At 46.7% G+C, this 288,358-nt stretch overlaps 1 long non-coding RNA gene across 1 annotated transcript; it reads left to right on the plus strand.

Annotated features, from left to right (window-relative positions):
- The first annotated feature begins 29,918 nt into the window (after positions 1 to 29,918).
- LOC147710691 (uncharacterized) lies at positions 29,919 to 168,684 on the plus strand. The gene is made up of 2 exons (XR_015295647.1): positions 29,919 to 29,979; positions 167,655 to 168,684. It is a non-coding gene; the product is annotated as an uncharacterized LOC147710691 (long non-coding RNA).
- The last annotated feature ends 119,674 nt before the right edge of the window (positions 168,685 to 288,358 follow it).

Below are 288,358 nucleotides of genomic sequence, written 5' to 3' on the forward strand. Positions count from 1 at the left end.
CAACAAATCCCTCGGCTCCTCACAATCTGGCTTCCGAGCAAAACACAGCACTGAGACCGCCCTCATCGCAGCAACAGACGACATTCGAACTCTACTGGACAATGGAGACACAGTCGCCCTCATCCTCCTCGACCTCTCTGCAGCATTCGACACAGTCTGCCACAGCACCCTTTTACAACGCCTCAATAACATCGGAATCCAAGGAAAAGCACTTGAATGGATCACCTCGTTCCTCACCGGAAGAACCCAGAGAGTCCGCCTCCCACCATTCAAGTCCGACGCCACTAAAGTCATCTGTGGCGTACCACAAGGATCCTCACTCAGCCCCACCCTCTTCAACGTATACATGAGCCCCCTCGCGGCCATCGCCCGCCAACACAACCTCAACATCATCTCTTACGCGGATGACACTCAACTAATCCTTTCTCTCACCAATGACCCCAGCACCGCCAAAACTAACCTACACGAAGGAATGAAAGAAGTTGCCGAATGGATGAAACAAAGCCGTCTGAAACTGAACTCAGACAAAACAGAAGTCCTCATCTTAGGTACATCCCCCTCTGCATGGGACGACTCCTGGTGGCCGGAAGCCCTCGGAAAAGCACCCATCCCGACAGACCACGCACGGAACCTAGGCGTCATCCTGGATTCTTCACTCTCAATGAACAGACAAGTCAGCGCCGTATCCTCTTCCAGCTTCAACATTCTTCGCATGCTCAGAAAAACATTTCGCTGGATCCCCACCGAAACAAGGAAAACAGTCACCCATGCTCTGGTCACGAGCCGACTGGACTACGGAAACACCCTCTACGCAGGCACTACCGCTAAACTCCAGAAGAAACTCCAACGAATCCAAAACGCCTCAGCCAGGATCATATTAGACATCCCACGCAACGAACACATCTCTGGTCACCTTAAAGACCTCCACTGGCTACCCGTCAATAAGAGGATCACTTTCCGACTGCTAACCCACGCACACAAATCACTCTACGACATCGGACCAGAATGCCTCAACTCACGACTGTCCTTCTACACCCCCTCCCGCCAACTACGTTCTTCCAGCCAAGCCCTCGCCACTGTACCTCGCATCAACAAGACCACCATGGGAGCCAGATCCTTCTCATACCTGGCTGCTAAAACATGGAACTCACTCCCCGCTTACCTTCGCCTTACCCAGAACCACCTAGCATTCAGAAAGCAACTTAAAACGTGGATATTTGACAAATAATCCTCCTCCCCTTTCTAAGCGCCTTGAGACCCTCTGGGTATGTAGTGCGCTATATAAATTCTCTGACTTGACTTGACTTGACAAGGATCTGGGTTAAATCCGTCATTCTTTTGTTCACCACACCACCCCAGTTTAGACCCAGACATATGCAAATCAGTCTTGACCATGTTCCTTATGGGAACAGTCGAGCCCGAACTGCCAAGCCAAGTCCTCCTTGTACCTGAAACAAGCATCATGGGACCGGTTTCAGGTCATCACCCTTCATCAGCCAGGCTAGTTTGAAGGCCCGAAACTGGTCATAGGATGCTTGTTTCCAGTCCAGGGAGGGCCTGGCCTGGCAGTTCGGGCTGGACTGTTTCCATTGTGCGCAGGGTCAAGACTGATTTGGATATGGCTGGGTCCAAACTGGAATGGCATGGTGAGCAAAAAATCAATGGATTTAGCCCCAGATCTCTGTACTGGGGTGAATGTATGACAGTGTTCTGCATTCTGTCCATCAATTGTTCTTTTTGCACATATGTTGTGTCACCTTAGAAGAAAAAAAGCTCAATGGCTTCCCTGCATGTGCATGTGCAACAGAACTGCTCAAACAGACATATTCGAAGGATGCAGTGGATATACCGCGCCAGGACACTCTGGTAGTAACGGAGCGCGTTATAAAACAGCTAAAAATAAAAAAATAAAAAATAAATACTATAACGAGCTTCAAAAATCAATGGGTCTCGTATTTGTTGAAGTTGGAGTTATTGGCATTATAAATGCCAATGTTTTTTACCTACCTATGTTGCCTGGTGCAGTAGCATATGTGGCCAAAGGAGGTCCCATGGTACGTCTTTTGGCCACATATGGTGCTGCACCCTGCAAAGTTGGAGTTATTGGCATTATAAATATCAATGGTTTTTATCTACCCATGTTGGCCCCACATATGGGACTGCACCCTGCAACAAGAGTAGGCAAAAAACATTGCCATTTATAGTGCCAATAACTCCAACTCCAAAAAAATATGAGACCGCTTGCATTTGCAATGCTTGCTCATGGAGCCTGCATTCTCTGCCCAGCTACACCAGACTCCAGCCTTCCACTAACCTGGTTTACGATGAAGCCCTGGTCACTGGACAAGGACTCAGAAAATGGTGAGTTACTAAAACAGAGAAAGACAGGACATGTTGGTAGGGCTTGACATGATCTCAGCATGCGGATGTGAGCCTGTACATAGGCTCCATACTTAACCTGCCTATCCCAGTTGGCTGTTGTCAAAAATATCCTCTTCGTTTTTCTGCATTGTGAGGTTCCCCTTTAATACCCCATAGGGGTAGAGTTGCCTGGGTTTCAGCATTCCACTCTGCTTCTGCCCAGCAGGATCACAATCCAACATCCTTCCTTTACAACGTTTAGGAGATGTGTTAATGCAGGGAAACCTGAAATGTCAACACGCTTTGTTTTAAATTGGATTACGTATGATGCAGAGAAGGAGCGCTGTTGTACTAGTAAGACGTGAAGTCCTCAGCCAAGAGTGCAGAAGGTCAAGAGTTAGAACTTGTAATATTAGGTTTTGCTTGAAGCAGAGGAGACAGTGAGGCTTGCATGAGGGAGAGCATTGAATTAATCTATATTTGCCATCCGGAATGTTTAGGATTCCCCTGGTGTTTGCTAAACCTACCTGTCTGGGTGCTTCTAACTTGTGGCTTATGCCCTCACAGTGTTCCCTCCACCCCTACAGCCAAAATACCCTACTTAAAACTATACAATAAATAGATTTCTTTGATAGGGCCTATGACCTGGGATGAATGCCTACACCTAGGACTACATATTGATAATTGCGTGTGAGATTTTACCTAGAAGACTTCTTTAGCAGAAGTTTACCAGAAGGGTACAAGACAACGCCTTGTCGCACAGTATGACATGGGACAATACCGAATCTGGGGGCATATTATCAAGGAACGGCGTTAAAATTATCGCTGCTTTAGCGGCAGGAAATTGCTGCTAATGCGGCTATAATGAGCTTGATAATATGCCCTTGAGAATTCCAATAGAAGCTCACATTCTAGTGTCAACATGGGCTTCTATTGGAATTTTCTACGGCATATTATCAAGCCCATTATCACCGTTTTAGCGGCAATTTCCTGCCGCTAAAACAGCGATAATTGTAACGCCGTTCCTTCATAATATGCCCCCTGGTTTCCCAAGTTTTGAGTGTAAGTTGGAGTACCAGAGACAAAACTTACCAAGTTATGTGTTGGGGGTAACTGGGTGTGACCAATGTACTTTTAATATATATTTTCAAAGCACACTGTTGGCCTAAGGTTTCCTGGAACTGGTCCAACTGCTATTCTACAGATTAAGAAAAGGTAGGAAAAAGTTAAGTCTTGAGGAGAAAAGTCTTAACACAGCTCCAAAAGTTCAGATGACTTGAATAGAGCAGCTCACAAAAGACACATCTTCCAGAGGTTAACAACTTTGTAAAATAGGGAGCAACCCCTAAGACAAATATGGTAAGATCTGGTTGCTTCAGGGGAGTTAGACAGAAGGACTTCAGAAAGCACAATGGCGGCATAAACCAGAAACTAACCGACAAGGTAAACAGGTTTCTTTGCAAAAACTACCTCATGGAACAGAGAGACATAAAGGTCATCCTTTTATTTAGTAGTACAGCTTTTCCCTGTTTTTGAGAACATAACTACCTGTTGTACTTTTAACTTTCTTCAATAAAGCTTCTTGAATTTCATCCTATTTGCGTGGACCTCCTTACTACAGCAGGCTACGTAAGAAGATACAGAAATGTGTTGGTCTAAACTGGGCAACAACTGTGCAGCAAAAATCTGTATAGTCTCGAAACTGGACCTAGTAGATTTTGGAAGGTACAGGAGATTAGCATTCCTGTAGCCCGAGGTAGCCTATGGGGAGAATGTTGATCATACTGAGGTTTGGATGAATAATATTGGGGCCAGGATGCAAAATCAGAGGGATGGCACCTACTGTATTCAATTGGCTTCAACTTTTTGAATACCTTTTTCAACAGTACCAGAAGTAGTTTTGGCAGCTCTTGAGTTGCAGTTTGGTTTAGGTAATTCAGAGATGTTTTTGAAGAGTTTGGTATGATGCCTCAGAGATCGGTTGAAAGATAAGAGTAAGATCTCTTGGCTTTGTCGAGGACCATTTTATACTTTTTGCACTGTCTCTGAAGATGCTTTTTAACCTTAATGTGTCAGCTAACAATCTATCTTCCAGCGGCGATGATTCGGGAGCTTCTCGACAATCTTGTGCTCCTGCGAGCTTCTTTTATACAAGACACCCTTTATTACCTTTACACACTGCACTAAGGAGCTGGTAATTACAGTACTTTGAAGACAGGCTACAATGGGAATCGGAAAGGAGTGAGGAGGGAAGAGGAAAGTGGGCTGAGAGCTTGAAACCAAGATGACACAAGTAAAGGAATGAGAGGTTAGCTGTATTGGGACAGCCTGTGAGTATCTGTCCCCCAAGAGAGATGCCTGCCAGTTTTATGAGCCAATAGATCTATCTCTTCTTCCTAGAACTTCTCCCTGTCTAGGTTCTCTGTCTCTCTAAAACCCTCCCTCATTACAAACGACAGCTACAAGAGTTCACGAGAATGTGAGGTTTATAAAAAAAAAATAATGGCGAAAACGGAATGTGCTTACTTTGGGAGTCCTTTCTCACTCTTGGACCTAGAATGATTTGAAAACAATTTATGGACTAATTTTGACCATCTTGTGTGTGTTTTTTTAATGTACCACAATAATTTGATCCTATGTCAGGGACTAAGTCCATATTCCAAAGACCCCTTCATCCTTCTTATGTAAACTTAAATGCATTTTGTTCAGCAGCTCTGCCCCTCATATTTGTTTGTATGCGATTAGACGCGCAGTTTATTTTTGATTGGGTGACCAGTACGGTAGGAGCAAAATGAAATAAGAGCAGAACCCAAATGGCCAGTAGGGAGCGAGGGTCGGATGGATGGGGCAGAGACATGGGCCGGTCCTTCGTGAATGACCTTCATGGGAGTAGCTGCAATTTTTGCAGAAGGTGCAGTGGCGCTGCTGCCAATGGATGTGAGGGCCACACTACACCACAAGGAAGACTGCCTTAAGCAAGTAAAAGTATTTTGGGTGGGAGGGTTAATTTGCCTTGCTACATCAGTACCAATGCCACTTGCCTCATCACTTATGCCCTAGGCCCATGAAGAGACGGTGGGGTGTAATGGAGAGCGAACAGGGCCCAGGCAGGTCCTTGGTGAAGGTCACTGACTTGTGGGAAGAGAGGGTGGGGCATATGGGGCAGAGTGGTGGGTGGAGGTACAGGGCTTGGCAGGTCCTTTGTGAATGCAAGGGGCCTGTGGAGTGAGGATGGAGTGTATAGGAGAACGTGCAGGGACGCACCGGGCTTATGGGGAAAGAGGGTGGGTGGTTGAAGCAGAGAGGTGAATGGAGGGGCAGGTCCTTGCAGACGTCTTAGACCTGTGAAGTCAGGGTGTGGTGTATCTGGAAAAATGCACAGAGATGGATGGGTCCTCGGTGAATTCCCCGGGCATGTGGAGAGAGAGGTTGGCGGTGGAAAGGGCTGAGAGGGGTGTAGGTGTGGGGGCGGCAGGGAGGGAGGGGGCGACAAGCTCGTTCAGAATTTCCTCTCGTAGACGGAGGTACAAACCGGTGCCAGCGGCTCCGGAACTGATTACACAGGCATTCATTTTCTGGTCGTTAATAATTTGTGCAATAACGGATTGCATGTCTCGGTGAGTTAGCGGGAGTTATTGGCACCCTCGCCTCGCCGCTTCCTGGTGTGAGGCTGTGGCTGGCACATCAATTATCCCCTGCTCAGTGCTCCCGAGTCATCCCTCAGGCACCCACGGATGGGTGGGCGCGCCCACCGGAGGCTGGAGGCTGCGCTGTCAGGCGGGATGAGCCTGGAGAGAGGTGAGGGTTGTGGGTGGAGGAGGCAGGCGGGGGGGGGGGGGGGAGGGGGGGGGGGGGTCTCTGCTTGACTGCTGATCCCACCCAGCCCCTTAGGTGGGTTTCTGCCGAAGCTCACATTGAGCGAAGAGACACTTTCTTCGGGGGCACAACGTAGGCCCCTGCAGCCCCTCCTGTACAGGGGGCCCCGAACCCTTCAAGGGGCCCCATTCTGCCCAAGGCCAATGTATATCTGTGAAATATTGGTGATTCAGGGGTCCCTCATCACATTGTAGAGGGGGAGAGGCATCATTTTGTGTTACACCACTGGCTTTCAATCCACTCTTATTTCAAGATGGGCCTCAGAACTGCCTGTGGAGCTAGCTGCTCACCCTCGTATGATGCACACCTGCCAACTTGAAGAACAATCTCATAGTGTGAGGAGGGGGCGGGGCCTTGAAGGGGCGGGCCCGTGCTGAGCAGTACCTGGGAGGCACTTCTGAACCACCCCCTGCCTCAAGCCCCCCTCCCCCCCAAAAAAACATGCCTAGGCTCGTGCAGACGTCCTGGGGTGTTTTTGCACCCCTTAAAGGTCGTCAGCTTTTCAAAGCCTCGAAAACGAGCTGGAAAACCACTATTTACAGTGTTTTTTTAGCACTTTTTCCCTACCACCGTGTGATATCGACTCCTCACCGGTAGAACGTGTGATGGGAGCCGATATCGTGCGTCACACAGGGGCGCTGAGTGAGTTGCAGGTATGATGATGCAAGGCGGTGCCCCTAGAGACTACTCAAAAAGCCTCACACTCTCACCTGTTGTCTGTCTCCAAGTAGACAGCTGTCACTGCCTCACACGCTGACTTGATGCCCATATGTGTCCCTAGACACTGCCCATAGCTGCCCATTCTCTCATGTTGATTATTACAAAACAATGGTTCTCATGGATATAATTTAAAGCAATTTCCAATAAGAAGGCAGAATGACCTTATGCAATCAATGCATTAATTACTGAACATAAAGGGCCATCACACTTGTTCTTATGATACAACAGAAGTTTTATCCATAATTGATATTAAATAAAGTTTGTGTCTATGGGGCTCATTACGATGGTGGGCGAACATCAGTCTGCCCACCATCGCTGCAGAGCTGGGACCGGCTGCCGGTAAGGCGGCGGATCCGCTCAGTGTATTAGAATGTGCCTGCCATTTTGGCGGGCGCATCCATGCCCCTGATCATTGCGGACGGTGCTGCTTGATAGCGTGTATAAGGCATTTTGTATTATGTACAGTCACCTAGGAAGAAACACCATTTTCGCCACTGTGGCCGTTCCTGTAATAGACAAAGGCAGTGTGGTCCAAAAGCAAATAGACTTCGTCAACCTGTCCACCAGCGGCTCCACGTGGTACCACCAATGGTCTTCCATTGCGTGCCCCACCACGATACTAAGATATCGGAAGTAGGTGGTCTCCCATCTCAACCCCAATTGGGCTAGACTTGACTCCAGCACCACCTCCAATGCTTCTAGAGGAAACAGTAAGGACTTTTCCATGTTGTGACCCAGGCCTAACACCATCCAAAAGGTTTCAAGTCCCACCAATAGCAGCTTTACCAACTACGCCGGGTGCTGCAGGTAAAACAGCATGTCCACATATAGGGAAATCAGGTGCGTGGTGTGCCCAATCTCAATGCCGAAATCCCCAATGTCGGTCCAGAGTTTCTCTGCAAGCGGTTCCATCACCAGAGCGAAAAAGAGTGGTTGAGAGGACAGCCCTGTCTTGTGCCCTGCTGCACATTCCATCTGTCTCACACCACCTTCCGTCTACGCACCCTATGGCGCTATATACCCTATGGCACTAGGCACCATATAAAGGAGCCTCACCCATTTACAGAAGAAAGACCCAAATCCCATCCTCCGAAGTACAAGCTGCAAATAGTGCCATTCAACTGTGTCAAACGCCTTGGTTATGTCTACCGAGAGCGAAACCAACTCCCTATCACTTCCCTGGGCGGAGTGTATCACATGCGTAAGCCTCTACAAATTAAAAGCTGTGCTTTGTCCGGGCATAAAGCTGCATTGATCATCATGCAGCAGAGTTCCCATTGCCCCCCTCAATGTCTCTGCCAGTACCTTACATAATACTTTAGAATCTACATTAAGTATGGTGAGAGGTCTGTATGATGATGGATATTGTCACGCCTCCTCCAGGTTTTGGGACCATGCACCCCACTCCCTCCCTGAGGGTTGGCAACAGCGTTCCTCTCTCCCATGCCTCATGCTATACCTCGAGCATGGGCTCTGCCAGCTGCCCTGCCTATGCCTGGTAGAATTCCACCAAGAGGCCATCATCTCCCAGTGTTTTCTTTCTGTTCATATTGCCCATTGCTTCCCTAACCTCTGCCAGGGTAGTGCCCACCTCCAGTGCCTCTCACATCATAGGCAGCAGCACCGACAGGACCACTTTTCCCAAATACTCAGCCACCAGCACATCATCAGCTGCCGTCCTCCCTCTGTAAAGGGCAGATAGGTGGGACCCCAGGGTTTCACTGATGGACTGTTGGCCAACATTTCATCCCGTCGGCGCAGCACCACTATCGTGGACTTTTCCGCCTCCTAACTAAGCTGCCAGGCCAGCAGTTGTTTAATGAGTTTTATAGAGCGCTGGCTAGACCCGAAGGTATCAGAGCGCCTTACATGAGGTTCCACAAAATTACATCAGTTAACAGGTTACATAAGTTACTAGTAAAACATTTATAGAGCATAGGAAATGAGATAAATGGAGCATAGAAGGGTAAGGGGAAAGGGTGAAGGGGTAGGAGGGAGATACGACGGCGAGACAAAGGAATGTCTGCCCCAAGTCCGGCTGGGTAGGTGATGGCCTAGGAGGAAGTCCACAGCCCATCTCCTCTTTAGCTATTAGGTAGCTCCACCGGGCATTGGTCAAATAGCAAGGTCTCGGTTAAAAAACATTTAAAGAGCATAGGAAGACGAGATATAAAATGGAGCGTAGAAGGGTAGGGGGAAGGGTAAAAGGGTAGGGGGGAGATACGATGGAGAGATGAAGGAAAGTGTGCCCAAAGTCCGGCTGGGTAGGTGACGGCAGAGGGGGAAGTCCACAACCCATCTCCCCTTTAGCTAACAGGTAGCTCAACCGGGCATCGGTCACCTAGCTAGGTCTCAACGGTCGGTGGAAGATCCCATAATTTATGTCATGATGGGTGAGCCAGGTGGGGAGGATGGTGGGGGAGCACCCTAGCCTAGCTGGTGTAAGTTCAATGAGCCAGTCATGGAGTCTGGTGTGGGTGGAGGGACTTCTCTATTTGCTGCAGTCCGGTGGAGCGAGAAGGGGATGGGTGGAGGAATGGCTTCGAGAGTGAGGAATAGTAGGTAGGAGCCTAGTTGTTTAGTCCATTTGTGTGGTGGCCATGTCGAGGTCAGGCACCCGGGTATTTTGAGATCCCTCGACCGCTGCCTCCTGATGATTCTAGAGGACAGGGTACACTGCTTAGTAGTCTCTGCAGATTCAATTGGCCCTATCAACTTGTTGGAGCTATGTGATGTAAGGAGCCCTAGTGATTTGGAGATCGGGTGCCATTCCTCCCCTGGTGCAGATGTATCGCTGGATGAGAGGCCCCAGTGCCCACAGTCAAGTCAAGTCAAAGAATTTATAAAGCGCACTACATACCCAGAGGGTCTCAAGGCGCTAGGGGAGGGGAGGAGGATAACTTGTCGAATATCCACGTTTTAAGTTGCTTTCTGAATGCTAGGTGGTTCTGGGTAAGGCGAAGGTGAGTGGGGAGTGAGTTCCATGTTTTAGCAGCCAGGTATGAGAAGGATCTGCCTCCCATGGTGGTCTTGTTGATGCGAGGTACAGTGGCGAGGGCTTGGCTGGACGAGCGTAGTTGGCGGGAGGGGGTGTAGAAGGACAGTCGTGAGTTGAGGGATTCTGGTCCGATGTCGTAGAGTGATTTGTGTGCGTGGGTTAGCAGTCGGAAAGTGATCCTCTTATTGACGGGTAGCCAGTGGAGGTCTTTCAGGTGGCCAGAGATGTGTTCGTTGCGCGGGATGTCTAATATGATCCTGGCTGATGCGTTTTGGATTCGTTGTAGTTTCTTCTGGAGTTTAGCGGTAGTACCTGCGTAGAGGGTGTTTCCGTAGTCCAGTCGGCTCGTGACCAGAGCATGGGTGACTGTTTTTCTGGTTTCGGTGGGGATCCAGCGAAATGTTTTTTTGAGCATGCGGAGAATGTTGAAGCAGGATGAGGATACGGCGCTGACTTGTTTGTTCATTGAGAGTGAATAATCCAGGATAACGCCCAGGTTCCGTGCGTGGTCTGTCGGGATGGGTGCTTTTCCAAGGGCTTCCGGCCACCAAGAGTCCTCCCATGCAGATGGGGATGTGCCTAAGATGAGGACTTCTGTTTTATCTGAGTTCAGTTTTAGACGGCTGAGTTTCATCCATTCGGCAACTTCTTTCATTCCTTCGTGTAGGTTAGTTTTGGCGGTGCTGGGGTCATTGGTGAGAGAAAGGATCAGTTGAGTGTCATCCGCGTAGGAGATGATGTTGAGGTTGTGTTGGCGGGCGATGGCCGCGAGGGGGCTCATGTATACGTTGAAGAGGGTGGGACTGAGTGAAGATCCTTGTGGTACGCCACAGATGACTTCAGTGGCCTCGGACTTGAATGGTGGAAGGCGGACTCTCTGAGTTCTTCCGGTGAGGAACGAGGTGATCCATTCAAGTGCTTTTCCTTGTATTCCAATGTTTCTGAGGCGCTGTAGAAGGGTGCTATGACAGACTGTGTCAAAGGCTGCGGAGAGGTCGAGGAGGATGAGGGCGACTGTGTCTCCATTGTCCAGTAGAGTTCGAATGTCGTCTGTTGCTGCGATGAGGGCGGTCTCAGTGCTGTGTTTTGCTCGGAAGCCAGATTGAGAGGAGTCGAGGGATTTGTTGGCTTCGAGGAAAGCGGCGAGCTGGTTGTTGATAGCTTTCTCGATTACTTTGGCCGGGAATGGAAGGAGCGAAATGGGGCGGTAATTCTTGAGTTCGGTGGGGTCCGCTGTGGGTTTTTTCAGAAGGGCGGTGAGTTCAGCGTGTTTCCAGCTTTCCGGGAAGGTGGCGGAATTGAAGGAGCAGTTGATGACGTCTCGGAGGTGAGGTGCTATGACGGAGTCTGCTTTGTTGAAGATGTGGTGAGGACATGGGTCTGTGGGAGATCCTGAGTGGATGGAGTTCATCAGGCGGATAGTGTCCTCAGTGGAGATTGGGTTCCAGTCGTTAAGGGTGTTCAGGGGGGGAGAGTGTTCTTCATATGGATGGGTGGGTTGGTCTCCGGGTTGGTTGTCGAAGCTGTTGTGGATGTCAGCAATTTTGTTGTGGAAGAATGAGGCTAGGGAGTCGCAGAGGGCTTGAGAGGGGGTGATGTCGTTGGAATTGGCCGAGGGATTGGTAAATTCCTTGACGATGTTGAAAAGTTCCTTGCTGTTGTGGGCGTTGTTGTCAAGTCGATCCTTGAATGCTGTTTTCTTGGCTTTTCGGATTAGTTGGTGGTGTGTGCGGGTGGCGTTTTTGAAGGCATCCTTGGTGCTGGTGGTTGGGTCTTTTTTCCAGGCCTTTTCAAGGGAGCGGCAGAGTTTCTTGGACTTCTTAAGATCAGCGTTGAACCATGAGGCCTTCTTGCTGCCTGGTTTGCTTTGACGTTTTTTCAGTGGTGCTAAGGTGTCGGCGGTGTTGGATAACCATAGGGTGAAGTTGGCGGCGGCTTGGTCTGGGTTAGAAGAGTGGGCTGGGGTGTTTAGAAGGAGCGATGAGGAGATCTGGTCAATGGTGATTTTGTTCCAGTTTCTTTGCAGAGTTGGTTGGGGGTGGTTGTTGGGTTTTGGCTTGTTGTAGGTGAAGTGAACGCAGCTGTGGTCGGTCCAGAGGAGATTCGTAGTGTGGCTGAAGGAGACATGATTGCTGGAGGTGAAGATGGGGTCGAGTGTGTGACCTGCGATGTGGGTGGGGGGAGTGACCAGTTGTTTAAGTCCGAGGTTGGCGAGGTTGTCCAAGAGGGTGGTGGTGTTGCGGTCGTTGTTCTTTTCAAGGTGAAAGTTGAGGTCTCCCAGAAGGATGTAGTCTTTGGAGGGGAGCGCGTGTGGAGTGATGAAGTCCGTGATGTCTTCACTGAATTTTGCGCGGGGTCCTGCACGAGGCATGGCGTCCGCCACTGGCACCATGTTGAGGTCAGGCAATCTTTGAATTTACTGCCTCTCAGGTGGATGCAATGCTGTGCCGTCCGGGCGGTGAGGGGACACCATCCAGCAAGGGGTATCCGGTGCGGTGCCCTCCGCCTCTATCAGGTGACCGCCTCTCCCCCGCTGAGCCTCCGTTTTCCTTGACTGATCGTTTCGCGCTGTCAGGAAATGGCGACCGTTGCGCCTGCTGCCCAGTGCCTCAATCACCAGGTCACCACAAGCAAGGGTCCCAGCAGGCTTCGAGGCACGGCCCGTGTCCAGGAGCCGAGCCGTGCCGCCGGACCAGCGAAGTCCGCTCCACACCTCCGGTCCCGCACCGCCGGCAGCTACCGGCAGATCTCCGGCAGAAACAGCAGCCTCTCGTCTGACCCTCTATTGCTTGTCCGCCGGCGCTCCAAACTTCATCCCACTCATTTAATGTCCATAGGTTGGTGGTGTCGATAAATAGACTTAGTTTGACAACAGAGCCGTTATGGCTAACGTCCACACGGCCATCTTAGTTGGTGTCTGTCCAACTACCGTCCAACTACACCAGTTGGTTAATCTTGTCTCCATCTCGGTGCAGCCGTTGTCTGTATTCCCAATGCTCAAACCTGTCCAGCCTGTTCCATGTTTCCCAATACACTGTTGGAGTCCAACAACCAATCCCCCTTCCTTTGGGCCCCCGCACCCTCCCTCTGAGCAGTCATCAATTCATTCTCCAGGTCTCCTAGTTCTCTCTGCAAATGTCTACGGAGGCTGCATATCTTCCCAAGGCATTCCTCTCTGATAACCACTTTTAGTGCTTCACATTCATTGCCACTACTGTTCGTCGAGCCCCAGTTGCCCTCTAGATATTCATTGATCTTTTCCCAAGGGCCTGCCTAAACGGAGTATCAAGAAGTACGTACGTCCGGCTGTATGCGCGAATATCTCTGACAATTTCTGGCCCGCAGACCACTCCACTCCAGCAGCAGGGGTAAGTGGTCAGGTAAAAACCTGCCCAGATAGGTGATCATCTGCATGTCCACCCTCATGTTCACTGTATCTAGGGCTCAGTTCAGTCAGCTATGTGCTCCATGAGTGGCCGAGTAACAGGCGTACTCCATCCTCGTGGGATGCCGTTCCCGCCCCAAATCCTCACAGCCCAGATTATGCATGATTTCAGTCAATGTGCCAACCATCCCTGGTTTGGCCAACGCCCTGGGGGATCACCTGTCCTAGTTTGCATCCAAGACACAGTTGAAGTCTCCTACCCACAACAACCGCTCAACCATATTATCCATCACCAGTGACTGCATGTGCTGGAAGAAGTCTCTATCATCTAAATTGGGAGCATAAAAATCCACTCCATCCAACACCCCCGCACCAGGACATACCGACCTTGCATGTCTGCCTCAATGTAGATTGTGAGGAAGCAGGGCTTTAAGTGGGATGAAAAAACTGGGGGGTCTCTCAAAGGGCGTGGCCAATGTAATTAAGTGCGTGGCTTAAAACAAGTAAGCTAAAAAATCTGTGCCAAGCATAGTGTGCCGCCCGACTAGTATTTTGCTATTTCTGTCATTGCATCCAGATACATGATACAACAGGTAACATTATACCTACAACAAGTTAGGACTATTGGCTTTGTCAATGGTTGTTAGTTGCATAAGATAAATAGGCAGCAACTATGGCTTTAATAGAATATTGAAAAAGCTTCTACTTAAAGCCCTGGATACACCACAATAATGTTGCTGCTCCGGAGTTTCGAAAAGAGAAGGGAAATCCAGAGAGAAAATGACTCTCTTTACAGGATTTCCCTTGCCCTACAATGCTCACCTGGCCTGACGTCATGCCGTAACTTCGAAGTGAGCAGTGTGAGCACACGCACATGATGTGCCTGCTGTCACTGCAGTCCGGAAAAAAAAGGACTGCCGGTGCCAGGGCACAAAACAGAGCCCGATAGGGACTCGTTTCGAGGCCCCCTTTAAAAAAACTGCCGGTGCTCAGCACCGGTGAGACCCAGCCCACTTAAAACCCTGTGCGGAAGGGGACTCTGGGTGCCATCCAGACCATCACTCCACAGGCATAAGAGGAAAAGGTGGACATAATCAGCTAGCCCCTTAATCTTTTCTTCATTTTGTCTGCCTCAGTATCTGTGAGGTGCATATTCTATAGGTATGCAATGCTCACGCCGAGTAATCATAGATAGGAGTGCACCCTGTATCTCTTTAAATAACTGCCCAGGCCTCAGACATTCTATATAACTATCTTATAGGTCTGTACCATGCTAGCAAACATTACCCTACCCCATCCATATCTCTCTTTCTCATTTACCCAGGTGGGATCTTTCACTTTTAGACCTGTCTGCATCCTTGTAAGCGCGTTTCGGTCATTCCATAGCATGACATGTACAGTAACATTAACACAATCCCCCCTCACTTCCCCCCAAAATCTTATGAAAGCAATGAACAAACATGTCTAGATCACCCACCATTCTGAGCTGCGATGGCCCAGGTACCGCCTGTTTTCCCTCCACTGTGAATTAACTGGGTGGTATGCATGTAGTAAGAATTCAGTTCTTCATGAAGGACTCAGTTGAGGTACCCTCCCCCCCTCTGTAAACCCAACTAGCCGCAAGTTGTTGCTGTAGGAACAGCCCTCAGTATGCTCTGCTCAATCTTCAAGCATTTTTGTAGTAGCCGTTACTTTTCCTACTTGTTCCTTAAGGGTGACATTGTACCAGTCCAGCCCTGCAATCATTTGTTCTGTGACAGTTACATTCCTGCAGTCTGATAGCAAAAGGCCCACCTTGATAGCCAAAGTATCAGTCTTGCCCTCCAGTATGGTGCGGTACCCTTGAATTGCTTCCATCAATGCCGCTCTTGAGGGCTCCCCCTCCAACTCGGAAGTCTGGGGGGCCGTCTTGCACATGCTGAGCTGCCAAAGGCCCTACGGCAGCGCATACTGAGTGATTGTGTTGCTCTGCACGCCCCTGGGTGCCTTGTCTGTCTTCATTGTCTACTATGGCCCTCTGCCCTGTGCCGCACCCCTGTGCTCCTACATCAGTCTCTACAATATTCTTTGTGGCCACGCGCTTGTTTGCTGTTGTTCGGTTCTCCCTGTGGCGTCCCAGTTCATATACGTTTTCCTCACTTTAGGCCAATTTGCCTGCAGCTGTTCACCAGTCACCACACTCAGGTCGCATGCAGTTGTTCGTGTTCACCTCCCACTGCAGCAATCACGGTGCAACATAATCCCCCAGCTATCAAGGCATCCCTCTACTCTTCCAGCACCAGGGGGGTGGGGGGGTTGTGTCCAGTCACCTTCCTTGCACAGATCCATCTCTAGTGGTGTGTCGAGCTGGCAGGGCAGGGCCCCCACAGTTGTGTCCTACTGCCTTACATTAGGTGTGAGTCCTGCAGTGCAGGGCCTCACATGGTAGCACTGTTGAGGCCTGCTCTGCAGTCCCCTCTGTCTCCAGGAGTTAATATGGGGTGTGTAACTGCAGGCCCCGGGACCCTCTCAAGCACATGCCCTTTGTATGCAGGCTGAGTCTGGACCAAGTCCATTATCTGATCTACAAAGCCTCCTCCACGGGCCGGTCGCCCACATAGCTCTGTCTTTTTCTCCCCACAGGGGCCCGAGCACATGTGTCCGTCTTTTTTGATGGGCGGCTGATCCCCCAACAGTCAGCGCATTGGGGCCTGCCTTGCCTAGTGGTTGCGCAGCACCTGCCCGGGCCTGCATTGGCCGATATGCTCACCTCGCGGTTTGGCAAAGGGAGCTGGCGTGGTTCTCTGTCCAGTCATCTCTCCAATCAGGTGCGCACGATGGGGACATGGCCCAACAGCACCGTGCAGCCCTAGCACTCACGCAGTGTTGGCATCCCTGGCTCTACCACACACGGCTTCCCGGGTCGGATGAGGCCTAAGTTTCATCTTCAGCCCCCGCTTTGATGGAATCACATGACGGGGGCCTTCAGGATCGCTTCTGTGCCCCGCGGTCCTACTCTCAGGCTATAGTGCACTGTCCCACACAGTCCCAAACCGCCTCACACCTCTCCTACAGTGCTGGGGGACACCGTTCGCCCACGCGGCTCCATCGATATCTCCACAGTTCTGGCACCTCTGTAATGCCAGTATTCCAGGCCCTGCCGCACAAGGGTATTCAGAAAAAATATCAAAAATGTAATATCGACCTACGGAAATATTGAGTTGGAAATATAGAATTTAAGGTAAGTAATATCGATGTTAGAAATATATAGAAAGTGTTAATATTGATGTTAAAATTGTTAATAATATTGATTTTTAATTATTTTGATGTATTTTAGTATATATTTTAATTGTATATGTTATAGATTGTTTGTAGAAATATTGTTAATGTTTTTAAATATAGTCTTTGAATTTTTAGTACTTTTTAAAGGTGATGTAATAGTTTTTTGTCAGTCAGTCAAACTACTTTATTTCTGCCACCAGGGCCATAAACGTACAAGCACTATAAAAACATACAACTAATAATACAATCTTATAAAATCACCAGTAAAACAATTCCAAAAATAAAATATATACAGTGGTACAAACGTTATATAAAAGGGAATACATTGATTCATATTTAAATTAATAGATTATCTAAAAGATATAGACATATACCTAATTATTTTATAAGAGGAAATACTACTGTATCAAAGTGTTAGTGGGACAGCTAAAAAGTGTGAGATCGTAAAACATTTAGATAAAATCAAGTGACATGGCAACGTAAAGCTTTACTACGAAGCACCCACATTGTGCCTAGAAACGTAGAAATAGAAATAGTAGAACCTCTTTTTGGGTGCACACTCCCAGTAATCTACAATCCGGTGCAAGCCAAGTATGATGAGGTGATACGCAGCCTAGGCAGACAAACAATCTATGGGAAATACTGTCTTTTGTAAGATTACAGGTAGGACAACAAGTGTCTCTTTTACCAGCCCATCCAGAAGTAAACATCCCTAATGGTAGGGTGCCTATTACTATGCCAAACTGAAAGTATAGTTTCCTCTGTGGAGGAGCAGTCAAAAGATCCCAAAATAACTCAAACCCCCTTACAGACTTAATTCCTCAACCATCACATGTGTCCAATATTTCTTTTTCAGTACGGCCTTAGGTGGAAAAGCAGATGCAGCCGGATGGTCCCATAAGTCATCCAGCACTAGTGAGAACAGTTGTAACTTCAAATGCCTAAACATTTTAATGGGCAAGTTTAAGTGTGGCCCAAAAGTGTCTCCAGAAGAGATGGGGCCTGTTAGAATTGGGGGTCTCTGGTTGGCACAGGTAGGTACTTGTGACAAGCAGGGACCCTCTCCTCTAGTCAGGGCAAGGGAATTACTCTCTCCAAATAACCCCTGCTCACCCTCTAGGCAGCGTGGAGCGAGCAGTCAAGGCTTATTTCAGAGGCAATGTAAGTTAAGCAGTTGTGACCACATACAGTAACCTAGTGACAACACTACAAATGGACACCACACAGGTTTTACATAAAAAATAAGTATACTTTATATGGAGTTATCACAAGACCCATAAACGATAAAAAGAATCCACAGTACTATTAAGTTTCAAGAGTTCAGGTTTAAAAAGGCTTACTTCAAAATTCTGTGCGAGTCGGTAGCCTCGTCCGGCTACAGCGTTGCCGAAAAGAACACAGGGGGGCCGATTCCGATCCTGGAAAAACGCTGTACAAATCGTGGTATGGAGCGTTTTCCCCATACAACTCGTTATTGTAAGGAGGCCCCTACAACCTAGGAAGTACGATCCGTACAAATAGACGCACTCCATACAAATTGTAAAAAAAGACCATACAACTCGTATATACAAGCGATTCCGATTCGGATTGCTCTGTACGTGACGTTCCAATGTATTCCCAGCAGCAGTTTACAACCCGGCAAGTACGATTCGTACAAACGGCACTCCGTACTGCTCTTTTTTTACAAGAGCAAAAAAGTACCAGAAAAACCTTGTGCGCCCCGAAAACAGTAGGAGACAGACCCCCCCCCATGTACGCGTCGTACACCCCATGAATACAGGGGTACAGTACGTATGTATGGTGCATACGGATGACACGGAAAGTGGGGTACGGTGTGTACATACGCGATGAAGGGGTACTGGTCATGTACGCACCGTACAAGCACCGTACCCCAAAATCACGTATGTACGGTGCGTACATGCGTGATGTTGGGGTACGCACCATACACACGCCTCGCATGTGGAGGGACCCCTGTACGCCTCATACCCCTATACGACCCATACCCCGGTATGAGTCGTACCTCCCCAGAACGAGTCATACCAGGGTACGAGGCGTATAGGGGTTCGCTTCGTTGCCCGGTACGAGTCATTCCCCGTATACAGGCCCTTTTCCGTACAAATCGTATGCTGATAACCCGGTACGAATCGTACTTGACGGGTTGGACGGCCTTTTAACAAATTGTATGGTCTTTTTTACAAGTCCGTGTCGTAGAGCTTTTCCCGATCCGATTTGTAAGGATCGGGCCAATCTGTATGTATTTTTCGCGTACGAATCGTACTACACGGGTTGGAAGGGACTTGTACAATTTGTATGGAAAAAAATACAAATCCTATTTGTATGGAAAATAAAAATCCAGGATCAGAATCGGCCCCAGAGTCTAACAAATCCAGTGGACCGCGGCGGTCCGGGCCCACTCAAATGTCGACAGACTCAGTCACAGTACCTTTTCCTTGAGGCGGCCGGCACGGATGTGCGAGCCGGTTCCGGAGTTCGTTGCGGTGTAGAAAAAAAAGCGTTGCAGGTCTCAGTGTCCTTCCAGTCACGGTGCAGGCTATGGCTCGTTGACGGCGTCGGTGAGCTCAGAGCTTGCATTGTTCGAGGCGGACGTTGCTCGTTGCGTGCTTCCAGCTTTACGGTGCGGCGACCGAGCCGGAGTTCGGGAGCTGGCATCGATCAGTCCGGACCACGGTACAATTTGGACGGTGCGTCGCGAAGCGTGCGAGGCGGTGCCCAACTCCAGTGCGATCACAGGACTCGAAGTCAGCAGCAGTGGCGCATCGTTCAGACCAGTTCGAGTCGGTGTAGCGAGGCATTGCATGTTGCGGTGTCCTTCCAGTCGCGATGCAGGCTACGGCAGGCGCGGTGCGTCCATTGGGGCGTAGGGGCGTAGGGGCGTAGCCCCACTAAGCTCCATGGACCCACCGCATCATAACTAATATACAAATGATAACATTAAAATAATTGTGCTACCCGCCGGCCGGGAATCCGGGAGACACCCGACTTTTCCAGAGTGTGCAGGGGGGGGGGGGGGGATGGCTGGGCCTGCTGCAGCTGCGCAAGTGTATTTTTGGGCAGAAACTAGCCCGCGCATGCGCAGATTGTTTCCCCTGTGCAGTTCCCCTTAGAGAGAGGACCAGGGGGCGGGCCTCAGCCCCCGGGGTTAAACAGGGCGACTGGGCGAGCAGTCATGGTGCCCCCCCAGCCAATCCGATTGGCTGGTCAATACTAAAGCCCGGGTCCTGCAAGGAGTGCTGGACGCAGAATTAGTTGTTTCTTTAATCAATGGTCTAATCTGTAAGCAAATGCAATTTAATATATTGCTTTTGGTCACGTACATATGTCAAAGGTCGTCTGAGTAGAAATTTGACCAGTAGCGAATAGACAGTTATTTTGGACCTAGACGCACTTCCTTGGCACGGTTCTCCTTACCCTTTCAGACACACATTAACTCCGCAAGCTGAAATTACTTGAGATAGTTCAGTGTGTTAAAGCATCTGCTGCAGAAATGTGTGCGTCTATTCCAGGTCACCCGTTTATTTCACGGCACGAAGTTGTAAAAATGTATACATGACTTTGGTGTGAATATGTACCATCAAAACTGCAGGGCCACACCAAAGGGGAGAGGATGTGGTCTGACGGTTAGCGCGGCCAACTTTGGTGCTGTGAAACCAGGTTCGAGCCTCTTATCGAGCCATAAAAATGTATACATTACTTTGGGGTTAAATAAATAGATGTTTTAAAAAACAAATAAAAATGATGTTCCGACTAAGGTGTGAAATTGGTGTCGAATAAATACATGTTTTAAAAACAGTTAATATTAATCATGTATCATTGGTGCTGGAGTACAAGGTTCGAGACTGGTATTGAACACTGACAAGCTGTGTGCAAGTTATATGGTCATAAAAATACATGAATGATGGATGGATGCAGGGTGGGTGCATTAATGATTGTTGGGTGGATGGGTGGGTGGATGGGTGCATGGATGGATGCATGCATGATGGGTGGATGAATGCATGAAGGATGGATGCAGGATGGATGGGTGGATGCATGAATGAATGATGTATGGATGCAGGATGGGTGGGTGAATGGATGGGTGGATGCATGAATGATGTATGGATGGATGCATGCATGATGGGTGGATTCATGATGGATGGGTGGATACATGAATGAATGATGTATGGATGCAGGATGGGTGGGTGGGTGGATGGATGGATGGGTGGATGCATGAATGAATGATGTATGGATGCAGGATGGGTGGATGGATGGGTGGATGCATGAATGATGTATGGATGGATGCATGCATGATGGGTGGATGCATGATGGATGGGTGGATGCATGAATGAATGATGTATGGATGCAGGATGGGTGGGTGGATGGATGGATGGGTGGATGCATGAATGAATGATGTATGGATGCAGGATGGGTGGGTGGATGGGTGGGTGGATGCATGAATGATGTATGGATGGATGCATGCATGATGGGTGGATGCATGATGGATGGATGGGTGGATGCATGAATGAATGATGTATGGATGCAGGATGGGTGGGTGGATGGATGGGTGGATGCATGAATGAATGATGTATGGATGCAGGATGGATGGGTGGGTGGATGGATGGGTGGATGCATGAATGATGTATGGATGGATGCAAGGTGGTTCGGGCTCGCTCGCTGCGGTGCAATATGCAAATTAGTTTACGCCACACCACTTTCAAATGTCACCAGCCGCCCCTGGGCTACGGCCCATTGACGGCGTCGAGACGGAGTCGGTGAGTGCAGAGCTTGCGTTGTTCGAGGCAGACGTTGCTCAGTGCGGTGCTTACAGGATACCAGGCCGGTCGTGAGAGTCGCTCACAGCTCCCTGCCTCTGTAGCCACTGGGACAGCAGCAATTCCCAAAGGCTGCTGAAGTCCACTGATCCTGGGACTTCGGTCAGGGGGCAAGCTCTCTTCCAAGCCCTTGGAGATCTTTGCCCAAGTTGAAAGTAAAGGTAAAATCCACATAGTCCTTTCTCCTCTCTTTGGCAGTCAGGCAACCACTGCAGGCCAATCCCCCAAGCAGCACTTCAGCTTAAGAATAGTTTCTCCTCAGTTTCTTCAGGTTCCTTCTCCTCAGCAGAGGTTTCGTTTTGTCAGTTCCAGGAGTGATCTAATTTCTTGGGATCAGGGTCCCAATATTTATACCCCAAAATCCTTTGTTCTCTGAGGGGAGAGGGGCCTGTGCCTAGTCCACACCAGTTCTGAAGCACTCTGTTTATCAGACTTCTTCTTTCCCTTAACAGCGCAGGGCAGGCACATCAGATGCCCCACAGGAGGTGGAGCCAGCATTGTGGAAGGCAAGTACAGTCCTGGAGCACTTTGTTGACAGTCTTTCTTCTTTTCTTTCAGTGTGCAGGGCAGACACATCAGACGCACCACAGGGGGTGGAGCCGGCATTGTAGAGGGAAGGCCCAGCCCTATTCAGGTCCCAGGTGCAACTCCTCCCTCCCATCTAGATGTAGATCTCTCTATTCATCACCGGGCTACCCCAGCCTGACTCCTGGGATCACCCAGCCTTGTCACTCACAAAACCAGACGATGGAATACACAACCTAGCAGAGGCAGGCTTGAAAGGTTAGGCAAGCAAATACCTACTTTCTAAAGTATTTGCTAACACAGAATATTAAAATAAACTTCACTAAAAGATGTATTTTATCATTCTGAGTTCAGGCATACTAAACTCGAATTTCTACCATGTTCTCTGAGTCTGCTAGGATTATAAACATGTAATAATCTAGCAGCCCATTCTGGCCTATGGAGAACAGGTAGCCTTGCAATAGTGAAAAAAGAAAATGGCTGTAATTCATTTTTAGGACATGCCACACACCTCTGGGCTTGTTCTATCCTATACTTACAATGCACCCTGCCCTTGGGCCTACCATAGGGGTGACTAATTTGAAGACAAGGGAAGGTTTTAGGGACTGGCAAGTGGGTGCACTTGCCCAGTCAGCATGACAGTACCAGACTGCACGCAGGCTCTGCAATGACAGACCTTAGACACATTTTACAAGGCCGCTTCTGTGGGTGGCACAACCAGTGCTGCAAGTCCACTAGCAGCATTTGGATTTACTTGCCCTGGTCACACTCAGTGCACTGTACTATGGTCTGACAAGGAAACCAAACATCCCATCATGGAATCACCAATTAATACATTCATTTACAATAGGGAGAGCATATGCACTTTAGCACTGATCAGCAGTGGTAAAGTGCCCAGAGTCATAAAATAGCCAACAACAGGTCAGAAAAATATAGGAGGAAGGCAAAAAGTTCAGGGATGACCCTGCAAAAAGGCCCAAGTCCAACAGGGCCGTAAACTGATTTTTTGTCATTTTTAGTACTGTAGTGGGTTGTGTTGTTTATAGCGGTACAGGGTGGGAAGTACATTAATTATAATTAATCAATAATTAATTTTGAATTAATTTTCATTATTTAATTGATAATTATATATGTTAATTGTATAATTCATTTTTTTGTTTGTTTTAGGTACGAGTTGTGAGTTTTGTAGGGGTAAATGGTGGCGAGTATATACATTTTAATAAATTAACAATTCGTTTTTAATTCATAAATATTACTTAATTGATAATTATGTAAATTGTGAAGTAAATTTATATTTTTATTTTTGTATGGGTAAAGGGTGTGCAGGAAATTAATTATAGCATTTAATTATTGGTAATTTATAAAAAGTATTTAATTGATAATTATGTAAATTTTGTAATTAAGATATTGTTTGTGTTATATATTAGGTGTCAGTTATTTTATTTGTAGGGGTAAAGGGTGGGGAGTTAATTAAATATAATTAATGTGTAATTGGTTAATTATTATTAATTGTTTAATTGTTAATTAATTATGTATATTATGAAATTAACTTTTTTAAATATATATATATATTAGGCGTGGGTTGTTTACTTTTTAAGGATAAAAGGAGGAAAGGTAATTAAATATAATAAATTTACTATTAGGTAATTATTTTTCATATAATTGATAATTATGTAAATTGTGTAAATATTATAATGTAATAAGTATCTTTTAGGTGTGTGTTATGTATTTTGTATAGGTATAGGATAGGAATGTACGTAAGGAATAAAACATTAAAACATTTGTAAATAATTTAAAAAAATGCATTTTTATTTGTTATGTGTTAATTGAGGTTTTTATTTCAGAAAATATTGTATTTATTAGTTGTTAATTTTTTGGTAATATAGTTTGGCATTTTAATTATAATTAAAATATTTGTATTCATTTATAATATGTATTAAAAGGTATAATATGTATTAAAGATTGTAATAATTATGTAATTTGCTTGTTTTTTAAAATAAAATTATATATACTTTTTCTATTTTAAATATTTTAAACTTTTATTATTTAATATTCTTTTTAAAATGTTTACTTTTTTAAAAGTGAACTACTGTGTGTGTAATGTTGCATGGAAAGTATGCAGAGTGATGGTATGCGGAAAGAAAGTTTATTTCAAAGTTTTATATAGCGCGAACAAGATCTTCGCAGATATCAGAGCGCTTTACATAGAAGGGTACATGAGGGAACAAAGTCAAATAAGTAAATCAATAGATCACACAGTACAAATAATACAAATAGGTGACTGCAAAGCCAATCATGTGAGTAATAAGACAACTCATACAAATAAGTAAAGGGGTCAAGCATGTAATACAGATCGGTGCAGGGTGTTAATAGGGTTCGAGATAGTAGTTCAAGTGTATTTAGCCATGAGGATAGCTTTTACTTCTTTTTTAAAGAGTGTAGTGGAGGAGATAAGCCTGGTTTCGGGAGGGAGTGAGTTCCAAATCCTAGGCGCCATTCCTGAGAAGGAGCGCTTGTATGTTTTTTCCTTCCGGAATCTTCGAGGTTTCAGCAGAAGATTGTTTGTGCCTCTCGTGTTTCTGATTCCCCCAGAGATTGTCAATTTCTGAGCAAGGTAGCCGGGTGAGTTTAGGTGTACCGCCTGGTGTGTCATGCAGGCGATTTTCAGATGTATTCTGGCTTCAAAAGGCAGCCAATTCAGGGACTTCAAGTCAGGGGTAATGTGGGAGTGCTTTTTTGACCCAGTGATGAGTCTCGCTGCAGCATTTAGAGACGCTTTTAGTGGTGCGGTTGTAGTTAGTGGGAGTCCGCAGAGGGCGGTGCTGCCGTATTCAATTCGTGGGATGACTAGTGCTTGTACTGCAGTTTGGAAGTCTTTGGCTGGGAGGTAGGGTTTAAGTTTCCTCAGAGTATTGATCTGGAAGTTCGCTCCCTTTGTTGCCTTGCTGATATGTTGCTGCATGTTGAGATTGGTGTCGAGTGTTATGCCTAAAGATTTTGCTGAGTCCACGATGGTGGGTTGGACATTGAGTGCGGTTAGGAGTTTAAACCAATGTTGAGTGGTGGATATTTTCGCTGGAGGTGAGATCAGAAGGAACTCTGTTTTCAGGGCATTGAGTTTGAGGTGATTGTCGGCAAGCCAGGATTGGGTGCATCTGATCGTTGAGTTCAGGAGCAGGATGTCATTGGGTGATTGTAATTTGAGGTAAAGTTGGGTGTCATCGGCGTACATGTGGAAGTGTACATTGGATGCTTGTAGCAAGGTGGTGAGAGGTTCCATGACTAGGTTGAACAAAGTTGGGGATAGAGAGGATCCTTGGGGGACGCCTAGCGTTACAGGTATTGGCGAGGACATCAGGTTGTTGCTCTTGAATTTCTGCGACCTGTTGTGAAGAAAGGAAGTGAACCATTTGAGGACAGTTCCAGATAAGCCCATTCTTGTGTTTAGAAGTTCTAGTAGATTCTCATGTTTAACGGTGTCGAATGCTGAGGAGAGATCAAGAAGGATGAGGAGGCAGGTGTCGTTTTGGTCTAGCATTTGAAGTGCGTCGTCAATTATGTGAGTCATAGCAGTTTCTGTGCTGTGTCCTGCTCGGAAGCCTGACTGGTGAGGGTTGAGGAGATCGAATTGCTCAATGTGTTTAGTCAATTGTAGTTGTGTGCATTTTTCTAGCAGTTTGGCGAGAGTGGGGATATTGGTGATGGGACGGTAATTGTTGAGATCAGAGGGGTCGGCTGTTGGTTTCTTTAGTAGAGGTGTGACCTGACCAACTTTGAGGGAGTCAGGTATGCTTCCTTGTTGGAGAGAGCTGTTGATGATTTTAGTCCAGAGAGGAAGAAGCAAAGGGGTAAAGTCTTTTACTGCGAAGGCAGGGAGGGGGTCAGTGAGGTGATTGGATGGTTTCAGGGTGCTGAGTAATTTGCCAATTTCTTCTTCCGAGTATGTGCCAAAGGTTGACCATGTAGCATTGTTTTTTGGTTTAGCGGGTGCTAGGCATTGGGGTTTGGAGTAGAGGCTTGCGTCAATGTGGAGATCGCTTTTTATTTTGTCAGTTTTTTGGATAAAGAAAGCAGCGAAGTCTTCACAGGAGGGTGCCTCACGCCCAGTGTTGAGTGGTTGTGGTTGCTCCTTGGATTGTGACTTGATTAGCTCAAACAGTTTTCTCGGGCGGTTTTTTGCTTGGTCAAGTTGGAGGCTGAAGAAGTCCGATTTTGAGCGTTTTATTTTCCTGAAGTAGGCGTTTCTCTTTTTCTTCAGATCTTTTAGGTGCATTGCGGAGGGGGCTGATCTCCAGGTCCGTTCTGCCATTCGCATGTCTCTTCTATCTTCGTTGAGACTCCCGTCGTACCATGGTTTGGAGATTTTAGTAGAGACTCTTTTTAGCTGCATAGGTGCAGCCTCATTAATTATAGAGGTCATAGCGTTGAGATAGTGGTCAGTCAGACTTTGGACGTCCGTGGCGCCTGCAGGTGGGAGTAGGAGATTGCAACTGTTAGGTGGCAAAGAGCCTGGGTTGAGCTTTTTCGAGTCTCTTTTCCAGACTTTGGGCTTGGAGAGTTGCGCCGGGTTTACTTTGACTTTTTCGTTGATAAAGAATGTGATAATATGATGATCTGACCAGTCACAGGGTTGGATGGATTCGAGTTGGATAGAGTCCTCTTTGGAGATGATCAGGTCGATGGTAGAGCCTTTCTCGTGGGTCGGGCTGTTGCATATTTGGGTGAGGTTAAGGGCATCGAGGAAATTTTTAAGACTATTTACCACCGCGTCGTTGCGGTCATTCCAGTAGAGGTTGAAGTCACCAAGGTATATTTGGGTGAGCTGGCGACCGGAATTGGTTGAGATCATATCCATGATTTGTTGGGAAAAGGTGAGGTTGTCCCTGGGTGGGTGGTAAATGCTGTGAAGAGAGCATATCGGTTTGCCCTCACTAATAATGTCGAGGCAGATGTATTCCCAGGATGTTGGGGATGGTAGGGATGTGGAATTGACTTTCTGAACAGAGAGGTTGTTCCTGTAGATGCATGCGATTCCACCACCTATTTGGCCTGTTCTGTCGAGCCTGATAATGTGGTAGTTGATAGGAACCAGAATGTCCATTATGGGTGTCGAAGATTCAGTTAGCCACGTTTCAGTCAGGATGATTAGGTCAAGGTCCCGCGATAAGAGGAGCTCAGCAATGGCTGCTGAGTGTTTCGTGGCCGATTTGCAGTTGAGAAGAGTGCATTTGAGACGGGGTGTGTAGAGGGTGTTAGATGGTTCTAGCGAGAGAGGGACTTTTCTAAGGTTATTGGGGATGGAGAATCTGCTGTTTAGTGTGGGTGGTCTAAGGGGATTTGGGTGTATCGTGGGAATGTTGCGGTGTGGGGTGCTTGTGTGAGTTTGGGGGGCTGGGTCATAGGAGCGGAGAAGGGTGAGTGTGTCGAGGTCAGAAGAAGAGTTGTGGGTGCGGCGAGGGCGGTTGTTGCGATTAAGAGCTGGGATTGATGTCAGATTGGGGGATAGCTGAGTGCGAGAGTTAGTCGGAGGGGTGGGGGACAAGTTTGGCGGGGAGGTGTGGATTTGTGAGGGGTTGCAGGGGCGATGCGGGGGACGAGGGCAGTTGCTGCGCCTATGAGCAGGGATTGACGCCTGGTGTGGGGTGTTGATGAGGGTGGGGGTCCGCCGACGGAGTAGGAGACAAGTTGGGAGGGGGGGTGGAGGTGATTGGGCGGTGTATGGGGTGTGTGGAGAGTAGTTCATTGATGGCGTGAATGTCTTCTTTGATCTGAGTGAGGGTGGCCGTGATGTATTCCATCGTAGGGTAGGTGGTGGGGGTGGGAGTGGCAGTCAGGGGTGAATGGCTGACCAGGGAATTCGTGTGCAGGTGGGAGGGAGGGCTGGTGTTCGAGCAGGTCTGCGTTGTGTTGGTGTGCGGGATGGGGTTAGGGAGGCGAGAGGTTTTGGACGGGAGGGGTGTGGATGAGGTAGGGAGGAAGTTGGTGTTATGGGTGAGGGCATTGGTGGTAGGCGGGGGGGTCAAGGTGTAGGCTGGGAGACTGGTAGCCGTGGTGGGGGTGTAAGGAGGGTAATGGGGGCTGAGAGTAGGAGGGGAAGTGGGATTGGAGATGGTTCTGTTGAGGGGAGGGGGAGTTAAATTAGGAGAGGGGGTATGTTCTGCGAAGTTGGTTAGAGGGTAATGAGGACTGAGAATGGGGGGGGATAAAGGGGGGGAATTGTCGGAATGCGTGTTATTCTGGTGCTGGACTAAGTTAGGTGTGTTATGGGTGGGAACTGTGCTGTCAGCGGCGAGCGGGGTGTTAATGCCCGCTGTAGGTGTGATAGGAGTGTTGAGGGTATGTGTGGAGGTCCGCAAGTTGGTAGAAGGGGCGGGGGAAAGAGCGGTGTATGAGGGGGAGCGATCTGTGTCTGTGATGGAGTGCTGAGTTGGGATAGTGGGGTTGTGGGTAGGGGATGGGAGGTCAGGGGTGGTAGGTGTGTCCCTGATTGAAGAGTATGTAGCTGTGAGGTCATGGTTGGTGGGACTGGGGGAGATATGAGTGTTTGTCCGTGAATTGGAGAGGTGTTCTTTGAAGGTGGGGAACATGTTGTCTAGCAGTTCCAGGTTCCTGTCTGTGGATTGTGAAAGGACAATCCCGTTATTGTAAATAGTGGTGGTGGCTCTGCCTGGAAAGACTTGGGATGGTGTGATGGAGAGAGTTAGGCTGTGAGCGGATTTTCTAGTGGAGGAGACGGTGAGTAGGGTGAAGAACGCTTTTCTCCATTGAGCTCTGCGTGTGGTGTGGAAGATGATATCGGTGTTCAGGGATCCATTGACCGGTGAGAAGTAGGTGTCAGCAAAGGGCGTTTCTGAGTGTGACCTAAGGAAGTTGTGTTTAAAGCGTTTGGCGGCTTTTTTGGTGAGTGATGGTGGGTAGTTGATTTTGTATGTGTGTTTGCCGATGGGGTCCATGTTGCGTTGAAGGATTAGGTGGGTATGGGAGGATGCAGTAGTGCACTATAGTGGTACCAATGTGCAGAAAAACATGTGTGCAGAAAAACAGGTGGATACAGTAGGATACACAGTAATAGGTTATAAATTACCAAAGTGACACTAGTAATCAACCAGCATATCCAGGATATAAGAGTGAGCAGTAGGGCAAATACATACGGTAAATTGTAAGGTACAAGGTGTAAGAATAGGCATAATACTGATAATATATAAGGGTAGGGTACAATGGGAGAGTGCACTAATGCGCTATAGTTGATAATATTGATAGAATATAGAGGAAGGATCCAGATACAACAATTTACATGAGTCAAAACTCAAAAATCGAAGGTGACATTGGTTGTCAACCCAAATAGTGTGAGGTAGCAATCTGTGCATTTACAAATGTTCAAAATACAGGTAAAAGTGGCACTAGTGAGGAATCCTAATATATGAGGTAATAATCTGTGCTTACAGGTGTTCAAAATACCGATATAGGTATAGTACTGCAATGGTATGCAAACACTCTGTCATATTTAAGGTAGTAATCTGTGCAATACAAATGTTTAAAATAAAGCTAGAGTGTACTAATGCAATGATGGCAAACACTCTTTCATATATGAGGTAGCAGTCTGTGTAATACAAAAATTCAGAATAGGCTAGGAGAGCAATACTGCAATAATACAATAATAGGCGGACATTCTTTCATATATGAGGTAGTAATCTGCCCTAAACAAATGATAAAACTATATGTAAAAGTATAATAATACGGGCATAGGCCGGCATTCTGTTCTACTAGTCTAAAATACTATAATCCAATAAAAACTAGAAACTAGACTAAAATGGCCGCCAAATAGTTCAGATCAAGCCAGTAGTCCTCTGTTTGTTGCTGTGCAGGCTGGGAGAAAGAGAGAATAGTCCTCTGTTTGCTGCTATTACTCTGAGCACAGGGGAAGAGATTCCACTTTCTGTTTAAGCAAACAGAGCTCAAGGCTAGCTGGGAGGAAATCTTATCTCTGTGTGGGGGAGTTGAGCTGAGGGGCTACGTGGACGACAGAGGTATGGGGGGATTTATTGTTACAGTTTTATGGCCCCAGCCATTTTGTACAAAGGAGTTAGATTTTTCAAAGGAGTTAGATTTTTCAAAAGAGAGCCGGCGGGTGGGAGAAGTAAATACCTGAGTTTCTGTGTTTCAGTAAATATTGCCAGTAGAGTTTTACAGAAGCACTACATTAATCCATGATTGGCTTCCTTCCTCTTCGTAGATGTATGTGGCTGTATATACTTGATCTCACGTCAGAGCTCAGCCTGTATTATATTGAAAAGCATCCCATCCATTTGCCAGGAATCTACCGATGTCAATGAGGGCAGGCTTCGGTGTTCTGTCGCCCCTACAGCTCCTCGCTCGCTCTTCTTAAAAGAAAGGTTCTTTTTGAAGTTGAGCTGTGTTTAGCTCTCGCGGGTCCGCTTCGATAGCTTGTGACCCCCGCCGTGTTAGCCAGCAACCGGTGTCCAGCGTCCCTCCCGGCTCTCCAGACCGCTAGTATTTCTCTGCTGCGGTGTGTGGGGGAGAGGGGGGGGGTTGCGTCATCATGTCCCGGTGCTGCCTTTGCTGCCGTCGGGACCAAAGGGAATGAAAGGGGTCCGGTGCTCCTCCCGCTTTGGTCCTGGTGCCCGCTGCCCCGCTCCGATTCCTCTGCTGCGGCGGTAGGTGCAAGGGGGTGGGGGGAGGGGGGGCTCCGTTGTCGTCTTGCTCCAGCTGATCTCGGTGATCCTCCTGCCGATCCCGGTGCTGCGACCAGCGTCCTCTGCTGCAGTCGGGCGGGTGTTCCGTTGTTGTTGTCTCAGCCTCAGCCCCCTTCGGTCCCGGGGTGTCCGCTGAGATGCGACCCCCTGGCTCCCGATCTCAGCGTCTGCCTTCTGTTCGGGGGTGGGGGGGGAGGGTCCGGTGTGCGTTCTGTTCTGTCCTCGTTGTTGGCTGTGGAGGATATCGGGTGTCGATTACCACCGTCCCGAGCCTCACTCCGCCTAACGATGTCCCTTGGGTTCCTCTGCTGTGGTGCGGGCCGTTTCCAACGTTGTTCCGCGTCCCAAGGCTTTCGCAGCACTCCGTTCCTGCAGGGACTTCTCTGTTATGACGCTGGCGGGTCACAGCGGTGTCCAAAACATTACTTCTGTTACTCTTGTTCCTGGGGAGGTCGATGGCTGCTGCTAACAGGGATATACCCGGTTAAGGGATCCCAAGCACGGGGAGCTCCTTCGGGAGCTCCTACCAGGCGGCCATCTTGTTGCGGAATAATGGGTGTTTACCCTCCCCCGGTAAGTACATTGGTGGCACGGCGGCCCACATCTCCAGCAACATACTCATATTTTTTCACCACCCATTTGAAAAATGCACAGGTCTCTCTCATTGATGGCCAGCACCGACATACACTTTTAGACACACCTCCCGCCACAAGTTCTAGAATTGCGAACTTTAGAGCTGGGGAGCTACGTTCGAATCTCGGCATCAGCTCAACATCCTGTGATTCCAGGCAAATCGCTTTGTCTCCCCGTGTCTACCACAAATGAATGTGTTATTCTGTAATGTAAATTGTGCTCATGCCATGTTGTCGAGTTCGCGCTATATAATATTGCAAGGAAAAATAAAGTAGGGAAACTCGAGTTCACACACTACTGAACGCGCACTCTTAAGTGCATCAGCAGTGCACTATGAATCGGAGCGTTTCACAGGCCTGTCACAGATAAGAAATGCTATCAAAACAAAATCCTACAAAACAATATACTACTGGCCGGCAGCAATTCATACCCGGACAACCCGGACGGGCTGCTAGTATATATTTATATTGGATTACTTCCCTGAGAACTTACTACAGCCTGTGTCTTCTCTCAGGCGGTTATGATCAAGAGGTCACTGCTTCTGTTGAGCAGTCGAAATCTGTTGATATTTCAGTATATATGTGTTCAGCAATTCTTTTACACTTTCAACCCCTGAGTTGATCAGTTGCTGTTGGACTTCGCCATCTCTGCAGGGTTACCCTCAACCTTTCTGCCTTCACCCCTCCTGTTTTCAGAACCCGTTTTTGTTGGCTTTTAGGACTATGTGCACTTCACCACTGCTAACCAGTGCTAAAGTGCTTGTGCTGTCTTTAAATATGGTGAGATTGGCTTAGACCCAATTGGCACGTTTCATTTACTTGTTAGTCCCTAGTAAAGTTGTACTACATGTAACCAGGGCCTGTAAATTAAACACTACCGGTGAGCCTGCATCACTAATTTTGCCAGCCACTTAAGTAGCCCCTTACGTTATGTCTCAGGCTTGCCATTGCAGCTTGTGTGCAGTTTAAAACTGTCAATTAGACCAGGCAATGTGACCCTTTTGCATGACCTCAACCTCCCTTTTTAATACATATAAGCCACTCCTAAAGCAGGCCCTAACAGCAAGGAAGGGTCCATTGTATTTGAAAAGTAGAACATGTGTTTTTAAGTTTTACATGTCCTGGTAGTATACAAACTCCTAAATGTGTTTTTCAGTACGGTAAGGCGTACCTCTTCCATAGGGTTTTCTTTTCTTATTACATTTCATAAGGGCTAATATTTGATTGGAAGCCGGTAGAAATGTCATGTTTGGACACAAATAAATTCTGATTTAAAATCCTACTGAATGGTAAAGTCGGGTTTTACATTATAATTTTGAAAGTGCAACGTTTCCAAATTTGGCATTTTCCTACCCTACCCATTCTCAGGAGTGACCAGCTACCAGAGTCCGTTAATTATTCCCCAGTCAGATCCATGACAAGCGTCGCTGACTGGATGAAGAACAACTGCCTGCAGCTGAACACAGAAAACACTGAAGTATTGATCTTTGGCAACAGCAGCAACACATGGAATGACTCCTGGTGGCCATCAGACCTAGGACCCACACCCACTCCCTCCAACCATGCCAGAAACCTTGAAATCATAATTGACAACAAGCTCACCATGAAATCACAGGCCAACACCATCTCCTTCGCCTGCTTCCTCACTCTGTGCATGCTACGTAAGATCTTCCTAGTGGCTCCCCCTACACATGAGACGCACCGTGACACAGGCCGTCATCACCAGCCTTCTGGACTATGGCAACACCCTTACATAGGAATGTTGCACACCTCCTTTAGAGACTTCAGAACATACAGAATTCCGCAGACAGACTCATCCTTGTCCTGCCCCGATGAACCCACATCACACCCCACCTCAAGCAATTCCACTGGCTCCCTTTACAGTAGAGAAGCCAATTCAAGCTGCTGACCATGCACACAAGGCTCTACACAACCAAGGACCCACCTACATTAATCACAGCCTGAACTTCCACCAACCATTGAAAATACTACGCTTCACCTCCCTCTCACTTACTCATATTCCCTGCATCTACCGATGCAGAAGTGGAGGAAACTCCTTCTTCCACATCGCAGCAAAGACATGGAACAGCCTTCCCACACAACTCCAGGCCATCACCTCACTTCTGGATTTCTGAATGACCTTCAAGACCTGGCTGTTCAAATAAGCCTCCAGGACCTGCAAGCGCCTGGATACCCTACCAGGTGATAAGCTGCACTATATAAATACGGAATTATCGATTGACTTACATTTCAAAATGATGCCTTCAATACAATCACCAGTCTGCTGTCATTCTAGAACAGTTGGAGCCTGGTCATGGGAAGAAAGGGAAAGGAATGAACTTTCCAGAATCAAATGTGTGTGTGGACTAGAAGTTTCTCACACTTCCAAGATTGGCACCAGATAAAAATATTGGACCTTCTGGGCCACTCATCAGTATACTACTGAACAATGCTTAATCTGAAAAGAAGAAAAATGACGGTCCCTCGTCAGGAGGCCACTGCAGCGTTCAATACCTGCTGCCATGACATTACCAACACAACTACTAAGCCTGACACTCTTACAAGTGTGACAAATTAGACTATTCCAGGCCCCTAAAGCTATAAGAATGACTTGGGCGGCAGATATTAGTCATTTTTAAAGTATACTGAATTAATAAACAACTGGTGTTTTCCTCATATCTAAATTAGTTAACGCCACCATTTGGCAGACTGCCATAATGGCTTGTGTTGACAATTAAGTGCAGGTAGAGAGCACCCAAAACCACTGGCATAAATTAAGCATTTGCCTTTGTCCCTAGAGGACGGCCCTGCTGCTTGAGGCCTGGCTCGTTCTTCAGAGGACTGCATTGCTGCTACCAGGGAACTGCTGGTTAAGGTCTTCCCTTCTCTCTGAGAAGGAAGACTGGGTCTGCTCCCTTCATCCCAGGCTGACATGCATGAGTACAACGGTCAGTTGGCGGACCTTCTGTTCTGAGCTACAGGGACACAACAAGCTCCAGAGGCCTTCCTGCAACTGTCCAGCTGACCTGCTGCAACTGGTCCTGCCTGGACCTGTATTTGGCCCTGCCTGGGCCCACAACTGACCCTGCCGGCGCCCTGCTGGGTTCTTCTGGAGTGAGTTTGTGATCCCCAAAAGGTACCTACCCAAGTCCTGGAGCCTTAGCTGGCATCAGATGAGCTCTTCCTGTGAAATACTGCCATTTTCAACTTTGCGCACCAGAGTTTAAGAAGGTAACTTTTTCAGTCTGACTAAATTGGTCCCTGTATCTGGCATGCACACCATTGTGGCTGGCTTGAACTTGTGACTTTGTCCCATTCTAGTGCAACTAGAGTTCCACAGTTAGCACTTTCTACTCCTTCACACCATCGTGGGTGGCCTGAACTCGTGATTTTGTCCCGTTCTACCGCAGCCAGATACCAGTAAACGATTTGTGCTCCTTGGTGCGATTTTTGCTTAGACCTTTAAAATTGCATATCTCCCATTCTACTGACTGGATTCTTGTACATTTTGTTACATTCTATTTATTATATTTTACTCTGTTTTTCTGAACTAGCATGGAATATCTCTTGCGTTCTGTTGTCATTTTTTTACTGTTTGTGTGCTGCAGAAATACTTTACACATTGCCTCCAAGTTAAGCCTGACTGCGTTTGTGCCAGTCTATCAAAGGGTTAAGCACAAGTTATTTAGTTCACTTTAGGGGTTCCCCCTGACATGGAGTGTGGCTGCTGCTTGAGAAACGTTTTCACTCCCCTCAATCAAAAACCCAATTTCTCACAGTTGGCCTTTCTGAAGTGGTGGTCTAGGAGTAGCCTAGAAATCAACAGATTTGTTAGTCGGATTCTAGGGTCTGTCATAAGTACTGAATATAGCACTATTTCACAGGCAACAATGATGTTCTTTTATACAGTCTTTGCATCCTCAAATTGCAAGCGATCTCTTCTATATTCCATCATGATAATTTTCACATTGACTTAAAATTTCAAATTGTCACCTCTCCTTCCTCCTTTAAACAAACCTCTCCTTGCTTTCCATCCTCTGGATGCCTCTATCTGTGTGCAGTCTACTCTAAGTTATATGCATGTTTGCCTTAATCTCAATTATTGTATTTTTCCAAGTGCCGACATCTCCTCTCAAAGGGTCTCACTCCCCCACCCCTTGAAAGTTTCGCCTTGTTACCTATTAAAACCAAATCTTCACTGGTTCGTTCACAAAGCCAACCAATTATTTTCTTGAATTGACACCACCCCTCATTGATCACACTGAACCCCTATTAATTAAATCCACCCTAGACGCTGGAGTAAATGCATGGATCGGCCTCCCTGAGAGCACAAGACTAAGACCAATAACAACTAGATTAATTTTTAACATGAAGTTCTGGAGCTGAACACTGCCCGCATCCTCAGGTTTTGTAAGCGATATATCTGCGTTATATAAATGCATTTATAATACAAAGATATTTCATGGAGCATTACATCTCACACTTCACAATCCTCCGCATTCTCTGATGTAACCTAGTATTGAGCCTTGCCCACCGTTGGCTTTAAATTTAGACCAATCAGTTCCTCAATAATTGCATGCCCAGTTGCATGACCAAAGACAAGCTTTGATCCTCATGTGCCTAGCTATACCATTTAAAAGAGCTTAGAGTGTCTCGCTTCTCACATGGAAGGCAGTGCCACGAAACAGATGCCACATAATGTCTCAAACCCCACATGCGGTCTAACCATCTAACCATCCAGTGTCTCACACCCTGCATACCCAACTGCCCCACTGCCACCTGAGGAGCTTTCCGCACCTCGCATCTCTAGATGTTGCCACTAAAGCGCTTCAAAGACTCTCAGGAGTGGTCAGCGCTATCCAAAAACTACTACAATAAAATACAATAAAGACAGCTCACCTAACGAGCGAGCTCTATGCAGGCCCCAGTCGAATTTCAGATCCGTTATCCAGCTGCAGAAGATACCAAGAGCACTTCCTGTGGCCTCTTATGTAAAGCAGTATTTAGTTCTAACCCTTGCTTCCACTGTACTTCACCTATTGATATCTGTAGAATGACCCCTTCCTTCCTTCCTAGCCCTAGGCCTGCACTACATATATACAGTTCAGTTCAAAAGACTTTATTTCGATCACTTTATATAAAAAAAAGTACAACATAAAGATAAACACAAACACAATAAAAAAAATTGTAGGCATTTACAATATGCATCCATTATCCATTACAATAGCAGCACAATAAAATCAATCAAAGTTACATTTTTAAATGGACTGAGAGTTTATCAAGAAATAATTTAAAACCAGCTTAAAAATTCAGTGGATGTCTTGAATCGTATTAGCAGACAGTAGTCCACACAGAATAATTCAGTTTACACAATACAATTTTACGAGGCCCTTCAGTGGTGTAACAGCCTAGGTATTATTAAGGGAACACTTGGCACGCCTGATCCACATTGCCATTAAAAAAATGGCTGTACAGAAAACTATATTACGGGATGTAGCTGTCTGCATTATTCTGTATGCCTCTTTGTACTTTCTTAATCCCACATTTCTACAGAGTTGGGGCTATCCATTTGTTTAGAGACTGACTATACAAGGGGCAAAAAAAGAATACATGCTCGGTTGACTCTGATTGCCCTTGGCAACATGTACAGTTCTCATCGACCCTGTCTCCTACTTTACACCATTTTCTTTTGAAGGTTTTTACAGGTAGGCAGCCATACCTAAACTGTAGGTATAGTTTCCTTGCTAGAGGACGTACAGTTTCATCTATAGTACCCTCGAAGGATGGTGCCGGTTTAAGATCAATAAAAGCAGCCGAGAGCGATCCTTTGCAATTTATTACAAATTCGGTCTCCACAAAACCCCAGTAAAGCGCTTTAAGGCTAGTTTTACTAATCTGACATAGAGTTTCCGGTTGGTCCCAATAGGCACCTAGACTTAGCCTCTGTGACGTATTCTTGAGGGTACGTAGCCACATATATACACAAGGGCCAACTGGACCTGGTCTTCGGGGAGGGTCAGGGCTGTTGGAAGGAGCTCACACTTCAAACACTGCTATCCTCAGAGCCAGCATGAGGAGATGACTTAACAATTGTACATTTTAATAACCTCAGACAACCTCAATGGGATTAGAACAGACATGTTTAGTGGATTTGAGACTTTATAGTCTTTCTAAGTAGGATTGAGTGCAGTGACGACTAAAATGCATCATCTACAGATTAAACACATCGCTTTTTTCACAGTTATTTAAAAAAGACAACACTGCTTTTTTGTGGCAGGACAGGGTGCTTTTGAAATATTTATCACTGCAAGTCCACAATTGTACTCATGCCCTTTCTGACTAAAAGTATTGCTACCCAGCACGACGGTGCAATATATGCACGCTTGCAGCCGCGTGAATGCGGGCATGTCTCCAAACATGGAGCTTGCTGGGATAACCCATACGATGATGCGGTGTAAATAAATCATTATATGGAATGAACGTATTCAGTGACATGTTCTTAAGCAAGGGACGTACAAGAGCAGTGCCACCCTTTTCACAGTTTGATAGCAAGGAAAATAAATATCAAGTGTGCCACATCTGTTAAAACCACCCAATGTTAGGGTTTCCACCCACCAATACAGATTTATGGCTTACAAAGATCGGAAAAATACATAGGGGCATATTACCAAGGAGGTTTATCTCCGCTTTTTTGGCTTTAAAAGCCAAGAAAGCGGAGATAAAATTATCTCCCTATTACCTAGCTGTGACTAACACCAGTTGGCGACAGCTAGTAGGAGATAGCGACCATCTTGGGCCCCGCTTTGCATGTCAGTGATATTTATCACTAATGACATGCAAAGTGGGCGTGCCAAGATGTTAGCGACTGGAAACAGTTGCTAACATTGCTATCTCCTATTACCAACTTTTGGAGATATTCGCGATAATCGCGAATATCTCCAAAAGCTAACACCTGCCCTGAGCAGTTCTTAGCCATGTTATCCAATGGGAGGTGGATAACATGGCTAAGAGCATTAGCTCGGTAATGCATGAATATCGCTGACTTTTCAGCGATATTCATGCATTGCAGCCGATTTTTATCGCATTTGCGATAAACCTTGGTAATACCAAGGTTTATCTGCGATACAAATCGCCGCAGCTCAGCTGTAAATTTTCGTCTCTAACCAAGCAATAGCGATAATTATCGCTATTGCTTGGTAATATGCCCTATAGTTTTCAGTTTCCAAAGTACTGGAGTTGCTGTATGCATTCAAACAAATACTGGAGTATAATCAGTGATTCTGTTGTGATGCACTGATGTGGGCAAATAGTAAAATAATAACCAAGCAGATCACAAACCAAATGAAAACCTAAGCAGTTTGGATTTTTCAGACTGGACATTTTGACTGTAAGTGTTCTGGGAATTACGTTATTGGTATGTTTGCAGTCTGTTTCTGTTTGGTTTGATGATTTCTTATTACTAGAGTATCTGGCAGTGAAACACGTGCATAAATATTTGATTGCCACTGCAAAAGGAGGGGTATTTACTTCCAGAAGTAAATTAGCAGAAGCCTCACAGTGTGTAAACAGAATCCTTCCAACCCAGGCATCCTGGAGCAGCTTTGAAAAAATAGCAGAAAAAGAGGGTACCTTTGAATGATGTTGTGTTTGTTATCAACATTTGCATATCACAATTCCACCGTTGTATGGTCCCATAGTGCTTTCAAAATGTGGCATGTATGTACATACAAGTTTGATTTTTGCTGAATGCAACATTGTATAGGTTTTCCATACTAAGGAAGAGGACTTTAGGCTTTTGTCACCTGCTTACCTCAACCAAATATTCTTAAACTATCCCCAGTCTGGTCTATTCTCTAAAGACCTCTGCATTGCTCTTCAGCAGTTAACTTGTTGGCGTTGTCTTTTGCACTATACACTACACAATGGCTTCTTCATAGTACATGAACCAAAGACAGAGCTGGAGACTGAGTAGGGTCTACAATGTTATAGAAGGCAGGGAAAATGACATATAAAGCATGCCTGGTTGTCCTTTTGTGCCCTAAGTATCCATGCATATCAGACCTTGAGTATTTGTTTAGGGATATGTTGAGACTTTTTGTTAGTGCTATATTGCAATTAGTAGGGCTAGGCAAAATATTAAATTGGGGGAGTTTCGGCCACTCTATGTTACTCTTTAACGCTGAGTTCTGGCCAAATTCTGCCAATCACCATGTGACATAATTTTTCTCCTGATAGGTTCCAGAATGTGCGAGCTGCTGAGCGAGATTAGACGTCCCCGAGCTCGAGTTTTAAAAGCAGGGGGTCACCGGCTGTCACTCTCAGAGGTCTGTCGATCGAGTAAATTTGCTGCCACTCAAGTGGATTTTCTACTCAAGCAGGAGCAAAATCAACTTGAATTGCTGTGCTCTCTTGCACAACGCATGGTGCAGTTCGTGTTGATTTTCAGTGCTGCTCTCGCTACTGCCACTAAATTGCAGAGTGAGCTGCATATTTTCCACCCATAGGCAGAAGTCCGCAGAGTATCGCTGCGTTCTTGGTAACTTCGCAGAATTCTACGGAGTAAAACTCCACGAGTTCCACCCACCGCTAGCCACTTCACATTGCTGTCAGTTCAGTTGTATTACAGGTGCATTTATACAGTGCTTCATACCTCTCACAAGGCATTGATGTCAGTGTGTGGACAGGTAGCATGCAACTCCACGGGAATCTTATGTTTGGAAAACTGTGTGTTTGCGATGTGGCCTACATGGGTATGGTTTTGACGCCATGCATCAGGACCAGAGCTCAGCTCCTATTACATATTTTGCTGTGCCTTTTCATGGATTTGAGGTGAAAAGGAGTGAGAAATAGCACTCTTATACATTAGACACCAGTGTATGGATGGATACATGAATGCAGTATGGTCTATGTGGAAAGTGTTTTGATGTAGCTGTATGGTATCGATTACTTTAGACATTTCATAATCACTTGTACCTGCATATATTGGCGAAGAAGAAAATAATAAGGATAGATGCAATCCCTTATGCCAATAACTTCCATATTTGCATAGGTTTGTGTTTAAAGTTCAAATCACATAGAGTATGGACCTCATAAAGGTCCCAGAGATGAAAGGTGCTAATTTAGAGAGGGGGACACTTGCATCAACGTTGAAGCCCGTCCAAGCATGACAAAGAGCAATCCTTTTACAGCCAGTCATGCTGTCGGCCTTGCAATCGATCCAGTAGCAGCATGGAGAAATTAGCATTATACGGTGAGCCATTCTAAATGGGAAGGGAGGGCCACCATAAGTGCTGTTAGCTCAACCCTTCGGGTGGATGGCATTACCGAAACCAAAGAGCGAGGTCCAAAGGAGTGATTCTGCGGAAGGAATACATTTACGTTACCGAACAAGATGAGTGAGCCAGTAAATTTGGTAGATGAAAGGGGGTGAGGAGGAGGAAACGGCAGGGGAACTAGCCACAGCACTAACAGAGGGAAGACAGCTGTGACCTCCCCACTCAACCAGGAATCGTAGGCCCTTTATCTGGACATCTTTGCAGAACTCCATAGGAGGAAAAGTTAAGTAAAGCCAGGGTGCTGAGATTCAAGGGCAGAGCCAGTGGCGTAGCAAGGTGGGGGTTCGTACCTGTAGTTGTTGCGGGGCGGCGGCCGCAGGAATCACCAGCAGCCTTGTATTCTTAGCTCTACACCCCTAAACCTGTGTTCATAATCCTCTACCTTGAGGTGAGCACTCTTAGGCTTGCAGCCACAATCATGCACCATGCAGTGTTAACCCTGCGTCTAGAAACCTTAGCCTCTGTCCATAACCATGCACACTGTCACCGTTGTCCTTTGTCCTTAACCCTGTATCCTTAATCCTGGATTTGGTACCCATAACCCTTATTCCCGTGTCCATGACTCTAAGACCTTTCGCCATAACCATGCACCTTTAACCAACTCCTCATCATGTACCTATAACCCTGCATTCCCATTCCTATATTGTTATCTCTATACCATAACCAATAACCTTGTATTGTATTGTAATTGCATTTATATAGCGCTTACTACCCCTGACAAGGCGTCAAAGTGGTTTTTCCGAGAGTAGCACGCAACTCTGGAGCCCATAAAGGATTAGTGTTGAATTAGTATAGTGAAATATGATAGTAATTTAAGTGATGGATATGTTAGTCAGTTATTTAGATTCATAAGGATAGCGGTGGTATAGAAGAGCGAAAAAGGTTTGGATTTATATAGTGCCTGTTGGGGTGTTTAAGAGCTTTTATGGCGAGTAGTATGCTACTCCGGAAGCCATAAAGGTTTAGTGTTGAATTAGTACATTTAGCCATGTACTCATAACCCTGTATACTTAGTCATGTATCCTGTACCCATACCCATCAACCCTCTGTCCATAATCCGTCCAGCTCTGTAGCCATAAACACAGAGTACACAATCAATAACCATGTACTCTTTGCCCTGTTCTCTTGGCCTGAAACATGTACACATAACCCTGCCCTCATGACTGTGTACCCTTCTCGGCGAATCCTCTGCCCTGTATTGCTATCCCTCTAAACAGAACGCTTAGTGTTGGACAATTAGCCACATACTATTACCCATGTGTTCTTAATTGCATACACTGTAGCCATAACCCTGTGTCCATAGCCCTTTACGCTTCATTTCCATGCACCCTTGGCCTCGTAGCACTAGTCCTTTATGATGTGCTTATTACTCTGTCCATAACCAGGCCACCGTAGCTCTGCACCTAAAACCTGTACCTTTAACCCTGCACCTATAACCCTGTGCCCTTGTCTTTGTATTTTCTAACCTGTATTACTTTCTCTGTACCCATAATCCGGTACACCTAGCCCTGCACGCCAGCTTCTCACACCTCCGCCTGCATACTCTGCTAAGCGCTATCAGGTAGATGCAGCAAGCATTTTTGCGAGCGCAAACGGTGCAAATCGCAAAATTCGGCCGTTTGCGCCCGCAAAAATGGCATTTGAGATGCATCAAGGGTTCATGCACTCGCAATTTAAGAATTCGCAAATAATTGTGAGTTCTCAAATTGTGATTGCATTTAAGGAATCGCAATTTGCGATTCCTTAAATGCAATGCATGAACCATTCGAAGATTGTGAACTCGCAATCTGGGGCCGCTATTTACCGTGAAGTCAAACTACGTGGTAAATAGCAAAAACATAGAAATATGCACTTAAGTGCATTTTTCTAAGTTGTATGTTACACACACACATGTCCTTGGGACATGTGTGGGCGCAACACCAGTGAACATTACCATTTCAGGGGTGCAACAGGGTGTCCTTTGGACACCCTGGCACCCTTGAAATTGCTGCACTTTTGCGATTCGCTAATTGCAAATCGCAAATAAGGAATGACTCCCCATTCATTCCTATGGGCGTTTAGGCCCTTAGGAATGAATGGGAAAGCCATTCCTTATTAGCGAATCGCAAATAAGGAATCAGTAGAAATCGCAAATAATATTGCGATTCCTACATGCATCCTGTTTTGCGAGTCTTTAATAATGATTCCTTAAAATTCGCTATTAAGGACTCGCAAAACATAACTTTGATGCATCTGGGGGTTAGGCCCTTAGGAATGAATGGGAAAGCCATTCCTTATTTGCGATTAGCAATTAGCAAATCGCAAATAAGGAATCAGTAGAAATCGCAAATAATATTGCGATTCCTACATGCATCCCGTTTTGTGAGTCTTTAATAGCGATTCCTTAAAATTCGCAACTAAGCACTCGCAAAACATAACTTTGATGCATCTGGGGGTTAGTCCCAATAGAAGAGCACCGGTCTGGTCACTCACTAAGGACACAGAATGCTTCCCATATAAGATCACAACAACAGACCTTCCAAAACACACACACACACACCCGTGTGTGTGTGTGTGTGTGTCAGATGAAGTCGTCTCTCTTCACACCGTCACCGGTCGAGGCGCCAATATCACACGGTGCGCACACAATTAACTGGAACCCCCTGCAGAGAGCAGGTTTCGAGATAATTGTTTGGAGGCTCTGTGTAGTAAAATGGCCATTACAGGATGTGAGGCCTCACCAGGACATCAGCAGCAGCTTCAGAAGCGTTGTTCATTTACCCGATGAGGACGACAAGCATTGGCAAATTCAATAGGTCTGGCTTGTTTTAGCTTCATTTGTTAATATGTGACATGTTTGAGTGCAATAACAGAGAACTCTTCGAGAGGCTCCCAAATACCATTCTTGAAGCATGATGCCTGAAGGGCTGGATTTTAGTTTACATGTTTTAAGCCACGTCCCCAAATTACATAGGTTTTGCCTCTTGGAAAGTATTCCTAGTTATGCTTCTTTGGCCACACCCCTTTTAGAGCCCCCCCCTCCCTACTTTTTTCTTGCCACCTAAAGCACGACATGTGTGACTCCAGAAATCATTTGCCAGATGACTATTGGGAGGATCTCAAATCCTCCAATCAGTGGAGAGCTGTCCAAGACATATGGAGGTGCAGTGTACCTTGGAACTCTTAATGACTCCCCCAACAGCACAGGACAATGCATCGTCTGTGTGGCCCACAAGAGTCACAGAGGGGCAGTAAGTGCAAAAGATGCGGTTCACATTATTCCACACCATGGTAGAAATCCCGCTGAAGACAGGCAGCATTTTTCAGTGCTCCGGGATGCTAGTGCTCCTCAGATGATGTCAGAACTACCCAAAGCAATACGAAAAGTCCTAGGAGCTGACTTCTTTGGACCACTAAAATTCGGGAAAGGTTTGCTCATTGTCATGGATGAATGCATTGTATTTCCAGTAGTTGCAGAGATGGTATCCACTATGGTTGCCAATGCCCTCTCAGTGCTTAAGAGCAGGTGTGGCATGCTGGGAATCCCAGAGACTAGCAAGACCTTTACCACATCACCACTGTTTAGGGTCTAACAGGCACAATGGCACTGGTAGAAGTAAAATGAAATGGAGCGCCGATAAAAGAAGATGGAGAGGCATTGCAAAGTTTATTGTAGAGGGTACAGCCCAGCCCCCACAGTCAAAGAAATTAAGACATCTGTTTCGACAAGACACCCTTGAAAATCTCAGAAATCCAGGGCAGCATGTCCACTGCCACATCCCACCTTCGAGCCATCACTTGCATTACATCCCACTTAAAGAAATGTCACACGTCGTATCCGAGGTGTCAGGCCATCATCAGAGCCCACAAATGAATGTGGCATTCCTGATAATGTGAACTGCCGCAACGTCAAAAAGATGTCATCATCACTCAGAAGTTGTCTAGGGACCTGCAAGATTGACTGAACAAATGTGACTGTACATTTTTCAAAAAGGGCAAGATGTGAGACACTCATGCCAAGTGGCATCTGTTCATGGGAGCAACACGCATCCTGCAGCCAACCTCGACTCAATCAATCAAATGCCATTTATAAAGCGCCTGGTTACACCAACGGTGTGTCCCTGTGCTAGAATCAGACCTAGGACAAGGGAGACCAGGATTATGGGGTAAAAAATAAAGTACAGGAAGGACACTGAGTCTACTGCCACTGGCTTCCAATTGGTTGTAGCCAAAGACCGGGTGTGGGAGGAGGAAGTTTCACCCTCATAATGACACCAACCAGACAACATGATCAGAGCCTTGCTTGGGCTACAAGTAGGACATACTCTAAATAGCTGGTGGATAATACGAGGTTTACTGGAAAATCACAACTGCGTCCCTCAGTCCGTTGTTAACAGAGCAACGGATCCTTTGTTCCTCTCAAGGAGTGGGATGGATGGGTAGTGTGTTTGTTCGTTGATGTGGTGCGTGTGTTCTATTCTTTTTTTGCATGGATAAAGGGAGTCCTGGTTGACAGTAAAGGGATGGTGGACTTCCTTCCTGGCCAGGATGCTGAAGAGGGCAGGGTTACAGTGTGGGGTGGTTTTGTTTCTTGGGCCCAGAAAGGTGAGGCTAGAGATAACAAGTGCCAACTCTGTTGGGCCTTGGTAGGAGGGTGTACTCCACATCATCAAACTTTTTAAACTATTTTTCTTACTTTTTTGTTTTACCTTTGTTGATTCCTTACTGTTTGCAACGCCATCTTTAACACTTCTTTATGTTTTTCCTCCCACTCTTGCCATTTTTTATCTCTCAATTCTCCCCTTTGCTTTCAATATGCTGTAGACTGTAGCTTTACTCTCCTTTCTTTTTTTGCCTTTTCTCGTTTTGTTCCTTTTTACTTTCACGATGGGCCACTTCCCTTTCTGATTCTGTAGGAAGGAGTAGTGTGGGCCAGACCTCGGCATTAATGCGGGGCTGGGCAGCGGTCCACTCACTCAGCCTATCACTGCAAATTAGTCCTGCAGCTGCTTGGACTACCTTTGGCAGTAGGTAATCCGCTGACCAAGCCAAAGCTCCCCAGAAGATGATGGGGTGGTATAAGATGAAGTACAACATAGAAGAAGTATATCAACTAAATCCAATGTTATCTAGTCAGAATATTCACTTAAAAATAAATCATTTTTTAATTATCTTTAAAGTAATCAATGAATAATATTCATACAAGAGCCTCAGAATATAGTCTATATTCATACAAATATTCCAATTAAAAGACTCCAAAAGGAGTATGAGACAATGAGGGAAAACCAGGACCACTGTAATGGCCAATGCTGTCCAATGCAGTAATGCTAAAGTCTGGTCTCGAGTTTTGACTAATGTGCTGAAGAGCTTCTATAGACACCTCTTTTAGGGGCAGCTCCGCTCAGCTCTTTTCAAGTTAGCAATACAGGGCAGAGGATTCACCGAGAAGGGTACACAGTCATGAGTGCAGGGTTATGTGTACATGTTTCAGACCAAGAAAACAGGGTAAAGAGTACATTGTTTTGGATGGATGCTCTGTGTTTATGACTACAGGGCTAAAGAAGGAGTATGGGTAGAGGGGTGATGGTCATGGATACATGATACATGACTAAGGCTACAGGATTATGAGTACATAGCTAAATGTACTAATTCAACACTAAACCTTTATGGCTTCTGGAGTAGTTTGCTACTCGCCCAAAAAGCACTTTAACACCCCACCAGGGTAACAAACACTATATAACTGCAAACCGTTTCCCCTCTTCCATCCCTCCGCTATCCTTCTGAATCCAAATAACTGACTAACATATCCATCACTCAAATTACTTTCATTTTTCACTATACTAATTCAACACTTATCCTTTATGGGTTCCAGAGTTGCGTGCTACTCACTAAAAAAGCGCTTTGACGCCTCGTCGGGGGTAGTAAGCGCTATATAAATGCAATTACAATATATTACAAGGTTATTGGTTATGGGTATAGAGATTTCAAGGAGGTATTGAGATATGTTTCTGAGCCCCAATGTTGGCACAAGTAAGACTGCTAATATTGTTTTTTCACACCCGCAGCATCCTCCCCAAAGTGGAGCCTATGTGCCAGGATGCACCTCTGCAGCTCCAGGAGCCTTCTCAGATGATCACTAGTACCTGTTCATCCACAGTGACCTCAAGGTGCTGGATCCAGACAGGAAACTCACAGAGAAACAGGACCTCCCGGACAGGCTTCTGGGTCCTACAGTAGCACTGACTGGATGAGGGGGTGGAGGGGGGGGGGGGGGTTAGACCTTAGAAACATAGCAAGAAAAGGTATTTTTCTGGGTGGGAATTTTTTTTTACATCCTAGAAGCATAGCAAAAGAAGGCATTTTTGTCCTCTTCTTCCTGCATTATTTTTTTGAGGTTGCTGTTATGAGTGTTTGCTTCCCACCCTTATCTGAAAGTTGGTTGGCAGATATGGCGGAGTACCACTTCTTACAGCATACATCAGACTTTAACTGTGATGTGGACTGATAAAGGGACTCAGTGGGGCAATTTGGCAGTGGGCCAGATTCTCTGAAAGTACCTGAGACATTTGATATTTGGGTAGCGGGCATTCCCAATGGGAGTCATAGGAGATGCTGGCAAGCAGGGTGTGTGAGTTCAGATATATTCAAATCTTGTATGGCTGAACTGAAGTCTTTTTCATGGAAAAAAAGTTGTCACTTTAAGGAGCATGCTGAGTTGGTGCCCTTTGAACTACATCTATTTAGGATGTGCTTTCAGCCTTTGAGGATGATCTCATTGTGGATTCTGGCACAGTTGCCTAATTGTGGGGTGAAGCCATTAAGACTCCTCAAAGAGAACCATCACTGCACACACTCCTCTCCTGGCTGTCATCTGCAACTGGCATAAACTGTGGCTGCAGCAGGCTAGGTTTCAAGTACAGCTTACACTTTAGATCCAGGATTGTGGAGAAGCCATCTTTGAACCTGTGGCGTAATTTACCGATGTTGAGTTTAGGTAGCAGTGGTCTTGTCTGCATACTGACATCTAGAATAGTTGTTGGCCTGGTGCACCCCTTAGAGTTCCTTGCAGAGGTAATTTTTTTAAAAAACAGATTTTATTGATTTTACAACAAATATCAAAACCAGTGCATAGTATCTGTATAAGGAAATCACACTTGTGACACAAGAAATAAAATAGTTTACGGCTGGCAAGTCAATTGCCATCAGGGCCTTAGTATTCCCATCACCTTCCCCAGATCTTCCTGTACTTCTATGGGTAACTATGAACTTTATAAATGGGGTCTTCAGTCTTAATGCACCTGGTCCATCATGGTACGCCTTTCCTTAATAGTTGGTGGCATGAGGGATATCCAGCAGCGAGCAAAATCAAGCTTAGCCAAGACAATGCCAATGTCTACCAATGCACGCTCGCTCCTAGGCACCCCAACATCCTCCAGAATACCCAACAAGGCCACACAAGGGTAACACTAAACAGACCTCTCCAAAATCTCAGAAAGTGCTGTGAAAATGGAGGACCAGTATTTAGCAATGATGGGACAGGCCCTTACTGTATTGAAGAAGTCACCATCGTCTGTTGCACATCGGAGTGGGTAGGGGTAGGGATAGGGGTAGGGAGAGCGCCCATCCCCTAAAGCCATTTCAGGGTATAGGATGCAGTGTGGAGGAGTTTGAGTTGGATTAGGCGTAAACAGGAGGGGATGACCGGTTACCCTTGATGTCATCTTGGCATCCCTTCAGTCGCTATCATCAAGGGCATCAATCCAGTGTTGACACGTGGCACGTAAAGCTTCCAATGTTTAAAGAGGACTATATTCTGGCAGGCCCAGAAGCAGTGCGTGATATTCTGCCAGTGCATGATGGAGTTGCAGGTACCTGTAGAACTGGGTGTTATGGAGGCTGAATTCCTCCTTGAGATCCTGGAATTACTTCATATGGGAAACCCTCCAGACGTCCCCAAGGTGGCAGCTTATAATGCTTTGCCAGCAATTGAATACCTGCAATGTGGAGACCTGGGGTGTCCAACAGCCCAACCACAAGGGAGTCACCTGCGTCAATCGTTGGTCCCACCCAATCTGATGGACGGCCAATCACCAGCACAATAGAGTGGTCCTCATGGTCTCTGGCAAAGAATAGGAAGGTGAAGTTTATTTATTTATTTATTTATTTATTTATGGGTTTTTATAGCGCTTGAATCGACTCCAACTGGAGTATCTCTACGCTTTTGGGCCAGTTAGCATAAACAGAGGATGCGGTATTGGCTGGGACTAGATCTCATTTTTGAACAGAAGAGTTTTGAGTTGTTTCCTGAATTTCAGATGTTCAGAACACAATCTGAGAGTCAGAGGTAGTTTATTCCATAGTCTGGGTCCCACTACTGAGAGTGCCTTACCTCCGTGTCTAGCCTTCTTGACATGAGGCACTACCAGTAGATTACTGTTGCTGGATCTGAGAGATCTGGGGGAATATATGGAATGAATTACTTTTCCAGGTACGTGGGGCCTTGTCCATTTACGCTCTTATGTATCAGACAGCATATTTTGAATTTAGTCCTCTGTCGAATTGAGAGCCAGTGCAGTTTGTCAAGGAGGGGCTTAGATGCAGTTCTTGGGGGGGCATTGAGGACTAGGCGGGCCGCCGTGTTTTGTTTTACCTGGAGTCTGGCCAGCACTCCCTCATTGGCGGAGAGAAGCAGGCCATTGCAGTAGTCGATTCGACTTAAGACAAGGGCTTGGACTAAGGTTTTCCTGAAGGGGTCTGGCAGGAGGGGAAAGACTTTGCGTAACAGGCTGATGGTGTGGAAACATGAGCCTGTAACGTAGTTACTGTGTTGTTTCAGCGATAGTTCCTGGTCAAGTCGGATCCCCAGATTTTTCACGACCTGTTTAGGTTCTGAGACAGTTCCAAGGTCATGCGGCCACAAGTCTGGGGTCCATAGTATTTTTGCCTCCCCGAACAGCATAACCTCTGTCTTACTGATGTTGCACTGTAGGTAGTTACTGGACATCCATTGTGCTACTGCCTTCATGCCTGATAAGAAGGAGCTCTTTACTTCAGCGGAGAGAGCCTTAAAGGGGAAGAGGAGCTGCGTGTCATCAGCATATGACACGGGAATGAAGCCATATTTGCACATCACTCTTGCCAGGGGTGCCACATAGGTGTTAAATAGGGTTGGGCTCAGACAGGAGCCCTGTGGCACCCCTTTTGAAATCTCTACCTCCGCTGAACGATATGCACCCATGGTGACAGTCTGGGTGCGATCGGATAAAAAGCTCCTTAGCCAGGCAAGGGCTTTGTTCTTGATTCCCACGTTCGCCAACCGGTCAATCAGGATGGTATGTGACACGGTGTCGAACGCTGCCGACAGATCCAATAATACCAGGATCACTGAGTAGCCTTTGTCCTGGTACATGGGCAAGTCATCAGTAACAGACAGAAGGGTGGACTCTGTACTGTGTTTCGGCCTGAACCCAGATTGGGAGTAGTCCAGGCCGCCAGCAAGTTCGATATAGCTGGATAGGAGACAGTTGACGTGCTTTTCAGTCAGTTTTCCCAGAAAGGGTAGCAGGGAGATGGGCCTGAGATTGGCCAGTTCGGTGTGGAAGTGTTTTTCCTAATAGGCCTTACTAGGGCACGCTTCCATTCTCTGGGGACGGTGCCTGTGCTAAGTGACAGATTACTGAGTTTCTCAATCATCGGGCATAGTATTCTAAGTAGAGTGGGCATTAGTCTGGCTCGAATAGTGTCATCCAGGCTGCCGCTTTTGATCTGCGTTGTCAGTGCTGATGTCTCCTCGGGGTGAAAGGGGGGAAAATATCCAGGGTGTGTATGTTTTGCTTATATTCCGTATCGTGTTGGACAAGGGCTATGTCAGTGATCATGGCTTTATTGGTGTTGACTATTTTCTCATAGATGGTATCTATTTAATTGGTAAAAATAGAGATATTTTGTCGCAGAGCTGTTGTGATGCCAGCTCAGAGCTTTCACATGCTACAGGTTTAACAAAGGATTGTAATACTTGGTATAGGACCCTGGGGGTGTTCCCTGCGGCTGTGATTTGGGATGCAATATGGGTTTTTCGCGCAGTACGGATGGCTTTGTGGTAGGTGGAAAGTGAGTCCCAGTAGTGGTTCCTGTCAGTCGTCAGGCGAGAGGTTCTCCATTTCTTTTCTAGTTTCCTAGCTGCTTGTTTCAGTGCCCTGAGGTCATCAGAAAACCAGATTTCTTGCTTATTGGCTGGTCGGGTCTAAATTGTTTTAAGGGGGCTATGTAGTCTATGGCAGTCCTAGTTGCTATTTCGAATTTCTTGAGGGCACTTTCTATATTTTCAGAGGGGGTGAGGGAGGGTTCAGTAAATCTTTCTTTAAATGCGCTTTCATTGACTTTGTGCCATTGACACCGTTCGCTGGGAAGGGGAATAGGCACAGAGGGGGCAGGTTTGGAGTGAGGAGTGTAAAATTTGATGATAAAATTGTTGGTCCAGCTAACCTGGATAGGGGGTAGGCATGTGACTATAGGGGAATTAGATAGGATCAGATCTAGGGTGTGACCTGCCTGGTGTGTGGGTCCCGAGTTTCGTTGTATTAGTCCTAGTATGGATAGGTCATTTAGTACAGATTGTGCCTCCTTGCAGCCTTTCTGCTCGTTGTGTATATTAAAATCTCCTACTAGTACAAAATCCCTGTCATTGTTTACATAAGGGTCAAGGTTCTCTAGTAGTGTGTTGGAGAAGTTAGTGCAAGGTCCAGGTGAGCGATAGACCAGAGCTCCCATCCAGCTTTGTTTGGGAGAAAGAGCAGATTTGAAAATCAATAATTCGATTTCTGGGGTGCTCAGATCCGCTACTATGGAGCAGTTAATTTCCTGCCTATGTATGATCGCGATCCCTCCTCCTATTTTTGTGGGATGGTCCAGTCTTATTATTTTGTAGCCGGTCGGGATTGCTAGTGTAATGGAGGGGGTCAAATGGGGTTTGAGCCAGGTTTCAGTGAGAAAACATAAATCTGGTTTGTTAGAGGAAATTAGGTCCCATACCTCAGATGTGTGTTTGGGTAGCGACCTTATGTTGCAAAGAAGATTTTTCCTCCCAATGAGAGTGCTGGCGGTTTTATTAGTGACATTGGGGGTGGGTGTATGAACGGTGGAACACCCATTAGTGCAAACTTCCTGAATATGTATAGTGAACTGGGCACGACAGTGGCAGCAAGAAAAAGGACCCTCCACATAAGGGTTCTCTCCCGTAACACAATCGCGCATTTGTTTGACCCATAGATTTCGAAGTACCTGAGCGGAATAGGTTCTCCTGGAGGAAGGGGGGACTTCCAGGTTGAAAGTAGTAGCCCCCATTGCCCCTTGCCCCGTCCCTTGCCATATAAGTATTGCAGGATGCGCTGTTGACACAGAAGCAAGCTTTCCACGCAGAATGTAAGGGCATAGGAATCGAAATTTGCCTAGCTTATGTAACGGTAAGTTTCAATTCTATTAAGGACACGGAGGCGAGGATTATGCTATATCTTCCTTCGCTTTATTAACATAAAAACTCCACAGCAGCTTAGGGAAAATATTCAAACAGTGAAAGAAAATGCTTTAAGTCCCAAAGCATTTGAAGGAACGTTTTAACAGTTCAAAAACCACAACTCCCAAGAGTCTCTTGTGTATTACTAGTCCATAGTCCTTCCACCATGTCTATCATAGCTAGATAGTCAGTCCTCTCTTCCTCTTCCTCCTCTTTATTCGCGCAGATTACGCATTCGTCTCACTGATCCTGTTTAGCACCCTCGTTGCCTGCCAGAAAAGACAGCGTAAGCGAGGAGTCACAGGAGTTGAACAATATGACAGAGGAAAAACAAATCCTAGCAACATAACATAACTGCATAAAGGAAAACGCTTTACTTACTGCCATACGGGCGGGTAGAAACCACTGTGCGTTCTGGGTGGGATAATCCTCGCCTCCGTGTCCTTAATAGAATTGAAACTTACCGTTACATAAGCTAGGCAGATTTCGATTCTATGTCAGGACCGGAGGCTTCAGATTATGCTAGTTCAAAGCTTACTTACCACCAACTGGGCTAAATCCACCACAGGTTTAAAATAAAACCTCTTAAACGTGGAGTCCGAAGACCAATCTGCAGCTCGCATTAAATCCTCCAAGCGAGCACCCACAGCAAACGCCTTAGAGGCCATGGCCCCTCTGGCAGAGTGTGCTCCAAAAAGCTTCGTATCGATGCCTGCTTCTTGCATGACCCAACGCACCCACCTAGCAATAGTGGGGGAGGAGACAGCTTTGTGTGGCTTTCGCAAGGCAATCAACAATTGACGCTCGCCCGGGGGGCGCAATTCTAAGGTTAAATCCTCATATGCTTTTAGGCATTGCACAACACACAACTTAGGAGTGTCCAGAAAAGCTGGATATGAAATAGATCGCGACGCCGATTTTGTGCGGCGGCCCACAGTAAAAGTAACCCCATCCGGGGAAAAGATGCGCGCTGATATGTCCAGTGCGCGTACATCAGACACCCGCCTACAAGAAACCAAACACAACAGCATGGCCAACTTCGCTGAGAGCTCTTTTAGAGACAGGTAGTTGTTGGCCGGCCATGAAAGGAATAAATTCAAGACCAAATTGACGTCCCAAAGGACGGAATACCTGGGTTCTGGAGGCAACGCAAGACGAATAGCTCGCAGAAGCCGGCAAACAAAAGGATGTTCTCCCACCGGAGAATTATCAATCCTGTTATGACCCGCAGAAATCGCTGATCGAATCGCATTAATCGTTCTGTAGGCAAGGCCTTTGTCGGCTAATTCAGCCAGGAAATTCAGGACGGGAACGAGGCCCGCGACCAAGGGATCCAAATCCCTTCGAAGACACCAACGCATCCACTTAAGCCAAGCGGATCTGTAGCGCTTCTTCGTCTTATCGGCCCATGCTTTGGAGAGAAGGTTCTCAGCCGATCTCGAAAGGCCCGGGAGCGTCCAACGTCTCCTGAGAGCCTCCACGCCATGAGACGGAGCGAGCTCCGCAAGATGAGAGGATGCGGTTCCTGATCTGGATTCCTCAGGAGGAGAGGAAACAGGGGGAGTAGGATTGGAAAATCCCAAGAAAGTTCCAGAAGAACCGGAAACCTCACTTGAGACCTCCAAAGCGGTGTAATCAGCACCAGCTCCACTCCTTGGCGGCGTACCTGGGCCGCTGTCCGCACCACCATGGAGAACGGGGGGATTGCAAACGGTTTCTCCCGACTCCAATCCTGCAAGAAGGCGTCCGTGGCCTCTGCGAGAGGGTCCGTCCTCCAACTGAAAAATCGCGGAAGTTGGTGATCCAGACGGGACGCAAACAGATCCACCGAAAAGGGACCCCAAAGGCTTTGTAACCACTGGAAGACTTCCGGATCCAGTTTCCACTGACTGGCATCCCTGAGGTACCTGGAGTGCCAATCCGCTACCTGATTGGCCTGGCCTGGTAGGTACTCCGCTGTCACAGCAATGTGACGTGATAGGCAGTAATCCCAGAAGTCCTTCGCCAAATTCGCCAGAGCGCGAGAGCGAGGACCCCCTAAATGGTTCACATTACGAACCGCTGAAACATTGTCCATTTTGAGTAAAACACAGGCTTTGACTGAATCCTTGGTCCAGCAACGGACCACGAAGGAGCCCGCCAGGAGCTCCAAACAGTTGATATGCAACCGTTGTTCGTCTGAAGACCAGGCGCCGCCGGTGGAGAAATCCCCGCACCGAGCGCCCCAACCCGATCTGCTGGCATCGGATTCTATGACGAGATCTGGGACCGACCCGAAGATCGCCCGACCATTCCACGCCTCCATGTGAGACAGCCACCATGACATTTCCTCCTTTACCTCCTCCGTGAGAGGAACCAACTGATCGTAGCTCATCCCTCTCCGGAGGTGCTGGGCTTTGAGGCGTTGAAGGGCCCTGTAGTGTAGGGGCCCCGGAAAGATCGCTTGGATGGAGGATGACAGAAGTCCCACCACCCTGGCGACATGCCGCAAGGACGTACAGTCCTTTGTGACCGTCTGCCGTAGCAAATGTCTGATCTTCGCGATCTTCCGGGGTGGGAGACTCAGTACAGCTTCCACCGAGTCCACGACGAAACCCAGGAAGGTAAGTCTCTGAGTGGGGACCAAAACCGACTTGGAGCCGTTGATGACGAACCCCAGTCTCTGAAGGAGGTGTACGGCCTGTTGCAGCTGCCCAGCCAAAACCACCGGACACTGTCCCATGAGGAGGATGTCGTCCAAATAGACCAACATCCGCACCCCTAGGCCCCTGAGGTACTCCACTACCGGGTGCAACACCTTTGTGAAGCACCAGGGGGCCGATGAAAGGCCGAACGGTAGCGCCGTGAACTCGAACACTCTGTCTTTCCACAAGAACGGAAGGAAACGACGATGTGGCGGGTGGATAGGAACGACCAGATAAGCATCCTTGAGGTCTAGCCTCACCATCCAATCCCGCGGGAGGAGCACGTCTCGAAGGAGGTGGATACCCTCCATCTTGAAGTGTCGATAGATCAACCACCCGTTGAACTCCTTGAGGTTGATCACAGGTCTCTTGCCCCCATCCGTCTTGTCCACTAGGAAGACATTGCTGACGAACCCATTGGGGTGGCACGTTGATTGACGGATGGCCCCTTTACGAAGCAGCTCCGCGACCTCTCCGTCTATCAAAAGCGCGTCGGACTCTGAAAACACAATCGGTCGTGGAAAAACCTCCTGAATGGGCTGATCGTAGAACTCTATGTGAAACCCACGGACGGTTTGTAAAACCCAAGCGTCGGCAGTGAGCAACTCCCACTCCTCGTAAAAGGCTGCCAACCTCCCTCCTATTGGAACCTGATCCAAACAAAGTACACCCACCGGTGGTATTGCCGGGTCCGGAGTTCTTTCGGAAACCTCTGCCGCCCTCTGGTGGGGTAGAAACTATTGAAGTTCGCAGAGGTCTGGTACTGGCCTCTGCCGGAGCCTTGCCCTCTATTATTGGATGGTTGGCCACGGCCGGTCGCGCGGCCCCTGCCGCGACCGGCCCCTCCAGAGAAACGCTGGTGAAAAACACGTTTGATGCTGGACTGAGCTTTGTCCAGCGATGTAAAGGTGGACACAAACTTGCCCAGCTCTCTGATAAAAGGTTCGCCAAAGAGGCCCCCCTGGGCTACCGCGCCCGCCTCCGAAGAGGCCAGGTCCCCCAGCTTAGGGTCTAGCTTAATCAGCAACGATCGCCTGCGCTCGGCGGACAGGGCGCAATTGGCATTCCCCAGAAACACGATAACGCGTTGTGCCCAGTTTGACAGCACCTCCGGGGAAATGACCGTGCCATTCGCTTTCGCCTCCTCCGCCATGTCGAGGATTTTTGTGGCAGGCCCTACTGCATCCAGCAACTTATCCTGACAGGACCGCCAGGATCGGTCAATACCCTTGCGGGGATCTTTCATGAATTTGGCCAGGAAGGTGGCCATCTTAGCATCCAACTCGGGGGTCATAGCCACCTTCCCGTCCAAAGTAGGCCTCGGGCATTCCCTTCGCAAACAGCCTCTGGCTTCTTTCTCCAGCGGTTTGCGCAGTCGACCCGCAACGAACCTCGCCACAGTCTCTCCCGGTGTCCAAGCTGCGGACCGCGGATGGACAATCTCGTCCGGATCCAGCATGCCCGACTCATCCCGAGGGAGCTCTGCAACTGAGCCCGAGGGGCGCCAAAAGCGCACCGACTCTCCGTCATCGTCAGTGTCCGGTGAATCATACACCGGTGATGCGGGAGCCGTTCCAACGTCCCCTGCTGACTCAGGGTTCGTCAGAGGAGTAGGGGGCGCAGCAGTCGCCTTTGCCAAAAAAGCGTCGCGGAGACGCTCAAAGGCGCCTCTGTCTACCCCCTGCGTCCCTGAAGGGGTTCCCTCTCTGCAGGGTTTTTTCGGTGCCGGCGGCTTTTCGCCCGATGTTCCCGGGGGGTCAGTAGACGCCCCCAAATGCGCGGACGCTAACTTCGCACATTCCTCGACAATGCGTGCGGAGAGGCGGTCCTCCATGGGCCCCACCACCTCCGTCACACAGCGGTATATGGAACTATCCACCGCTTGGTAAAATTCATCATCCTGGAGGTAGGAATAGGGCTCTTCCTCATACTCCCCTTCTTGGGCCATCACAAGATACAGAAAAGTAAGGGAGCAATCCACTAGATAGAAGCCAAGGGAAAAAAAAAACAAATCCAGGAGCAACCTGGCACTATAGGCACCCAAGAGGGTGTTATATGAAAGGCAATTCGAATTTTGGGCAGACAAAACTGACTGCAATCACTTTGTGGGCCAACAGATGTGGCAGTTAGGGCTGCACCAAACCCCCAGCGCGCGGACTCTCCTCACCGGGACCGAGTCTTGCTACCCCTCAAGCGCGCTACGCCACACGAAGAACTGAGGTGCACAAAAAGGCGCCCGAAGGCGTTTACGCGGTCTATGCCGCAATACAGACCCCAGCGGGGCGTCGGAAGGCAGGAGTACTACTACTGACCCGGTAAACCGGGTGTCAGAGGGGCAAGCGAGGGCAGGCTCCGGCGCAGGTAGGCTCCTCAGCGCGGCTCCCGTAACTGTAGAGACGCGCTGAGGAGTCGGCGAGACGCGCGGGCGCCCCCTGGCTGCTTTATCAGTCACCGCACACAATCGGGGAAAGAAAAAGTAGCGTAGGAACGAACAGAGCGTTCCCGCGACCGGGGACTCTGCAATGAAGAAAACACAACAAAGCGACGAGCCCCCAACAAATCGTATGCACGATATACACAGTAAATCTCAAACGAAAAGGAAAAAACGTTAAAAGCACTTATCTGGCTGCGGGAGCAGCGAAGAAAGAGGAGGAAGAGGAAGAGAGGACTGGCTATCTAGCTATGATAGACATGGTGGAAGGACTATGGACTAGTAATACACAAGAGACTCTTGGGAGTTGTGGTTTTTGGACTGTTAAAACGTTCCTTCAAATGATTTGGGACTTAAAGCATTTTCTTTCACTGTTTGAATATTTTCCCTAAGCTGCTGTGGAGTTTTTATGTTAATAAAGCGAAGGAAGATATAGAATAATCTGAAGCCTCCGGTCCTGACATAGAATCTCCAAACATCCAACCATTGACCGTAAAAAGCTGTGCGGACCACTAGTATAGCTGAACGCTGGACCTCCCCAAGCAGCCATCGTAGGGCAATTGGACACAGTTTGAAAGGGATATCCCCAGAGTGTTATGCATCCATGGAAAGGTTAAAAATCAGTTGCAATAGGATGAAACTTGGAGGGACTGTACAGGTCACAGAGTTGGGGACAGATTAGGAGGTGCACATCTTCATGAGCTAGGATCAGGCATGCAAGTAGAATGTGAACCCTGTGAAGCCCATTCTTAAGAACAGGATGTTAATTAGGTTATATTGATTAAAGACTGCAGAGAGCTAAGCAGAAAGGGAAATATCAGTCACTATTGTATTGGGATCTGAATACAGTCTTATAACCTTGGAGAAGGATATAGCTCTTGATATTCCATAGACATCTTTGTCGGTGATCTTCTCTAGGGATGGTAGGTGTGTGATTTTTAGTCATTAGCCTGATATTTGGTATCCAAGTAAGTTTTTTTCAGGGTTGGGCTTTATTTGACAGGTTTTGTAGAGAGTTTGCATGTTTCCTTAGGTGAGGGAAATACTGAAGAAGTTGAAGAGCGGTTAGAGGGTGTTGACTTAGATGGCCTTCACCAATAATGCAGAGAGGAGGCTATTTTCCTATGATGTGGGTTTCAGAGCGAAGAGGAGTCCTAATAGATCATCAGTCAAGATGGGGTTGGAGAGTTTTTCCTTGTTCTGTCCTACCATGGCATTATTGGAGAAGAGATAGCCGGCCTAGTGTTGATTATCTTTTCTTTGAAGTAATTGGTGAAAGCATCACGTCTCCACCCATACGCCTCAGTGATTGAGGTAAGTATGGGCCAAACTATGTCTATGGGTGACTTTGGGATCACCTGTTAGACTTCTGAGGTCTCACGGCTGTGTCATCAGAGTTAGGAAGAGGTGCAGCTTACTCTGTCTGAAGAGGTTTTTCTCAGACAGGGGTCATCCACAGAAAAGATCCAATCACACTTGAGTTGACAACACAAGAGCGGCTCATCATCCCTATTGTAGGTGAAGGGCTTGGGATCTCATTAAGTCTGGCCTCAATAGCTCTTTAGGAGAACAGAAGGTCTAATTTTAGAAAATATCCTCAAAGGATCTAAAACCACATAAAGACACATGGAGAATGTGTCAGTTGCCACACACTGAAAAAATGTGATTTAAGGACTGTATGAACAGTCCTTGTAAAGCCCTTCTGTGTTGTTGTTTCACGGAGCGCTGTGCATACTAATTTAAAGGACGAGTTAAAAGGTTAGAAACTGTTTGTCATGGTAAACTATATAATAAACTGAAGTTGTTGTGCACTACTAGTAGTAGATGGGGATTAGGAGCTGCTTGTATTGGCTCATAGCTGGGACCGGCGAGTACCATCAGACGTTCCAGAGCCCAAATACCATGCTGCTGTGTACTGCAATGGGGCAACGATGGTGTCCCCATACTGTATCAGCCCACATATTAATTAACCATTTAGTCAGGAATACTCAAAGATGTGTACCATAGCTTGTTAATGAAGGAAACGTGCCAAAGGCTACTCTGAGCCTCTGAAAGAGCCCTTAATATTTTCAGGGCAGCAACCCTTCCTTTCCTTCAACGAGGGCACGGGTCTACAAGTCCAGCCCTGGCAGGTAGTAAGTAGTTCATGAAGCCTGTCAGATAACAGAACCTCCACGTTGATAGGGAAATTTTGCAAGCAACCACTTCATAAATTAATGTCTCCAAGGGGTGGCCCTAAACAAGGCTGGCATCAACTGCTTCACTACTCTAAAAATGCAATTTGCATTTCCACCCCTGAATTCTGGGGGGAAGCTTTTATAGATGTGATTTGTTTTCCTCAGATTTGGGGCCCTACTGTGCCTACGTTGATGGGCCCATCGTTTCTGCAATCCTTCTTTTTTAGGTCAAAATCAGCCCCGCTAATCGTTTGTTTAGGGCCAGTGGTTGCAAGGGATTCGCCGTCTATGTTTCGCATGGACATTCAACAACAGAGCTGATGGGCGCCCTGGACACTGGCCCCATCAGGGTGGTGGGGTGCATGACCCTGCCTCTCTCCGGCCCAGTTAGGACCCCCCAGGCCTACACAGGTGGTCCAGTATATCTAGATACTGCGCCTGATTAAACACACCCCTGTGCCTTGGGAAATGTGGGTGTTAAAGCAAAAAAAAAGGAGAGATCGGATATGTTTAAAATAAATCCTATTTTGGTTCATTAGACGTCTTCTTCAGATAATTGAGAAACATTTAACTGGAACATCCTTGGCAAAGCCAGTAGATCTGCCTCGCATTTTGATTCCTGACTAAAGCTGTAAAACAAATGTTTGCCCACAGTAAAATAAACATGCGTTTGTATACAATGTATCTATGAGGTACGAAATGTATCTTTTATTGATTCAGTGAACTTCTGAGAAATAAACGAGTTCCTTGTGCATTGCAATAAAGTGCTTTAGCCCTCTAAAGGAAAAGGGTTTTCAGACAATTGCAGGTTTTTTTTTTGTACAAACGTTCTAATGGTGTGCCTAGTAAGATGTAGGCACCTACCCTATATTGGTCTATTTATCAAAGAAAGTTACGAACTATACGTTGATTAAAATCAATATACAGTTTCAAAAGCAAATAGAAGCTAGTTAGAACATAGATGCCCAGTACTATATGGCTTAAAACTTCAGGTCCTTGTTTTCCCTCAGTATCCCCACTGCAAACAAGTACCTGCTCAAAGAGGACCCACTGTCGATTGATGTGGCACTCTTCAAGGCCCTTAAAGCTTTGTTATGGCATCTAAGGACTAGCCTGATACACAGGGGTCGGATCCACTTTGCTTTTGGAGTTAAATAAGCCTTGCAGAAGAAGAGCACAAGATCTATTGACCTCAGAGCCTCTTGAGACCGAACCTCCAGAATTATTGTTGTATGTGCCGGAACCATGGGAAAATAGTGTTCTAATCTAGAGTCGAAAGTTCCTTCACGGCGTTTCTATAAGATGCAAGTTCCTCAGTTGACTAGAACCTCACCCAGTATAGCAGAGGTCGTAACCTGGCGATGCAACCCACCCTTTTAAGGGATATATAAAAAATATGGTGATCAGGGGAGTATTCCTATGGCGATGCAGCGGAGACCAAACAAACCTATTCTCACTTAGGGTCAGGATCTCACAGTTGGCATGACCCCACGTTTTGGCACCATAAAGTGCTGCAGGCTTTACTTAAGTTTATACACTTCCATGGCAGCGAGTATAGCTCTTGCGAATGATGCCCAATGTCTTTTGTGAATAGCCACTGCTTGATGCTGGAGGACGGCCCTCAGCTTTTGGATATGCGGTGCCCACAAAAGCTTGCTATCCAGCATAATTCCCAAATATTCAGAGCTGGAGACACGTTACAGGTTCTCCTTGTCCAGATATATGTTGCCGCTAAAGGACTTTATTATTATTATTATTATTAAAAGGCTCTTCTATAGCGCATGGCCACTCGGGAGCATCCCAGCGCTTAAGACTGACCAGACAGAGATGGAGTAAAAATGCAGATCTGTATTATCTAGTTTTTGGGAACAGAAGAGTTTTTAACTTTTTCCGGAAGACAAGGAGGTTAGGCTCTTGGCGAAGAGGTGGAGGAAGAGCATTCCACAACCCAGCCGCATTGTGCGAGAACAGACGACCTCCTGTGCGGGCTCTGCTGATCCTAGGAGCTATCAGCAGGTTTTGTTGGTTCGAGCGAAGATTCCTGGTAGGTTTGTATGGTCTGATCATGTCATCTAGAATGGGGGGCCACTCCCATAGAGTGTTTTATGGACCGTGCAGAGTGTCTTAAAATGGATTCGCTTCTTTATGGGGAGCCAGTGCAAGGTACAGAGTGCGGGCCTGGCTGATGTACGATGGCTAGTGCCCGTGAGTAGCCGTGCTGCGGAATTCTGGACAACCTGAAGTTGCCTGATAACCGACACGGGGGCTCCAAGATAGAGCGCATTTCCATAATCCAACCTGGATAAAACAAGGGACTGGACTATGGTTTTCTTTGCTGTTTCGGGTCGCTGAGGAAGGATTTTCCGAATTGTTTTCAGCAGTCCGAAGCAGGTGGCCACTGTCTTCCTTGCCTGGGTCTTAAATGACAACTCTGCGTCCAACCAAAACCCGAGACTCTTTATCTCGGTCTTTGGAGTGGGTCTTGGGCCCATACAGGAGGGCCAATGTATCACGTTGTTAAATATGGCTCGTTTTCCTAGAAGCATCAGCTCCGTTTTTCCTCCATTCAATTTCAGGTGGGACAAGTCCATCCAGTTTGCTACTGCCTCCAGGCAACGGCAAAGCCTGGAGGGGGGGGATTCCACCTGATTGAGAGAGACAACTAGCTGGGTGTCGTCAGCATAGCTTACCAGTTGGATCCCAAAGGGAGCTACTACTTCCGCCAGGGGCGCCATATAAACATTAAACAGTGTGGGGCTGAGGGAGGAACCCTGTGGCACCCCACACTGTAATGGCATTGATGGGGAGCAGCTATTTTCTGAAAAGACCTTAAAGAATCTGTCGTCAAGAAAGGACTCCAGCCACATAAGTGCCCTGCCTTTGACGCCCAGCTTTCTGAGACGAGACAGGAGGACACGGTGGTTCACCGTGTCGAAGGCGGCACTGAGGTCCAGGAGGATAATGGCCGCGCTGCCACCTGCGTCCAGAATCCTCCTGGAATCCTCTACCACCCTCAACAGTGCCGTCTCCATTCCCTGTCCTCTCCGAAACCCATTTTGGGTTGGATGGAGCAGGTTATGGGTCTCCAGAAAGGATGCTAATTGTTTATTTACCCATTTCTCGGCAAGTTTACTAATACCAGGGAGCAGGGAAATGGGACGATAATTGGAAAAGTCCTGGGGGTCGAGATGAGGCTTTTTTAACAGGGACCTAACCATGGCCAGTTTCCAGTTTTGGGGTACCCTTCCTGATTCAAGTGAGGTGTTGACTAGATGGATGATGTATGTTCTGATATTAGGCAGGGCTAACTTTAGAATATTCATAGGGGCAGGGTCTAGCGGAGACCCGCTTTTTACAGAGTTGAAAAGCGAGGGTAAAAGTTCAGTACTGAGGGGGGAAAAGAAAGAGAGGCAAGGCAGAATAATATCAGTATCATCTGACAAAGGAAGGATAGGTTCTTCCAAAGATAGAGGAGGGAGGGACAGGAGGATCTTTTGAATTTTTTCAGCAAAAAAATTCGCCAGATTGTTGCAGTGAGCGTCAGCCTCCTCCGTACAGAGTGGTGATGATGACGGGTCGGGGGCTTTTAACAGAGATTTAGCTATCTTAAACATCTCTCTTGGGGCATTGGCTGAGATCTCTATTTTTTCTGCGTAAAAGATGGATTTGGCCACGTTAAGAGCAGATTTATATTTTTTTAGAGAGAGTCTATATTTGGTTTTTTCTCTTCCTCAAAATGTTTTCGCCACTGTCTCTCCAACCGTTTACATTCTTGTTTTAGGGACCTTAGCTCAGAAGTAAACCAAGGTTGTTTAGTGGAGCCTTTCTTTTTGGAGATGTTTATTTTTGGAAGCACCTTATCCAATGATGATTCAATCCATTGGTTAAAGTCCAGATTAGCCCTGTCAATGTCCTGATTGGCCTGGGGTTCGCTTGTGTTCAGTGCCTCTACCCATTCATTCATTTCTAATTTCGTCCACCGCCCACTACTGGGCAGTTCTGCTGGACCGGGAATGGGCGTATTCCATATGAAGGGAATGACCATATGATCTGTCCAAGGGATAGGGTATGGCTCGGCTGATGTTAGGTCCACAATGTTTGAAAATATGGGGTCTAGAAGGTTCCCTTTAGAGTGGGTGGGATGTGAGACTATCAGATTCAGTTCACATGCCGCAAGATCTTTGGTTAATTCTGTGGCGATAGTATCTGAGGGATTATTGAAATGAAGATTCAAGTCTCCTAGTACTATGAAATTTGAGACCCTGCTAGCCAACTCTATAGTTGATTCGATAATTCCTTCCGGAAATTGTCCAATAGCGCCAGGTGGACGGTAAATTAAATTAAAAGTCCAGAAAATGACACTTCTGGGGATAAAGTGATAGCAAATTGTGCACTTTCACACTCAGGGATGGAGCTGTCGATCTTATGGGTTCTAACTACTATATAATTCGTTTTTTATGTATTTATTTCTAATCCCTTGGAAGAACAGAAATCATGAGTCTTTTAATTCACCTTATTTATATGTTATGTTTTGGAATTCACTCATTAATATTTACCCTTCATATACAATATTCATCATACAATGAAGAACTCTCATACACCGTTGAGACAGTTAAGTGCTGACCTGCTCAACACCCTGGCAGACCGGAATCTGTTACTTTTTATGGCTTAATTTATGAATCACTAAAAGCCGCTCTGCAAACAGAGCTGGCCATTTTTTTGTCAATTCTAAGACATGGGAGAGTCAGACTTTCCGTTAAACTAGGTATGAGCAGAGATATACATGATATCTCTTTCTCATTCGAGAGTAGCCTTTCTAAGGCTGGGGTCTTGTACCTCTGGGGATGGCAGCTATTCAGTACATTTCCTTCTTTTGCTAGTTGCACAGCCTCTTCTGTGACCCTGGAAGTTTCTACCACTGAAAGGATCTACCTAAATTACGTTAATAATTGATGAAGAGACCAAAATCGAGTTTCCCTTGTTCCACTATGAAAATGCATCTATATTGATGAGAATCTGAGTAGGTGAAAAAGTTCCAAGGTCAAAGGGGATGTGAAAGCTTCCCCTTTAGAAAATTTACCTCACCTCCCACCCCACAAATGGCGTGCCTGAGAACCTCTTGCCCTGGAAGTCAAAAGGGGATCTGGGCCTTTGAGAAATGTCTGAATATTATGTTACATTAGGTAATTGCCTGGCATATTAGACCACCCAGTAGCTGCTTCCAAGCTCTGTAGGAAAACAGAAGGAAGAAGGAGGGGGCTTGAAAACCCTGAGGGCGAACCATCTTCACTCTATACTGACTTCATAGCTGGCGCGCGTCACTAACAGAATTGTCTCTTGTCCACATAAGTAGTAAGTGTAAATGGTTACTAACATAATGGGACACGTTTTGTACTTGCATTCATTTGAAATCAAAAAGCCATTCTGACAGAAGTGCTGTATATCTTCAGGGTGCTCAGAAGGACAAAGAGTCCGACAACGACACCAAAATAAAAGTGCTCCCCCATTACTGAATTAGGTATATGAATAAGTGACCCATGTTTCCCAAGTGAGAACATTTCGAACTTGTAAAGACATGCTGTATAAGCCTTTTGCAAGGTATGGAAGACTGCATAGATTTGAGCTTGCTGCAGGCAGTGCTTGTTTTGATACCAGGGAAATCAACAGTAAAAACCGGCCCCACAGACCATGATTTAGGCCCACTAACAGTCAAAATAAGCATTTGCAATGCAATCAGTCTCGCCTTTGGGACCTTATGGTATTTAGCTATGCAGCACATTTGCCGGGGTGCTGAAGCATCTACTATTCTTTAACATGGAGAGAAAATAAGCACAAAACTGTGTGACACGCTAGGTATGGAAACACATGGAGAGAAATATTGTCTTTCAGCAGGCAAGAAGGGTGTGCACAGCCTCAGGCGGTAGAGGAAGGAACCGGGGGTCAGAGAAGGCCAAGGGAGGATGTTTGCATACAGTGTGTGCTTGTATTTCCTGTGAACTGGCGGTGCTTTGACTGTGTATACAGGGTTCGTCAGTGTACAGCACAATTCTCTACCCCTGTGTACAGGGGGAGGCTCTAAGTGCACGTGCTCCGAGAGTCCGTATCTATGTGCACTGTAAGAGCCGCTTTGTACAAGTTTGATTTGAGTACCTCTGTGCACAGTGAGTGAATGCACCCAGTATGTGCCTGCATTTATTTCTATGTACATCACGGGTCTGTGTTGCGCGTGTGCCCGTGGCTCTTATTTCTGCGTCTATGTATGCGTGCAGTGAGTGACTGCATCTTAAAGTGCAATGAATGTCTGTGTATTTTTTGGGAACAACCTGCACCTATGTGAACAGTGAACAGGGCTTGTACCTCTGGGTTCATGTGTGTGCTCTTCATTGTGTAAACTGATCGTCCTGTAAAGCCCACCTCTACTTCCATTTTCTCGAGTACCTCAAACGATTGTGAACATATGTGGCACTCCACCTGTGTATCATAAGCACCCTGCACCTCTGAGAAATGGAAGGGCAGGCACCTCCATGTAGGGGTGAGCATTGAGGGCGATGTCAATCAGTGTCAGTCAGTGGTTTCCATCAGTCAGTGTCAGTCAGTCATTGTCAGTCAGTCAGTGTCAGTCAGTGTCAGTCAGGCAGTCAGTGTCAGTCAGTCAGTGTCAGTCAGTCAGTGTCAGTCAGTCAGTGTCAGTCAGTGTAAATCAGTCAGTGTCAGTCAGTGTCAATCAGTAGTGTCAGTCAGTCAGTCAGTGTCAGTCAGTCAGTGTCAGTCAGTCAGTCAGTGTCAGTCAGTCAGTGTGTCAATCTGTGCCAGTCAGTCAGTCAGTGTCAGTCAGCGTCAGTCAGTCAATGTCAGTCAATCAGTGTCAGTCAGTCAGTGTCAGTCAGTCTGAGTCAGTCAGTCAATAAGTCAGAGTCAGTCTGTGTCAGTCAGTCAGTGTCACTCAGTCAATGTCAGTCAGTCAGTCAGTGTCAGTCAGTCAGTGTCAGTCAGTGTTAGTTGGTCAGTGTCAGTCAGTCAGTTTCAGTCAGTTTCAGTCAGTGTCATGTCAGTGTCAGTCAGTCAGTGTCAGTCAGTCAGTTTCAGTCAGTGTCAGTGTCAGTCAGTGTCAGTCAGTGTTAGTCAGTCAGTGTCAGTCAGTCAGTGTCAGTCATTTTGTAACACTAGAACAGGGTATAGGGTGAGACACTTAACTGCACTCAATCTAATGAATCTTGGTCACGTTATATCTGGGGGTGCCAAGAACCTGAAGCCATATACCCCTAGGCCTCCAAAATCAGTGCCAAAGCACTGTACACAATTCAAAGAAATGGTTCGCACACCATATAATGTACAATGAGTAATATCAGAGAGGTCAAAAAATATATCAGTAAGCCATTATGTGTTCTTTTCTTTCTTTATTTTCAATCTTCACAGAGTAGCCAACGCGTTTCGTCCGAAGGACTTCTTCAGGGCGAATTGATAAGATGTAGTTTAATGTTCTAGATTTTATCAGTTGGGAACAAATTTCTCCAGCTATTGTGATGGCACCCGTCTCCAGATGCTGGGATGGCGGCTATCCTTTTATTTTTGTGGTAGATTGATCGAGTTTTTTGAAAGATGAATATATATCAGTGTCAGTGTCAGTGTCAGTCAGTTTCAGTCACTGTCAGTCAGTCAGTGTTAGTCAGTTTCAGTCGGTGTCAGTCAGTCAGTGTCAGTCAGTTTCAGTCAGTGTCAGTCAGTCAGTGTCAGTCACTCAGTGTCAGTCACTCAGTGTCAGTCACTCAGTGTCAGTCAGTCAGTCAGTGTCAGTCAGTGTCAGTCAGTGAGTGTCAGTCGCTTAGTGTCAGTCAGTCAGTGTCAATCAGTGACAGTAAGTCAGTGTCAGTCAGTCAGTGTCAGTCAGTCAGTGTCAGTCAGTGTCAGTCAGTTTCAGTTAGTGTCAGTCAGTGTCAGTCAGTCAGTCAGTGTTAGTCAGTCAGTGTCAGTCAGTTTCAGTAAGTGTCAGTCAGTCAGTGTCAGTCAGTCAGTCAGTGTCAGTCAGTCAGTGTGTCAATCTGTGCCAGTCAGTCAGTCAGTGTCAGTCAGCATCAGTCAGTCAATGTCAGTCAATCAGTGTCAGTCAGTCAGTGTCAGTCAGTCTGAGTCAGTCAGTCAATAAGTCAGAGTCAGTCTGTGTCAGTCAGTCAGTGTCACTCAGTCAATGTCAGTCAGTCAGTCAGTCAGTGTTAGTCAGTGTTAGTTGGTCAGTGTCAGTCAGTCAGTTTCAGTCAGTTTCAGTCAGTGTCATGTCAGGGTCAGTCAGTCAGTGTCAGTCAGTCAGTTTCAGTCAGTGTCAGTGTCAGTCAGTGTTAGTCAGTCAGTGTCAGTCAGTCAGTGTCAGTCACTCAGTGTCAGTCAGTCAGTTTCAGTCAGTGTCAGTCAGTCAGTGTCAGTCAGTTTCAGTCAGTGTCAGTCAGTCAGTTTCAGTTAGTGTCAGTCAGTCAGTGTCAGTCAGTCAGTGTCAGTCAGTCAGAGTCAGTCAGTCAGTAAGTCAGTCATTCAGTGTAAGTCATTCAGTGTCAATCAGTAGTTTCAGTCAGTCAGTCAGTGTCAATCAGTAGTGTCAGTCAGTCAGTCAGTGTCAGTCAGTCAGTGTCAGTCAGTCAGTGTCAGTCAGTTTCAGTTACTGTCAGTCAGTCAGTGTTAGTCAGTTTCAGTCAGTGTCAGTCAGTCAGTGTCAGTCACTCAGTGTTAGTCAGTCAGTGTTAATCAGTTTCAGTCAGTGTCAGTCACTCAGTGTCAGTCAGTTTCAGTCAGTGTCAGTCAGTGTCAGTCAGTGTCAGTCAGTCAGTGTCAGTCGCTTAGTGTCAGTCAGTCAGTGTCAATCAGTGACAGTCAGTCAGTGTCAGTCAGTCAGTAAGTCAGTCATTCAGTGTAAGTCATTCAGTGTCAATCAGTAGTTTCAGTCAGTCAGTCAGTGTCAGTCAGTCAGTGTCAGTCAGTCAGTGTCAGTCAGTTTCAGTTACTGTCAGTCAGTCAGTGTTAGTCAGTTTCAGTCAGTGTCAGTCAGTCAGTGTCAGTCACTCAGTGTTAGTCAGTCAGTGTTAATCAGTTTCAGTCAGTGTCAGTCACTCAGTGTCAGTCAGTTTCAGTCAGTGTCAGTCAGTGTCAGTCAGTCAGTGTCAGTCGCTTAGTGTCAGTCAGTCAGTGTCAATCAGTGACAGTCAGTCAGTGTCAGTCAGTCAGTGTCAGTCAGTCAGTGTCAGTCAGTGTCAGTCAGTGTCGGTCAGTTTCAGTTAGTTTCAGTCAGTGTCAGTCAGTCAGTCAGTGTCAGTCAGTCAGTGTCAGTCAGTTTCAGTAAGTGTCAGTCAGTCAGTGTCAGTCAGTCAGTCAGTGTCAGTCAGTCAGGGTGTCAATCTGTGCCAGTCAGTCAGTCAGTGTCAGTCAGCGTCAGTCAGTCAATGTCAGTCAATCAGTGTCAGTCAGTCAGTGTCAGTCCGTCTGAGTCAGTCAGTCAATAAGTCAGAGTCAGTCTGTGTCAGTCAGTCAGTGTCACTCAGTCAATGTCAGTCAGTCAGTCAGTGTCAGTCAGTCAGTGTTAGTCAGTGTTAGTTGGTCAGTGTCAGTCAGTCAGTTTCAGTCAGTTTCAGTCAGTGTCATGTCAGTGTCAGTCAGTCAGTGTCAGTCAGTCAGTTTCAGTCAGTGTCAGTGTCAGTCAGTGTTAGTCAGTCAGTGTCAGTCACTCAGTGTCAGTCAGTCAGTTTCAGTCAGTGTCAGTCAGTCAGTGTCAGTCAGTTTCAGTCAGTGTCAGTCAGTCAGTTTCAGTTAGTGTCAGTCAGTCAGTGTCAGTCAGTCAGTGTCAGTCAGTCAGTCAGTAAGTCAGTCATTCAGTGTAAGTCATTCAGTGTCAATCAGTAGTGTCAGTCAGTGTCAGTCAGTCAGTGTCAGTCAGTCAGTGTCAGTCAGTTTCAGTTACTGTCAGTCAGTGAGTGTTAGTCAGTTTCAGTCAGTGTCAGTCAGTCAGTGTCAGTCAGTCAGTCAGTGTCAGTCACTCAGTGTTAGTCAGTCAGTGTTAATCAGTTTCAGTCAGTGTCAGTCAGTCAGTGTCAGTCAGTTTCAGTCAGTGTCAGTCAGTCAGTCAGTGTCAGTCAGTCAGTGTCAGTCAGTCAGTGTCAGTCACTCAGTGTCAGTCAGTCAGTCAGTGTCAGTCAGTGTCAGTCAGTGAGTGTCAGTCGCTTAGTGTCAGTCAGTCAGTGTCAATCAGTGACAGTAAGTCAGTGTCAGTCAGTCAGTGTCAGTCAGTCATTGTCAGTCAGTGTCAGTCAGTTTCAGTTAGTGTCAGTCAGTGTCAGTCAGTCAGTCAGTGTTAGTCAGTCAGTGTCAGTCAGTTTCAGTAAGTGTCAGTCAGTCAGTGTCAGTCAGTCAGTCAGTGTCAGTCAGTCAGTGTGTCAATCTGTGCCAGTCAGTCAGTGTCAGTCAGTCTGAGTCAGTCAGTCAATAAGTCAGAGTCAGTCTGTGTCAGTCAGTCAGTGTCACTCAGTCAATGTCACTCAGTCAGTCAGTCAGTGTTAGTCAGTGTTAGTTGGTCAGTGTCAGTCAGTCAGTTTCAGTCAGTTTCAGTCAGTGTCATGTCAGTGTCAGTCAGTCAGTGTCAGTCAGTCAGTTTCAGTCAGTGTCAGTGTCAGTCAGTGTTAGTCAGTCAGTGTCAGTCAGTCAGTGTCAGTCCCTCAGTGTCAGTCAGTCAGTTTCAGTCAGTGTCAGTCAGTCAGTGTCAGTCAGTTTCAGTCAGTGTCAGTCAGTCAGTTCAGTTAGTGTCAGTCAGTCAGTGTCAGTCAGTCAGAGTCAGTCAGTCAGTAAGTCAGTCATTCAGTGTAAGTCATTCAGTGTCAATCAGTAGTTTCAGTCAGTCAGTCAGTGTCAATCAGTAGTGTCAGTCAGTCAGTCAGTGTCAGTCAGTCAGTGTCAGTCAGTCAGTGTCAGTCAGTTTCAGTTACTGTCAGTCAGTCAGTGTTAGTCAGTTTCAGTCAGTGTCAGTCAGTCAGTGTCAGTCACTCAGTGTTAGTCAGTCAGTGTTAATCAGTTTCAGTCAGTGTCAGTCAGTCAGTGTCAGTCAGTTTCAGTCAGTGTCAGTCAGTCAGTCAGTGTCAGTCAGTCAGTGTCAGTCACTCAGTGTCAGTCAGTCAGTCAGTGTCAGTCAGTGTCAGTCAGTCAGTGTCAGTCGCTTAGTGTCAGTCAGTCAGTGTCAATCAGTGACAGTCAGTCAGTGTCAGTCAGTCAGTGTCAGTCAGTCAGTGTCAGTCAGTGTCAGTCAGTTTCAGTTAGTGTCCGTCAGTGTCAGTCAGTCAGTCAGTCAGTGTCAGTCAGTCAGTGTCAGTCAGTTTCAGTACGTGTCAGTCAGTCAGTGTCAGTCAGTCAGTCAGTGTCAGTCTGTCAGGGTGTCAACCTGTGCCAGTCAGTCAGTCAGTGTCAGTCAGCGTCAGTCAGTCAATGTCAGTCAATCAGTGTCAGTCAGTCAGTGTCAGTCCGTCTGAGTCAGTCAATCAATAAGTCAGAGTCAGTCTGTGTCAGTCAGTCAGTGTCACTCAGTCAATGTCAGTCAGTCAGTCAGTGTCAGTCAGTCAGTGTTAGTCAGTGTTAGTTGGTCAGTGTCAGTCAGTCAGTTTCAGTCAGTGTCATGTCAGTGTCAGTCAGTGTCAGTCAGTCAGTTTCAGTCAGTGTCAGTGTCAGTCAGTGTTAGTCAGTCAGTGTCAGTCACTCAGTGTCAGTCAGTCAGTTTCAGTCAGTGTCAGTCAGTCAGTGTCAGTCAGTTTCAGTCAGTGTCAGTCAGTCAGTTTCAGTTAGTGTCAGTCAGTCAGTGTCAGTCAGTCAGTGTCAGTCAGTCAGAGTCAGTCAGTCAGTAAGTCAGTCATTCAGTGTAAGTCAGTCAGTGTCAATCAGTAGTGTCAGTCAGTCAGTCAGTGTCAGTCAGTCAGTGTTAGTCAGTCAGTGTCAGTCAGTTTCAGTTACTGTCAGTCAGTGAGTGTTAGTCAGTTTCAGTCAGTGTCAGTCAGTCAGTGTCAGTCAGTCAGTCAGTGTCAGTCACTCAGTGTTAGTCAGTCAGTGTTAATCAGTTTCAGTCAGTGTCAGTCAGTCAGTGTCAGTCAGTTTCAGTTAGTGTCAGTCAGTCAGTGTCAGTCAGTCAGTGTCAGTCAGTCAGAGTCAGTCAGTCAGTAAGTCAGTCATTCAGTGTAAGTCATTCAGTGTCAATCAGTAGTGTCAGTCAGTCAGTCAGTGTCAGTCAGTCAGTGTCAGTCAGTTTAAGTTACTGTCAGTCAGTGAGTGTTAGTCAGTTTCAGTCAGTGTCAGTCAGTCAGTGTCAGTCAGTCAGTCAGTGTCAGTCACTCAGTGTTAGTCAGTCAGTGTTAATCAGTTTCAGTCAGTGTCAGTCAGTCAGTGTCAGTCAGTTTCAGTCAGTGTCAGTCAGTCAGTCAGTGTCAGTCAGTCAGTGTCAGTCACTCAGTGTCAGTCACTCAGTGTCAGTCAGTCAGTCAGTGTCAGTCAGTGTCAGTCAGTGAGTGTCAGTCGCTTAGTGTCAGTCAGTCAGTGTCAATCAGTGACAGTAAGTCAGTGTCAGTCAGTCAGTGTCAGTCAGTCAGTGTCAGTCAGTGTCAGTCAGTTTCAGTTAGTGTCAGTCAGTGTCAGTCAGTCAGTCAGTGTTAGTCAGTCAGTGTCAGTCAGTTTCAGTAAGTGTCAGTCAGTCAGTGTCAGTCAGTCAGTCAGTGTCAGTCAGTCAGTGTGTCAATCTGTGCCAGTCAGTCAGTCAGTGTCAGTCAGCATCAGTCAGTCAATGTCAGTCAATCAGTGTCAGTCAGTCAGTGTCAGTCAGTCTGAGTCAGTCAGTCAATAAGTCAGAGTCAGTCTGTGTCAGTCAGTCAGTGTCACTCAGTCAATGTCAGTCAGTCAGTCAGTCAGTGTTAGTCAGTGTTAGTTGGTCAGTGTCAGTCAGTCAGTTTCAGTCAGTTTCAGTCAGTGTCATGTCAGGGTCAGTCAGTCAGTGTCAGTCAGTCAGTTTCAGTCAGTGTCAGTGTCAGTCAGTGTTAGTCAGTCAGTGTCAGTCAGTCAGTGTCAGTCACTCAGTGTCAGTCACTCAGTTTCAGTCAGTGTCAGTCAGTCAGTGTCAGTCAGTTTCAGTCAGTGTCAGTCAGTCAGTTTCAGTTAGTGTCAGTCAGTCAGTGTCAGTCAGTCAGTGTCAGTCAGTCAGAGTCAGTCAGTCAGTAAGTCAGTCATTCAGTGTAAGTCATTCAGTGTCAATCAGTAGTTTCAGTCAGTCAGTGTCAGTCAGTCAGAGTCAGTCAGTCAGTGTCAGTCAGTCAGTGTCAGTCAGTTTCAGTCAGTGTCAGTCAGTCAGTCAGTGTCAGTCAGTCAGTGTCAGTCACTCAGTGTCAGTCAGTCAGTCAGTGTCAGTCAGTGTCAGTCAGTCAGTGTCAGTCGCTTAGTGTCAGTCAGTCAGTGTCAATCAGTGACAGTCAGTCAGTGTCAGTCAGTCAGTGTCAGTCAGTCAGTGTCAGTCAGTGTCAGTCAGTTTCAGTTAGTGTCAGTCAGTGTCAGTCAGTCAGTCAGTCAGTGTCAGTCAGTCAGTGTCAGTCAGTTTCAGTACGTGTCAGTCAGTCAGTGTCAGTCAGTCAGTCAGTGTCAGTCTGTCAGGGTGTCAACCTGTGCCAGTCAGTCAGTCAGTGTCAGTCAGCGTCAGTCAGTCAATGTCAGTCAATCAGTGTCAGTCAGTCAGTGTCAGTCCGTCTGAGTCAGTCAATCAATAAGTCAGAGTCAGTCTGTGTCAGTCAGTCAGTGTCACTCAGTCAATGTCAGTCAGTCAGTCAGTGTCAGTCAGTCAGTGTTAGTCAGTGTTAGTTGGTCAGTGTCAGTCAGTCAGTTTCAGTCAGTGTCATGTCAGTGTCAGTCAGTGTCAGTCAGTCAGTTTCAGTCAGTGTCAGTGTCAGTCAGTGTTAGTCAGTCAGTGTCAGTCACTCAGTGTCAGTCAGTCAGTTTCAGTCAGTGTCAGTCAGTCAGTGTCAGTCAGTTTCAGTCAGTGTCAGTCAGTCAGTTTCAGTTAGTGTCAGTCAGTCAGTGTCAGTCAGTCAGTGTCAGTCAGTCAGAGTCAGTCAGTCAGTAAGTCAGTCATTCAGTGTAAGTCAGTCAGTGTCAATCAGTAGTGTCAGTCAGTCAGTCAGTGTCAGTCAGTCAGTGTTAGTCAGTCAGTGTCAGTCAGTTTCAGTTACTGTCAGTCAGTGAGTGTTAGTCAGTTTCAGTCAGTGTCAGTCAGTCAGTGTCAGTCAGTCAGTCAGTGTCAGTCACTCAGTGTTAGTCAGTCAGTGTTAATCAGTTTCAGTCAGTGTCAGTCAGTCAGTGTCAGTCAGTTTCAGTTAGTGTCAGTCAGTCAGTGTCAGTCAGTCAGTGTCAGTCAGTCAGAGTCAGTCAGTCAGTAAGTCAGTCATTCAGTGTAAGTCATTCAGTGTCAATCAGTAGTGTCAGTCAGTCAGTCAGTGTCAGTCAGTCAATGTCAGTCAGTTTAAGTTACTGTCAGTCAGTGAGTGTTAGTCAGTTTCAGTCAGTGTCAGTCAGTCAGTGTCAGTCAGTCAGTCAGTGTCAGTCACTCAGTGTTAGTCAGTCAGTGTTAATCAGTTTCAGTCAGTGTCAGTCAGTCAGTGTCAGTCAGTTTCAGTCAGTGTCAGTCAGTGTCAGTGTCAGTCAGTCAGTCAGTGTCAGTCAGTCAGTGTCAGTCAGTCAGTGTCAGTCACTCAGTGTCAGTCAGTCAGTCAGTGTCAGTCAGTGTCAGTCAGTGAGTGTCAGTCGCTTAGTGTCAGTCAGTCAGTGTCAATCAGTGACAGTAAGTCAGTGTCAGTCAGTCAGTGTCAGTCAGTCAGTGTCAGTCAGTGTCAGTCAGTTTCAGTTAGTGTCAGTCAGTGTCAGTCAGTCAGTCAGTGTTAGTCAGTCAGTGTCAGTCAGTTTCAGTAAGTGTCAGTCAGTCAGTGTCAGTCAGTCAGTCAGTGTCAGTCAGTCAGTGTGTCAATCTGTGCCAGTCAGTCAGTCAGTGTCAGTCAGCATCAGTCAGTCAATGTCAGTCAATCAGTGTCAGTCAGTCAGTGTCAGTCAGTCTGAGTCAGTCAGTCAATAAGTCAGAGTCAGTCTGTGTCAGTCAGTCAGTGTCACTCAGTCAATGTCAGTCAGTCAGTCAGTCAGTGTTAGTCAGTGTTAGTTGGTCAGTGTCAGTCAGTCAGTTTCAGTCAGTTTCAGTCAGTGTCATGTCAGGGTCAGTCAGTCAGTGTCAGTCAGTCAGTTTCAGTCAGTGTCAGTGTCAGTCAGTGTTAGTCAGTCAGTGTCAGTCAGTCAGTGTCAGTCACTCAGTGTCAGTCACTCAGTTTCAGTCAGTGTCAGTCAGTCAGTGTCAGTCAGTTTCAGTCAGTGTCAGTCAGTCAGTTTCAGTTAGTGTCAGTCAGTCAGTGTCAGTCAGTCAGAGTCAGTCAGTCAGTAAGTCAGTCATTCAGTGTAAGTCATTCAGTGTCAATCAGTAGTTTCAGTCAGTCAGTCAGTGTCAATCAGTAGTGTCAGTCAGTCAGTCAGTGTCAGTCAGTCAGTGTCAGTCAGTTTCAGTTACTGTCAGTCAGTCAGTGTTAGTCAGTTTCAGTCAGTGTCAGTCAGTCAGTGTCAGTCACTCAGTGTTAGTCAGTCAGTGTTAATCAGTTTCAGTCAGTGTCAGTCAGTCAGTGTCAGTCAGTTTCAGTCAGTGTCAGTCAGTCAGTCAGTGTCAGTCAGTCAGTGTCAGTCAGTCAGTGTCAGTCACTCAGTGTCAGTCACTCAGTCAGTCAGTGTCAGTCAGAGTCAGTCAGTCAGTGTCAGTCGCTTAGTGTCAGTCAGTCAGTGTCAATCAGTGACAGTCAGTCAGTGTCAGTCAGTCAGTGTCAGTCAGTCAGTGTCAGTCAGTGTCAGTCAGTTTCAGTTAGTGTCAGTCAGTGTCAGTCAGTCAGTCAGTGTCAGTCAGTCAGTGTCAGTCAGTTTCAGTACGTGTCAGTCAGTCAGTGTCAGTCAGTCAGTCAGTGTCAGTCAGTCAGGGTGTCAATCTGTGCCAGTCAGTCAGTCAGTGTCAGTCAGCGTCAGTCAGTCAATGTCAGTCAATCAGTGTCAGTCAGTCAGTGTCAGTCCGTCTGAGTCAGTCAATCAATAAGTCAGAGTCAGTCTGTGTCAGTCAGTCAGTGTCACTCAGTCAATGTCAGTCAGTCAGTCAGTGTCAGTCAGTCAGTGTTAGTCAGTGTTAGTTGGTCAGTGTCAGTCAGTCAGTTTCAGTCAGTTTCAGTCAGTGTCATGTCAGTGTCAGTCAGTCAGTGTCAGTCAGTCAGTTTCAGTCAGTGTCAGTGTCAGTGTCAGTCAGTGTTAGTCAGTCAGTGTCAGTCACTCAGTGTCAGTCAGTCAGTTTCAGTCAGTGTCAGTCAGTCAGTGTCAGTCAGTTTCAGTCAGTGTCAGTCAGTCAGTTTCAGTTAGTGTCAGTCAGTCAGTCAGTGTCAGTCAGTCAGTGTCAGCCAGTCAGAGTCAGTCAGTCAGTAAGTCAGTCATTCAGTGTAAGTCATTCAGTGTCAATCAGTAGTGTCAGTCAGTCAGTCAGTGTCAGTCAGTCAGTGTCAGTCAGTCAGTGTCAGTCAGTTTCAGTTACTGTCAGTCAGTGAGTGTTAGTCAGTTTCAGTCAGTGTCAGTCAGTCAGTGTCAGTCAGTCAGTCAGTGTCAGTCACTCAGTGTTAGTCAGTCAGTGTTAATCAGTTTCAGTCAGTGTCAGTCAGTCAGTGTCAGTCAGTTTCAGTCAGTGTCAGTCAGTCAGTCAGTGTCAGTCAGTCAGTGTCAGTCACTCAGTGTCAGTCACTCAGTGTCAGTCAGTCAGTCAGTGTCAGTCAGTGTCAGTCAGTCAGTGTCAGTCGCTTAGTGTCAGTCAGTCAGTGTCAATCAGTGACAGTCAGTCAGTGTCAGTCAGTCAGTGTCAGTCAGTCAGTGTCAGTCAGTGTCAGTCAGTTTCAGTTAGTGTCAGTCAGTGTCAGTCAGTCAGTCAGTGTCAGTCAGTCAGTGTCAGTCAGTTTCAGTAAGTGTCAGTCAGTTTCGGTCAGTGTCAGTCAGTCAGTTAGTGTCAATCAGTCAGTCAGTGTCAGTCAGTCAGTGTCAGTCAGTCAGTGTCAGTCAGTGCTGACAGAGTGTTAATGACTTGTCCAGGGTGTCCCTCCCCCCTCCCACAGACACACTGGCGTGTCTGTGATGGATGTCCACCCCCAGCTGAGGCAACGTCCGGCCCCCACCGCCTCCATGGGGGGAGGAGGGAAAACCATCCATGAGTGCGGGGAGGAGGGCAGCAGGCCAGCCCCGGCTGCCTTCTACTCCTCCACACTAACAGAAGCGCCCCCACACACCCCACCTCAGGGTCTGCCTCTATGAGATCCTGTGTGCTCCAGAGGGTGGGGGAGACCCCCGGGAGAGACAAGGGCACGGCAGGGTGGGGCGGGGGCCTGCAGGGACTGCATACCAAACAAACTAGGAAAGGGCTCCGACGGGGTGCACTGTGATCCCAGCCCAGCCAGCGGCGTCACTAGGGGGGTGCGGGGGTGCGGCCCGCACCAGGTGTCACCATCCCACTGGGGTGACACCAAGGCGGTTAGCAGCAGTGTGTGCTGTAAACAGTGTGCAGACTAGCTTGCAGTCAAAATAGTAAACGACGTTGCAACCGCAACGTACGTGCAAGTTCAGTCAGTTGTCTCGCAGCCACTTGCAACCTTACTTTCCAGCTCAGGAGGACTGAAGACTGAAGTAGGTGCCTGTGCGCAGAGCGCACTGTCTCCTCCTACGCCACGTCAGCGCACCTCTTAGGCCCGCCGCCCGCTTACAGGCGGATTGCGGATGATGTCATCCCATTCATCCCTGATTCTGAATCCGCATGCGCAGCTTTGGGCCCTAAGTGCGCGTGATTGGCCTGCACTGCAGCAGGAGGATCAGAGGCGGCAAGTCTTGACTTGACCGCCAGTTAAGTTGGGGTCCGCTATATTTTAATTTTATTCCCCGGCCACCGTGACCGATGTAGTTTCCCCCCCACTCACCCCTCCCTCCCCCCGTCTAACAGCAGGACAGGTGAGTCAGTGAGTTTCTCCGTCCGGACTGGCAGGGGGGGGAGGGGATGGGGGGAGGGCACGCACCAATAATAACACAGTCACAGGCTGCTCTTCTTTTTTCTTTTTACTTTGTGAGTGACGCAGAGGATAGTTTTTGCGGCCTTGCAGGGTTCATCATGAGTGCCAAAGGGATGCCCTGCTGATTTGCCTTTGAGTTCTCCACGCTGTTATTATACTTTCTTTTTGCCCACTGCCTGTAATGGGTTGTAGTTCTTTACTTCTTGCTGGAAATCAATGTATTTTTCTGACATTTAATTCCAAAGTGCAGCATCGGGAATAAAAGTAAAAAAATATAAAAAAGAAATAACTAAATAAAGTAAGACAGACTAGTGGTAGCAAACTGGCTAGATAGATTTTATTCACACCCAAATACATTTAGCGCCACTTTTACAGAGTTTGCCAGTGAAGCACTATTTTTGTTGTCTTGGCATTGTTTTCCCTGGGCTTGGAACTAGTGCACCAATCTTGGAGGTACTGCAGAGTGAGGATTCAAAAACAAAATTTGCAGTGCTGCTCTGCATGTACAGATGTCTTTTTTACCATAGATACTGCTTACGTTTTGTAAGGATATAAGCAATGGCCATTGAAATGGGCCATTCAGGGCCCCGAGTCATGTTCTTAACTTTTCAGGCAAAAGTACTAATTTCTGAACACTGAGTGTAAAAGCGTTAAAGTAGCCAGGTTGTTCCTGCTTACATTTCACATGGTTTGCAACATTTTGCATTCCCTTTGATTGTTTGCTTTTTCCAGGATGCTGTCACTTTTGTTTTGTAGGCCACATATTGCTCTTCTTGCCTAGTGCGTAATTGAGTCGCATCCAGGTGTTTGTAGCGCAGTGGCAACAATTGGGTTGTAGTTGAAGGCAGTCTGAGTTTTTCTCAGTGGGGCACTGCAGTATGGTGTTCAGTGGGGGAGAGGATGTGGCACTATGGGCAGAGGAGCTGCTGAATTTGAAACTGGGGAACCAAGTTCAGCCAGCCTTAATAACCAGTGCCTCCTCCATGCCCTCCAGCAATTTTCGGTAACAACAAAAATGTCATGATGACTGGTGATTAATGTTCTTCTTAGAGAGAGATCGGAATTTTGTCTAATGGAAGATTTGACTCATGGAAAGGTAGCTCAGAGGGTTAATGTACCTGCTGCAAAGAACATGTACCATGCAGATCACAAAGTACACATAATCATGTAAATAGGCCAGTGGGTGGTGGGCTACTGTTTTTGTCAGAGCGATCCTTTTGTTACTTGCAGTTTATAAGTTAAAATCCTAACATAGAAAATTGAGCTATGTCATCTACTCCGCAGCAACACAAGTCACATTTTTTCTTAACTTTGATACGTTTGAGCTACAAACAATTTATTAGTTGAAATGGTCACATCATCTTGCATTATGAGGCAAATATGGTAGAGCCATTATTATTTAGAAAACTTTTGCAAACTAGGATATTTAGCCATTCATGTTTTAACTGCTGTTGTGGAAAAGGGAGAAGTACTGAATGATGACAGAAACTCCACGGCTCAGAGAGAAATGGCTTGTGCTTCCACATTTTATCATATTTGGGGACATTCTGCTATTAGAAGCATATCCCACGGCCACTTTCTGAATACATTTTACTGTCAATAACTCATTATAACCTTAAATCAATTATCAATCTAATATGTGTTGAAAAAAGCTTTGTTTTTGACCTTTCTGTCTCCCAAATTTTCATGGGAGGGGAGAAGTGTAACCCCCTCAAACTCCCCCTAGTAGTGGTTGCTCACTACGTTTGCTCGCTACACACCATGTGGGGGTGGTCTCACTTTTACTTTGTTCTCTCTCTGATTCAATACCTGTGTCTATTTTCGGTGCTCTCTGAAAGAATGTCTATGGGTACATAGGATTGGGCGGGTAACCTGATGTTCTTTAAAGTCACCATCTACTATTTGCTGTGCTTTGAAAGTTGATACAATTTTAATGTGTAATGAAAAATGTGCTGTAAGATTCACTATCATGGGACCTGCCACTGGCAGCCATCTGTAAATTGAAATGTGAAGACGACACAAGTGGTGAATCTGTGGCGCTATCATTTTTCAGACCATTTACTTCTGTCACTTCCGTCACAGTACAGGAAGGGGGCAGGGACTATATTTGGCTGTCCTTTATTGGGCATTTATGTGCTATTGAACTGAGACCTTTATTTGGAATAGCTTGTAGGAGCAGATCCCCCCCGATGTCCAAGCCTGGGTGGGAGGCTCAACTACGGTGTCATTGTCACACGACGCCACCATGGTGAAGAGCTGCCTGGCAGAAACGCATCCACCAGTAAATCCTGGTTAAACCACCAGGTTGGCCATGAAATGAGGGGGAAGCCGTCTCCTCGGGGCTAGCAGGGCTGCCCCCTCCTCAAGAGCAATGATTATAGACTTCGCTATCCCCTCAAATTGGGGTGTGACAAATTAAATTTACAAACGTTACTAAGGATTCTGCATGGTCCCGTTATTTGCCAACTGTGCCCACTGGCAGACTCGGAGCAGAGGAGCTCCATGCGATAAGTCGTGAGGGGGTGACACCATGAGTTACCCGCACCGGGTGACACCAACCCTAGTGACGCCACTGAGCCCAGCCCAATGTTTGTTTCAAGGACGTCTGAGCCGGTGCCAGCAGGATCCCGGCCCAGGGCTGGGGCACCCCGCCCAGAGTGCAGGTGGCCTTGAAACAACCACCGGCTGCGGCCAGGGTGGTCACCTTTCTAGATTTGGTATGGTTTCAAAGCCTACAGAGGCCCGTACGTGATGCTGAATAGGATATTAAACAAAATGGGAAATATTCATTTGTATCAGACTTTTCTATCTCTGTTCATCAGTCCGGGATCGCGAGCGTGGTCGCAGAACACATGGTGCATTGCTTTTTTATTTATATCTGCAATTTCAAGTATGGAAAGGTAAGGGTTAAAAATACCGGCTTTATGTGATGGGGGGTATCTTTCTACTGGCAGGGACATTAAAACACAGGCGGTGTAGGGAGAAAGTCAGCCTGATGCCAACTCTAGGTGCGACTAGTGCACTGTGTACACACTCGCAGCGTGGGGGTATCATGCCTGAGTGTGCAGAGGGGAGAGACTCAAGTGCTCAAGCTGCGGCCCGCGCTCACAATGAAAAAGAAGGAGTGTGTCCCAGCTAAGGAAGGAGACAGTATCACGCCGCCAGTGAGAGTTCCAATCCCGCTATGCGGGGTTAAAAGGAGACAGGGTGGCAACAAGGAGGGATTGACATGCCTTCGGTGCAATCATTGCAATGCCTTTGGCATAATTGGTGACGCCAAACAACACGCACGAATCAAACCTGAAGGCGGAGCTGGGACACGGCTTCTGGAATCGTATCAATTCCAAGAAGCCTCGTATGATGAGAGCAGTGCAGGCGCTGCTTACGTCAGGTCGAGCCCTAAAAATGACCCACAGACTGATCTGTCATTCCACCTGGTCTGGCACCACCTGATTATTACCCTGTAGGCCAGTTTGACCTTGGAAGGACATTTGTAGTTGGGATGGTTGCACAGAGGCAGATGGTGCATGAAGATATGAATATTAAGCAATGGACACAAATAGTGCAGGTAAAAGGAGGAAAGGCCGAGTGTGTGACAGGTGTGAGTGGCATTGCAGCTGGTGCTCGTCTTTGATGACACAGAGGAACAAAAAACAATGGAATAGAGTGTCCACAGTAATTAACAGTAGTTACAATTTTTGGCTGTCTGACTGACTCACCCTAAATGATGTATGGATGTTCAGATATTACACTCAAGTTCAATTTGCAATAAAGGCTCAAGCTCGGTCACTCTGATAGGCCCAACGAGGTGCAACACATCTGTATGTAGGGGGGTCTACTTCAGACTGATGGTAGTCTATCATTTTGAGCTGGTTTGCTCTATTGGATGCAGGCCCAATACTGGTTGTCTCTAATTGCATATTTAAAGTAAAAAGCGATGGAATGGAGTGCACCCAGACTATTTTCCCGTGAGTCAGATTCATTTACAGATGTTATTACATCTTTGCTGTCACTTCAGAGTGACGTTAAGAAAGGCAGCGCCTGATGGCGGCTTGATGATAAATGCTAAGGTGTATAACTCAGGGAGGGGTCAAGCCCCATGCCGACGTTGCCTTTCTGAGTTCCAGCCAAACAGAACTCTAAATCGTGCCCTTAAGATCCGCATCCACAACATGAATCAGTGTCACTCAATATGGAGTGTTAATATTCCTGAAACTTACAAGTGCGGAAGAAATGATCCAGTCAAGCAGGCTGACATGTATCGGACTCTTCCCCATGGGTCAGTATTTTCGAACTACACGAATGTCCGAAATCCACCCACTTTTACCGTTCAACAGGAGCGACAGGTTGGTCAAAGTTTAAATGATTTATTAAACTGGAATTTATTTCTCGTTTGTACTTGTTTTCTCATTCCGGGTTTTTTTTTTTTTTTTTTTTAAGTATGCATTTACAGCTGTTGTTGATGAATTTGAACTGAAATTGATGCAGAGTACAGTTGTCCATCTAACGACTGTTTCTGGTGAGTACTGGGGGCAAGAAGGGCAGTCGGTCAGGCAGACTCCGGCGGCTCAAAAGTCAGGCAGAGGGAGGCCTGGCGCGCGGGGGGAGGACCGCCTCGTGCGTCTCATTTTATCGTGTTCTGGAGCTGGCGGGCCGCCCGCAGCTGCTCGCGGTGGCGCGTGAGCTGTCGCCTCACCTCACCGGCAGGCTCCTCACCTCGCAGGCTCCCCCTCAAGGACGCCGGCGAGGAGCAGGCAGGCGGGGGGTGACAGCTTCCTCCGCTCCCGGCGGAGCAGCCGTTCTGCAGACGGCATGCAGCCTGGCAGCTTTCACAGGCCCCCCTCCGCCACCACCTCCTGCCACCCCCGGTTGACAGTTGCACATTCAGGGAGGCGTCAGTCTGTTCTGCGCGCGTGCCGTGGGGGTGGGAGCTCTTCCCGGCAGACTTGTGGAGGTATTGTGGACTCCGGCTGTCCCCAGCGGGCTTCTGGCGGGGGCTGTTTTCTTCCTCCGAGTTCTATGGAACCTGCGGGTAATTCTCACACCTGCGGCTGTTCGAGCTGTTGTTGATGCCAGGAAAATAGAAGCGCCTCAGAACGTGAGATTTTCCACTGGGAATCTGGGTCACCCCTCTTCCCTACTTAATCTAAACTTATTTTCTCTCCAACGACCCTCTTCTGTTCCTAGCCGAACCTCCCATTCTACCAAACTATTTCCTTGCACCTTATATACCCTACTCTTTTGCAATTTACCTTTCCTTTTCCATATACCGCCACTTCTCCTGACATATCACCAGATGTCGAGCGGGGACACAGGGTTATTATTAATATCAACCTGCCCGATCGTGAGTTCACCGGATGTAGATTTGCACCCGTGTCTTCCCCTTATTTTTCATGCTCTGATTCCGCCTGCTGAAAACGTGACTGGAATCATCACAGGCATGCGACACAGGACCTGCTAATTCTAGGCCCTGCATGTTGGTCCGAATTTTTTACGCCCAGTTGCGGATTTGTGAAGCATAAGGGAAGGAACAGCAACTTCAGATTGTACTCCTTAAACCACCACTCCTTTATTTACTCTACACAATCTCTTATGTTTCTGGAATTTCTACTTTGAACTGCTGAGAGCTGGGAACACTACAAGTAAGGAAGGTGTAGACCAGTGGATAGGGGTGTCACCCCACCCTGGAAAGAATCATCAGAGTTGAGCACATTAATCCTTGAACCCCCAGATGAAGGAGCTTTGCAAGCCAGAAAGGAGAAGGGGTAATAAAGATTTTTCTCTTTCCAAGGCAGAGGCAGAATCATCGTTCTCAAGTCTGTTGTGGACTGTACCCCAATAAACTGTCCGTATTAAGTTGGTATTAGGTGAGAGTTTGAATGGTTTGTCAAAATGCATACTCTTGTAGCCGGTTGCACGCCTCCTGGTGAGCCTTAGATAAAGAAGAAAAGATCAACCAGCCGTTTAGATAAAGAAAGACCTGAAGTCGAGTAGAATGGACTACACTTCCCATAGCTGCCTAAACATTGGAGAGCACTCTTGGAAAAGTTTTCAGGCCAAAAGTAAGTATTTGAAATGTCTGCCTTGAACAAAGAACCGTAGATACTACTGCTTGATGTACTGGAATATGGAGATAAGCATCAAAGAGATCCAAGAATGCAATTACATCTCCTATGTTTATTAATGGCCGGATTGTTTGTAGTGGCATCATCTTGAATGTTACATGAGATTGGCAACTGTTCATTCACTGTCTTCAGGTACAGAACTGGCCTGTAATCCACTGATAGTCTTTGCACTAGAAACAGAATGGAGTCGAAACCTTTTCCTGTTTGGCTTCGAGATCAAATTTCTCCACTTCTCTTAGAAATACAAAATATGGCCTCCCACAGAATAATGGCAGGTCTCTGAGGTATAGTCATGGTTTTGCAGGAGGCTGGTTTTTAACTGCTTCTTCAGATGATTGTGCCTGAGTTTTCTTTGACAAAGGACTCCCCAGCCACTTCCCCTCCATCGAATCAATCAATCAATCAATCAATCATAACACCTGTATAGCGCGCTACTCACCCGGGAGGGTCTCAAGGCGCTTGGGGGAGGGGGACTGCTATTGCTCGAACAGCCAGGTCTTGAGTTGTCTCCTGAAGGCGAGATGGTCCTGGGTCAGCCGAAGATGGATGGGGAGAGAGTTCCATGTCTTGGCCGCCAGGTAGGAGAAGGATCTGCCACCAGCGGTGGCTCTTCGGATGCGTGGTACAGCGGCGAGGGCGAGGCTTGTTGATCGTAGATGGCGGGTGGGCGTGTAGAAGGTCAGGCGGTCATTGAGGTACATGGGGTCCAGGTCGTGGAGAGATTTGTGTGCATGGGTGAGGAGTCTGAACGTGATCCTCTTGCTGACGGTGAGCCAGTGCAGATCCTTCAGGTGGCCGGAGATGTGGCTGCGTCGGGGGATGTTCAGGATGAGTCGGATGGAGGCGTTCTGGATGCGTTGGAGTCTTTTCTGTAGCTTGGCTGTGGTTCCGGCGTAGAGGGCGTTTTCGTAATCCAGTCGGCTTGTGACGAGTGCTTGGGTGACCGTCTTCCTGGTTTCGGTCGGGATCCATCGGAAGATCTTGCGGAGCATGCGTAGGGTGTTGAAGCATGGTGAGGAGACAGCGTTGACTTATCTGGTCATTGAGAGGGAGGAGTCCAGGATGAAGCCCGTGATCTGTTGGCTTGGGGGTGGCGCCCAGGGCGGGGGGCCACCAGGAGTCGTCCCAGGCGGAGGGCGATGGTCCCAGGATGAGGACTTCCGTCTTGTCTGAGTTCAGTTTCAGGCGGCTGTTCTTCATCCATTCGGCGACGTCTTTCATCCCTTCGTGTAGGTCCGTTCTGGCGGTGGCGGGGACTCTGGTGAGGGAGAGGATCAGTTGGGTGTCGTCGGCGTAGGAGATGATGTTGAGGTTGTGCTGGCGTGCGATGGCTGCAAGAGGTTTCATGTAGATGTTGAAGAGGGTGGGGCTGAGTGATGATCCTTGCAGGACGCCGCAAGGAGCTGACTTGCTGCGGGACGCCGAAAGAGCTGACTTGCTGCCTTTGTCTGGAAAGCTGGGCCAAATGCTATATGCAACAACAAGGATTTTTATATCCCCAATAAGTAAGGAAATGGGCCTATACCTGCCACACAGGAGGGGGGTCCTTCCCGCGTTTGGGGAGAACTGCTATCACCAACCTGCTAGATATGGAGCCCAGTGAGCCCGTCTGCTCAGATTCCTGAAAAGTCGGCATGGAGTGAGTGTAACCTCCCCACACGCCCATTTGTAAAACTCCACGTAGAAGCCGCCCTCCGCAGGGGGACTTATGTAAGCATGGGTGGAAAATCCGTTACGCTCGCGGATTTTGTGGATTTTTGGGAAATTCGCAATCCGCGAGATTTGCGAATTTCCCGCAAAATCTGCAAATTCGCACGCAGCGGATTTTTTTTGCGGCTCGCGTCGTTGGTGATACAATTTTTGCGGCGCGCGGCGTTTATCATCGTTTGCCGAGTTGTTTTTCTCGATATTTTGCGAGTGCTGCGCCATTTTGGATCTTGCTGTGTGATCCCGCGGGAATTTGGCGAGCGCGATTACGTCATCGCGGCTTGCCAACTTGCACAGCGAGACTTTGTCAACGCGAGTACGGCGAGATCACGTCTCGCGGTACTTCGCAATTGCGAGATTTGAGATGCGGCGAGCAGCAACAATCTCGCAGAAGCGAAAATATCAAATATTCAATTCTGCACAAGAAATCCACCAGCAAGCAGCATAAACCTTCTTGAAATGATGATTTTTATCTGAATAACTCCTTAGGTTGACATTTGCCTGCACTTTTTTAGCGAGGAGTCCATTTTGGGGAGGGGGGAGGGGGGTGGGATGAAGGAAGTGCCCCACAGTCTTCAACTTCCTGTTCCTGTCCAGCAGGCTCCTCCCAGTGCTTTGTCCATCTCCTGGTCACTTTTCATTTGGATCTGGAGCTGGAAGGATTACTTTTTGTGGATGCTGCTGGATATTTGGATTTGAGGCCTTTTTGACTTTCTTTGGATCATTGTTGGATTAGAAATTTTACAAGTAAGTTTGTTTGGGGCATTACAGTTGCTGCAACTAAAATTTTGGAATTTTCGATTTTTTGGCTGTTTTTGGGCCTTTTGCCCAGGGGTACTCAGTGGTGGGTGGACTGAGTCTTTCTGTGGGTTGTCTTGAACTTAAACATCATGGAGGGCATGGATGGATTGGGATTGTGCTGATTTTTCAGTGATTTTCGTTTTTTGGGCCTGTACTTGTGGCCTTTTCACCAGGGGTATTTGAGTCTAGCATGGGCCTAGTCTTTCTGTGGGCTGTCTTGAACTTAAACATCATGGAGGGCATGGATGGATTGGGATTGTGCTGATTTTTCGGTGATTTTCGTTTTTTGGGCCTGTACTTGTGGCCTTTTCCCCAGGGCAGGGTATTTGAGTCTAGCATGGGCCTAGTCTTTCTGTGGGCTGTCTTGAACTTAAACATCATGGAGGCCATGGATGGAATGGGATTGTGCTGATTTTGCAGTGTTTTTTCGATTTTTGGCGGTGTTCATGGGGAGGGACAGGCCATGTGGCTGGTGGCCATTTTGAGTGCTGCTACAGGCACTGGCCATGTGCTGGGAGAGGCAAGTGGCCATTTTGAATGCAGGCTTTGTTGTTAGGCCTGCAACCATTTTGCCTACTTTTCAACCTTTATGCCCAGGCCAGGGTAGTGAGTCTTGCATGGGCCTAGTCTTTCTGTGGGTTGTCTTGAATTTAAACATCATGGAGGGCATGGATGGATTGGGATTGTGCTGATTTTTCAGTGATTTTCGTTTTTTGGGCCTGTACTTGTGGCCTTTTCACCAGGGGTATTTGAGTCTAGCATGGGCCTAGTCTTTCTGTGGGCTGTCTTGAACTTAAACATCATAGAGGGCATGGATGGATTGGGATTGTGCTGATTTTTCAGTGATTTTCGTTTTTTGGGCCTGTACTTGTGGCCTTTTCACCAGGGGTATTTGAGTCTAGCATGGGCCTAGTCTTTCTGTGGGCTGTCTTGAACTTAAACATCATGGAGGCCATGGATGGAATGGGATTGTGCTGATTTTGCAGTGTTTTTCGATTTTTGGGGGTGTTCATGGGGAGGGACAGGCCATGTGGCTGGTGGCCATTTTGAGTGCTGCTACAGGCACTGGCCATGTGCTGGGAGAGGCAAGTGGCCATTTTGAATGCAGGCTTTGTTGTTAGGCCTGCAACCATTTTGCCTACTTTTCAACCTTTATGCCCAGGCCAGGGTAGTGAGTCTTGCATGGGCCTAGTCTTTCTGTGGGTTGTCTTGAATTTAAACATCATGGAGGGCATGGATGGATTGGGATTGTGCTGATTTTTCAGTGATTTTCGTTTTTTGGGCCTGTACTTGTGGCCTTTTCACCAGGGCAGGGTATTTGAGTCTAGCATGGGCCTAGTCTTTCTGTGGGCTGTCTTGAACTTAAACATCATGGAGGCCATGGATGGAATGGGATTGTGCTGATTTTGCAGTGTTTTTCGATTTTTGGGGGTGTTCATGGGGAGGGACAGGCCATGTGGCTGGTGGCCATTTTGAGTGCTGCTACAGGCACTGGCCATGTGCTGGGAGAGGCAAGTGGCCATTTTGAATGCAGGCTTTGTTGTTAGGCCTGCAACCATTTTGCCTACTTTTCAACCTTTATGCCCAGGCCAGGGTAGTGAGTCTTGCATGGGCCTAGTCTTTCTGTGGGTTGTCTTGAATTTAAACATCATGGAGGGCATGGATGGATTGGGATTGTGCTGATTTTTCAGTGATTTTCGTTTTTTGGGCCTGTACTTGTGGCCTTTTCACCAGGGGTATTTGAGTCTAGCATGGGCCTAGTCTTTCTGTGGGCTGTCTTGAACTTAAACATCATGGAGGGCATGGATGGATTGGGATTGTGCTGATTTTTCAGTGTTTTTCGATTTTTGGGGGTGTTCATGGGGAGGGACAGGCCATGTGGCTGGTGGCCATTTTGAGTGCTGCTACAGGCACTGGCCATGTGCTGGGAGAGGCAAGTGGCCATTTTGAATGCAGGCTTTGTTGTTAGGCCTGCAACCATTTTGCCTACTTTTCAACCTTTATGCCCAGGCCAGGGTAGTGAGTCTTGCATGGGCCTAGTCTTTCTGTGGGTTGTCTTGAATTTAAACATCATGGAGGGCATGGATGGATTGGGATTGTGCTGATTTTCCAGTGATTTTCGTTTTCTGGGCCTGTACTTGTGGCCTTTTCACCAGGGGTATTTGAGTCTAGCATGGGCCTAGTCTTTCTGTGGGCTGTCTTGAACTTAAACATCATGGAGGGCATGGATGGATTGGGATTGTGCTGATTTTTCAGTGTTTTTCGATTTTTGGGGGTGTTCATGGGGAGGGACAGGCCATGTGGCTGGTGGCCATTTTGAGTGCTGCTACAGGCACTGGCCATGTGCTGGGAGAGGCAAGTGGCCATTTTGAATGCAGGCTTTGTTGTTAGGCCTGCAACCATTTTGCCTACTTTTCAACCTTTATGCCCAGACCAGGGTAGTGAGTCTTGCATGGGCCTAGTCTTTCTGTGGGTTGTCTTGAATTTAAACATCATGGAGGGCATGGATGGATTGGGATTGTGCTGATTTTTCAGTGATTTTTGTTTTTTGGGCCTGTACTTGTGGCCTTTTCACCAGGGGTATTTGAGTCTAGCATGGGCCTAGTCTTTCTGTGGGCTGTCTTGAACTTAAACATCATGGAGGGCATGGATGGATTGGGATTGTGCTGATTTTTCAGTGATTTTCGTTTTTTGGGCCTGTACTTGTGGCCTTTTCACAGGGGTATTTGAGTCTAGCATGGGCCTAGTCTTTCTGTGGGCTGTCTTGAACTTAAACATAATGGAGGCCATGGATGGAATGGGATTGTGCTGATTTTGCAGTGTTTTTTGATTTTTGGGGGTGTTCATGGGGAGGGACAGGCCATGTGGCTGGTGGCCATTTTGAGTGCTGCTACAGGCACTGGCCATGTGCTGGGAGAGGCAAGTGGCCATTTTGAATGCAGGCTTTGTTGTTAGCCCTGCAACCATTTTGCCTACTTCTCAACCTTTATGCCCAGGCCAGGGTAGTGAGTCTTGCATGGGCCTAGTCTTTCTGTGGGTTGTCTTGAATTTAAACATCATGGAGGGCATGGATGGATTGGGATTGTGCTGATTTTTCAGTGATTTTCGTTTTTTGGGCCTGTACTTGTGGCCTTTTCACCAGGGCAGGGTATTTGAGTCTAGCATGGGCCTAGTCTTTCTGTGGGCTGTCTTGAACTTAAACATCATGGAGGCCATGGATGGAATGGGATTGTGCTGATTTTGCAGTGTTTTTCGATTTTTGGGGGTGTTCATGGGGAGGGACAGGCCATGTGGCTGGTGGCCATTTTGAGTGCTGCTACAGGCACTGGCCATGTGCTGGGAGAGGCAAGTGGCCATTTTGAATGCAGGCTTTGTTGTTAGGCCTGCAACCATTTTGCCTACTTTTCAACCTTTATGCCCAGGCCAGGGTAGTGAGTCTTGCATGGGCCTAGTCTTTCTGTGGGTTGTCTTGAATTTAAACATCATGGAGGGCATGGATGGATTGGGATTGTGCTGATTTTTCAGTGATTTTCGTTTTTTGGGCCTGTACTTGTGGCCTTTTCACCAGGGGTATTTGAGTCTAGCATGGGCCTAGTCTTTCTGTGGGCTGTCTTGAACTTAAACATCATGGAGGGCATGGATGGATTGGGATTGTGCTGATTTTTCAGTGTTTTTCGATTTTTGGGGGTGTTCATGGGGAGGGACAGGCCATGTGGCTGGTGGCCATTTTGAGTGCTGCTACAGGCACTGGCCATGTGCTGGGAGAGGCAAGTGGCCATTTTGAATGCAGGCTTTGTTGTTAGGCCTGCAACCATTTTGCCTACTTTTCAACCTTTATGCCCAGGCCAGGGTAGTGAGTCTTGCATGGGCCTAGTCTTTCTGTGAGTTGTCTTGAATTTAAACATCATGGAGGGCATGGATGGATTGGGATTGTGCTGATTTTCCAGTGATTTTCGTTTTTTGGGCCTGTACTTGTGGCCTTTTCACCAGGGCAGGGTATTTGAGTCTAGCATGGGCCTAGTCTTTCTGTGGGCTGTCTTGAACTTAAACATCATGGAGGCCATGGATGGAATGGGATTGTGCTGATTTTGCAGTGTTTTTCGATTTTTGGGGGTGTTCATGGGGAGGGACAGGCCATGTGGCTGGTGGCCATTTTGAGTGCTGCTACAGGCACTGGCCATGTGCTGGGAGAGGCAAGTGGCCATTTTGAATGCAGGCTTTGTTGTTAGGCCTGCAACCATTTTGCCTACTTTTCAACCTTTATGCCCAGGCCAGGGTAGTGAGTCTTGCATGGGCCTAGTCTTTCTGTGGGTTGTCTTGAATTTAAACATCATGGAGGGCATGGATGGATTGGGATTGTGCTGATTTTTCAGTGATTTTCGTTTTTTGGGCCTGTACTTGTGGCCTTTTCACCAGGGGTATTTGAGTCTAGCATGGGCCTAGTCTTTCTGTGGGCTGTCTTGAACTTAAACATCATGGAGGGCATGGATGGATTGGGATTGTGCTGATTTTTCAGTGTTTTTCGATTTTTGGGGGTGTTCATGGGGAGGGACAGGCCATGTGGCTGGTGGCCATTTTGAGTGCTGCTACAGGCACTGGCCATGTGCTGGGAGAGGCAAGTGGCCATTTTGAATGCAGGCTTTGTTGTTAGGCCTGCAACCATTTTGACTACTTTTCAACCTTTATGCCCAGGCCAGGGTAGTGAGTCTTGCATGGGCCTAGTCTTTCTGTGGGTTGTCTTGAATTTAAACATCATGGAGGGCATGGATGGATTGGGATTGTGCTGATTTTTCAGTGATTTTTTGTTTTTTGGGCCTGTACTTGTGGCCTTTTCACCAGGGGTATTTGAGTATAGCATGGGCCTAGTCTTTCTGTGGGCTGTCTTGAACTTAAACATCATGGAGGGCATGGATCGATTGGGATTGTGCTGATTTTTCAGTGTTTTTCGATTTTTGGGGGTGTTCATGGGGAGGGACAGGCCATGTGGCTGGTGGCCATTTTGAGTGCTGCTACAGGCACTGGCCATGTGCTGGGAGAGGCAAGTGGCCATTTTGAATGCAGGCTTTGTTGTTAGGCCTGCAACCATTTTGCCTACTTTTCAACCTTTATGCCCAGGCCAGGGTAGTGAGTCTTGCATGGGCCTAGTCTTTCTGTGGGTTGTCTTGAATTTAAACATCATGGAGGGCATGGATGGATTGGGATTGTGCTGATTTTTCAGTGATTTTCGTTTTTTGGGCCTGTACTTGTGGCCTTTTCACCAGGGGTATTTGAGTCTAGCATGGGCCTAGTCTTTCTGTGGGCTGTCTTGAACTTAAACATCATGGAGGGCATGGATGGATTGGGATTGTGCTGATTTTTCAGTGATTTTCGTTTTTTGGGCCTGTACTTGTGGCCTTTTCACTAGGGCAGGGTATTTGAGTCTAGCATGGGCCTAGTCTTTCTGTGGGCTGTCTTGAACTTAAACATCATGGAGGCCATGGATGGAATGGGATTGTGCTGATTTTGCAGTGTTTTTCGATTTTTGGGGGTGTTCATGGGGAGGGACAGGCCATGTGGCTGGTGGCCATTTTGAGTGCTGCTACAGGCACTGGCCATGTGCTGGGAGAGGCAAGTGGCCATTTTGAATGCAGGCTTTGTTGTTAGGCCTGCAACCATTTTGCCTACTTTTCAACCTTTATGCCCAGGCCAGGGTAGTGAGTCTTGCATGGGCCTAGTCTTTCTGTGGGTTGTCTTGAATTTAAACATCATGGAGGGCATGGATGGATTGGCATTGTGCTGATTTTTCAGTGATTTTCGTTTTTTGGGCCTGTACTTGTGGCCTTTTCACCAGGGGTATTTGAGTCTAGCATGGGCCTAGTCTTTCTGTGGGCTGTCTTGAACTTAAACATCATGGAGGGCATGGATGGATTGGGATTGTGCTGATTTTTCAGTGTTTTTCGATTTTTGGGGGTGTTCATGGGGAGGGACAGGCCATGTGGCTGGTGGCCATTTTGAGTGCTGCTACAGGCACTGGCCATGTGCTGGGAGAGGCAAGTGGCCATTTTGAACGCAGGCTTTGTTGTTAGGCCTGCAACCATTTTGCCTACTTTTCAACCTTTATGCCCAGGCCAGGGTAGTGAGTCTTGCATGGGCCTAGTCTTTCTGTGGGTTGTCTTGAATTTAAACATCATGGAGGGCATGGATGGATTGGGATTGTGCTGATTTTTCAGTGATTTTCGTTTTTTGGGCCTGTACTTGTGGCCTTTTCACCAGGGGTATTTGAGTCTAGCATGGGCCTAGTCTTTCTGTGGGCTGTCTTGAACTTAAACATCATGGAGGGCATGGATGGATTGGGATTGTGCTGATTTTTCAGTGTTTTTCGATTTTTGGGTGTGTTCATGGGGAGGGACAGGCCATGTGGCTGGTGGCCATTTTGAGTGCTGCTACAGGCACTGGCCATGTGCTGGGAGAGGCAAGTGGCCATTTTGAATGCAGGCTTTGTTGTTAGGCCTGCAACCATTTTGCCTACTTTTCAACCTTTATGCCCAGGCCAGGGTAGTGAGTCTTGCATGGGCCTAGTCTTTCTGTGGGTTGTCTTGAATTTAAACATCATGGAGGGCATGGATGGATTGGGGTTGTGCTGATTTTTCAGTGATTTTCGTTTTTTGGGCCTGTACTTGTGGCCTTTTCACCAGGGGTATTTGAGTCTAGCATGGGCCTAGTCTTTCTGTGGGCTGTCTTGAACTTAAACATCATGGAGGGCATGGATGGATTGGGATTGTGCTGATTTTTCAGTGATTTTCGTTTTTTGGGCCTGTACTTGTGGCCTTTTCACCAGGGGTATTTGAGTCTAGCATGGGCCTAGTCTTTCTGTGGGCTGTCTTGAACTTAAACATCATGGAGGCCATGGATGGAATGGGATTGTGCTGATTTTGCAGGGTTTTTCGATTTTTGGGGGTGTTCATGGGGAGGGACAGGCCATGTGGCTGGTGGCCATTTTGAGTGCTGCTACAGGCACTGGCCATGTGCTGGGAGAGGCAAGTGGCCATTTTGAATGCAGGCTTTGTTGTTAGGCCTGCAACCATTTTGCCTACTTTTCAACCTTTATGCCCAGGCCAGGGTAGTGAGTCTTGCATGGGCCTAGTCTTTCTGTGGGTTGTCTTGAATTTAAACATCATGGAGGGCATGGATGGATTGGGATTGTGCTGATTTTTCAGTGATTTTCGTTTTTTGGGCCTGTACTTGTGGCCTTTTCACCAGGGCAGGGTATTTGAGTCTAGCATGGGCCTAGTCTTTCTGTGGGCTGTCTTGAACTTAAACATCATGGAGGCCATGGATGGAATGGGATTGTGCTGATTTTGCAGTGTTTTTCGATTTTTGGGGGTGTTCATGGGGAGGGACAGGCCATGTGGCTGGTGGCCATTTTGAGTGCTGCTACAGGCACTGGCCATGTGCTGGGAGAGGCAAGTGGCCATTTTGAATGCAGGCTTTGTTGTTAGGCCTGCAACCATTTTGCCTACTTTTCAACCTTTATGCCCAGGCCAGGGTAGTGAGTCTTGCATGGGCCTAGTCTTTCTGTGGGTTGTCTTGAATTTAAACATCATGGAGGGCATGGATGGATTGGGATTGTGCTGATTTTTCAGTGATTTTCCTTTTTTGGGCCTGTACTTGTGGCCTTTTCACCAGGGGTATTTGAGTCTAGCATGGGCCTAGTCTTTCTGTGGGCTGTCTTGAACTTAAACATCATGGAGGGCATGGATGGATTGGGATTGTGCTTATTTTTCAGTTTTTTTTACGATTTTTGGGGGTGTTCATGGGGAGGGACAGGCCATGTGGCTGGTGGCCATTTTGAGTGCTGCTACAGGCACTGGCCATGTGCTGGGAGAGGCAAGTGGCCATTTTGAATGCAGGCTTTGTTGTTAGGCCTGCAACCATTTTGCCTACTTTTCAACCTTTATGCCCAGGCCAGGGTAGTGAGTCTTGCATGGGCCTAGTCTTTCTGTGGGTTGTCTTGAATTTAAACATCATGGAGGGCATGGATGGATTGGGATTGTGCTGATTTTTCAGTGATTTTCGTTTTTTGGGCCTGTACTTGTGGCCTTTTCACCAGGGGTATTTGAGTCTAGCATGGGCCTAGTCTTTCTGTGGGCTGTCTTGAACTTAAACATCATGGAGGGCATGGATGGATTGGGATTGTGCTGATTTTTCAGTGATTTTCGTTTTTTGGGCCTGTACTTGTGGCCTTTTCACCAGGGGTATTTGAGTCTAGCATGGGCCTAGTCTTTCTGTGGGCTGTCTTGAACTTAAACATCATGGAGGCCATGGATGGAATGGGATTGTGCTGATTTTGCAGTGTTTTTCGATTTTTGGGGGTGTTCATGGGGAGGGACAGGCCATGTGGCTGGTGGCCATTTTGAGTGCTGCTACAGGCACTGGCCATGTGCTGGGAGAGGCAAGTGGCCATTTTGAATGCAGGCTTTGTTGTTAGGCCTGCAACCATTTTGCCTACTTTTCAACCTTTATGCCCAGGCCAGGGTAGTGAGTCTTGCATGGGCCTAGTCTTTCTGTGGGTTGTCTTGAATTTAAACATCATGGAGGGCATGGATGGATTGGGATTGTGCTGATTTTTCAGTGATTTTCGTTTTTTGGGCCTGTACTTGTGGCCTTTTCACCAGGGCAGGGTATTTGAGTCTAGCATGGGCCTAGTCTTTCTGTGGGCTGTCTTGAACTTAAACATCATGGAGGCCATGGATGGAATGGGATTGTGCTGATTTTGCAGTGTTTTTCGATTTTTGGGGGTGTTCATGGGGAGGGACAGGCCATGTGGCTGGTGGCCATTTTGAGTGCTGCTACAGGCACTGGCCATGTGCTGGGAGAGGCAAGTGGCCATTTTGAATGCAGGCTTTGTTGTTAGGCCTGCAACCATTTTGCCTACTTTTCAACCTTTATGCCCAGGCCAGGGTAGTGAGTCTTGCATGGGCCTAGTCTTTCTGTGGGTTGTCTTGAATTTAAACATCATGGAGGGCATGGATGGGTTGGGATTGTGCTGATTTTTCAGTGATTTTCGTTTTTTGGGCCTGTACTTGTGGCCTTTTCACCAGGGGTATTTGAGTCTAGCATGGGCCTAGTCTTTCTGTGGGCTGTCTTGAACTTAAACATCATGGAGGGCATGGATGGATTGGGATTGTGCTGATTTTTCAGTGTTTTTCGATTTTTGGGGGTGTTCGTGGGGAGGGACAGGCCATGTGGCTGGTGGCCATTTTGAGTGCTGCTACAGGCACTGGCCATGTGCTGGGAGAGGCAAGTGGCCATTTTGAATGCAGGCTTTGTTGTTAGGCCTGCAACCATTTTGCCTACTTTTCAACCTTTATGCCCAGGCCAGGGTAGTGAGTCTTGCATGGGCCTAGTCTTTCTGTGGGTTGTCTTGAATTTAAACATCATGGAGGGCATGGATGGATTGGGATTGTGCTGATTTTTCAGTGATTTTCGTTTTTTGGGCCTGTACTTGTGGCCTTTTCACCAGGGGTATTTGAGTCTAGCATGGGCCTAGTCTTTCTGTGGGCTGTCTTGAACTTAAACATCATGGAGGGCATGGATGGATTGGGATTGTGCTGATTTTTCAGTGATTTTCGTTTTTTGGGCCTGTACTTGTGGCCTTTTCACCAGGGGTATTTGAGTCTAGCATGGGCCTAGTCTTTCTGTGGGCTGTCTTGAACTTAAACATCATGGAGGCCATGGATGGAATGGGATTGTGCTGATTTTGCAGTGTTTTTCGATTTTTGGGGGTGTTCATGGGGAGGGACAGGCCATGTGGCTGGTGGCCATTTTGAGTGCTGCTACAGGCACTGGCCATGTGCTGGGAGAGGCAAGTGGCCATTTTGAATGCAGGCTTTGTTGTTAGGCCTGCAACCATTTTGCCTACTTTTCAACCTTTATGCCCAGGCCAGGGTAGTGAGTCTTGCATGGGCCTAGTCTTTCTGTGGGTTGTCTTGAATGTAAACATCATGGAGGGCATTGATGGCTTGGGATTGTGCTGATTTTTCAGTGATTTTCGTTTTTTGGGCCTGTACTTGTGGCCTTTTCACCAGGGGTATTTGAGTCTAGCATGGGCCTAGTCTTTCTGTGGGCTGTCTTGAACTTAAACATCATGGAGGGCATGGATGGATTGGGATTGTGCTGATTTTTCAGTGATTTTCGTTTTTTGGGCCTGTACTTGTGGCCTTTTCACCAGGGGTATTTGAGTCTAGCATGGGCCTAGTCTTTCTGTGGGCTGTCTTGAACTTAAACATCATGAAGGGCATGGATGGATTGGGATTGTGCTGATTTTTCAGTGATTTTCGTTTTTTGGGCCTGTACTTGTGGCCTTTTCACCAGGGGTATTTGAGTCTAGCATGGGCCTAGTCTTTCTGTGGGCTGTCTTGAACTTAAACATCATGGAGGGCATGGATGGATTGGGATTGTGCTGATTTTGCAGTGTTTTTCGATTTTTTTTGTGTTGTATAACTGAACTGTTGTTCCTCTGTCTTCCATTGTTTTTAGGTGCACAAGACTCAAGAGAACCACCAGTGCCAGGAAGAAGTCCTGCAGCGGTGTGTGTGTGCAGCATAACGTCACGCGACGTCACATCTGGCCTCAGACAACTCTACAATTCATGCAACTGCGGCCTGCTGTCTGACCTGCTCTGAAGAAGATGGCCCCAAAAAAATTTCTCCGTAGCTCCTCTAGCAAGAAAGTTGCTAGTAAGGAGCAGAAGAAGCAAGTTACCAAGGAGGCTGGTGTGCCACCCGCCACGTTTTTTGGGAGCAAAAAAAAAAGTACGCCTGCAGCAGCAGGATCTGCTGGGGACCAAGCTGGGAGCAGCACCCCTGCTCCATTGGGTTCAGTGCCTCCACCACCACGCCAACTTAAGTCAAAGCCCTTGAGTGCTTCAGAGGCAGTCAGTGCACTTCTCCAATCACCATCGACCAGTGATGTTGGCTCATCGCAAGAAAGTAGCAGCAATGTCCCTGAATCAACACAGGTGTTGTAACTCATCTGACAAGTGTTGAACAACCACAGCCGCAACAACAACACCATGTGCAAGTACACACCCAAGTACATGTGGAAGGAGAGGGAGCAAAAGGAGATGCGCAAGCAAAGGTGCATGGAGGTTCACAAGTGCCCACAAAAGTTGTTCCTCCCGAAGTAGGGGCACATCAGGAAATCGACAATGAAGCCGAGGTATTGGAAGCCACTCCTCCTGATGATCATTCATTGTCTTCCACATCCCTAGCAAGGAAAATATCAAGGGGGGTGTCTACATCTTCTTCAAGCCCACCTCCTTCTGATGCAAGTGATCCGTCTTGGGAACCACAACTGCGGTCTGACAGTGAGGCACACCATGATCTGACAAAGGTACCTAAGCGTAAAAGGAAGGTCGTCGAAAAACTCATAGCTATGGATTGTGATGAGGCTCAACAAGAAGTGACAGATACTGCTGGTGATGAAGCCTCTCACGATGACGACGAGCCAGTCATCACAAAGGTCACTGCAGCCCCACCGGGCATGCAGCAAAGAGACATTTTGACCCTATCCCGAGAAGCTGCTGAGCGTGATGATGATGTCGACGAGGAGGCAATGGAAATGGAATCATTAGATTTGGAGTTAAGTAGTACACCAAAACCTACCGCTTCCATATTTCTTCCTCGCAAGAAGGTACCCACCTCGACCTCAATTCGTGGTGGTGAAAGTGCAAAACGTACTGAAGTTCGGCAATCCACATCCTCCACTTCATCTGGCATTAGCAGCAGGACCACCACCACCAGTATCGCCGCCTCCTCCGGCCCCCAAAGACATTTCAAGTCTCCAGTTTGGGACTTCTTTAGTGTTTGCCCAAAAATGGAAAACGTAGCCATTTGTAGCATTTGTAAGCTTCGAGTTGGTCGTGGTAAGCTTGGTTCTAACTATGGTACCGGAGGCCAGAGAGGTCATCTTAAGAGAGCGCACCCTGTCCAATGGTTTCCGCACCTAGAGGCGTTTAAGCAAGCCGGAATTGCACGTAATGAAAACGTTGATTTTTCATCTGATGATGACGAGGAGGAAGAAGACGATTCAAACACTTCACTTACACCCAGTACCCCTGTCAGCAGCACACCCCGTGTGAGGCACACTAAGAGTGTGGGAGAGAGCGAGACATCAATGCAGAAAAGTTCATCAGCGAGCGTAACTGGGTCAAAGATATCATCATCATCCCGTAAATCCTTGGTCCAGGGCAACATTAAAAAGATGTTGTTTACAGAAGCGCAATATGAACGCAACCACCCACTGACGCGTCTGTGTAACACTAAGCTGGCTAAAATGCTAGCTCTGGACCTTCTCCCTTTTTCTTTTGTAGAAGGGGTTGGTTTTCTAGAATTAGTGGCAGCGCTCTGCCCTAAATGGAAGGTTCCTAGCCGGTTCTATTTTGCCCGAGTTGCGTTTCCAGCACTACATGAAGATGTTCTGAAGGTGATTGGGGCAGCTTTGCAGAAGAGTGCTGTTCACACTATACATCTGACAACAGACATGTGGACCAGTGGCGCAGGCGCTGATTACATGTGCATCACTGCACACTGGGTCTCTTTTTCAGGGGCTAAAGCAAAGCTAAACGCAGGTGTTGACGCGGACATTGTTTTTAAAGCTGCTCGGAAACATGCAACACTAGCCATGTTTGGTTTGGAGAAACGTCACACAGCAGATAACATTTTGGATGTCTTTAACACAAAGGTCCTTAACTGTCTGTCCCCACTAAAACGCCAGGTTGGTTATGTTTCCACGGACAATGGCTCCAATATAGTTAAGGCCATGAGGGACGGTGACTATTTCAGAGTGCCGTGTTTGGCGCACTGTATAAACCTGGTTGTCCAAAAATTCTTGGGTAATAAAGGCAGTGCAGCGTACAGTGTATTGGACACCTGCCGAAAAATGTGCAAGCATTTCAGCCATTCTTTTAAGGCCTGGAAGCAGCTGAGGAGCCTGCTATATCAACGTCAAATGCCAGTGAAAGCACTCCTCCAGGAGGTGGTAACACGTTGGAACTCAACCTTCTACATGCTTGAGCGTCTGTATGAGCAGTATAAGGAACTCGATCAATATTTCCTTACAGAGGGTACAGAGGAGCTGAGGATGGGTGCGGCGCAATGGAACATAGTTCAAAGCCTGACACGCATGCTTCGTCCTTTTGAGTTCTTCACGCGTGCAGTCAGCAAGGAGGACTCTAATTTGGGAAAAGCTATCCCATTGTTGTACATGCTGGAGGACCAACTGAAGGAGGTGTGTTCTATGTTTGAAAAAGATGAAAAAAACCAAGACTCTTTGCTTCTGGCTGAGAAATTATAAGAGCTCCTACAAGGTGATGAACGTCTTAAAAAGATCCACTCAGAAGAGCATTACATTTGTGCTACTATTCTGGATCCACGCTACAAAAAGGCGCTGGCAGGCCAAGCATTCTTTCCTTTTGATGATGAACATGTTCCAAAGTACAAACGTTGGCTAGCCTTGTCAGCCAAGAGGTTTGAAAGAGAACGGCTGAAAATTGAAGGAAATGGCAGTACATCAGCAGGCCATCCCCAGTCAAAACAATCCACTTCTGCACCTGTGGCGTGGCACAAGTGACCTCTCAGCCGTTAAAGACACCGGCAACCGGATCATCTGCACGAGACACAACAGAAACATTGGAGGCTGAAGAGGATTGGCTAGCTCTGCGTGGGTTTGGTTCTCAAAAGGTCAGAGGCACAGCAAGAGCTAAGCAAAGTGGAGGAACCTTGGATGAGGACCTTGAGTCGATGGTGAAGGACTATCTGAATGACTCAACAGAGGTCTATGTTAATTCTGACCCATTGGCGTATTGGCATGGGAAAAAAGAATTGTGGCCACAGCTCACCAACCTGGCTTTAAACTACTTGTCTTGCCCACTCGCAAGCGTGTCTTCTGAACGGGTTTTCAGTGCTGCTGGTGGCATTGTAACTCCCAAACGGAGCCGCCTCTCGCCCAAAAATGTGGAGAGGTTAACAATGATCAAGATGAATCAGCACCTCATACCACCAGATTTCAGAGTACGAGAAAGCGTGCCGGATGAAGAGGAGGTGGCCAGCAACATAGATGAGGGAATTTCTACTCTGTCAGGTGACACTGAGCTCACCCTAACTGAATTCGCAGAGTATGATGACGAAGCCTTATTCTTATTCCTGGACCGTGATAAGGAGCCCTGAAAATGAGACAACGAATCAATAACTTTCTTTTTCGTCCTTATTCACTTTTATTCCTGTGTGTCTGTCTTTCTTTGTTGTGCACAGTTAATATATTTCAAACTTTAATCAGATAATCACAAAATCAAGCCCATCAGCAGAACTGTCTTCACTGGTTTGCTAATTGATTTGAAGTTGCCGCAGTCTGCATTCCTCAGGTTCACAAGTTCAGAAGAACATGCTCCTCTATCCTCCTCCTCCAGACTCCTATTTCCATCAAACCAGAAGGCTGGTTTACGCCCAATGAAGAAAGACTCAGCACTTGTGGGGGTGTTGTTGTACCTCTTTGCAGGTGAGTTGACGGCTCTGGGACCATTGTTGGGAAGCTCTAATACCGGATAAAAGTGGTTTGGACCAAATCCCAGGCGGAATTTTTTGTGTGTTTTTGATGACTTGCTTGCCTTTGAGGTGCTCTTAGGGGGGGTTCCATCTGTTTGTGGGTGAGTTTCGTGGTCTGGGAGCACTGCTGGGACACTCTATTCTTGATTGCATTTGCTTTTCAGGAAATCCGTTGTGGCAACCCCGACTTATGGCCTAGCTACGCAGCGCGTTTGGACCGAAGGCCGAGAAATATTGCAAGTATGAGATTTTGCTTTTGGCCTGTTTGGGGGTGTTATGCTTCTTGGCGGGTGGGCTGGCGGGTCTTGGGGCATTCCTGGGAAGGTCTAATACCGGGTAGAAGTGGTTGGGACAAAATCCAGGCCGATTTTTTTTTGGCTATTTCTGACATTTTGCTCAATGTAGCGTTTTCGGGGGCCTGTTTGTGGGGCTTCCTGGTGATTTTGTGGGTGAGTTTCGGGGTCTGGGCGCACTGCTGGCTATATATACTTTACTTTGCAAGAGGTTTGAAGCAAATCCATGGTGGCAGAGGGGAGTTAGGGCCTAGCTGCAGAGCGCGCGCGGAGTGATTTGGGAAATTTGTGAAAAATTGGCTAAGTCCCCATTTTTGTACTTTTTCTCTTTGGCTGTTTGGGGGTCTTCTACTTGTTTTCTCCTGGGTTGACGGCTCTGGGGCCATTGCTGGGAAGCTCTAATACCGGATAAAAGTGGTTTGGACCAAATCCCAGGCGGAAATTTTTTTGTGTTTTTGATGACTTGCTTGCCTTTGAGGTGCTCTTAGGGGGGGTTCCGTCTGTTTGTGGGTGAGTTTCGTGGTCTGGGAGCACTGCTGGGACACTCTAATCTTGATTGCATTTGCTTTTCAGGAAATCCGTCGTGGCAACCCCGACTTATGGCCTAGCTACGCAGCGCGTTTGGACCGAAGGCCGAGAAATATTGCAAGTATGAGATTTTGCTTTTGGCCTGTTTGGGGGTGTTATGCTTCTTGGCGGGTGGGTTGGCGTGTCTTGGGGCATTCCTGGGAAGGTCTAATACCGGGTAGAAGTGGTTGGGACAAAATCCAGACCGATTTTTTTTGGGCTATTTCTGACATTTTGCTCAATGTAGCGTTTTCGGGGGCCTGTTTGTGGGGCTTCCTGGTGTTTGTGGGTGGGTTTCGGGGTCTGGGCGCACTGCTGGCTATATATACTTTACTTTACAAGAGGTTTGAAGCAAATCCATGGTGGCAGATGGGAGTTAGGGCCTAGCTGCAGAGCGCGCGCGGAGTGATTTGGGAAATTTGTGAAAAATTGACTAAGTCCCCATTTTTGTACTTTTGCTCTTTGGCTGTTTGGGGGTCTTCTACTCGTTTTCTCCTGGGTTGACGGCTCTGGGGCCATTACTGGGAAGCTCTAATACCGGATAAAAGTGGTTTGGACCAAATCCCAGGCGGAATTTATTTTGTGTTTTTGATGACTTTCTTGCCTTTGAGGTGCTCTTAGGGGGGGTTCCGTCTGTTTGTGGGTGAGTTTCATGGTCTGGGAGCACTGCTGGGACACTCTAATCTTGATTGCATTTGCTTTTCAGGAAATCCGTCGTGGCAACCCCGACTTATGGCCTAGCTACGCAGCGCGTTTGGACCGAAGGCCGAGAAATATTGCAAGTATGAGATTTTGCTTTTGGCCTGTTTGGGGGTGTTATGCTTCTTGGCGGGTGGGTTGGCGTGTCTTGGGGCATTCCTGGGAAGGTCTAATACCGGGTAGAAGTGGTTGGGACAAAATCCAGGCCGATTTCTTTTTGGCTATTTCTGACATTTTGCTCAATGTAGCGTTTTCGGGGGCCTGTTTGTGGGGCTTCCTGGTGTTTGTGGGTGGGTTTCGGGGTCTGGGCGCACTGCTGGCTATATATACTTTACTTTGCAAGAGGTTTGAAGCAAATCCATGGTGGCAGAGGGGAGTTAGGGCCTAGCTGCAGAGCGCGCGCGGAGTGATATGGGAAATTTGTGAAAAATTGACTAAGTCCCCATTTTTGTACTTTTGCTCTTCGGCTGTTTGGGGGTCTTCTACTCGTTTTCTCCTGGGTTGACGGCTCTGGGGCCATTGCTGGGAAGCTCTAATACCGGATAAAAGTGGTTTGGACCAAATCCCAGGCGGAATTTTTTTTGTGTTTTTGATGACTTGCTTGCCTTTGAGGTGCTCTTAGGGGGGGTTCCGTCTGTTTGTGGGTGAGTTTCGTGGTCTGGGAGCACTGCTGGGACACTCTAATCTTGATTGCATTTGCTTTTCAGGAAATCCGTCGTGGCAACCCCGACTTATGGCCTAGCTACGCAGCGCGTTTGGACCGAAGGCCGAGAAATATTGCAAGTATGAGATTTTGCTTTTGGCCTGTTTGGGGGTGTTATGCTTCTTGGCGGGTGGGTTGGCGGGTCTTGGGGCATTCCTGGGAAGGTCTAATACCGGGTAGAAGTGGTTGGGACAAAATCCAGGCCGATTTTTTTTTGGCTATTTCTGACATTTTGCTCAATGTAGCGTTTTCGGGGGCCTGTTTGGGGGGCTTTCTGGTGTTTGTGGGTGAGTTTCGGGGTCTGGGAGCACTGCTGGGACACTCTAATCTTGATTGCATTTGCTTTTCAGGAAATCCGTCGTGGCAACCCCGACTTATGGCCTAGCTACGCAACGCGTTTGGACCGAAGGCCGAGAAATATTGCAAGTATGAGATTTTGCTTTTGGCCTGTTTGGGGGTGTTATGCTTCTTGGCGGGTGGGTTGGCGTGTCTTGGGGCATTCCTGGGAAGGTCTAATACCGGGTAGAAGTGGTTGGGACAAAATCCAGGCCGATTTTTTTTTTGGCTATTTCTGACATTTTGCTCAATGTAGCGTTTTCGGGGGCCTGTTTGTGGGGCTTCCTGGTGTTTGTGGGTGGGTTTCGGGGTCTGGGCGCACTGCTGGCTATATATACTTTACTTTGCAAGAGGTTTGAAGCAAATCCATGGTGGCAGAGGGGAGTTAGGGCCTAGCTGCAGAGCGCGCGCGGAGTGATATGGGAAATTTGTGAAAAATTGACTAAGTCCCCATTTTTGTACTTTTGCTCTTCGGCTGTTTGGGGGTCTTCTACTCGTTTTCTACTGGGTTGACGGCTCTGGGGCCATTGCTGGGAAGCTCTAATACCGGATAAAAGTGGTTTGGACCAAATCCCAGGCGGAAATTTTTTTGTGTTTTTGATGACTTGCTTGCCTTTGAGGTGCTCTTAGGGGGGTTCCGTCTGTTTGTGGGTGAGTTTCGTGGTCTGGGAGCACTGCTGGGACACTCTAATCTTGATTGCATTTGCTTTTCAGGAAATCCGTCGTGGCAACCCCGACTTATGGCCTAGCTACGCAGCGCGTTTGGACCGAAGGCCGAGAAATATTGCAAGTATGAGATTTTGCTTTTGGCCTGTTTGGGGGTGTTATGCTTCTTGGCGGGTGGGTTGGCGGGTCTTGGGGCATTCCTGGGAAGGTCTAATACCGGGTAGAAGTGGTTGGGACAAAATCCTCGCGGAAAAGCCTTTTGGCACTTTTTGTAACTTAGGGTTCGTTAGGGTTAGCCCTAGCAGCAGGATTACATGTGTTTCGGGGTGTTCTAGATTTTTGCAACTGAGTTCTGGGGTCTTAGAGCACTCGTGAGAATGTGTAATTTTGGTTGCAAGTCATTTGAAGAAAATCCATGGTGGGAAAGGGGGGATTTGGCATAGTTAAAGAAAGCCTTTGCCACTATTCTTAACTTAGGGTTCGTTAGGGTTAGCAGTATTTCTATTGCATGTGTTTGAGTGGGGGGGATTTCGAGTCTTGGAGCGAGGCTGGCTATGGATACTTTTGCTTGGTTGCTTGCAAGTGGTTTGAATGCAATCCACGGTGGGTAAGGGGTAATTAGGAAGGGGGTACTTCGGCCTACTTTTACTTTCAAAGTAAGTTTTGTCACCAGTTTTCTGCTAGGCCTCGTTTTTTGAGATTTGATTGGGGGTCTTCTACATTTTTGCGACTGGCTTTAGTAAGGGTCTGGGTGGGAGCACTGCTAGGAAGATCTAATTTTGTTCTAAAACACAGTTTACAGTACACCTAGCTTGAGGGGAAAGATCCGCTACATTAATTTGCCCCTACTTATTTATCCTTCAAAAGGTGACTCAGACAGAGTACGCACTTTCAAAAATATTGTACTGTCTACTAGGAAAATCAAATTGTGACTTTTTGCACTCCACAGCCTACATACCTTATATTTATTTATCAGTGGTGTTGTAATATTATATCACTTCCTGTTTTTCGTTGAATAATTACAGGCCGGGTTTCAGTCTCTGCAATGGGGAAAAAAGGATGGAGTCAGGCTTCACATTAGCGAGCCACAATTCAGCATCAGGCAGGCAGTGGACAGGGTGTCTTCTGGTGACCAACATCGATGGACGAAGCGTCGGCTGCAATGGAGGAGTGCCGCTAATAAGAGGATTTTTTTTCTGCAGGCAACTTACTTACCACTTCCAACAGGACAACTACAACAACATAGATACAGTATCCCTTGCCTTTTTCTCTGACTGTGACTGCATTTCTTGGATCTCTCTCTGCTTCTAAATTGATCCCTTAACACATCACTTAGTCCACTCCACTATCACATCTGCACCACACATAGTCATTTGTAAGTGCTCCTACGTAATTCGCAAGTCGCAGCACGCCCCAGCCCGTAGAGGACTGGGATGGCCCCAATGATGAAGCATGTCACCAAGGGGCAACCCTGGTGAGTGAGGGGACACCTAGAAAAAAGCAATTTCTCCTTTTCTATCTACTATACCTTCCAGACCAACCCTATTGAGTGTTGTTGTGAATGGATTTATAGTGACCAGCAAGGCTCTCAGGTATCTGGCTACAGAGACCTTATGTTGAATATAGTTATCAATAATTCCACACACGCCCTGTACTGTCGCATTCTTTCTTCCACAGTTGTCGAAAGTACTACTTACTTTTCACTGACATGCATGCAGTAGTGCATGCACTTTCAAAGATTGATGGATAGGTTTGTACCCAAAGAATTGTTTATGTTCAATTGTTTATCTATGCTGTGCTTTTTTTACAGGGTGTCTTCTGGTGACCAACATCGATGGACGAAGCGTCGGCTGCAATGGAGGAGTGCCGCTAATAAGAGGATTTTTTTTCTGCAGGCAACTTACTTACCACTTCCAACAGGACAACTACAACAACATAGATACAGTATCCCTTGCCTTTTTCTCTGACTGTGACTGCATTTCTTGGATCTCTCTCTGCTTCTAAATTGATCCCTTAACACATCACTTAGTCCACTCAACTATCACATCTGCACCACACATAGTCATTTGTAAGTGCTCCTACGTAATTCGCAAGTCGCAGCACGCCCCAGCCCGTAGAGGACTGGGATGGCCCCAATGATGAAGCATGTCACCAAGGGGCAACCCTGGTGAGTGAGGGGACACCTAGAAAAAAAGCAATTTCTCCTTTTCTATCTACTATACCTTCCAGACCAACCCCATTGAGTGTTGTTGTGAATGGATTTATAGTGACCAGCAAGGCTCTCAGGTATCTGGCTACAGAGACCTTATGTTGAATATAGTTATCAATATTTCCACCCACGCCCTGTACTGTCGCATTCTTTCTTCCACAGTTGTCGAAAGTACTACTTACTTTTAACTGACATGCATGCAGTAGTGCATGCACTTTCAAAGATTGATGGATAGGTTTGTACCCAAAGATTTGTTTATGTTCACAATTGTTTGTCCATGCTGTGCTATTTTTTCTTGTCTCCCAAAACCTTTCCCAAAAACCCCCGTACCCATCCATTTTTCAAACCCTAACCCCCTTCCCCCGGGCTGTGTGGTTTTGATTGATGTGTGACTAAATTACAGCAATAAATCCACACACTTGCTGGGGAGGATAAGGTGATAGCAACAGGCTGGTAAAGAAATACGAGGATATATTCTTACTCTGCTTGACAAAGACCCATGGCTAATGTCAAAGAACTTCAACCGAATTAGTAGTTATACTTTACCATTTGTTAGGCTACAATGTGGCACTGTTCTAGTGTACTTCTGTCACCTGCTATATTCTCAGTTGTACCGTTGAATTGCTCAGGAGGACAAACCAGATTAAATTTTCTTTTTTTTCATAGGCATGCAACTGCCACTGTGTCACACCACTAGTACCACCGCTATGAGGAAATTTTATCCGACCAAGATTGCCAACCTTATTCGCTGTTTCCCGTGGAGCCAGCCCTGGGTCTAGCCCTACTTTCAAACACAAATTACAGGTAAGATAAGCGTTTGGTGGTTTGGGGGTATAATGGAGTATTAGTAGGAGAGACGAGAGACTGACGGTAGTACTACTAAAGTCCTAGGACTCTTGGATTCACTTCACTTACTCTGTGAGAGGCACTTAGTGTTGAAAACATTTGGGCATTTACACTTAAAGGAAGAAAATGGAACTAAACTTTCAGGAAAACAAAGTCACTGTTAAACCCCCACCCACCAGGCAAGCAGTAAGAAACGGGTATGCTCAGATAAAGTTTGAAAAAGTATATTTATATCCCTAACAAAATAATCTCCCGCAAGACCCTCCCTAACCCCAACGATTGTCCTTCAAAAGTCCCCAAAAACCCAACTCCCAATTCCCACCCCCCAAAAGTCTCTAAAAAAGGGGCAAGGGACACTATGGGTGGATGCTGTCTACTTTTTGGGCCAGGGCATCATGCTCCTGGCGGAGCAAGGCGTGCTCTACGCGGAGCCCCTCCAACTCGTTTGAAAAGTGGTGGAGCTCCTGCTGGAGGCGGGACACCATCAGGGTACTGCGGCGCAGGCGTGCCTTCAATGCCTTGCAGGTGCAACGGCTGTGAGAGGAAGCTGTTGTCCTTGCTACTCGGCGGTGGCGTTTGGCTTTGGCAGCCCGGCTCAGTCTGGGTGGACCACTGTGCTGGGTGGCAGCCCGTGGGGGCACGGAGGCCGATGCAGACGACGTAGTTGTTGTGGTCGACTGCACACTTTCTTCGTCCTCCAGGGCCACCAGCCGCCGATATTCGGCCACAGTGGCATCGATCCTCCGTTGCCGGGCCGCTCTAGCCAGCTCCTTCCTCCTTGTTCGTTTGGAAGGAGAACCTATATGAAGAAAGAAAGACATAGTCTGTAACCAATGCTCTTTAAGATTAACTCAATCATTCAGCAGAAATTTGTGTTGCACTACAACTAGCAACTTGCAAGCGCATTACATAACTATTGAGGCCAGTATCTATCTAACCTCACACTTCTTCATCCTTGCTCTAACATTAGTGGGAGTTTAAGGAACAAATTCTACGAGCACTATGGACTTCCATTGGAGTCGACTATGAAAGTACACCAGTCTTATTCTTCTTCTTGTCTCTTGTTTAGGAAAATTGGTACGTTATCTTCTGCAAGCCGGCATAATGCCAGCGCAGTAAACTTGCACCCGAGAAAAAGAGACGCACGCCATGAGGAGTGACCTAGACTTGCGTTGCGTTACTGTACCCGTCCAGTACATGCAGGTGGTGAAGCTCTTACTTTTCTATTACGGGTGGCACTGAGAATACTCTGTTACAACTCAAGGGCTACTGCTTAATTAATTTAACTTTCACCCTACAGTGGAAATGAGTACTAGAAATGGAAAATTGAAGAAGATAAATAATCGGATTATCTATCACTTCACATGGGATGTTTTTGCTTATATATGGGATGACTTTAGGTGCTTTGCTTTTTATTGAGTGACCAGTGATACATCCACACATGAATGACTGAGTACTACTAAACTTATTAAGAGAGGTAGGGAGTGGCCACCCTAATAACCGGATCTATGCTGTGCTTGCAATACAAACTACTGCTACTATTGATGGTAGTATTTGGACAAAATTAAAACTTCTTTTCCTTGCCTTTCCTACACTGGAACGGACGTGCGGGTGCAGTGTTACATGCTCTTCAAAGTTACACTTAGTTCATCCACTGACCGTCTACTCTCTCTAGATCATGGGTACTCACAAACTTTCTCTCAGGGGCTAAATTTACAGTGTAGTTTGTGGCCGAGGGCTGCACTGGTGGGGGCGGAGTCAGAGGGGGCGGGGCTAAAGCAAAACGAAAACTTGTGACCATGAGGTTGCACACAGGTCCCTGCAGCAGATGCCTTCATCCACTGAGCCACCAGACCCAGCATTTACATACATCTCTCTCACTCATGCTCTCCCTCCTGCCCTGCCTCTCCATCTCTCTCTCCCTCCTGCCCTCCCTCTCCCTCCCCCTCTGTCATCTCACTGTGTGTGTGTCTGTCTGTGTCAGCCTTCAGCCCGGGCTGAGAGTGAGACAGCTTCCTCAACGCGCACACACAGACAGCCACACCAAAGTACTTAACAGGTCTTTAAAAGACCATTAACATATTATTGAGGCTTTGTTTGTTGTAGCGCCCCTGCATCTCCACCCTGACAATCACTGCTTGCCCGGCCCCACAGAGCAGAGGCTTTGTTCTATTTCACCTCTTTGTGGCCCTGCATCTCCACTCTGCTCTGTGGGGGCCGGGGGAGCAGTGATTGTCTGCAAGGTCTGCACACCGCCAAGGAAGGCTTGCCGGGCCGCCACCGGCCCGCGGGCTGTACTATGAGTACCCCTGCTCTAGATACACATATGCTATCTAAGAGTCAGATAGTAGCATGATCCAGGTATATGGACACATACAGTTTCTGTGTCACCCACCCAGGCTGTTGTCCTTCCACCAATCATTGCTTCATCATTCACCCAGCCATGCATCTCATATTCTTTCCTTCCCAGCCACGTCTTCAATCTCAATAAGTAAGGAATATATAAGAGCTTACCTCTGCCCGCCACCACCACCGTCTGAACTCTCACAGCCGGCACTGGAACCGCCGCATCCTCCCCTGAGGAATTGCCCTCCGCCTCCGTGTCGAGCTCCACCACCACCTCCGCGTTGGCCCCGCCACCAGATGTTCCACCTACAAAGTACATTTAAGAATGTTAGAATAAACCACTCACTAGTATTTGGTCAAGGAATGAAGACATGTGAAAACAATGTAATGCAGCACTTTTTGGCACAACTGATGAAGGCTGGCTTTTTAACACGCACCATTTTTTTCCACACAGACAGAAGATGGACTTCTAACAACAAGATCAAGTTGAAACAAGGTGAGAGCTCGGCTCGACCACAAGAAATGTCTTCAATTAATCGTCAGCACTAACCACTTTTACATTCTCAGTTAAACGTTTCGTTTTTTTATTATGACTTCATTTTAATAAATGTGTTTACTTTTAATAAAGGTTTTAAACTTAGAGAGACTCTGTGTTTTTTGGTCCAGAGTGACTAGAGTGACTGAGCGAAAGGTTTTGCAATTTTTGCAAGCATGAGTCCGTGCCTCTGACACTTCTTGACTCTGAGTCCGTACTCTTCAGCTACGTTGGATAATAATCATCATTGGGGAACAATGATCGATGAATTCGGGAGGTAAATGACTGTGCCACACTATGTAGTAGTCAGTCAGTAAGGACATTGGGGGTTCAAAGTCTGTTATCACAGAGGTATGTGGAAACTCTAACAGCGCCTATTATAATTCATAAGCAATGCACTATTTATTGTCCATAGTTCTGTTTCTGCAGAAGAATTGTCCGCGCCACTGTAGTGGTATGGATTGTTCTCCTATCCAAACCAAAAGGTAGTATCTTATTATTTCTTGGTGGTCATTCACATTTTATAGTTGGGAATTTTCAAAGCAGATAGAACACTTCAAAAGACATTATGGACAATCCCAGAGGACTGCACTAAGTTGATAGAGCTATTGCTGACTAGAATGGGAGTTTCGCCAACCGTGCAATCTTAGTTAGCTACACAGACAGACTAATAAGAATAATCTAGTAATACCACAGGGAGTCATAGTAGAGGCAGGATAAGAATTTAGATACAGTCTACAAGAAGATCAAAGACGATTTTGAAAAAATCAAATGAGGAACGCTAGGAAAAATAGGTACTAGTCTAAAATGAAAACTTACTGGGGCCAGCAAAGGAGCCCTCGCCTGCCAGATCCTGGCCCTGTTGAACAGCATCCGCCGCCCACCGCTCCTGTGTCCTCCCCTCGCCCCTGGGGGGAGCTGACGTACAACATGAAAGAAAGAACAGAAAACATGGATGATTGTTGCTTGTCAATGTCAACCAAATCAAACATTTCAAAAGAACAATAACAAAATATTTCCGCGAAATTATATTGATTAGGGTTACTTTTCATTTATTTGCGGACCTGTGACTTCAAAAGTCACGTAACTCACTAAACAAAGTACTGAAAGGTTCACCTAGGACTGGCAGGCAGCAGTCCGCAGGCAAGATGCAAAGTGACAGACAAACTCCATTGTGATTTCAGTCAGATCAGTGACAACACTAACAGTTGCCTGCTACATTACCAGTCATTTAAATAGTCAAACTATCAATCCACCGCCACTATTTTTCTTATTGTCAGGGGTACAAAGGAAGGGGCAGATTTAAGCCCCTTGCGGCTCTTTTGCTCCGTTCTTGCGTGACTTTTGTGACGCAGCAGCTAAACAAAAAAGGGCGCCATGGTGCGGCGTATAATATTATAACAACGTGACGCATTTGGGAGATGCATCCCGTTATAAAGCCCTGCGCCATCAGGGGGCGTTCCGGCGCAAGGAGGGGCATTCCTGCGCTGGAACACATCCTAAAAGTGGCTGAGGGAAATCTACAAAATTTCAATCAGTCACCTTTAGGACAATGATGCGTCACACAAACCCTGCACCTGCTTGAAGCAGACGTACGGCTTGACCCAGCATTGGGGAGATAGGGTACCCCAGAGCATTGCTGGAGCTGCGCCATCGTTGCGACGCATCTCCAGCAGTAAAGCTTTGGTGCCGTTTTGGGCCCATGGTGCGCCGCATTGCAAATACGGCGCACCATGTTTGGTGGTGGTAGCGGGCCGCACAATTAATGGCGCATCACTTCTACTTTGCAGGGATGCGACGGTAATGGCAATTCTGCCCCTTAGGGGCATACTTACTTACGCGTTCTAGCGCATCTCCAGAGATGCGCCAGATCAAATGCGTCACGCAAAACTACCCTTGCGACACGGCAGATGCGCCTCATTTACAATGCGGCGCGCCCTGGCGCAAGGGTAGGCACTTGCGTGACGCATCTCGTCACGTAAGAGCGGCGCATCGCTGGAGTCACGTCGCCAACGCAATGCAACTCCAGTAATGCTCAGGGCCACCCAATACTTAACATGCTGTGTCAGTCCTTTCGCCTGCTTCAAGCAGGCATAAGGAATTGAATTGACGTAGCAGCGTCGCAGAAGTGCCTGCGTTAAATCTTAGGAACGCACCCATTGTGGTGCAGGCCCATGGCTTTATAACGTGACGCATCTCCCTAGATGCGTCATGCTGTAAATGACTCGCAGGGATGCGGCACGTTTACGCCGCTGTTGCGTCACGCAAGGCAACGTAAACGTGGCGCAAGGGGCTTGTAAATGTAATCTGCCCCCTAGTGTCTAGCATTACGCAGTTCTGTAAAGTACACTCATACATAATAGTTACTCAGGCCAATGAGACCACAAAATAGAAAACAAATAAGCATAGTAGCAACGCCACTGAGAAGGAGAGCAGTGCACCTGAAATGCACAGAAGATTTTGAAATATAATTTAACTACAATGTAATCGTCATCAGCGGCATTATTGGCTTGCTCCATGTAAAAAACAAATATTTGCAATACAACAACACAGAGCAGGAGAAAACATCATAGTAGTGAGTGATGAAATGGCTACTACTACTCACCAAGCCCGGGGATCTCCAAGCCGAGCTGGTCCAGCAGGTCGCGCTCCCGGTCCAGGAGGTCCGTCCAGCGATGGGTGACCTGGCTGTAGGTGCGCTGGACCCCGTAGAGGTGGGATATGGCCCAGCACACCTTCTCCCACCGCTTCCGGCGCTCCCGCATGTTGTAGCCGCCGGCCGCGATCCTGCCGCCTCCCGCGATGGTCCTGGGCAGGCGGCGCTGGACGAAGTAGACCAGCGCGCCCACTTCCTCCGGGCTGAAGATCTCCCGTCGCATCACCTGCTCCCCCCTCAATTGACCGCATGGTGTCCTGGCACGGGGTCCAGGACTCCTCCTCCCCGCCGCCGCTGCCGCCCTCAAGTGCCTGGGCAGCTTCACGGCGCCTGGCTTCACCATGGTCTGGGCAGGTAAGGTAGGAAGTAGAAAATTAGGAAGGAATAGGATAGGGAAGAAGAAAAGAAAAGAGTTTAAAAAAGTAGTTTAAAAGTAAAGAAAAATAGCAGAAAAGACAAAAATATACAGCTAGGAAAAGAGAGGGATAGATAAGAAGCAAAATCGTTAAAAAAAACCTGAAAACAAGCAAAGGATGGCAAAGATAGCAAGAGGATTAAACACCATGCCCAGACACAGGAAATGAATGAAAAACAAGATGGCCGGCGCCCGTTCACGAGCGCGAAAGTAAGTTCGCGCGAGATTTTCCTCGCGATCTCGTGCGAACCTCTACTCGCAATGCGCTTACTGCGCGAGATTATACATAGCGGGCGGAAACGGAAATACGTCACGCAAACAAAATGGCCGCGCCAGTACTCGACCTTGGGGTAAATTCGCGTGTTGCGCTGCAAGCGGCTCGCGAATACTGCAAAAAAACTCGCGAAACAACAAGCCGCAAAAAAATAAAAAGCTCATTCGCACGAATTGGCGGCTTCCGCGGTCGGTTTCGCACGACGCCGCGCCCCGCGAATAGCGCGAAAAAACCGAAAAACGATTTTTGCAAAAGCAAAAGCAATGAGCAGGTGCAAAAGGTCAACCTCATGATTTGTAACGATACCCTGTAGTGCTTCCTGAGGGGGCCCTCCAGAATTCGGTTGCCTGCTTGCAACTATTGTGTGACCCTGCTCTGACCTTAACTGTATGCCACAAAGGTCCTGATTTACAGCTAAAGGAGCAGACAAGCAGGTGCCAGGCTGGAACTTCAAATTCTTTCAGTGACACATTAATTAGCCCCTAATTCATTATGGTCAGTTGGGGCAGGGCAGGTGTTGTTAATAAACTAACCCCAAATTAATTCATGTCAGTTCAAGCAGGGCAGGTGGGCTTGCTTTTCCCCCCATCTTCTACAGTGATGATGAACCAGAGGGTGGCATTGATGTAACAGAGGGTGGCATGGGTCAAAGAGAGGGTGCCAGTGGTGAAACAGAGGGTGCTGGGAGGCTGTGATGATGAACCAGACGTAGAAACAACATAGTCGCGACCGTTGCGAGCCGACAAGTAAGTTCGCAATTGCGAACTAGTACCAAATCCTCGCGAACTGGCAGAAACACTTGCGAACACAAAAAAAAAAAATCTGCAAATTCACGAGAATTCGCGGATTTTGCGGATTGCGAATTCGCAAATCCGCAAAATTTGCGAACGCGAGATTCGCAAAATTCGCCCATGCTTAGACTTATGGTAGTGAAGCCTAGAGATGGCTTGTGCTATATCAGTCTTACTGATTTCCCCGTGCTGTAGGGCCTGGCCCTCCTCTGTGAGACTGGGGAGTTGCACAACCCCATAGAAGGCCTCCAGGCAGTCAGCACTGGCCTCATCTCCAGGATGTATAGGGTGTATGGGAGGCCAGGGACCTGTCGGATGAGTCCGTTGCCATCTCCCTCGACTTCGAGAAGGCGTTACATAGGGGTGAGTGGGGGAATCTCTTTACCGCCTTGAAAAGGTTCGGACTCAGAGAACAGTTTATCACCAAGGTCGGCTGGCTTTACGACAGCCCCTCAGCCCAGGTCAATTGTAGCTGCTACCTATCAGACCCTTTCCCAATCCAGAGTGGTATACGCCAGGGGTGTCCTCTGTCACCACTACTGTTCCTGCTGGCAATAGAGGCTCTGGCGTCAACATCTGACATTTGCCACTCCTCACAGATGTACCCATGCCGAAGGGGACGTCCAGAATCTATAGTTATGCGGACTATGTATTTCTTATACTCATGGACCTTCATCGGTCTCTGCCAGCCCTGATAGACCTCATAGCAGATTTCATAGCCCTGTCAGGGTACCAAGTGAATTGGGATAAGAGCAAAGCGCCATCCCTCTCACAGGTGGCCACGAGCGCGGCAATCCATAGCTATCCCTTTCTTTGGACTCCATTGCGCCCCAAGTATCTGGAGTTCTTGGTCAATCGGGGACTGGACCCTATTGTGGCAGACAACCTGGATCCTCTCATAGCCCACCTGAAACTGGACTTTGAAATGTGGTCCCATTTCGGTCTATCCATGTGGGGGAAGGTACAGGCAGTGCGGATGGTAACACTTCTGAGGTGTACATATACCCTTGGCATGTTGCCTCTCTTGGCCCCCCTATCGACGCTGCGCTCAGTGGATGTGGGGATCTGTGTCTTTGTGAGGGTCCTTACGCACCCATTCGGCTTACACCAAACTCCTGGCGCGACACTCATGTGGAAGTCTGGGCCTACTGTCAGTCAAGCACTACTGTCTGGCTCTCCGCCTGTCACAGATGGTGTGCATGCTACCAGGGACCTTGGATCACACCAGTGAGCTTCGGCAGAACGCTCGCTACTGTCAAGCCGGCACAGACTTGAACCCTTGTACAAGGTGGCACACCTTTAAGGTACCCTGAAAACACGATGCTGCAGGCCATGCGGAAATCCTGGCACCGTGAGCGTTGCCTCCTTGGAGTGGATCCATGTCTCATTTGCACGCGCCCCGATGGGGCAGCGATTGTCTATGCATTGGAGCGGAGGCCCTCAACTGGGAACAGTGGCGAGTGTGGGTATTCATAGCTTGGGCCAAGTAATTGCAGACGGGATCCTCAAGCCCTACACAATGAGTATGACATACCGCCCCATCAGGCACAATGGCATCTCCAGCTGCAATACTGCCTTCAACATAGCCTGGGAGCATGGCTATAGGCCCTACAGGCCTCACCAGTAGTAGCCTTTCGGAGGAGCCGGGGCTCCTCCTGGGGGTTAAGTCAGGATTCTATGACCTCCTGAACCGCCATTTACTCTCGCTCTGCAAATTGACTTTGAGGCGGATGACTAGAAAGACCTCCTGGAGGCACTCGACAAGGAGACATGGGAGGCCCACTTGAAAATCTGCCTCTTCAAAACCTTGCACGATTGGCACTGGACCCTGGTGAAGCTGCACAAGGTGGGAATGTTGCCACATGCAAATTGCTGGCGGTGTTCGGCCACCTGCTGTGACCATGTGCACGTACCCTGCGTTTGCTCCTCAATTCAGCCCTTTTGGAGCCATTGGGGATGGTGCTAGGAGAAGCCCTGATGCTCAGGTGTCCTCTTCTCTACTCTCTGATTTTACTGCACTACAAGGGGCCACCCGGGTTATTTCCAGCATGCAGCGCTGTCTCCTGCACACAGCCCTGGCAAAAGCCAAGATATGCATCCTCTGACACTGGTGCTCCCTCACGGCCCTTTGGCGGCAATGTTTCAGTTGGCCACCCACAAGCAAGTCATATACAACCTTCGGGAAAGAGCGGAGGTATTCCTACAGACGTGGTCGCCCTTCCTCACTGCACAGTGAAAGAAGAACCCTGTGCTGCTGTAGCTGCTCCTAAGACATTGAATTAAATGTCAGGAAGAAAGTGAACTAGCTGTTTAACCATTGAGAGTGTAGTTGCTGCCTCAGCTAATTGCCCCAAATGCTCAGCCAATGTTTGTAAGCCTCTTAACAATGACTGGATGGTATAGTTTCCTAATGAAGAAGCTCTAATAGGAACATTAGAACTGGGTCCGATAGAGCCGCCACCTCTGAAATTATAGTCCCTGAGAGGCTAAGCCTGTAATTAAGGAATATACTTACCAGCTGTTGAGAATTCCTCCGCAGAACCTTGCTAAGGATATCTCTTAGTTAAAAAGAGGGGGAAATAATGTTTGTAGGTGCTTGGTAATGAAGGAAGAGGAGATGGTTGACTCTCTCTCATGGGAATCATGGGAGTTGTGGCAGAAAGAGGAGACCTGCAGGTGGGATGGGAAACAGTCTTTTAATTCACAAGGAGCCTGTGTGCAGGAGCAAAAGCTAAACATGTAAATACTGGGACAAGGAAGGTAGACAATAAGATAGTGACAATTAATAAGGAAGCCACTACAATGAAGTGTCAATGCATCAGACACACTATATTTAAATGAAAACTGTGATCCTAAATCTAACCACAATCCTACCTTTATCCCTTAGTCGAACCATAGCCTTTGACCTTAATCTACACTAAGACATTACCTAAATTACCTGTGGTCACTGACTAGGTTCCTCCAAATTGGCCGTAGATTTTTCAGTGCCTACGATTACAGGTGGAAATTCTACCAGCAGAGATAGGTATAGTAGATTTTTCTGCCCCAGACTACTCCACTAATGGTCTCATCTAACAGTTTGGAGGAGAAACGCCATCAATGGGTAGAGGCACTACAATATAGAAGATTGGGTATTTAGACACATAACGCTCACAAGTCTTGTTGAAGAAATCCAGATTTCTCTAAGCTGGAACCAATTTGGGTCTCTGGTTGCTCCTACAAAAGTGCTTCCACATTCTCATTTATAACAAGAGAAATACATTTTCCGGGGCTCAAATTGTAGATTCATAATTATAGCACATTGCAAAATCAGGAGGTGAAAACCATTATGGTAACCCAACTGGTTACCACGGGTCTTTACCTCCCAATTTGGACTTGTGAGGAATAATCCGTAGCAACACTTTCACTGTGGCCATTTGTATGTATTTTTCAGTGCAATTATCACCAGCCTAGATGGAACTTGAGCATTGATTTCTGACTGTGATGTAGTTTTACCACATCCCTAATGTGGTATAATTGCATAATTATTAAAGATTTTACTGAACATTAAGCATGGGCGGAAAATCCGTTTCGCTCGCGGATTTTGCGGATTTTCGGTAAATTCGCAATCCGCGAGATCCGCAAATCTCCCGCAAAATCCGCAAATCCGCGAGCAGCGGATTTTATGGCTTGCTCGCACTGTTCGCGTGAGTTCGCGGCTTGCCAGTACAACTTCGCACCCCGCGAGTAAGTGCTAAATTGCAGAAATACGATCTTAGCAAAACTGAAACTACTTACCAGGTTCAAAAGTTCAGGCTCATCATTAGTAGCCATTTCCTGTAGTGCTTCCTGAGGGGCCCCTCCAGAGTTCAGTTGCCAGTTGCAACTATTATGTGACCCTGCTCTGAACCTCAGAATAGTTACACATATGCCACAAAGGTCCTGAATTACAGCTAAGGGAGACAAGCAGGAGCCAGGCTGGAAGTTAAAATCCATTAATCAGCCCCTAATTCATTATTGTCAGTTGGGGCAGGGCAGGTGTTGTAACTAATTTTGCAACAATGAAAGCACTTAGCAAGTGCAAAAGATCACTAATCAGGAAGCACTAAGGAAGCAGGTGCCAGCTAAAAAAATATTCTGTGACACATTAATCAGCCCCAAATTAATTCAGGTCACTTGAGGCAGGGAAGGTGTGCTTTGCTTTGCCGAAAATAATGTACACTGGACAACCAGAGGGTGTGGTGATGAAACAGAGGGTGGCATGGGTGGGCCAGAGGGTGGCATGAGTAGTCAGAGAGTGGCAGTGGTGACAGAGAGTGGCAGTGATGAAGAAGAGTGTCCCAAACAGGCTGGACACGTAGAAACAACAAGTTCGCAAAACTTGCGACCCGACAGGTAAGTTCGCAAATTGCGAAATTGTAAAAACCCTCGCGAACTGGCAGAAACACGCGCGAACACAAAAAAAAAATCCGCAAATTCGCGGGAATTCGCGGATTTTGCGGATTGCGAGTTCGCAAATCCGCTAAATTCGCGAACGCGAGATTCGCAAAATTCGCCCATGCTTACTAAACATAATCAAAAAATAAATATAAAGGTGTGATAATCAGATTGCCATTCACATCTACCATTTATCGGTACTCTAAATGATCCGTTAAGTGTTGTCTTTGGGTTTTGTAACTCTTTAGTCCGTAAACACGGTGTTTTACAAAAATTGAAGACATTCTCTCCAAGCTTATGGTAGTTCATGTTTTTAGGTCTCAGGAAAGACCTACAGATCTCTTGTGACAATACCAAAAACTTGAAGCCCACCCATCACTTACCATTGGTTGGCTTCATAGTCACTCTTGTTTGCTTGCTTCTTATTCAATGGCTTGTCTTCCTCTTCTTGTGCTCGTCTCACCCTTGGAGAATCTCCTCTGTACCATCCTTATGTTTGGATGACTTGTATTCTTCCACTGTTCACATTCAGGGAACTATGGGGCAATTTAAGCTTCCTGTGATTGCATTATGTTAATCAAATTTCACACTTTAGAGAGTGTAGTATTTAGATGTTATATTAACTCTTTTGTGGAAGATAAAAGTTCTCTAGAATTTTGGAGAACTTTTTAAAGACATCACCCATGATAGACCGAATGATGTGTAAAACACTGATAATCTGGGTCGAACAAACACTGTATATTACTTTTTTACAGAATTAATCCTTAGAACTTTGGTTCAAGAAATAAAAGGTAAGAATTTCGTAGTTTAAAAGGCAGCTTTGGTTTAAGCTTGAGGTTGGTGTCATTGCATTCAGCCCATCCAGTTCGCTCTTTAAATAGACAGTATATTTTCCAGATGTTACATTAAGTCCTTCATGAAAGATGATAGCCATAGTGGATAAGTTCCTCCAGAAATTGATATCTGTCCAGGCTTGAAGTTTGTAATTTCAGTTTCCAATTTAGATCTACCTGCTCTGCATCACAGCAGCGTTAATCTGAGGTATTTTCCACTTCTTTGTATTTGCAATGTAGACATAACATCTGATCTACAAATTTGTCAGTTCATATGTTGATTAGCCATTTTAATCAATCTGCCAAAAGACACAGTTTTAGAATCCAGTAGTGTTAAGTACAGAAATCTCTCAGAATGTATTTGAGTGGGAGACATGAAAGAGCAATCTTCACTGTCATGGTTCCATTTGTAACTTAGTCTAAATAAGTCATCTATGTTTATTTCTTCTTCTTCTAAAACTCCAAGTAGCCCATTATAAATTCCTGTGTATCTTCCTGAGTGTTCTTAGTAAATCATACTGATCCACTACATATATCTAATAGATCATGAATGCCTGAAGCACAACATATTATAGTCCTATCACTAACGTTGTTGCAAAGTACACAGTACAGAACATAATCTCTTCTGTGCTTTCTGTTCTGTTGCATTTATAAGATGTAATAAATGAAACAGTACATTGAGAACAACATTTGCATAGCAGTTGACACCGTGCCCCATTTTTCTGTTCTTAATATCTTCCTTCTTCTCCTTCTTTTCTTTCTTTTCAGCAACATCTGTAGATTTTTTGTGAGCTTCCACTTTGGGCAGATTATCCATTTTTCATAAATGGGATACTGTACTAAATGAGGAGCGCATACACTTCTTAACCGATTGTACTCTCTGACACAACTTGCATCAGCACTAAAATCAACAACAAAAAATGGACATTGTTCTTACGCGAGACAATGCAACATATGCCATACCTTCTTTAAACACAGTACTACCCATATTAATAAAAGTTGCGTCTACACTTACATTTTGAGATTTATGGATAGTTAAAGTGTACGCTAGAGATACTTGGAACTGCTGCCTCTGGACATATAAATCTTTTAAAAGCAAAAATCATACTACACATCAGCCAATCTGCTTCACGCCATCAATATGATAACATTTTATGGCTAAGTATTCAGTGTCATCCCTTTTTGCAAAATGAATGAAATCAATAACTTTACCCATAGCACCATTTATTAATCCTTACTCAACACTAACATTTCGACACAAAAGAATCTACAGTTTTTACATATGCGTAAACACTTTTTTAATCCTGTAGTCTTAGAAACATATTTCTTCAATGAATCCAATTTTGCTTGTAGCTTTCCACTTGGCAGTAGTGTTACTCTCTGGTGTTCCATTTCGTCAATAGCTGTAACTTCCAAAATATGTTCTTTCTCTAGTTTTAGTAATGGTTGATTAAAATTGGAGTATTCTTGGAGTGTAGGCATTAAACAGACTATAGATTTGCCTTCTTCAATGAAATTGAACATTAATTGTGCTGATGTGTTCTTAGAGGAGAAAAGCTTGTTAATAACTCGACTTTCTAAGTTATGTGCCCCTGGTTTGTCAGAACTCCTACTCTAATGTCCTTCTGAATATTTCCATATTTCATGTCGGATGCTTGACACATATTCCTCAGTAGTTCCTTGTATTTGAAGTTTAGCCAAATGTTTACAATTCCAACACTTCCCAAAGAATTCCAAGTTTCATCATGTAGAAGTATCTTTAAAATCGGTTGTCCTTTGATCGGGGTAAGTTGCATTAGAACACAAAAGACAATTAAATGCTTTCCTCTAAACAGCACTTTATACTCCATTTTTAAAATCTGTTGCATTCTCAAGTGTACAAAGCAAGCATTAACTTTGAGATCAAGTCCACCTCATCGATGATCAAAAGCTTCAGTTTTTTCAACACTCTTGACACCTCTTGACAAGCATCACAGCATAACTTTTAGCATTGGAATTTATTGGCATGTTCAACAGGTAGCATTAGTAGACAATATAGCGTAATTCCTTTAATGTTGTCTGCAACCAATCTAGTGGGTGCTGTTACTACAAACAATACATTTGATTTTGTAGTCCTTTGTAGGTAAGTTGTGGGAACTTTAATTAAAAAGCTTTTCCTGGTGCCAGCTTGACCACTGATGTATAATAGTATTGGTTTATTTATTTATTATTTATTTATTTATTTTATCAACTTATATGGCGCAACAGCTACCCAAAAAGGGTTTCCCGGCGCCTAACACACAAGTGATCAGATTACTGGTTGAATAACGAGGTTTTTATCTCCTTTTGAAATCTGAGAGGGTTTTGCTCTTTGCGTATTTGAATTGGGAGTGAATTCCAAATGACGGGACCCAGGTAGGAAAAGGATTTGCCTCCCATCCTGGCCAGCCTAAATCTGGGGACACAGAATTTTTCTGCAGCTTTAGAGCGTAAATTTCTATTTGGGATGTAGGGGGAAGCTAGCGCCTGCAGATATTTAGGAGCGGTGCCTGCTTTGATTCTAAACATATAGTTTAGGGCTTTAAACTTAATACGGTTCTCCACCCTCAACCAGTGCAGTTCACGCAGGTAAGGTGACACACTGCTGTTTTTTGGTATGCCACAAAGAAGACGAGCAGCCGCATTTTGTACTAGCTGCAGTCTTTTGGTGACAGATTTATTTGCACCTAAATATAGTATGTTCCCGTAGTCAAGCCGAGATGTAATTAAGGCATTGACCACCGTTTTCTGCATAGGGCTAGGCAGCATCCAAAGGATCTTCTTGAGCCATCTCAAGATGGTAAAGCAGAGGCTCACTACTTTATTGGCTTGCTGTTTCATGGACAATGTGTTGTCCAGGATTACACCCAGATTTCTAGCCTGCGGCACCGGTGTCGGGAGATTTCCCATCTGGGCAGGCCAATGTAATGAGTTCCAAAGCTCTGGTTGCCGGCCCAGAAGGAGAATCTCCGTCTTATCTCCATTTAATTTCAACTGGTTAGTTGACATCCAGTTGAAAATGGATAGCAGGCCAGTTTTAAGGAGAGATGTAGAAGAAGTTTGGGGTTTAGATAGTGAAAACACAATCTGAGAATCGTCGGCATACGGCATGAAGGTTAGACCCGCCTTTTCCACTAGATCCGCTAGGGGTCTTAGATATAAGTTGAAAAAGAGCGGGCTAAGGATGGAGCCCTGCGGTACTCCATGACGGGAATTGAAAGTTCCCGAACATGCCGCTGCCGATGATATTTGAAAAGTCCGATTGCTCAGAAAAGATCTAATCCAATTCAGTGCATTTCCACCTATTCCATTTTTTTCCAATAGAGCGATCAGTCTTATATGCGATACAGTGTCAAAGGCTGCGCTTAAGCCAAGTAAAATAAGCGCAACCGTTTGACCATCGTCGAGATGTTTCCTCATGACTTCAGAAACGCCCAATAGGGCAGTTTCTGTGGAAAAACCTGCTCGAAAACCTGACTGGGTGGGGTGGAGTAAGGCATTTTCTTCAGAAAAAAGCGTCAGGGCTGAAATTATGAACATTTGCATTCTTTCTTCTCGTGGAGGAATCCGTGCTCTAGTTTCTCTCTACCTCCATATATATATTTATTTCTGCTCGCCATTCAATTGTCAAACTAACTGTTTGAAATTAACACTTTCCTGCCTTGCTTGTTTCATAGCAGTTTCCACCTCATCCATGGCTATTGAAGCTTCGTTTTCAATAATGGGTTGTCCAAAAGGATCTTGACTCAGTAGTCCAGAACTCTGCCTTCTTTGTGAGTTCTCCTTAGCTATCTCAGCAGCATTTGTTTCCTCTCGTTGAATCTCATCATTTAACCTTTGAAAATAGTTTTCAAAGACTGAACAGTGAATGCTGTCTTTCACAGCGCTGAAAGAATCCTCATAGGAGTCATAGTATCCAAGTAATTCCGATTCAGCACACCAAAGCTTGAAGAGTTGTAGAACTGTCAATTAGAAAAAGTCTCTTCTGTCTTCAGTTTGGCAACGAAGGGGCTCATTACGATTGCGGACAAACTGTAGTCCGCCGCCATCCTGGAGTAAACCTTGACCATCCTCCATGCATGCAGCAGTCCCCCACACTGGATTAGGATTCGTCGCCACCATGGCGGACAGATCCTGCAGTTTAACATTGTGGCGTGCGCTGCTGACAGCAGCACCCGCCGCGATGCTAAAATGGCAGGTGTTGCATTTCACAGCACTACGTGGCAGGCAGCAGACGGTGCCTGCCATGTGGTGCTGTGAAATGAAGGGGGGTACCATGGGTACCCCCAAGTGCACCCTCACCTCCCCCAACACATGGGGGGCCCGCAACAGGCCCCCATCACCAATCCCCACCAGCCTTTTCATGGCGGCATCCCAGCCATGGAAATCCTGTCTGGAGCCCGCATCATGATTTGGTGGACGGTGCCTGCTAGGCACTGCTACCATATCTGGCCTTGAGGACCGTCCGCCAGGCAATCTGTGAGATTGCTTTAGGCAGACCGTCTTTACATCTGCCACGGTCCTAGCGCAATTCCCTCCGCCATCGTAATGTGGCGGGGGGAAAGCGCTGTGCGATTGCGGAAGGACTGTCATCGCATGGCTGGTGGTGACGGGCCTTCCGCAATCATAATTGGACCCAAAGTTTTCAGTGGTTAATTACAAGTTTCACCAAACAACTGTCACACCCAAATATGGCATATTCACCTTCTTTGTTTTCTATTGCATTCTTTTTGTATCTGTAGTGTTGAGGTACTTCATAAAGGCACACGTCTTCTGGATGTGGACTCCTTCTTGGATAGTACGTGTCTAACATATTTGATTTCACAATCTCTGTATTTTACTAGGTACTGAATTTCTGGAAAACACTTTAACAGTCTATTTCATGTACTTGCTAGGGCTAGACTTACCCAAACAATTTCCCTTGACGTTGAAAACAAACTGGCTGAGCTCGATTGGTCACAACACTCGTGTAAATCCCACCTCTCTATAGGGAAAACATTTTCAAGCTGACGGTACACAATTTCTTAGACAGAGTCTTTTCTGCAGAAATCTCCTCGCAAATCTCTTTCATCTCAGTCTTCTCTGATTTTTTTAATGTATGAAGTGATGTACCCGAGCAACAGTGATGGAATTGTCTGCAACAAATTGTGATCAATATTTGCATTCCACATCTTAAGAATCTCAGGGTTGTAGTCATTAATATACTTGGACGCCTCTGTTCTTCTTAGGTTGTATGTGTTTTTCAGTGATTTCCGTGTCAGTGTATGTCTGACTGCAGACAAAAAGATGTTCACTCTTCCTTGAGAAATCACAGGTAGTGGGAATCCAAATCAACATCTTGTGTAAATCTTTCCTTTGCATCTGTTTTCTTGATGACAGTACTTCCTAAATCTAAGAGTTGGAAAGCGTAGAACTTGATGTCTCAAGCCCTTTTCACCACCGTCTTTTGGAATGGCTCATGTCACATACTGTTCCATGAAAGACAAGATGGATCACTGTCTGCTCCAAAATTTGGTGCATATTTTATCCTTATTATTATTATTATTTTACTTTTAAAAGGCAATCAGCTACCCAAGGGTTTTCCGGCGCTGCCTAAAGAAGGTCAGAATAATGAAAAGAAAGATGGAAGACCTATTGATTGAAGAGCCAGGTTTTCAAAATCTAACCAAAGTGCACAAAACTAGGCTCGTTCCTCAAAGACTGAGGAAGAGAATTCCACAAAGTAGGGCCTAAATAGGAAAAAGATCGTCCACCTACCCTGGATAATCTATATCTCTGGACCGCAAATTTTATCTGGTTGGCTGAGCGGAGAAGACGAGAAGGGACATACGGTTGAGCAATGGAACTCAGATATTGAGGGGCTTGCCTGTTATGATCCTATGCATATAAGTTAAGGTCTTAAATTTAATGAGATTCTCCACTTTCAAACAGTGGAGATCACGCAAGGAGCTAGAAACAGGTGTCGTTTTTGGAATCTGGCAGAGCAAGCGAACAGCAGCATTTTGAACAACTTGCAACTTACAGATGACCTCCTTATTGGCTCCAAGAAAAAGGATGTTGCCAAAATCCAGGTAAGAGGTGACCAAAACCTGGATTAACGTTCTATTTGTGGGGTCCGGCAACATCCATAAAATCTTTTTGAACCATCTCAGTATGGAGAAGCATGTTGCAGCCACCTTTATTGCTTGAGGCCTCATCGAGAGACGATCATCGATGATAAATCCCAGGTTACGGGCTTTTTTGGTAGGCCACGGGGGGCACCCAATTCAGGGGCCAATGTTGGGGGCCCCAAAGCTCTTTGTTATTCCCCAGGATGAGCACCTCAATCAATCAATCATTTGTAAATCGCACTACATACCCGCGAGGGTCTCAAGGTGCTGGGGGGGGGGGCGTCACTGATCGAACAGCCTGGTCTTGAGTATCCTCCTGAAGGTCAGCAGGTCTTGGGTCTGTCGTAGGCTCAGTGGGAGGGTGTTCCATGTCTTGGCGGCAAAGTGGGAGAAGGATCTCCCACCGGTGGTTGTTCTTCGGATGTGCAAGATGGTGGCTAGTGAGAGGTCGGCGGAGCATAGCTGGCAGTTGGGGATGTAGATGGAGAACCGTCTGTTGAGGTAGGCTGGGTCGGTCTTTTGGAGTTCCTTGTGTGCATGGGTGAGGAGCTTGAAGGATATCCTCTTGTTGACGGGGAGCCAGTGCAGGTTTCTCAGGTGGGGATGATGTGGCCGTGGCGTGGTAAATCAAGGATCAGTCGTGCCGAGGCGTTTTGGATGCCTAGTAGTCGTTTGATGAGCTTGGTCGGGGCTCCCACGTAGAGGGCGTTTCCATAATCGAGTCTTCTGCTGTTGACGAGGGCTTGGGTGACTGTCTTTCTTGTATCTGTCGGGATCCATCTGTAGATCTTGCGGAGCATGCAGAGGGTGTTGAAGCAGGAGGAGAAGACAGCGTTGACTTGCTTGGTCATTGAGAGCGTTGAGTGGAGGATGATTCGCAGGTTGCATGCGTGGTCGGTGGGTGTCGGGGCTGCCCCCAGTGCCGTCGGCCCCCAGGAGTCGTCCCAGGCTGAAGGGTTGGAGCCGAGGATGAGGACCTCCGTCTTGTCCGAGTTCAGCTTCAGACGGCTGGTCTTCAACCATTCGGCGAGGGCCTTCATTCCTTCGTGGAGGTTGGCTTTGGCGGTGATGGGGTCCTTGGTGAGGGAGAGGATCAGCTGAGTGTCGTCGGCGTAGGAGATTATGTTGAGGTCGTGCTGTCAGGATACGTGTGCGAGCGGGGCCATGTAAATGTTGAACAGCGTCGGGGTGAGGGAGGATACCTGGGGTACGCCGCAGATGATCTTGGAGGCTTTGGAACGGAATGGGGGGAGGTGGACGCTCTGGGTTCTGCCGGAGAGGAAGGAGGTGGTCCAATCCAGAGCCTTGTCTCGGATCCCTGCGGCGTGTAGGCGTGTGCGTAGTGTGCGGTGGCAGACGGTGTCGAAGGTGGCAGAGAGGTCTAGGAGGATGAGTGCTGTTGTCTCGCCGTTGTCCAGCAGGGTCCTGATGTTGTCGGTGGCGGCGATGATGGCAGTCTCGGTGCTGTGGTTGCTGGGGAACCCTGACTGGGAAGGGTCCAGGATTCTGTTTTCTTCGAGGTATCGGGTTAGCTGTCTGTTGACGGTTTTCTCGATGACCTTGGCCGAGAAGGGGAGCAGAGAGATGGGCAGGAAGTTCTTGAGGGCTCTTGGGTCTGCCTTAGGTTTTTTGAGTAGGACATTGATCTCAGCATGTTTCCAGATCTCTGGGAAGATTGCGGTCTCGAGGGAGAGATTGATGACGTTGTGCAGGGGGGTGCAATGGAGCTGCTTGCCCTGTTGAAGACGTGGTGCGGAAATGGGTCTGGCGGAGAGCCAAGGTGGATTGTGCGCATGGTCTTGATGGTGTCATCGATGCTCACGCTGGCCCAGTCTAGCAGGGGGTCGTGGTTGATGGTGTGTGGAGGGTCTGTTGTGTTGCTGTCTGTTGGGGCTGTCTGAGTGTTGAAGCTGTCATGGATGTCTGCTATCTTGCGGTAGAAGAAGGTGGCGAGGGAGTCGCACAGGGCTTGCGACGGCGGGATGACGTTGGTGTTGGAGCTGGGGTTGGAGAGTTCCTTCACGATGTTGAAGAGCTCCTCGCTATTGTGTGCATTGTTGTCGAGGCGGTCTTTGAAGGAGGTCCTCTTGGCCGCCCTGATGAGCTGGTGGTGGTTGCGGATGGCGTCCTTGTGTGCTGCATGGCTGTCCGGAGTTTGTTCACTGTGCCATTTCTTCTCTATTTTCCGGCAGGCTTGCTTGGAGGCTAGGAGTTCTGGGGTGAACCAGCTGGCCCTCTTGCTGGTTTCTCTGTGGGGGGGTTTCTTCAGTGGGGCGAGGGTGTTGGCGCAGTCCTCGATCCAGCGTCTGAGGCTGTGGGCAGCGTCGTCGGTGTTGGAAGGTTTAGTGGGTGGGCTGAGATTGAGGTTTGCATGTAGTTGGTCTTCGGTGATTTTGCTCCAGCAGCGGTGGGGGATCTGTTGGGTGCGTTGGTGTATGGTAGGTTTCTGGAAGACGAAGTGGATGCAGCTGTGGTCGGTCCAGAGGAGTTCGGTGGTGTGGCTGACGGAGACGTACAGGCTTGAGGAGAAGACATGGTCGAGCGTGTGGCTGGCGTAGTGGGTGGGCGTTGTGACAAGATGCTTCAGTCCGAGGTTGCCAAGGTTATCGATCAGGGTTGTGGAGTTGTTGTCGTTGTTGTTCTCAAGGGGAAAGTTCAGGTCTCCGAGGAGGATGTAGTCGGTGGAGGTCAGGGCGTGCGTGCTGATCAAGTCGGCGATGGAGTTGCTTAACTGGTCACGCTTGCAAACTTAAAATCAGAGAACTAAAAGTGGCGTCATCTGACCTTCAAGCAATTACAATAGAGGGGCTGAAAACGGGACAAGAATCCCACCCTCTATTATTAATCAATTGTTACATTAACCCAACCAAACATCAAAAGTATCAGGCCATGGAATCTCTCACCAGTACTTTGGAAAACCTATTCATAAGCTTTGAGCATCACAATGTGATAATGGCAGGAGACTTCAATATAAGAGGCCTGGGTCAGACCCCTGTTGCACCCCAAAGTAAGAAGTTGGGCCCACTGATTTCACTTCTCACAAATCTTAATCTACAATCCACACATGGGACAAAAAAAAACAGCCATCCCATATGGATCGCTAAACCGACCTTCAGGAATGTTTCCACCATTGACTATATTTTCACCAATGAATGGCTGGCTCATAAATTATGTGATTTCACTGTGGACGATAGAGATGAAAGTGACCACAGACCTCTATGTGCCTCTTTTAATTTGGCGCGGGAACAGGTGGAAGCCCAGGAAATAATCGGAGCAACCACAGGCGACAAACGTCATCTTATCCTCAACAGAATAAAATGGACGACCAACCTCAGTCACAGCCTGTTGGAGTATGTAGCTAAAAGGGAGGCAGAACTAAATGCACATGACATAAAGAACATCACACATTTTTGGGAAACACTGACCATGGATTTACTGAAGGACTTGGGTAATACCAACCAAGGAAGAAGCTGTCTAAAACACTCTAGGTTAAGACCTCAAAAATCGCGGAGCCTGACTCAAAGCAAACAAGCCCTTAACAAGGCAATCAAGGCAAAAAGAAAGGCATCTACTGGTCACAGATGTCCTCCATCCCTGTTTTGCGAGCCACTTACAAGAAGAAAGTCTGGGAGTTGAAAAGACAGTGGACAGAAAAGAACTGGCTTAAAGTGTTCTCCCTAATTAAAGAAAAAGACAATAGTAAGCTATGGCGATACATTAATAGTCTGAGCCCCAGAAGCGAGCACAAGGAAAACAGTGTTGCAGGCATTGTGTGGGAACAGTATGTGAAGGGGCTGTACACCTGCGGGGGTAAACAAGATGGACCCTCGTAGCTCAGAGTGGTCGCAGGTGGCAGCTGTAACTATTAAATCTCAGAGCGTGCTGAAAGTCATCATAGGGCCCAGTCAGCCCGTCAAATACACAGAGGAGGACACTTTAAGGTACATTAGAGCCATAAGATCAGATGGGGCCCCCAGCCCAAATGGTATTCCTGCCCAGGTCTTTAAAACTGCCCCAGCCTTTTTTGCATCTATACTCACCCCGCTATATAATCATTCATTCTCCACAGCAATTTTACCAACATCTTGGAAAGGCTCGGTCCTATTTCCAATACATAAGAAGGGTAACCACTCGAACCCGGCTAACTACAGGCTCATAGCCCTTCTCGATATAGAAGCCAAGGTATATGCCTGCCTATTACTCAGGGACTTAGAGGCCTGGGTGGATAAGAACGGCATTCTCCCGCCTTCTCAGACTGGCTTTAGGGCCAATAGTTCCACCTTGGACAATATCATAACGCTGTCCTACCTCTCGAAGCAAACCGTTTTGCGGAATAAGTTGCCCCTGTTTTGTTTTTTATTGACTATTCCACGGCCTTTGATCGAGTAAATAGAAGTCGGCTAAGGGTAAAACTTGAATCCTGGGGGATCCCTCAAGCCCTGCTCGAAGCCATAAAAGCCCTCTATGAGGGGACATGGGTCCAGGTGAAATTAAGCCCAACAATCACAACATCAAGAATTGAAACTAATTCTGGACTAAAGCAGGGATGTGTCTTGGCCCCCCTACTCTTCAACTTATATACAGCGGACATGGGGCAAGCCCTGAAAGATGCCAATTTGGTACCTCACAGACTGGGGAAGCTGGTCTTGGGAACACTCCAGTATGCAGACGACACGGTGGTCATGGACCCCACCAGGGTGTGGCTCCAAAGAGCATTAAACAGTCTTGCAATATACAACGAGTAAAACAGCCTACGAATCAACGAGAGCAAGACAAAGATAGTAATCTTTGGTAAATACCATGACAAAAAACAAGCAACATGGTCTTTGGGTGAGCACTGAATCAGTACAGCCACATCCTATAATTATGTGGGCGTATGGATGTCAGAGAGGGCTACTGCAGCAAAACATTTAAAGGAGTTAAAACCGAGAATTGACAAAATAATCCTGTCCCTTAGACGCCTTAGTCATCGCCTAGTTAGTCCATCAACAGAACCGATGCTGACTGTACTTAGGGCAAAACTGATTCCCGCTATTACGTATGGCCACCTAGCCTATCCAGGAGCATTTCACAAAGCTATCAATGCGGCCCAGATGAAAGCCTACAAGTCTGTGTTAGAGGCTCCCAGACAGGCAAGGAACACCAGGCTAAGGCTGGAAGCAGGCTTGAAACGCCCGGAGTTGGTATTACAGGGGGACTTGTTAAAATATTATATCAGAGTACTGAAAGCCCCTGAAAATAATCTTAAACATTTCTTTAAAATTATATTTGGAGAAGCGGGCTCCCCATGGCACTCTAAGCTGGAACAAGGAATTGACCTACTGAAAATTGAGGGAAAGAGCTTGCCCATTCATGAAATTCCTTATTCTGCCTGGGCCCAAGCTGTAAAGCTCCAAGTCCAGACCATTTCGTTTGAACTGGATCGGTCATCACTCCGGGACAGCCCTCTCACACTGGCCCTGGATAAGTCACACATTCCCGGTAAACCCCAACCATACTTGCAAAACTCACTTTCTACTGAAGCAAGAAAGAAAATTCTGTATCTGCGCCTCCTGGCCCTTAGGATCGTGGACTTTAACCCAAAATGGGCGCAAACTGACTGTACCATTGCCTGCTTATTATGCAACTACCTTAGAGAATCTTGGTTACACCTTTTATGCTGCTGTACAAAACTGGCCAGCGATCGCCACCGTTTGCTGTGCCCGGCCCTACGGAATTTGGACCATAGAACTTGCAGAGAGGCTTCAGACTGGTGCTTTTCAGAAATTACGACTTGTCTACTTGCTAGGGTTGGTAAGTTTATCCATCAAGTTAGAACTGCACTTGATTCCCATCAAAAGGCCACAGAACTCAAGGACCCTGTTATTTAGCAACGAGAACCATCTGGTGTTCTAATCATGCTAGTTGTCACCTGATTTAGGAATTTCTTGCAAAGCCATTGGAATCACTGGAATCAGAAATCTAACCAGGGTCTTACAGGGGGCTTTTTAAGAACTTTTCTATTGACAATTGGCATTATGGAGAGAATAACCCTGTTGAACTTTCACACAACTTGAGACTCTCTGAGGTTTTCTTTTTTCTTTTTTTTTTTGCTTGCTTTGTCTTTTAACTGAAATTTTAACGGCCACAAAGCAGTAAAAACAGTTATTACGCTATCTTAAAGCTGAATAAAGGGGTTTATATGGGGTAGGGTATTTTGGGTGGGGGTGATGTTTATGTGTTCTATACTGTATAGATTTTAAGTAATCGCACATTCAATAAAGTTTTACTTACTTTAACTGGGGGTGGGGTCCGGGGGATCGGTAGACGAGGGTGCCTCTGAGGGTGGAGTTAGGGTCTGTGTGGATCTTCAAATGCATGTGTTTGGGCGGTGCTGACCGCGTCGGCGGTGCTAGTCGAGACCCTGATGCTGTTCTTGTGGACGATGGCGATTCCTTCTCCGACTCCGTTGGTGCGGTCTCTGCGGGTGATCTTGTAGCCGTCTGGGATGGCTATGGCGATGTCGGGTGCAGAGGAGTCGTTAAACCAGGTGTCTGTCAGGAAGGCGACGTCAGGGGATGTTGTGTCGAGCAGGTCCCAGAGCTCGACGGCATGCTTGCGTGCAGAGCTGGTGTTCAGTGGTATGCATCGGAGGTGGTTGGGGTCTTTCTTGGCGGGTGGTTCGTCAGCTCTGAGGCTGGTGTAGCTGCAGTTCTGCAGGTGAACCTCTGTCTTCTCCATATTGAGCTTGAGTGAATTAACTTGCATCCACTGCATAATTTTTCTAAGCCCATCTTGAAGAGAAGAGGGCCTAGAAGCTCCTTTAGCAGAAAGGGAGAAGACTATTTGGGTGTCATCAGCGTAGGAAAAGATTGACAGTCCTACCTCCTCAGCAATGTCAGCCAAAGGTTTAACATAAATGTTAAACAGTAAGGGGCTAGGAATCGAGCCCTGTGGCACCCCATAAGGGGAGTCATGGGTTTTAGAAGCTGCTTTTGAGGAAGCAACCTGAAACGTACGATCCGACAAGAAATTTGCCAGCCATTTCAAGGCAGCTCCAGTCACGTCGATGGAATGGAGAGTTTGCAAAAGCACGGTATGAAATACTGTGTGAAAGGCGGCGCTCAGATCTAACAGTATGAGCGCCACAGTGTCACCAGCATCCAAACGACTATGCAACTTTTCACTGACTCCTAGAAGTGTGGTTTCTGTGGAATACCCTTCTTTAAACCCTGATTGAGATGGGTGTAAGAGCTTGTGGGTTTCCACATATTGAGTTAGTTGGTTGCAAATTCACATGTTTCTCCAATAACCTGGAGAAAACTGGGCAGGGAAATGGGTTGAAAGGTAATAGCATGTGAATATGAGAAGCACCTCTTGCTTGGTACACTTTTCACCAAAATAAATGAGTTACTTTGCCAAGAGGAGGATTTCTTTTGTTGCAGATGAAATACATAGCTTGATATGCAAACATTAGCGGGAATCAAGGAGCAAATTTCTCCGGCTGTCTTCACTTTGATATCTTTAATGTTAGAGTTGGCGTCCCTCAAAAATTCAAACAGGTCATCCCCGGAGTACTCAGCACAACTGAGTGTCAGAAACCAAGTAGGTGCACCTAGATTTCTAAACATACATTTCAGTTCTCCATGATGGTGATACCAATACTCATTGGTGCCACGTTGGCACGCCATCAAATTAATCAAGTTGTACTCCAAGTTTTCATCCTTGCCATGAACTTTGTCAATTAATTGCTTTGCAGAGATATTTTGAAGTTTAACTCCTGTCTTCAGCATATGGTTAACATAGGAAAGTCCAGACAAGTCATTCTAAAGCAGAAGATGGAATATGTAGGGAATACACTTCCAAAATCTTGGATTGTCTGAATATAATCTGGTTGACTGGTATCTGTGCAGGGCGGTCATCAAAGCGTCCACCTCCTCCAATGGGACAGTTGTGTAAAACAGCAAGCTTCTAAACCTTTCTCTCGCACACTCATGGGAGCTCCATTTCCTTGCTTCATTTGAAAGAGATTAATAGCTTCACCAATGGATTCTTTGGAATACAGAGGATGGGTGATGTAGTGTTCGTAAATCTCTTCTGCTCTGGATTGATCCACTTTTTCAATCTGTCCAATTGATGGTAATGTTTAATCTTCTATTTATGTTACATCTTGAACAACACCAACAGTTTTACAATAAATATTATTTTGTACCAGGTATAATCTTGCTTTTTTAACTTTACTAACATCTACTAAGTCTTGCCAGATCTTTGATTGTTTTATTTATTTATTTATTTATTTATTTGTCCTCATCTCCACCATGGTAAAAGAAAGCCATATAGAACAAGCCATAACTCAGCTGTCTCAGTATTATAACTGGAAGGGATCAATCGTGATAGGGGGGCCAAGCATCCATCAGCTGTCTCTGGTTGGTCTCAATCTTGGCTACCATTGGTTAAGCCTACAGCAAGGACAGGACCGGGCTATGACCGGATATCTGCTGTGCTCGTGGCAAAACATAGGCATCATAGTAGTGTAATCATTGGACCCGGGGAAAAAAAAAAAAACCAACAGATTTTTATTGTACCCAAACAAGCATGTGCCAAAAAGCTCTTTTACTTTGATTCCCCAGCCTAGCAAGGTCAATTCGTGCCGTCTGTAGACAAGAAGCCAGCCAGTCTCCATGGGAAGGAGGTAGGGGGTCCTTCCACCTCCTGCAGATCTCCCTCCTATTTACACCCTTTACTAGAATGATAATTGGTTCATGATCATGAACATGTCTATGTACACCTGAAGTTACAATATTCTGTTTAAAATCCAAAGGTAGGTACACATCTCTTCCTTTAAGGCCTTTCTGAAGTTCAGCTGGTGGCAGCGTTCATGTCTTTGCCTCCATATGAACTAAAGCCTGAAATGGGTGTACACATGGTATGAGAAATGATTAAAAAACATTTAAATCTTGTAGTTGTTGTGGAATAGATACTAATTCTAACTTGTTATGTACTGGTCTAGCTGTCACTTTGTTTTCCTCTAACTTATCATAGCACTACTTACATATAATTTGCCGAGAGCACTCAAACCGTTACTCGACAAATATATAAACAGCAAATTCTTGCCATTTATCTCTGTTCTCCAATTTTGTGTTTGAGAATATAACTACATTGCGGCTTTGGCTTAGGTAGTGAGTGCGTGGACAATAAATTTAAACACAGTTTGGTCTCTCAGAAGAAACTGTGTTAAACTTTCTAATCTCTTCTGGAAAGGTAATAACACTTATACCTGTGTCCTGTTCCTCTACCCCTCCACATACCACCTCCTCATTTTCCCTAGACTCCTGTTGAGGACCAAAGAATCGAAACTGAACATCTTCACAATTTTTTTTCTATCTCTGCTACTGTACCATGCAAAAAATCTCTGCTCATTTCTCCTAAAAGCAGGGCAGGAGTTTTGACACAGTAGAGTCTACTAGCTAAATTTCACATTTTAGAGTGGTGAACAGCTAATATTCTGGAGTGATGAAAGCTGCTTTGGCATACTTTCTTTGAGAGACATGCTGGTGAATGTCCCTGTACATTTGTATAATTCTTTGCTTTGCATGGATCTAATCCTTGCACAGTCTCAATTTTTAGTTTCAAACTTTTGCATGGAAAGATATGTTGGAAACGTATCAATTCATCTACTGATTCCTGCCAAAAACTGCAAATACTGATACAGTTTCATTTGTATACAGAGGCTTGTCTACATCTTCCCTGTACCTCTTCAGCTATCACTTCCATCGACCAGTTGTTTCAACTGCTTGCACTAGTGTGTTCTCTTGTAAGTAGCTTTCATCATTAAAGAAAGGCTCAGTAATTGAAGTATGCTTCCATTCACCTCTGAGAATGTGACAGAAATCACTCCTATTCATAAGTCTTTTTTTGGCTCCTTTTCTTTATACACAACATTGTTTTATCCAGGGTTCTCATCTTATTCAGTATCAAAATGAAAAGCTTCCTCCTTAGGGCAAATGCCTTATCAATTACAGATTCAACATGTTGTTTTTGTTTGAAAAATTCTCTTCTCATTTTACAGTGCATTATAGTTTGTGCCAAATTCTTAATTACTCTATTCAAAACTTTCTGACTCTGATTTCTTTAAATTGCCTTTCTCTTCTTGTTAAAGTATTAGCTTTCTTTTAACATTCATTACTCTTAATATTACTTAGTTTGACTCGTTACTTAGGTGTTATAAAATCTTGCCTTTTATTTCCATCGTTTTTTTTGCTTTGCAGTTTTCCACACACGATTTTAAGAAACTTCTTAGCTTTTGTATCAACATCTCTTTTCTCTTTAACTACATTCTCTGTACATTGTCCCTTTTTTTCTGCATTATAAGGAGATAGTAGCCTTTCCTCTGTTTCTTTCTTCTTTGTGTTTTATTTGCCATTGTAAGTGTCTTTTTTTAAATAGAAGTAGAACTCTGCAAACGAAAATTAAATAAATATAATTAGCTTTTCATTATATATTATAAAATTACATAATGTAACAATTGAACTTGCTATATAAATACTTATAACACTATGTTATAGCCACTGAAAGTCTGTTACTTATCATGTCTAAATAGATGTCATGTTTGACTGTATCACTGTATGCATAAGTGTGTATCTGTGCATGTTACTGCATGCATCAGTGTGTATCTGGGTAAGTATGTGACTCACAATGTGGGTGGGAAAGTGGATGTATAACTGGGCGTATGGGACTTCGTGCACACTTAAAATTGCATGCCTTATCTTCTAAGCACATCCCACCCTGCTCCATGGCCTACCTCTGGCCTAACTTAAGGGTGACTACTATGTAGCATAAAATACTTTAAAGACCTGACAAAGCATTTAAATAGTGAAGTCGATATAGCAGTAAAGTTGCACACACAGGCTCTGCATTAACAGGCCTGAGAGATGTATAAACAGCTACCTGTCTGGATGGGTGAGTTGGCTGTCTCAGTGCTTGAGTACATACCTGAGTGAGTATATCAGTCCCTGTATGGGCATGTGCATGTTTGTGTAAATAAGTTTATCAGTAAAACAGTGTCTGTCTTAGTAACTCTGTGGATCTGAAAAGGTATATGCTACTGGATGTATGAATATCTTAGTGGCTGTGTTGCTTTGTATTAGGGTATCTTATTGTGTGTGCAACTAGATCTGGTATTGCTGGATACATAAGTGCTGTGTGAATAAATGTCTAACTCACTCTTTTGCCTCTTTTGCTGTCTGACAGGGTGTGTGACTGTCTTTGTTCTTTAAAAATACATATACGAATTACAGTATGGGTGAGACACTGGATGTATAACTGGACGTATGTGTTTGTAAGTGTGCATATAACTCATTGTAACTTTGAAATATATGTCTTACCTTTTAAGTACATAGCACCCTGTCCTACACATACCTCCAGCCTGCCTTAAGGGTGACTGATATGTGGTAGGAGAGTAGTCTAAGACCTCACAAAGGTTTTTAAATCTCAGTCGATATGGCAGCAAAACGGTACACACATGTTCTGCAGTAGCAGGCCCAAGACACTTGTAAACGGCTACCTGCCTGGACGAATGACTTGGTTGTGCTAGTACTTCAAGACATATCTGAGTGACTGCATGTGTCTCTTTATGGGAGTATGAATATGTGTAAGTAAGTATATCAGTGTAAGAGTGTCTCTCTTGGTAACTTTATGGGTATATAAATCTATATGCAAGTGGCTGTATGGATAGGTTACTGGCTCTGTTAGTGTTCCAGTATGTAACTGAGTGTGCAACTAGTTCTGGTACTGCTGGATACATAAGTGCTGTGTGAGTGGGTCAATGAATGTTTAAGTGCCTCTCTCACTTTCTGACTGGATGTGTGAGTGTCTCTATTCTTTTGAAAACACATATGTGAGTTGCAGTATGAGTAAAAGACTGGATGTATAACTGAGCTTACTTGTTTGTAAGTGTGCTTATAACTCACAGAATTTTTAAACTATATGTCTTGCCTTTTAAGTACATAGTACCCTGGTCTATGCTTACCTATGGCCTACCTTAAGGGTAACCTATATATATTAGAAGAGTACTTAAAGATCTAACAAAGGCTTTTAAATGCAAGTCAACATGGCAGTAAAACTGCATGCACAGACCTCGCACTAGCACGCCTGAGAAACGTTTAAACAGCTACTTGTCTGGTTTGTGAGTTGGTTGTCTCAGCACTTGAGTACATATCTGAGGGAGTGTATCATTCCCTGTATGGGTGTGTGAGTGTCCGTGTAAATAAGTATATCAGTATAAGAGTGGGTTTCTTAGTAACTCCATGGGTATGGAAATGTATATCCTGCTAGCTGTATGAATAGCTTAGTGGCAGTGTTAGTTGGTGTTAGGGTATCTAACTGTGTGTGCAAGTAGCTCTCATACTCCTGGATACATAAGCACTGTGCAAGTGACTATCTAACTCCTTTTGTTGTTGTCTAACAGAGTGTGTGACTGTCTGTGCTTTTAAAAATACATATTTGAGTTACAGTATGGGTGAGACACTGGATGTATAACTGGCATATGTGTCTGTAAGTGTGCATGTAACTCACGGAAACTTCAAAATATATGTTCTACATTTTAAGCACATAACACCCTGTCCTATTCCTAACTACGGCCTACCTTAAGGGTGACTTATAAGTAGTCTAGAGTAGTTTAAGGCCCGAGAAAGGGTTTTGAATGACAGTTGACATGGCAGTAAAACTGCACGCACAGGCTCAGCAGTACCAGGCCTGAAACATATTTTAATTAGTTAAATGACAAACAAACGCCTGACGTGTTTCGGAACAACCTTTCCTTCCTCACCGGTCAATTAGACATTTGAATTCACCCATAACATATAGTGCACAAAGATATAAACATAAACATGGAACTACTTGATAACTTTCCAGTTGGTGGTCAAAACGGCATCCATATTGGAATGGGTTGTTCATAGTGTGTGTTTTCAATCCATCAACTCAATTTCAAATGAATCCAGCAGAACATAATGATATATTAATTCTCTATCATAATACATTTCTAAATCATTGATGTTGAGTTTCTCTTCAGAAAAACTGGTTATCATTATTGTACCATCACACAATAACGGCCCATTGCGAACAAAAATATTCTTACAATTCTGCCCCTGTGGGCCATGATTGAAGTTGATCCATCAATTCATACTTTTCTTAACACAATAATTTTTGCAATTGACATTCTATATTTCCTACAATTTTGCCCTAGTATGCCCAAATATATTACAGTTAAGCCTCCATCGGGATAAACAGTCAAAAACAGAGAACAACTCCTATTTACAGTGATATATACAAAACACGATTTATATAAAAATGTATCGCCATCAGTCAATAGCACATTGTGCCTTTCTTCCTTACAAGAAGTTATCTTCGTCTCCTAAAAAATAAAATCAATGCACTGAGCAGTAACGATCCTATTCCTCCTTTAAAAACAAACATCGTAACTGAGAGGCAGTTTAGGCAGGTTACAATTTTGAAAAGCAGCATCAAATTCCTGAAAATTCATATAATATTGGCCATGGTGTACCGCTAACTTTTCATCCTTATTAATCCCCTCCAGATGCATGGTTTCAAATTTAATAATCGTTCTAGATTCAAGCTGTCTTAGCTCATGAATCCTGTTTCCTCCCCTTTCTGACAATGGTATTCTGTCTAAGGCACAGTATCTAAGTAGACCTGCCTTTTTGTTGTGGTATTCTTTGAAATGGAGAGCAATAGAATATTGCCTATCTTCATTAGTTATTGCCCGCATATGCTCTAATATCCGCCTCTTCACCTGATGAATAGTGCTGCCAATATATACCAACTGGCATGGGCAAATTAGAGCATATACACAAAAGTCTGATTTTATGCTTTGAAATTACAAATGGTTTCTGGGTTTTTGAAAGTTTCACTTTCACTGAAATTAATACTATTTCTGCAAAGGAAACCCCATCAGGAGCAGCTGTCCTGCTGCTCCTGATGGGGTTTCCTTTCTATCTTAACTAATTAACTTAAATAAAGTAACTTGATCAATCCTACTTGAAGTATCCATCTTCTCTTTGAGTACAACACCTTGCAAGTGTAGAAACCTTGTACCTTAAATTGGAAATTAGTCTCTACGGGTAGCATACTTTTACATAGCATGTCCTTCACTTAAAAACCAAAGGTTACAGGGAAGTTATAGTTAGAAATTAGCATTAAAGAGACTTAGAAATTCACTGAAAAAACAAAGGTTACAGAGATGTAATAGGCGGGCTCAGGTTCCACTCATATAAATCCAGAGAAATTCAGCAGTTATAGTTAGCTAAGCAAACTATAACTTGTACCCTTTCAATGTACTGCTTATGACCTCACATATTACATCACTCATGACATGGTCAGGGATGTATGACGGTACAACGCGTGCTTTTACAACGCGTACCATTACGATGCAGGTTTTACAACGCATGTCGTTACAACGACTTGCGTTGTGGGGCACTGGATAGTGAATAGTTTAATTTACTATTCCAAGTCCAGTCCCCGTGGATAGTAGGGAAGATGTTGGATAGTAAATTAAACTATTACCTATCCTAGAGCGCCCTCCAGCGAAAGTCGTTGTAATGACTTTCGTTGTTAAACCTGCGTCGTAACGGTACTATGTTGTAAAAGTTCCATTGTAAAGGACGTTCCCCCATGGTCAGTGACTTTCTGATGACATCTCAAATGACATCACTGAATGCATCATCCACATAATCTCTGATGCACCCACTCACTCCCCAATACAACCTTTCATACACCCACTCCAACTTCCACACTACCATTCTCAAAACCATTGACACACCCATACCAGCACTTACACACCCACTCCCTGATTCTTAGGTCTACACACACATCCACTCAGTCACCCATACAGCCACTCATATACCAACTCACTCACTAATACAGCCACTGATATATCCACTCATACATCCATACAGCCACTCACACATTGTCAGTCACCCAAAGAGGTACTCACACCTACTCACTCATCCTTAGAGTCCATCACATAGCCACTCAATTCATATATATATACTAACACATAATCACTCACCTATACAGTCACTGACACAAGCACACACTCACCCTTACGGCCTCTGTCACAACCACTCACTCACACAGTCACTCATATACTCCAACACCCACCTATACTGCCTTTCACATATGCAGTTACTCACCCTTTTACACTGGCACGTCCATTCACTCACTGACACAGCCATACACAGAATCAGTCACCCATGCAGCCCCTCACAGATGCACTCACTATCCCCTACAGCCACTGACTCACCCCCTCACTCACCCATGCAGGCAGTCACACATACCATCACCCACCCACACAGACATGCATACTCAGACAACCAATCAATCACCCATACAGCCACTCACTTACCCACTCACAAACCCATTCAGCCACTTAGACACCAACTGACATACTGATACAGAAATTCACACAACCTAGTCACCCACCCATACATTCAATGAGACTCCTAATAACTCACGTATACAGTCAGTCATGCTCCCACTGAATAATCCATAGAGGCACTCATACACCCACTGATTCACCAATACACCTTAATATATATTTAACACCCATAAACCTTTTAAAAACACTCACAGTCACTGGATGATGTCATCAGTGATGTCACTTGAGATGTCATCAGTAATGTCACTGACCATGTCATGAGTGATGTAATCTGTGAGGTCATAAGCAGTGTGGTGCAAAGTAAGAATTTTGATGTAAAAATATCGACTTGCACAAATATCGAGGTAAAAATATTGTGAGTCAGAAATATTATCGAACATAATATAATGGTCAAGAATATCGATTTTTGGTAAGTAATATCGATGTAAAAAATATCGCAGTCTTTAATATCATTTGTAAAAATATAGGGCCCGATGTAGGTAATATGAAATATGGAATTCTAAATACCGAATTTTACCGATTGGGTATTTAGAAATCGGTATTTCAGATGTAGGTAAGAATTCGGTAAAAAATACTGAATCCTTAATATTCGTTATTACCGAATCGGTAATTGAGATTCGGTAATAATGAATACCTACCCATTCATTCCAATGCAATTGGAGGCCCATAGGAATGAATGTGAAGACATTCGGAATTACCGATTCGGTATTATCGAATCGGTAATACCGGGAGGTATTTCAAGGGTGCCAGGGTGTCCAAAGGACACCCTGTTGCACCCCTGAAATGTGCATGTGTGCACATGTGGCACACATGCATGCCCTAAGAGCATGCATGTGTGCCACATGGCACTTCAAAAAAAGCAAGAAAGTGCTTTTTTATTAGAATTCGGTGATTACCACCAACTTAAAGTTGGTGGTAATTACCGATTCCTTAAGGCCCAAAGGCCCTCTTTTATGTGGGGGTTCCACATTGCATTTAAGGAATCGGTATTACCGATTCCATAAACACAAGGCCAATAAGGAATCAGCATTAACAAATCGGTATTTACCGATTCCTTATTACCGATTTCTTCCCTACATCACGAATGCCTAAATACTGGTCGGTAACGGTGAAATTTACAGAATTTCACCATTACCGACCGGTATTTGGGCCACCTACAGCGGGCCCTTAGTTAGGAAGAGGTGTGGCGCCGTGGCCAGGGCGACTGACTCCGGAAAATGGGGATCACGGTTCGATCCCCTGCTCCAGCAACAGATTAGCTCAGCACCATGTGACTCTGGGCAATAACTTGCTTAATCTTTCCGACTGCCCCCAGCGCCAAGAGACCCATACGGGTGATTGTTTGCGCTTTACAAATGTGGATTATTATTAGTTGTTAAAAATATCAAATTTTTATTAATGTTATGTCTTTTAGTATATATTTTATATGTGTGTGATGTTTGTTTTTTTGTATATGAATTGCTTGTATTTTTATTTTATGTGTTAAAATTTTAGTAGTTATTATTTTTTTTTAATTGAATGTAGCATTTTTTGTTCCGTAGCGGGTTGTGGGTTTATAGGGTAATAGGGTGATAAGAAATTAAACTATATTAATTTAATTGATTATTGTTAGTAGTTATTTATTTATTTTTAATTTGAAATAATTTGTGTTTTTAGTTCCGTAGCGGGTTGTGGGGTTATAGGGGAATAGGGTGGGAAGTAATTTAATTATATTAAATGTATTGAATAACTTTTATTTGTTAATATTTGTGTAATTGTGATGTTATAGTGTTAAATGTGTTATCTTGATTTATTAATATTTGTTAAATAATTAGTTGTGAAGTAATTTAAATGACGTTATTAGTAATTAATTATGGTAATTGTGTAATTAATTTTAGGTGTGTGTTGTGGTGTTTATAGGTGTAACTGGTGTGATGGGTAGGAAGTAATTTATTTTTTATTGATGAATTATTAATTATCTGTTAATTAATTTAAATTAATTAATTAATTAATTATGGTAATTGTGTAATTAATTGTAGGTGTGTGTTGTGGATATTATAGTGTTATAAAGACTGTGTATTCAATTAATATTTATTATCTTTTTTTATTAAGAATATATTTTAAATTAATTATTAATTATGTTAATTATGGAAATCATTTTAAATAAAAACGCTGATGTCTTTTTTTTGGGTGTGGTGTTATAGGATAGGAAATAAAATAAATACATTTATGTTTGAAATAATTTGTTTGTGAATATTGTTTATACATGTATTTATTAATGTTTGTAATCATATTTGTACCTTTTTGTTATGTGTAATTAACATTATATTATGTGTTCTTTTTATATGTTTAATATATTTAATTGCATATTTTAAAAATATTGTTTATCTATTTTTAAGATTTTTTTTTTTTAATTGTTTAAATGTTAATGGTAATTTTTTGTTTCTCTGCTATCCAATCGTTTCCCTACTGTTGCACTCATTGGAGTGGAAATAGTAATTGTTACCCCTCCGCTACCCAATACTTTCCCTACTGTTGCACTCACTGGAGTGGGAATAGTAATTTTTACCCTTCCAATATCCAGCACTTTCCCTACTGTTGCACTCACAGGAGTGGGAATAGTAATGTTTACCCCTCCGCTATCCAATACTTTCCCTACTGCTGCACCCACTGGAGTGGAAATAGTAAGGTTTACCCTTCCGCTATCCAGCACTTTACCTACTGTTTTACTCACTGAAGTGGGAATAGTAATTTTTACCCTTTCACTATCCAGCACCTTCCCTAATGTCGCACTCACTGGAGTGGGAATAGTACATTTTACCCCTCCGCTATCCAGCACTTTCCCTACTGTTTCACTCTTTGGAGTGGGAATAGTAATTTTCCCACCTCCGCTATCCAACACTTTTCCTACTGTTGCACTGATTGCAGTTGGAATAGTAAATTTAATTATTTCGCTATCCAACATATTCCCTACTGTTGTATTTATTGTATTGCGAAATTTACGTTTTAATTTTTTTATAATAGTTTAATGTTTCAAATCATTATAGAATGTTTTTCTTAAATTATTGATATATGTATATATTTTATTTTACATAATTTAAAAGTTTAAAAATTAAATAAAGATAATAGTTAATAAATTGTTTTAAAATAAATATATGTATATGTATAAATTATTGGTTACATGTTTATATGGGCCCGATTCACAGAATGAATTTAAGACTCAATCCTAAACTTACTACTATTTTGGTATTCATGGGATGCACTTACTACTTTTGGCATTCACAGAATGCACTTACTACTTTTGGCATTCACAGAATGCACTTACTACTTTTGGTATTCACAGAATTAACTTACTACTTTTGGTATTCACAGAAGTTAGGATTTTGTCTTAAGTTTGTCTTAAGACAAACTTAAGACAAAATCCTAACTTCTGTGAATACCAAAAGTAGTAAGTCAATTCTGTGAATGCCAAAAGTAGTAAGTGCATTCTGTGAATACCAAAATAGTAGTACGTTTAGGATTGAGTCCTAAGTTCATTCTGTGAATCGGGTCCTATATTTTTAAATTAACTTTAATTTTTATATTTAGTTAAAATGTATATAAAATGTTATTCATTTTGTTAAAGATAATATTAATATTTTACATATTTGATATATATTCTTTTTTATATTTTTTAATATAGATATTTTTTACATCTATATTTTTAACTTCAATATATTTCATTCAATGTTTGTACTTACCTGTTTAAGTATAAGGAGTCAATATTTTTACTATCTATATTTTTTTCCGATATTTATACCATCAATGTTTTTACCATCGATATACTATGAGTGAACCAAGCAGTGCATTGTGGGGGTGCGAGTTTAGTTTAGCTTAGCTAACTATAACTGCTACATTTTTCTAATTTTGTAGGAGTAAAACCTGAGCCTAACTCTAACGTTTTAGTAACCTTTGGATTTTTCATTGAAGATGTAAATATATAATTGCTTTTGAATACAGGGGACATTCTGTTAGAATGTAGGCTCTCGTATTTCCTCAAGCATTCAACAAGTAAGTACATAGTGAAGCAGATATATTAACATAGTAACACAGAAGAAAGTTGATTTGTGACTAGGTAAGTGCTTTACGAATAAATGCTCTATATATATATTTATATGAATACATTAAGGGGTCGATTCCGAATCGGGAAAGGAATCCATACGACGATTCGTATTCGTAGCCGTTTCCGTACGAATCGTACAAATCCGTCCGAATCGCGAAGTACGATCCGTAGTTAAAAAATGCGCCTGAATCCTTGCGAACTGTACGAAAATCAAGCGATAATCCGTATGATACGGACTCGGAAAGTGAACCGTACAATTCGTAAACAGGCTGTTCGACCTGACAAGTACTATCCAGACCGGGGACCGAGAACGCGATTCTTACGGGAAAACACTGTCGCGTATGAACTGCAATTTGTACGGAAAACATCGCGTATGAGCAAGCCACACAATCAAATACGAAACAAACCCCCCCTGAACGAAGCATACGTGAACCCCGTAAAAACATTGTGTATGAGCGAGCCACTAAATCAAATACGAAACAAACCCCCCCTGAACGAAGCGCATGCGAACCCCGTAAAAATATCACGTATGAGCGAGCCACTAAATCAAATACGAAACGAACCCCCTGAACGAAGCGCATTCGAACCCCGTAAAAATGTCGCTTTTGAGCGAGCTACACAATCAAATATGAAACGAACCCCCCCTGAACGAAGGGCACGCAAACCCCTAAAAATAGTACACGGAGTACAACGACTCGCACAACACCACAAAACATGTCTCCTGTGTACATACCATTGGAAATGAATGTCCTGGCCAGATCCAAACAGGCAAACAGAGGGCCTAACTCAGACCCACCCCTTAAAACACACCCACCAAAAATTCAAACTAAGACCCACCTGCAAATGGACCAATAAAAAAGGCCCACACACAAACCATCGTCCTTTCCATCATACCCATTTAGCTACAGAGACTGACAACACACCAACAACTGCACACATCCACCTTCACACATACCCCCAATCACATTCAGACCCACACCTCCTTCACATTCAGACCCACACACCCACATCTATACACCGTCACCCCCCCAATCACATTCACCCCACAGAAGAATCCAAAGTTCACAAAGGAGGAGATGGAGATCCTTGTAGATCAAGTCATCAGAGTCGAGCCACAGCTGTTTGGCGCATTGGTCAGACAGCCCAGCATAGCTGAGAAAACACGGCTGTGGGAGAGGATCGTCAATAGGGTCAATGCTGTTGCACCCATCAGGCGCACCCAGAAGGATTGCCAGGCCAATTGGCACGATCTGCGGAGGATGGTCAAGCGGAATATGGACGACGACTACGTACAGAGCCAAGGCACTGGAGGTGGTGGTCCCCGCAGACCAGTACAGTGCCATCCCTGGGAGGAAAAGGTCATGGCCCTGCTACCACCGGTGGGAGTACATGGAATTGAAGGAGTCGTGGAGCCTGGTGAGTATACAAACAACTCATGTAACATGGGGGCAATGGCATCCACACCCCAAGTACAAAAAATGCCCACAACAACCACCAAGCGTCCGTCGCCCATAACTACAGGCAAAAACAACGCTAATGCCACTAACATGTGTATGCCCCATTGACAAACCAAGGCCATGCTATGTCCCATGCTACAGGAAGTACAGACCCAAGAATGGACGTCTGGTATGCTGGGAGGGTGGGTTTCACAAAATGCATCGTGGGACTCCAAATCAGACCCAATTGCATGGGCGTCTGCAGGAGGTGGCAAGGGTGGCTCTTGGCCCCCCTGGATCGCCAGTGTGTCTGGTGTGGGCCCAGTCAGGGCTGGCCCTAGTCCATCATGCTTTTCAAATGGTGCTATTGTTCCAGGTGGCAGCATCCTCCATTGTGTGGGAGAGGGGCAAAGGGGATGCTGAGAATTGTGCAAGGCAGAGGGGATGAGGGTGCAAGGGGGAATGCCAGAAGGGTGCAAGGGGAGGGAGGACCGGAAGGGTGCAAGGCAGAGGGGAGGAGGGTGCAAGGGAGAGGGTGAGAAGGGTGCAAGGCAGAGGGTGAGAAAGGTGCAAGGGGGAGGGGAGGAGGGTGCAAGGGGGATGGTGATGAAGCTAAAAATTTGGCCACCCCTGTCAACATTTCTGTTCAATGTACAGGGAGTGGGAAAGTACTGACAAGATAGCTGACACTGTGCCCTGGTGTAGGCAGCACTAGGCCCTCCTGTGTCCAGTGCAAAGACTAACGCCAGGACAACAAGATCAGATATCTTGGACAGGAACTCACAACCACTGTCAAGGCAGCATGCTCCATGGGGGGAAAGCCACACCAGGAGGGACGCCCAGTTTCTTTTTTTTTTGTAAATCTTTTTATTGAAAATAAAGACAAACAAGGCAATAAACACAATACAATAGGATATCAGTCCGAATGCGGAAGGTGGAATAAAAATACCATACAATAAGGTGTACAAATCATATTAGGGGATGGGATCAGGGGAGAGACAAGTTAAAAACCGGTTTGATATATTACATTACGAGGAATGGAAGGTCAGGGAGAAAGTGGAATTTCAGGGACATCCATAAGAGGAGGAGTACAAATGTCTCCACGGTAAGTGTTCCCCCATATCTTACCCCATTTGTTGGGTCGCCCCCGTGCCACATAGACCGTTTTCTCCCTAAACTTGCACCAATCCATGTTTTCCATCCAAGCCTCGACCGTGGGTGGCCTCTGGGAACCCCACAACTGCGCTATGTTTCTCTTAGCCACCATTTTCCCAGGGTTGCCCACTGCCTCTGTGCAACATTATAGTCAGTTGGTTCCCAAACATTCCGGAGACAACGTCTAGCCTCGGGCAGCAGATCAATACCAGTAGCCTCCTTCATTTTATTGTGTATTCCAGTCCAAAAAGCAGCTATTGCAGGACACTCCAACATTATATGTAGAAACGTCCCGAGCAGCCCACACCCACGCTTACAAAGACCATCTTCTGAATAACCCATTCTAATCAAGTGTGGGCATGGACTCTATGCAGGATTTTAAGTTGCACAAACCGGAGACGGGCCGGAATCGCGACCTCCTTGGGAGAAGAGATAGCAGACTGCCAATCCTCATCGTCTAATTCAAGACCGTCTCGGGTCCATACTTCCCGGAGGGACACCAACAGGTCAGTCCTACAATTGATCAGTTTTTTATAGATCAAAGAGCTAGTACTATCTGGCACATAACCATCCAGTATTCTATCCTCAAGCGGAGAGGACTCCGGAATATCCGCACATATCGAAAATATTCCCTGTCACTAAGGTTGAACTCGGCCTTCAATTCCTCAAACGTTTTAAACTTGCCTTTTGCCCAGAGGTCACCCACCTTACTGATACCGATCATATCCCATTTCTCAAATCCTTTCATTTTCCACAAGTTACCCAGCTTCTCGGAAGCAAAAAGCGGGGGCGCTCGGGTCAGTGGATCCTTCCATCCCATAGCATTGTTTGCGCAGAGCCAAACCCGTACAGCAATATTTGTGGGCCCGGAGAGCTTCCCTCCATCTAATCTAGAATAAAGCGCTCTATAATAATCGCCCCCCGGCAACAGCCACCTGTCCATGGCAAACGCTGGGTTCAATCCGGGACCATACATGCCATGATTAATGGCCCCCAATTGAGACGCCTAGTAATACCGTTTGATGTCAGGGAGAGCGTTACCACCGTCATACCATGGAAGCATCAGCTTGGCGAGGGCGATACGCGAACGCCCATCCCAGATTAACTTCCTCTGGAGACCCTCAATAGTCCGAAAATAGCTTGCGGGAATTACATCAAAGGTGTTCTGAAGAGCATACAGAAAGCATGGCAACGACATCATCTTAAAGAGCGCCGCATGGCCGAGCGGCGAAAGTGTCAGCTTGCACCAGCGCACCACGTCCAGCTTCAACCGGGTTAGCGGCGGGAGTAAATTCTGTTCATATCTGGCAGCCGGGTTAAACGATACAGAAACCCCAAGATACTTAAAACCTGTCTGTGTAACCCGGATGGGACAATCGCGCAGCAAAAGAGGGACATCTCCCGAGAGGACGTATAAGTAAGACTTAGTCCAATTAATGACTAGACCTGAGTTCCTACCAAAGGAGGTGAGGAAATCAAAAAAACAATTAACGACTTCCGGGGCGAAGTCAGGTACAACAGTATATCGTCCACATGAAGCTAAATACGATCTTCGAGGTCTGGAGCCCACTGAATACCCCTCATCGACGGTTCCCACATAATCCAGGCAGCAAGGGGCTCAAGAGCAAGAGCAAATAAGAGCGGAGATAATGGACAACCCTGTCTTGTACCCCTTCCGAGAACAAAGGGCTCAGAGACCCGACCATTAACCACAACCTGCGCCAACAGGTCTTCATAGAGTAGCCTGACCCAGCTAATGAAGCCAGGACAAAAACCAAACTTGGCAAGTACAGCCGACAAATACGGCCACGCCACCGTATCAAAAGCCATTGTGGCATCCAAGGAGGCCAAGATGGCCGGCTCACGCAATGACGAAGCCCACGCGAGAACACCATGCAAACGTCGCAGATTCAGGGCCGCATTCCGATGCGGGATGAAACCGGACTGGTCTGGATGAATCAAGTTACTAATCACCTTTATTACACAATTGGCCAATAGCTTAGCAAGAATCTTGGGTTCCGCATTAAGGAGTGATATAGGCCTATAAGAGGCGCAGCGGTCCCTTGGCTTCCCTTCCTTATGAATCACCACGATGGTCGCAAGACGCTGATCACGGGGAAGGAAGCCACTATCTCGTGATTCCAAGAACATGTCAAGAAGATATGGCGCAATTTTATTGGGGCGCAGTTTATAAAGTTCAATGGGGAGACCATTAGGGCCCATCGCATTCCCCGAACGAATAGAGCGAATAGCGAGAGCCACCTCGTCCGTGGTTATTACGGCATCCAGCAACTCTCTATCAGAATCAGATAAGCTGGGCAATCCAATGTCGTGCAACAATAAATGGGAGTCTTCCTCCGGCCTATCAGATACGGGGGAATACACTTCCTGGAGATGTTCCCAAAACTCTGGACGATCTCCTCGGGTTCAGTCACACGCATACCATTCACTCTCTCAATCACAGGAACCACACGACTGGCCCTCTCTTTTTTATCTAACCATGCTATCAGTATGCCAGCTTTATCCCCGACATCATACAATCGACCCTGCTGCTCCCTGCCCATAACTTTCGCGGAATTCGTAACCAAAGCCCTGTAGTCAAGTTGTTTAAGACGCAAAACATGCATCTTCTCACGGGTGACGCCCAATTCCAGATCACGCTCCAGCTCGGTGATCTCTGTCTCGAGTCTAACTACTTCCTCATTTCTACTTTTCTTCGCACCAGCGATCAATGACACTGCCTGAGCTCGGATGACCGTCTTAAAAGCCTCCCAGAGCGATACTGCAGAAGACACCGATCCCAGATTCTCAACAGAATACTGGTCAAGAGATTTGACCAACGCTGCGCGGGTCTTAGGGTTACGGAGATACCACAGATTAATTGGGGCTACCCGCCCCTCCGAGCCTACACGCGAGTCTATCCGAAGCCACAGTGGAGAGTGGTCGGATATTCCCCGAGCTAGATGGCGAACTTCAGTTATGAAGGGGGCCTGTGTAGCTGGCATCAAAATGTAATCAATCCTGGAAAGGCTACCATGTGCACCCAAGTGGAAAGTATATTGATTCTGGGCTGGGTGTAGCAGTCTCCAACAGTCCACCAACCCCAGTGTGTCTATAAAGCCACTAACAATGAATGAAGAAGGGTGCTGCACTCAGTTTCAACTTATTTTTAGAAATATTATTTCGATACGTGTGCTGTACTAGATTAGTGCCCTTCTCACTTGTGTAAAGAATGTATGTGGCCTGGTGTGATGAGTCACCAGGACTTTAGTACGCACTACAAAAATACTAATTCTCCTGTATTCCGTTTGATTTATTTTCATCAATATTTTAGCTTCATGAGAATATCGCATTTACATTTTATGTTCATGCATTTTAACTTGCAAAATCAATAGTTATTTCATTGTTTGTAACATTGTGAATACAATCAAACATACATTTTCCAAAGCACAAAAATAAAAAACCCAATGCATTTTGGGGCTTTGGCCCCTTCGTCGGGGGTCTGTTTGAAAAAGACACAAACAAGGAAAATATGTTACTTTTGTTGCTTAGGGAGGTGTTTAAATCAACGAACTGTGCTTACTCAACTAGTTCTTACCAAGTGTGCGTGGAAATAATAAGATTCTTTATTAACTTGCTTTAATTGTTTGGCAGTGTTCTAAAAGAGAAAATTAAGCGTGATTAAGGAGAGGGAAATTTATTGATATCGAGGCTAAACTACGCAGTCAGGGAAACGGAGTCAAATTACCTGTAGTTTTATGCACACTGAATTATCTGCAACAGAAAGAAAGGGGGGGGGGCGAATGTCATTTAACAGCATTCCTTGGGTAAACACAAATCAAGTATAGCATGTATTTAGACTCAAGTGGTAAGCTCACCTGCAAGTTTTCAAAGTATCGCATACATGAAAAAGACCTGAATGGAACAAGAATCGCCCATCAGTATAATATTCTGTTTAAAGATATTAGCGAGTTGTGAAAGAAAAACGGCAGGCTTTTACCTGCGAGCCTTGTGGGTTAGACTTCGGTCTCGCTGTGGTCTTAATTCACGGAACTATAAATGCAAAGGATAAATCCGTTGTAAAACTTGCTACTCCAGCTCAACATAGCGCTTAATATATGCTTAAATATCTCGAGAAAGCTTACAGTTCGACTTTAGTTATATCTATTTGGACAAACGACCGTCGCCGAGCTTGCCGGCTGTAAACTCAGCGGTAAACAAAAAGTCCTTTCTTCATTGTGACTGCCATGCTGCTGAATGCGTAGACATAGACAGGGGATATGAAACGGTGATCGCCATTCAGTGGTTTTTACTTTTCAATCGATAGTGATCACTTTATGCGCTGAGAATTTTAGTATAAAGATGACGTATTTGAATTAAAAGCGAAACCTCGCTTTTTATATAAGACTACCCTATTATTTCAAATCGACTTTGTGTTGTATATTTAATTGTAACTAATAATCAAAAAGAGAACGGACACTAGTATCTGCAAAAACCATTAGTTTTTATCGAAAACCCTCATAGACATCCTGGAGTTATTATAGGGGTATATCTTTTCGTCCGCCCCATCAGGAGTCTTGGCATCGTCATTGGGTCAACGATTAACGTGCAGTATGCCTGCCTCACCCGAGGCTACTTCTGGTGTATGCAGAAGTGTCCAGAAATGAAAATTAGTGTCTAAAAAATAATGACTTAGCCAAAAGGACTTGGTTTTTAATCTAAAAAATAGACTAGTCACTAATATTAAAAAGAAGTTGGGATATTAAGGTAGTTGAGTTACTAAACTACCATATCGTTCTCAAAATATGTCGACATGTTTCAGCTCACGGGGCCCACAGAGGGTCAGGGGAGCTTTCGTCAGGACAAGAACAAGAAAACAAACAAACAACAAATATATATAACTCATACACCTTTTGTGTGTATGGTGAAAGTGGCACAATGGAATTTCCAAGCTGTGAAAGAAACCAATAGAATAGTTGTATCAATGGTATGTTCACTAGGTTAAGGCAGACATATATATAAATAATAGCATTATTTTATGCATAACACAGGTTAACCATTTGCGGCGTAAACCTTGTGTGTTGAGGAAGTAGGAGAAACTTCATGGGCTTGGGAGGGGATGGTATATACCCTTGAGTTGTTGATTTACAGGGTTCTCAATGTAACAAAAAACTGTGCTTTCAGGTTTCTTACAAACATACATTTGTATCGTATACAATGCGGTATTGAAAATTATGTCGTCTATTCACGTAACACATTCGCAACAGTATGGTCAAAGCACCGGTTCATATTCAGGTGGCATGCATAATGAAAATACTGGCATTATTGAGGTATGCTAGCGGGGTCAGATATAGTCAAAAGTGCTTATACATGAGGGCACAAAATGTATGCTTGTATATCGTCGGGACCGGGAATGTATGGTATTGTAAGCCGACTCGTATGTTAATAAATCACTAATATTGGATTTAGACAGACTAGAACATTCGCGGCTTGTGCTCAAAACCCCATGCAAACACCATGTAAAACCCCCGTGAAGTACCTTGTGTTTTCAGTAGATAGATATCCACAGGGACTTAGAGTCGCTTCTGGAGTTGCTCTACATTTTCGAAATAATATAGTGCCTCTGGTTAGTTGTTGGGGTTTATCTTACCTCTTTTTCTTGAAAACACGGCAAAAACGCCATTCTTACCCATGCGGCATCAACTTGCGAGCCTTGTGCTGACTCTGCCCCCGGCTGAGGGCGGGTCTTGTGTTGCTGGTCTCTTATATGGGCCATAAACACAAAGGAGGGACCATTTGTTTACGTGGCCGATATAGTAGGCTGATATATTGGACTTAAGGAACCCGATTTGGGGCGTGGTTACCGGCAGGATGTAAATAGCGATATAAAGATTCTTATTGCACCCAGTATTAAGCATGTGTACGTGTTACCCATATTTTGCGCTACAGAGGGTAAATAGTCAGATGTACATCATATCAATCCGCATTGTTATTTTTTATGAGAGTGAAGAGACCCATGGGTCGGAGCAAATGTTCATTTAGAAATCGGTGTGTAGTATGTTTACATTGACAGATGTAGGCTGAAATACATTTTTTCTAAATGAATAGAGTCAGTAGAATTGATTCCATGGGATGTGATTGTTCATTCCTATTACATCAGTCTTTAAACGATCTACCCATCTTTGTTCTTTATTGAAAAGAACTTGTTCTGCATTTTGGCCCTTTATTTCAAGCATTTCTAGTACTGTCCACTTCAGCTCATCACATGTATGGCCAGCCTCTGTGAAATAGGTGCATAATTTGGTCGTATTCTTTTTTAACCTGACATTGCTCCGGTGTTCCCCTATGCGGAGTTTGACTTTCCGGCATGTCATGCCCACATATTGTTTTAGACATGGGCACGTGATAAGGTATATCACATGTGAGGAGTTACAGTTAGTATGGCTCCTTTGAGTCCATTTTAGATTGTCATTTAACTGTAAAGTCTTTGTACTTGCCGTAAACTTACACACTCCACAGGTGCCACAGGGATAATGTCCAGTAACTGGCACCATATGTACATCTCTGATAGTCGACTTTAAAGGTGTTTTTCTAGGTCTCGTGTGTACAAGAAAATCTCTTAGATTTTTAGTTCTTTTGTTCGCAAAACGAGGCTTTGGCCAGTTCAATGTTCCAGAGGTTAGTATCTGCCAATTTTTCTTGATGAGTTTTTGCACCTCATAGGTCGCTGGACAAAACGTTGTCACACAGGTGACGAGATCTTTGACTGGTTCTTTTTGCGTACTTTGTAGCAGGCAATCTCTTGGTTGATTAGAGGCTCTTTTTTTGCATTTTGATATTATTGTTGGTGTATAATTCCTTTTCTTGAGTTTTTGGCTCAATTCTTCTGCTTGTTTTTTATAGTCCTCCTTTTTGCTACAATTCCGCTTGTGTCTAAGAAATTGGCTGTAAGGGAGATTATCTCGTAAAGGGCGAGGATGGTAACTGTGGTAGGACAACAAACAGTTTTTGGCTGTCGGTTTGGTAAATGTTTTTGTCTCCAATTTCCCATTCTCAACGAATATGGTGAGGTCCAAGAAATCAATTGTCTGTCTGTGTGATGTAGAGGTGAATTTTAGCCAGCGGTCTCTGTTGTTTAGCCATTCCATAAATATTGTGAGGTCTGTTTTTGTATCCCAGACGAGAAGGACATCATCAATATAACGTTTCCAGTATTTTATACTGGAAACGTAGGGGTTGGAATCATGAAGAATACTTTCTTCTTCAAGGCGACTCACGTAGAGACCCGCCACCGACGGCGCAAATGCGCTCCCCATGGAGGTGCCATGGCATTGTAAAAATAGTTGGCCATTATATTCGAAGTAATTTTCTTGCAAAGCCAGTCTGCAACATTCGAGTATGAAATGGCGTGGTGTATTATATGTCCAATCTTGCATAAAGAGCAGATCCTCCAACATTTTTAGGGTATCTTCTTGGGGTAGGCTGGTGTAGAGGGATTCTACATCCAGCCCTACCAGTAGCATGGTGTCTTGGTCGAATTCCACATCTACAATCTGGTTCAACAGGTCTCTCGTGTCCTTTAGATATGTTGGCGTCTTTTGTACCAATGGTTTTAAAAACTCATCGGCAAATTTAGACAGTGGCTCGAGCAGAGAACCAATTCCCGAAACTATCGGGCGTCCAGGTGGAGGTGTTTTATTTTTGTGGGTTTTTGGTAATGAATAGAAGAAAGGTGTTTTGGGTACCTTTGGTGTTAAAAATTCGGCCTCTTTTTTTGATATCCATCTATTCAGTTCCGCTTCGTGTACCATAATTGTGATCGTGTTGGTCAATCTCTCGGTGGGATCAGTATCCAATTGTTTGTAGAAAGTTTTGTTGGACAGTAGACAGTGACAACTCAAGAAAAGGAATTATACACCAACAATAATATCAAAATGCAAAAAAAGAGCCTCTAATCAACCAAGAGATTGCCTGCTACAAAGTACGCAAAAAGAACCAGTCAAAGATCTCGTCACCTGTGTGACAACGTTTTGTCCAGCGACCTATGAGGTGCAAAAACTCATCAAGAAAAATTGGCAGATACTAACCTCTGGAACATTGAACTGGCCAAAGCCTCGTTTTGCGAACAAAAGAACTAAAAATCTAAGAGATTTTCTTGTACACACGAGACCTAGAAAAACACCTTTAAAGTCGACTATCAGAGATGTACATATGGTGCCAGTCACTGGACATTATCCCTGTGGCACCTGTGGAGTGTGTAAGTTTACGGCAAGTACAAAGACTTTACAGTTAAATGACAATCTAAAATGGACTCAAAGGAGCCATACTAACTGTAACTCCTCACATGTGATATACCTTATCACGTGCCCATGTCTAAAACAATATGTGGGCATGACATGCCGGAAAGTCAAACTCCGCATAGGGGAACACCGGAGCAATGTCAGGTTAAAAAAGAATACGACCAAATTATGCACCCATTTCACAGAGGCTGGCCATACATGTGAAGAGCTGAAGTGGACAGTACTAGAAATGCTTGAAATAAAGGGCCAAAATGCAGAACAAGTTCTTTTCAATAAAGAACAAAGATGGGTAGATTGTTTAAAGACTGATGTAATAGGAATGAACGATCACATCCCATGGAATCAATTCTACTGACTCTATTCATTTAGAAAAAATGTATTTCTGCCTACATCTGTCAATGTAAACATACTACACACTGATTTCTAAATGAACATTTGCTCCGACCCATGGGTCTCTTCACTCTCATAAAAAATAACAATGCGGATTGATATGATGTACATCTGACTATTTACCCTCTGTAGCGCAAAATATGGGTAACACGTACACATGCTTAATACTGGGTGCAATAAGAATCTTTATATCGCTATTTACATCCTGCCGGTAACCACGCCCCAAATCGGGTTCCTTAAGTCCAATAGATCAGCCTACTATATCGGCCACGTAAACAAATGGTCCCTCCTTTGTGTTTATGGCCCATATGAGAGACCAGCAACACAAGACCCGCCCTCAGCCGGGGGCAGAGTCAGCACAAGGCTCGCAAGTTGATGCCGCATGGGTAAGAATGGCGTTTTTGCCGTGTTTTCAAGAAAAAGAGGTAAGATAAACCCCAACAACTAACCAGAGGCACTATATTATTTCGAAAATGTAGAGCAACTCCAGAAGCGACTCTAAGTCCCTGTGGATATCTATCTACTGAAAACACAAGGTACTTCACGGGGGTTTTACATGGTGTTTGCATGGGGTTTTGAGCACAAGCCGCGAATGTTCTAGTCTGTCTAAATCCAATATTAGTGATTTATTACCATACGAGTCGGCTTACAATACCATACATTCCCGGTCCCGACGATATACAAGCATACATTTTGTGCCCTCATGTATAAGCACTTTTTACTATATCTGACCCCGCTAGTATACCTCAATAATGCCAGTATTTTCATTATGCATGCCACCTGAATATGAACCGGTGCTTTGACCATACTGTTGCAAATGTGTTACGTGAATAGACGACATAATTTTCAATACCGCATTGTATACGATACAAATGTATGTTTGTAAGAAACCTGAAAGCACAGTTTTTTGTTACATTGAGAACCCTGTAAATCAACAACTCAAGGGTATATACCATCCCCTCCCAAGCCCATGAAGTTTCTCCTACTTCCTCAACACACAAGGTTTACGCCGCAAATGGTTAACCTGTGTTATGCATAAAATAATGCTATTATTTATATATATGTCTGCCTTAACCTAGTGAACATACCATTGATACAACTATTCTATTGGTTTCTTTCACAGCTTGGAAATTCCATTGTCCCACTTTCACCATACACACAAAAGGTGTATGAGTTATATATATTTGTTGTTTGTTTGTTTTCTTGTTCTTGTCCTGACGAAAGCTCCCCTGACCCTCTGTGGGCCCCGTGAGCTGAAACATGTCGACATATTTTGAGAACGATATGGTAGTTTAGTAACTCAACTACCTTAATATCCCAACTTCTTTTTAATATTAGTGACTAGTCTATTTTTTAGATTAAAAACCAAGTCCTTTTGGCTAAGTCATTATTTTTTAGACACTAATTTTCATTTCTGGACACTTCTGCATACACCAGAAGTAGCCTCGGGTGAGGCAGGCATACTGCACGTTAATCGTTGACCCAATGACGATGCCAAGACTCCTGATGGGGCGGACGAAAAGATATACCGCTATAATAACTCCAGGATGTCTATGAGGGTTTTCGATAAAAACTAATGGTTTTTGCAGATACTAGTGTCCGTTCTCTTTTTGATTATTAGTTACTTGTTAAGGGGAAACGAATGGACTCTTTATCCTCTTCCCTCCTTTTTGTTTGATATCAGTATATTTAATTGTAACCATTTAATTTTTAAGAAGAATATGGTCATTTTAACGTGCTATTTAAATTTGGGTGATCTTTTATTTAATGGATTGCTTTTATTTTCACCTAGGGTGTGTTGCAATATATTGGATTAAACATGCTGTTTAAAACACCATAAATGGGGATGTTAATCAGACATTCATTATTAGTGAGATGATGAACTGTTTAGATTTTTAACCCTTTGGAAAGTACCCCTACGGTAGAAGAATCACAATCAAGTTGGGCTGAGGGACATATCCACATGAAATTCACACTAGCTGCTATAGCCACCTCGTGAATAATACACAGAATTCCTGCCTATTTACAATCTATGAATAATCCACTCTCTATGAAACATATAATGAAAAGCTGTATATACAACTGCCTATTTACAATCTATGTAAATTAATATTATGAATTACAACTCATTTTAATAAAAACCTTATTTGACCACATGTTTGGTGGTATAAATGGTATTGTGTGTATATATATCACTGTGTGTTAGAATCCCTAGAGATGTGTTGGACCCTTAAAGGAAACATGCCATCTCCATCTTATCATTTAACCCATTTGGGATCAGTGTCTGCAATTTTCGTATCCAGAAAGCTTCTCTCTGAAGGAGGATTTTAGCATTATCTATTCCTAGTCTCTGCGGTACTAACTCAATGATTTGGAATCGCAGTTGAGCTATAGAGTGGCCTTTTTCAATCCAATGTTTCGCCAACGGCGAAGTATGGTTTCTGTTGCGAATTCGACTTTTGTGTTCTGAAAGTCTCAGTTTTAGTTTCCTGTCAGTCTTCCCAATATATAATAGCCCGCATGGGCATTTAATGGAGTAAACCACGTGTTCAGAATCACAATTGGTTGTATGTCTAAGTGCTATTTTTTCACCAGTGCGTGGATGTGATAAAACATTTCCTGGTATGACATTATTGCAATTTTTACAGTTGAAGCAACGGGTTGTGCCTTTGAAGACCGCTTGTTGTTGCGAAATTTCTTTCATTGGCTTACTTAAAAGCTCTTTCAAATTTTGAGCTCTTTTATAGGCGAATAATGGCCTCTCAACAAATAGTGTCCCAAAATCCTTTTCTGCTAGTAAGATCTCCCATCTTTTTAGGATTACTTTCTTTATATCCCTAGATGCAGTCGAATATTTAGACACAAAGACCATTCTTGTGTTCACTGTCTTTGGTTTCTTTTTAAAGAGTTCTGTCCTTGGTATTGTTTTGATCTTTTCCAGATGCGCCTCCAATAATTTTTTGGGATAACCTCTATCTAGATATCTCTGTTTCTGCTCCTCCAAACTTTTGTCACATTGTTCTTTATTTGAAGATATTCGTTTAATCCTCATAAACTGCGATACAGGAAGATTATTTATCAAATTTGCCGGATGAAAACTGCCATACAGCAATGCTGTGTTTTTGTCCGTTGCTTTCTTATGCAATTTCGTTTGGATAGAATCATTTTTAATTTCAACAAGAACATCCAGAAAGGGTAATGATGTTGTACTTATATTATGCGTGAACTGGATTCTTGAATCAACTAAGTTCAGACTGTTGATATTGTGTAATAGTTCAGAAGTTGGACGATTCCATATTATGAATATGTCGTCAATATAGCGTCTGTAATATACTATACCTTGTTTCCATGTGGGATCTTCAAGAATATAGTCAAGCTCAAATTTCGCCATGTAGATGTTGGCATATATACATGCCCCCGGAAATCCCATTGCCGTGCCTGTAAGTTGAGTATAGTATCCATCCTGCCAAAGAAAATAACTATTTAGAAGACAAAATTCCAATAGTTGTAGTAACAAGATTTTAAGCTCTTCTGGTTTATCTGTTCTGAGGAGAGCCCACTCCATGGCTTCTAGTCCTTGTTTATGCGGAATAGACGTGTACAAGGAAGTAACGTCAATAGTGCAAAGTGTCCATCCCGTGCATCCTGTTGTTGTGAGGTTTTCAAGACTTCTGAGGAAATCTGACGTGTCCTCTAGATACGTTGACCAATTTTGAATGAACGATTGCATGTGTGCATCAATAAAGATTCCAAGATTTTCAAAAATTGATGAGCACCCCGATACTATCGGCCTGAATGGAGGGTTGTCTATGCTTTTATGCACCTTTGGCAAAATAGATTTTCGGTCTTCTTGGGTATATTTGCTTTAGATACCGTTTGGTAGTGTTATCAATCCAAGTCAATTCCTCGGCTTTATTGAGTATGATATCCAAGTTTTGAGAAATGTTAGTCGTCGGGTCCTGTTCTAGCTTAGCATAAGTGTTTGTGTCCTGAACATGTTCATCACCTTTTTGTCTGTAGAAGTCTAAATCCATTACAACAAGTCCTCCACCCTTGTCCGCTTTCTGAATCATTATGGTGTTATTCTTTGCCAATCTTTGGAGGGCGCTGTACTCTGCTCTTGTCAAATTATTGAGTTTTCTTTTATAGTGAATTTTATTCAGATCCGCTTTCACCAAGATCTCAAACGTATCCAGACTCTTGTGAGATATGGGTGCCATAAAATTGCTTTTGGGTTTGAATTGTCTCTCTGGTTCATCCAATGTATCCGTCGGATTCAAAATTGTGAAGAAATGTTTTAACCTCAGAACTCTCATGAATTTGAAAAATGCTACCTCCGTTTCCAATTCATTTGTCTGGTATGTACTAACGAAGGAGATTCCTTTATTTAACAGCTTTTCTTCAAAATTCGACAGTGGATAACTTGAAATATTGATTACGAGTTTTTGGTCTGACTCCGCAATCCCGTCTTCTTTGCTTGTTCCTTTTCTTTCTCTTTTTCTTTTTCCTTGTCCTCTTCTCGTCTTTTGTCTCCTGGTTGTGTTGTTGGTAAATCCGGTGGTTTGCTCGGTGGTGGATCCTTCTGTTGTTTAATCTGTATAAAATCGGTCGAATAGCTAATCTGAGACCTCTGGGGATCCGTTTCACGCGGTGATACTGGATTAGCGTTGTTGCGTGTAATCGCTGGTTTAGTTCCCGTCTAGTTAAATATTCAAGCTGTTTTAATTGCTGTGCAACAGATCCTCCTTGAGCATCAAAAGTTTTTTGCCAAAGGTGCATAAAAGCATAGACAACCCTCCATTCAGGCCGATAGTATCGGGGTGCTCATCAATTTTTCAAAATCTTGGAATCTTTATTGATGCACACATGCAATCGTTCATTCAAAATTGGTCAACGTATCTAGAGGACACGTCAGATTTCCTCAGAAGTCTTGAAAACCTCACAACAACAGGATGCACGGGATGGACACTTTGCACTATTGACGTTACTTCCTTGTACACGTCTATTCCGCATAAACAAGGACTAGAAGCCATGGAGTGGGCTCTCCTCAGAACAGATAAACCAGAAGAGCTTAAAATCTTGTTACTACAACTATTGGAATTTTGTCTTCTAAATAGTTATTTTCTTTGGCAGGATGGATACTATACTCAACTTACAGGCACGGCAATGGGATTTCCGGGGGCATGTATATATGCCAACATCTACATGGCGAAATTTGAGCTTGACTATATTCTTGAAGATCCCACTTGGAAACAAGGTATAGTATATTACAGACGCTATATTGACGACATATTCATAATATGGAATCGTCCAACTTCTGAACTATTACACAATATCAACAGTCTGAACTTAGTTGATTCAAGAATCCAGTTCACGCATAATATAAGTACAACATCATTACCCTTTCTGGATGTTCTTGTTGAAATTACAAATGATTCTATCCAAACGAAATTGCATAAGAAAGCAACGGACAAAAACACAGCATTGCTGTATGGCAGTTTTCATCCGGCAAATTTGATAAATAATCTTCCTGTATCGCAGTTTATGAGGATTAAACGAATATCTTCAAATAAAGAACAATGTGACAAAAGTTTGGAGGAGCAGAAACAGAGATATCTAGATAGAGGTTATCCCAAAAAATTATTGGAGGCGCATCTGGAAAAGATCAAAACAATACCAAGGACAGAACTCTTGAAAAAGAAACCAAAGACAGTGAACACAAGAATGGTCTTTGTGTCTAAATATTCGACTGCATCTAGGGATATAAAGAAAGTAATCCTAAAAAGATGGGAGATCTTACTAGCAGAAAAGGATTTTGGGACACTATTTGTTAAGAGGCCATTATTCGCCTATAAAAGAGCTCAAAATTTGAAAGAGCTTTTAAGTAAGCCAATGAAAGAAATTTTGCAACAACAAGCGGTCTTCAAAGGCACAACCCGTTGCTTCAACTGTAAAAATTGCAATAATGTCATACCAGGAAATGTTTTATCACATCCACGCACTGGTGAAAAAATAGCACTTAGACATACAACCAATTGTGATTCTGAACACGTGGTTTACTCCATTAAATGCCCATGCGGGCTATTATATATTGGGAAGACTGACAGGAAACTAAAACTGAGACTTTCAGACCATAAAAGTCAAATTCGCAACAGAAACCATACTTCGCCGTTGGCGAAACATTGGATTGAAAAAGGCCACTCTATAGCTCAACTGCGATTCCAAATCATTGAGTTAGTACCGCAGAGACTAGGAATAGATAATGCTAAAATCCTCCTTCAGAGAGAAGCTTTCTAGATACAAAAATTGCAGACACTGATCCCAAATGGGTTAAATGATAAGATGGAGATGGCATGTTTCCTTTAAAGGTTCAACACATCTCTAGGGATTCTAACACACAGTGATATATATACACACAATACCATTTATACCACCAAACATGTGGTCAAATAAGGTTTTTATTAAAATGAGTTGTAATTCATAATATTAATTTACATAGATTGTAAATAGGCAGTTGTATATACAGCTTTTCATTATATGTTTCATAGAGAGTGGATTATTCATAGATTGTAAATAGGCAGGAATTATGTGTATTATTCACAAGGTGGCTATAGCAGCTAGTGTGAATTTCATGTGGATATGTCCCTCAGCCCAACTTGATTGTGATTCTTCTACCGTAGGGGTACTTTCCAAAGGGTTACAAATCTAAACAGTTCATCATCTCACTAATAATGAATGTCTGATTAACATCCCCATTTATGGTGTTTTAAACAGCATGTTTAATCCAATATATTGCAACACACCCTAGTTGAAAATGAAAGCAATCCATTAAAAAAAGACCACCCAAATTTAAATAGCACGTTAAAATGACCATATTCTTCTTAAAAATTAAATGGTTACAATTAAATATACAACACAAAGTCGATTTGAAATAATGGGGTAGTCTTATCTAAAAAGCGAGGTTTCGCTTTTAATTCAAATGCGTCATCTTTATACTAAAATTCTCATCGCATAAAGTGATCACTATCGATTGAAAAGTAAAAACCACTGAATGGCGATCACCGTTTCATATCCCCTGTCTATGTCTACGCATTCAGCAGCATGGCAGTCACAATAAAGAAAGGACTTTTTGTTTACTCCTGAGTTTACAGCCGGCAAGCTAGGCGACGGTCGTTTGTCCAAATAGATATAACTCAAGTCGAACGGTAAGCTTTCTCGAGATATTTACGCATATATTAAGCGCTATGTTGAGCTGGAGTAGCAAGTTTTACAACAGATTTATCCTTTGCATTTATAGTTCCGTGAATTAAGACCACAGCGAGACCGAAGTCTAACCCACAAGGCTCGCGGGTAAAAGCGCGCCGTTTTTCTTTCATAACTCGCTAATAAATATTATACTGATGGGCGATTCTTGTTCCATTCAGGTCTTTTTCATGTATGTGAGACTTTGAAAACTTGCAGGGGAGCTTACCACTTGAGTCTAAATGCATGCTATACTTGATTTGGGTTTACCCAAGGAATGCTGTTAAATGACATTCGCCCCCCCCCCCTTTCTTTCTGTTGCAGATAATTCAGTGTACATAAAGCTACAGATAACTTGACTCCGTTTCCCTGACTGCGTAGTTTAGCCTCGATATCAATAAATTTCCCTCTCCTTTATCACGCTTAATTTTCTCTTTTAGAACACTGCCAAACAATTAAAGCAAGTTAATAAAGAATCTTATTATTTCCACGCACACTTGGTAAGAACTAGTTGAGTAAGCACAGTTCGTTGATTTAAACACCTCCGTAAGCAACAAAAGTAACATATTTTCCTTGTTTGTGTCTTTTTCAAACAGACCCCCGACGAAGGGGCCAAAGCCCCGAAATGCATTGCGTTTTTTATCTTTGTGCTTTGGAAAATGTATGTTTGATTGTATTCGCAATGTTACAAACAATGAAATAACTATTGATTTTGCAAGTTAAAATGCATGAACATAAAATGTAAATGCGATATTCTCATGAAGCTAAAATATTGATGAAAATAAATCAAACGGAATACAGGAGAATTAGTATTTTGTAGTGCGTACTAGAGTCCTGGTGACTCATCACACCAGGCCACATACATTCTATAAAGCCACTTAGCCAATTATGTGACCCCGTAAGGTCCCGGGGTGGGTGCCGATCCTCCCTGCCAGAGACAACCGAGTTGAAATCTCCGCCCATGACCAGAGTCCCCTCAGGAAGTCCCAGTACTATTCGCCCCAGGTCAGCAAAAGTTGTTGACTGTAGACCCGGGGGGACGTAAACAGAGATCAAGGATATAATTCTACCCTCCCATCATCCAGTAAGAGCTACGTAGCGCCCCCTATCATCCTGGATTGTTGCATCTATTTCTAAGGGGAGAGACTTCCTAACTAGGATACCCACCCCTCTGGATCCAGAGGAGAACCCCGCATGAGCAACCAGGTGATACCCTCTCCGGTTCATTGCGTGACAAGTGTTACCAATCAAGTGTGTTTCCTGCAACAACACCACATCAGGGGAAAGTCGCTTCAACAATTGTAACACAACCCCTCGTTTTATATTGTCCCCCAACCCATTCACATTCCAACTCATTAGTCTCAATCCGCTATCCCCATCCCAAAAGTGAAAGCAGATCCACCCTTCCTCAGAACTCAACATCCAAATCAAATGATAAAACAATACGTTGCCATGCAGTGAACCAAAACACACCAATTTGAACACCCCCCCACCCTCAAACCAGAAGCCTGTTGCAAATCCCCCCACCCTGCACCCCTGCGTAAGACTAAATATCCACCCCAACTTGCAGTGTGGCTGTCGCCCTGATATCAAACTAGTCTACAAAAAGAAACCCCAGAGGAGGAAAGAGTCCACCCATCACCCCGCCACTCCCGGGTATGAGACATCAAATCATACAGTAAAAGTCATCGAACCATAGTCAGGGTTATCAGTAAAGTTCAGGGGCCGGAAACCATGCTCCTATTCCTGCTCCATCTGGCCGCCTTCCGCTCCTCCAGAATGTTCCTCCCGGCCACGTTGGTTTGGCAAAGTGTCGAGCCAGCCTCCCGCCATCTCTGGACGATCAAAAAAATATGTTCGTTCCTCGAATTCAACGCGCAGCCTGGCTGGAAATAGCATTGCGTATTTCAGTTCCATCTCCCTCAGTCGTCGTTTATTGCCCAGAAATCCAAGTCTTTGCTTATGGACTGCCTGTGTAAAGTCTGGGTAGAAACTTACAGTGGTATTTTCGTATTTCGTGGGTCCACTCATCCGTGAGGCCTGCAGGATAGCGTCTCTATCCCGGAAGTTAAAGATTCTGGCGATGAGAGGGCTCGGCGGGGCACCCACCTTTGGTTTACCACCCGGTACTCTGTGGGCTCGTTCAACCGCGAAGAACTTGCTCAGACCCTTAGGAGCGAGGTGTTTGGTGATAAGATCTTCCACAAACAGATCAGCTGCCGGATCCTCTGACTTTTCTGGGACCCCAATAATGCGTACGTTGTTACGCCGGGCCCTACCTTCAAAGTCCTCCAACCGGCGCGCAAAAAGGTCATTCGAGGTCCGCAGGTTGCGGACCTCTGTCTGCCATTTGGACACATCACCCGTTAGGCTGGAAGTTTTCAGATCTAAAGATTTGACCTTTTCATTGGTTTTTGATAAATCCGTATGGATCAAATTAATTATCGATCGAAACTGTCCAGCTTGTGAAGGAGAGTCTCAAATTGGTGGCCGATGGATGCCTTCATCCCATCAAGGGCGCCCATGACGTCTTGTAAAGTCAATTCTGGCGATGAGGCCGGGCCCTCTTTAGTAACATCCAGTGATATGCTCGGTCCACCAGGGGATCCTTTAGATTGGGCATATCGATCCATATTGTTTGCATGGGTGTAGCCACCTCGCTGAGTGGTCTTGGATTTTCGCTTGTCGCCATCAGGTTTGGTCGCCATCACGGACAAGGAGGCCTTCCAAAGTGGCGTATCTCGAGAGAAAGTGGCCACATCAGGAGCTGCGATCAAAGCATCAGCAGCGACCAGAGGGCACAGTCAGTCCAGGCCCAGTATACGCAGTCAGGATATCACCTTATGATCGCTAAGCCATCAAATAGCTTCTGCTAGTAGCAGGCTCTCTCTCAGATAGGATCAGACTGGAGCCTGGAAAACGAAAGTGAAAGTACAAGTCAGTGTCTCCTCAGGCCGCTGTTGTTCAACTTCTGCCCGGGCACCATACCAACTCGAGCTCCGGGCATCTCCGAGGGGCAGGCCACAATATTCAAATTGTTATTATTCCGATTCCCGAAGTCCGATTCAAATTTGGACAATGGTGTCCGCCTCAGCTATGGCTCGTCTTCGATAACCTGTCAGTGTGGTCAGGATAATTTTCAGGATAGATGCGGGAGGTTGCGAGGGTCTCGGGAGCCCTGTGCTCACGCGGCCATCTTGGTTGCGCGCAAAGCTCCTCCTCCGGACGCCCAGTTTCAAATCAGACTCCAACTACCAGCACGACCAGTCACACACACCCCTTACATAAACATAGCCTCCTGGGACAGGTAATGGAGTGCACCACTGCCACAATCGTCATGTAACACAACAAAACAAATACAGATCTGATGAAGCATCCAAGCAAAAAATGCACAGTGCTGATTCACAAGTCCCTTGCGCTTCTTTCACGACGCCGTTGCTTCACCTTTGTGACGCAGCGGACGCACAAAAGTTGCGCCATGGTGCTGGGTATTTACAAGGTGATGCATCTGGGAGATGTGCCATATTCTAAAGCCTGCGCCAAAAGTAGGTGTACTGGTCCGGGGGGGTGGGTGGCCGTCACAGCACAGCAACACCTCCCAAAAGTGGCTGAGTGAAATTTTAAAGATTTCACTCAGTCACTTTTATGCACATGCTGCCTCAAAACCCTGTGCATGCTTGAAGCAGGCGTAAAGATTGGTGCAGCATTGTGCAGATAGGGCCACACAGAGCATTGCTGGATCTGTGTTGTGCCGGCAACACAACTCCAGCAATGTGCCACTTCTATGGCACAGATGCATGACGCAGCTGTGCCATTTTTCCACCATGCTGATCCACAGTGTAAATGTGTTGCATCCATGCTGTAAATGTGTTGCACAATGACTGGCTAATCCCAGCTGACATGCATGGCTGTGCCAGTCATTGTAAATAGTCACTCACATGTCAATGACTCCTGAGCACAGATCAATCTGACCCCACAACATACCCATCCACAAGTGAACATTGAGAACAATCCAAAGCATAGACAACTACCAGGTGGAACAGTGCCAACGTCTATGTATATGAAAATTGGATGTTGCATTAAATGGCATTAACATTGTCTGTCTCTCACACCCACAGGGCAACGTGCTGAATACAGCGACACCTCTCACCACTCCATGGATGACCCCGACCAACCTTGCACCTCTGGAGCCCAAACCTGTGCAGCAGCTGGATCAGGGACATCTGCGCCAACCACCACATCCATTCCTGCCACATCCCAGCAGACATCTCGGAGCCCTGCCCACACTCCATAACTGAGCCAGTCTGACAACCAGGGACAAGGTTCGCGGGGCACCCAGGAGGTAGCAGACAACACCACCACTGCCATCCCTCAGGGGTCCTGTCGACCCGATGTGCCCACAACGGCAAGCCTGGCTCGTGTGGGCAGGGGTGGTGGGAGTGGCACCAGGCGGAGGCGAGAACCTGACCAGACAGCTGCAGGGCCCGGTATGTCTGAACTACGAAACATCATGGAGGCATACCGGCGGGACACCAAGCAGTTCAGCCAGGTAGTGGGGGCCCTCATAGAAATTAAAAACCTGCAGGCCGAGCAACACGCCAGTCAACGAGAACACCAAGGACGGATGGAGGCAAGACTGGATGAGCTCTTGGCGGTGCAGAGGGACATAAGCCATTCACTCCGTTGGATCGCTGACAACATGCAGCACCCTCCCTGTGTCACCAGGCAAGAAACATCGAGGCGAAGACCGCCAACAGGCACAGGGAGGGAGGAGGAGGAGCTATCGTCCAACGGAGCGTCCCTTTCATCGGCAAGGCCTGCATATGAGGGTCCCCAAAGGAAGGTGAGTCGTCCACGGAAAAGACAGTGAGAGGTAGTGGGCCATGCGCATCTCCCAGGTCACCTGGTCTGGCATCTTTCCTTTGTGTGCAACAGCATCACCATATTGACTGTCCTATTCTCCCACATCGACTTGCTGGTTGCAGTCTGAACAATGATGCCAAGCACTGTGGTCTGGACTCTGTTGACTCAAACTACAAGGCATCACATCTCCCTCTGTGAACTTTGGATTCCCAGCATTTTTGTACAGCACCTAGCACTTACTCACGTTTCCTGCACAAGATCTATAAATTAACAAAACAAACACAATGGAATTTGATGTTGCAGTCTTTTTCACATACGTGTGGGGATATGTCAAAGTATGTAGAGTGTGGAACAAACTCAAGCCATCAATACACTGGGATCTGAGTCCGGTTGAGGACACACATAGGTCACAATGTATCATCAAATACATACATGGAGTGCAATAGTTACCTGTGATGGTTTCAATCTGCTGAGGGGGGGGGGCTTGCCATACTGGTCTGACAGACAGTTTAGGAAGAATTTCATGAAGGTGTAGAGGTCATGGGTCATGTGGAGGTGCCCAGGGAGGGAGTACCAGGTCTGTTTGGTGATGTGAGAGAACTATCTACTGCATGCAGTTGTACTGTGGATGTGATGAATGGTGCCCAGGGCAAGGGTGGCTGGACGGAGTTGGGGCAACGGGGTGTTGGATGGGAGACGTCCATGTTTGTCTCTGGGGCTGGGGTTGTGGAGTGCCTACTTAGTGTGGTTGAGGAGTATGAAGGTGATCCTGCAGTTGACAGTGAGACTATTGTAGGTACCTCAGGTGGACGGTCATGTGGCTGTGGCAGGGGATGTTGAGGATGAGGTGTGTGCATGCACCCTGGAAATGCACAAGTCCTCCTGGAGTCTGGCTCTTGTTACTGCGTAGAGGGTGTTGCCGTAGTTTAGCCGGCTGGTGTCGTGGACCTGGGTGACTGTCTGTCTTGACTAGGAGTGGATCTACCTGAAGATCATTTGCAGCATGCAGAGGGACTTGCAGCATGAGGTAGTGATGGTGTTGACTTGCATGGTCATTGTGTACGAGGAGTGTACGATGAGCACCTGCTTGCGTGCGTGGCCACTGTGTGCTTGTGCGCTGCCAGGCCGGTGTGACACAAGGAGTTGTCCCAGCCGTAAGGGGACATTCCTCAGATGATGAGCTCAGTCTTGTACAAGTCCAGCCTCATGTGGCTGATGTTCATCCATTTGTCAACGTACCTCATGCCTTCTTGAATGTTGGATCTGGGAGTGGCTGGGTCTTTGGTGAGGTTGAGCAGCTGGGTGTCAATGGCATAGGACATGATGATGAGGTTGTGTGCGCATGTGATGTTGGAGAGGGGGGTCATGGAGATATTGTAGATTGTCGCGCTGAGAGATGAGGCCTGGGCCCGATGACTCCAGTGTACTACGTGACAAAGGGGGGATGCGGACTCCCTGGGCCTTGCTGGGGAGGTACTTGGCGATTTCATCCTGGGTCTTCCTGTGGATCCCAGTGTTGGAGATGTGTGATCTGACAGTGTGGTAGCACATAGTGTTGAATGCCGTTGAGCAGTCGATGGGGTGAGGGTGGTGGTCTCACCATTGTTGAGCAGGGTCCAAGATGTCGTTGGTGGTGGCAATGAGGGGTGTTGCAGTTGGGTGATTACTGTGGAAGATGGTCTGGGGCGGGTTGCCTGGAGATGTTTGCTTGGAGGGAGATGGTCAGTTGCTCCTTGACTGTCTTCTTGATGACATTTGCCGGGTAGGCAAGCAGGGTGATGTTCCAGGACATCCTGCGGTACTGACATCCGTTGTCAAAGAAGGTCCTGGGTTTCTGCATGCCTCCAGCTTCCATGGAAAGTGGCATACTCAAAGGAGACATTCATGACGTGCCGGATGTGAGCTTCAAGGGTGGTGTATGCTGTGATTGAGATGTTGTGTGGGAAGGTTCCTGATGGAGAGCTGGATTGGATGGTGTACATGAGCCGGGTGGTGTCTTTGCTGGTGACGGGAGTCCAGGACCTGAGGGGGGGTATGTCCTGTGGAAATAGCGCTGTCTGCCTCTGTGTGGCAAGGCTTTCATGTACGTCCACAAGAGTTGTAGTAAGTTACAAGGGATCCCCTTCGCCTTGCAAGGGTGGGATGTCTTTTGGATGGAGAGCTGGGGTTAGATAGTTCACTCACAATACCGATGAGGTCATTCATGTTGTGTTTGTTGGTGCCTAAGCCATACCTGAAGGTTGTAAATTTGTCCGTGCTGATGATATGGTGATGTCTGTGTGTGGAGGATTTCAGGGCTGAAAGGTAACTGATGGTTGTTTGTTTTACAAGGTTTGCACATGAGTCCGGTTAGACCTGTATGAGTCCAGTAGGTCTGCCATCTCCCTGGTGGCTTAACTGTTATTGTGATTCACAGGAAAGTCCGCCAATGTGGCAAGAGTGTTGAATCAGTCGCTGATCAAATGTGTGCGGTTGCAGGGTGTGGCGGTGTCATTGGTTGGAGTGTCCTGTGTGAGGGTGCCACACAGCTCTTATTTGTTGACTCAGGTCAAGTTTTTTTGGTGGATCTGTAGCAGAGTGTGGTGCAGTGTGTTGTTTTTTGGACAACTGGATGCAAATGTTGATGTACCAATGCAGGATGGTGGTGTGGTTGTCCTCCAGCCGGGAGTTGCTGTCCCCCTGACTCATGTAGTCTGTGTAGGTGAGGGCCTGCATGCTGATGTAGTTGTCCAATGTCTGAGGACCAATCAGTAAAGCCGTTTCCCAGATCTGTGGTCTCAGATTTTGCCACAATTTCATAGGAAGCCTCTCTGCTCGAATTGCAGATGTGTAAATCTGGTTCCCCTACTGATCCCTACAACATTCTTTCTAAGATTCACAATCACCATTTAAACGCCATCTGGAACCTTACCCTCAGATTGTGCTCTAATCCGGATGCGTGGAAACACACGTTCCTCCTGCCCATCTTAAGGAAAGCCAAAGCAGATCCTGAATATCCTTGCAATCATAGACCTAACTATCTTTTATCAGCTTCGGCCAAGATTTCAGTGAATGTATTCTGGCAGCAACTGATGGCCTTTGTTGAAGATAATAGCCCCCTTCACGACTCACAATCCTGCTTCCATCCTGGCTATAGTACGGAGTTGACCCTCATAGAAATGGCAGACTCAATACGCTGGGCGGTCGACGGAGGTTCCAAGGCAGTGTTGGTTCTGTTAGACTTGTCTACAGCATTTGACACCGTCGACCATCCCATTCTTCAGAACCGCCTTAACATCATATGCGTGGGGAGCTCAGTGCTGGACTGGATATCGACCTTACTATCTGACCGCACACAGCAGGTCCGGACCTATCCATTCATCTCCCCAGTCAAACCACTGAAGTGGGGCGTGCCGCAGGGCTCTGCTCTGAGCCCTCTGACTTTTAATATTTACTTAACCCCGCTGGCTGAGTCGATTGCCATGTCTGAAGTCAAAATCATATTATATGCTGATGATCTTCTGCTTCTACTCACATTAAATCCTGTGTGTGTGGCAAATTTTGACCCACTCAAAAATTGTCTCTACATTTTTGCGGCCTGGATGGACTACAATTTCTTGAAACTTAATTCAGATAACACCTAGGTCCTATTTTATTAACCAACCTTCTCCCCTCTCTACCAATCTGTGGTGGCCAGAGGAACTGGCCATTGATCCGGCACACAAGCACTTGGTGAGGAATATGGGAGTTAGATGGGACAATCAGCTATCCCTTGCCACACAGGAACAAGAGGCGTGTGCCGCTTGTTTTGGCAAGATCTAAATAATCAAGAGATTTAGTAACTATCTGCACAATGTAACCCGGAAAATGGTGGTTCACGCACTGATCACCTCCCATTTAGACTACGCAAAAGGCTCATATGTGGGTCTCACATTAGGCTTGCTCTGTAAACTGCAGACGGTCCAAAACGCTGATGCCCGCCTGGTATGTGAAGTCCCACTTTGACAACATATCTCCCCCGTGTCTTAGACTACTCCATTGGCTGCTCATGGCTACACAAATAGATTTCAATGCGCTGACACTCACCTTCAGGGCAGGACAAGGCCGTGGTCCGGTCTACCTTAGGAGGAGCCTCCGTCCCTATTCTCAATCACGATCTCTACGTTCCAATTACAAGCACTGGCTCATTGGTCCTTGGTTTGCAAAACCAAGATCAGGATGTGAAACCTTTCAGGTAGGAACCACCCGATGTTGGACTAAGCTACCTCTTCCGCTGTGTATGATTCTGTCTGAATGTGAGTCTTGCAAAGCCCTTAACGGCTGGATATTTAGCCTGCTTGATTAGTTGCTCCTCCGTATGCTGCCTCATTTTCTGCCCACTACTGCACTGGGACACCCCGTTGGGTCAAATGTGCGCTCAATAAATTACTATTAATATAATTGTCGATGGCTTAGCAGAATTGTGGGTGTAGGCCTGGAGATCTGTAGATGATAGTTAGACTGAGGGTGGTCAGGGGGTTGGTGTGAAACCTGAAGTGCAGATGTTAGACAATGCTGAGTGTGTCCTTGGTGTTGTATGTGACTCTGAGGGTGTACTTCAGAAAAAATTGCAATTCATCCTCCTGGATTGTTGGTGCGATCCCTGCGGGTGATCTTGTATCCGTCTGTGATGGGAATGTTGAAGTAGTGTGCTTAGGATGCGTTCAACCAGGTTACTGTAATTAAGGCGATGTGTGGGGCTGTTGTGTTGATGAGGTAACAGAGTCCAATGGCGTGCTGGTGGATGTAGCTGGTGTGCAGTAGGAGGCACATGACCTGGTTGTACGGACATGGTCTGTTATGCGGGGCAGCGTGGTTTTGGTGGTAGGAGTTGCACACACAGCCTGCGAAGCTGTCATGGGTGCGCTTAGGTGTTGCCTGATAGCAGATGGATGATTGTCTGGTGTTCACTGTTTGGAGGGTGGCTCGAGCATGAGTCTGTTGTGTTACCTGTGTCATGGAAAGACCAGAGGGTCTTGCACTGCGCACGTTGCAGGCGCTGATGGTCCTGCCTTTGGCACGGAGGTGGCGCAACAGTGGCACTGACAAGTTGCTGCCTACATTAAGAATGGGTGGAGGGAGGGAGGAGCATCTGGGAGGTGTGTGTGTTGCAGAATCAGGGCACTCGGTGTTGCGGTGCCGCAGGGGAGGCAGCAGCAGGAATGAGTGAACACATGACAGCGGAAGGGGTAAGACACCATGCAAAAACTAGCACACAAAGACAAGGCGGTTTGAAAGGCACAATGTAACAGGTGTATGGAAAGGAAGGAGTGTCTGGTTACTCATGGCCCACTGAAAGAAAATGAAAGAACAATCACCAAATATGACGGGCACAGGATCAGGCACCAAAAGTCCAAGCTGCGCACAGGACACACAGCGTCAGCAGGTGTTGCCTGCCCGTTGTGGGTTGCAAGCTGCAACAATACATACACAACCATGTACTTCATGCACAATATGGATCATTATCCATGATAAACTGCATGCATGTTGCCACAGTACTCATTCTCCCATATGCACAATCTTTGTAAAAAATGCCATAGATGACGCATGCAAACTGGCAAGAGATCTGCGGTGACAGTAATGAGGCACATTGTACTGTGGGGAACACATTTTCTACGCAAATGGATCAAGTTTGTGTTGAGGCCATGATGCTTTAGCCAATGTCCATGGCTACTGCCATTGCTCTGAAGAAAATAACAGTCATGCAATTAGTTTATCTGTAATGCTGGTGAAACAATCTGCACACGACTACCTGGGACTGTCGGTTCCATGAATCCTCAGAAACGTGCGATGCTCAAAGTGGTCCATCTCCCAATAGCCCCATGGTCTGAGTAGAAATGACTGACTCAAAAGGGTGATCAGGCGAGGGAAGGAAAGGAAGGGAACAGCAGGGAGGGAGATCTGAAACAAAGGTAAACAAGCCTAAGGATTCAATACTTCTTGTCACTCAATCACAGAATACCTCAGGACCTATACTGTAACAGTTACACCTGTAAAGAAAAACAACAGCCACTGTATCGTAGTTGGGATCACAGTGATGAAAAGGATACTAGATCTGAGGATTGAACACGGACACATAAAAGGTTTGCCGCTAAATGAAGGGGGTATAACGCTCTGCAGGCTGCTTCAATACAATTAGAGCCATGCGGTTATAAAATAAATCACAGTGTATGAATAAGGCTCCAATAAATAGAAATTCCAATGCGCTGCAGTGCTACTCACACAAAGTCAACAATCCGTAGTTACCCCTGGGAATCAGTGAGGGTCAAGAAGGGAAATTACACATCATCCGCAAGAGCATTAAGAAGCTGATCCAACAAGGGAGGGAGAGGTGTGGCGCCGCGGCCAGGGTCACTTACTCCGGAATCTGGGGATCACGGTTCGATCCCCGGTGGCAGCGGCAGATTAGCCCAGCACCATGTGACTCTGGGCAATAGCTTGCTTAATCTTCCCGACGGCCCCTAGCGCCTAGAGACCCTCACGGGTGATTGTTCGCGCTTTACAAATGTGGATTATTATTATTATTAATTAGGTAAACACAAGGAAGCCCCGCAAGGGCCAGTCTTTGGCTCGTCCAACTGGGCTTTGAAATGCCTAACATAACAAGCTCCTGGGCTGGAACTCAACAGAGAGTAATGAGGAGCAATGGCACCAAACCAACCCTACCGTGACCAGAATATGCAGCACGCCACAAGAGAATCCTGGGATTAACGTCACCCGACAGGTGCCACAGAAGCGTTTACATTTGCTACAGCACAACGTTGTGACGTCATCAGCGCAACATTCCTGGCATCATGGGAATAGAAAGTTAACATCAACTTACCAAGAAGGCTTGCAAAGCAGTGTTCTCCACCGGCCCTGAGTAAGCGACATGACATGACATACTGGCACAAGGGGCAATGCATCCATACGAACAGACTCACAGGACATTTGACAGAACATGTGGGACATACGCTGGCCCACACCTTCACAACATGGTTGATTCTAAATCAAACTGTACTGGCACAAAAGATTAAGTGGATGAGCCAAACACATCCTGCTGCACACAGTGAGGCTGCAATTCCCCATAGAGCCTGTGGTTGTGATGTCCCACACAATGTCAACCTGTGGTATCCGCAATGTGTCAGGGTCAAGGTTTACACACATTGATGCCTTCACCAGAGTCAAAACTCCACAACAGATGACTGTCAAGAAGGGTGACTGTTCTGTCATGGGAGTGGTGCAACATGTAATTTGATCCATGGTGATGAGACATGTATGAATGGTTCTACAACATGCACAGAAACAGTTCCCACACATTCCCAAACCATACCAACCCCAAACAGCCTGTTTGGATCTCTTACCCGAACTAACATTTACACATGTCCGTGCATGGAAGGCTGATTCGGCCACGTTGCAATCATCATGAGGAATGGCAGGAGGACTAAGATGACACGAACAGACAACAGGTACAGCAACCTGGGAATGACAGACACACAAGGGCTCACCGTTAAAAATCTTTGCTAAAGACATGGGCATGTACAAAACCGGAAGAATGTAGTACACATGTAAATTTCAAGCTAAGTCATTGCGCATTTCTGTGTGGCATGACATCAGCACTTGCGTGACACATCAGAACACACATCAAAGTTAATTTGCATACAGTCAGCTGGACACACACATTGCAACACATGCCACTCAATGCTACAAGCTAGCACACTTATTCCCAGTGACTCACAATTATGAGAAGAAGTTGCGTATGAGCTGACTCCGGATATCATCCTCCTCCTCCTCCTCATCACTTTCATCGTGACCAAGCCCTTCATCCTCAACGGGTAGTTTTCCTGCTCCTCAGGATCCAGGATGAGTGGCAGGTGAGCAGACATCACAATGGGGGCATTACCACGCGCTGCCATTACGACGCTGCTTTTACAACGCAAGTCGTTTCAACGACTTGCGCTGGAGGGCGCTGTTGGAAAAGGAATAGTTTAATTTTCTATTCAAACACCTTCCCTACTTTAACGTGGGCTGGAGCTGGAATAGAAAATTAAACTATTCCACTATCCAGCGCTTACAGCGCAAGTCGTTGTAACGGCTTGCGTTGTAAAAACAGCATTGTAATGGCACGCGGGGTAAAAGCCTGCGTTGTAATGTCATACAACCAGTGGCACTGCCTTCTCAACTGCCATGTTCTGCAGCATGCAGCACACGATGAAGATATTACAGACCTTGGCCGGCGCATATGGGAGGTATCCGCCGGTCTTATCGAGGCACCGGAATCGGCCCTTCAGGAGGCCAAACGTCCGCTCAATCACTCGCCAGGTCTGCCCGTGTGCATTATTGTACAGCTGATCTGCTGCTGTCCTTGGGTTGCGTAGAGGTGTCATTACCCATGGCATGTTGGGATATCCTGAGTCACCTACACAGATACATCATGTAAGTAAGTGGTTCAGGAGATGCCATCAGAGAAAAACATACTGAAACACACAGGACAAACAGAGTTTACCCACCAACAAGACATGACCGATCATTGCGCAGCTGCAGCATCATTCGTGGCACCCTGCTACGCCTCCTGATGAATGCATCGTGTGCCGATCCTGGAAAACGGGCACAAACATGGGAAATCAGCATGTTAGCAAGACACATCACCAGGACATTTATTGAATGATAATGTTTCCTGTTGCAGTAAGCCTGCTCCTGAGCCTGTGGTGGCCACATGTGTCCCATTAATGGACCCAATGACATGTGGCATCCCTCCCAGGGCATAGAATTCACCCTTGACATCTGTCAACTCTTCAGGAGTAGGAAATTTGATGAATTCATCAACACGGCTGAACATTGTTCGGGGCAACCCACCGACATCAGCTATGGTTAATTGAAACGTACCTGTAGCAAAAAAATGGAGGGGGGTCAGCGCAGTAGGATACCTGTGTTGCGGTTGGAGATGTGGTTCCAGCCTCTTCGTCAAGTCCTGAATCAACTGTCGAGTGAATCTGTAACGTCGGATGCAGGCACGTTCCCTCATGGTAGACAAGTCTGGAAATGGCCTTGGTAGAGGCGGTGCCCTGCAGGACATATTTTGGAAGAATGGAGAATAACTGTCAGCCTACATCAATATCAGTGTACGTAGCACATGCAAAACTGCTATTATACATCAGGTCACTATGGAGTCTGGCGTGTGCAATACATCCAGGACACATATGCCAGCTTGCTGGCCCTCCTACGAAAACCCAGATACACCTGTTGATTGACAAATAAACATGACATGCCCTCAAATGAGCTGCTGGGCTGGTCTGAAGGAACGGCCCGAGATATCACTGGAGTGACACACGTCACCAAACCTGCAGTGGACGGTTGTCATCCCATCCAGTCAGCTGACTGCAAGGCACACGCACAGGTCACATGGAATGTCAAATGTACATATCAAACACATTGCAATTAAGGTGTGCATGAGACAACAAAACAACACAGCCATTGTCACTATGCAGACATGTATGCCTGGGGATAGTTGATGTCTGATGCCATCTGACCCAAAAGTTGTGGGAATGCACATGTGGCATGGTGTGCGGAGATGTGAAACCATTCCCATCTCAACACAGACCCATGTTAGATGCACCAACAGCAGATGCAGTTTATGGAACACAAACAGCAAGCTCAATGTTTAACATGACACACACATGACATTGTCACATAGGGTCATGCTGAGCGTGAAATGTCAAGTGACAAAGTGCCCCGGTCCCTGGCATCATGAGACTGTTGCCCGTAGTGATGACTGTGCCATCCCAGTATTGATGTGCATGACAACAGGTGCATAATGATACATATGGGACAGGTGTAAAGGTGATGTGTACCACATAGTGCTCCATCACACATGACATGTGTCAACAGGTCATCACACATCGATTGTGCAACAAGATCAGATGCCCTGTGCTATATCACTGCCTGCCACACCTAGGGCCTGCACATGAAAGTATGCAATGACAAGAACTTGATAGACATCCTTGTTTGAACCGTGCCCCTACATCCCTGCTGTGTGTGCGCCTCGTATCACTATTGTAATGGTGCCACACATGAGCTTGTGAAACATACCGTACCCTAGCATTCACAACAGCGTGTGAAACGCACCGTGTGAAACGCACCGTACCCCTACATTCACTACAGCGTGTGAAAAGCACCATGTGAAATGCACCATACCCCAGCATTCACTACAGCATGTGAAACGCACCGTGTGAAATGCACTGTACCCCTGCATTCACTACAGCAAGTTTAAACGCACCGTGTGAAACGCACCGTACCCCTGCATTCACTACAGCGTGTGAAACGCACCGTACCCCTGCATTGGCATCAGCGTGTGAAATGCACCGTACCCCTACATTCCGTGCGTGTGTATTTATCATCTCACTATTGTAATCGTAGCATACGTGAGCGCACCGTACCCCTACATTCCGTGCATGTGTGCGCGTCGTCTCACTATTGTAATCGTGCCATACGCGAGCGCACCGTACCCCTACATTCCGTGCATGTGTGCGCATCATCTCACTATTGCAATCGTGCCATACGCAAGCACGTGAAACACACCGTACACATGTGTGGATCTCAAAAAAAGTTAAGGGACACCTAGGGGATGAGTAGTAGGCCCTGAATGCATCCTGGTTGTCATGGATACTGAGATTTGAGTGTGTGCTACAGGTGCCCTGCAAAAGTCAGTTGGGCAAAAATTTACAATGCTGCAAAATGATTGTGGAGCTGAAGCTCACATTTTTTACGATGTGAATGTGTGTCAGAGCTGTAAGTTTAAAGGGATTGGATGAAACGTAGGATGCAAACGAATTTGACCTATAACTCTGTACTCCTCGAACCGAAAGCCCATCAGCAGCACTGATTTAAGGCTGCATGAAGCCCTGAGAGAGCACTTGCCTGCACAACATTGGAGTGGACCATACTGCTGCTATCTCTACATCCTCTGGCATTTCATGGCTCGTACTTTGGAGAGGGCCCCAGCCTTCAGTGAGGAGGAAAACCAGGACCTGCTGGATGCTCTTCTACCACAGTACAGCAAGCAGTATGGGAGACCAGAGGAGCAGGTGAGTGCTGACTGCACTACATTTGAGTGTGCACCTGTTGTTTGAGTGTCACAACAGGCATTGTGTATTGGTGGGACAGACATGCAATGTGGTTTTGAGTAAGTCCCGGGGATGTACATGGTGGTTTCCCTCATGCAGAGCATGTTGTAGTTCATGTGTGTTTACTCCTCACTTGCATTGTGCTTACTGTGACCTTCACTGCATAGTGAATGACACTTTCAGCCATGCCAGACCTTGGTGGCTTTATTCTCAAATGTCCTGAGGTGGAACAGTGTTCCCCCAGGAGTGACAGGTGACTGTACTCACAGATGTTTATTACTTGAGGGGACCTGTGGTGAGATAGTCCAAATGATGTGTTTGACCTCATGGACATTGAAGTGTGTGAATGTTCCTTGTCATCTGGGTGAGTGTGTATGTGATGTGTTGCACCACTGCTGCATGGCGTATGTAGCAGCTCTGCCATCTGATGTGACAAGTAAGCAGTGCTGTGTGCCTGACTTGCAAAGCTAGCAAGACACCTGTGACACCCCATTGTCAAGTGGCACATGTGCAAAGTGAGGGTTGTATCCGCTGTTGTCAGTGACAGGCTAGTGATCTGTGCCAAGGTGTGTCTGTCTGGTCTGCTGAGGATTCTTAAGTGGAGTGGGATATGTGACTGCTTGGCACGTGCTGTCCCAAACCCTGCAGTTGCATGTGTTGCCGAGTGTGTGCCATGATCTGTGAGTCTGTTGCACCAGTTATGCCACTGTTGCCTTTCAATGCCATGTAGTGCATTGGGGCTTGCCCACAGGCCTAATTCACATGGACAATGATGCAAGTCCGGTCACCATCCTATGCCCTGTTCACATTATCAATGGTGTGCAAGTGTGCGTGTCTGGGACATGGAGCAGGTGTAGTGATGTTGTTTCACTTTGTCTTCCTGACAGGTAACTGCCTACGAGAAGGGAGAAATGTGGTTGGAGATTGTCAGGGCCGTCAGGTCTGCGGGGGGCCATCGGCGGCGGCTGCGCAACATCCAGAAGAGGTGGCAAGACATCCGGTGCTGGACCCAGCGTATCGCCCGGGTCCAGCTGAAGATGGGGCCCCCACGCCGGCATGGTGGAAGCCGTTACCTCACCGCCCACATGCTCTGGGTCCTGGCAGTCGTGTTTCCAGACCTCGATAGGCAGTTGCAGGACAGACAGCAGCAAGGAGAGGGTAGGTACATGACTGTTTGTTGTATTGTGTGTCACCTGCTTTTTGAAGTGCTCTGAAGCCTGGCTACACTCCCACAGTTGGGGTATCTGGTCAGACAGGTTATATGTGTCTTTTAGATTCCCCATAGTCACCTGGTGCTCATTTTCATCCCTTCCCCTCCTTAACATGTGTCCCCTGGTCTGTGTGTAATCACATTTGCACATGCTCATCTAGGGTGCAAGAAAATAAGACTGCACATTGATTTCTGCATCATGTGGGAGGGTGGTCTGTGACATGTGTTGGGACCTTGCCTGTGCCATGACCTGGCACTGTGTTTGGGCTTCATATTCATTTGCACTGATGATGAGTCTCAACATAGGAGTGTGAGGTTTCAACTGCACACCCTTGCAGCATGCATGACGCATGTTGTGTTCTCACACATGATGTAAATCAGTGTGAGATATGCATAGTGCCATGACGGTTACTCATGGTACAGTCAGCTCATTCCAGACCCACGGCTCAGTGTGCCCACTACAATCCCATGAGACACCCTGGCCTCCTAATCATGTGTGTCATCCAACACTGTGCCCATTATATGTGGGTTCAGCATGGGTCTGCATCTGTGGTATTGTTCCCTGGCATAGTTTGTATTTTTCCTGTGTCTGTGACATGTGTACACTGGACATAGATTGAAGATTTGGCTTGTGCATACTCACACTGGGCAGTGCCTGTGTGCCTATTCACAACAATCTGTTGCTGGTTGTTTGTGACTAATATGTATTCCCAGCCCCACGAGGTGAGCTTGGGTTACTTTTGGAATTGTTGCTGCCCAGTTTTTGTTACCCTGATTCTGAGGTCTCACTTCTTGAGCTGTTTCAGTCACATTGACTGAGGTATGGGGGTGTTGTGCAGGAGAGGTCTACATGGGCCTGCCTGATTTAGCCTTGCCAGGTCTGACCTGTGGGTGTGAATTGGATGATCAATGTTTCACCATGCACTGCCCCTGTGATGTTAGCCAGTGATTTCATTTGGGGCTTGGCAGCCAATGTCATTTGGTTCCAGACATGATTCTGCCTCATACATTTTTGCCACATGTATGTAGTTCAGATGCAACACTGTTTTGCCTTAGTGTGCACACTTCTATATTGACATTTTGCCTAGGGATAACAGTGTGTCCACAATGCAGCAATGATTTTGGTCATCACAACTGCAGGCCCATTAGCTGAAGCATTGTCCTGAGTTGGGACATGTGTGCCACTTCACATAATAGCCAGTAGTACGTCTTATGTGCAAGCAACTGTGTCATCAGGGAATTGATGCCCATGTGAGGACTGTCATATTTCAAGATGTGTCACATAAATGATTGTACCTTGGCGCTCACAAGACTTGTTAAAAGTTGTTCATGTTTTGAATGTGTTAATATGATGAATTGTGTAAAGGACACTTATGTGCCTGCATGATAGTTGTCTCACAAGGTAGTGCACACAAAATGACATTTCCACTTTTTTGAAAGAAGCAGGCAGCTTTAGAAAGAGGCCAGTCTTAGTGATTAATGGTGTGCCTTAATCTCCATATACATGTCCTCACAGTGGTCTTGAGGTCTTGAAACTCCTCTGTTGTCAATTGTTCAAACTAATGGGTGGCAAGACATCCAGACCTCCGTTGGACCATGTATATGGCAAATCTGAATGCCATTTGTTTCTAACAGTGTTTTATCTTAGAGGGTGCCAGCTGTTTCAAAGAATGTGTAAATCTTTTTTGTGTGCATTTCATTGTGAGACATCTGTCATGCAGGCACATACGTGTTGTCTTCACAAGATGGCGAATTACCCCATTCAATACATGTCGATTGTGTAAAGTGTGATGAGTCCCAAGATGCAAACATTTATTTACATTGATTTTTTCAACAATGTACTTACAGGGCTCTGAGTGTTGTTTCATGTTGGGGAGTGAGGTGGGTTAGTTTTCCCAGAGGGGCACCACTACTCTTAATGTTTTTGTGTATTTGAGGTGGCATCACTTCATTGTATCGATCTGCTCTCCTGTAAACAAACATTAGCCTCTCTGTGTAATTCTCATTAAAGTTGTGGCCTGGTGTGTTCTTTGGATCCTTGTGTCCAAGTAGCATTATGTCTATACCAACTGGGCAGTACAAGTCTCAAATATGTGCAGGGCTATATGGCTGTTACTCATGATGCATGCCATTATTTGCAGTGTGACCTACTGATTTTGTGCTCATGTGTCATATGTGTACAGGTGACTGATGCATTTATGTTTCTTCTACTTGCCCACAGCATCATCAACAGAGACAGAAGGAGACACATGCACGGACCAAGAGGAGGGACCCAGCCACAGTGCCACCATCGCTGTGGAGTCGGAGGGAGCCAGTGGCACGGAGGGCGAGGGGAGTCAGCCTGCGGAATTTTTGGAAGGCGACACTTCCTACCACGCAGATGGGTCCGCCTCTGACTCCCTGGAGGAGGGGGACCCATCCTCCACCCGACAGCAGCACTGTGTCTGTCCCGCCTCCTCCAGGCCCATCTCCACCCTCCCAGTTGCTCCGGTCCCTTCTGTCCGTGCAGCTCCCCATGTCTCCTTTGGCCCAGGCACCGCATCCCCTGCCCCTGTTTCCCCTGCTGCCCTCAGTGCGGAGTCTCTGGACCTACTCCGCCAGATTCAGGTTGGTCAAACATCAATGCTGACAGTCCTCCATGGCCAGACTCAAATACTGACCCAGTTGTGTGGGTTCCGTTTGGCCAGAGACATTGTCCCAAGGAGTGTTCCTTCCTCTGTGACACCTGAGATCTTTACTGCAGACAGTTGCACAATTGTTGTGCTGACATGTGTGCACATTTCCTTTTTTGGTGACGGTTCCTTCAGCAATGGCCATGCCTGCTCACAAATGTATACTGCTCATTTGTCTGTGCCATCCATGCTACTCACTGTACTTGTGTTTTGAGTAAGTACAAATGCCTTCATGGACACACTCACCCTTTTTGCCACTATGCATGTGTGTTATCACAGCCTACCCCTATGTTGGGAATTATTCTGCAGGGTATGTGGGCACATGACTCACAATTTTTAGCATTGTACCTAAGGGTTTTAATCCCTATTTCTTCCATGAGAGACTACATCTTGGTGGTCTGCCCACCACCTGGACATTCATATCAACCAGGGATGTTCTGACAATGTGTGTTCCCTTTCACTCTCTTTGTTTGGTGGGCTGGTACATCACTATACACTATTGTGTCATGATGGTAGGGTGTGTATTTAGCCAGCAACCTCCATGAGTGGGTATGCATGTGGAATTTGACATCACACCCACATGTGGTGTGTCACGCAGTGTGTGACAAAAATCCATCCTCCATGGAGTGGGACACTGCTGTAAGTGATGTGTCGCTAGGGCTCTATCATGAAAGTCACAAGTTAGGGATATGCACATACCCCCATGTAGTTGTGGTATGCAGATGATGATGTCCCCCCCTATATCTGAGCACTGCTGAGAGTCCTCTGACCCACCAGATGGGGACATAACATAGCAGTGAGCAGGGGATGCTTCTGAGTGGCTCTTGCATCATTTTTGTTATATTTCTTTTTATTGATTACAAGAAACAACAATACAGGTTTCACAGGTAAAGCTTTGTTTAAGTCACCATACTCATTGACATGGAATATATCGGTCAATTCCAATAAATATCCCTTCCCTTGGTTAGATTGCGTGTGCATTTCTAGATTATGGTTCATCTGGGGAGGCTTCCAAAGGCAATCTGGGCGGTTCACATATATCCCCCCTATCTGCATTTCATTTACCCCATATTTGCTTCCACTTTCTTGGGCACCCCCTGGATGTATATACCGTTTTTTCCCGGAACATGCACCAGTCCAGATCATTTTCCCATTCTGTTACTGTTGGTACTTCCTGTGCCCCCCATTTCCTTGCTATGTTTCTCTTAGCGTCCATCTGACCCAGCGACACCATGTTCTCTCTTTATTGCCCAAATCTGTTGGTTCCCATATGTTTAGCAAACAGCGTTTGACCTCAGGTGCTACATTCTCTCCCAGTACCTCTCCCATACATCAGACGACCGCATTCCAGTACCTACTGATGTATTGGCATTCTCATATGATATGTAAGAACGTGCCCTCCCGGCCACATTGTCTTCTGCTATTATGATCTTCCCTATATCTCGTCTTAACCAGAACTGGCCCTGTGACATATATTCTGTGCAATATTTTCAGTTGCACTAACTTAAGTTTAGAGGATATTGCTACCTCCTTTGGTGATGCCAGTGCATCATCCCATTCCTCGTCTTCTAACCCCGACAAGTCCCTATCCCACCTTTCCCGGAGTTGCGGAAGAGGATCAGGCGAGTATTTTGAGTAGGTCAGGGAAATAGCTTTTCGTAGCATATACCCATCCAGGATCCTATCCTCGAGAGGCGAGGCCTCCGGAGGTGTCACACCCATCGGGATCACTGTATTCAAGGCATTTCGTACCTGTAGGTACCGGAATCTCTCGGTTTCCGCCAGTTCGTGATCTTGTTGTAGTGTCGCGAAGGGCATTACCTCTCCTTTTTTCCAAAGGTCTCCCGTAAGCATGGGCGAATTTTGCGAATTCGCAATCCGCGAATTTGCGAATTTGCAAATTTGCAATCCGCAAAATTCGGGAATTTGTGCGAATTTGCGTTTTTTATTTTGCGTGTTCGCGGGTGTTCACGGGACGCTTTGCATGTTCGCGCGTGTTCGTGAGGCGCTTTGCGTTTTCGCAGGTTTTTTTTTTTGCCTGGTTAATCAATGCCACCCTTTAGTTTTTTATGCCCATCTGCCCTCTGTACCACTCGTTTCTGTGTCCTTCTGCCCTCTGCCCCACTCATTTTTTGTCCCCTTCTGCCCTCTGTCCCACTTTTGTGCCCTTCTGCCCTCAGCCCCACTTAGTATGGCGCCGGCAAGCTGCCAGCGCCATTCTAAAATAGCTACAAATAGCTTCAACAGGAAGCACTAATAGATAAAGTAAAGCAGGTGCTCGAGTTGAAGGTCAAATTAAGTTACACAATCATTAATCACCCCAAGTTTGGGTTGATTAATGATTTTGTAACTGAATTTGAGCAGCACCTGCTTTACTTTATCTATTAGAGCTTCCTGTTGAAGCTGACTTTTGTAACTATTTTAGAATGGCTCTGGCAGCTTGCCGGCGCCATTCTAAAAGAGTTACAAAAGTCAGTTTGAACTTTTGACACAATCTGTTCCGCTCGCGGATTTTGCGGGAAATTCGCGAATCTCGCGGATTGAGAATTTACCGAAAATCCACAAAATCCGCAAGCCGAACGGATTTTCCGCCCATGCTTAGTCTCCCGCATGAGATATCCCAATGGTATCCCATTTATCAAAGCCCTTTGTTCTCCAGAGGGAGCCCAGTTGATCTATATCCCACAGCGGGGTGGCCAGTGTTATAGTCTTTGCCCATCCCAGACTGCTATGCCAAACCTGAACTGAGTGGTTTGTGGGGCCTGTCAGACCACATTTCGTGGGTTTGGAGTACAACACCCGTGTGTAATTACTCCCCGGCAGAAGCCACCTATCGATAGCATATCCTGGATCGTTCTGCGGTTGGTATATGCAATGGTTAATGGCAGTTAACTGCGTCACCCAGTAGTACCTTTAATTATTTGGCAGCCCTATTCCCCCTTCATACCAGTCTTTTACTAGTTTCGAGAATGAATTCATGATGGTCTATTTCCCCAGAGCAGCTTTCTCTTTGCACTTTCCACTGCTGCAAAATAGGACGTGGGGACGGGGTTGGGTGTGTTCTGGAGGACGTACAAGAAGCGAGACAACAACATCATCTTGAAGAGTGCAGCTCTACCCATTAGCGACAACGGCAGTGTCCTCCAGTGCTCCACATCGTGTCTTAGCTGCTGCAGTGGAGGCAGCAAGTTAGATGCATAGTACAGCCTGGGATCTTTGGTTATAAACAGTCCTAGATATTTGATTCCGACTTTGGCTATCACCACTTTGCAGTCTTTGGGCAAGGCAGGCGGGTTTCCATTCAGTACATATATAAGCTATTTTGACCAGTTAATGGTGTATCCGGAATAGGTACTGAAGTTATTGAATATATTACGATCCCTGTGTAGGGATCTCTCAGGCGATTCCATGTATAATAAGATATCTGCGTATAATGAAATACGATCTTCCCACTCCTCTGCCCATCGTAACCCTGGGATTATCGGGTCTTTCCGGATCCAGTAGGCTAGGGGCTCCAATATTAACGCAAATAAGAGCGCAAATAAGGGACAACCCTGTTGTGTCCCTCTGTGGAGATGGAAGATGGTGACTTGTTATTACCTACTATTTGTGCAAGGGGCTCAGCATATAGGAGCCATATCCAGCTTATACATTTTGGACCAAACCCAAGTTTCTCCAGTGTGACAAAGAGATATGGCCATTCTAATAATAATAATAATAATAATAATATTAATAATTATAAGGATATTTATAAAGCGCCTGGTTATGCCTTCCTGGCGTGTCCCCGCGCTGTGGAGAAGGACTGTCAGACACAGAGCGCAACCCTTAACATTAGCAGAAACTACTGGGTGAAAAGGAGAGTTTTAAGAAGACTCCTAAACCTGGTCTCCGACTTTTCCAGCCTAAGATAAGCCGGGAGTTTATTCCAGCTAAGAAGCTAAAAGAGCGACTACCCATTTCTGCTTTCTTAATCCTAGGGATTTCCAGCTGCCCAGTCCCATCAGATCTCAAAATTCTACCTGGCACATACCTAGTGACCAAGTTCCCGAGGTACGTCAGAGCCTTGTGCCAGAGAATGCGGTGGCAAATGAGAAGGGATTTAAACAGCACCCTCTTCTTGACAGGGAGCCAATGGAGAGTTTCAAGCGCTGACTTTGACGACGCCCACCTGGGTAGTTTCAAAATCAGCCGTGCTGCTGCATTTTGCAGGACTTGCAGCCATCCCAGATTCTTTTCAGATGCTCCCAAATATAATACATTCCCGTAATCCAGACGGGAAGTAATAAGAGCGTGCGTCATCGTATGACCTTCATAAGAAAGGGCAGGGTCCACCCATACCCCTAGATTCTTAGCCTCCGTACATTCTATGGTATGAAATGCCATGGTGGCATCCAAGGACATCACCATCGCGGCTTCTCTTATGGTGCCTCCCCTTCCCATTACTCTGTGTAGGCGTCGCAAGTTTAAAGATGTATTTCTAGACCACATCGAGCCAGATTGGTCAGGATGGCCTAGACTGGAAATAACTCGGACCAGTCTGGTGACCCGCAATTTGGCCAGAATTTTGACCTCTGCATTCAGTAGTGATATAGGTCAATACGACTAGGATTTATTTTGGGGTTTTCTGTCTTTATATATCACTACAAGAGTGGCTATCCTCTGGTCTTGGCTGGAGATATCCCTTCTCAAGGCTCTGCTAGTACATCGCCTTAAGGTGGGTGGCTAATCTATCCGGCCTCAGCTTGTAAAGCTCCATCAGGAGACCATTTGGGCCCATCGCCTTCACTGTCTGGAGGTTCCGTATGGCTTGAGCTATTTCTTCCTGGGCGAGGTCACTGTCTAGCAGGGTTCTATCATCCTCTGCTAGCACCCGTAAATGTATTTCGGACAATAGCCCTTCCACCTCTCCTTCCCGCCTAGCTAACCCGGACGTATACATTTGCTCATAACTCATGTATTACGCCCCAACCTGTACATATTCAGTAATTTAATCATCTCTCTCGCCTCGTCCCTGTACTCCTCTTTCTTCAGATTGAAAATGTGTGCCCTATCTCGCCCATTCAATGCAGTGAGTTCACCCTCCAATTTCAGTATCTCTTTTTCTAATTCTTGAGTGGCCTTCAATTAGATATTCAGGTTTCGAAGGTGCCATGGATTTATGGGCGCCAATCTAGTACTGCTGCCTTTTTCAATCTCCAATTGCACCCACACTGGGGAGTGATCTGATATGCTGCTCGCTAAGTGTCGGATCTCATGAACGTTTCTAACCTGGTCCACCGGGGTGAGAATATTGTCAATTTGAGACAGACTATTATGGGCCCCAGAGTGAAACGTAAAGTGTGACTCAGTCGGATGATGAACCCTCCAGGCATCCACTAGTCCCATTGCGTCCAGGAAATGCGGGAGTATTTGCTGCGATGAGGCTATATCTCTAGGGGGATAATGGCCTACCCATCCTGACAACAAGGAACTAAAGTCCCCCCATATTACCAATTTCCCGATGGGGAACATTAACATCACTTTCCCCAGGTCTCTGAATGCAGCCTCCTGCAAGCCTGGCGGGGAATATACCGATATTATAGTAAGCACCTCGCCCTCCCAACTTCCAGACACTGCTGCATATCTCCCCAGACTATTGGTACATATTTGATCTATTGCCATGGTGAACGATCTTATCTTCATGATGCCCACTCCCCGTGAACCTATGCTAAACCCTGAGTGTGCCACCGGTTGATAGCCCCACCAAGCCAGAGCCTTGCACATATTACCAATTAAGTGAGTTTCCAGGAGTAATACCACCTCGGTGCAATACAATTCCCCTTTTGAGCTTGTCCCATAACCTGTTCATGTTCTAGGACAGGAGCCTGAATCTCTTCTCACCCGAGGTGCTTATAGTTTACAAAGCAACTCAGTCCCACGGCGACGCAGGGTATTTCTGTTCCTCAGCCACATGCTCCGCTCCTAACAATCTCCTTTGTTGATGCATCCTGCTGCTCACTTTGATGTGAAGATTTAGGGGCCCATTAGGATGGCGGGCGGATTGCCCCCACTGCAAACCACCCGCCATATTATTATGGCTGGGGTGTCCATGGCAGACAGAAAGACCGTCCGCCGCATTTCCGCCCAGGTCGACTTGCGACCGGGCAGAAAGGCTGCAATATGGTGTCGTTGTCTGTTTGACACCGCCAGCCATATTACAATGTGCTTTGAGGAATGCCTTTCCGTGGTGGCAAGCATGCGGAGTCTGCTAGGGGGGCCCGTTGCGGGCCCCCAGGGACTCCGGGGGTGGGGGGTGCACCAGTTCCATGCACAACATGGCAGGCACCGCGCGGTGCCTGTCATGTTGTGCATGGAAGTGCACAACATGCCGCCCTAACATTGTGGCGGGCGGTGCTGAGTGCACCGCCCACCACAATGTTAGGGATGCAGGATGCGCCCACCACTGTGGCGGGCGCATCCATCCTAATAGCACCCACGGGATTCCCTCCCTTATGGCGGGCGGTCCATTTACACGACGGGATGCCATCCTAATGGTCCCCTTAGTTTTTGAGCTGTGCTCTCTTCCTTTCTTGGGCTTGTGGTCTCTTGCCAGCCTCCATCCCTCCAGGCAGTCTGCCGCTGATTCTGGTGTGTTATAGAACCAAGACCTTTCCTCTGCCTTGACTCTGAGCTTTGCTGGAAATAACATTGAGTATCTGATCCCCTTGTCATGCAATTGCCTCTTAATCTCCAAGAAAGTTCTCCTTTTTTTTCTGCACTGTGATCGTGAAGTAAGGGTAGAAAGTAATTCCATTGCTTTCATACTTAGTTGGTGGGGCCATGCGGGTACTTTGTAATACGATGTCTCGGTCCCTGAAATTTAACAGCCTCGGGAGCAAGGGCCTAGGGATGACACCCGGTTTGGGCCTGCCTCCGGGAATCCTGTGTGCTCTTTCAACTGTAAAGAAGGTCGACAAGGTCTTTGGTTTCAAATAATCACAGATGAGGGTTTTTACAATGAGATTCACTGCCAGCCCTTCCGCCTTCTCCGTCACCCCTAGTATTCTGATTTTGTTCCTTCGTGACCTGACTTTATAATCATCGAATAGTCTCTCCATTTTTTGCTGGGCTGGCAACCTGGAGATCCTTGATTTCTTGTTGCATCTGTCTTGACTCCCCGCTTAGCTCCGTGGTGACCACTTCCATGTTCTTAACTTTTTCGCTAATGTTATGCATACCAGCCCTCATCAGCATCACCGCAGCCATTATCGAGTCCATTCTTGTTTCCAGAGATGTATGTATTCCAACTATGGCCTCCATGATGTCTTTCAGTGACGATTTTCCGCTGCTCGGTCCCTGCTCCATTTCTTCTCCTCCCTTATTGAGAGTTTCGAGCTTGGTCTTCTTCTGCATCGTGAATTTGTCCAATTTGGTTTGGAGGGTTCCCTTTGTTCCTTTACCCCCGGACTTCGTGGCTCATTAGCTGGTGACCTACTGGGGCCCAGACCAGTGTTATACACTCCCTGGCCTGTGGATTCCCTGTGAATTCTTACTTGCTTCTTGTATTCTGTGCCAGTGAGTCTCTGTACCCTCCAGGTGTTCGTACTACTGGACGTAGCCTCTACTCCCTGCCAGGGGGCCCGGTTCCAAATCTATTGGGCTTCTTTCGGTGGCTTCTTGGCCCCCTTTTGTGCTGCCCAGGCTTGGTTTGTCCATTTGCCCTAATAAGGATCTCCGCTTCTCGTATCTAGGCCCCGCCTGGACCTGGTTGGTGGATCGTCAGGCTTCTATTGTTCCTCAGATCGGCACTATCTCTTGTTCCCCTCCAATGAGTAGGTGCCAGCTCTCCTTCACAAACAAAACAGGTGATGGACCGAATGTGGATCAATGTCACACATTCACCCCAGTCCAAAGATATGGGCCCAAATCCATCGTTTTTTTGCACTCCACACCACCCTGGGTTAGACAATGGCAATATGCAAATCAGCTCTGACCCTGTGCCCCATGGGAACAGTCCAGTCCGAACTACAAAAGCCATGTCCTTCCCAGAACGGAATCAAGCATCCGAGGACCGGACCGGTTTCGAGGTAACACCTCTCATCAGCCCGGCTAGCTTGACTCCAGTGGTGTGGAGTGCCTGGGACCCACGTCTGAGCATCCCCAGCGCACTTATGGCGGAATTTGCAAACAAAACAGGTGATGGACCGAATGTGGATCAATGTCACACATTCACCCCCGTCCAAAGATCTGGGCCCAAATCCATCGTTTTTTTGCACTCCACACCACCCTGGGTTAGACAATGGCAATATGCAAATCAGCTCTGACCCTGTGCCCCATGGGAACAGTCCAGTCTGAACTACAAAAGCCATGTCCTTCCCAGAACGGAATCAAGCATCCGAGGACCGGACCGGTTTCGAGATAACACCTCTCATCAGCCCGGCTAGCTTGACTCCAGTGGTGTGGAGTGCCTGGGACCCACGTCTGAGCATCCCCAGCGCACTTATGGCGGAATTTGCAAACAAAACAGGTGATGGACCGAATGTGGATCAATGTCAAACATTCACCCCAGTCCAAAAATCTGGGCCCAAATCCATCGTTTTTTTGCACTCCACACCACCCTGGGTTAGACAATGGCAATATGCAAATCAGCTCTGACCCTGTGCCCCATGGGAACAGTCCAGTCCGAACTACAAAAGCCATGTCCTTCCCAGAACGGAATCAAGCATCCGAGGACCGGACCGGTTTCGAGGTAACACCTCTCATCAGCCCGGCTAGCTTGACTCCAGTGGTGTGGAGTGCCTGGGACCCACGTCTGAGCATCCCCAGCGCACTTATGGCGGAATTTGCAAACAAAACAGGTGATGGACCGAATGTGGATCAATGTCACACATTCACCCCAGTCCAAAGATCTGGGCCCAAATCCATCGTTTTTTTGCACTCCATACCACCCTGGGTTAGACAATGGCAATATGCAAATCAGCTCTGACCCTGTGCCCCATGGGAACAGTCCAGTCCGAACTACAAAAGCCATGTCCTTCCCAGAATGGAATCAAGCATCCGAGGACCGGACCGGTTTCGAGGTAACACCTCTCATCAGCCCGGCTAGCTTGACTCCAGTGGTGTGGAGTGCCTGGGACCCACGTCTGAGCATCCCCAGCGCACTTATGGCGGAATTTGCAAACAAAACAGGTGATGGACCGAATGTGGATCAATGTCACACATTCACCCCAGTCCAAAGATCTGGGCCCAAATCCATCGTTTTTTTGCACTCCACACCACCCTGGGTTAGACAATGGCAATATGCAAATCACCTCTGACCCTGTGCCCCATGGGAACAGTCCAGTCCGAACTACTAAAGCCATGTCCTTCCCAGAACGGAATCAAGCATCCGAGGACCGGACCGGTTTCGAGGTAACACCTCTCATCAGCCCGGCTAGCTTGACTCCAGTGGTGTGGAGTGCCTGGGACCCACGTCTGAGCATCCCCAGCGCACTTATGGCGGAATTTGCAAACAAAACAGGTGATGGACCGAATGTGGATCAATGTCACACATTCACCCCAGTCCAAAGATCTGGGCCCAAATCCATCGTTTTTTTGCACTCCACACCACCCTGGGTTAGACAATGGCAATATGCAAATCAGCTCTGACCCTGTGCCCCATGGGAACAGTCCAGTCCGAACTACAAAAGCCATGTCCTTCCCAGAACGGAATCAAGCATCCGAGGACCGGACCGGTTTCGAGGTAACACCTCTCATCAGCCCGGCTAGCTTGACTCCAGTGGTGTGGAGTGCCTGGGACCCACGTCTGAGCATCCCCAGCGCACTTATGGCGGAATTTTCAAACAAAACAGGTGATGGGCCGAATGTGGATCAATGTCACACATTCACCCCAGTCCAAAGATCTGGGCCCAAATCCATCGTTTTTGTGCACTCCACACCACCCTGGGTTAGACAATGGCAATATGCAAATCAGCTCTGACCCTGTGCCCCATGGGAACAGTCCAGTCCGAACTACAAAAGCCATGTCCTTCCCAGAACAGAATCAAGCATCCGAGGACCAGACCAATTTCGAGGTAACACCTCTCATCAGCCCGGCTAGCATGACTCCAGTGGTGTGGAGTGCCTGGGACCCACGTCTGAACATCCCCAGCGCACTTATGGCGGAATTTGCAAACAAAACAGGTGATGGACCGAATGTGGATCAATGTCACACATTCACCCCAGTCCAAAGATCTGGGCCCAAATCCATGGTTTTTTTGCACTCCACACCACCCTGGGTTAGACAATGGCAATATGCAAATCAGCTCTGACCCTGTGCCCCATGGGAACAGTCCAGTCCGAACTACAAAAGCCATGTCCTTCCCAGAACGGAATCAAGCATCCGAGGACCGGACCGGTTTCGAGGTAACACCTCTCATCAGCCCGGCTAGCTTGACTCCAGTGGTGTGGAGTGCCTGGGACCCACGTCTGAGCATCCCCAGCACACTTATGGCGGAATTTGCAAAAAAAACAGGTGATGGACCGAATGTGGATCAATGTCACACATTCACCCCAGTCCAAAGATCTGGGCCCAAATCCATCGTTTTTTTGCACTCCACACCACCCTGGGTTAGACAATGGCAATATGCAAATCAGCTCTGACCCTGTGCCCCATGGGAACAGTCCGGTCCGAACTACAAAAGCCATGTCCTTCCCAGAACGGAATCAAGCATCCGAGGACCGGACCGGTTTCGAGGTAACACCTCTCATCAGCCCGGCTAGCTTGACTCCAGTGGTGTGGAGTGCCTGGGACCCACGTCTGAGCATCCCCAGCGCACTTATGGCGGAATTTGCAAACAAAACAGGTGATGGACCGAATGTGGATCAATGTCACACATTCACCCCAGTCCAAAGATCTGGGCCCAAATCCATCGTTTTTTTGCACTCCACACCACCCTGGGTTAGACAATGGCAATATGCAAATCAGCTCTGACCCTGTGCCCCATGGGAACAGTCCAGTCCGAACTACAAAAGCCATGTCCTTCCCAGAACGGAATCAAGCATCCGAGGACCGGACCGGTTTCGAGGTAACACCTCTCATCAGCCCGGCTAGCTTGACTCCAGTGGTGTGGAGTGCCTGGGACCCACGTCTGAGCATCCCCAGCGCACTTATGGCGGAATTTGCAAACAAAACAGGTGATGGACCGAATGTGGATCAATGTCACACATTCACCCCAGTCCAAAGATCTGGGCCCAAATCCATCGTTTTTTTGCACTCCACACCACCCTGGGTTAGACAATGGCAATATGCAAATCAGCTCTGACCCTGTGCCCCATGGGAACAGTCCAGTCCGAACTACAAAAGCCATGTCCTTCCCAGAACGGAATCAAGCATCCGAGGACCGGACCGGTTTCGAGGTAACACCTCTCATCAGCCCGGCTAGCTTGACTCCAGTGGTGTGGAGTGCCTGGGACCCACGTCTGAGCATCCCCAGCGCACTTATGGCGGAATTTGCAAACAAAACAGGTGATGGACCGAATGTGGATCAATGTCACACATTCACCCCAGTCCAAAGATCTGGGCCCAAATCCATGTTTTTTTTGCACTCCACACCACCCTGGGTTAGACAATGGCAATATGCAAATCAGCTCTGACCCTGTGCCCCATGGGAACAGTCCAGTCCGAACTACAAAAGCCATGTCCTTCCCAGAACGGAATCAAGCATCCGAGGACCGGACCGGTTTCGAGGTAACACCTCTCATCAGCCCGGCTCCTTCACAGCGTTCCCTCCACCCGCTGTATATTCGGCCTCTGTATTATCAGCCGCTGGGTCCACTATAGCTCCACCGCAATGTTGAACTTCCGGTCGGCCGGATGGCCCAATATATGTTGTAGACTTCTATTTCTCTAGTCTCCCCCCCGCAGATAAGGGCTATTATGCCCCAATTATCCTCCTACTGATAATTGCCCCTGGCACTTGATTCCGCTTGTGCCATCTTGTGACTCCAGGCCCGCTTTCTCGTTGTTCTCCCTGCTGCTGCCTCCTTATATGTCTTGCTTGTGCCCCGGCCAAGACTATTTCCAGTGGGCCCTTTTCCCCTACATACGCACACTGGGGGTTACGGGCCAATGTCAGCACTCCCAGCATATTACCTCCTTCGGCAACCGATGCTGCTAGGCCTCTCCGCATCCGCGAGTCCGCCACCCGCCTCCTGCGTCATTAGCAAAGTCTTGTTTTTCAGAACTTATGACAAAGTCCCAGGTCGTGTTGTACGCAGCGCTGTTATTTTCCCCGGTCCACAATCAATACTATTTCTGCGTCTCCTCGACCCACACCAATCTCGATGTTGCTGGCCGGTCTCTCCCGTAACTTTAGACTGAGGCCTCACCTCCCTTCTAGGCCTCAGCTCTCGGCCGAGGCTGACTACACCCTCTCTGGTCACCGCTCTTCCGGTTTCACCTTACTTTTACTTTCCGGCGCTTAATTGCCGAATTTCGACATGAGTTTCAGATATATTTCAGGAATAATTGCGGGCAGAGGACCGGAGAGACACAGAGCCTCACAGAAGTGCGGCCATCTCAGTCGGGATCGAAGCCACGCCCCCGTGATGTACACATGCCTGCAGTGCACTTTTATACTGTCTTCCACCATTTCTTAATGAAAGGGAACCAGGGATGTTTCTTGGCATGTATTCACAACTAGCTCTTACATATCCCACTGGATTTTAAATGCACATATATATCGAGTACCAGTGGCACGAAAAGTGGGCACCTGTCTGTTGATGAGATTATGATGCCCCAAAGTGACATGTGATTTAATAAAATAATAAAAAATGTGTTGAGCCGACCGCACCTATTCTAACATAGTGCAGTCTTGGGTAAAACTCAGCTCTCAAAGAAGATCTGTAAGGTGCATGTAGGTAAAAGCAACGTTGAATGGAGCCATTTCCCTGTTGCAGTGTCCATTCAATTCACTGTGTGGCTGTGACACAGCCTCTTAGTCTTCACTCATCCTCTCCAAGGTGGCTGGACAAATGGTGAGTCCAAGGAATTGTGTAATCATTGATCTCAGCATTTTAACCCTCTCTTCTTGCTCAAATTGTGGAGACAATCTGAATAACACACTCAATACGACTTGATAAAAGGGAACACACGGCTGGAGCAAAAAACTATGAGACTGCAGCTCACAGTATCCAGCTACTTAATGACATTTATTATGATCATAATGAATGAATGAATGAATGTGTGCCTTATAAAGCTTGAACTTAGCCCCTGGGCATCAAGGCACTACGGATAGAGATAATGATCAGGGGTGTCCATAGATAGAGGGGTTACAAATGCATATTGGTAAAAAGCCAGGTCCTCAAATTGGCAGCAGCCAGCGAGAAGGACCTTCCCCCCATCTAGATTTCCTGAATATAGGCACAATCACCAGATTCTTGTTGGAAGATCTTGACTGCTTGCCAGGGACATATCTCCGAAACAGTTTTTTATTCCTTTGGATCCCATATTGTAAAAGGCCTTGTGCACCAAACACACAGCTTTAAACACAATTCTCTGACCCAAAGGAAGCCTATAAAGGCTCCTGATGGTGGCCGCAACAGAGTGGAATTTAGGAAGGCCCATCACCAGCCTTGCAGTAGCATTCTGCACAAGTTGGAGTCGGTGAAGGAGACCCCTATTTATCTATACTAATATAATAAAGAGAGAGCCCAAAACTTTGAGGCGGGTAATCTCAGGAACCACAGCACCAATCAGAACACCCAATACAGCGTTGGAAAGGGCAGTTGCAGCAGAAGGACCTAGGCTATGCAGACGCCCAACATATACATTTAAAAGGTAAAAGAACCGTGCCAGCAAAGTAGTCCCTTGTGGCCGTGTCTGCGTTGTGCTGTGGGCGTGTGCTGGGGGCGTGACAAACGCTGGGGGCGTGTGGTACGTTCTGCCCTTCATGCCATGTCTCATATTGTGTGCTAATCCCACCCTGCTCCCTTTAAATACCCCTGCACCCCATAATCATAACCCACCCGTACGCCTTAAAATTCCCCAACACCCTTAAACTCTAACCCATCTTAACTCTATAAATATACCCTGTATCCCAAAACCCAAACCTATCCCTAAACCCTAAAAATACCACCGTACCCCAAAACCCAAACCTAGCCCTGAACCCTATAAATGCCCCTGTACCTCAAAACCCAAACCTACCTCTGAACCCTAAAAATACCCCTGTACCCCAAACCTAGCCCTGAACCCTAAAAATACCACTGTACCCCAAAACCCAAACCTACCCCTGAACCCTAAAATACCCCTGTACCCCAAAACCCAAACCTAGCCCTGAACCCTTAAAATACCCCTGTACCCCAAAACCCAAACCTACCCCTTAGCCCTAAAAATACCCCTGTACCCCAAAGCTCAAACCTAGCCCTGAACCCTAAAAATAACCCTGTACCCCAAAACCCAAACCTACCCCTGAACCATAAAAATACCCCTCTACCCCAAAAACCAAACCTAGCCCTGAACCCTTAAAATACCCCTGTACCCCAAAACCCAAACCTACCCCTGAACCCTAAAAATACCCCTATACCCCAAAACCCAAACCTAGCCCTGAACCCTAAAAATACCCCTGTACCCCCAAACCCATACCTATCCCTAAACCCTAAAACTACCTCTGTACCCCATAACCCAAAACTATATCTGAACCATTAAAATACCCAAACACCCCAAAATATATATCTCAGTACCCCAAAACATATACCCCTATACCCATACTTACCTTATCCAAACATTTAAAAAAAACATGCTTTTACTATTCATGCATTTACAACGAATTTCGTTGTAAATGTATGCCTGGTAAAAGCATATAAAATATAATGCCATGCGTTATAATGGCATTGCAGAGTCATGGGGGCTTTTTTATGAGCCCTTGGGTCACTTTTACGCGGCTGGTGCGTCACTTTTTGTGACAGACCAGCATAGTAAAAAATTTGCCTTGTTGCACCATATTTACAAAGTGACGCATCTAGGTAGATGCGTCACTTTGTAAACCCCTGTGCCACATTATACCTGCGCCAGGTATAATGTATGCAAGGGGGGCATTTTGACGCAAGAAAGAGTCATAGAAGTGATGCAGTGAAATCTATAAGATTTCACTGCGCCATTTCTTGGATGCTAATGCGTCAAAATCTTACGCATAAGACAGACGCAGGCACTAACAACATGGGATTTGCCCATGTGAAAATACACATTCCTGGAGTTGCCTCACTTTTGTGACACACCCCAGCAATGCGTCACTTTTGCGCCTACAGATACGTCAGAAATACTGACATATCTGTAACTCCTTGCGACATGATGTGTCATGCTGTAAATATGACGCATTGTTAGTGTCGCAGAGAGAGCACAGTGAAAAGTGACGCATCACTGTTTTCACGCAGCGATGCGTCACTTTTCATAAATGAGGCCCATGGTACTTTCGTAATGAAAGTATCCGGAGTGATGGTATGCAAAAAGGAAGTTGCGGAATAATGAGTGTTTACCCTCTCCCGGTAAGTACATTGGTGGCACGGCGGCCCACATCTCCAGCAACATACTCATATTTTTTCACCACCCATTTGAAAAATGCACAGGTCTCTCTCATTGATGGCCAGCACCGACATACACTTTTAGACACACCTCCCGCCGCTAGAATTGCGAACTTTAGAGCTGGGGAGCTACGTTCGAATCTCAGCATCAGCTCAACATCCTGTGATTCCAGGCAAATCGCTTTATCTCCCTGTGCCTACCACAAATGAATGTGTTCTTCTGTAATGTAAATTGTGCTCATGCCATGTTGTTGAGTTTGCGCTATATAATATTGCAAAGAAAAATAAAGTAGGGAAACTCGAGTTCACACACTACTGAACGCGCACTCTTAAGTGCATCAGCAGTGCACTGTGAATCGGAGCGTTTCACAGGCCTGTCACAGATAAGAAATGCTATCAAAACGAAATCCTACAAAATAATATACTACTGGCAGGCAGCAATTCATACTCGGACAACGTCGGGACGGGCTGCTAGTCCCAACATAAAGGGCATTGCAGTAGTCCAATCTGGACAACACATGGGCCACTACTTCCTGTTTCCACGCGGAGAGGGAGAGAAATTGACATATCTTATCATTCCGAAGCAAGTGGAAACTGTTCTATTTATTTGGGGGCCCAAGGAGAAGGAGGTATCAACTATGATGCCTAGATTTTTGGCACTGAGGCCAAAACAAAGGCAGGATCCAAGTGTATCTGGCCACCAGGGCTTGGACAAAATCTCCTGCTCCAAAAATTAAAATCTCAGTTTTATCCCCATTGAGTCTTAGATAGTTCTCTACCATCCATACAGTTACCGCCTGCATGCAGCTTTTAAAATTTGCTGCTGATGCTTCAACACTCTCAGTAATGGTAATCATGATTTGATTGTCATCAGCATAGGATAACACTTCTAGGTCAAAACATCTTACAACCCTGGCAAGCGGTGCTACTTAAAGGTTAAAAAGGGTGGGACTCCATGAGGATCCCTGGGGAACTCCGCAGAGCAGCCGTTTAGGAGCAGAAAGGAATTGACCCATCTTAACTCTTTGAGCCCGTTCCATAAGGAAAGATGTAAGCAAGTTAAGGACAGAACCCTTAATCCCTATTTCCCGGAGCCTCCCAGCCAATCTAAGGGGAGAGATGGTATTGAAGGCTGCCGTTAGGTCCAGAAGGATCAGTAAGGTGGTGTGACCTGCGTCGACCTGTTGACGAATGTTGTTAAAAACAACGGTTAACGCCGTATCAGTACTGTGCTCACTTCTGAACCCATGTTGCAAGCCATCTAGCAAGTGATGATCCTCCAGATAGGTGCTAAGATGGAGGTTCAGATGTTTCTCCAAGATTTTAGCTGGGACGGGCAACAGGGAAATAGGCTGGTAGTTCTTTAGTCCTGCCAGATCCAGAGAGGGCTTCTTTAAGAGAGGTTTGACCACAGCCGTTTTCCAGGTGGTTGGATACTGGCCAGAAGTAATAGCGTCATTAAGAACTCCGGTCAAGGGAGGCACAATGGCCTCTATTCCTAGTTTCAGGATCTTCAGGGGACAGGTCTCCATATGGGAGGCAGAACTAATTCTTCTAACATCCGCTCTGTGTCTTCTTGAAGTATAGGGGGAAAGGCGCTCAAGCGGCAATCCTTCGAAGGAGCTCCCAGAGAATCGGAGGGAAGATCAACCTTTGACCCTCCAACATTGGATAGCTCCAGGGAGGAATATATGTCCTTGATTTTGTCATAAAAAAGAACACCATTTTATCACGTAGCTCCTAGGAGACCTCAGTGTTGGCAGAGGACGAGGGGGCTAGGAGGGAGTTAATCACAGTGAAGAGTTCCCTCAGGGATTTGATGGATTCAGTCACCTTGGAATAATAGATTACCTTTTCCTCATTAATGGCTAGCCTATATTCCTTCAGTCTGAGTCTATGCAGGTCCCTTTTGGCTGAGATAAGCTCACGGCGCCATATTCTTTCCTGCTGTGGGCATACCTGCCTAAGTTTCCTCAACGTTTCGGTGAACCAAGTCTCCGAAGGACGTTTTCTGACAACATAATCCTCCTTAAGAGGGGCGAGAGAGTCCAGAGCCGCTAAGAGCCAGTTAGAAAAATCATAATAGATTGAGTTAACATCCAAGTGGGGACAGTAATAATTGCTACGCTTAGTTAGAAGATCCTCCTTATTTATGCAGCTAAGATTTCTTTCCGTCTCCACCCTGTTCTTAAAATTGGGATCTGGGTGAGATTCTGCAATTTGCATAAAAAATGGAATGACGTAATGATCAGACCAAGAGAATGGGATGGGATCATTCACCTCTATCCTAGAATCGTTAGAGAAGATCCCATCCAAAATGTGCCCTGCCGTATGAGAAGAGCTCCTCACCAACTGAGGGAGGCCAAAGGAATCCATAGATTCCAGGAAAGCCTCTGTTTCAGAGCACAGAGTTTTCTCCAAAAGGAAATTAAAGTCAGCCAAAAGGGTGACATTGGATCTAGCCAGGTAGGGCTCAATTCGATTGCTAAAATCCTGATTAAACATTCCTCTGGGTCCGGTAGGCCGGTAGGTGACTACTCCCACAAAACTATCAGTGGGTAGGATCTTCAGGGAGAAATATAGGGCCTGATAGGGATCTGAGGGAGTGGTGAGGGCCTCAGTAAAGCACGAGAAGGTGTCTTAATAAAGTACTCTCAGCGCCCCCCCCACACCCTTCCTTCCCTATCAAGTCTGGACAGAGCATACCCTGAGGGGATGGCCTCCACCAGGTCAGACCCTGAGCAATCTCTATCCCAGGTTTCAGTAATCAATATCCAATCAGGCCTACGAAGGGAGACAAAATCATTAAATTCTGCCCTATGTTTAATTAGAGACCTGGCATTGAGGAGATACCCCGAAAAGGACTGTTACATGGGTAAAGGGTTGGGCTGACACGTATCCCTTTGGGGTTTATTAGCTACCCGCAACAGAATGACTGTCTTACAGTTAACACACTCCTATACCTGACACTTATCCCAATGCTCACAGTCCATCGACCTGCAGTGCACCTCTCTTTGCTCTTGAGGCTCCAAGAGCTGTCCTCTCGTATAAACAAGGGGCTTACCAGGGTCTACTTACCAGGGTCTACAATAAAAAGTCAAGCGTCTCTGGCACAAGGCGCAAACTTGGCGCAGACGGACGCAGATGGACTTGCCTTTGGCGCGCCTTTAGCGCGCCTGCTAGGAGCGTCCGGCCCGGCATGCAGATTAAATAGCTGGGCCGGTCAAGAACAACTAGAGCGCTGCCCGTCGATTAGGGACAGGAAGTGGAGTAGAGAAGGAAGAGTGTAACACTCACTTCCCTCCACACAATAGGCGAGCCGTGGTGGACCGGGGAAGGAGCAAAAGACCCTCACAAGCCCCCCCAAGATGTGGAGAGAAGCGAAAGAGTGCTCGGGAAGAGTGCAGAAGTCCCACACACGTAAGCAATGAAAAAGTATTTAAAAATATTCTGCCGTTAAAACACACACATTGATTAAAAAAAAATCTAAATCGCGGTAACTTCCTGAGAGCAGTAACAGCGCAACAGCGTGGCACCTCTAATCAGGGTGAAGCACTATAATGAATTCTGATTTTATATTTGTAAAGAACTTACCTATTGGTCCTAATTGGTTTTATCTGAAGATTTGCCTTTTTTATAAATCCAAAACCAAAAAGGCAGCGAAAGTGAACGAAATCATACCGACTGTCTGTTGAAAATTGTATTTTTATTTTAAGTATAACATTGCAATGGTTTTAATTGCCTATGCAAAAAATAAAGAAACGGAAACTGAAACTCTCTTCTTGCTCTCAGCCATCATGATGACTCGGTGGATGCACTGACCCATTCTTGAACCTGCTCACTTTACACCACTACTTTCTTGGCTTTTCCTCTATCTAGCTTCCCCACATATTACAGAAAGTGGTATGAGCAACCCAATTCAGCGCAACTTTGGTTTACTCGCCTAAGTTGACTTTCCACGTTACTCATGTGGTGTAATCTATCTTACAGTGAGTGCCAACTGTAGTGTAGCGATTCTACACAACCTTGTAAAGAACCCAGATTCTCAGATAATGTCTGATGCAATGCTTAGAATTTGTACACTTTCCACTTAATGCAATACGGCAAAACCTTATATCTCTTTAAATTCACCCTAGTCAAAAATTACACTTAAGTCTTTGCAAGGGGGGGGATCAATTGCTTCTTTTTGGAACATCTGTAACGCATAGAAATTGAGTGCAGACTGAAGGGCTTACTCTTTTAACTACTGCCACAACCTATACCTCCCACTGCCATCTGCCACATTAGAAGGGGTTACTGGGCCTCAATTGTCAAACTGGCGTCCTGGGTTCCCTATGCTGTTGTCGACCCAAATCGAAAATTTAGCACAAACTTTCAGCCCTTTACTGTTACGGTAGCAAAGTCAAAAAAGTCCAAGGCTCCCTCCAGAAGGTGATGTGGGAAACCTAACGCATATAATAACACTCAATAAATCATTGCCTGTTCCGTGCTTGCACAATAAGCTGAGTGTGCATAATATACAGTTGACAAAACAGTACACCAAACAGCCTCGACAGGTCAAAACACATTCAATAATGAAAGCCTACAGCCTTTGACAATACGTGTGACTTGTTAGCTGATAACCATGCTTGTCATACATCATGGCTCCGACATGCTTTTCAGTTTATCATCAAACAAGGAACATCTAATTGGTTCTTCAGGCCACTCAGTCATCCTGGCTTGGGAAACAGTCGGAACGCTGCGGCCTCAGCCGTGCGAGTTGCGACATCGCAGCATAACCAAGCTTTCCTTAACCACGCATATGTCTTGGGCATATGCGCGGTCTAGTTGCTGGCCGCAGCTCGGCAGAAGAGCAAGAAGCAGAAAGGGGAAAGATCAGGACGGGTCGGTGAGGTAAGTGGGGTTTTGGGGAATGGGGATAGTTTGTAGGGGTTGGGGGTCGTTTTCAGGGCAACTTGGAGTGGGTCGGGAGTTTTAGGGCTCAGGCAGGAGAAAAGGGTGGAGGGGGTAGTTTGGGTTGAGGTTGTTTTGGGGGCTGGGGGGTTGGGGTCGTTTTCAGATCTGGGGGCAGGAGTTTTAGGCCTCAGGGCAGGAGATGGGCGTGGGGGTAGTTTGTTTTGGTTGGGGTCGTTTTGGGGGCTGGAGGGCCATGGTAGTTTTCAGGGCTGGGGGTGTCGGGAGTTTTACGGCTCAGGGCAGGGGACAGGAAAAAGCCAGTATAGAGGCTAAGGGGGCATTTGGGCTGGGGCAGGGGGTTGGTGGTGTAGTTTTAGGGGGTAGGGCTGGTTTTAGGGTTCAGGGGGGAGGGCTGGGGTCGCAGTAGTTTTTATGGGGCTGAGTTTTAGGACTCAGGGCAGGGGACAGAAAAGGGGCAGTTTTCTGGTCGAGGGGGTAGTTGGGCTGGGACAGGGGGAAATGGGGTTAGTATTTAGTTGTGGGGACTGGTTGTAGTGCTCAGGGAGAGGGGCTGTGGTCAGAGTAGTTTTTTGTGGCTGGGGGTCGAGTATTAAGGTTCAGGATGGGGTGCCGGGGAAGTTTATTGGGCTGGGACAGGTAGAATAGACCACAGGAGGGCCGAATTTCAGGGCTCAGGGCAGAGGGGCAGGAGTGTGATCTTGATCACAAATGTCCCTATGACCAATCATGTCTTTACCACTGCGTGGTAAAGGCATGCGTTGGAAAGGCCTGCATGATAAAGACACAGTCATGGTTAAGACTGTGTGGTTCAGGCATGCATTGTTGAGGAATGCGCTGTTCCATCACACAACCGCCTAGCTTTCCTCACTGCCAGCACTGCACTTACTTCCTAGAGCTGCAGAGATAGCAACCTCCTCGTATCCCACTTGCTCACTGTCCCCTGCAGTGGCACTCCTGATGGTCGTGGTGGAGACCCCTTGTACAAGTCCGTGGTGGTAAGGCCCTCTTTGCAATTAAATTTTTTACAGCCCATAATGTATTAAAGGAAATGTCTTGTTACGTACCAGTAATCTTCTTACCCCGATTAGGGTCCTCCTCGTCCCAGTCTTTACATAGCGAGGCAGACTTGCCTCCATCCAGCCAATCAAAATGCCTAGAATCAAAAGTCTAAAGGTCACATAAACCCCTCCCGCCCACCAGGGCCGGACTGGGAACCAGAACCGGCCCTGGCAAAGTGCTCGGCCGGCCCCCCTCCCCCCTCTCCGGGAGGAGAGGGGAGGGGGGAGAGGTGCGACCGCACTCTGTGACAGGGCCGGTTTTCGTCTGTTTTTGTTACAGGGCCGTTTTTGCAGCATAACAGCCCTGTAACAAAAACGGCCCCAGGGGCCCAAAACCGGCCCCCAACCATGCGGCCCACCGGGGAATTGCCCGGTGCCCTCAACGGCCAGTCCGGGCCTGCCACCCACGCCATGCCTGTTATCCACAAGTCCCAGACACAAACACAGCGGGATGGAGGGAATGAAGAGGACTGGGATGAGGAGGACCCTAATCGGGGTAATGTAGATTACCGGTAAGCAACAAGACATAACCCATTCATGGGTCCTCCTCGTCCCAGTCCTTACATAAAGAGGGACTCACAAGCAGAGAACCAAGAAGAACAAGCATTTGCAATGCAATGGTCTCGGCATCATTAAAGGTAGAGCTATTGGCATTGCTCATGACATTTCTTTTTTTTTCTTTAAATCAAAAATAAATGGCCATTGTCATTAACATTGCCAATACACAGCACTCTGCACTCAACAGCACACAATGCTCTGCACACTTGCTCTGCACTCACTGCTCTGCACACTCACTCTGCACACTCACTCTGCACTCACTGCTCTGCACACTCACTCTGCACACTCGCCACTCTGCACACTCGCCACTCTGCACACTCGCCACTCTGCACACTCGCCACTCTGCACTCTGCACTCACCACTCTGCACTCACCACTCTGCACTCACCACTCTGCACTCACCACTCTGCACTCACCACTCTGCACTCACCACTCACCACTCTGCACTCACCACTCTGCACTCACCACTCACCACTCTGCACTCACCACTCACCACTCTGCACTCACCACTCTGCACTCACCACTCTGCACTCACCACTCTGCACTCACCACTCTGCACTCACCACTCACCACTCTGCACTCACCACTCACCACTCTGCACTCACCACTCTGCACTCACCACTCACCACTCTGCACTCACCACTCTGCACTCTGCACTCACCACTCTGCACTCACCACTCTGCACTCACCACTCTGCACTCACCACTCTGCACTCACCACTCTGCACTCACCACTCTGCACTCTGCACTCACCACTCACCACTCACCACTCTGCACTCACCACTCTGCACTCACCACTCTGCACTCTGCACTCACCACTCACCACTCTGCACTCACCACTCTGCACTCACCACTCTGCACTCACCACTCTGCACTCACCACTCTGCACTCACCACTCTGCACTCACCACTCTGCACTCACCACTCTGCACTCACCACTCTGCACTCACCACTCACCACTCTGCACTCACCACTCTGCACTCTGCACTCACCACTCTGCACTCACCACTCTGCACTCACCACTCTGCACTCACCACTCTGCACTCACCACTCTGCACTCTGCACTCACCACTCACCACTCACCACTCTGCACTCACCACTCTGCACTCACCACTCTGCACTCTGCACTCACCACTCACCACTCTGCACTCACCACTCACCACTCTGCACTCACCACTCTGCACTCACCACTCTGCACTCACCACTCTGCACTCACCACTCTGCACTCACCACTCTGCACTCACCACTCACCACTCTGCACTCACCACTCTGCACTCACCACTCTGCACTCACCACTCTGCACTCACCACTCTGCACTCACCACTCTGCACTCACCACTCTGCACTCACCACTCACCACTCTGCACTCACCACTCACCACTCTGCACTCACCACTCTGCACTCACCACTCTGCACTCACCACTCTGCACTCACCACTCTGCACTCACCACTCTGCACTCACCACTCTGCACTCACCACTCTGCACTCACCACTCACCACTCTGCACTCACCACTCTGCACTCACCACTCACCACTCTGCACTCACCACTCTGCACTCTGCACTCACCACTCTGCACTCACCACTCTGCACTCACCACTCTGCACTCACCACTCTGCACTCTGCACTCACCACTCACCACTCACCACTCTGCACTCACCACTCTGCACTCACCACTCTGCACTCTGCACTCACCACTCACCACTCTGCACTCACCACTCACCACTCTGCACTCACCACTCTGCACTCACCACTCTGCACTCACCACTCTGCACTCACCACTCTGCACTCACCACTCTGCACTCACCACTCACCACTCTGCACTCACCACTCTGCACTCACCACTCTGCACTCACCACTCTGCACTCACCACTCTGCACTGCACTCACCACTCTGTACTCACCACTCTGCACTCACCACTCTGCACTCACCACTCTGCACTCACCACTCTGCACTCACCACTCACCACTCTGCACTCACCACTCTGCACTCACCACTCTGCACTCACCACTCTGCACTCACCACTCACCACTCTGCACTCACCACTCTGCACTCACCACTCTGCACTCTGCACTCTGCACTCACCACTCACCACTCACCACTCTGCACTCTGCACTCTGCACTCACCACTCACCACTCACCACTCTGCACTCACCACTCTGCACTCACCACTCACCACTCTGCACTCACCACTCACCACTCTGCACTCACCACTCAGCACTCACCACTCTGCACTCACCACTCTGCACTCACCACTCTGCACTCACCACTCTGCACTCACCACTCACCACTCTGCACTCACCACTCTGCACTCACCACTCTGCACTCACCACTCTGCACTCACCACTCTGCACTCACCACTCACCACTCTGCACTCACCACTCTGCACTCTGCACTCACCACTCTGCACTCACCACTCTGCACTCACCACTCTGCACTCACCACTCTGCACTCACCACTCACCACTCACCACTCTGCACTCTGCACTCTGCACTCTGCACTCACCACTCACCACTCACCACTCTGCACTCACCACTCTGCACTCACCACTCACCACTCTGCACTCACCACTCACCACTCTGCACTCACCACTCTGCACTCACCACTCTGCACTCTGCACTCACCACTCTGCACTCACCACTCACCACTCTGCACTCACCACTCTGCACTCACCACTCTGCACTCACCACTCTGCACTCACCACTCACCACTCTGCACTCACCACTCACCACTCTGCACTCACCACTCACCACTCTGCACTCACCACTCACCACTCTGCACTCACCACTCTGCACTCACCACTCACCACTCTGCACTCACCACTCTGCACTCACCACTCTGCACTCACCACTCTGCACTCTGCACTCTGCACTCACCACTCACCACTCACCACTCTGCACTCTGCACTCTGCACTCACCACTCACCACTCACCACTCACCACTCTGCACTCACCACTCACCACTCTGCACTCACCACTCACCACTCTGCACTCACCACTCAGCACTCACCACTCTGCACTCACCACTCTGCACTCACCACTCTGCACTCACCACTCTGCACTCACCACTCTGCACTCACCACTCTGCACTCACCACTCTGCACTCTGCACTCTGCACTCTGCACTCACCACTCTGCACTCACCACTCTGCACTCACCACTCTGCACTCACCATCTGTCTGCTCCATCACTCTAATAGAAGTAAAATATGATGCGAGCTCTTCGCCAACTGCTGGTCTGCGGGCAATATGGTCCCCTTCAAAGTCTTGAAGCGCCTGCACATGCGGAGGTGCCTGACAAGCTGCGGATCCAAGTTCAGTGGATGGCAATGCCAGGGTGCCATGCCAAGCTGCCATGTCGTGCAAGCAGATGGGCAGGATAAAGCTGTTTAGTGTAATTATTATTGTTGAAATTAGAGGCACGTGGGAGCAGTTATTTACAGCCATCGCCCAGGCTGGGTGCCAGTGTTCTGCATGCAGTGGGAAGTCCTTTCTGTGTTTATTCGAAATGCAGAAACAGAAGATCAAAGCAACTTTGGGTGAGATAGAAACTAATGGGCAAAGGAGGACTTGAGAACCCTAACACCATATATTTGTTGTGTTTCTTGCTGGCTGGTCTTCTGCATTCCAGTGCTTCAGCTGGCTGTTGTCCTTCCTTACCTGCAGTGGGAGCATGTGTTCTCATTGATCGACAGCTGAGGCATGGTGTCTGTCTGAGTCTCCAAAAGCCCTTGAAAGATTTGTTAATGCATGCCTTCTTGACTGGAGAGGCATAACTATCCCAGTATCGTGCACATGTCTCAAGGGGTACAATGGACGACACAATTACGTTTTCTAAACCAAGAGATAGCACCAGATTCGTTACCAAGCTCGCCGCCCCGGAAGTCAGGCACGGTCGCCTGTGACGGGGGCGGGCCCACGTTCACACCGGAAGAGGAGGCAGGCGGAGTCGTAGCGTCTCGCGGCCCGGGGCTCCTGTGAGCGGTGTAGAGCCCCGGGGCCGCGCCAGCAGGAGGTTGGGCGCCGCGTGCTGAGGTAAGGTAAGTTCTGGAGCGCGATTGGTGCACTTGTGTGTGTGTATGCTCGTGTGTGTGTGTGTGTATGTATGTGCGCGACGGTGACGGCGGGGGAGGGGGGTCTGGAGCGCGATTGGTGCACTTGTGTGTGTGTATGGTCGTGTGTGTGTGTGTATGTATGTGCGTGACGGCGGGGGAGGGGGAGGGGGGGCCTCGGTGCACTTGTGTGTGTGCGCGCGCGTGAGTATGAGTCAGGGGTGGTGTCTCTGTATGTATGTATGTGCGTGCGTGCATGGGCGCGTGTGTGTGTGTATGCGCATGCGTGTGTTGTGCTTGCGCTTCCCAGGAGACAGCGCCAGGCCACAGCGCGCGTTCCAGCTACAAATCGCCTGGAAGGATGCGCGTGACCTGGACTGTCTCCTGGGACTGCTACTCGCTGACATAAGATCTCGGCGGAGACGCGCTTACGCGCGTCTTTTAGCCGAGACCTAAAAACGCAGGACACCTGGGATCCATGCAAAAAGTAGAAACCTTTAATCAAACAAATTGATCAACGAACAGCAGCATTCAGAATGCCAACAGCAAAACTGTCAACAGACGCATGCAAAACATCAAGACGATAATGCAGAAGAAGCGTATGATGGGATTGCCAAGTTGCCGCCCTACAAATCTTCTGGATAGAGACCCCCGCCGCCTCAGCCCAGGAAGCGGACACAGAACGTGTCGAACAACCCACCACCTGAGATGGAGGAGGCAGACCCACAGACTTATAGGACTGGCAGACCGCCAAATGCACCCACCGACTGATCATAGAAGTGGAAACCTTCTTCCCCTTAGCCACACCCCCACAGGAGACAAATAGGGCAGGAGAAAGCCAAAACCCCAGATTTTCCTGGAGGTAAATCTGAAGAACCCTCCGAACATCCAAAGAAGAAGGAACAAGGGAATCCCCCTCCGTAGCTAAATCAGGAAGTGTCACCTCCTGCTGCAAATGGAAATTGGAAGAAACCTTAGGCAGAAAAGCCGGATCAAACTGTAAAACAACCAGATCCTGAAGCAACTGTAAATAAGGGAAAGAAATTAGCAAGGCACCCAACTCACCCGACTGACGAGCGGAGGTGATGGCCAGCAAAAAAGCCACATTAGCCTACAACCACAACAAGTCTGCCTCCAACAAGGGCTTAAAAGGGGGCAACTGCAAACCCCGCAAAACAATAGGCAAATCCCAAGAAGGCACAGTCACAGGAGAGACCGGATGACGAAGCCTAAAGTTCAGAAAAAGCCGACTCACCAAAGGGGCAACAACCTCCAGGGAAGCCCCCGGGCCCCGACATGCATGAACCGCCACCCATTGAGCAGACAATGTGGAAGGGGAAAGGTCCTTCAAAAAACAACACGGAGAAAATCCAGCACAGAAGCAGGATCCCCAAGAACAGGGTCCACACCATGCAAAGAACACCAAGAGACAAAAGAGCCCCAATGTCGACCATAGCATTTAAGGGTCAAATGTCGATGCTACAACTGGATGTCACGAGCCACCATAGAAGAACAGCCCAAAGATTCCAATGTCAACCGATCAAGAGCCAGGCCGTCAGTTGCAAACGACGAAGACAAGGCGGAGACAGGAGTGGAAACTGAAGAGGAGCAAGAACCAAAGGAAGCCAGACCAACCGGGCCCCCGTCAGCCGCAACAGGAGAGGAAACCAAAGGCGATGAGGCCAGGAGGGAGCAATCCAGAGGACCGACACCCTCTCCCCTTGAATTTTCTGAAGTACCCTCGGGAGGAGGGGAATAAGAGGGAAGGCATACAGAAGGCCCGAAGGCCAGGGAATCAAAAGAGCATCCACCGCCCAAGCCCGAGGACACATCACCCCCGAACAAAACCTGGGGAGAAGAGCATTGTGAGGCAAGGCAAAGAGATTGATCCAGGGAGTCTCGAACCAAAGACAAAGGTCTGGAACAGAGGAAGAGTGAGATGGTATAGAACAGAGGATGGATGGTTGCAGTTCAAAGCCTCCGCATGAAAATTCAACTGCACCAGAATGTACACAGCTCTCAAGGCCAACAGGTGAGATTCCGCCAAAGCACAAAACATGGAGGCCAACAAATTCAGAGACGCATACTTGGTCCCCCCCCTGACGGTTCAAGTAACAACGAGCCACCTGATTGTCGGTACGAACCAACAGATTCACCCCGTGTCAATGAACCTGAAAGAACTGCACCGCCTCCCAGATGGCCGCCAACTAACGCCAGTTCTAGGAACAGGTGCTGTCCTTCCAAGACAACCGGCCCTTGGCCTCCAAGGACCCCAACGTGGCTCCCCAACCCCAAAGACTGGCATCCATGGTCAACAAAAGGGGAGGGGAAAGACAAAACCACACCCCTTCTCCAGATTGGGAGTGCAAAGCCATCATGCCAAGTCCTGAACAAGAGCAGGGGAGAGAGGAACCAGAGTCTTGTAATCCGCCTGGGAGGAGCCCACCGAGCCAACAGATGAGTCACCAAGGGCTTGAGATGCAGGTGAGCCCAATGAACCACAGCAGTGGTGGCAGCCATCAACCCCAGGACCCACAACCAAACACAAGTTGGGGGAGAGGGACGACTCAACAGATCCTGCAACAGAGTCTGCAGGGAAAGGATCAGAACAGGAGGGAGAAACACCGCCCCCAGAGAGGTGTTGAACAGACCACCGATGAACTGAAGTCTCTGAACAGGATCCAGATGAGACTTTGCCAGATTCAACTTGAACCCCAGATCCTGAAACAAGGTCAACGTAGCCTCCACCCCCAGAAGAACCTAAGGAAAAGACGAAGCAGAGATCAAAAAATCATCATTATAGGGAAACATAAAGAAACTCTGATGATGAAAACCCCCCACAGCAGTAGCCAATACCTTGGTAAAAGTCCTGGGAGAAGTGGAGAGGCCGAACGGTAGAACCTGAAACTGGAAATGCATCCCCTGGACAGCAAACCTCAGGAACCGCTGACTGGCAGGATGAACTGGAATGTAAAAATAGGCGGCTTCCAAGTCCAGAGACGCCAAAAAATCGTCTTCCTGAATGAGGGGAATGACGGACTGTAAGGTGACCATCCGAAAATGATCCAACCACACCAACTCGTTCAAAGTTCGGAGATTCAGAATCGGGCGGAAGGAACCATCGGGCTTTGGGACCAGAAACAGATGGGAATAGAATCCCAGGCCCACTTTCTCAATCAATCAATCAATCAATCAATCATATCATTTGTAATGCGCACTACTCACCCGTAAGGATCTCAAGGTGCTAGGGTGGGGAATGCTGCTACTGCTTGAAAAGCCAGGTCTTGAGGAGTTTTTTCTGAAGGTCAGCAGGTCTTGGGTCTGCCAAAGGTGGATGGGGAGGGTGTTCCAGGTCTTGGCGGCGAGGTGGGAGAATGATCTGCTGCCAAAGGTCACTCTTCTGAACCGTGGGACTGTGGCAAGGGCGAGGTTGGTGGAGCGGAGCTGGCGGGTGGGGTGTAAAAGCTGAATCGTCTGTTGAGGTACGTTGGTCCGGTGTTGTGGAGTGCCTTGTGTGTGTGGGTGAGGAGCTTGAAGGTTATCCTCTTGTTGACCGGGAGCCAGTGCAGGTCTCTTAGGTGGGGTGTGATCTGGCTGCGGCGAGGGATGTCGATGATCAGGCGTGCAGTGATATTCTGGATGCGTTGGAGCCGACTCAGGTGTTTGGCCGAGGCTCCTGAGCAGAGGGCGTTTCGGTAGTCCAACCTGCTGCTGACGATGGCCTGGGTGACCGTTCTTCTCGTTTCAGTGGAGATCTACTTGTAGATCCTGCGGAGCATGCGGAGGGTGTTGAAGCTGGAGGAGGAGACGGTGTTGACCTGTTTGGACATGAAGAGGGTGGAGTCAAGGATGACCCCTAGGTTGCGTGCGTGGTTGGTGGGTGTTGGAGCGGTTCCCAGTGCGGTCGGCCACCAGGAGTCGTCCCAGGCCGAAGGGGTGGATCCGAGGATGAGGACCTCCGTCTTGTCTGAGTTTAGCTTCAGTCGGCTGTTCCTCATCCATTCAGCGACAGCCTTCATTCCTTCGTGAAGGTTGGTTTTGGTGGTGTGGGGGTCCTTGGTGAGGGAGAGGATCAGCGGGGTTTCATCGGCATAGCAGATGATGTTGAGGTCGTGTTGATGGGCGTCATGGGCGAGCGGAACCATGTAGATGTTAAACAGAGTTGGGCTGAGGGATGGGCCCTGGGGTACGCCGCAGATGATCTCGGTGGCTTCGGAGCGAATGTGGGTAAGGCGGATGCTCTGTGTTTTGCCAGAGAGGAAGGAGGTGGTCCAGTCCAGGGCCTTCTCTTGGATCCCGGCATTGTGGAGGCGTGTTCGTAGTGTGTGGTGGCAGACCGCGTCGAAGCCTGCTGACAGGTCCAGGAGGATGAGGGCCTCCGTTTCTCTGTTGTCCAGCAGGGACTTGATGTCATCGGTGGCGGCGATGAGGGCAGTCTCAGTGCTGTGGTTGCTGCGGAACCCTGACTGAGAAGGGTCCAGGATGTTGTGCTCCTCGAGGTAGTGGGTCAGTTGTTCGCTGACGGTCTTCTCGATGACCTGTGCCAGGAGTTTCCTCCACCAGAACCGGAACAACAGACCCCTTTGACAACAACATGGCGATGCCGGACAACATGGCAGACCACCTCATAGAGTCTCTTGACAATGGGGTAACTTGAAAGTAATCCAGAGGGGGGGACCCCGGAATGAAATGGGGTAACCCATCCTGATGACCGACAAGACCCACTGGTCAGAAATCAGAACAGACCAACGGTCCAGAAACAAACAACTGCATAGTCACTTCTGTCCCGCACCATTGGATGTTGCTGCTGCTGCTGCTGTTTCTGAGGCCGGGATTATAATGGAACGCAGCCCGACCACGAAAGGGCAGAGAAGACAAAGCCCCCTGAAACCTCTGCTTATGAAAAAAGGACTTCTTCATAGGCACAGGCTGAAAAGGCTTCAACGTCATCTTCTCCTCCGCAGAGCGCTGCAACATCGCATTCAAATCATCCCCAAAGAGACGGGGGTTATCAAAAGGCAGCTTATGGACCAAGGCCTTCTGAGCAGCTTCAAGACACCAAGGCTTGGTCCAGAGAGACCTTCTACCAGCCACCGCCGCCCCGTCAACTGGGGAGAAGGCCCACAAAGAATCAAAAGTCACATCCGAGAGGAATTGCGCCAAGACATTCATTTGAGCAAATACAGGAGTGGGGTCCCCCTGATCATGCCAACAGTCAAACAACTTCTCAAAATCCTTCAGAAGGAACTGTGACGCATAGGCCGCATAAGTGCTAGCATGCACCCCAAAATGAGAATCTGCATAAGAATGTTTGAGAGCAGACTCTACCTTCTGCTCCACTGGGTCTGCCAGGGAAGCCTCCTCCGATGACAAAGAGGAAGACGAATAAGAAGCCAAAGAGGAAAAGAGAGAGTTGACTATGGGAACTGTAGGAAACTGGGTGTCAATGTCCGCCATGCAATATCGCTTCCCCAGAAACTAAGAAATACCCTTCTTATCAACATCAAGCCATTCCTTAGTCAGCATATCCTTCAGGATATCATGGAAGGGAAGGTCATCCACCACAGAGGAGCTATACTGGGAGTAAAACCCCTCATCCGATAAAGATTTAGGGTCAAAACCAAGCACCTCCCTAATATGGACCAGCATGTCCGTAAAAACCTTGCCCTGGACGTACGTTCCCTTAGGGGAATTGCCCATGTCCTCCTCATCCTCCTTAGATCTTTTTGCTGGAGGCTCCAGCAGTGCAGACTGGACAGCAGCATTGATCAACTCCTGCAAATCAGCCATAGAAATCTGCAAAACCTCATCCTCTTGCAGGTCCTGGACATTATTCTGCTTGGATACTGCCTTGGCAGGCAACGGAGAGGAAGCCCCTTCACTCATGGCGAGCAAAAAGAGTAAACCACATAGGAAACTCCCAACACACAGAAAGGAAGTGTCCAGCAACTCCTATGAAATACCGCCCCCAATCAACCAAGTCTTGTGGCATGAGACTTGAAAATCAGCAAAAAGGCAGCCCTGCAGTCTCCATACACAGCCACATACACACAATATGGCCGTGGGGGCTGTTAGAAACTCCCAGCGCTGGAACAACGGGTGCCAGGACATCAGGAAAGCTCCCTGCCCTAGCCGAGCACATGCGTGGGGAGCGTCCTGACCCAGGAGCAGGAGCGCCCCCGACCGGAGCACCGGTATGGCTGCACAGAGACAAAAAAGTCAGAAGAAACAGTGCAACTTTAAGACCTTTGAAAAACAGTTGACAAAAAACTCACGCCACCGCAACACATCCTGCAAAACCGGAAACAGCAACAGGATACACGGAGCACCAGCATTCCGACCCCGGTCGGAATATGAAAAAAATAGGCATGGCGGTGGGTGGGAGGGGTTTATGTGACCGTTGGACTTTTAATTCTAGGCGTTTTGATTGGCTGGATGGAGGCAGGTCTGTCTCACTATGTAAGGACTGGGACGAGGAGGACCCATGAGAGGGTAATATCTCTTAGCTTGGTGGTCGTGGTAGCTCTTTCCTCACGAAGCAACTTCTGGACATGGGAGGATGCAACAACAGCCTTTCATGAAGTAGCTGTTTAAAAAGCTGTATCTTTGAAACCATTGTTATATTTTGCGAGCTGTTTTCAGCATTTTATTCCTGGTGGTGGAGTCTAACCACCACTCCCGCTTTCTAGCCGCCTCCTAAACCCCAGCCAAAATTGAGTTGACCGTAGTTCTTTGTCAATCCTGCACAGCTGGGCTCCTCTTTTGTTTAGAGAGCCTGCTTCTGCTTGGCACTCAGACAGCACTCTTTGCCACAGTGAGTTTGGCTTCTTCCCACAAGGCAGATTCAGCTCATCCTGCAGGATTAGGATCCAAACCCCTTGCATAGTTTCTTAGTCACCAGGCAGCTGTGCTGAAAACTCCACAGAAGACATGCTTCTTCTCTGGGTGATGTAGTCCAACATCCAACCTTTCCTGGCAAGCAGTTACTTCTTTCTCTAGGCAGTCTACGGGATTCCTAGCATAGGTGTTGACTTGGTTGTCCCCACCTGGAGCTCAAGTAGGTCCCACTCACTCTGCTAGGTGAGTCCTGTCACTGGTCCTTGAGAATACTAGCACATTGGGTTTCTACCCAATATTTATCTGGGTTTTTCAGACAGCAAAGAATATTCCACTATTCCACCTCTGGGACAGGTTTCAGGCAGTTCCTGACATTTTGTGTATCCCTCCCAGACAGAGTAAGCCACAGTCTTTGTCCTGTTGTGCTAACAGGAAAGTGGGATGGGACAGGCATTTCCCTGTGAGCCTGTTAGGGGAAAACATCTGGTGGGCGCTGAAACAAGAAGGGGTTAGGATGTTTCACTATACTTCAAAGGGACAGGTATCCCCCTCTTTCCTTTCACAGAAGCCTGGCTCACATCAATGGATGTCAGAAATATTCCTAGTCCACATCCCTGTCTAGCAATGTCTCTCCATCCTCTGTACCAGGTAGACACAAGGTATCGACCAATGATTCCTGCCCCCATGCAATACAGCATTACAAATACATTCTGTGCTCATTACAGCACACATACCCAACATGTACAATGCAGATGCACTCTCCATACATTTCCCATGCGAGCTACACCTATCACTTTACCTCATCTGTCCACAGGCAGCAGACTTTGGGAGGGATTACTAAACTGTTATGCCGTGTTTGCGTCACAAAAGTGATGCAACACAGTGCAAAATCTTTTTTTACTACCTTACTTTCCAGCGTTAAACTTGTTTAGCGCTGTAAAGAATGTAAAAGTAATGCGAAGCAGCGCATAGCGATGCTTCACATTACTTTGCGCCATGGGGGCGTGCCAAGGGTGGTGCATGGGCGTTCCCATGCAACCACCCAAGGTTTCTCACGCTAAACCCAATTTACCAAATACTGTAGGCTTTAGTGTGAGAAAAACTGCACCCTTTTAGACTAGGCGCAAGGAAGGAGAAATGCTTTCATTTCTCCTTCCTTTTCCGACTTTGTATGCGTGCTGCACTGTGCTGTGCAGCAGGCATACAAAGTGTGAAAACATTTCCCTCGTGTCTAGGCATAGTATTTTGTACAGGAAGGGTATTCTTCGGTTCAAAACCTATGCTGGACTCACACGCACACACCTAGCGCTATGGCACTAAGGTGTGAGGGTGGCGCACCGCAGCTGTAATCAGCACCGGCACAAGGGAAAGGGAGGAGAGAGCCATATCTTTGAAAATGTGGCGCTCTCCTGCTCCCTGCCTGTCGCGCAGTGCAGCGCAGCTTCGTGGGGGGCTGAACTGCGTTGCGTGGAGATTTGGCAAATCTCCTCCTAAATTTTTTATGAACTATTTGAATGTACCAAGCCGTCTTACATTGTATATATGTTCATGCTAAATAAAACTACTTCAAGCATAACATGTATGTCCTCATCTCTTAAAAAGAGGGGTGGAGATACCACCTACTTGCCCACTGAACTCTGGAAGGGAGAAAATCAAATGAGGTCAGAATTCAACCCTGTAGCCTCATAATCTACAGGCTCCTCTTTTGTTAGGAAAATAGGCCGAACTGCCTCAAAATTCAGAGACTGGACTTAAACAAAACTGTAATCTACGAATTTGATAGAGGAGCTAATGTGATAAAGAGTCAGATAAATAGACTTGTTTGCTCATCTTCAGATAGAAGAAATTATATAACCAGAGTGTTTTCTGAAGAATCGGCATTGTCATGTATTCTTGTCTTATCAATCGATAATTTATTGAAAAATTCATTGAATTGGGCCGGGAGGCCCATAGGAATGTATGGGAAATGCGTGCGCAATTGGCTAGTATCAAATAGGTACTTGCAAATGGCGCGTGCAATTTCAAGGGTGCAAGGGGGCCAAAGAGCCACCCTGACCACACACCTGAAATTAGCATGTGTGCACATGTGGCGCACACACATGCCCCAAGGGCATGTGTGTGCGCCACATGGCACTTTGAAAAATGCACTTTTGTGCATTTTTCAGAGTTTTTGCAAATTACCATCAACTAGCAGTTGATGGTAATTAGCGTTTCCTAAATGCGAAGTCACATTAAGGAAAGGCTTGTTGCATCCCAAATAGGGAATCGCAATTTGCGATTCCTTAAATGCATTTCCAATTAGGTAATTGCAAATTTTGCAAATACCTATTTTACAAATTCGCATTTGGGTTGATGCATCCCAAATGCCAAAATACCGGCCACAAAGGGGCCGATTCTGAGAATCGGCCCATTTGCGACCGGTATTTTGGTAGATGCATGTGCCCCAAAATACTCTATTTGGGCATTTGAGTCACCAATTGTGGAGATTCAGCAGACTGCATTTTGTAGGAAATGGTAATGATTGCAAAATAAGACAAATTATGACAGTGTATAAGACTCAACACGTAAACGTATTGTCCTGCCTGTGGCATAACCTAAAAAAGTTGTAATTTTATTAAAAACAAAAATGTAAATAAAAATCACAGATAAACTACTGTTTTAGCTAGCACAACCAGAAGGTGCTAACATCTTCTGGGGCTGAGATATAATGGCAAAAATATTTATACCATTCCCCGTTAGGTTTTAAAATTGCATTATGCATCATGGATAATCGTACAAGATGTGCTTTTGAGCTCTCAGATACATTTGGGATTTGCCAAGTTTACTGTAGTGTGTGTAAACATAATCTCAATCACAGGGGAAGCGGTGGCAGAAAAAATTAATACATTGTAGCAAGGTTGCTAAGATATGTCTAAAGCCCCTGCTACTAAGTTTACATTGAAAATTGAAAAATGAAAAAAAAAAGATAAAAAAAGGTGTTAACTCAAAAACAGCGTCAACACACATATTCATTTGGGTGTTCGGATTCAATATCAAGTGCGCATAACGTACCATTGACATTCTCTGGTATGTGTTCATCAACAGTCCAGCAGAAACAAAACTATCCCCCTTCCCCCCTTGAGTTGCCTTCACTCTCCCCTTTTGAGGTCTTGGTCTAGAATCATGCGCTCCCTCCAAACACCCCTAGTGTACTGCCTTCTATTGCCAGTTTTCATTGGTCGTGTTGTCTATAATTTCACTTAGTTCTTTAAATGGTGCCATACAGGTACAGAGGACGAAAGGAACACGGGAGAGAAGAAAAAGATAAACAACAAGGTTGTCCCGAGGAACACCCGTCTCGGAGTCCAGAGTGGAGACAGCGGGTTCTGGTGTGGTTTTTACTCCCTTTTTGTCCTGCAGTCTCTGACAGGACCCACTACCAGTGCTTATGTTAGTAAGTAAGTAAAACATTTTTTACTTACTTTCTCACTACCAGTGGGCCGGTAATTGTCCTAGTATTTCTCCCCAACACTGGAATTACCGAATTCATGGTCATTGTTACGTCCAGGGGTAGAACTTCTGATTATAAGATAATGGAGAATAGCATACGGGAATCTTCATTTCCATACTAATGCTACCTAGTTTTTCTCAGTTTCCGTAGTTAAGTTACCCAGACATTTTGCCTGCTTCCAGGCAAAATGGTGCATGTTACACTTGTGAAACTTTAAAAGTTCACTAGTAATATTGTGACCTATTGAAATTCTAAATTTCGAGATCTTAAACACATGTCTCAAAGACATTTGCGGGTACCCCGGCTGGGAAGACACTACAAATGGTGAACAGATAGGGGATACGTAACCCAGAGATTGACAGTGCTCCCTTAGAGTTTGCCATGGTCCAGTCAAACTGGTAGTGTGTGCCACGTGTGCCATCGCTGAAGTACATAATCAATGGTGAATGCATGTGGAGTCAAAGCGTAGTTCCAGTCACTGTGAAGCAGTTGAAAACAAAATCATTTGGAGATTCTACACGCCATTGGTCGAGAGCCTGTTGGTCAGGCCGTAAATAAAGGTACTTCACTACTATGCTAACATAGAGCAATGCCTAGTATGGAGTGATAATGCAGGTAGTGCAAGTGCTATCAAGCAGAGGTCAACCCAGGGTAAAAAAGGGCAATGCGACAGCCAAGCTCAAGATAATGCTGTGACTACCAGTGCTGCAAGGCAGAGACCAACCAAGTGCAATCAAGTGCACAGAGACACCAAAAGCAAAGCAGCCTAGATGCAAGAAATGGTCGTCAACTTACCAGAAAGTAAATAAAGAGAGTCTTCATACCGCAGCACTGGGAACAGCGGCCCAAGGAGAAGTGCGTGGTGTTGTGCTTACTGAGCTGGCCAATGCTTCTAGTGGCACACCACCAAAGCTGCGGGTGGCGGCTCAGAACAATGCCAAAGGTCCCAGAGAAAGTGAAGGGCTCAAATGGAGACCAAGAGAGAGCTCACCATTCCACAGACTCTCCATGATGACCCAGAGACCAGCACATCACGGGTCTCAGAGATGGTATGGATAACACCGGTCCTAACAGACAGCAGACAGTATCTGACAGAACTCTACCCTCAGTATCAGCCACTCCCACAAATGATTTGTTGAAACCAACATCATCTTCCGGCTGCATTAAAAGGAGCGCGCCTCTGCCGCACTCGCATCCACCACCCCCACCCGCGGTGCAGAGGCTTTGAAAACACTACAAAGCCCATTGCCCGACTCGGGGGCTGCAAGCCCCCCATGAATGGTCTCTTTCCTTGCTCTTCCCTCCTCCTCCTGCTTGTGAGGGGTACAGAATACGCTAGCTAGGGCTCCCATGGGAGATTTGGTGAGAGGGTGACCCAGAGGGTGGCGCAGGAGACACTCTCTTCGTCACAGAACTGTTGCAACTGAACACTGGTGCAAGGGGCGAGAGCAGACTGGGGGTAACGAGGGAAAGCGACGTGGTGGACGAGGGGAGCCACCATCAATATGAAGTACTTGGAGGAGTGACGCAAAGGTACATTTTGGGACTGGACACTGCAGAGGAAGGGTTGCTGCGCCAAAGGTTCAAAGACAGGGTGCACTTAGTGTGTTGCAAGCAAATCCCCGGGCAGGCGAGACCAGCAACACTCCACACCCACCAAACAGGCTGGTGTATGTAACACAGGAATTGGGGCAAGTGCCTGCCTGGACAATGGTAAGTCTCTGTAATTCGAAGTGGATCTCCTCGGGTGGAGAGACTGGCGGCCCAGGGACAGAGGTATCCAGGAAGTGTAAGGACAGTGCATCCATGGCCACACATACAGCAACCATACTCCAAGCAATAAAGGACACCAAAACATCCTTGGAGACCCAAATAGCAGTGGTGCTGAGTGAAGTGGGTCTGCTCAGAGACGATCACAGAAAATCGACTGATCGGGTAAAGAGTCAGAAAACCAACTGGGCGTCACCCTGCTGCAAGTGAAATATCTTACTAGGAAGTGAGCTGACATGAGGAAGTACGTGAAACTACTGGCAAGTAGATTGTAGGACACTGAGGGAAGGTCCCACCACTACAATGTTAGAAGTGTAGGAGTACCGGAAAATCAGAGGGGTGGGGGGGACAAACATCGAACTCTTTGTGGAGGAATGGTTGGATAAGACTGTCCTACAATGTAAATCCTCCCGGTTTTTCTCAGTGGAACGGGCACACAGAATTCCATCCTATCTCCCGCAGCCAGGGGCAAACCCATGCCTGATCATAGTGAGACTGATGAACTTTAGGGATAGAGTCGTCATTTTCCAAGCAACAAAGAAATATGGCCCCTGGTCTATAGATGGACACGAAGTACATATGTATCCGGACTATACAAACTTAGTTCAGTGGCAACAAGGAGCATTTGTATCTGTCAAAAAAGTGCTGTGACAACTGGAACTCAGGTACTCAATTCTTTATCCAGCAAAGCCGACAGTGAAACATGAAAGGAAGACTCAATTTCTCTTAACCGTTCAGGATGCCTGGTTGTGGCTCGAAAAGCGTGGTCGCTGGTCAAGCCAACTGCCTGGAGGGGAAGTGACAGAGGATGGAAACCAGCGTCGTCAAGGTAAAGAAACAATAATGGGAAAACCAATGCTTCCTCCCCCACCAAGGAACAGGTGAAGGCAGCACAGGAACAGACAGTAAAGGAGCTGCATCAATACACTGATGTTCTCAGCAACAACAGGTGGAAATCCCTTGCCTCTGAGCGAGAGGGCAATCTTTTGGAGCGAACAGAGACATAGCACGAAACAGAGAACGATCAGATGCCGCCCATGAGGTCAGAACACTTGGGGTAATGAGGGCCCTGATCGAAGGCAAGGTCTGGTAAGAATGGGACTGGCTTCGGGGCACGAGGGCTCTGGGCGATGCTTGAACTTTGTTCACTGAGTAGAGACTGCCTACGGTGGGACATTGATGCATGGTCAACCTCGTACGAGAGGCCGGCAGCTGTGCCCCAGCAAAATTGCATATGTTTGTTTGTTAATGTTTTGGTTTGGGATTTGCACATACTGTGAATTGGGGGTGGTTAGTTCTACAATCACTACATGGTGAGGTTGGGTCAGGGGTAAGTTTAGGGAATTTGCACAACAGCGCACCTGAGGTTGGGTAGAACCTTAGTTATGTTAACCATGGGGATTCAGACCCGGTTAGGGAAGAATCGATTACATCCGCCATGACACACTCCCGCTTACTAACACTACTACCATGTAATGTTAATGGCCTGGACAATAAAGTAAAGAGGAGTCTGGTGCTAAGGGCTATTAATAGAATTAAACCTGACATCATGTACCAGAGGGAGACACATTTAATTGACATGCAATATTGCAGTATGGGGAGAGGGAGGTATAAACTGGCTGAATACGCACAATGCACTTCAGGCTCACAGGGGGATAATTTTGATTAGGAAAACACCCCCATTCCACGCAGAGCGTTCTTGGACAGACATGCATAGGTGTTGCATTGCGATCCTGGGAGAACACGAGGGTAGGGTGGTACTGTTGGTCAACATTTACACCCCCGTGGGACTCCGGGCCGATGCACTGCGGAAAGTGGGTAGCATACTGTTGGAGGCGCCACCAGCGCTGGTGATACTGGGTGGAAATTTCAACCCGGTACTCAACTCAACCAAGGACAGGATGAGCCTCAGGGCGGAAGGGGGGGCCACTAAAGGGAAGCTGGAGGTCTTTACGTATGCACTGGGATTTTGTGACATTTGGAGGACACTTCACACAGGGGAGCGAGGGTATTCTTCTACTCTGGGTTACACAATAGGAATTCCCTTCTCGACTACATTTTCACCACAGGCAACTCGCTCCCCAGATTTAGCGAGGCTAAGTACCTAGCTAGGGGTCTCAATAACCACTCCCCTCTACTGACAACACTAACTATAAAGGCACTGAAACCCAAAGGGTCGTGGAGAATGGAAACGTGGCATCTCCCTGGCAAGCAGGAAGTTAAACGCATAGATAAAGCATCCAAATACTATTTCGAGGATTCAGTGAAGAGTCCAGTAATATGGGAGGCATGCGAAGCCACAATTAGGGGTGTTGTTATCACTGGGGAGGTAGGGGACAGACGGGAGAGATGTGCTATATTGACCACTTTAGAGGGAGAGTTGACACAGTTAAAAAGGGATTATGCAGAGACTCCAAGTCCAGGTAAAAGGGCCATGGACTTAAAGGGGGAAGAGTACCAGACAGTAGCCAAACATGAGGCAAGAAGGTTCTATCTGGCGAAGCAGACGCTAAGCTATGAAGGAGGAATCAATACTGGCAAACTGCTCGCACGGCTTGGTATTAAAGACAGAGATAGTATGGCTGTCAGAGAATTAAAGACAGGTTCCTGAGACACAGTGAGAGGGAGCAGTGAAATAGCAGAGACATTTGGCAATCATTTGGAATTCTTCTATGACTCCTACTTGAGTATCTCTGAACGGGATGTATTGGCCTTCATAAACTATCAGATGACGTGCACGCCTCAATGGTAGTTCTGGTCTTAAAGGCAGGCAAACCGACCCATATCACTTTTGAATGCGGACATTAAGATCCTGGCAAAACTTTTAGCGACCAGACTGAGGCGACAGAGTAAGAACATCCAGAACAGAATGGATTTATGCCGGGCCACTCGACCAAGCTGAATTTAAGACGGCTACATAACAATTTGGCAGCAGGTTGGGGCTCGCCGGTCGGGAAGATGATGGCTTCCCTCAATGCAAATAAGGCCTTTGACCTGGTGGAATGGGCCTACCTTTTCAGGGTCATGGCAAAGATGGGGTTTGGTCCTAAATACATTAGATGGGTCAGATTTCTGTATGACCAACCTCAGGCAAGAATGCAGATTAGTGGGCACACATCACAGGAGTTCAGGGTACAACGGGGCACACAGCAAGAGTGTCTGCTCTCATCAGTGTTGTTTGCCCTGGCTATAGAACTCTTGTCGGTATGTGTGCATGTGGATGCACAGATGTGGGGATGGCCTGGTGGCGGTGGTGAAGATGAATGCATCTCACCATATGCTGACGACATTTTACTATATTTGACCGATGTGGCCCAATCTCTAGACAGACTTGGGATACTTTCTGCAAATTTGGTGATCATTCCGGCTTTGCCATAAATCGGGGAAAATTACTGATGTACCTGATGGGTGGATATATGCCGCTGCATACAGAGAAGTCAAAGTTTAAATATCTGGAGATTTGGAAAACTAAATGCCCAGATTCATACTATGAGACAAACCTGGAACCCCTGCTTAAAAGTCTGGATCAAGATGTGAAACACTGGCAATCACTACTGCGTTCTATGTCAGGAAACACAGCAATTTTTAAGATGGTGGTACTACCAAGAGTCCTGAATATACTCCAGAACAGCCCCAATGAAATACCGGAGAGTTTTTTACTAAGGTGGACGCAATAGTGCAGACACTGCTTTGTGGAGAAAGACAACCACGAACAGCCATCAGAGTCCTCACAAGATAAAAATAAGAAGGGCGTATTGCTTTCAGTCAGTCAGTCAAAAAAGGCTTTATTTCGACATATAAAAATATCTTAAAAAGCGTACATACAATAAAATTCATTTCAGTGCATTTAAAGATAAAAACCACAAATTTAAATAGACCCTGATAAAAAACATAATTAAACAATTTGTCTGAGTCTTTTTGACCGAATTCGCCATGCCCACCCAAGGTACTTCGAGGTGGCACATGCGTAAAAAGTACGAGTGTCTGAAAGAAGAATCCTTAGGGCCACGTTACAATGCCTAGTACCCAGTGTACGACACATGGGTTTTAGCCATTTTGACCGTGGGACTTTGTATGCAGGACACTCAAATAAAAGGTGGGGGACGGATTCATGGCGCTGTGGGCAGAAAGGACACCACGGAGCAGTCTGGTATGGAATTTTCCAATGACTAGTAAATTCCATTACGGGGAGGAGGCCAATTCTAAATTTAAAATACAGGGACCTTTCCCAAGGGGCTGAGATTATGTCCAAATACAGTTCTCTAAAAGGAGTATCTTTGGACTCCATGAAATTTCTGGTCGACTTGCAAATCGAGGTGGAAGAATTCCTTCTATTTGTCACCCAGTTCCAATAAAGCTGTTTTATTGTTGATTTAGGCGGGGCTGTCTGTTGGAACCATGCTTCTTCCAGCCCCAGATTGGTGAGTAATGCTTTGATGTCCGTTAGCCACTTTATTTTCGCCCAACCTGTCGATCTTAATATCTCCCGCAGTCCATCCGCATAACTTGAGAGTTCGGGGACTCTCCAGATGCGGGCCCACAGAAGCAAAGGGCGTAACTTTGCTAGATCTTCAATCGCCCGACAGCCCATATCCAATTGCAGTGGCAAGATGGGGACAGAAGGGCCGAGGGACATCAGGCTTCTCAAGAAGATGTTCTCAGCTCGAGTGAGGTCTTTCAAGTTCGACATTCCCCATAGTTCCGCCCCGTACAAAGCGGCACTTACTCCTCTAGCCGAGTAGATATCCAGAACTGCGGCTATGGGTTTGGTTGAGGCTGCTCTCTGCTCTTTCAGCAGGGTCCCGGTTACTCTTTTTAGGTTTAACAGCATTTTAGTCAAATGCTGGTCCCATTTCATGGTATCCACTAGCCTGATACCCAGATAATCGAAGGTCTTAGTCCTGTCCAGTGCCACGGAGCCCAATGTTGGCGGAGGGCCAAGTTTTTGCGGAGGGTTCAAAATGAGATACTTTGTTTTGTCTGTGTTTATACAGAGTCCTCTTTGTTTACAAAAATCGTCAAAGCCCGAAAGAAGCTGTTGTAGGCCCATTGGCGATTTTGACAAGAGCAAAGTATCGTCCGCAAAAAGCAGGGTGGGAATAGAACGACCTGCCAGGCGAGGGGCATCTGCTGGTATCCTTGACAGGTGGTCCACCACCCCATTAACATAGAGCGAAAAGAGTGTTGGGGCGAGAACACACCCTTGCCGCACTCCTCTATTCACATCTATTCTTCGGGTCTTTTGACCATTAGGACCCCAGCGGATTTGGGCATAGTTGTTTTCGTGAAACTTCATAATCAGATGAAGCAGGTAGGGTGGCAGGCCGAGGTCATTAAGGACCTTCCATAAGTTGTTTCTGGGGACCAAATCGAAGGCCGTTCGGAGGTCGATAAAAGCAAGATATAATGTGCCCTTCCCAATCGTAACGACCTTCCAGTGAATCATAAATAGCCTTAACGATTGTTCAATTGTTCCTGTGCCAGTTCGGAACCCTGCCTGGAGATCCGAAAGTATCCTGTTTTCATCTGCCCATTGCTGTATTCTAGTTAAGAGGACCTTGCCTGCTACTTTTTGTGAGCAGTCTATTAGGCTAATTGGCCTGTAATTCCCTGGGTCTTCTCTTGAACCTTTTTTGTGCAGGGGGACCACTTCAGTGGCCATCCAGGAGGCAGGCAGAGGAGCACCCGCCATGGCAGCGTTCAATACAGATGAAATCAGCGTACTCCAATCGTCTAGGTCAACACGGAGCAGGTCACCCGGAAGACCATCGGGGCCAGCCGCCTTACGCGGGACGAGAGATTTTATTGCACCTTCCGCTTCTTTCTTGGTGAACAGACTTTCCTCAGGTCTCTCCTCCACTCGTGAGGGCTGTGGTACTGCGAAATCCGTCGCTTCAGCTGTGGTTGCTGTGTACAATTTCGAAAAATGTGTGTACCATAGGTCCTCGGTTATGTTACAGGTTATGACTGTATCAAGGGGTCTATTTTTCTTGTGCACTAAGTCCCAAAAACCTTTTGCGTTTTTTCCGGCGCTGGCAATTCGGAGATCCTGCCAAAATTTGTCTTCCCAGTCTCTCCTTGCTGTTTTAAGCTCCGTTTTATAGCTCTTCCGTTTGGTGGCTATTAGGGTAGCATCTCCACTTTTTACAGCCGCTATCAGAGCTCTCTTCAAGGCACGACACTCCTTCGAGTACCATCCTGGCTTGCCATGCCGGTTATCACGATTAGTGTTCCCATTTTTTACTTTAGCCTTGAAAAGGTCCCCAATTGACAGCGAGACCTCACAGAACAACGCTGTAATCTCATTTGGGCAAACAGGCTCACTTTCCAAAATGGCACAGGCTGTAGAAGTAACGGCTCTGATACATGCCAATTTCTCCTCATCTATTGCCACTTTGTCCCATTTCAGACGTCTTAAGCAGTTTGATGGAACCACCCCTCCCAATGGCCCTATTGCTAGTGTATCATGGTTTCCACTTGCATGGGTAATCTCTTTCCACCAGTTTGATAGGGTCAAAGAAAGAGCATTATGTTCACTATCCAGGGAGGGTAAGACTATCATATCCTTCATATGTGCCCACAAGGAAAAGTTTAAAAGGATGTAATCAATCCGGGATGAATGACCGACCCTATTATATGTGTGGGCCCCCGCTAAGTCTGATGGTGTCCTCCCATTGGCTGCTCTTAAGCCGTGCTCCAGAGTGAGGGAATTTAGCTGGATGATTCTGGGGGTCCAACTGTTTATGATGGGAAGATCAAGTGACGGGACACCTCTCCTAGAATCTTCATCATATAAATCCAGGGATTCATCGGGCAACAAAGGCTCGTATGTACAATTAAAGTCCCCCATAACCAAGATTAAAGAGTCGCTGCTACACTCGCCCAGGGTTACCTCCAGGTCCGAGAGCGTTGGTGACAAGGCTCTCCCAGAGGCCCCTCGTGTGTAGATGTTAATAATCTCCAGCTTTTCAGCTCTCCTCGGACAAGTTGCAGTGAGGCGCATCAAATCTGGAGATTTTTGGGGTTGATGGTGTACCCTCCATCCCAAAGAGATGTCTACCCAAACCAAGAGACCTCCATAGGGGCGACCTCTTCCCGAAGTTGGAATTTCTGCCGGGACAAAAAAGGTGGCATAACCCACTCGGTACCTTGGTTCTACGCACCACGTCTCTTGGAATGCACAGACTGAGTGGGGTTCGATGAGCGCCACCCAGTCCGGGACATCTGGCTTGCTGTTTAAGCCTGCCACATTCCAACTAATGGTTTTCAGGAATGCATGATGCTGGGGCTCATTGCAACCGCCATTCCCGCCCTGTGGACCTGGGGTTTGAGTTCCAACCACTAACTCAATTTTATCTGTCCCGTCACCTAAGGGAACGGTAGGCGGGGATTGGGGTACAACATTAATGGACACGGGTACCTCCCCAGCTATGCATATTTTATTGGCCCTGGGGGGGGAGACATTGATAGCCGCTACGGTAGGCGGGGATTGGGGTACAACATTAATGGACAAGGGTACCTCCCCAGCTATGCATATTTTATTGACCCTGGGGGGGGAGACATTGATAGCCGCTAAATTATCAAGTCACCAACCCCAACCCTGTGGAGTGGCTGATTGAGTAGGGGTCCATACCCTTGCTCTGGGGTCCAAGGTTGGATGATGAGGGAGCCAAGCTCCTCTACCCCCATCTTGAAGGGACTTGTTAAGCCCCATTAAAGGGGGGGGTGATAGAAGTACCCCAAATCCCTGGTCTGTATGTCGCAGAAATTGTAATACGACTGCTGGCTACAGATCATACCAGCTGCTCTGGGATCATTGAAGTTGATCAACACACAGTCCCCGGTAATAGCCTTACGTCTGTTGCCAATCCAACCCACGCGTCGGACGAAGGCTATTCTACCATCAATGTGCCCTGGGAGGGGTCTATTAGCTTTTAGCCAGGAGAGCGTCTTGTGTTTAAGGTCAGAGTAGGACTCACAAGAACCCTCTTCAAGCTCGGGGACCCCTGTTAAAATTACCACATAAGGCTTACAGCCAGGGGGAAGGCTAGCATTTGGCGTGTGCCGCTTTACCCTGTCTTTAGCCGGAGATTTTACTGTGGTTTTTACTGGAGGTTTAGGCACGGCCTGTGTAACAGGGGTTGGAGGAGATGGAGTTGTAACACCCTTACTTGCGGTCATTATGTTACCAGTTACCTTAGTGTTAGAGACTATAGGCTTGGGATTTGCAGCAAATTTGACCTTAGGCGCCTTGGGAGCCTGGGTACTAGGTTTATTCATTGGACGGGCCAAACTAGACTCAGGAGTAGAAGTAGGAGGGGGGGTATGGTTCCAGAGTTGGATTGCTTCGATTGGGGAACCTTTGCCATGGCTGGTGTTTTTTGGCAAGATGTGGGCTCAGGGGGGGCTGTAGAAATAGAGGGAACTAATGGCACAGCACCCCTCCTTGGCCCTCCATTTTCTTCAACCTGGGACTTAGCGTGAAATTTAACTAACGATTTCACTGCATAAAAGTTGTCCAGCATTGACTGCTCAAGTGAGGCTAGTTTGCGAGTGAGGCCGTCAATCTTATCTACGAGAGGCATCACCACAGACTTAATGATGCTCTCTACTTGAGGGAAAATGCTAGTATCTATAGGAGCCATTTGACCAGGAATACCCTCCAAGGCAGAGTCTCCGGTGTGGGATGCGTGAGGTTTTAAATAAGGAACCTGATTCGGGGTAGTACCCCCTTTTGATGCAATGTTCCTACTTACTTTACTGTGGGGTTTTAGAGATCCTCCCCTGCGGGGGCTAGCAGGACGCTTTCTCTTCTTTTGTGAGACTGTGCCTAGGGCTGGGTTCCCTACAGGTGCAGTTTGGGAAGTTATTACTCTACGAGTGTTAATAACGGTATGTCCTGTAGTGGATGGGGAAATCACAGCTTCACTAATAAGCACAGGGGGGCTGGGGACGTCGAGGTTTTCGGGATTGCTATCTAAAATCTGACCCCCTGGAGATGGAATACTAGGAGCAGAGGAAATGGAGTGTGTCGGGTCAAGTACAATACTTGGTGCTGTGGTGGTTACCCTTTCTAAACTGGCCCTAATCCGACTCACTCTCTCGTCTATAGTTGGAGAATCAACTATCAACAAAGGAGTTAGAGGAATATGACCAGGGCTATCAGCTAGGGCAATGGTGCCCAGAGATGAGCGCTTGTTAGACAAACTCAAAGAATCCCGAGATAACCTTCGTTCTGCCAAGATTATCTCCTTCTCAACTATGGAAACTGCTCGGGTTATGAACTGGTCCATTGTGCCTAAAACAACGTCTCCAGCAGATTTCTTTGTCTTACAGGATCGAGTACCTGAAGCCATTGTCCTGGAGGCTGTATATCCGCTTTGAGGAGCCAAGGGATGTAGCCCAGCCCGGCCTCCTTCGGCCCCGGACGGCCACAGACGGTCCCGCCCTTGTCCCGGGCTTCTCCCGCGCGCTCTCCCGCGCTGCGGGAGTACAAGTGGATGTTTATAGGACCTGCAACAAAAGGTGGATTGGTGGGAGGGGTCGGGGAGAGCGGCCCAGGTGTTGCTCCTTTGTGCTGGCGTGCGCTCCTGGGATATGGAGTCCCTCCGTGAGCGCACGCACTCGCTCGCAGCCCCAGTCAAGGTTTTCCCTCCAAGGACCCTCCAAACCTTTAGAACAGCAGCAGTTGCACCAACGCGATGCGGGACCCGCGAAGCGGGTTCCGCGAGCTGTAGGATTGCAAGCAGGTCAGTCCCAGCAAGGAAAGCTTTCAAACCCGCAGAGCGTCCCGCTTTCTGCTCTGGAAAGTGCCCTTTTGATGATAATCGGTGGATTGGTGGGAGGGGTCGGGGAGAGCGGCCCAGGTGTTGCTCCTTTGTGCTGGCGTGCGCTCCTGGGATATGGAGTCCCTCCGTGAGCGCACGCACTCGCTCGCAGCCCCAGTCAAGGTTTTCCCTCCAAGGACCCTCCAAACCTTTAGAACAGCAGCAGTTGCACCAACCAAATGTATGGAAATATTATGAGGCAGCAAAAGTAAGTGTGGGGAATGATTGGACATGCATAGACTGGTACGGCCTGACGTTTAAACAAGACAGGGCAAGAATGGGGGCAAAAAGCTACCTCCATGAACTATATAGGGGCAAACCATTACTCAAAGCATGCCCAGCGACAATAACCGTAATGGAGATTTGGAAGAAATTGACCAGGGAAATGGGATGGGGGCCACCTACTGACTCCAAAAACACAATCATAGGTGGGCTCCAGACTGCGGCCTGTTGTGGCTCTGCAAGGATTTTATGGGTTGGGACGCCATCGGCCTATCAATACCGGTGGATATGTGGGACGCAAACAGGGTGTTCCCCTTCTCCTATCTATGGCAAGAATATCAGATGTCAGAAGCACAGTAGTTACTCTATGGCCAGCTGAGGCACACACTCAGGGAATGTGTGTCCCTAGAAGAAGAAATACAAGTAGATTCCCATTTTAGAAAACAGACTCCTAAATGGGCAGGTAGACCAAGAAATTGATCTCACTGACATATGGTACAGTGATGAGAAATACACTGGCCTCCCTGCTGACACTGCGGGGTAGGTGGGAGCAAAACCTAGGGAAGTTGGATGAGGATGACTGGCGGGAAGCATTGGAGTTCATTGCGACTGAGATAACAAAAGCAAGTTTCAGGCTGATCCAGTTCAAGTTCATGCACAGGGTACACCACACGGACACCTTGCTCTGGGCGATGCAAACTGCCTTAGAGGCTGTGGCTTGGAGGGCATCTTTATACACACTTTGGAGCTGCCGCCGCATGCAAGCTTTCTAGGAAGTTGTTGGGAACTTGTTAGAGAAAGCAACAGGGCTAATCTGGAGGAGCTGCAGCCCAGGTTGGTACAAATGGGCATGTGGGGCCCAGCAGACCATTCACACTACCAGAAAGTGTTAGTAAATGTGGACTGCATGGTGGCAAAGCGGGATATTGCACAGAGATGGGGTTCTGGACTTACCCCTACATATCAGAACTGGGAGTGGAATTTTGTAGAATAATGGAAAAGGAAGTCTAAAAGAGAGAGCGTGCAGGAGAAAAAAAAAAAAAATATGGGGGGTTGGTACATGAACGTGGTTTAAGGGGGGTACGGAAAACCGTCCTTTTTTACAGGTGGAGAGGGGGTCAGGATACCTTTGGTATAGACTTGCAGCACAGAGGCCAGGATGCTGGGAAGGAACTGTAACGGAGTGAACTGTAGATACTGACAGATTGTGCATTAGTGGGGACTAGTGTCTAACCACGGGCGAAATGGGTGGTGGGTGATTGTCCTGAATGTAACGTTTAATCTACCTGTTGAAATGGAACATATACAAATATTTACCCAAAAAAAATAATTACATCATTAAGGGTTGGCCCATGAGACCTAGACAAAGTGTTAAGGGAATTTTAGGAGGTAAGAAACAAACATAACATTCAAGACAATGCATCTTTATTGGGGTGGTGACTCTAGTGGCTAAGCAAGACATTGCTCTCAAGTGGAGGGCCCCCACCCCTCCCGCGTTATCGGAGTGGCAACAGGGAGTGGACCGGTGTGCATGACAAGAGCGGCCCATCTACGAAGCCCGAGTCTGTCCCCATAAGCATGAGAAGATCTGGGGCAGGTGGTGGATTCCTCATGGGCTTGATGCTGATAATGGCTGATTATCACTGTTTTTTGTCTAGCTGACTATTGATGCTCTCTTTGTAATCCTCTTTGGCATTTTGGACATCGGTCCTCAATTCCTTTTGTTTATGTTGTTGTGCAACTGCATACACGCAATAAAAATTGGTTATAACAAAAACATTCAAAACAATAAGGTGGTTTTGCATAATGACAAAATTATACCTGCCATGGATTTGAGGAATAAAATTGCTGCTCTGGCTCATGAGGGCATTTAGGCAGGAAACTCACCAAGAAAAAGGCAAGGTGTACTTTCTGGTTTCCGAGGATGGACTCATTTATTTAACAAAAGGTAAAAGATTATCCAATTTGCCCCTTAAGTGACGAGAACAAAATTATACCCCAAACTCTCTTGTCCCCTGTTTCAGTGCAGGCCTGAGACACTTGCACTTGACATCATTGGTTCCATTAGCCTATCAGGAGCATACAATTCTCAATGGATCGGTACTAAAGTGGTACACTACACTTCCAATAGGGAACTCATAGACTTCTTGTGGGATAGTTTTTGTGTAGACAGTATACCGTCCACTTTAGTCAGAGACTATGGCGTCCAATTCATGTCCCATGAAATGAAGGGTTTTTAGGTTTCGCCTGGCGATCCGCTGCGCAGCAGCGTTCGCGCAGGTCGAAATCTTATGATTCTACAGTGTGGGGCTTTGTCCCGCCTTCTCTTCCATTGGCTAGCTCCATAAATGGAGGCTAGCCATTGGAAGAGATGGGTGTCTGTTACTCTTTTCCCGTCCTGACGCGATTCGGGGGCGTTTCTGGGTCTTTTTTTAAGTCCCGCCCCTTGTTGCCGTGTGTCCCGGGCCGCGCTGTGATTGGCTGCCGGCCCGGGATACCCCCGTGACGTCATTCCCCAGGCCGCGCTGTGATTGGCTGCCGGCCCCGGACACCCCCGTGACGTCATTCCCCGGGCCGCGCTGTGATTGGCTGCCGGCCCGGGACCTGACTTGTTTCTCCTGTCCTCATGCTCATCGGATTCCTCAGCCAAGCTCATTCATAATCAGGTTAGAGCAGAGTTAACTAGATATAATCCGTCTCAGCGCTGCAGCAAACTCTCTCCAGGGCCAGCTGTGATATTGTGTCATCTAACATAATAGCCGGAGTATACCAAGAAATTGGGGCTTATCTACAGGTTTTAGGTATCCGCAAGAGTGATCCAGTCTATACGAAGAACCCTGCAGTGTGTCTCTGTATGAAGCGACGCTGTTGAACAGTCTGCATTCAGTCAGCGTGAGGGACTTCCTTCCGGCCACATCGGCCCTCCCTCCTTACGATCGTTCTCATTTAGATAAGCTCTGAACCAGTTGCGTAATGCGCTTGGGGACGGCATTGATTTTGCTTGGTGGTGTCATTAGGAGCAGAGGGTCATTACCCGAATATTTACCTATTTCCAGAGCTTAATAGAGACATGCGATTGGAATCGGCTAGAGCAGGCCGCGGGAGATCACGCGCTGATTAAACTAAGTGCATGAGTATGGATCAGGGCAGAGCTGGCACATCCCGGCACCTGTCTCTCCGCGCTTGTGCTCCGTCTGCATGCTGTCCTTTCTGCTCTCCATCTACGATCTTCTGGGCTACATTATATCTCCATCTCTCCACACTGTTACTGTTACCTCGAAGTTTAACATGATGCACATGTATTAAACAATTTTGAACACTGTGCACTAGTCTAACTCCTCAGAGAGAAAAAATAACATTTGATGTAAAACCGTTGACAAAGATGCCCATCTAGTGGCTGAACTACAGAAGCAGGAACACTATGGACCAATCCCGGCGTCCATGCATGAACACACTGTGTGGTCCTAAGCAATCACCATATTTTACCACGCCTCCATTTTACTTATCATATGTGCGAGCACCTTGAAATAAATTAGTTCAGAATGGTATGTATGTTTAAATAGCCTTTACGGTTGGCCCGTCAATAATAGCAAGGCTAGCATTGGGAACCCATGAGAACTGGCTTGCAACATAGTTCACTAATAGCCTCCTAATACGACGACGGAGATTGATACGAATAGTGGAGTGGTGTGGCTCACTGGTTAGAGGCGGCAGACCCGTAAGCAGAGGACGGCCCGGGACCAGGGTTCGATTCCCAACGCGGCAGGGTCGTGGACCAGGGTCAGCGGGCTCGATAATTCTCGCCTCGGTGCCTACTCCAGTCAGGGACCACACTCGGCAACCCTGGGCATTAGCTTGCCTCATCTTCACAACAGCCCCCCCCAGACCGCCGGGGATGCTTGGTCGCACCTTAGAGATACCCATTAGGGACCATCTCTCAGGGTGAGCCAGGATGGGTTCCCCAGCGGTCGAAGCCTGGAGATACTCCTCCGGGAGTCGATTCTAGCGCTTTATAAACCCACAATTAAATTAAATTAAACCTATCACTACTATTAAAGTCACTCAATTTGGGGATACATTGTAATGCACATCGGTCACACTTGCGCATTTATGAGGCGATTGGATATACCTTCGAGGGGCTTGTTTCTTTAACAGTAATGAGGGTGACATGGGGGCAGCGGAGGTGGGTGGTCATGTCATTAGAGTGGCACGAGACGGCGACATAAATAATGTTCCTTTTCACAGATTCTGCCTCCTCTGCGTAAGTAGAGGAGAGTTGGGCTCAGTCTCCTCCCAGCTCCTCTGCTTGTAGCCAGTCTCTCCAAGCCACTGCCCGAGCAGAGGAGGGAATCCTGGCGAAGCGCTAGTCTGCACGGATGTCGGAGCTGTTTGGGGGAACGACACAGAAAGGTGGCTATTTTACGTGTGAGCCTCAACCAGTTATAGACATGCTGCAGGTGTATGAGCCATACAGTTCAACACAGGCAAACGTGTGGAACGGGAATACTTCCACATTTGGCAAAACAGAGATAGTGACTTGATATACGAGTTTCAAACCTTCTGTGTCTGTAATGTGAACGCTTGCTCTAGGCTCTGGGCACCTATCTTCACCCGCAGAGCCCCCACCGCTGGAAAAGACAGGCTGCGCACACCCAGAGGCTGCTGACATCGCCTCTCCCAGCCTACTCCTCTTTTCAGCCCCCCACCACTGGACATTGCCGGGCCCCGGGGAAAGCAGAGTCGCAGACTAGTCTTTCCCCGGGGTCTTTTGCGCAGGGGATAGGCCAGGTAGGGGAAGGGGAGGAGTTAGGGGGTGGGTACTTAAGCGCGGGGGAGGAAGGGATCTTCCTCTTTTCTGCGCCTGGCACCATCGGGAGGGAGCTCGAAAGGAGTTTTAGTTAGTGCGTAGTTGAGGCCTAGTGCTAACTTTGGGGCTTTTGCTCGGAGCTGTTCCACTGTAGCTGGGGTTGTTAGTTTTTCCTTGTTGTTCTATTGCTTGGGTAGGATGTCTGGTGTGCCTGCGGAACAGGTCCGTGAGGCCTTGTTGCTGCTTGCTAGGGCCGGCCGCGAGGATCTCATTAGGCCTGGGGTCATGGATCAAGCCTGGGTGGGGGCCACCAGGGGCACCAGAGCTGCCTCGGCCGGGGTCCGGGCGGCGGTTTTCGCCTGTTTGGAGGATGAGTCGGACCAGGAAGGGGGGTCTGGGGTGGGGAGGGGGGGAGGTGTGCCCAAGGACACAGCGCGGGGCGGGAAGCGCAGAACTACTTCCGCGCGGCCCTTCCCCCAGCTGGAATTTTTGCCTGGGGCCTCGGGTACGGCCGTGATGGCCGCGCCTCCCGCGCTTCCACTCCGCGGGCCCCTGTCGGTGCCGGGCGGCGCCGTGCAGGGGGAGGGGCAGGCGGGCGACCCGGCCGGGCCTGCCATGGTTGTGGTGGGGTCGCCGGGTGGCGACAGGGCATCTGGGCCGTTGGTCCGCCTGGAAGATGGCCCAGCGCAGGAGGGTGGGCTGGGCTTGGGCTTGGGGGGCCGGGCGGGGTGTCAGGGGAGGCCCCTATTGACTTGTCCAGGGGTTCCCGGGCTGCCACCCCGGCCGTGGTTAGGCCGCTGGCGCCCGGGTTTCCGGCGGGCCGGAGCGCTTCGCCCGCTCTGATCCCCATTGGTGGCCCGAGTTGGGTGCAGGGTTTTCAGCAGGTGAGGTTTTTTCCCCGGGGGGCGATTTCTTTGGCTATGGCCCGCCCCCGCCACCGCCGATCTGGGGTTCCGTTTCCTGGGAAGAGAGGTCTCGTGGGGAGCGGATTCTGGAACAAATTCAGGAGGTTAGATGGGCTGAGGAGACGAGGGCCAGAGTAGGTGCAGTTTGGGGCCCTGACATTGAGGGTCCCCCAACCCCCACCTCTGAAGAGGAGAGGGAGGCGGAAAGGCAGGAAGAGGAGACCAGGAAGGCTAGATTGAAGAAGGCAGGGTCGGCCGCCCGCCCTACTGGGGGCGCGGCCGGGGCAGGGACGGCCTGCACGGCTTTGAGGCCCGATGGTGCCGGGGCCCCGCCAGGTTCGAGCGACCTGGGGGGCGGGAAGGGTTCCAAGACGGCGGCTGTCGGCAGAGGCAAAGGGGGCCTAGCGGGGCGCAACACGGCTCCGAAACGCAGGCCGGAAGAAGTAGGGCAGTCCGCGGCGGCTGTCCCTCCTCCGCGGGATCGGGCAACCTCGGCACGTGGCGCCACCACAATGCGTGGCCGCGGATGTGTGCAGAAGGGTGTGAAGCGTGCTGTGAAAGATGTGGCCTGCGATGACGTGAATCTGGAACCGGTGCTTGAGCTGGATTACGGTGATGAGAGTGAGGAATTGGAAGAGGGGGAGGTGCGGGATGACCTGGAAGGCGTAGGCCGCGCAGCGGGCGACAACGACCTTGGTGTATTGCAGGTCGAGCCCAGGAGGAAGAAGACGGGATCCTTGGCGGTCCGTGGCAAGGAATCGGGTGGAAGGCCCCGGGAGCGGACGGAGGCACTGACAGGTGAGGGTGCTTGGTGGGCGGTTTGGGATGACGCTCCTCGGGGTGGGGATGGCCGTAAGCGCACATGCAGGTCTGTGGGTGTGGGGGACGGGTCTGTGAGGGAGGGGGGGCGCCGTCAGGCGGTCCACCTGAGGATGGTAAGAAGGTGGATGGTAAGTCGGTGACTTTGGGGGTGCAGACGGACAAAGTTGATGGCAAAGATGAGAAGGGGGTGAAGGTCCCTAAGAAAATGCCTTACATGGGGTTGGCGATGCCTTTGGGGTCGCATTTGTCGGAGAAAATGAGGGACAAGATTTGGAAACACGAGTTTGTGGATGTGTTTAAGTTGCTGCATCGGGAGGTACAGGCTAAGGAGGGATCCAAGGAGGAGGAGTGGGAGTTGACGAGGCGGCCTAGGGTGCCTATAACTATGGAGAACTGGACGTCGGCCTTTTTGATTTTTGCCAGCGTGTATTGCCAAAAGTTCCTGGACCGGGCAATTGCGCTGTTCAAGTATATGGATATCATTCGCAAGGCCCAGATGCAGTTTGGCGGGTTTGCGTGGTTGAGTTACGACGAGGAGTTTCGTGCTCGGGTTAGCGCTGTTCCGGAGAAGAGTTGGGGGGAGGTGGATCAGGAGCTTTGGATGCAGTGGATGGCGTCCTCGCACTCGTCGGCCTCTACACATACGGCCAGTGGTTTGCCGGTTTTGTATCGGTCTTTTCCGACGCGGCCCGCCCAGGGCGGGGCGGGGAGCGGAACTGTGCCCAGCACCATTGTATCCGGCCAGCCGCCCAAACCCGGAGGGCCCGCTACGGGAGTGTGTTGGAGCTACAGTCGGGGTTTCTGCTCTCGGTACCCTTGCAAATTCAAACACGAGTGCTCGAAGTGCGGCGGGAAACACCCCCTTACGCAGTGTCTCTCGCTCACCACCCCCTCCGAGCAGTGGCGGAACGCGAGGGGCCGGGGACAGCCTGGCCCAAAGGGCGCCTACTCCGGTTAGGGTGGAGGCGATGGCCCCGTGGCTCGCGCGCTATCCTGATCGCGAGGCCGCGGCGCGGCTTTTTTGGGGTTTCACTGTGGGTTTCAGGGTTGGCTACCAGGGTCCCAGGGAGTGTCGTTGGGCGGAGAACTTGAGATCGGCGAGGGAGTTGCCGGGGGTGGTGGCGGCAAAATTGGACAAGGAAGTGGCGGAAGGAAGAGTGGCAGGCCCGTTTACTGACTGGCCGTTGCCGGATCTGATCGTTTCTCCGTTGGGGGTGGTGCCCAAGAAAGAGGAAGGGGAGTTCAGGATGATTCACCACTTGTCGTGGCCGGAGGGGCGGTCTGTGAATGACTTCATCGCGGAAGAGGATTCGAGGGTGCTGTATGCGTCGGTGGACGATGCGGTTCGGATGGTACGGTCGTGTGGTCCCGGCGCGTAGTTGGCGAAGTGTGACATTAAGTCGGCCTTCCGGCTCCTGCCTATTCACCCGGCTGATTTTGCGCTCTTGGGCATGCAGTTCGGGGGAGCCATCTATGTGGATAAGGTCCTGCCCATGGGGTGTGCCATCTCCTGTGCGTTGTTTGAGCTTTTCAGCACTTTTCTGCAGTGGGTCATGGTGCGGGTGAGTGGGTGCCGTGAAGTCACCCACTACTTGGATGACTTCCTCTTCCTGGGCAGGGCGGGGTGGGGAGACTGCGGCAGGGCCCTGTCGCGTTTCCAGGCCTTGGCAGTACAGTTTGGAGTCCCGTTGGCGCCCGAGAAGACGGCTGGTCCCAGCTGTTGCCTCACGTTTCTGGGGATCGAACTAGACTCGGTGGAATGGTTGGTGCGCCTGCCTGCAGCTAAGGTGACGGAGATTCTTGCGTGTCTGGAGTGGGCTGTGGGGGAACGGCGGATCCCTTTGCGGGTGGTTCAGAAACTTCTGGGTTTCCTTAACTTTGCGTGCAGGGTGGTGCGGGCAGGGCGGACGTTCTGCAGGCGGCTCGGCATGGCCATGTCGGGGGCAGTGCTTCCGCATCACAGTGTAAGGATTTCCTTGGGGGTGCGGACGGATTTGAGGACTTGGATTACGTTTCTGCAGGATTTCAACTGGGTGCCTTTGGATTTTGATGTGGAAAGGACGGTCTGGCAATGCCAAATTTTCTCTGACGCAGCTGGGTCAGCGGGGTTTGGTGTTTTCTGGGATGGTCGGTGGTGTGCGGAGAGCTGGCAGGCCTCCTGGTTCAAGCAGGGCAGGAGCATTGCCTTTTTGGAGTTCTTCCCGTTGCTGGTGGCACTGGTGGTGTGGGGGGAGGACTTTCGGAACAGGACGGTGCTCTTTCACATTGACAACATGACGGTGGTGGACCTTGTGAATAACCAAAGGGCGAGGGACCGGCGAGTGTTGCGGCTGTTGCGTAGATTCATGTTGGCGTGCCTGCAGTTGAATGTGGTGTTTCGGCCCAAGCATGTCCCTGGGGCGAATAATGACATTGCGGATGCTTTGTCTCGTTCGCAGTGGCAGCGGTTTCGACACCTGGCGCCGGGAGCGGACGCCTGCAAGACCGAGCTGCCGGCCGGCATCTGGGCCTTGGGGGAGTGAGGGTGATTGGCCTGGTGGAGGGTTCGTTGGCTCCGTCCACGAGGAGGACATATCGTCTGGCATGGTCTGAATTTAGTTCTTTTATGGGCTGGACGGTGGACGGTGTCGTGAGTGGGGAGGCGGCTGTGCTGGAGGGTTTGAGGGGCTATGTGTTGTCCTGTATGGACCGGGGGCTGACTGCTGCTACGATATCTGGGAAGTTAGCTGGAATTTCCTTTTACTGTGTGTTGTTCTTGGGGTTTGACCCCACCAAGGATGTGGTGTTGGCTCGCATGTTGCGGGGGTGGGGCCGGGAGAGGGGGGCCGGGGGGGGTCGTCTGCGGGAAGCGGTGACTTTTGACTTGTTGGTTCGGCTGGTTGGGGTGTTGCCGGAGTGTTGTTATGACCGTTTTGAGGTGGGCCTGTTCAGGTTGTGTATGGTGTGGATGTTCTTTGGGGCTTTCCGGGTGTCTGAAATTTTGGGCACGAGACGTGGGGCGGGGAGATTGTTTAAGGATGTGCGTGTGGATGCGGGGCATCTGGGGATTTGGCTGGGTCGCTCGAAGACGGATCAGGTCGGCAGGGGCAAGTGGGTGTGGTTGAATGAGTCCGGTGGGGCGGTTTGCCCGGTTCTGGAATGGAGGACTTTCTGTGGGTCGGCTGGGGTCCGGGGCGGTGAGATTTTCTGCCATGCCTCTGGTGCGAGAGTGTCGGCTGGTCAGTTGCTGGCGGTGTTACGTATGGCACTGGGACGATTGGGCATTGATGGCGCTGGTTTCGGTACTCATTCCTTTCGCATTGGGGCCGCGACTGCGGCGGCTCGCCTGGGCTGGTCCTGGGATAAGATCAAGGGGATTGGGCGTTGGAAGTCACGCTGTTGTGAGAGGTATGTGAGGAAGTAGTGGGGTCCCAGGCAGGTTGTTGGTGTTGCACTGTTTTGTTTGCATGTTCTAATATCTTTTTCTTCGTAGGTTGCGTGGGTGGCCCGGGCGGTAGGACGGTGACTTGGATCGTTGGGCACTCATTCGTGCACTGGGCTTCCAAATATGCTGACCAGCAGGTTTACGGACGTAACCTGGGCCTGAAAGGACAATTGCACGAGGTGAAATGGTGGGGAAAGAGCGGAATGCGATGGGGGGCACTACTGCCCTGGCTCGCGAAGATGGTCCCACAGAGGGGATGCCCGGATTTGTTGATCATTCATTTGGGCGAGAACGACCTGGTGCAACTGTCTGGTTTGGCATTATTGCAACTTATGCAAAGGGACTTGGAAGTTTTGAAATCAAGGATGGCGGGGGCCTGCATTGCCTGGACGGAGCTGGTCCCCCGGAAAGTGTGGAGGGGTGCCATGAAACATGGGGCCATTGAGAAGGCCCGGAGGAAACTGAATCGGGCAATGAGACTGTACTGCGTGGATAGGGATGTTAAAGTGATTTCGCATCCCGGGATTCGTCTGGAGGAGCCTTTAGCTTTTAGGGAGGACGGTGTGCACCTGTCTCGGCTGGGCAATGCGTGGTACATGATGGAGTTGCAGGATGTGGTGAGCAAGTTGTGGAACGAGTCTATATTGTGTCGGCGGGAGTGACTCTGTAGTGACGGACGGACAGTCCTGGGGGGGGGGGGGCAGTGTACCGCCCTACAGGGGTCCACTGGTTGGCAGGTTTCGAAGGGACAGGGGGTCAAGAGCGGGCATACCCATCCCTTGGGGGGGGAGTTAGCACAGGACGGACCGAAGTTTGACTGGAAGTTTGCAATGACTGGGGGCTGGAAGATGGTGATTGACGGCCAAGAGAAGGGTGTTTGGGCCATGAGGGCTTAGTGATGACGTGGGGCGAATGAAACGAATGGGGGGGGGAAGTGTGAGTGGGGGTTTGTTGTTTACTGTTATTGTTTATTTATTGTTATGTACAGATTCGCAGTTCTGGTCTAATAAAATGGCCTTTTACGCTGACACTGCGTGGTCTGTTTTATTGCGCGATGCCGGGCCCCGGGGAAAGCAGAGTCGCAGACTAGTCTTTCCCCGGGGTCTTTCGCGCAGGGGATAGGCCAGGTAGGGGAAGGGGAGGAGTTAGGGGGTGGGTACTTAAGCGCGGGGGAGGAAGGGATCTTCCTCTTTTCTACACCTGGCACCATCAGGAGGGAGCTCGAAAGGCCGCCCACCCACCCAGCAGTTGTAGGTGGTTCCTGGGTTGGTCGTTAGCGTTGCCAGTTTAGGCCAGAGCTGCTGTTAGGCAGGTTTCGAAGGGTCAGGGGGTCAAGAGCGGGCATACCCATCCCTTGGGGGGGGAGTTAGCACAGGACGGACCAGAGTTTGCCTGGAAGTTTGCAATGACTGGGGGCTGGAAGACGGTGATTGACGGCCAAGAGAAGGGTGTTTGGGCCACGAGGGCTTAGTGATGACGTGGGGCGAATGAAACGAATGGGGGGGGAAGTGTGAGTGGGGGTTTGTTGTTTACTGTTATTGTTTATTTATTGTTATGTACAGATTCGCAGTTCTGGTCTAATAAATGGCCTTTTACGCTGACACTGCGTGGTCTGTTTTATTGCGCGATGAAGCCGGGACTTCCGGTCTCCCCCTGGCCTCCGCAATCCCTACCGTGAGCCCCCCCAGCAGTCCGAGAACAGTTTACCCTGTTGCAAACATCCTTGTCCCCGTATCGGTGAAACCAAAAGCATTTGGCGGCCTCCGTTTCCAGTGCTTTGAAGCCGTTGTAAGATCGTTTGTTCCTTAACTTTGCGTAATTTGTGAACTTAACGTTTCCCTTGTCTTCGCTGCTTGTTTCTTAGTCGTAGTCACTACTGTACTCCTGGAGCATTTGTGCACCCGGCTCCTCCCACCTTTGAACTCCAATCTGAAACATTTGAGTGCAACAAGCACCAACACCGCATCCTCCACCGCCACCCCCCCCTCCAGATTGCGCCCGACCCCTGATCGCCCGCCCAACTGCTCTCCAACCCAAACGGCCTCAGAAGGATGAAAGACATCCTGCATGCGTCCACCCCCCTCATGCAAGGTCTCTCCTGCAAGCACTCCCCCCAGGTCCTCCCGTGCACCGCCGACCGCCACTCTCTACTACCAGCCCCAAGCGGAACCGCAACCTAACCCGCCCCGTGGGTACAGTGTGGGAGCGTGCTCGGTTGTGCATAGGCGTGTCGCACAGAGCCCCCAAGAAAGCGTGGTGCTACGCCCTGCTGCTTGCACAGGCCATGTGGGGTTGTTGCGCTCTGCCAAGGTACAGTCACTGGATGAATGTGTCTTCTTGTGTACACACTTTGAGCTATCACGGATTCAGGCACGTATAGCGCTTGGCAGAAGGGGAGTCGAGGTACATGCAGCCCAGTGCCCAGATGAGGTGACATGCGCATGGGACGGTTTGCCTCACACTTCTCAGTTCAGTTAAGTTGTGGCTCTGTGTTTTGCATGCAGTACATATGGTCCGGCAGTCTCCAGTTTAACCAGTAGCGCTTCTCTTCATAAAGCACTACACCCAAATGAAGATGGGGGGGTTGAGTTATACTTTGGTATGTGATGATACGCTTTATTATATTCTGCCATGTGTATGTTATGTGTTGTCACACGCTGCACTGTATGCCATGGTGCACATCGTGCTGTGCTCTGGTATGTTCTATGTTTTGCTTTGCTTTTGGATGCTATATGCGTTCATATGTTTGTTATATATTAATGTGTGCTATGCTCTGCTGCCCTGTGTTATGTGTTGTTCTGCACTACGCTGGATGTTACGGTGTATATCATGCTGTCATCTGGTATTGTCTATGCCATGATTTGCTACGTTAATCTATATGTTATGACATGTTTTGGTATATAGTATACTGTGCCGGGGGCAAAATCATAAGCCAATTGCGTTTACGAGGCATGACGGCACAAGGTCATGAAGAGTGGTCGGGGCTTTGGGCTGCGATCTGACCCCCAACATCCCTCCCCCCAAAACAAAAGCTTCTGAAGCTACCACTTATGGAAAAAAAATACCCATGAAACGCAGCAGCCCCCACCCTCCAGATATGAGCTGGAAACCCACATCCCACAACCCCCACCTGCAGCGTGAGAGAAAGCAGTGTGTGTGAGAGACAGCATTGTGTGTTCTAGAGAGACTGTAGTGTGAGAGAGACAGCAGTGTGAGAGACATTTTATTTATGTTTTGATTTTTGAAACATAAATAAAACGCGTTATTTGCAATGTCAATAGCTTAAATTAGTGTAAATACGCGACGTATTGCATTGCAAATGCAATAGGTCTCGCATTTGCGAGAAATTAAGCTATTGCCATTGTAAATGACAATGCCATTTATTTATCTGTTTTCAAAACTAACACATAAATAAAAATGTTGTCATTTACAATGCCAATAGCTCTAACTTTTGCAAAGGCAAGACCGTTGCATTGTAAATGCTTGTTTAACCAATTCTTTCATTGAATATGAAAGGACTGCCATGTAATGCCCTGAGGCCAATGGTTTAATGGAAAAGGTCATCCATACTGACAAGGAACATAACATGTGTCAGTAGTCTAAATATGGAATAATATAATTACCATTCTCTGCACTTAAGAGTAGGAATTCATGTACTCAGCTTCATCCATGCTAGATTGGGGGGGGCCCGTAGACCATACACAATGTAAAATCAGGATAAGAAAGAACCAAATTAAGTAGAAAAATGGGCCTGATATCAAACATGGAACCAAAAACAGAGTTGGTCAGTGAGAGATTGGATTCTGGTGAGAAGGCCTGAAAGAGATTGTCAATATGTGAGCAAACTCTACAAACCTATGTGCATTGTTAAAGTTAAAAACAATGTTGACATTTTTGAGAATGGTCAAATGTGGAGCATGGATGGACTTATCAAACGTCTATTAACCAATCAAAATACCAACCAAGATTAAACCGCTGATGTCTCTATTGAATGAAACTATACTGATCTCAATAGACAAAGGTCTGTGCCAGGTTGGCACAAGGACTATTTTATGAGATAACGTCAGTATCTAGTTAATTGTTATGGTGGGGAAATGGTATATTTGACATAAATATTATGTGGCCCATTATGATGTCGGGTGGATTGCCCCCGCCAGGCTGGCGGTGGCCACCGCCAGCCTGGTGGGGGCAATCCGCCCGACATCCACTCTTGATTTCCCCCCCGCCATATTAGTATGGCGGGGGGGACCTCGGCGTACGGAAAGACCGTCAGCCGCTTTTCCGCCCCGGTCGCCTTGCGGCCGGGGCGGAAAAGGAATAATATGGTGGCGGTGTCTATCAGACACCGTCAGTCATATTATGATAGGCATTTTTCAATGCCTTTCCGTGGCGGCATGCAGACTTCACTCTGGGGGCCCCCTACGGGCCCCCAGAGTTAAGGAGAGTAGGGGGGTGCACACGGGGGGGTACCTCTGGTACCCCCCGCATTTGCATGATCAAAGCGGCAGGCACCGCGCTGTGCCTGCCGCTTTGATTATGCAAATGCAAAAGTGCTTTTTAAGCATTGTGGCGGGCGGTGCTGAGAGCACCGCCTGCCACAAAGCTTAACATGCAGGATGTGCCCGCCACTGTGGCGGGCACATCCTAACACCCCCCACAGGACCCCCGCCCTTATGGCGGGCGGGCAAAGTCCTCCCGCTATCCTAATGACCCCCCAAGTTCTTAAAGCATGTCTACAAACATATGTTCATAGATTTATTTCTATTAATAGTTTTTTGTCGAATAACCCTTTTCCCCTTACCTTATCCACTGATTTGTTCCATTCGACAGTTTAGAATGCTGTTTCCTTTAATTCCAGATAACTAATGTGAGCTTTGGAGACAGGAACAAACTACATGTGTCGAAAACCTTTCTTCACATTGATTTCACCCAATAGTACTAATCCTGAAGAGATGATTGCCATCTCCATGACACTCTCATAGTGTTTTTCAACCCCATCAGAACCCCTGCGTGCTGGTACAGTTGTAAACGATTTGTGAACACAATTTGAGGAGGCTTATAAAATCATCCACTGAAGTGTTTCATAAAATCCTGGAAATGGGAAGCAGCTCGTAGAACCAGATGATGCCTGTACTAATGATACCGAAAACGAATTCCGTTGACGCTGTCTTGTTAATTCTAAAATGTGTGTCCCAAAGTATCTTCGGATTGTGATTTTTACTATTCTACATCCCCAGTATTCCCACTGATTCCAAAATGGAGCCTGTGTTTGTCATGAAATTCTGCTTTTTCTATCCACAACAGAGTTACTGGCAGAATTTATTAAGATCTTTAGATCCCGAGAATGATAGGTCCCATCGATGGTGCATTTTTCTATTGTGTATTGGAGAATCTAAAATCCAATAGCTAAATGGTGATAGTGAGAAGATCGTATTAAAAAAACTCAATGATTTACTTGTCACTACTGCTCATAGCTATAATAACACATTTAGCGTTAAAAATCTTTATATGTTTAGGCTTGACCTTTGAATACTGGTCTGTGCTTTTCTTTCACTTAGATCAATATGAACTAGACTTCACTTGCGTAAAACAACTAAATTTCAAGTACATCAGCTGGGGGAATTGATTCAATCTCTTGCTTCACAAAGCCTTGCTTGGCTCATCAGTAATGGGGTTAGCTCACTTACGTAACCTTTATGATGTCAAACCCTCCAAATGTTGTCAGCCTCATGGGGATTCTTCCAAGTTTTCACACAGCTGAGTTGTCTTTCCCGAAAGCCCAGTGGTGGAGAGTGGAAGGGGAATTCTTTGGACACTAAATGACTTCTGATGGACTACACTACAAGAAGAGGAACAGAGAGGCTTGCCCAACTTTAACAAAAGAGTTGGTCCTTGCTTGATCTAAACACCTCAGTTATAATTTCATAGAGAATTTTGCAGTAATCATGCAGCTGTTAAGAAAGCTTCCCCATGAAAGAAGTCAAAGCAAACATCAAGATATATTACACATCTGGCTTACACAGGGGTGTAACATTAGTTGCTGCAGCCCCCGTGGTGCAGGGGTACCCCCTGAGCTTAAGAGGGCCCCCTCTGGGGCTGTGCACGGCACCGGGCCTCTGGCCTGAGAGCTTCGGACTGGGTCCCAGGAGGGAGGCCCTCCATGTACTTTGCCGGGTGACTACCTCAGGTTCCACCATGCCACTGTGCTTACATAGGCATTTCTTATGGAAAAGGATATGCCAATACCTGCCATTACCGCAATGTTACACAGAAAATGTAATCAAACACTTATGATTATGGTCATAGAAAGAATCAGTGATTTAAACATTTGCTGCTTTCAAGTACTGTGAACTGCAGTTTATAAATTCCAATCCCTGCAAGAGCTAATCATCCTTCTATCCTTCCTAGTTCAGTAGTTGTATTGCCATTAAATTGGTTGATAGTAACAGGTGTATTTTGCAGCCATTGGAAGTAGGGCAGAAGTGTGATATGAAGCTAAATTTGTTGTAGTTACTATTACTTCTGCTGCAATTACTGAGTAACACCATATTATCCTAGAAAAATATTTTAACCCATCTGAGAAAAGTTTCTAGACTCTGCATGGGCGATTCAGCACTTCTTCAGTCTAGTTAAAAGGAAGCAAGTCATCATTGAAACAATCCCTCAATCTCTTACGTTCCTATTTATTACTCAATGTAGAGACGTTTTCTACTTCCCAAGTCAGCAGTCATGCTACTGTACGCTATGCCACTCATGCCACTTAATGCCACTCTGTGCCACTCCACTGTCACTCTGTTTTATGCCACTCCAGTCTATTCTACTCTTCTCTATGCCACTCCACTCTCTCTATTCTGTGCCACTGCACGCCACTACTCCACTCCACACCACACCACTCCATGCCATGCCATGCCACTCTACATCACTTCACTTTGCTCCACGCCACTGCACCCTACGCACTCCACTCTACATAACTCTGGTCAACTCAGCACCACTCCATGCTACTTTGTCACTCTACTCTATGCCACTTCACATCATGCCATTCTATGCCACGCCACTCTACTCTATGCTGAACAACACTACCCAACTTCACGCCACTCTGCTCCATGCCACTCTGCTCCACACCTCTCCACACCACTCTTTGCCACGCATCTCCACCCTATGCCACTCCACTCTATGTCAATCCACTGAACTATACTCTATGCCTCTCCACTCTACGCCACTGAACTCTATGGCACTCTACGTCCCTCTACTGAACTCTATGCCACTGCACTATATGTCATTCCACTCTATCTCACACCACTCTGCGGCACTTAACTCTATGCTATGCCACAACACTCTGCTCTACTCCACTATACTCCACTCCCCTCTACACTACTCTACTCCACTCTACTCCATGCCACTCCAGTCCACACCACATAGTACCACTCTACGCCACTCCACTGCACAGAATGCTTCTCTAAGCCATGCTACTCTAAGCCTTTCTACTCCACTGAACGCACTCCACACCACTTGACTCTGAGCCACTTTACTCTACTCTACTCCACTCTACAGCACTCCACTGCACTCTACTCCACTGTCCTCTAGTCCACTCCAATCTACACCACGCCACTCCTCTGTGTGCAGCTCTGCTGCACTCCACTCCACACCACTCTACTCTACGCCACTCTAATCCACACAATGCCACTCTGTGCCACTCCACTGTATGCCTCTCTACTCTATGCTGCACTCCACTCTAGTCTATACCATTTAACACGACTCCACTTTATGCCAATCCAATCCACAACACTCTACTCTATGCCCCTCTATTCCACTCACCGTCACTCTACTTTACTCCACTCTACTCCACTCTACTCCTCTTCTATTTACACCTCTCTATGCACCTTTATGCCACTCTACATAACTCTACTCTACACTAATCCAAGCCACTCTACACCCCTCTGCACCACTTTATGCAGCTTTACTCCACTTTATGCCACTCAGCTCTATGCTACTCCACTCTGTGCCCCACTCTACACCACTCTATTTTACACAACTCCACGTTGTGCCACTCCACAGTATGCCTCTCTACACCACTCCTCTCTGTCCCAATCTATTCCTCTCCACACCACTCCATGCCTCTGTACTCTACCCTATGCCTCTTCACTCTACGCCAATCCACTCAAGTATATTCTATGCCTCTCCATTCTACGTCACTCCATTTTACGCCACTCCATTCTACTCTACGCCACTCTCTTCTACTCTATGCCACTCCACTCTATGCCTTTATACTCTAAGCCACTCTATGCCACTCTACGCCACTCTACTCCACGCTACTCTATGCTACTCCCCTCAATACCAGTCCACTCTGAGCCACTCCACGCGACTCTCTGCCACCCAACCCCATTCTCCACTGCTCTACACAACTCTACTCTACGTCACAGCATTAACTTTTAGCCATGCTGAACATCAGCCACACTTCTGTAAAGCATGGCCAAAAGACACTGGCAATACCAATCCCTCTTGCATAGGCTAGACCGGTTAACTTTGCCAATGCTTGTTTCTTCTTAGTTTGGCTGTGACTTGTTCAATTTGCACCACTCCACCCCCTCCTTCTTTAAAACTCTCTCTCTCTAGCCCCTGCTGTTCTCTGGGCCTCCGTTTCGCAGCTCCCTTTCTGCCTCTCTCGATTCTTGTGACTGATTCCCCTCCCCGGGAGCTTCGAGGCCCAGAGCCTTTGGTCCGGTCAGCTGCTCAGTGCCGGTGCCTGTCACCGCTAGTCCCGGGCTGTCCCCGGGACCTGGAACATCCTCGCAGAACCTGAAGCCGGCACGAGGAGACCGTGCCTGCATTTTGTGTAATGTAGAGGGAGAGATGCAGGGAGAAAAGATGGAAAAAATGTGAAAGCGAGGGGGAAGGATTGCAAAATATAGAAACAATGAGGAGAAAAGGAGGGATTGACGGATTAAGGACCGAGGTGACGGGTGCGAGCCAAAGGGAAAGGAAATGAAAGAAAGTATATCAGGAGAGAAACAAGAAGAAAAAGAAGAGAGAAGGATGAGGTAGGAGGGAGAGATGTTGGAGGAAGGGTCCGGGACAAAAAGTAGCAAGGCTGAACTGGACAAATTGGCCACAGCCGGGAAACCCCTGATAGGATCCTTCTTTTAGGAGTGGATGGATGAGGGGTCGTCGGCTGGTAAAGGGCCCTCAAGGGGAGTGCACACCGTCCTCAGGTGCAAAAACGTATAATTTGCTGCCATATCCTCTTGCAGATAGGCGGTCTAGCTAACATCACTGGGTAAAGAGGGGACTGGTATCAATATCCCGGGGCTACTTTTAGTTCACATTGTACCACAGCAAAAGACATGCAAAGGGGAGAAGCGAGCAGCTGATGAAGATTGTGTGGCAGATTTACAAGAACTGACGCAGCTCTGCATATTAGCAGAGATGCATCAGTTCAAGTGCGTCACGCAAAAAAAACCTTTGTGCCACCATGGATGTGTCGCCTTTATAATGCGATGCACCGTGGGGCAAGGAATGACAGATGCGTCATGCATCTGTTGGCTTACCGGTAACGCATCGCTGGAGTCATGTTGCAAGCACAACGCAACTCCAGCAATGCCCAGGAATGCCTATTCCTAATATGCTGCGTCACTCCTAACGCCTGCTTCAAGCTGCCGTAAGATTTTGTCACAGTGGCGTCGTAGAAGTGACTCCGTGAAATCTTATAGATTTCACGGCGTCACTTTTACTAGGCTTTCTTGCGTTGGCACGCCCACCCTGCATACATTATACCTGACGCAGGGCTTTATAACGCAACACATCTCCCTAGATGCGTCATGTTGTAAATGTGTCGCAACATTGTGCATTGTTTACGCCGCCGCTGCGTCACAAAAGTGACGCAACAGTGGCATAAAAGTGTTGCACAGGGTTTGTAGATCTGACCCTGTGTGTCTACCCAAAGTAAAGAAAAATGTTCAGCGTCCTTAAATATTTCTTTAAGGTATCCTTTTTCTTGATTTTTTATGACAAGTTTTTTATTCCAGCGTGCATTTCATCCAACATTCTGTTGTACTTGTACTCTGATGAAATTCTGTGAGCAGCCGACAAGTGTTTCGCCCCTTACGGGGCTCGATAGCTTGTGGCTTTCTCAAGGCTGCAAAGATACAAGCTCAATGTGGATGTAGTCAAACGTCAGTTTGTGACAAGGAGAAAAGGTGTGTCCACCACCATAGGTGAAGCATAAAAGTCAGTGATCAGATAGAGGTGAGTCGAGTGATTGGTTCAGGGAGAATTGTAGGCACGTTTTTATCAGGGGCTGGTGCCCATTCCTTTCACCCTAGGTTCATGCATGATAGGGCATGCGGCTAAGTCATTACAATTATCATGTGGTGCTTTAAAACTGGCATGCACTATTTTGATTAAGTTATGTGATTTATATGTAGTTAAAGTAAGTGGTTCTATAGTGCAAAAGTGAGGTAAAGTAGGGCTGGTGAAGGTAAAGTGAAGGGGTTTCGAGTATCGGAAAAACCCTTGACCGATTGTGAGACATCATTTGATAAATGCATTAAAAATAGTTGCAATACCTCTTGGAATCAGCTAAATGTTTCAATGGAGAGTTCTATTTCTTCTAAAAAATTAGTTCAGATAATATGCTGCTCTCGTACAATTCTGTTAATGCAACATTCATAGTCACTGAAAGATTCTACTAAATCATTGCATTTTAAACAGATAAGCTACAAGCGGTATATTACAAATGTACTTTTTGCTGTATATATAGTACGTATGTTGTATATGCATTCACATAGACCATATTTACTTATTTAGGGTTCAGGGGCTGGGGACCACATTATTTGCTTTTGTAGTTAGTTTTGGGGCAGTGGTGCTGATTCTAGAATTATCTTAGTTATGTCAAAAGTATAAAATCTAATAGGGGCTTCTAAGCTTCAGAGATGTGTGAAGCTCTGGGCGCTATTTGTCCGGTGAATTATTCTAGAATAACCAACCTGAGGCAAGTCATCTGCAATGTCCGGTCGGCTAATTAGCCTAATTGCATGGAGAAAATGGAATGCATGATCCGCATCCAGTGGAAACAGGTGATGGGTGCAGATTTGCGGTGCATTGAAATGAATACAAATGGGTTCAGATCCACACATTAAAACTGAATAAAAATGGTTTACTCCATATGCTTTTTTCCTGAAGTCACACTTATGCTGAACCAGCCCGAGTTGCTGGCGTAGTTATTATGCCCTTGATTAGGAACATAGTCAGCTGTGGAGCTAGTTCTATGCCGCATTGGCTTAGCAGTCAGCATGTTGTCTAAATTGCCGGAGTCCTCAGGTATAAAGAGCGGTGTGCGTAGTCTACATAAAGCAATGTTATGGCACTATAGAAAAGTTGCGGTACATTTATCAAAGTGGAAGTGAGTACATAGGTAAACTTGTTAAGATATTTTGACCCTGTGCATTCACCTAACAATAATCAATGGCATATGCTGTGTCGGCATGTGTTTCCGGCGTCGACTGTACAGCCTGTGATAAAAGGCTGAATGTGCATAGCAATACACGGCCTGCGCGGCTTTTTCACTCATTACTGCTGTGACGAGTGGCATTTCACATGAGCGCTATTTTGAAGTGTAGTAAATGTTATAACTAAAAGGTGTATGAGGAAATAGATTGACAGCAGTACTTGAGTACATGGTACGACGGTAACAGTGGTGATGGGGTAATAGTTCCCCTAATCCCCAGATCCCAAATTTATAATACTGAGTAGTATACCCTACTATTAAATGCAAATTGGGATACTACAATGGTTTTTAACACACTATTTGCGCGGCCCCCACTTTAATGAATAGAAGTGTCTCCTTGTCTTCAGGTGTAGGCCCGCTCTCTATCAAACCGAGTTTTTAGAGAGCGAAGGCTGCCTATGATGAAGCATGTCACCTGGTAGTGTGTGAGGATAGCCCTTCACAATTTTTAGCTGAAGGGCATCCTGGTGTTGCGCACCCACCCCATTCCCCACCTCTATACTCAATTATAGGGTGAACAGTCTTGAGCAACTTTCTGAACTGACTGAGTGACAAAGAGGTGTAGGCATGCTATTCCAGAGCTGAGATGACTCAACAATGGGAACACTGTGACCTAAACATGAGAGTTTGAAATAAGGCTGGCTGAGGGGCTGGCATTCGAGGAGCGCAGACAGCGGCCAGGGATGTAGTGATGAAACTTGTCCCGAAGGCAAACAGGGCCAACCTGATAGAAGACCCTGTGAACAATGCACAGAGACTTGAAAGGATCTGTTTTGGCAGAGGGAGACAGTGCAATTTGTTTGTTGAATTTGTTGAATTCACGATATAGGCCCGAATGCATCGGGGCAACGGACGGCCAAGAATTAATAAAGCTGCCTAGAAGAATTAAATGGGGACAAGTAGCCTCCGCAACTTTTAACAACTGGGCAAACTCGTGGGCAGGTTGGCCTCTGCACAAACACAGCCAGGATGCAATAGCAATATGGGACGGAATCACTGTGACTTTAGCAGCAAAACTCCGGGGACACGGGGACAAACAAAGGACAGCTCACTGGCATCCTCCGACGACCTTTGGATTTAACGCAGAAATTAAAACAAGTACAAAGGATTTAAACAAAAAACGAAAAGCCCTCAGTAAAAACCGCACAACCACAAACCAAATAAAACTGCAGGAGGCCGCAAAGAGCCACTCGAAAAAAGTGTGGGCTGCAAAGGGTAACCACTGCGAGACTCAATGGCTGAAAATCTTCGATTTGCTGAGCCCCGGGAAATCACAAGAGTTCTGGAGTTACATAAGTCACCTTGGTCGAGGTACAAACCACAGAGAAAACTCCCTCGAGGCATCAGTCTGGGTCTCTCACGTAAAAGCGCTCTACAACGAAGAACAATCAATCACTCAGCCACACGACATGCCCTCATTTAGAGAGAATCCGGCTTTAATCATTGATACAACGCCCCCTCCTGGAAAATCTCTAGTGTCCATAATATTAAAAAAAATCAGACCAAACGGTGCACCGGGACCCAACGGTCTTCCAGGCCACCTGTTTCAAATCAAACATTGTATTCTGGTCCGAAAACCTGACCTACCTATACACTGACTGTTGGCTAACGGGGGACGTGCCTGACTCATGGCGAGGCTCACTCTTGCACCCAATCAACAAGAAAAGGACCAAATCGGATCCAACGAACTTCCGCATGATCGCTCTCTTGGACATCGAGGGCAAAGCCTACGTCAGTGCCATCCTGAAGGACCTTACAGACTGGGCAAGCGAAGAAAATCTCCTGCCATTTTGCCAAACCGGCTTCAGACCAGGGTCCTCGACTGTAGACAATATCACCGCACTTTCTTACCTAGCAAACCGAGCGCGGCTGCGCAAAAGTCTCCCATTATTCACCTGCTTCATCAATTACTCAGCTGCGTTCGATGGAGTAGATCGTACCATCCTATGGAGAAAGCTGGTCAATTGGAACATCGACCCCTCTCTGCTAAGAGCGATACAATCCTTGTATCAAAACACCTGGGTAAGAATTAAACTTTCAAGTGACTCTGCAACCGACAAGATTGACACAAACCGTGGCTTAAAACAAGGGTGCGTGTTGGCACCCCTGCTGTTTAATTTATACACAGCAGACATGGAGATAGCCCTGTCGGGGGCTGCCTTAGCAACGCCAAAGATCGGGGCAACCAAAATTCATTTTATGCAATACGCGGATGACCTGGTAATCCTGGATCATACAAAAACAGGGCTTCAAAAGGCACTTACCGCCCTGGCAACATACAACAACAAAAACAGGCTGGTAGCAAACCTGACCAAGTCAAAAATAGTCATCTTTGGGCACTATCCCCCCAAAAAAAGAGCAAAATGGAGCCTCGGCCATTTGACCTTGGACAGCATACAGAAATACACGTACCTGGGGGTCTCCTTCCACGAATCGGGGCTGTGTGGCACCCACCTAAAGAAAATTCAGGATAAAGGGAAGAGCATCACCTTCGCCCTATGTAAACTAGAAGCCTCTTTATATAGTCCATCATCAACTGCCATTCAAAGAGTCCTCAAGGCCAAGTTAATGCCGGCCCTTAATTACGCACAACAGGCGAACCCAGGCAAACTGAACAAGGAGTTGGAAAAAATTCACTGCGGGGCTTACAAGAGACTGTACCATCTACCAAAATATACAAGAAACACTCTAATTCGCCTGGAATTTTCCCTCAACCAACAAAATCTGGAAGAGATGGCAGCCCTAAGCAAATATTACTATCTTACAACAGCGGCACGCGATAACACACTGAAGGCCGTCTTGAAACATATCTTCATGGAACCCGGGAACCCCTGGTCAACCACCATTGAATCAGCAATGATCCAACTGAACCTTGCGATCGAGTCGTGGAATCCAGACCATGTCAACTACACGACCATCAAACACGCGATAAAAAAGCAAGTGCGTGCTTGCTCTCTGGAGTTGGACCTTGAGTCTCTTGCAAAAAGAGCCTTTCATGAGTCTCCATGCTTGCAGCACACCGCGTATAACCCTCGAAACCATCTCACGCAGGCCGTGGGCCTCCCAGCCCTCCATAAGATTATAGCCTACAGACTGCACCCCCTCCCGCTCAAAGAACTATATCATCCGGGAACTGCTGGCACGGGAGTCCGGGAATGCAGACTCTGTAACTACAAACGTGAGCCATTGGCCCACTTACTATTCTGCTGCCCTGCCCTACGTGTACCCCGCACCCTCTACCTCAGGCCCATCCTTAGGAACGCGGGGTCATGTACAGGTAAAGAGGCAATCCATCAACTATACTCCTTAAGCATAGTAAAACAGATGGCCTCGTTCGGAAAGTTTATACAACAGACCCGGTCCGAGCTGATGGCAGCCAAGGGCGCACAGGAATAGAGACTTTGTTGCGGGACACTGGGTGGCCCTTCCAGGTCCCCGACCACGTGTGCCCCTTTGAACTCTGAGAACTTTTCATAAATGCCTGCCTGTAGAAACATTTTTGGTTTTAACATTTGTAATTTTATACTCTGGTCTTAATGTAATGGTTTTAAGTAACCACACAATAAAGTTATTCATTCATTCATTCAGTGCAATTTGTTGAGAGTTTTAGAAGCAGAGGAGAATTGGGGAAAGAAGAGAGCCAGGCACGTGGCTGAAGTTGAATGGGGAATAGGATCTTGATTGGTGGAGGGAGCCTGGAAATAGAGAATTCCCATAGTATAACGACTTAAGATAGTGGCCTGAACAGAGTCAGTGAGCAACAGGAAGAAGAGGTGGAATCTTCCGGAGCTTTTTTAGAAGTGGATGCCAACCAATTCACTTGGGCCTTCGGAGATACATCGCTATTTAATGGAACCCACGTTTCCTGCAGGAGGGAAATCAGACTGAAAGGGCCAGAAGTCAGAGGGGAGAGAGTGGGGGGGATTTTGTTCACTGAAATGCCGTCTGCATAGTTCATGAAGATGACACCAGGATTGAAAATTAGCTGAGGTAATGACCTCATGTAAATATTGAATAAGCCCTGAAGACCCCCGGTTTGATACAATGGATCGTAGAGTGGAATGGCAGAAAATAAACCTGTCTGGTTGAATCACGCTGGCATTTTATTGTACTTTATAGCACACTTTTCGCACCACAAATGATAGAAATGTACCTTCACGTGCCATGTCTTCTTGTAGAAAGATGGCTGTATTGGGAATGTTCTTCCCAAAGTGTGTATCGGCATGGAGTGTGCCGCGATACCGACCAATGTTTATTGCTAACAGTATACAATATTATACTGGAGCATGGTCAACCTGGCCAAGATGGCGGACGCAACTTAGGATCGCTCTCGGACCTCCTCGGTAATCCGACATTATCCTGGCAGTGGAGACTGCTGTACGCAGTCCTAACCGTAGTAGACGTATGGTGCTCCCCTCTCCTACGTCCCCAATTGCCAACACTTGCCCATGGTCCAAGGCGATGAAAGAGTAATGCCGGGGCCACTTCAACGTGAGGCACAGCATCCAACTGGGAGCGCTGTGGGGTCTAGAAGCGTCATCCTGAGGATCCGGTACTCTTTGGCTGAGTGAGCTGTGTGCCCACCCCACACATCGTGTCTACTCCCGCCACGATGGGCTGTCGGTGGCCCTGGGATGGCATTGTGGAGGCCTGGGCCTGCCGAATCATCTTGGACACCAGGGGCTCCCAAACTCCACTGAGGCATGTATTGGAAGTGCGGGCAAGCTCCCGACCAACTGTGGTGTAGGGGTAAGGATCTGCATGTGGGAGGTGTACTGCCTTTACACGGAGGTCCCCATAGCCCTGGAAAGAGGGAGAGAGATGTCCTTGTAGTATTCAATGAAGCTCAATAATTAATAGTTAAATTGTAGCTTTAATGTAAGAAGAAAAGCACATCCATGTACTTCGATGTCAGGAAGTAGAAAGACCTCAAGGTACATCATAGAATACAAACTGTGCACACTAGAATACAGAACTCCAGAATTCAAAGGATGCACTAGAAGTAAAGGCATGCAAGAACGAGACATTTAAAGGGAAAATACCAGATACTACATATCCTCCCTTTTTCTGAAATAACAAATACCTAACCATCCCCCTTTTACTAAAAAAAAAAAAAAAAACTAAATTATGTTCCATAAAAACATATAACAATTTTCTAAAATCTCTACAGTACAACTAAAAGATTTCACTATTTATAACAATGCACTGTATTTAACAGTAACTTTTAACACTCTTGTCAGTACATATCACCATATTGCATTGAAACTCTTCAGATGTAGATTGAGTATCGTTGTCAGAATCATAATCAGAAGAATCATCATTAACATTGAAAACTTTAGATGACTGTAAAGAACTTCTGTTACAGACTTTTGCATAGTGCCCCACAACCCCACAATTAGAACATTTAACAGATCTAGCGGGACATCTCTCAAACCCTGCATTGTGGCTCTTATCTCCACAACGATAACAAGCAAAGGAAAAAGAATTACTATCATTATACATTTTCTTGGAGAAGGATTTAGAGTTATAAGACTTTCTGTGAGAATTCACATTAGATTGAAACTTCCTATCATTCTTCTTGTCCGGTAACTCCTTATTAGTTTTTGCTAAAACTTCATTGACTGTAGAAGTAGAAGTAGTAGCTCCAGATTGATCAGCTAAAGCTTTAGAGCTTCTATCAGATAACTCAGCTTTTTTCAATAAAGTTATCACATCCTTTAGACTAGATTCTCCCTCAATCCATAGTCTGTCTTGAATACTTTTATTCTTAGAACACACAACAACTTGATCACGAATAAATTCGTCGTGCAGAACTCCAAATTTACAATGCATGGCTAGTAATTTTAATTGAGAAACGTACTCCTCCACTGTCTCATTTTCCAATTGTTTTCTTTTGAAGAAAGTTCGTCTGGTAACACCAATACAAAACAGTAGGAGAGTAATGTTCAGTTAAGTCAGAAATTGCATTATTGAAGATGTCACCATCGCCTGCTCTATCCGGTTTCTGCATTTGATTATAAACTCTCAAGCCTTCAGGACCCAAGCTATGTAAAAGCATACGCATTTTCCGTTCAGGAGATAATAGTCCAACATTATCCTCCAAAGTAGCAATATAATTAAGAAAGTACTCTTTCTATTCAGACCATTTTATAACTGGTTCTCCAAGTGAAGTCAAAAAGTCTTTAGGTGTGCTAATGTTTATATTAATACACGAAGCAGATGTAGGTATCGAATTAGTACTAGGTATATTACTAGTAGAAGCAGGAGTAGTGTTTGTCATGATGCCAGTGAAGACAAATTAATTGAATGAAGAGAAACAAAAAATGGAACAATATAAATAAATAAAAATAACTTACAAATTTGCTTCACTTACTTAGTAATGCTGCCAAAAACAATAAAGATGAAGAAGAAAACGAAGTACTGATGTGCTTGTATGAAGGTGTAATCATTCAATAATTGACGCGCGTTGAGATGCCGATGCTCGCATTAAATATGCGAGATAGCCCGTAGAAGAAATGAAGCCAAAAGCATAAACTCAGAGAAATCCAATATGGCGGCACGTTGATTGCACGTACACGTAGCGTAAGGTCACGTTGATTGACCTCTGACGTGTCACAAGAGCGAGGAAAACGTCTTCCTGAGGCGTTGCTAAGCACTAGCGCAATGGAGCACTGAAGCTCGAGGTAGCATGCAGCAACGAAGGAAGCGTTTGAAGGTAAACACAAACGCACATTGTCAGAATGTGATAAAATCCACTGAATGCTGCAGTTTTCACGAAAACCTGTATATTTACTCACAGTTCTCGAGTAGCACAATACAGCTCAGGCAGTTGTTTCTCCGTCCTTCTTCTACTCTTTTTTAATCGTAAAAATATTCCCAAAAAATATATATATATATATCTAGATTTCAATGGCTTACAGGAGTAGGATCGTAGGATGCTTCGTTGGTTCGTAGGTTAGCAGAAGTAGAAGTACAATAATGTAGCTGAACAAAAATGTTCTCATGAAGAAGAAAACAGCATAACATGAAGAGTTGGTATAAAGGATCCAAAATTATAAGTTACAAGGGTTTATTCTTCTTTATCCCATCCTCGTCGCCAGTTTGTAGTATTTGTGGTGGAGTGGGCTCACCAGGTCCTGGCTCAAAGACCTCCACCATGTGCACCTCCATGCCCCATCAAAGCCAAAATCCTAAACTACTTAGATATTATCCTGCGCCCAGGGGATGCTCACCTTCTAGTCAACCACTATTATGATCTTCCTGGATTACATGAGGGCAGTACAGAAACAGCACAAATCCTTTGAGGCAGTGAAGCTGAAACTGTAAGCAATAGCTCTGCAATATATGCTGCTCTTTCTGGCAAAACAGAAGGCGATCTTCCAATCTTGTTCTGGAGGATGCCTGGGAATGGCCGGCTGAAAAAAGTGCTTTTGGAGAGGGTCTAAAGCTGTCCGCTGTTGTGGCTGCACCGTTCGACTGCTCCGGCATACCAGGTCCAGACGGGGATGGAGTTCTCACAAACAGTTTCCTGAATCCTCGGACACTGAGCCTGGAGGCTTCAGGGGTGGGAAGGTGAGAGATACCCTGCTACCCCACCTCCCATTGGTGATTTGGAGTCAATACATGTGGGGGTTGCTGGTGGCATAGGACACGGATGTGGGTAGAGTAACACTCATGTCACGCCTCTAAACCACCATCAAATTTGACTACTGCACCTGGGTTCAGGGCATTTCATAACTGCTGCTATATGATCCTGTGTGTAGGAAGTCCAATTTGAGCACCCTGCACTGTATATTGTGCTCGATGTGCTCGATGTTGGGTCGACAGATGCTTCTAGGGTGGAAGTATGGGGTTGGGGTTGTTACTGACCAGACGGTTGGGTTTGATTTTGCTTTGTGTTTGTTTTTCTTTATTAGCTTATTGTGTATGTGCACACACGCAGCACTGCTTGATCCACTGAGAAATGCCTTGCCACTACTCGCTAATTGTGTCCCCTTGTGACCCCTATGGCTAATCTTCACATCTTTTCCTGGAACATTAAAGGCCTCTTTGACCATATCAAGCATACAGCTGTGCTTCACTTCATCAAGAAAGATGGCCAGTTAGATTATTCTGAATGTAATTGTACCTCACTTAGCCAAAAAGTCCTAAGCGGGCACACTTTTCATTTAGTGATTTTTACTTATTCCATAGTTTTTGGAGAACATTTATATATATCCAAACATCAAGAATACTCAAGTAGCAAAATTCACATGAAGCACAATACTACAAATAAACATCTTACAAACAATGTAAATGAAAAGTGTGCCCGCTTAGCACTTTTTGGCTAAGTGAGGTACGATTACATTCTGAATATTCTAACTGGCCATCTTTTTTGTTGTTCTAAATTAGAGTGGTCTAGGCTAGCTAGCACACAGACCCAAGCCTTTTTTGGTTTCATTATTCACTTCATCAAGAGGCACTCACCAAATGTAATGCTATATAACAGGAGACCCATTTTATGGGCTCCAACTGCCCCTTTCTACGCAGATTTGGATACAATCATGTCTTTTATGGGGGATCCAGAGGAGTGGCCTTATTGTTCCACATACACTTCCGTTTTGCTGTTATACAAGTCATCCAGGACTGCCATGGCTGCCACATAGCAGTGGACGGCACACTTGAGGGGAAGTCTCACAGCATCTTTAGTGTTTATGTACCCCCACAACATCAGCGATGGACCTTTACTGAGCTCACAGAAGTGCTCACCAACCTGCCAACTGGGGTTGTGATCTTTGGGGAGACTTTGACGCCACTCAGAACCCTGACTTAGATGTTTTGAGACACCCCTTGCGGGTCTGCCAGGCGATGCCCCGTTTATTTGCCTCTTGGAGTCACTCTGTGGGACTCTGCAATGCCTGACAGGTGTAGCATCCAATAATTCGGGCATATAAACACACATCTACAGCTACCAAAACTCTTTCCCGTATAGATCTCTCTTCTTCCTGCCAACGATGTGACATAGATGTCCACCACAAATATTCTTCCCTGTGGAATTTCAGATCACTCACCACTTCTGATTTACATAGGAACCCTTGCGGCACGCAAATGGCCCCTCTGGTCCCTCGCTCCATGCTACGCTTTGCCCTGGCCATAGAACCTCTGGCCAGAATTATCTGATGTGATGCCAGGGAGAAGGAATGGAATTGGATTGGAATGGGGCAAAGAGGACTCGGTTGCCCTGTAAGCTGACAATGTCCTCGTTTTCCGGGCCATTCCTCAAGACTCCAACCACCGAGTGCTGGTTATTCTCAGGGTGTTTGTAGAGGCCTTTTGCCTCCATATGAATCAATGCCAGTCGCTCCTTGTTCCAGTACGCAGTGATAATGCCACAATCTCCTGACAATCAGCCAGTCCGGTCCGCCATCTCAGCTTTAAATATGTGGGCGTACATATTACCATGCTATAATAGCTACCTACAACAAGAACCTCCCCCCTTTACTGACTACTACCAAAACCCAACTGAACAACTGGAGAGACTTCCCGCTGAATACACTGGGTCGAGTTACATGATGACGTTCCCACATTTTCTTTGCATAATACAGAACTACCCACTCCATATCCCTAACATGTGGTTCACTAAGGTTGCAGCACTCCTTTGCTCCTTTCTTTGGGTGGGGGATGGGGGGTTGACCCCCCCTTGCATAGCCTTTAACAAATGCAGCAGGTCAGTCTATGATGTAGGGCTAGGGGCAGTGGATATATTATCAGGCATCCCAGCTCCTAGTGATAAATGACTGGATGAACGGGGGTTGGAGTTACCCAGCATACCAACTGGAGTTGGCCCATTTAGGGCTCGACACTATGATGCACATCCTACATGGCTGTCTCATCCCAGGCAGATGTCACCAAAGTGATTTTGCTCACCTGGAGGGCAGCCAATAGGTTTATGAGGTGGGACAAGAAATGAACCCAACAAACAACCTATATGTAGTGTCCGTTGGGTCGGGCTCACGGCCCAGCTGGAGGGCTTCCGGGTATGGGACTCGACCGGGGTCACAACACTTGGAGATGTATGGAGCGAGACGCAAATTTCACACTCTCACACATGCAATTCCATAAATATCTGCAACTCTGTCACTCATGCACACTGAGCTCCTTGACCTGCCTGAGTTCAGCCCGTTGGAAGCGCAGCTCTTCATGGGCAGCCTGGGTCAAGGGGTTATTTCCCAGGTCTACAGTTCTTTGGTATGTAATGCCCCGGAGGCTCTTGAAATGCTCCGATAGAGATGGGAGCAGTTGGTGGCGGAAGTTGAAGACAATAAGTGGCGCGAGGCCACCATATCAGTGAGCCTGCGACTGATGCAGTTGCACTACCTACACATGACCTACTTTATACCGCAAAGGATCTGGTGAGCTGGAATTCTCACAGACTCTCACTGCACCTGGTGCTCACTCCATAACGCCAACTTCTTTCACATAGTGTGGCAGTGTCCACCTGTGGCTCGCTATTGGCCATGTATAGCTCAGTCTTTATCTGAAATTTTGACAGGACGATTATATTGATGACTAAGCTGGCACTATTCGATCTTTGGATGAGATTGCAGGTGCCCGAGGAGACTGAATGCTTGTGGACCCAGCAACTATAATTGCAAAGCAGAACATCGCACGTAAGTGGAAATGCCAACAACCCCCATCCATTTCTGAATGGAGCACTGGTATGGACTGGTGTGTCATGCAGGAGGAATTGTTGTCCCTGCAAAGTTGCCAAGAATAGAGGCAAATGATGGTACTATTATGGACTTTCTATACTATCTGAAGGCACAACGTTTGTTGATGATGATACAATCTAATTGCATGAAGGAGCAGGTGTGAACGGTGGTGGAGTAGTGCGTGTAGTTTTTCTTGTTATTCTGTTATGCTTCAAAACTCAATAAAATATGTTTATAAATATATATATATATATATATATGCATCCATATATACATAACACTTAACTGGAGTAGTTCTTCGCCAGGGAAAAATAAGACCCTAAGTCTTGTGAAATCAAAGGACCGACCAGAGGAATCCGAGGGGATTGGAGTGGTCAGATCTTAGTGCCCTAACACACCTGGTAGGATGTCCTGCTTCATCATAGTCAAGCTGGTGCTGCAATGCCTGACAGGCCTGGGGGCTCTTTATCAGAGATCTTTTGATCTGTAGATGCTGTTAGATGAGTGCATGTGAGGGATCTGTTTTAAAAATAGGGTTGTGACAGAAGTGAGAGTAAAATAGTCTAGGGGAACCAAGGAAATATTTATGGGGTAGTGGTCCCTTGACTCTATAAAAACAGTTGCGCTATCCTCAGGCTACAATATACCCCCCTCTTCTCTAAAAAAAAGGGCCCTGGTGGATTGGGTCCCCAGGGCCAGGCCCTGTAGCCAAACCCCCTGCCTTGCATGGCCGAATGACTGAAGGTCATGTGCAGTGTGGGTTTGGCTGAACACCCCACTGTGCACGACCAGAGGCCATGTATAGTGTGGGGTAGGCTGCATAGAGTGGTTGTTGGCAGGCCAAAGGCAGTGTCTGGCAGAGGATTGGATGTACATATGGTAATTAAATATTACTTTATTTTTTTTTAAAAACTAGAAATGTTCAGTATCAACGTAACATTTTCAAACTCTAAAAACCACTAAAATTCACCACTTCTAGTTATATTTATCTCAAGTAACTATAACTCGTGCCCTAGGGTAATTATGATTTGCGCCCTCTCCATGCATTGCTAATTACTCCACCAATTAAATCATTCATGACATCTTTTATGACATCATTGATAATATCACTGCAACATTTGCAATGAAATTATTGGTGAAAAATCTGTGCATGGTGGAGGGGGGCACGAGTTATAATTACCTTAGAGCAAGAGTTACTTGAGATATATATCACTATAACTGGTGAATTTAAGTAATTTTTAGAGATTAAAACATTACGATGTTACTAAACAATTCACACAACTATAACATTATCTTAACCTTTAGTTTTATATATATATATATATATATATATATATATATATATATATATATATATATATATATATATATATATATATATATATATATATATATATATATATATATTGCTCACAAACCCCCTTTGGAAAGGGATTCACGGGACAAACTCACAAACTTAAAGGGTTTTATACTTTTTAATCAATTTTCCAGCCTTCAGATAGTGCAAATGCAGTAAAAAAGACAAGCACTGATCCACGCGTTTCAGGAGCACCTCTCCCTTGCTCACGATCACCTGAACACAGGAACTTAGTCCATTTAAAGTTACAGTGTAACCATGTCTACTCAAAGTGCATTTTGTCTCTAAGCATTCTGGAGGTTGTAGTTTTAGTTCAAATCATGTGTTATTTTTAACTCTTCAACATAATCACATCTTGCTTTCCAGATCATTTGCATTATATTTTTAAGGTATTTACATATCAATATGTGCATTTTTTTCTTTGTCCAACAATTCTCAAGTTTTATGATTTTTTTAATGCCAGCTTATTCTTTTCCCTTCAGTGGGAATTGATCTAATAGTTCTTTAATGTTTAATTAACATCTTCTCTGTCAATTTTTCGCTGAAAGATTTTGGTCTTATTTTCTTTTTTGATTTTCCTTTTTTTTTTTTTTTTCTTCCTTTTGTTGAGAATTTGTTTTGTTGGATTCATTTCCCATAGTGAATTTTACCCAAGTTATTGTTCTGAATGTTTTTTTATTTCTTATTTTTTACTATTCTGAGTTTCAGACAGTTCTGGAGGCACAAATAGAAAAACACGAAGAGACTGTGAGAGAAAGAAAACATACCAAGTTTATCAGGGATGCTAATGATTATGAGGAAGGTCGAATTTTTACATTTGCACGAAAATATGACGCAATAAAGGAACAGTTATCTTGGAGCAGTGCTACAAGTTGCTCGAGTAGCGCTTCATCATTAATTTCTAATGAAGACACAGAAGAAAATAGAAAGAGAAATTCTTTTTTAGGGGACATGCGCCTCGTACTACAACAACGCCAATGGGACCAAGCCAACCCCACGTTCTATCAACACGGAAGAAGAGGACGGGGACGACAACGATATCAAAGAAACCCACAAGAAGGGGTAAAAGGTGCTGGAACAAGCACAGAGAAAATAGGAACAGAAACAAGGAGCATGCGCCTGAAGAGGAAGTAAAGGATGAACTCCAAGTAGTAAACCTGTCGAATCGCCAAATAACAAACACAGAGACAATGCTGCTTAAAAAGGGAATACAATTTTGTCCAACTAAAAAAATGGATTTGGCACAAGTAAGAATAGACCTTTACTTAGACTTTCGGAAAATCAAATTAGCGAAATTCTTCATGGAAAAACAAAATGTAGCACCACAATATAAACCAATTGAGCAAACTGGAGGGTTACAAGCGAAGGATGCTACAAGCTACTTAACATTAGTCAACCTGGATACAATGGATGAGAATAACATGAGCTTGGATGAAGCTATTGCACAAAAGGGAGGTGGCCTAAGCGGACTAAAATCAAAATCAAAATTTTACCAACAATTGCTGCCGGGAAATAAAGTGGATATATTTCAAGAAGCCGTAATTGAGGAGCTGTACAAATTGAAAAGCAGAACATACAAAGACAACCTAACCAAAGCTGAAAGAGAAGCCCTAAAAAATCTCATGGATGACAATAATATAGAAATTAAAATCGCAGACAAGGGCGGAAATATTGTGATTCAGGACAAAGCTACATATGTAATGGAAGCCCACTGACAACTTTGGAATGGTGTCTACTATGAAAGACTAAAAAGGAATCCTACTAATGAAATAAAGGAAATGTTGGATGAAAAACTTCATGAATGGACAATGAAGGGACAAATTACAGAAGAAGAACAGAAATATCTAACAGTAAATCATCCTATAACGGCAACAATTTATTTTTTGCCCAAGTTACATAAGGACCAAAGGAAACCTCCGGGCCGACCGATACTATAGGCGAAAGGATCTCTACTCGAACCAGTGGCAAATTTCATAGATCACTTTTTGCAGCCCTATGTAAAACAGCTAAGCACTTATATTCAAGACACGACTGATATACTAAAAATGCTACAAAATACACCATGGTAGGAGTCCTACCTATTAGTGACAATGGACGTTGTATCTTTATATACAACAATAGGGAATGATTTTGGCATAGAGGCGTGTAGCTTCTCCTTACAGGAACGAAATATTCAATATCATGAGCATAATTGCATGTTGAGACAGATGATTGAGATCTGCCTCAACAAAAATATTTTTCTATTCGGAGAAGAGGTGTACCGGCAACGGAATGGCACAGCAATGGGCTTTTCCTTCAGTCCAAATTATGCCTGCCTGACCATGGGATATTGGGAAAAGGAGGTGGCGTGGCGAGCTGAAAATTATGAATTTCTAAGTAAGATCATTACGTGGAAGAGATTCATAGATGATCTTTTCATTATATGGGACGCCACGGAAGAGGAATTTCGAGAATACTTCGAAATCTTAAACAACAGTACTACCCAATTGAAATTCACATATGAAACAAGTAAAAATCGTGTAGTGTTTCTGGACACAGAAATCTACATCAGTGACAACCAAATCCACACAACCTTGCATCGCAAGAGTACGGCCACCAATTCAACGTTAGAAGCAACTAGCTTCCATCAAGAATCCCTGAAATCAAGTATCCCCTTCGGGGAGTTCCTCAGAATAAGGCGAATTTGCAGTGAAGAGGAGGAGTGGCAAAAACATGGCCAACAAACGGCGGAACGCTTTAAAAAGAGGAAATATAACAACAAAATGATATACAAAAGTTGGGAAAAGGCCAACCTAAAGCCAAGAGAGGAATGTCTATTGCCAAAAGAAAGAAAAAACGTAATGGAGAAAGAACCAATACGTTTAATAATGGACTTTTCAGTTGAGAGTAATCAAGTCATGAAAATATTGAGGCAAAATTGGAAGATCCTTCAGCTGGATAACACACTCAAAGAAGTAGTGGGCAAACATCCGGTGGTAACATATAGACGGTCCAGGAATTTGAAGGACCATCTTATTCACAGCCACTTTAAGCCAAAGAAAAAAGAAGGTGATTGGCTTAAAACAAAAAGATTTGTGAAATGCCACATGTGCAAGGTGTGCCAGATAGCGAAACAAACAAAAATGTTCCAACTGCAAAATGGGAAATCGTGGGAGATCAGACACCTTATAACATGCAAGACACAATATGTTGTATATATAGTTCAGTGTCCCTGTCCACTGCAGTACGTGGGCAGTACAATTTGTGAGCTAAAAAAGCGAGTGTTGGAACATGTAAGAGCAACGGTACATAAAGACCGGGCCAACGCTATCGCAAAGCATATGGAACAGCACCACCAAGGGGACTGGAAGCAACTACAATTTTTTGGAATAGACACAGTCCCACAAATGAAGAGAGGTGGAGACAGAGAGAAGGAACTTCGCCGGAAGGAATCAAAATACATCATCAAGTTAAGGACAATGCACCCGTATGGCCTCAACCAGTCGGAAGAACTTTATATACATCTTTGAATGGAGAAAAAGGAATCAGGAAGTAACTCGAACTGTCTGAAACTCAGAATAGTAAAAAATAAGAAATAAAAAAAATTCAGAACAATAACTTGGGTAAAATTCACTATGGGAAATGAATCCAACAAAACAAATTCTCAACAAAAGGAAGAAAATAAAAAAAGAAAGAAAAGAAAATCAAAAAAGAAAATAAGACCAAAATCTTTCAGCGAAAAATTGACAGAGAAGATGTTGATTGAACATTAAAGAACTATTAGATCAATTCCCACTGAAGGGAAAAGAATAAGCTGGCATCAACAAAATCATAAAACTTGAGAATTGTTGGACAAAGAAAAAAATGCACATATTGATATGTAAATACCTTAAAAATATATTGTAAATGATCTGGAAAGCAAGATGTGATTATGTTGAAGAGTTAAAAATAACACATGATTTGAACTAAAACTACAACCTCCAGAATGCTTAGAGACAAAATGCACTATGAGTAGAAATGGTTACACTGTAACTTTAAATGGACTAAGTTCCTGTGTTCAGGTGATCGTGAGAAAGGGAGAGGTGCTCCCGAAACGCGTGGATCAGTGCTTGTCTTTTTTACTGCATTTGCACTATCTGAAGGCTGGAAAATTGATTAAAAAGAATAAAACCCTTTAAGTTTGTGAGTTCGTCCCGTGAATCCCTTTCCAAAGGGGGTTTGTGAGCAATTTAAGAGCGGCATGGTTCAGCCGCAGGGAGAACGAACCCGACGCCGAGCGCTGCAAGTCCCGGACGCCGTGAACCAAAACAGGAGGATATATATATATATATATATATATATACCAAGAAGTGTGTGTAATTCTCACTTGAGGTTTCCGCAGGGGCGAGATGCAAGTTCTGAGGCAAGGTCCCAACTTCCCTCACCCACCAAGAATGCACAACAATGTCAAAGCCAGAAATGTTGAGATGGGGAAAACATGTGAATAGAAATGACACACGTCCACAATGCACTCAAGGTTAAATGGCAAGCTTCAGGTTCTTGCTGTGTTATTCCTGTGTGTAAAGAAAAGAGTATACATGTTAGTCTATGTATATGGTTTTGATACAATACCACACACTCCTATTATAAACATATTAACAATCAGTGAGAAACAACCTGTTAATTTCTCCTCTTCCATTTAGGCTTAGGGTATACTGGTGATAGGTTCAGGATCAGATTACCTCATTAAGTAAGAGATGACAATTTGGAATTTCTGTAATCAAAGCAGAGTACATATATATGAAGTGTAAATCATTATATGAACTAACCCATAATGCTGATACAGCACGGAGTCAGTGAAAGCACAAAAACATATAACCATACAAAATGGAAAACCAAAAAGTAATATATTCCCAATTGGAAATGTTCCTAGAATTAAACCAAGAAGATACAGAAATATTTGCAGGGCTAAAAATAGGGATGAATTCCTTAACTTGAGGAATGACCAATCCTTTGTATGTATTTTACATCGCTTCCTCAGAAATGCACAAAGGAATTGGAATCTCCAAGCACCGTGGATAACTATATCAGGTAAGTAAAGCACAATGTTTATCTTGCCGCCTTGATAGGAAGGTTCCTACCTTTAGAAGTTCTTGTATCTTTTCTAATTTATTTATTACATGTTTCCAAAGGGATACAGAAGTCACCACAGGGGACAGGTGATCCGAAACGGGACGGAAGCGGCATGGAAGCAGGAAGAGAAGCCACTGTAGTGCAGCCCGGCAAGGAATGCCAACCGCGATGAGAGGTGACCCGGAAACAAACTGGGGCGGAAGACTCGCGCGCATCTACCAGTACTCGAAGTGCTCTTCTAGTTTAATCTGGTTTAGTTTTCTCAGTCCCTGGATGTCTGAACGACATTAGCCTCACTTGTCAACGTGAGTGTATCCATCACTACAACACTGAAGTGACAATATCATTGAAATATTCTCAACGTATCTATTAATTATAAATGTTACATTCTTGGGTGTTCTTTGGCCTTGTGCAAGACTTTGCATATATTAATCCAGCTTAGCCCTTGGGCCTTGTTAGAGTAGCCTCCATCTCCTCTGGCACACTTGCTTGCATGGGAAGCTGCACCTATAGGTCTAACAATTCAACATCGAGCATTAAAACCCCAAGACGAAGGAAAAAAACAAAGTTAAGAAGTTCCTATGGATCTAGCCATAAAACGATGGCTCTGAGTTTGGCAAAGTAGGTGCACAAGCTCTAGTGCACTGGGAACCAACCTCAGAAACCGAGTCAGCATGAACCATAGGCAAACTCACATATCTGAGCATGGAGTCACAGAATCAGGCAAGCTGCGGTTCCCATATAAAGGACTCTACTCATCATTCAATACCTTCAGGTTCTACATCAGTTATGCATAGGAGCTATCAGTATGTGAGCATACACAGAGATATGGCTATCTCACAAGAACTGGAAAATGTTGCCAAAGTAGAACTCCTTAGATGCTTCAACCATTATCCCCTTGCTTTGGAAAGTGTGGATTGCATGTTGCACAGTGGGGCACAAACCCAGTGCGGGACTGGAAAAGCAAACCAACCCTGGCAATTACGTGGGACGAGCTGGGGGGGGGGGGGGGGTGGCTATTTGGGAAACACTGCTGCTGCGCTTTTGTTGCAGCAGCAACAAAACCGCCCCCCACTGGTCTAAAACCGGCCTCCACCCTTCCAGCCCCCCGGGAAAACACTCAGTGCCCGCTATGGCCAGTACGGTCCTGTATAAACCCTCCAAGCATCTTTAGTCAGGCTAAATGCTGACCTGAAGATTACACACAGATATCTGCTGTGAGCACATTGACCCACTAAGATATCTTACTGATATTTTGGACATGGGATTTCCAAGGAATAAAGCTATGTCAGCAGCAGGTGGTTTAACCACTGAGCTATCTTTTTGTAGTTGGAACACGAGACCTGAAGTTCCACCTAGAATTCTACTGCAGGTATAGCAGGTATCACTCACTTTGAGCTATTTAACCGGAATGGGAACCTTTGAAATGCAAGTTGCAATGAACTACACCTTTTCAGCATGTGCATTGCCACCTAAGCAATCTGAAACCCATTTCATTTTCCATGAATAGAAGATTGAAACACAGCGGAAAAATTTAACTGAATAGCGACAAGTATATCAAGGACAAAATATTGAGCGACAAAATATCAAAAGATTAGTGCATATAGGGACGTACAGATGTACTATTCCTAATTCTACATTCACATACCTTGATGATATGTGTACCGCATAGGTACATAGATGAAGAGCAAGGTATAGGAAATCTAGACTTATCTGTCAATATTTGTTTTTCAATATTTTGTCGTCCATGATTACTACTCTTCATTTTCTGATTTTATGTTTAGTGTGCATGCCTGTTAAAACAATCAATCAGTAATCTTATAAAGCACAACTACTCACCCATGAGGGTTTCAAGGCACTAAGTGGAAAGGGGGACCTGCATTTAAGTTGAAGAGCCAGGTCTTGAGGTCCTTCCAGAATTGTGGCAGCAATGGCGATTGCCTGAGGTGCAGCGGAAGGGAGTTCTAGGTCTTTGCAGCAAGGTAGGAGAAGGATCTTCCTCCAGCCGTGGTCTTGCAGATCCATGGGGTGGTGACCAGGGCACGTTGGGCGGAGCGGAGATGTCTGGTGGAGTGTAGAAGATGAGGTGGTGATTGAGGTATGCAGGTCCGGCATTGTGGAGGGCTTTGTAGACAATCAGTGTATAATTTTGAAATAATTCTCAAGCGATCAGGCAAACATTTTAAACTTTGCGGATGACTTTTAGAACTCTGTGATCTCTGCTGATAAGACAATAGCATTTTTGGGGGTCGGCCATGAAATAAATCCAAAATGCTCTCTAGTTATCTTGTTTGTGAGGGTACTGTGGGCTGCTTTGTCACCAAGTGGTGTGGGATAAATTGCAGCTCAGTTTATGATGAAGGGTTTTGCAATTTTAATTAATGTAACTGGTTAAGAACAGCAGTAAAGCTGATGTAGGGCGGATTTTCTTTCTTGCTGTCAGGGTTCAAGATGTCATGGCTAGTATTTTATCCAGGCTTACCAGTGTTTGGGGAGAGTTCATTACTGAGATCGAAGTCTGCATCTTTGTCTGTGTCTGAGGTTTAATTGCCAGGGTTTTTGGCAAGGTCTGTGTGTCTGTCTGTTGGATGTGCAGCAGAGCAGGACCTGGTTCGTTCTGCTCTGTGCCCTGTTAGTTTGCAATCAGGGTGTGTACCAGGAACTAGTTCCTGGATTTGACTCTTGGCTCAATGAATGGTGCCAGCAAAATCTATTGGCCATGACAAGTTGTCGTCATTAGTCCTCAGTTTATGTAGAATCTTGAACAGTGCTGATCCAGCACCTCGGTCACTTCAGAACACTAGGACTGACGCAAAAGAGAAAAATACTAAATTAAGGGTGGATTAAAGTCCAGCCAGATGTAGGAGAAGGCTCTAAGGGCCAGATGTATCAAGATACCGTTTTGCGAATCCTAAATAGCGATTTTTTGCGAATCGCTATTTAGAATTCGCAAAACGGTATGTATGTACAAAATCGCAATTTTTTTGCGATTCCTTATTATTCTTTATTTGCGAATTCGCATTTTGCGAATTCGCAAATAAAGAATAATTTTCAATGCATTCCTATGGGCCAGGAGGCCCATAGGATTGCTAGTGCAATAATTCTCAAATTGAGAATTCGCAAATTGCTAATAGCAATTTGAGAATTATTTCAAGGGTGCAGGGGTGTCTCAAAGACACCCTGCTGCACACCTCAAATCTACATGTGTGTGCATGTGGCACACATACATGCCCTATGGGCATGTATGAGTGTCACATGCCACCCTTACAAATGCCAATTTGGGCATTTTTACAAGAAATCGCAATTTACCACCAACTACAAGTTGGTGGTAAATTGCGATTTCTTAACACAAATTCGCAAACCAAAAATGTGTCATACATATCATTTAAGGAATCGCAAAATGTGCGATTCCTTAACTGCTATGGCAAAATAAGGAATCGCAAATATTTGCAATTCCTTAAATTGCGATTTTTTGATACATAACAAAAATCGCTAATCGGCCGTTTGCGAGTCACAAAGGCCGAAATTCTGCGAATTTCGGGCTTTGCGAGTCGCAAAAGCCTTGATACATCTGGCCCTAAATCTGTATATCTCCGTTCAGATCTGAAGCCACCGAAGTCATCTGCGGCGTCCCTCAAGGCTCCTCGCTCAGTCCAACCCTCTTCAACATCTACATGAGCCCCCTCGCAGACATCGCACGCCAGCACAACCTCAACATCATCTCCTACGCCGACGACACCCAGCTGATCCTCTCCCTTACCAACGACCCCGCCACCGCCAGAGCCAACCTTCACGAAGGAATGAAAGAGGTAGCCGAATGGATGAAGAACAGCCGCCTGAAACTGAACTCAGATAAGACGGAAGTCCTCATCCTGGGATCCTCACCCGCCGCTTGGGACGACTCCTGGTGGTCCCCCGCCCTAGGCAGCGCACCCAAACCAACAGACCACGCACGCAACCTGGGCTTCATCCTGGACTCCTCTGTCTCCATGACCAGACAAGTCAATGCCGTCTCCTCGTCGTGCTTCAACATCCTGCGCATGCTACGTAAGATCTTCCGGTGGATCCCCACCGAGACCAGGAAGACGGTCACCCAGGCCCTCGTCACCAGCCGTCTGGACTATGGCAACACCCTCTACGCCGGAACCACCGCCAAACTCCAGAAGAGACTCCAGCGGATCCAGAACGCCTCAGCACGACTCATCCTGGACATCCCCCGCCGCAGCCACATCTCCGGACACCTGAGAGACCTGCACTGGCTCCCGGTCAACAAGAGAATCACCTTCCGTCTCCTCACCAACGCACACAAAGCCCTACACAGCCAAGGCCCAGGATACCTCAACAGCCGCCTCAACTTATACGCTCCCAAACGCCAGCTTCGATCGACCAGCCACGCCCTCGCCGCCGTCCCGCGCATCCGTAGAGCCACCACAGGAGGAAGGTCCTTCTCCTACCTCGCCGCCAAGACATGGAACTCCCTCCCCACCCACCTCCGCCTGACCCAGAACCACCTCGCCTTCAGGAAGCAACTCAAGACCTGGTTGTTCGAGCAGTAGCAGATCCCCCTCCCCCAGCGCCTTGAGACCCACTGGGTAAGTAGTGCGCTATATAAATGCGATGATTGATTGATTGATTGATTGTATATCTTCAATTGCACCCAAGCTGCTTGGGAAGGTTTATTTTTCAAGAGTGTCCTGAATTTCCTCCGGAATAAGACATTTGAGTGGGAGGTGTGTGACATGATTGTGGCACAAAGTGGAAGTGGCATGATCACAGCTTTAATATTTATTTAGTACCAGACTGCAGAGGAAAGCACACTTTAAGAGTGGATGTTGTCTGTAAGGGTAAGTTGTAGGTAATTATACAAGCAATGGTCGAAGTGGGGCTGTTTGGGAGAAATTGTGTTCTGTGTGAAGATGTCAGGTTGGTTAGCAGTGAGAATTATTGTTTTTGTAGAGTTTTATATAGTGCGAACTTGACCCGAATCGGGTATCAGAGCGCTTTACATAGCACCAGTTACATTACATGAGGACACACATTCATTTTAGATAGGCTCGGGGAGATTAAGTGATCTGCCCAGAATCACAGGATGTTCAGCTTCATTGCTGAAACTCGAACCCAGTTCCCCAGATTCAAGGTCAACCGCCTTAGCCATTAGGCCAACTTCTCTCCCCAATTGATTGGTGATTCCAAGTTAGATGAGGCCAGAGCTTAGCCTTCAGTCTATTATCCTGGGTATGGAATTCAAAGTAGATTCCTAAATTTCTGATTGACAGGAGCCTCCAGCATGTGGAAAGCAAACAGAAGTAAGAGTCTGGAAAGGTCTATGCAAAGGAGGAGGTTACATATGGGGATTTGAGAACTGAGAATGTAGAAAGGAGTGCACATGGCAGGATAGGTGCTTACAAGTTGGATAAAGTGATGTTGTTTTTCAGTGGGACTGGAGTCATGATGATAGGCTGGAGCTAAGCAGAGGGGTGATGAGGTGTTATCACCGATGGCGGATGATATATGTAAGGAAACTGGCTTTTTGCAGGTTTACCCGCACTTTTGTTGCCCTTATTTTGACTACTAGGTACTGGTGTAATGGCTCTGAAATGCCCAGAGTCCTGCTAAACAGGGCTCAGTGAATGTGCTCTGACCTTTAAAATGGTGCATGTCAAATTGATTGTCCTCAATTGGCACAGTCTAACTTATTTGTAAGTCCCTAGTCTATGGTACCCAGGGCCTGTAAGTTACTGTGTCCCTCAGGGATCTCTGCACGTGTTGTGCCACCCTGAGTGGAACAAGGTACAATATGACTCCCAGTCTGCCACTGCAGACTGGAAGGGCAGTTTTAATCTACTAACTTGACCTTTTCCAGGCATGGTATTGGCAAAGCCCCAAACCCACTTTTTAAATATATGTAAGTCACCCCTAAGATAGGCTTAACGAGCCCTAAGGAAGGGTGCTGTATGTTAAAAAGTGGAACATGTACTTATTACATGTTCCAGCAGGAAAAAGCCTAAAATGTCATTTTTACTGGGGGAAGGCTAGTAGCCTCATTGGCAAGTACAGAGTTATAGGCTTACATCTCAGTCTCGCTAAATTCTGAATGGGTTTACTAAAGTTGGTAATGTAAAGAACAAAAAAAACGTGCATTCAATCCAATTTAATGGTTAAATCCAACTTAATGTCACTGGTAGGCAAAGTGCAATTTTTGAGGTTGCCACATCATTTGCCCAAGGTTTCCAATTTCCACTTGCTGTTGTGCTTAGGGTTCGCTCTGCAGACAGCTTTCCCCCCTCCTGGCGAGATATGATCATGACTCCCAGGAAAGATAACTATAGAGGCCTACCACTGGAGGAGGAGTTACCTCCCCCAGCCAGGAAGGCACCCGGGTGTTAGGCCAAAAGTCCAGCTTCAAAGGTGAAGCTGCCTTTAAAGGGCAATAGGGAAAACTTGATAGAGGGGCTGCTCTATTGTTTAGGTAGACAGGCTGGCATTAGGGACAGGGAAGGGCAAGCCAGTTGTCACTCCGGTTTTTCAGGGGCATGAAGCACCTTTGGTAGCCGCACCTCTGGGTTGAGCTACGGAACTCTGGACGCTGAGAGAGGGGTTCTCCCATGTTGGAAGTGGGCATTTCTGGATAGCCAGATGCCATACCTCCTCAAAAGTGGTTATCAGGAAGGAGGGAACCTAGAAGCCCATTTGCTTAAAACGTATCCTACTCTGATGGCATTTTCTGAGCATAAATAAGGCACCCCTGGCACCCAGAACTCAGTTCTTGACTGGCCTGGAAGAAGGAACAAGGAGGACTGCTCTGCTGCAAGAAGTTCCATGCCAAGAGAGGCTGTACCGATGTGGACTGCACCTGATGCCTAGCAAAGGAGAGGGACTGTGCCTGCTGTGTCCTGCTCAAGAAGAAGTCATTTCCAGAGCCTGGCCAAAGGAAAGAGACTGCAAGGGGCAACCGACTCATCTCCTGCTCACAGCATGAGGAAATCTTAACAGCTGAAGAAGCCTGCTAAGGGCAAGTGGTAGCCCAGATCCCCCCAGGTCACCGATCCCTGCCGTTGTGCATAGCCAGGGACGAGGACATGATGTTCAGAACTTGCACCTAAATCTGCTGTACTCAAGACAGTTGTCAGAGTGCAGCTGGTTGCCAAGGAGGCAAGCTACTGCCCAGAGAAGGATTTGGCTGTGACTGCGACACCTGACGACTAGTAGTCAAGTGGCGACTAAACTTTGGCTAGACCGGAGAGAACCTGTAGGATGTCAAACCCTGCGCCCAGGACCCGCCTCATCACCTTTGTGGACTATGGAGGCACTGCAGGAAGACCCTTGTCAACTGTGTCACATCCACAGCATCCTCAAGCATCCTGCATTCTCATCATCAGGACCACCTCCATAGGAATCCAATGAGCGTGGACAAAGTGACTGGAACTGCGGGAAGACTGCTTCTTCTGAGGAGGCAACTGTTTCTGGGGGCCATGCTGGTCCCCCTTGACTGGCTCTCTGCTGGAGTTGGTCACCCCAAGTTACTCTATCTGACCACATTACAAATTGCCCAACTTTTTGCTCAAAAAAGTTTCAGTGTCAAATGTGTTGAATTTGCCAATGCATGTTTGCGGTTAAGTGAAATGCTGTGATTTACTTACTATACATTGTAAGTTCTATATTGAGCCTCCAATGGATCTTTTTCATTGTGGTGTCTAAAAATACAGTCTATTTTTAGAAATTGGTGTCAGATTTCTTTTGCAACTTGTGGATTTATTTGTCAATTGTTTTGATGCTGTTTAAATGCTTTGCACTTGTGCCTTTGTGAAAGACCTAATTCTCAGTGCCACAACTACCCAGGGTTCAGCTGAAGGTTTGACAAACGAAACCTAAGGGTCCTACAGGTGTTGGTAAGTGTGTTACATGGTGAGGTTGCACAACCACACCATATAATACACCCCATTTCCTCACAATATACATGTAAAAGCCATATTTCTTGTGGGACTAGGTTTCAATGAAAGGCGGAGGGCCCTCCGCCACAGTGTTACTGTCTGCCATGTATTGGGAGCAGAGATGGTTTAAGGTATGGGCAAAGTGGGCCCTGGCCCTGACCCAGGGCCCCAGTCTTTCAGCCCCCCCCTCCCCGATACAGCGAGCTCTGTGCTTGACCTGATGGTCTTGAACAGTTATTAACAGATTGTCCTTTAACTTACTTTTAATGTGGGTAGTGTATGGAAGTCTATTTCACACATTTGGCAGATACATGATTGTTTTACAACACCATACAATACCCATAATACAGTTTCTTTTAGATCAAAACAGGACATAACATATGAGAAATGGCAAGAGGGGGTCACAAAGATTATTAGCAATAATATTAGAGAGCTGCTGCTGAAATATACTATTGAGAACACGTCACTATCTCCGAATATTAGTTGCGTATACATTTAGAATTCGGACCAGTGTACCTGTGCACTGACAGTGACCTGACAAAGAGGCCAAGAAAGAGCTGGATTGGATCATGAATTCAAAGCTGTTACGAACAGGAGCCCCCCAAATACATTTAGCCCATGCCCTCAAATTATGTCCGTGATTGGGATGTCCACCTTAGTTAGTCCAGGCTTCCCAATGCACAGCTTCTATACTTAGACCGTCAGACATGGGTAGGAAAAACAAACAATAGGGTCCCATATGTACCTTGAAGAAAATACTTGTGCGTCAGAGTCATTGTTTTGTATTTGTCAGAAACAGCTTTGGGGATTTATCTCTTAAAAATAACAAAATGCAGAGTGGGCCAAAAAACATAATGCCCCACTTGACATAAATGTTTGCTAAACTTGCATTTGACACACCATGGAAGGTGGGGATCTCTCAGCTTGGTGGGTGGTTAGTTTATTAATTGAATGGTAAGCGCCGGGGTTACTTAACAAACTGTGTGAGAGAGAGAGAGATAGAGAGAGGTTGTGTGCGTATTTTGTTCCACAAAGTGGTGGTCTCTTTTGTGATTGGCTGGGGATATCCATGTTGAATGTCTCTGCAAGCATGCACGCATTTTCTGTCTACCTCCCTCAAACTAGTTTACCTTGTGGCAGGAGAGGTCTCCAGATCATTTCCTTTATCTTTGTCCTTAGAGTAGGCCTTCCAGTGCTGAGGAAAACTCTCCTCATTCCTCTCCCAGTTCCTGTAATGGCATCTACCATGGATACAGCCCTCCAAATACCTATACACATGACTCCTGAAGGAGCTCAAACTGGTCTGGACACTGAGCAGAGAGCTTAGAAAAAGTGGTAATCAAAAGCCGAAATAGGCTCATTTGAGATTGGAGGAGCTTGTAAACTTTCAAAAGTTACTGACAATTTAAATGGCGATGGCAGCTCACCTTGACAACCAGTCGAATACATATTATTATTATTATTGCATTTATTGAGCGCACAGCTACCCGGAGGTTTCCCGGCGCTTGCCTTGGGAACCCGTCCTGGCTTTTCCCTGTGAGATAGCCCCTACAGGGCATCCCCAAGGTGAAAGCCAGGCATCCCGCCGCAGGGGGCCGTTGTGGAGATTAAGCAAGCTTAATGCCCAGAGTTGCAGAGTGAGAACCCATGATTAGAGCAGGCACCGAAGCGAGAATTATCGAGTCCGTGGACATTTGAGCCCAAGACCCTGCCGCGTCGGGAATTGAACCCTTGTCCCAGGTCTCACCTCAGCTTCCGGGTCTGCCTGCTCTACACCGTGAGCCACACTTCTCCATAGCCTCTATAGTGCCTCCATTGGTTAGGAGCGGGCTCACCTTTGTTCACTGAGGATATGAGAAGAACCACAAATCCCTTATACCTCTTTAATTGCAGGTGGGTCAGTTTAATTAGTTCAAAGAGGCAAAACAAAAAAATACATGTAGTGCATAAGACTATCACACAAAATCCCAAGGCTGGAAATAGTATGCAAAATGACCAGGAGGGAAATGCCCGGCCTACATTCAACTCTGTCTTTTTCTCTCACCTCTGTCTGTTTCAAAGTTGAAGCCCAATGTCCTGTCTTATTTCGATGATTGTGCATATTTGACCTTTACTTTTCTCTTCCATGGGGCCTTTAATTGAAATTCAACTCAATTCATAGACTTTCAATTCCTGTGTGCTGAAAGCAAACTTTAAGGTTCCTGCTTCTGAAGAAGCTTTCGGCCGATCCTGCCGTTCTAGAGGCAGATTTTCAAGAAACTGACGCATTTGTACAGATGCGTCACTTTACCTGCGCCTCCATACGAAACCCTTGCTTCACCATGGATGTGCTGTATTTACAATACGGCACACCATGGAGCAGGGATTGACAGATGTGTCGGAAATTCTGATGCATCAGGTGACACAAAAGTGACACATTGCTGAAGTTGTTCATGAAAATGACGCAACTCCAGCACTGCACCACAACAGATAGGTGATTTCCATTTAAAAAGCCTTGCATCATTTCTTACACCTGGTCTAAGCAGGCGTAAGGATTTTGACACAGTTAAGGCGTAGAGTGACGCTGTGAAATGTTGTAAATGTTCCTGTGTCAGTTCTGCATGACTTTTTGCGTGGGAACGCCCACCCTGCATACATTATACCTTACGCAGGTATAATGTGACGCAGGGCTTTAAAACGTTAACAACCACAAGGGCTAGTCCAAAAACCCTGAACCAGGGACAGTCAATCGATACACCTAACAGTAGGTTCAGGAGAACATCGAATTTAAAAAGACAGAGAGAAATAGACATAAAATAAGTAAAAAAAGAAAAAGGAAGCCTTTCAATCCAAAAGAACTGCAAAACATTATTGTTATTTATTGTATGTAATAAAAAAGCTTTTAAAACAATTGCGCTCAAGACAAAGTGCTGGTATAAAAAGAACATATCATAAACCAGACAGGTGGCAAACAAAAACCTTACATGTTACAATGAAGGAACAACATACACACAAACATAATGTGTCCTTCAACAATTTAGGCCACAAGAAGCGTCAACGGCGTTTCGACCGTTATGTTACTGCACGGTCATCTTCAGGATTCACAGTTTACTTGAGCGTTAACAGTCTGTATAATGGAGAAAGGCATAATATTATATTACACTGGAGTTTTGTAGACTTCTTCGAGCAACACCCACAGAAGGATATTTGAATACCATGTTGCATGCACCTCATGTACCCCACCTCCCCCACGAGCCTGTCAGTCATCTCCTCCTGTTGCCTTCTAGTTGGAGGTACTAGCCATCAGTGAACTGTTAAATGCTGGTGTTTTTTAGCAACATTATCAGAAGAAGCTGTATCAAACAATGTGGTGCCACCTTAACACTAATTCAGTAAATTTGGATCTCTGACTAGAAGGTGAGTCTAGTTCCCTAACTAACTTACTGAAGAGACATTTGATAGACCTGGGAGGGTATTTAAGAATGCATGGCAGTGACTGACTATGCTTGACTCGGCTCATGAATTAAAGCTGTTTCACAGGTTCGTTGGCATACTGTATTTATAGGGAGTTGCCAAGTATAGGTATAGAAGCCAACTGAAAATTAATTTCAGATGAAACTTAAGTTAGTTTAGAGATACCTGATATCAAAAATCAATTCAAGGAAGGTTAGACAAGACTTCTGAACAGTAAATGGATGTATTAAGGAGTTAGGAAAGAGCAAACTTAAAACGCAAACGCCTACGTTAGTAACAGATATTAAACAGCTACTAATAGAATTGTATGTCTATAAATGGAAGTACGTAGCGTGAACCTAACACTAAAGGACTGAACAAGAGCAGGCAATTCAAGAAGGAACCTATGGGTGGGGTAAGGGCCTTTTCAATCTCCATGCAACACCCTGGTGGGACATTACATGAAAGAGATGTGTCTTCTGGAGGGAAGGAGTTGAATAAGAATAGAGCTGGGGATCCTTGGTACACCCTTAGTACTTCACAGGAGAAGACCAGTTTGTCAAGTTTTCTCCTTTTGTATATTCACACTTCACTCCTGGTGCTGCTTTTGGTGCTGCTTTCAGGCTACAGAAAATCTTGATCCTAATGCACAGAATTCACTGCCTTAAAGATGATACCGTAGACTTTGAAGGTTGTGCAGGTGGGAATAGGGAGCCAATGGAGCTTTCTGAAGGTGGGGAAGATTCACAGAAACTTCTCCAATCCCTAATCAGTCATGCCACAGGGGGACATAGCAGAGGAGATGTATGGATCCTGGAGAGCAGAGCTTTGACTCTGTCAATATGAGCTGACCAGGGCTTGTGTAGCAGCTCTGAAGTCTGATTCAGGAACAAAAGCCTAGACTCTGCAAAGCATCTAGAGTAGATTTCGGGTAGGTTCCATCTTTGCAGTGAGGGATGTGAAGCTAAGGCTGCATATGATCCATTGAGCATGACACGAACAGTGACCTCACGCGTGAATTGATTGAGATTAATTGCTTTGGGGCAACCTCACACTTGTCCTTGCTTGCTGTTGCTTGTGATGAGCACAAAGAGCATCTGACAGGGATTGAGCTTCTGATAAGTTTTTGATGTTCATGCGAAAGTGGGGCAGTCTTTCCGCCAGTCAATGTCAATTATAGATGAAAACTTATTTAAAGCTGAGTGCCAGTCGTCTATTGAATCTTAATGTCTTGTCTGCCAGGAGCACTAAAGATTATTCCAAGTGGAGACTGAAAATCACTGTAAACAGAATAGAGCCATAGGGAATGCAGCAAGTTATACAGATGTAGCCCGACAGAGAATTATTGGTATGTTCATAGTGTTTTGCCACAAAAGTATATTTGTGCTGGCTAGAGCTAACAACCAACACAACATAGTCTTTTGACTACTGTATTTACAGCAAAGAGAACCACCAGGTTTTACAGAATTATCCAAAGTTCAGTAGCAACATTTTCGGGTGTAGTCAAGAAGAGAGTTCCAAAGCTCAGCTGCAATGAGAGAAATTGTTTAGTTACAGAGAAATGTGCCAACTTCCAAGCCAAGTTAACTGATCGGAGGGCTCTCTTAGGAATATGCCAGATGAATGTTATAGAGTTGGCTGCTAGAAGGACTTGTGTGCACTGGCCCAGCTTGCATATTGCACTCCATTGCACACCAGCTGCAGTGAATGGACTTTAGAGTGATAGACATTTCATCATCTTGAAGTCTAGAACCAAACCCAACTTCACAATGTCAGTTTAGCACATTTGATCTGTAAGATGACCAGGGGTGTCCCCAAAGATATCACTAAAGAGATCAACAGAACCTTCATCCTGCATGAATCCAATTTAAGAAAATTTAATGACACTCACCAGCCTACTGTGGCCATACAATGGGATAGGAGCGCTAATTAGTCTATATTCCCAGCAGGCATTTCCTATGTGGACAGCCTAAACATTCGTTATCTATCATCTGTGTGCATATTAAAATTCACATGCAGTTTACCAAAGAGGACTTCTTATGATGGCATGTATGGATGTTGAAGTTTGTTTTTTTATGTCAGCAGTCTCCGGGAGATCAAAGAAGCATTTCTGAACGGTCTTTTTTGCTGCATCCAATTCTAGGTTGAAACCGTAGATGAAGATGTTTAGGTAGATGGTTGATGCTGATGTGAAGGCTTTTAATATCTTGAAATTAAAAGTGGGGTTGAGCTGTGTGATTTATGCATCAATGTGTGTTGATAAGAAAGTGGTAAAAGGTGTGCTCAGCGTGTATAATATGTTAGGTAATGAGTGTGGTGCTGATGGGGCTGTTTTGGTTTGAAAGGTGTACATTGTGTGAGTGATGGTGTTAGAAATGGGATTTTTGGTCTGCTACTGCATGTGCCAAAGTCGGGCAGAAACCACCACTCTAGTCAGGATAAGGGAGTTACACTCCTAAAATAACCCCTGCTCACCCCCTTGGTAGCTTGGCATGAGCAGTCAGGGTTATCTTAAAGGCAGTGTGCAAAGCATTTGCACATAATCAACAGTAATACAGTATAAGCACTACCAAAGGACATCACAACAGGTTAGAAAGATATCCAATATTTTTATATATTTAAGACAAGACCACAAACAATAAAAATCCACAATACAGTACTTAAAAATCTTCAATTATCAAAATATGCTTGAAAAATAGTTCCTTGATGTCGACAGCTCCGTCCGGGGCTATCACGGCGTCGTAAGCAAACAAATCCAAACAGTTCTGGCTGACGCGGCGTAGCGGGCCAGCTACGGTTTCAGAAAGACACGCAAACAGTACCTTTTAAAAATGCAGGGTTTTGGCGACCCCTTGTTGAGCTTCCGAAAGCAAGGCGCCCGCAGGCGTCGGTTTCAGAGGTCGGTGCAGTAGTCGTCGGGCCCTTGAAGTCACACGTGTTGCAGGTCAAACTACCCTCTGTTGAAGTCAGGAGCGCTGGCGTCGGCAGGAGTCAGGTGCTGAGGTGCCCTCAGGTTGCGGTGCAAGCAGCGGCTCAGTGGCGGCTTCAGATGGCGTTGTCTAGAGACCAGGGTCGCGGTGCGAGGTGAAGACGGTGCTCGTCACGGTGCTGGCAGGTCACGGTGCAAGCAGTGGCGTCGTCATGGCTGTATCGCTGTCGTTGGCTGACAAACTCGAGTCGATGGTGCCGGCATCGGTAAGTCAAGGCTATGGTGCAGGATGAGGGCGGTGCGACATGTAACTTTACGAGCGGTGCCCTCGAACCACGGTGCAAGCAGTGGCGTAGATTTCGGCATGAAGCAGCTTCATCAGGGATACCAAGGCGTCATTGTGAAGGAAGGCGGTGCGGAGTGCGGTGCACACAGGTCGCGGTGCGAGCAGCGGCTCGGTGGCGGCGTCAACAGGTGTCGTCGGGGAGACCAGAGTCGCGGTGCGGCGTTGCCTTCTGCGGTGCCTTCAGGACAGAGACTCAGCAGCGGCATAGTAGACAGCATCAGGTTGCTTTTTCCTCTTTTGCAGCAGAAAACACACAGTCCCCAGAGCTGAAGGCAGAAGAGCTTGAAGTCTTTGCTGTTCCTGAGACTTCTTGAACAGGGGGCCTGCTCTACCTCAAGACCTTGGAGAAACTCACAAAAGTAGATTGCAGAAAGTTCAGTCCAGTCCTTTCACTGCCCAAGACAGAAGCAGCACTGCAGGCCAACACGGCAAAGCACACAGCAAAGTGGTATTCCCTCCTCACAACTTCTCCAGCTCGTCTTCTTGGCAGTCTTTCTTGATCCAAATGAGTTCTAAAGTTCAGGGGTCTGGGCCTCAATATTTATATCCCAAAATCCTTTGATTTCTTGGGCAGAGAGTGTCTGTGCCCAGCTAGAACCAGTTTTGCCTTCTCTGGTGTGACTTCCTGGCAGGGGGTGGAGGTTGCATGGTCAGAGGCAGACCAGGCCCTTTGAGGTGCAAGAAAATCTCCTACCCCATCCCCAATTGCAGCCGAGGTCTATTCAGCCCTTTCCTGACCCACCTAGACTATCTGGAGCCACGCCTGCTCCCCAGCCATCTGTCATCCAAAACCCAGACAGGCAATCCACACTCCAGCAGAGGCACACAGGATGACTGAGCAAGAAAATACCTACTTTCTAAAAGTGATATTTTCAAACACAGAATGTAAAAATCACCTTCACGAAAAGATGCATCTTTAGATTCTGAGTTTAGGCATACTAAACTTTATTTTCTGACCTAATTACCTAGGCCAGTTATGTTTATAAGATATTATAAACAAACCCCCCATTCTGTCCTATGGGGAACAGGTAGACTTGCAATGGCGAAAAAACAAAATTGGCCGTAATTGACCATCAGGAAATTCCACACACACCAGGTCATGTCCTACCTTTCACATACAATGCACACGGCCCACAGGGGTACCATTGGCCTACCTTAGGGGTGGTTGACATGTAAGAAAAGGGAAGGTGAGGGACTGGCAAGAGGAGGCATTGGCCAAGTCGACATGGCAGTTACAAACTGCGAGCAGACTCCACAATTGCGGGTCTGAGTTACCTTTTCAGGGCTACTCACGTGGGTGGACAATCAGTGCTGCAGGCCCACTAGTAGCATTTGATTCACAGGCCCTGGCACACTCAGTGCACTTTACTAAGGACTAACAAGTAAATCAAATATCCAGTCATGGAAACACCATTCCATAACAATTTACCACAGGAGCACTTGCACTGTACCACTGATCAGCAGTGAGAAAATATGCGCAGACACACTACACCAGCAAAAACAGAGTCGAAACCAGGAGGTCATAAAGCAAAAACTCAGGGAAAACAGGCCAAAAGATGCCTAGTCTAACAGATGGTGATGTATGAGGGGGACACAAAATGGTGGGAAAGGTGGGTGTCAAGGACTAGATGCAGTGAAGATCTCTTTAGCTTATTGCCTGATTGCCAAAGGAAAGGTTGAATCCCCCCAGTAGCCATGATGCCACCCTATACAGTACAATAAACGTGAAATTGTAAAGTGTCTCCTTGGATTTATAGGCGGCCTTTGACACCATATCCCATATGATCCTCATTCATCATTTAACCAAGAGTGGTGTTGAAGGGCCTGTGCTTGCCTACATTGCAAACTTTCTTTCAAATAGGCACCAAGGTGTCAGAGTCTTTACCTCCCCCTTTGTCTCGGATTTAGTCCTCCTTGACTGTGGGATACCACAGGGGTCATCTTTGAGCTCCATGTTCTTTAACATCCATAGTTCCCCGCTGGCAGACCTGATTTACAACTATGGCTTTGAAGTGCTGTCTTACGCCAATGACACACAATTGATTGTCCTACTGGAAAACAACAACCTTTACAGCCAAGAAAGGTTTAGGGAATGTCTAGCTTCTGTTGCCATCTGGATAAACAAAAATCACACAAAAATAAATTCCGACAAGACAGAAGTGTTGATTTTAAGAAATAGTCCCAATAAAAAACCCTCATTAACGTGTTGTTTTTGTGGTTGTCTCTGAGCGGTATATTTTCGTTCTCCGCTTCTTACACACGTTTTTGCAAAATCATGGGGTTTAGTGGTTTTGCAACCTCCACCAGGAGGTAATACCCTTTGCTATAACAGTAGTGACCAGAAATGGTGCTCGTGAAATGGTGAAGTGAATTTTAAAAGTCTCTCGGTTCCGGATATGACTTTTTATTCGTTCCGGGGTCTTTTGAGACAGTAAAACTATTGGAGGTGATTGAGGAGCTTGTTATGGCTCTATCACGCAATGATTGTGAAAAAGGTCGACATGTTTCAGCCCTCATTCGCCAGCAGGTCGGGTGGGCTTTCTTCAGGAGTTTCTGGGACTGCAGTGGCAGAGTCAGCACAAGACGAGTGACGAGGTGGCCGAAGGCCCCCGCTGACCCACACAGATTCCGATGAGGTCAAAGTAGACCAAAATAAAGGTACCAATAAAGGACCTTGTCAGAACTTTAATGAATGACGTTCTGAAATGAGATACACCGAGTAATTCTTAGGAGTATCCTTCACCTTTTCACCTCACCCTGGTCCTGAAGAAAGCCCACCCGACCTGCTGGCGAATGAGGGCTGAAACATGTCGACCTTTTTCACAATCATTGCGTGATAGAGCCATAACAAGCTCCTCAATCACCTCCAATAGTTTTACTGTCTCAAAAGACCCCAGAACGAATAAAAAGTCATATCCGGAACCGAGAGACTTTTAAAATTCACTTCACCATTTCACGAGCACCATTTCTGGTCACTACTGTTATAGCAAAGGGTATTACCTCCTGGTGGAGGTTGCAAAACCACTAAACCCCATGATTTTGCAAAAACGTGTGTAAGAAGCGGAGAACGAAAATATACCGCTCAGAGACAACCACAAAAACAACACGTTAATGAGGGTTTTTTATTGGGACTAGTACCGAGACCGCATACCCAATGTTATGCAGGACAAGTGATCCTCCAATGCAGGACAAGTGATCCTTCCACTTTTGATTAGTTGATATTTATACAAGGGAATTGAACGGATCACAAATTCCTTCCTCCCTCACTATTGATCGAGGATTTTAAGAAATAACCAAGCCTGGAACAACCAATGGTAGCCACCAAAACACAGCTCTTCACCTTTGCCAGTTGAAGTGGTTAGAAATGTGGGTGTAAAATTTGACACCCAACTTTCCTTCAAACATCAGATTCCTGCATTCACCTCTACTTTATTGAAACTTCCAAAATGTTTTAAGACAT

Source organism: Lissotriton vulgaris, chromosome 5 (genome assembly GCF_964263255.1).
Source record: "Lissotriton vulgaris chromosome 5, aLisVul1.2, whole genome shotgun sequence".
Taxonomy (NCBI): Eukaryota; Metazoa; Chordata; class Amphibia; order Caudata; family Salamandridae; genus Lissotriton; species Lissotriton vulgaris.